The sequence below is a fragment of the Thermobia domestica genome, chromosome 18, assembly GCF_964235325.1.
Source record: "Thermobia domestica chromosome 18, izTheDome1.hap1.1, whole genome shotgun sequence".
Lineage (NCBI taxonomy): Eukaryota > Metazoa > Arthropoda > Insecta > Zygentoma > Lepismatidae > Thermobia > Thermobia domestica.
In genome coordinates, this window is record NC_137471.1 from 143,984,459 (window position 1) to 144,241,968 (window position 257,510).

A 257,510-nucleotide genomic window follows, 5' to 3' on the forward strand; every position below is an offset into this window, starting at 1 on the left:
CCACCGTGCCCCCCGCCCCATGTAGGTCATTGAAATTTTATGCTATTGGGAGGAGGAGAAAAAATCATTGATAAAAACTTTAAAAAAAAAAACAATATTAATCAACTTCAAGAAAGCGCTAAAAAGATAATAATAATAATAATAATAATAATAATAATAATAATAATAATAATAATAATAATAATAATAATAATAATAATAATAATAATAATAATAATAATAATAATAATAAAGCAATTAATAGCATAAAATAAGTATTTATCTTTATGTATTAAAAAATGAAGTCTGTGCTGTCTCAAACAAAATAACACCAAATCTAAAATTTCGTATAATACAGGGTTGCAAATAACCATTTGCCCGCAAGTGGTTCTTCGGTGCGGCCTAATTATCAATATCACTTCTAAAATAACAGAGGTAAATAAATGATTTCTATTGTGCAATGTGGGGTAGTAGCTTTTTACTTGGGCTAGTAAAATTTTGTGCTTATTTCCATCCCTGCTATAATATAAATGCAAAAAAGATAAAACAGAAGAAAGAAATAAACAAAAAGAAAAGAGATAGAAATTTTCAAGGGGAAACGAAAACTCTCACAGATATTAATTCATTGCATCAGCTACTTCTGAGCAGAGGTGGCTATTTTGCACTGCGCTCGCTCACTCTCGCGCTCACTCGAGCTCGCGCTCGGTTTTCCCAACCGAGCTTGCGCTCACTTTCTTCAACTGGGCTCGCGCTCGCTTGGGCTCGCGCTCACTAATGTCAACTGCGCTCGCCCTCACTCGGACTCGCGCTCACCTGTCTCACCTGGACTCGCACTCAGTTTTCCCAACTGAACTCGCGCTCACTTTTTCAACTGGCCTCGCGCTCACTTTTTACCAACTGGGCTCGCGCTCACTCGGGCTCGCGCTCAGTAATCTCAAGTGTGCTCGCCCTCACTTCTCTCTACTGGACTCGCGCTCAGTTTTCCCAACTGATTTCGCGCTCACTTGGGCTCGCGCTCACTTTTCCAACTGGGCTCGCGCTCACTTTTTACCAACTGGGCTCGCGCTCATTCGGACTCGCGCTCACTTTTTTCAACTGGGCTCGGGCTCACTCGGACTCGCGCTCACTTTTTTCAACCGGGCTCGCGTTCACTAATCGCAAGTGCGCTCGCGCTCACCTGTCTCACCTGAGCTCGCGTTCACTTGCGCTCGGGCTCACTTCAGTCAGTTAGACTCGCGCTCACTTGGGCTCGGGCTCTTGTTTCCTCAGTTGAGTTAGCACTCATTTGGGCTCGCGCTCAATTATTGAGCCCGAGCCCGTTTGAGCACGAGTGTCGGGCTCGCGAGTTTGCACACCTATGAAATTGGCTGATTAATGGCGTACTCCCTTCTCCAATTTACATCCCCTGATTCAGTTGTTACAAGTAATTGGAATTTTCCTACTTCTCCTATTTTTCCGACAACCCAAACTATTATCTGAATGGATTTTTGTTAAAACAATATCAGTCACTATTTTATCGATTTTCATTGTTTCTGGTTTCAAAATGTAGTGAATAGAGCTATCATTTAGTAACAAAACAATGTGCTTGTTTTTATCTCTAAATAGCAATACCTGACAGGTTAAGACTGAAATGTTAAAACAGCTGCTTTATGAAAATAAATTTAACCAGTCCCACAAGTCATAGGTTATTTATGTAGCTGAAATTTGCATTACGGTTGATTGATTGATTAATTGGTTGATTATCGTTTAGCGTCCCCTTTCATCAGTGATTCCATATGGCACATGGACCTATAGTTTTAACGTGGAATCCGAACCATGTCGTTCAATCCTCTCCCGAGGAAACGTTCCCGGGATCCCGTGGACAAAAGGCGCGGGTGCTAGCCACTAGAGCAACGGCAAGGGCTTGTGATAGTGTTGTCCAATGGTTTTTATTAGGAATAAATTATAGGTGATTTTGTCGTTTAGTCGGCGTAAAGAAGACGTCCAAATTACTCGCCCTCACTAAGTATTGAAGGATTGTGTTGTGAAAGGAGAAATATAAATTTGTACAAATGAAATGTAATAAAATCGGCTAGCAATAAACTGTAGGATATATAAAACAAATGAAGCCGCTTCAGCAAAATGAGGATTTTGTAAGGAATTTAATCATATTATTATTAATTTCGCATAGATGTGCCACACATCATTCTGGGATGCTTGTCCATCAACAGACAATTATCCCGGACATATGGGGAGCGCGGTGGCTCAGTGGTAGAGCGTTCACCTCTGGTGCTTGGGGTCCCGGGTTCGATCCCAGCCCCCGGCAAGTGAACTTTGTGGTGGACAAACACCGTGCTCGTGGGTTTTCTCGGGGTTTTCCCGTTTCCTCTCACTTTCTTCATTCCACCATTTCACTCATCTCTCATTATCACCGTCTCCTTTGGCATAACCGTGGGACGTAAAACTCAAAGATTTCATTTCATTTCATTTATCCCGGACATAACATTGATATTTTTAACTAACACCTTTTTTTTTTTTTTTTTAGATATCTTTATATCATGCGATCGAACCGTAGAAATTTAAGGAGACATTACAAGTATTCAACATTCGTGAAATTACAGAACTCACAATCACAAGTGCTAAAAGTTTCCCGAAAGTCTGCTAAAGGAAAGGAAGTAAGGATCTGGTATCAGTGGTTGTAAGTGTTGGTTAATAAAACCATTTTATAAAACTGCTATCTCTGTGAAAGCTAAATGCAAACCAAGAGGTAGAAAGGAACCTTCTCTGACCTTGTATCGGTTTGAAAATAACACAAAGTAATAATAGTACTTCAGAGGGTACTGCAATATCAATGATCTCATTCTTAGTCAAGTTCGGGCTCCAATAATACCTGCAGGAGTTCGGCCTATACTACATACAGGATGTTTCATAATCAAATCATTAAAAATGAATGATTTTTTTTTTAGAAATTTAGACATACCTCCAAAGCACCAACTTTTTTATATGGGGAAATACTACACTGATTTGTTACTGCAGAAGAATGTGATTAAGAGAGAAGGAAATATAGATATTTTTCTTTCTTTCTCTCTCTCCCTTTTTTTTTTTTTTTTTTTTTTTTTTTTTTTTTAATGAAACAGCTATCTTATTGTACTACAAAACAATATTGTAGTACCTTTAATCGGAATCGGCTTGTGAGAGAAGTAACACAGATAAAAATTAAAACATTTGTCGTTGCTTCAAACTAAAAGAAAACTTTCTTACCATAATTATTGTCATATACATCAGGGCAGATTTACAATACGTGTGCGGATTGGACTGATTCCTACAGTCGCACAGTGGGGCGAAAACGCAAAAAGCTGGCCAAAAGTAAAAAAACGAAAGTTAGTAATATAGGAATTTTTTTATGTAGTTGGCTAGAGTGATGTTAGAAGGACCCAAATCCATAAATAGAATAGGGTTTTTACTTTATTCCGACTACCTGAGCCACTCTTAAAGAGACCCTTCAGCAGGTCAAATTCGTAGAGAACAATAGAAGAATTGTGACGCGTCCGTTGAAACGGTTGTAACTTTCGAACGCGTTCATAGTTTTTAAATCTGTAAAGTTTTCCTATATCGTACTGGTAAGTAGAATAATGGTATGAAGTGAAAAATTAATATTAATGATGTAATAATTTATAATTTTAATCGCAAGTCAGGCAAAATTTTCACATTGTTTATATATTTTATTAACTTAATGTGTTGAAAACATTATGTGCACCCTCGTGCACCACGTTCATATTTTGTAGAATGGTAGTCTGAATATTAATTAATGCTGTCGGCAAAAACGTAGCTGCCAAAACGTGCCAATTACGAAGCGTGTTGATGTTAATTATTGTTCATTTAATGTTACAAGACAAGCTGTTGCAGTTATCATAATCGAATCAAATACCAATAATTTGTGTCATTTAAGTAATAATACATTTCTAATAAATAAGAACGTAAGTAACAAGTAATTGTTCATCAAAATATGTGAAAAAAGTGAATGTTGTTAAAGATACATTGTGAAAATTACGAAGTATGTTGACATTCTTTTTATTCCGCCATTTTGTTTTTTTCAACTTTAGTTCCAGAATCGTAATCAGCAACCGCAATAACCCCTTTATCGCCAGTTTTGAGAACATTTCTACGACTTTTTCGGCTTTTGCAAATTTTATTCCGCCATTTTGGATCCGCCATTTTGTTTTTTTAACTTAAGTTGCAGAATCGTAATCAGCAACCTCATTAACCCCTTAATACTAAATTTCATTCAATTGGAATATAGTTATCATATTTCGGCCAGCTTTTTGCGTTTTCGCCCCACTGTGAGTCGGGCCCCGCGCTTGAATGTAATGTACTCTCCAGTGTCGTCTTAGCAGCATTATAGGCCCCTGTGGAAATCAGTGTGGCCACTATGACTAAATTTGCAAATAATGCATTATAATACATTCTGAAAGTAACACGTTGTGCTGACGGGGCCCTCGGCCAAGTGACCAGATTGTAAGTGGCTCTGCTACTCTTGGGTTGTCAAGTATGCACAAGATACTGCAGGTACATTCATGGACTTAAACAAGGAAACGTATGGCCTGTACTTTGAATTCAAGTGAATGAATAGTTTGTATTAAATTTCTGGAAACAAATAATATTTTCTGAAATAATTCTGCACTAGCTTCTTTTCTACGTTTCCAATTTCTGTTGTGAAAAATAGATACTAAGTGATATGATGCCTCTATGGGTAGTCCGATTTCTTTCCAAGTTTTTTTCCTCTTGTCCCATCCGAAACCAAACCTTATATGCTCAAAGACACACACACGCACAATATATATATATATATATATATATATATATATATATATATATATATATATATATATATGTGTGTGTGTGTGTGTGTGTGTGTGTGTGTGTGTGTGACATCTGTAGACCTAATAAATAAGAAATTTATTAATTTAATAAATCTACGGACAATAACTATGCACATATTGTCTGACATACCCCACCACCACGTACTCACTTTTGTCCCCGTAGCTCTCTAAGGTTTATTTAGTTAATAATTCGGCCCGAGCGATAGCTATGATCACAAGCATATGTTAATTTTTCACTCATATTGAAATGTTCCATTTTGCGTTATTACATACAGGTGAAAAAAAAAACACTTCAGTCTTATGAAAACCACTAAAACCGGACATACTTTAAAAAAAAGAGAGAGAGAGAGAGGGAGAAAGAAAATCTGGATATTAGCCTATGAAACAAGAAATGAATTGTTGCTGGTCTCGATTTCTAACATCAAGGTCAAATCAAAGGCCAAATATTTAAAATCTCTCAATTCAAATTTCGAGCTTGTGCTTCTACTCCCCGCTAAAGCTGCGCTTTTCCCCCTACAACTATCGATTCCGTGATGGTGCTCAGGAAGCAGGGTTGGCAAAAACCATGTTTTTTATTAAAAAAACCAATAAAACCGGTTTTTTTGGTTTAAACCAGGTTTTTTTGGTTTAAACCAGGTTTATTTGGTTTAAATAATTTGCTCTATATATTCATATCATATATGGACAGAAATAAGTTTGTTTCGCCTTGATGTTATTATGCGACAGCCGGGTTATGCTGGAAGGGGTCACATAAGCTTAAAGCGGAATAAAAACTGCTTCTCGAGTTACATTCGAGAGAAATTGTCCTCCATTTGAACTCGGAACCAGGACTAATTGACCACAAATGCGATACGTCTGCCGACTCACTCACGAAGGAATCCTGATAAAAATACGTTGTACTGATCTTTAGATGCTTCTTAATATAACTGTCAAGAGTCATTTTAGAAGGACACAAAGATACAGTTGCACAAGTGAAACCATTATACAGAATTATATGTGGACAATTTCAAAGTACTACGGAGTACAGAAGAACTAATTTAGTTCAAGTTAGTTAACAACGACTTTTATTGGTTCAAATTAAAGAAATACAACGACTTAATTTGCATATCAGTAAGAAAAGTGAATAAAGATACGAATTATTTGAGTCCACTTTGGCTCAGGCTCATTTATACATAAATAGATACCAAAAATACTTCTCATTTCAGTAAATGCTTCTCATGGGGTCTGTATGATCCCCCCCACACACACACACAAAGTACGGCATTTCGAAGTATTTTATCAATAGTAAACATTGAAACGAAACAATATTTAGAATTTTTCTTTTATTGCAATTACGTAACAATAATAACAACTACAAAAAAATCACAAAACAAACATTTATAAACTTAAAAAAAAAAAAGTTGCTTTTGTAGTATAATCTTTTTGAGTAATGAATGGGGAATTTAGGTCTGAATATATACGAATAATATACGGGAGTGAAACGTGATAACCCACAAATGAGTGTTCATCAAGATTTTACAAACAATTACACTTTTACGAACATTTTTCGTTTTTTGGTTTAAACCAGTTGGTTTTTTTGAAAAAACCAGCTGGTTTAAACCTTGGTTTAAACCATGGTTTAAACCACCTTGGTTTAAACCAGCCAACCCTGTCAGGAAGTCAACACTTATAATTACTTTACTGTTAGGTTGCAGATGAGTTGATTCACTATGGGCTACGTTATTCAAATAAAATTTTTCAGACAACATTATTAGCGTGGACAGCAAACTGTACAACGTAAAGAAAGATGGAAAACTGAAGGGTTAACTTAAAAAAACAAAAACAAAAACGCTCCAGTTGAAATGCTTATACAGACACGGAGAACCAGTCGTATTAACAAATGCTGAAACAAATCTTCAATTATGCGCTTATTCACCTAAAAATCACCTTCACTAACATGTCTGATTACTAGGAGCGAATCCCCAGCGTGTACGTTAACATATACCGTAAAACGGGGCTACTTTAAAAGGTTTTGGACTAGTTTAGATGTGTACACGGGACACTTTCTGCAACCAATGAATGATACTATTCTCATCATAACAATAGGTATCTAGGGTATCACATCCACTACTAAACCTAAGTTTCTACAAGTACGTTTTGCCGGGAAGAAATTAAGAAATACCGGTCAAAGTAGCCCCGGGGTGGGGATACTTTGACATCTTATGTATTTGCTGCATAAGGTCAAAATTACTCAACGTATGGAGTTATTTTGACATGGAATTTATGTAAAGTGTATAAAACACTGTTTTGGTCATGTGTAAAGTACGGTATGCTGTATACTTGATAAGCACGAAATCTTTATTTTGTTGTGGTACATCATTATACACCACTATACAAGTTTTTCTAAAGCTTTACTTTTAACATCTTTTACTTTGAACATACACGGTGCTTTACCTTACATTGTTACTTTATTTTTTACTCTACTTTATTTTTTTTTTTACTTTACTTTACTTTTAACATAATTACATATGTATCGCTATGTTATCTTTACATGTAACAATGGAAAGAAAAACCTTAGTCGTCAATATCACAGTCGTAACAAGCATATTGAGGATTTTTTGATCCACCATTACAAAACCCATACACCCAGTTTTTGCACAGGTCACATTGAATCCACTCTCTATATCGTCAGAGTGCGAATTAGATTATTCATTTTTGGGGGGAATAAACAGTGGCGGATCTAGAAGTCCTTATATTATATATATTGGGGAACAGGAAGGATATTGAGAGGGGGTAGAAATACAATGGGAGAAATCCCTCATCCCCTCCGGCAATTCGCACCGTGGACACCATATCAGCCTTTATCTATGAAAGTATAGGCCTATGCAACAATTCTCACAGGAAGCACGAATTGCTCATCTGTCAAAGTAGCCCCATTCTATGTCAAAGTAACCCTAAATGTCAAAGTAGCCCCGTTTTACGGTACTTACGAGAGAATACCTATATCTCAGATTTTGAGTACAGTTTCAAAAGTTCATTTCCGTAAGCTGTAAAGGCAGTAATTTCTATGCTAATTATCACTAATTAGATGCAACTTTTGAGTTGCATACACACAAACTACTAGGGAATGAAGACCATGTACTAACAAAGAGTACACTGGAAAATGAAATAACATGTTATAACAAAAATTAAAATAAGATGATAATCGATACAAATGTAGAGGATAAATATGACATGTCCGAACTTCGCCAAGTATGGTGGAAGAAGCTATTTGTTTACTTCTTCTTGGCCAACCGTTAAGAACATTTATAAATCCATATGTGGCTTTGTTATACGCAATTAGTACATTCAAATTCACAAACGATGACGAACTGAAGGGTACGAAGGTACAGTTGTAAGTAACAACCATAGTCATAATAATATAGTTCAACTAAACAACGTTGAAAATAGTGGGTAATTAGGTTGTAAGTAGAAATGACCAAAACTGAATAGTTTGCATCGATCATTCCGAAGAAATTTGGAGTTATACTGAGCATAGTTTGGGGGCGAAAGCGAGCATCCCCGGTGGGGATACTTCAGCTGACTTCTTTGGGGGGGAACAAAATGTGATTGAGGGTGGAAATCCATCCCCCTGTATATAGATAGATAGATAGATAGATGATTGGCTTGGGGCAATATAGTGCTAAGCCGCATTTGTAAAAACAATCTATCTTTAGGGTTCTTTGATATCTTATTATCCGTTGCAGTTGACAAATTTGCAAAAATTGAGATTAGATGGCAGTAAATATCGTAAATGGTGTTCTTGCCTTCGTTAATTTGTATTGCAGTGCAGCGATAAATTTCGTTTCTTCTTTTCGGAACAATACGTATAAATGTGGCTTAAAGTTATATTATTCCAAGCCCTTCATATATATATATATATATACAATATATATGCAAGTTAGTTGGAAACCTGGGGCCCGTAAAATAGTGTTCCCAATCGAGTCCCACGTCTTGTAAGTCCATTAGGTTATCTTTTCTCTCTCACTTGAAGTAGGAAAACTTAATTCTTTAACGGTGACTTCCCTCAGGAGCAGCCTCTACTTTTATTTATGTGTTTGCTGTTTGAAGGCATATTGTCCTGTTACAATACAGTAAATATGAACATTTCTTAATTTAAGTCAAATTTAAGAGTATTAAAACTGAATTTTTGAAATTGTGCGTTGATTATAGCCTGTAGTTTGTTAAAACAACACCAAAGAAAATTACAAGTTAATGAAAGGTCAAGCAAGATGTTTGTGAATATGAAACTTACGTCATAATATCACTTTGAGTCAAGAAGTTATATATGATAAGCATAATGATAATGATAAGCATAATGTGGTTCTAGTTTTCGATTCATCTTTACATTTATTTAAGTATATAAAAGCCAGTTTTTAAATCGCATAACATAACGGAAAAAATAGTAGCTACAGTATATAAAACTAGCAGCGTTCACCCCGCTTCGCTGGGGTCACCCCGGAATGGACACTTGAATGGTCAATTATCTCAAGACACTGGTAATTGAAAATTAAAGTGATATGATAAAAACCATCTAGGGTCCAAATCTTAATAACCCCCCAAAAATGAAAGAAATTGGTTCAGCCGTATTAGCGTGATGAGCTAACAAAGGATTTGTACGTTCTCTTTTATATCTATATATATGAGGTAATTTTACGAACTGCGTTAAAACAGGAAATGACGAAGCTATCGTAAAATTTAGTTTTTTTTTTTTTTTTTTTTTTGTTCGCATTGAGTATATGAGACCTCATTTGTCCGGAAGACGAGAATACTTACCACTTAATCGGTGTCTTCCCACATGCGACAGACCTATTAGCGACAGGAACTGTTAACTGTCCTATGAGCGACCGATTCGATCTGTTAATTGTCCTATGAGTCACCGATTCGTTCATACTAAGATAACGAAAGAAGATAAGGTTCTCTCTTCTTTAACTTGTTTTATGCTAATATGATTTAGAACCTAACAAAATGTACTATGAAAAATTTCGCTCTACCTGAATTTAATACTTGAGAATGCTCTCATTACATTAACAATCTTTTATACGTTTTTCCTAATATTATATTTTTGAATTAATTTCTATGAATACATTGACTCTATCAAGGGGAAAACTAATTAAATATTTAGAGTAGGTCCGCCTTTGTCTATGATTCTAATATAATTAAAAATTTCATGTTAAAATGATACGGAGCATAAGTTGAGACTGAATATGTTTATGACATATAAGAAAGAAACCAGAAAGAGGTAGGGGTGCCCGAAGAAAATTTTCTAGGGAGGGGCATCTCCATGGTTGCTGTATCAGATCTGGTATATCTGGTATTTAATATACGTGGCTTGCTATATTACGTATACACTTTTGTGAGCCAGGGGGGAGGGGCGACTCCTGCCTTCCCATCGGGCGCCTATGGAAAAAAGGTGTTCACCTTTAAGGATATCAAAGAAATCTAAATACACCGTGTATTCGAAGAAATTATTACACAAGTTATAAATCTCTCGCAGGACTTAACAGTTCGTCTAGTTATAAGGGATTATTTCAGATTGCTACACGACAAGCTTTTATGTATGTCAAAACAAGGGAAGAAGGCAAATTAAGCAATTAGTTTATGTTTTAGTAGCTTACAATAGGGGGGAAGGTAGTTTAAAGAGTTTGTTTACCTTTTGGATTGTTTAGAGTGAACTGCATTGTAATTGGTGAGATTGGTTGAGAATAGCCAATCAGATGTAAGGGATCTCAAAATCTGTCTTTATCATTGACTTTTTAAAAAATTTTATTCATACTCTTAGGAAGTCCAAAAAGTAGATAGTTGGTGAAACTGTTACACGTTTAAGTTTTTCAAAATAAAATATATTACTGTGCTTAGTGAGTAATTAGATTTGATTCAAATTAAGTACAGAAAACAGAGCTTTTCAAGAAAGGGGATATTACAACTGGGTTTTCAATAATTACATAGGAATATGCTTTTCATGGAAATATCCCTGAAACTTACATATATTGTTAAGTTATTTGATATGTTTTATGTCAAACCTATCTCAAAATTAAAATAAGTTTTTTTTTTTTTTTTTTTTTTTTTTGCACTCGCAGTAGAGGAAAAATATATTTGACGAACAGTATCACTCGAACGTACATATTTCATACCAAGGTTGTTCGGGCGCTAATAACGCCAGAGGAAAACATACTTTACGAGATGGAATCATATTATCTTCCATCATCTCAATGTAAATGAATTGGTCGCTCATAGGACAGATAACAGTTCCTGTCGCTAATAGGACTGTCGCTTCTGGGACTAATTCAGACCCACACCCACTCACCCACCCACCCACACTCACACACACACACACATTTATATATATATTTTTGCGCAAATGTCAAAATGCTGGGACATGTGTCTTCTAGCAGTTGCCCAACCTAATTTGTTTATAATATTTAAAAATTTAATATGTTTGTAATATCAGTAGTAGAGTCAAGTTTTGAAAATCCACTTACATGTAAATTTAAACTGTTTAGCGGTTTAAAAGTATGTGGACTTATTAACCATTTCTGAAACATATTTACTTTCATAGCACATATTGTAAATAAGTATTCATTTATACATACTCTCTAAATATAATAAAATATTAATAAAACAGTATAAGATCGTTCAGAATATACATTTTAAAGACTCCTCTGGGGACTAAAGTAATAAAATACTGTGATATAAAAACGGATTTAACTTTGAAATTATAATATAGTAATATAATGCAGTTTTTTGTGATTGTAAATAAATTCCCGGAAAATTCCCATTATTGGGAATCTTCCCGAAAAAATCTTCCCGGGAATTTACCCATCACTAATTGTGACGGGTTGACTTTGTGGGTTCCTTTAGGTGTATCTGTGCGCGGGTACGGTATGCAATAAAGACGGTACTATTGCATGGAGTGTAGCTGGGGGTCCTGCAGGGTATACAATAGTGCAAGACGTATTAGTGTTCTTTCGTGGGCTATTGTGACGGTAATATTGCTAACCACTTAAGTCAAAGTAAGTACCGGTACAAAAGCACTATCTTATCACTCACCCACCCGCCTAAATTTTAATAGTGAAAGTAGTGGAATGCATCCAGTGTGGAGTAACCAAAATACCGAGACAAGTGGAACACACAACTCCACAGAAAGCGACAGGACTTTCGTGTTTATCTTTATATTACTCAATTATGGGTACAGCTTAGTAATTTTTTAGACTGTAGTTTTTAAGTCACACATTTACATAAGCGATGGGCAGTCGGAATATTCTCAGCGGGAAGGAAAATAAAAAATACGAATATTTTTTTTTCCCTAATATGTAAATTCATGGTAGGGAGCTTATATCCATTTCTTTACTTTATTTTCGAAATTATAAGCACCATATTACTAATCATATTAATTTATTTTATTATAATTTACTCATAGCTTTTAAATAATTTGGAAGTTAAAAAATTAAAACTTGTTGACTGTACTTTACATAACTAATTAATAATATGATTTTTTAAGTTAATCATCCATTTGCACCAGAAAGGAGTAAAGTGCTAATTTACAAATGCTGCAAACGAACCACTTTCTAAAGTAATGTAGAAATAATTTACAAATACAGAGGAATTATTATCATTACACTACGAGCTGCCGTTACTATTAGACGTCAGTCTGTTTGCTGTACCTGACTCGAATTTCTGAATACGTAGTCGGACTTTTCTTACATCTGAATTGAGGGACGAAATTTGAATAAGTCGGTAAAAAGAAAGGTCGTGTGTGGCAATGTTACGTGCAAAATTCTATATATAGGTGGGGATCTTGAAAATATTGCAAATATATGTAGGGCCTATGCGCAAATGTTGATACATTGGTGAGACGTGTGTTTTCTGTCAGTTATCCAGCCTATTTTGTTTATAATATTTATAAATATAGTACAGTTTTACTGTACGGATCGACAGATTGTAAAATGTACGGAAAAATTTGGGGGAGTCTTTAATTTGCCTATTTTGTATCGAGAAGATAACGCAACGTAACCCTGCGGCGCTTCTAACTCGTTCCTACTCCAACTGCTACAACTACTCCCACTATTACTAATACTATGGTTCCGTATACTAAAACTGCAGGAAAAATGTTTATTATCAGTAGTAGGGTCAAATTTAGAAAATCCACTTTCAGATAAATTTAAACTGTTTAGCGGTGTAAAAGTATTTGGACTTTCCATACCCATTGTTTTTCGAACATTTTTACTCGCATAAAACTTATTGTAGGTAAATGTACATTTATGTGTATTCTCTAAGTATAATAAAGTAACATAATTTCGTTCAAAACATACATATTAAAGAATCCTCTGGAGACAACTGTAATAAGTATACTGTGATTAAAAAAAATGAATTTAATTTTGAAATTATAATATAGTTGTAGAACGAAATTTTATTTGTTTTACATGAATTCCTTGTATATTCGCACTTTCCTGGGAATTTGCCCATCACTAGTGCAGATGCCGTATGTGTACGCAAACGATAACAGAGTTGTAAATTTTCAGCAATTAGTTCTGGTTGCTCCCATAAATTTTATGTATGCCAAGTGATATTTACATGTAGCCCAGCGGAAACCCTATAGGGGACAATAAAAAGAAAATATTGAAAGAACTATATAATTTTACAAGAATTCTTTCTACTGGTGCGCCAGAAACAAACCAGTGCTAAAATCAAATCCTCTTACCTATACAAACATTACCACGACAGACAATATCTATTAAATCGAACCACCAACCATGTGCGCACATTATACAGTATAGAGCGAAAAACTTTAAAGCATTCTTTTTTTGATTTGATAATTAGAAAGTAATTTGACATAGGAAATGTACCTCGCAGACGGGTATGAAAGTAGAAACGCTACAAAATACAAACGGGGGACGCGGTGGCTCAGTGGTAGAGCGTTCACTTCTGGTGTTTGGGGTTCCGGGTTCAAGCCCTGCTCCCGCCAAGTGAACTTTGTGGTGGACGAACATCGTCTGTGTGGGTTTTCTCGGGGTTGTCCCGTTTCCTCCCACTTTCTTTTCCACCATTTTATTCAGCTCTCATCATTACCGTCTCCTTTAGCCTAACCGGCATATCCATGGGACGTAAAACTCAATAATTTCATTTCATTTTACAAAATACATACGCATACCACAATCCAAGGCATACTTCATTCTGATGCCAGGCACATAATGATGTGTAAATTCCCGGGAATATATTTTTCGGGAATATTCAGTGGGAAAATTCCCGGGAAGATTCCCAAAAATAGGAATATTCTTGAATTTATGTACAAACACAAAGAAAATTTAATTCTACTACCGTACAATATCATTTCAAAGGTAAGTTCGTTTCTCGTCACCGTATATTATTACTGTTATGTCCAGAGGATTCTTTAAAATGTATAATCTGAACGGTATTATGTTATTTTATTATATTTAGAGAGTATGCATAAATAAATACAGTGTGCGAATTGAAAAATTTTCCCAGGGGGGGATGAATTTCACCCATATGCGCACCCAGTCCTCCCCCCCATATATATATATATATATATATATATATATATATATATATATATATATATATATATATATATATATATATATATATATATATATATATACACTAACAAGTACAAAACAGTTGAGATGTGAGATCTTTCATAAATTTTCACTCAAGTAATATTAGGTTAGCTACGCAAAGTAGACCTACTTATCTTTATGTCCACTTAAAAATACTCCAGAGGGGGAAAAAGTTATCCCTGCCAGGGATAAAATTTTCCTTCTCCAGGGTGGGAAAGATTTTTGTCAGGGGGGGAAATCCCTGGCATCCCCCCCGCCAATTCGCACCCTGAATAAATATTTACTTACAATATGTTCTATGAAAGTAAATATGTGGAAAAAGTGGTATAGTAAGACCACATACTTTTACACCGCTAAACAGTTTAAATTTATATGTAAGTGGATTTTCTAAACTGGACTCTACGACTGATATTTAAACATACCCCGTAGCAGAACGTGCTGCTATCTGCGATGTGATCGCAGAAAATTTGCCGCACATGTGCAGAAAAAATACCAGAGGAAAAAAATAAATTAGCCAATAGAAAACTATAAAAACATGCCTGCTATGTGTAGACGTCGTAAATGCACAGACGACTCGCATAAATATAGTTTGAACTCTTTTCTACGTCAAATATTCTGTTGCAGTAAAGCTAATGATATTTTGTTTGAGTATACCACGGTCTGAAGCTATATGTGAAAGCTGGGGTTCAGTGGTTACTAATGTGATGTAGAAAAGACCAGCAGCAAAGGATGGACTTAGTGATGACATTGGAACGACAGACTAGCTTACATTATCCTAAATGGACCCACATCAGGACATAACAATAATAATAATAATAATAGGTCTAATAATAATAATTCCTTAAAGCTGCTTTCATTACAAAATACGGTTTATCGTATCATAAATATTTTAAATCTGCTTCTTTTCGCAAAACGTCGCACTAGCAAATCGCGAAATAATGTGGCTAAAACAAGACGGTTGCTCTACTTATTTTGCAAGAGTTGCCAGACAAACTGTTGCTTATTTATTCCCAAAGAGGTGGATCGGAAGAGGAGGCTCTGTTTCCTGATCAGCTCGTTCTCTGGACCTGACTTCTCTCGATATTTCTTTTGGAGACGTTTCAAAGTGCTACTACATGGGAAGGCATGATAGAGAGGATCCGTAATGTCTCACATGGACTAAGTACAAATTAAGTGTTAAGAGCAGTTAACAATGTCACGGTACGCATTCACATGTGCATCGTAGGTCTTGGGTGATCCTTTGAGCATTTATTGAGAGTTTTCTTTAGGCCCAAGAGCGATATATTGATAAGAATGTTCAGAACTTGCAGTTTGTTATTTACTTTATTTATTATCTTCAGTTCGATTATTTGTCTTGAACAATTATTTGTGAAACGAGTTTCGAAAAGTGATTACTATTAAAATGTTTACATAACTTAAGTAGCCCGTTAAGCAGCCCGAGGGAGTGGTAGTGATTTCATAAGTTTGAATTTTTTTTTTTTTTTAATGTTTTATTGTTAGGACTTTACATAGAAATGTGTTTCATACATAGTTTTACCTGAAACCAAAGAGTGTTTTCTCTGTTTTAAATTTATTCCGATCCCGGAATTTAAACTACGTACTGTCCCGTGATATTGTTTCCGTTTGTTGATACGTGCACGAGAAATGTCGTAACATTTGATACTGAATGCTGTATCACACCACTGTTGAAAGAGTTTTCAACAGCAGTACTATATAATAAAACATTTGCTATCTGGCGTTCCTTTGGAGTCATCGCCAACTAAATCTGTTATTTTCAACAATGCAATTCAACAACAAATAACACGTAGATGCCAAACCGCAGAATTTAACGAAAAATGTTCCCTGGAAAAGTTGTTTCCTTTTCAATAATACTTTCAAATAAATTGAGATTGTTACCTCCTTCCATTTGAAATTTTGGAGTTGATCCCCGTGGAAATATTCTCACTACAACACTGAATATGGAAGAATCACCATTTGATTCTTCACATACGATTTGGTCATTCAATTTTTTGTTTGAAGTGTCTATGTGCACTACGAACCGAGAAAAATGCCTGGGACAGTTAGTTTGATAGTAGCAATTCAACAACAAATAACACGTAGATGCCAAACCGTATGATTTAACGAAAAATGTTTCCTGTAAAAGTTGTTTCTTTTTCAATAACACTTCCCAAGAAATCGAAACTGATACCTCTTTCCTTTTGAAATTTTGGATTCGACCTTCCGCGGAAGTATTTCTGCTACGCCACTGAATCGCCATTCGGTTCACCACACAGGATTTGGTCATTCATTTTGTTGTTGTTCTTTGGAGTGTCTATGTGCACTATGAGCCGAGAAAATGCCTGGTACGTGTGGTCTGATACACCCTATATATATATATATATATATATATATATATATATATATATATATATATATATATATAACTTTATAATGGGTTAGCAATACTATTCCAAATTATGTCAGGTAACATCTCCTTGCACATTTGCATGGTACGAAGTTTCAGTGTTTTTAATCCATTAGTGGTAATAGTTACGAGGGCGCATCGAGATGAATGGTGCACCATGCTTAATTTGGATCTTTTATTTTTTTTCTTCTTGGCATTGTTTGAATAGCAAATAGGAAAACTTATTACTTGAATAATGAAAATTTGAAAATGAAGTGACCAATCGGGGTATAATACAGTTTGTCCATAAAAAATACTCTCATATTTTAAAATGGGGCTTAAGTTTAGAGTTTCCCCTCCAGTCTGAAGGTGCCCTTGGACTTTGCAACATACAAACAACAGTGTTTAAAGTATTAAAAATTGTTACATTTCACTTAACTTTAGTACTCCGTGGGCTTCACAAAAATTTAAAAGGTTTTCTTCATTATTTTTGAGCATCCGTTACACCTATTCGCCACATTTTACAACTTCCATGCTGCTGAAACCTTCCGCTTCCGGCAAATAGTACTAACTTCCATATATCTTTTCTCGTATTAAACATAACTCTCCTGCCGAACTTACATTCAAAACATCAAATAAAATCTTCAAATTATCATTTCTTACCTCATTTCTCCTGTAAATTTTCCTGCTTTTTATAAAAAGCGGAGGAGTAACTCTAAACTTAACCCTAAAATGGTATTACGTCACTTTGGATAATGGTATTTAAATGAAATCGGCCACAATTGAAGGAGAAACTCAAATATTTTGTGGATATGAACAATGGACAACAAAGTCAATAATGGAGAGGATCAAATAGAGAAAAAGTAAATTCTCTCATGCTTACTTTGTGATTAGTCGATATGGGTTCATTGTTGGATATTTAGCAGGGATTTGGTGTTTCTGCTGAAGGTCACTTGGGAAGCTTTTATGCTTCTCTACTGTTATGCCGTTATGTTCTAACGTAAATTTATTTCCTTTCGTTGTGTTGAAGCATCTCAATGAGCGGCTTCCAGGAAAATCGATTGGACGAAAGTTGCCTGGAACTGCTGATATTTTCTACAAATGGACGCCGATTTCACCTGATATGTCAATTTGTGACTTCTTTTTATGAGTTACGTAAAGGATTGTGTCTATGTATCCCGCATTGCCTCAAAGCCTGGAAGAAGTGCAAATTCGTATCCGTGCTGCCATCCAGACCATTTCATTAGATATGTTGGTGTGTTTGTGTGGCGTAAATGGGAATATCGTCTTCATGTCTGCATCGCCACTCGTGGGGCCCACATTCAATGTTTATGGGGTAGAGTAAAAAATATTGGAGTTGTTTTTTCAAATGTGACCAATTTAATTTAGATACAATTATCGGAAGCGACGTAATACTACTTTAACACCAACTAAAGAGAAAAATGAGAGAGAAAGTGTGCGATTAAGAGCGAAGTCAGGTGCGGTAGCGACTGCCAATGAGACATTAAAGCAGAGGAGTACGGAAGGTTTCCAAAAATTGGTGCTGACTCACTGGCTTATTCAGCGATTTTTGACTTCAATTACGTATACATCGTGTAGTAGCATATAAACTGAATGACTTCACAAATGAACACATTCAAAAACTAAAAATGAAATCCGTGCTAAGTGTCAAAAATGGAAGAGTTGGGTTTAATGTCAAGATGTGGACTATGTGCCTACCACTGCTCAGTGAACAACGAGCTATGCAGTATTCACTGTGGAAGTAGTTCACATAATCGCTAGAACAATGCGCATGAGTACATGTTCCACCAATTCTGAAGTAAAATCTGGGCTTGTTGCTAAACATTTTGGCACTTAGCACGTATTGTATAGTCAGTATAGAATTTTTGATATTGGGTATGCATTTTCCACTCGTAAGTTTCCGCAAACCTCAATATAAAGGTCCTAAAATTACGAAATGTTTCTCTCAAAGAGTCTCTTATAGTTGTCCCAGTTAAGCTTGTCTATTTCGTGAAATATGCAGCTTTCTCAACTCTTTCGATTAACTTTTACTTTCACTATCCAAAAAAAAAAAAAAATCTTTGGACAATTGGAGAGAAGTAAAAACAATATTTAAATAACGATAAAGGTGTCTTAGAATCCAGACGCATTGAGAATAAATGTTCAGCTAATAACATACTGGAAATTCGCGTCTAATTTTCTTTCCAATCGAACTGGTGAACAATGAAAAGTAAGATGGAATGCATATATTTTAATCACACTCGACATAGGAGCTAAATACACGATTCTGATTGGTTGAAGTTATCAGTTTCTAGCCACGTAGTACAAATCAAACGCCTGTTGCTGTCGGTCCTCGTGGCCGAGCGTACTAGCGAACGAGCTAGTAATGAAAGACGCATTTGGCGTGGGTTCAAACCCAGCCCAAGTAAAGTTTTTTTTTTAATTTCATAACGCGTTTTCATTAAAATAACATAAAAATAATACACATTTGCTCTTATACGTAATACAAAACACATAAAAATGATTTACTTACATCACGAAACATAGCTGAGTGACTATCAGCGAGCTCGCTCGGCTCGTTTTATTCCACTTTCACCCTCATGATAATACCCCGTGACATTACGTCACACTCAGATGGTCCAACTTCGAATCTCATTCGCTGTCTTGTGACTAAAATACATATCTGTTTTAAGGGTAGCGCGTGAAAGAAAAAACACACCTGACCATTACGGAAAAAAAATTATGTATCATGTTCTTACGAAATGTAACCCAACGTAATTATCTTTTTATTTTTATCAACACACAAAGTGACTATTTTCTTCTATTACTATAATACACAATACATTCACTAGAACATTTGAACAATCTCAAACTCCAACCAATCAGACACGCATATTTAGTTCCTGTGGCTAGAGTCGAGCGTAAAAAATATGCAGCAGGAATTTACAATGAACAACATATTCTAAATTATTAGAAAGTTATTTCTCAACAAATACACATTTTATTGATGGTTGTGTACCGTGTCAATCACAATACCGAAGGAAACAACCCCTTTTTCTCGTACTGAACATATCAGCCATAAAGTAGTAGAAGGCAAGGAGAGAAATGTATAGGAAAAAGTCAAACAGAAATTGTGGTGTTAGGTGATCAAATGACTTGTCCTGTCTAGATCTTACAGTTGTCACACTTTCATGGAGAGCCATTACTTCTGGAGACTTCTCTCTCTCTACTGGAACGATTTCTTCCTTTTTTCTCTCTTCTGCTTCACGTTCTGAAAATAAATTAATAGAATAAATAGAATACACAAGTTTAATTCGAACTACAATTTACGGGACTGCTTTACGTTCATTTAGCGTGCTAAAACATATATTATAAACGGAAGAAAACGAACCATCTAATACCTAAAATAAGATGAAAGAAAATATAATTACTTATTTACGAAAGCTGTCTATTAAAAACATACACTACCATCTAAAGATTCGTAATAATATTCCGCGCTATAGTACTGAAAAAATGTCTTGATCCGTGGAAAAAATGCAAACTAAACTCACATCCTCGACACACCCACGCGTTGAGCCAACAAAGTTTCAGCTGTTGCTAAGCGAGAGAGCATTGCAGCCGTGGGAGTGGAATTCCTTCAGCCGACAGTATTGCTTGGAACTGAAGACTAGTTGGCCAGTCAATGTGGTATATCTATAGAAAGATATACGCTTTTCCATCAGAGCTTTCTAGGAGTTGTGCAAACAAAACGTGCTCAGATCAGGTATAGCAGTTTCTCGGGGTGCGTACACGATCCCTGCCTATCGTCTGGAACATTGGCAATTGTGGAGCATTTCATCTCAAAGATTGAGAAACCGTTAAAGTCAATTTTGCTTTAGATTAAAGACAGAAATGTTCTCCTTTGAAAATAAGTACGTCAAACACAAGATAAGGAATCGACAAAATCAACATTTGGGATGCAGTTCATTAAATTAAATTAAAGAGAAAAAAATGACGAGGTTAAAATTTAATACATACAAATAAAAAAAATCTTTCAAAGTTTTAAGTTACCTAAAGTTCGAAGAATTTTTAATGGTGTAAAATTGAGCGTCATACATTAAGCGATTTCGAGAAATTATTGAGGAACTAATACAAGTTCTTCCCTTACAATCCAACCCAGGGCCGGATTTAGCATTTTGGCGCCCCTAGGCCCAATAATTTTTTCCGCCCCCTAGTCTGGTTAAAGTTACTTTCCTAAAAACCTTTATTAAAAAATTATATCAGGCCTGTATGTTAATTGCTTAAACACCAATCCACGATGCAATTTTATCATTGCAAGTTTTTTGAGGAATTTACTTGGTTTTGGGCTTAACAAAATACCGTTAATGTATTAATAAAAGATCGGTGAACTTTACCAACAATTATTTGTTCCAATGAACTTCAAAATCAGAATGCTTTATTAGCCTGATTTGTTTAATCAATTCAAAAAATATGTTAAGTTATGGCTATTTATTTTTATTTCTAGAATTTTTTAATTTTTTTTCTCTCGGCCGTGCGCCCCCTGGGAGCTTGCGCCCATAGGCCCTGGCCTATTGCGAAATCCGGCCCTGATCCAACCCCATGTTCACGTTGTAATTGCAGGAAACGTTCTTAAACATCACTGAAAGTAAAACAATGAGTGTAACAAGTCTGTGAAGCCGCCATAATTTATCTCTAACTGTCCAGAAGGAACGGCTGACAGGACTTTGAAGAAACCATTGTTAAGCTAACCACCCACATGGAAAATTGTAAATAAAGAAATGAGAGCCTTGAATAAGGACTAGAAATCGAAGAAATTTGTCCAGGAATTTAAGCTGTAGGCAACACAGAAAAGGAAGTAAGTATTACACGTTCTATGTTTGAAAATCACACTGAACCTACCAAATGGAATTTGTATGCCAGTTATGTAACTGTTGGATACGATTCGGTCTTATCTTGTAAATTATGTTATTGTACTATTCGAAAAGAACATGGATATTGAAATAGGAGCTATAAATGTATAATTCCTCGAACTGCTCAAGTTAGGCCTAAAAGCTTATAAACTAAGGTGTTTCAAAAATGATTCTATAACTGATATTGTCAGCTTTTAATTCTTAACAGAGAGATTTTCCACCCATGTTTATTATCCCTTCTTTCTTTCATTTTGCACACACACACACACACACACACACACACACACACACACATATATATATATATATATATATATATATATATATATATATATATATATATATATATATATATATATATATATATATATTGGCCCAAAAGTAAGTATACACCCCTGCATTGATCAAATATAACATTTTAGTTTATGGTTTTATTTGCTTCGGCTCTTCCGAACTTAAGATGTAAGTAAAAAACACATTAAGCACAAATAATAATATATAGATATAGATATAGACATAGATATAGATATATGGGGCGATCAACTGAAACCCGTTTGTTCCATGTATTTTTGGTATAGTGTGTAGGAGGATATTGTTTGTTTAAGAGTGTGTAATGGCTAATGTAACTGTGTGTTGGGTGTAAGAATGTTGACGATACGTGTTTCCGTTTTGCAAGTAAAACGAGTGAAAGATGTCGTTCAAGATCCTCAATCCATCCAAACAGAAGCAGCGTGCCGTCATCCAGTTTCTGAGTGCCGAAGGTTGTCAACCAACTGAAATGTTCCCGCGTATGAAAGACGTGTATGGTGATGCATGTGTCTCCAAAACAACAGTGGTGGACTGGGCCAGAATGTTTCGGAAGGGGCGTGAACAAACCACTGATTATCCCCGTCCTGGTCAAGCCTATGTTGTTGCCACAGAAGATACGCGTGAAAAAGTGAATGCGGCTATAATTGCGGGTAGACGCATTAGTATTCAATCCATAGCGAACAGGTTAAACATGAGTTATGGCACTGCTCAGAAAATTGTAAAAAAATCTGGGGTATCATAAAGTGTGCGCGCAGTGGATCCCAGGGTGTTGACGGAAGACCAAAAGTTAAATCGTATGGGTTGCGCCATTGAACATTTGTCACGTTACCATTTGGAAGGTAACTTCTTGCTGTTCATTGTTGCTGAGGATGAAACTTAGTGCCATCATTTTGAACCGAGTTCATAGTCTTTCAGTATGCAGTGGAAACATCCCTCATCTTCACGTCCCAAAAAGTTCAAGACGCAACCGTCTGCAGGGGAAGTTATGGTGTCTGTGTTCTTTGATTGCCATGGACCATTATTGCTCGATTTCAAGGAACTACGACAGTCCAAAGACCTTGACACAATTACGGAACGCCATCAAAAACAAAAGGGTTTATTGACCGCTGGAGTCATTGTGTTGCATAACAACGCGCGTCCACACGTTGCAAAACAAGTGCAGGATTTGTTTCAACGATTTAAGTGGGAAATGTTGCGACACCCGCCCTACAGCCCTGACCTTTCACCTTGTAACCTTCACATCTTTGGGTCTCTAAAGAAGGCATTGAATGGTCAGAGATTTCAGTCTGACGCTGAGGTTCAGGACACTGTGGAGTCAGCCGTCCAAATTTTACATGGACGGCATTTGTAAGTTAGTGAGACAAATGTCTCAACGCTCATGCTGACTTCTTCAATATTTTTACTGCACGCTAACCATACACACTTCTAGATAGTGTACAAGTTTGCGCTCGAAATAAAATTTATTTCATGAATTATGACTACTGAACGGGTTTCAGTTGATCACCCCATATATATATATATATATATATATATATATATATATATATATATATATATATATATATATATATATATATATATATATATATATATCTCCAGCTACCCATGTTACGAAGACATTACTTGTACCGCAACACACCTTCGAGTTCCACAGAGTGTTTGGCTAAAATAAGGTTACTTGGAGACGTTAGTGGGTACAGATGGCGATTTCCTGTAAAACAAAAGAAGAGCAGAGTTGAAAAAGGAAATTAAATAAATTCCGCTTTTCATTGATTACTGACTTGACAGAATGAATCAACATAGAATATGAAGAATAAATGCTATTGAAATCGTGAACGGATATCCATCAGCAACTAATATTATTAAATTTCGAAAAGGAAAGCCCTTCTCTAAGTGAAACAAGATCTTCAATGTAGTTTTAATGCAAATATTTATGATACAACATGCAATGTATTTCGTTTTCATTCATGTTATTAATTTATTTGATCGCATCTGAATTAGTCTTAAATATAAAGGTCAATTTTGCGTTCCTATATAGTTCAAGCCAGGTGGAAACATCTCGATTGGTACGTAATATACTAAAGAAAGGTAAAACAATGAAACTGTTTATTTCACAAATTGAAGTGCCATTCCTTTAGTGTAGATGCCGCAAGCTTCTCTATAAAATAAACAGATTGAATTACGACACTAATCTTTGTATTTAAAGCAGTGCAGGGGGGAACGAGCGGGGCGACGGCCCCGGGCGCCGAAGTAAGGGGCCGTAAAAAGTCGGGAGCAAAAAGGAAACGAAAGCACGGAAAGAACAAAAAGAGAGAGGAAAATTACTTGGTACATTTTAGATCAACAGCAGTTTAGTACTTATGGTCTCACATAAAGATATTGGTTTAAATAGTTTTGTCAACATACCAGTACAAACTATTATGTACTTAAATCCTCTTCCTGCTTTAGGAAGTGGTCCTATAATGTTACTCATGTTAGGAAAATGCATTTGCACATATATAAAATGGAAATAAAATAGTAATAAGAGTGCTCAAAATCAAGGAAAAGTAGGATTTATTTTTGAAAATTTTCTTACGCTTCGCGTCAACAATGGTGGCACTTCGTGGTTGGTCTCTCGACCTCACTCATATGTACGGGAGCGCCGTTGTATACTTTCACCCCGGGCGCTGGTTTTCACGGCATGGCACTAGTCAAGGAAAACACAAAAGGATTTTTCAAAACTGGAGGTTTTGAAAAATACATTTTAAAGAACAAAAATCACACAAAGCGAGGAGAACAATAGAATGTATTTATAAAGATAGAATAGAAACTGGAACCAAAAGAACTGGAATCAGCCAATAAAATACAATTAATAAATTAAGATTGCAAAATGCATTCAAAATACATTAAAAAAATGTCTTCAGTTGTTTTTAGGCAGTGCTGGGCAAAATCAATTGAAATCAATTGCAATTGATCAATGAATTGAAAGTAATTGCTCTGGAAATTAATTGCAATTGATTTCAGTTTGTCCTTTTCAATTAATTTCAATTGCCATTGAATTCAATCATAAAATGTGCAATTAAATTTTCGTCAATTGTTAATTGGTCACCAGGCAATTGAAACTTGTAATTGTTAATTGTCTATCGCAAAGGGTGCAATTGACTCATTTAATTGTTAATTGCAATTGACAATTGAAACTTGTAATTGTTAATTGTAATTGTTAACTGCAATTGAAGTCAGCAATTAAAAATGAAGAAGATTTGTGTATATCGTGTTGTCCACTCGTTATTGTTTTACATATTTCAAATAAGGTACTTATATTACACATACAGGATAACTACCATCATTTCATCCTCCTGGGAAAAAAAAACGTGAAACTCAGTATTTTTTTAAAATATATTCCGCCTTGTGCAGAGTCGTTTTGAAGTATGTTTAGGGTCATACTAAAGGCCTGACTACTGCAGGAAACATGTTAGTGGAACTCTTTAGTATGATACTAATCACTCGTCAGAACGACTCTGCATAAGGCCCATTATGTTTATGGTTCTATCCCCCTCGAAAGAACTCTATATGGCCATCATGCATGCAATTTACAGACAAAACATTGAGTGCTAAAACAACGGCCGAGAATAACAGCGACTGCTGACAAAATCAGCGATTAGGAAAGCAGATCCTATCATGAGAAAAGTCTGAAAATTAGGGGTGATTGGGAATAATACAGTTTCCGGGGTGGAGTATTTCCAATCACTACATACATGCAACATATATATCAATCAATTTGGCTTGAAGAAAGAAAGCAATCGGTACCGAAATTGGTCCCGTGCGGTCAACCATTTTCCGTACACGGTACCTAGTGCCGTTTCCAGGGGATGGGGAGTTTCTAGCTTTCGCACACGCGCAACGTATAGATTTATATCAATTAACCCGTGATGAAGAAAAACGGTTGGTATATGAGCTGCTCCCCATGCCGTAAACGTCGCCAACACCTAGTGGCCCACTAGCCGATAAATGTCGATCGTCGCTATAGCGACGCGTCGAAGGACTGCCGCTAGTGTGCCACTGGCGGCAGGGTTTCGTCGAATCGAAAGAAATATCTAGCATCGGGGTATTGAAGTTACCACCGCGTAGAAGCGAGGATTTCATTTTGGTCCGCGCTTCTTCGATTCGTTGCGGAGAATCGCGAAGGGACCAACACGAACTATCGCCAGTCGTATGCATGCGGTTATTATTATATGTTATTTTTCCTGAGGAGTTGTTCCTAAAGTGAGCTATGGGGGTCAAGAGTAACCCCTGCCCCTACATCATGAAGTGAAAAATCTTGAGATGAGTGCGTATAATTGCATGAATTTAGATGACTACTGTAGCCCATCATTTCAAAGGGAATATGGGAGAACCATGAAATAAAGTAAATAGAATCGCGTCATTTTGTTATAAAATTACATGGCGAAATGATTTTATATAATCTTAAACGGCTATAATCGAATATACACGGTTACAGGAGCACTGTGATTATATAAATTAAAATGCCTCCTTATGTATGCCTCTACAAGCGACACTTTATACATCACCTCCGTGGCCAAGTCGGAAGAGCACGCGCATAGTAATCCAAAGGTTGGTGATTCGCGTCCACTCCGCGGTACGTATTTTTTTAACTTTTTAAAAAGTGTTCTTAGACTCTCCTTAATGTAACAAATTACGCATATAGGCGATTTAACATATTTTGGGGGAGTAATTTTGTTGTTCAATGGTGTTTCGTCGCGTCTCTGACGCTGGTGGTATAATTTTCAAAACGGAAGTGGGGCCACCGTGGATCGTCGCTACGGGGCCGCAAATTTTTGGCGAGATATATATAGTTGCCCATCGGCGGTCCACCAACGCTTACGGTATGGGGTCACTTTCGGGTAACTACTTTCGGTACACAGTACCTAACACATTTTCCGGAGGTGAGGTATTCAACGAATACACAAGTGTAACATAATTATTAATCAATTTACCTCGACGAAAGAAAGCTATTGGTATCGAAATTGGTTGCTTCTGTTCGGACACTTCCGGTACACGGCACCTAATACAGTTTCCAGGATTTTGGTATTTCTAGCATTTGAACACACAGAACGTATATATCAATCAATTCCTGTTGACGAACACAAGCGGTCAGTAAGTGTATTACTCACTTCCGGCCAACTACTTCCGGCACACAGTACTTAATACATTTTCCAGGCTTCAGGAGTGGGGTGTTTCAAGCGTTTGCACACATACAGTATATATACAGGGTGTTTCAAAACAACACCGGCAACGTTTGGGAGCTGATTTCAGACATTAAGATAAGACGAAAAGTATAGACCAACCTGGGTGCACAAATGATTTCTTTCGGAGTTATAGCCTGCCGAAAACATGAAAAAATGAACTTTAAAGGCCATAGCTCCGAAACTATGAAATCTACCGCAGTCGGGTAAAGACTTCACTTAGGAACTAATACGTTTCTATCCAAAAATACATGTTTCAGAATCCTAAGGCACTCACACAACAATTTTTTGAGAAAGAGTTTGACTACCGCCTTATAATTTGAAGAAGTCACAAACAACCTCTATAAAAATTGTTACGGAAGTACCGCAGGATTCTTAAACATGGATATTTGGATAGGGTACATACTAGTTCCTAAATAGTCTTGACCCGACTACTGTAGATCCCATAGTTTCGGAGCTATGGACCTCTAAAGTTCATTTTTCATATTTTCGGCAGCCTATAACTCCGAAAGGAAGCATTGGTGCACCCAAGTTGGTCTATACTTTTCGTCTTATCTTGGTGTCAGGAATCACCTCCCAAACGTTGTCGGTGTTGTTTTGAAACACCCTATATATATATATATATATATATAGATAGATAGATAGATAGATAGATAGATAGATAGATAGATAGAACTCGTCTCGAAAAAATTCCCCCAACTCGACTCGAATTCGCATCGAGTTTCGAGTCGAGTCGAGCTAAAACGAGCCAATTTGAGCTAAATCCTTTGTGTAGTTCCAAGTACTACTCTCTTCAAGTATCCTACATAGATAATATAATTATCAATGATACTACTACTACTACTATAACTACGTGTATAAACATGAAATATAGGCGGTTTGTATCTGAATACTAAAAATTAGTTGATTGTCGATGTCGGTCGTCGAGAAACCTTATGGAGGCAAGGACATCGGTCACGATGTTCTGGATTTGAGTTCAGGAGGATCAAGTATTCGGGCTCGAGCCAAAAATTGTTAAAAGCTATAAGACTTCGGCCAAACATGTTCAAAACTGCTCGACCCGGGTTTAGGGTTGTTAACGACGCAAGCGGGTCAGCTCACAGCTCATTCACTATCGAGCCGAACCGAAAAGTGAGACGGGCCAACAGTTCACCAAACCGACTCAGCTCGAGCCAAAACAAACCGAGCTGATTCCTCACCCCAACCGAAAATGTTCGAGCCATCTGCTCAGTTGAGCTGACTTGAACCGAGCCGATGGACTCGTTTCAATTCAGGTGGCTCGAGCCATCGGCTCCAATTGAGCCGAATCGATGACTCGTCCCTACCGAGCCAGCTAAAGCCATCGGCTTAATTGAGCTTAGTCGATGACTCATCCCAACCGAGCCAGCGCAAGCTGTTCGCTCAGTTCAACCGAGTCGAGCCGGTTGACATCACTATCCCGGTTGGGCTTCTTCATTGGCTAAAAAATAGGACCGTGCAATTCTTAGCCTTGATGATAAGAACTACAGTATACACTTGTATTGGTGCTCAATATTGGCACCTTGTATTGGCACCAACGAATTTCAAGGTGTTTTTACATCGTTTTGTGCGCCTATTCCCAAGTGTTATGCGTCAACGGAAGTGGGTCAAAATAAGCCTCCAAATTGACGGAACCATTTAATGCTCTTCAGCCACCAACGAATTTCGAGGTCGTTTCCTTCACCTCGTTTTGTGTGTGTCTTGTGATGTTTTGTGTGCCTATTCCTACGTTTGGTGCGCCACCGGAAATGGGTCAAAATGGGTCTCCAAGGTGTGACAAAAATGATCCACTGTTCCGCCACTATCGAATTTGGAGGTCGCTTCTTTCGCATTCGGTAGTGGCGGAGCAGCATGAACTTGTTCCGCCATATTTGTAGACCCATTTTGACCCACTTGCAGTGCCGCACGAACGTTGGAATAGGTGCACAAAACGGCACAAAACACACACAAAACAATACCAAAAAAAAAAAAAACCCTCGAAATTCGTTGGTGACGGAACAAGTTAATGACGCCGGTGCTCATGGCATTTGAGGCTGTCTCGTTATAAAAATCTATCGTCCTCTCGCTATTGAGACGAGACGAGATACACTAAAAGTACCCCTCGAGATGCACTAAAATACGAGACAAAAATGCGCCCCTGTCGTGAGCACCACTAAAAGTATTCCACATTACTGCTTACTTATCTCATGGCTCTCACTTTCCTGTATAATCAGGTCATGATTTCAAAACGAGTTAAAACGAGCTGAAGGAGGGAGCTATTTATCAAAATCGGCTCCACACGAAACTCGACTTTGATTTAGGGAGTTTAAAATATACAGAGCAAGTCCTAGCATTCAAAAAGAAAAACTCTTTAATGGCTGGGACACTTTCTACGTATGGAAAACTGGTAGTGGGTTGATTTGTAAAAATAATCGAAAGCGATCGATATTAGTTGACAAACAAATTGAGAAAAAAATACAATGCTTCAAATTATATATCCACTGCTTTTTATTAAAATAAATGCTGAAGCTTGTGTTTGGCGTTCAGAGCACAAGGAAATCAAGCCAAATAATTGTGAGAAAAATAGACATAAAATTTGTACTGTAAACTTAATTACATGAAAATTTTAAGTTTGTACGGTACGCTTAATTATATGGAAAATTTTATGCTTTTTCCTTTACGTTGCTCTACTTTACCTTGATTTTGGGACTTTTAAATTTTATTCTTTTTTCCACTGAAAAGTATCTATAATTCAACAAGGAAATAATTATCTATATAATTGAATTCATCGTAGTTTGGCCCACGACAAACACTTTACCATTTTATTTCGTAAAGGTCAGATCCACCGTTATTGTAATAGAGTAGTGCTTGAGCGATTGATCGTAGAAATTCAAACTCCGATGAGCGATAATTTCATAACCTTGTTTTATTACAAATGTAAAATCTTTAGTCAGTAGAGAAGAGGGCATGAATCATGAGTCAGAGTTAAAGACGATGGATTTGGGTGGGTCTGTGGGTCACAGTGGGTGAGAGTGCTTTATGGTGGGTGGTGGGTCAGAGTGGGTCACGGTGGGTCGTGAAGCAGAGTGGGTCACGATGGGTGGTGGTTCAGTTGGCCGTGGCTAAAGTTTTCATTGACCCACGCCATCTCTGAACTACAGTGTTGAAAATTAATCAGTGAAAATCAATTGCTATTGATCAATCAATTGAAAGTAATTGCTGTGGAAATCAATTGCAATTGAATTAATTGCCAAACAATTTCAATTGCAATTGAATGACTGAATTCAATTGCAATTACTTTCCACTGCAATTACTTTCAATCAATTAATTAATTGCAATTGATTCTCATTTATTAATGGCCAACTGCAATTAACAATTACTTAATTCAATTGTTAATTGCAATTAACAATTAAATTTACAGATTTATTGTTAATTCAATTGAAATTTGCCCAACACTGTTTTTAGGGAGTCTAGGAAGAGATCTTTGGGTATATCCAAAAAGCTAGGAAAATAATATTCACTTATTCAGTAATAAATAATAAGGTAATCAATGAATACACTGATTTATATGTTATAAAGGTGTTTTCACCAAGTTTTGCTACATATTTTACATTGGTCAATGTGGGTGCCTTTAGTAATATGGCGCACATACGATAATGCATTTCGTCTTACATGTGTATCAGCATAGTCGACTAGAGCCACAACAGCATATTCGCAAGGAGTCAAAGAACGTAAATATTAGTCTTCATAAACTTTCATAACAGAGCCATGGGAAGAATTCTGTTTGAAGATTTCCTCATGAGAAAAAACAAAATGCACACTGAATATTGATAATAAATTTGTAGATAAATCTTGGCACATTTTCACCGAAAATTCTTCAAACCAGCTAACAATTTTTATCTCTGGACATTTCTATTGTTTGAAGTCTTCAACATAATTGGCGCTCGAGTTACAAATAATTTTAAAAACATTTCACTATGTGCTGTATTGTCTTTCTGTTCCAATGTTATTGCAAATATTAGTATTATTATTATTTTAGTTTAATCCGATCTTAGTTGTTTCAACCTTGTCCCTTATTTTGCATCTGCAGGTGACACCGAAAATATTGGGTTAATCTGTACGAAACCGTTTCATTTTATTGAATTAAAGCTTCACTATAGAAGAGGCATATTGACTACAACAAAAGTAGCTCCCTAGTTTAACATACCTTTTCTTTGTGATGAGGCTTCCCTCTTACACAAAGTCTTCCGTGATCTATAGTCATTTGCTGCACGAAATCGATGCCCTGTTCTACTCGAATGGACGTCTTCCATAGAAGCAGCTGAAAAATATTTTGTTTACGTTAGGCCGCACTGATTAAGAACACTTCTTTAATTTAACTTTATCACATCAAAATTCATAGTATTATAGCAATTATTTAACATTGATTCAATATTTTTACTTTCTAAATTACTTAATATTTTAAACCTTTTATGAAAACATAAGTACAAATATACATATACACATACAAAATTTTGCTTCTACAAATTATTTGTATACACTAAATAATATAGACGACATCTTAAAGAAGCTATTAGTTACAGAAATATTAAGGGATTAGTGTTTACGAATTGTTGTTCCTTTCCATTACCGAAAATACAAGAAACTAACTAAGTAACTAACTCTATAGCCTATTGAACCCGAAGGTTCAATGCCGCGTTCATAAAACCTCTCCACTGACTTCTATCCGTAGCCATCTGGGTCCAGTTTCTACTTTGTATTCCTATTTCTGCAAGATCCATCTTAATATTGTCCTCCCATTGCGCCTAGGTATCCCTAATGGTTGTTTTCCGATTGGTCTTACAGTTAAGACTTTGAAAGCGTTCCTACTTTCTTTCATCTTGGCTACATGACCTGCTTACCTAAGCCTTCTAGATTTGATGATCCCAACAATGTTTGGTAAACCGTATAAATTATGTAGTTCCTCATTATCAAGTTTCCGCCATTCCCCATTCCCGTTCCTCTTGGGTCCGAATAATAGCCTCGAGATCCTGTTCCCAAATACTTTGAGTCTGTGTTCTTCACTCAAAGTAAGCGACTATGTTTCACAACCATAAAGATCAAACGGTATAATCATTGTTTTATATATCTTAAGCTTCAAATTCCTCGACAGAATTCGCAACAACAAGAGATTTTGAAGTGGATAATAAGACGAATTCCCTGCTTTTAGTCGACATTTAATTTATTCGTGAATATGGCTTTGGTCTCTTAATATTGAACCTAGATATTTGAAAGTACCCACTTTATCAAAAGTATTATTTGTTATTTTAACACATCTATAATTTGTCGTATTACGATCCTGACGAACTTCCATGTATTTAGTTTTCTCTGCATTTACTTCTAAACCCATATCCCTGTAAATATTTAATAAGACCTCTGCATTTGTTTTTATTATACTCATATCATTCCCTATTAAATTTACATCATCAGCATACGCCATAACGCGGTGAATATCATTCAGCTCTACCCCTGGTTGCTATCTTTGATTTTGACAAGTAAAATAGACAGAAAAAAAATCTAAATGTATCAATGTATTGCATCAATTCGACATAGAGGAAAAGTAGAGGCGATTCCTGTTGTTCATTAAACAGTACTATTGAAACTATTATTATATTTATTTTTCGCGTACATTGATAAGGTAAGCAAAATTGCAAGATCAAGAGAGCATAAGTCTGCTCATCTTAAGTATCGCTAAAAGTACAGAGAACAAACTGTATTTCCTTCCGCCAATAGCACATAAAACAGGTTGCTTTACTCTATTTCTGACAGCAATATATATTCTAATACGTAAAGTAAAATAAACTGATTAAGCAGAAGCGAATGACTTATATGAATAGACAGCTATCAATTTGAAGTTTTCTTATATTTGTAATATTCTATTTTTGCTTATATTTATATTTGAGTTAAGTTGATTTTGATTTAGGATTTAGGAGTTAGATTTATGGGCTTTCGGCATCTAAGGCCATTTAGCTCTTCACGTTTTTGAGAGATGACGTCCCTAGGCGAGCACACTATCCGGGGAAAAGGAAGGAAGAATGGATTGGGGAAGGAAAGAAGCGGCCTGGGACCTATAAGTTAGGTACCAGACCACCCTGGCATTTGCCTGGTGTGAATGAGGAAAACCCAGGAAAACCTCATTCAGGGTGTTAGACTTTTTCGACCGAGTAACCCTAGCGGGAATCGAACCCGGGATTACGCTACGCGGGGCCACTAACAAGGAGAAACCAGAGTTTGGTAAGTGAACTTCGTGGCCATTTTTTGCGAGGTGGTAGTGCACATTTAAAGAGTTAATATTACAAACTGGGAGAGCGCAATGGCCAAAAAAAAAAAAAATAAAATAAAATAAACTGTCTTAAAGTTTTCTACTCGCCGCATATATCGTACGACGCGCGAGTTTACCAAGTGACGGTGATTCAGAGTGAGTAAAATCTGTAACTTATGTCTAATGTGTCCCGCGTTCGATTCCTGCTCGAGTCATACATCTTTTTTTTTTTTTTTTTGGCTTCAACCAATAAAGTATGCATTTGTGAAGTAAAATATTAATTCACCGTATCTTTATATGTTCCATGTTAACCGGCAAACAAAATTTAATCTATTCCGTAAATATACTGATATCACGAGTTATATTATGGTTACGACCAGTGGCGTGTTTATGATTTTATTTCGGGGGAGGGGCTTTGCCAACTTTAGTCCTGGAAATGTGAAAATTATCCAAGATATTTCATTTCCTTTAATATAGTAAATAACATTTCGGAGGGCTTAAACCCGGAAGCGGCCACCTTAAATATGCCACTGGCTACGACAGTCATTGTGTAATAAATGTTCTTAACGCCTGGTGTCTACTTCTGTTGACAGTTTGCGAATTACAAAGGAGTTGAGGGGGAAATCCCCTTTGCTAATACTGGATGTTGCTATAACCAAAGGAGATTTACCCTCATTCCGCTTGTAATTCGCACACTGTCTACAGATGTAGACACGAAGCGTCAAGAACATTTTTTACACAACGACTGGGGTAACAATAATATTTACGGAATAGATTAAATTTTGTTCCTACCGTAGTTAACATGGAATATTGAAAGATTTTACAAGTTATTTCAAAATTTCTATTGTTTTATTCATTATAAACATATAGTGAATTAATATTTTACTTATAGTTACAAATGGCTACTTTATTGGTTGAAGCAGAAAAAAATAAGTATGACTCGAACAGGAATCGAATCCGGAACCCTTTACTCATGAGTCAAAGATTTTCCTCACTTTTCCACGCCGACACTTGGTAAATGTGTGCGTCGTACAATATATGCAGCGAGTAGAAAACTTTATGACGGTTTTTCTCCGTTATTTTTGGCCATTGCGCTCTCCCAGTTTGCAATATTAATTCTTTAAATGTGCACTACCAACTCGCAAAAAGTGGCACCGAATTTCACTTACCAAAATCTGCCTTCTCCTTGTAAGATGATTTTGAGTTTAAAGTCACTTTCAGCAGCGAGACTATATGAGACGGGACCTACTGATTAACATGGAATCCGAACCACATGAGCTCCCACCGGGAATCAATCCCGGATCTTCCACGCGTACGCTAACCGCTTAGCATTGACATCTATACTATTGTATTCTTGCAGAAACAGGAAAATCAAGGGCAGTTAGGAACGCCCGCACTGTTCAGTGGGATTCGAATCGTGGTCATCACCGAATGTCTCACGCAGTTCAAATACATTACACCGGCTACCAAAAGAAAAAAAAACAGTTATAAAAATCAATCCACGTAATAAGCTTAAAAGGCTTCCAAGCTAATTTCTCTACCTACAGGCATGCTACATCGGTCAGTTTTGTCTAAATCATCCGTGTGCAAAAGCCGGCCCGCGGGCCATATGCGGCCCGCCTAACCTTGTCTTCCGTAGTGATGGGCAGTGGGAATATTCCCAGTGGGAAGGAATTTAAAAAATGGGAATATTCCCGGGTTTTTTCCCTGGCATATAAATTCCTGGGAAGGAATTTATTTCCATTTCTATACTTTATCTTCCAAATTATAAGAACCATATGACTAATTACTTTATTTTAATATATTATGATTTACTTCTAGGTTTTAAAGAATTTGGAGGTTAAAAAATTTAAAATTATTTGACGGTACTTTATATAACTAATAATATGATTTTTTTTAAGTTCCATTTCCATTTGCACTAAAAAGTAAGGTAATTGTTTAGTATTAGGGGGCCAAAACTAGCAAAAAAATAGGATGACTTACGGAAGAAATGAGTTGATAGTGATGTTCAAGTAGTCAAGAAAGTATCGAACACATTTTTTTAGGGCAGTAGTGGATTTATACAAAACGGAAAGGTAAGTGGAAGTGATTTAAGTGATAAAAGAAAGTGAATTGTTGGTAACGAAGACAGAAAACAACGTGCCATGCGGGGCTCTTACCCGCCTTCATTCGCTAACGCTCGTTCTGCAATGTCTGAAATTAATGTTGGTAACGTAATTTAACTAGGGATGGTACCGAGACCGAGACTAGTCTCGGTATCGTCTCGAATTATCGAGACGAGACCGAGACCGAGACGGCCTTTTATATACCGAGACGAGACCGAGACGGCCTTTTATCTACCGAGACGAGACCGAGACGGAGCTTTATAAATCGAGACGAGACCGAGACGAGACTTAGGTCAGTCTCGAAAGTCTCGGTCTCGTCTCGAATATTGATATAGACAACTATTAAGATTGACCTTTACTCAAAATTTCTTTCGTTGCTGTATTAGGTAATATGGGACTGAATGTATTAGGTATTAGGTAACTATGCTGTATTAGGTAACAGTTGACTAATGATGTTCAGTGGCGTATTTAGGGGATGACTATCGGACTGAAGCCCCTCCCGAAATAGATTTATGATCATTTTTTCGCATTGCACGTACAACATAATATATACCAGCGGATCCAGGATATGATCGAGGGAGGGGCTAAACCATAGTTTCACATTTTATCCATTGTAAAGAAAGAAGTAGGATTCAAGCCCATTTATACAGTGTATAGGTGAGCGTCAAGGGGAGGTATAACCCCTTTAACACTCCCCTTGGATCCTCGCCTGTATATCATATCTAAACATAAGTAAAAGGAAGAGTTTGTTTGTCTGTGTGTCTGCGTGCCTGTCTTTCTGATTGTCTGTGTGTGGCCTGGGGACCAGACGAGAGTCCAAGAGTTACGAAATTTGGATGACAAGTAGCCTATCATGTCCCAGGCCTCAGTCCAAGAAGAAGCTATTTTTTTTTTTTTTTTTTGAATCAGGAGGGGCGTTTACCGGGACATGTAAAAGTAGTAGAAAATGACCGATATTAGTGTCAAATGTATAGTTTTTGCGGTCGTTGAGATCAATGGTGTCACTTCCATTCAGGGGCGGATCCAGGGGGGGCGACCGGGGCGATCGCCCCCTCCCAGAAGAGTAAAACTTTCTCATTTTATATATATAAATAAAACCCATTCCAAAGTTTGGAGCCCTTAAAAGTAACAGCATGACAACCCACCGCCCCCCCAGAAGTCGGTCCTGGATCTGCCCCTGCTTCCATTAGCGATGACTTTCAAATTCAGCTACCAGTGCATGCGGGCCGGGGTTCATCTGCTGGGGAGGGTGTACCGAGACATATAAAAATAATACAAAATGACCGATATTAGTGTCAAATAGATAGTTTTCGCGGTTGCTGAGATAGTGATACTCCCACAGGCCTTGACTTCCAAATACTGGTCCCATGCGAAAAATGGGTATTTCATCTAGTTATAGTATATATAATAATCATATATATTAAAAATGCTGATTTTTTTTAACATGCTGTGTGAAATATGGAAGGGGAAATTCTTCTAGATACTCTGCAATACCACTAGATAAACAAGCAATGTTGCCAACGCAACATAAAGTTCTAATTTCTCAAATTGCACTACGTTTGATATTACATATTTCTGTTCAGTTAATTTAGTTTAGTGCGTGGGTTTTTTTCGGGGTTGTTCCGTTTCCTCCCACTTTCTTCATTCCACCATTTCATTCATCTTTCATCATCACAGTTTCCTTTAGCTTAACCGGCATAACCGTGGGACGTAAAACTCAAAAATTTCATTTCATTTTCTAATTGAGTTAAACGCCTCTTTCAGCAGCGAGGTTATATGAGACTGAACCTACTGATTAACGTTGAATCTAAACCACATGAGCTCCTGCCGGGAACTACCCTGGGTCTCTCACGCCATAGGCTAACTGCTTAGCCACGAAAGAGCTCTACATATTTCTAATTTAGATATTAAATTAAACCACAAAAGCACATATATTATTCAGTGTAACAAAGGACAGTACATATCACTAACATCAACATTTTGGAGATCTCTAATAACTCAAATGGCAGGAACATTATAACATTAGTGTTCAGTAGTTTTAATTACAACAAGTCGCAGTTACATTATTTTAAGCAGAGTTGGGAACTTAAATAAATTGCTAAATATTATTATAAATATAGTGCAAATAATGTAGCTAAAGTGCAAAATCTTTTAAAATTACTCGTAATTTGTTTTATGGTGCAAGAATGTTTTCAAAACACGATGTTTTTCATAGTCTTTGGGCTACCTATAATGTTAATGTCAAAGTTTTCGTTCCAGCAATACATGTAAAAGCAAATTGTAACTGAAATTAAACGTAACTGGCAACTTTTCAGTAGCACTAGTTGTTCTCCCTAAGCCTTAGACCTGGTGTATTTTTTTTACATGCTGCTTTATTAAAATTTTAATTACACCCTAACTGCATTTCATTTGTTATAGTTTGACCACTGACTACCTCAAACTCGATCCATACCATATAGCTATATGCAATTATTCAGACTTACAGTTAGTAATACACATTGTGTTGATTTTTGGTTTGTTTTGTTTTAGTTTAACGTCTCACGATTATGCTAGGGCGGCTAAAGGAGACATGGAATTACTGATCATAGTGGAATCCGAAAAACTTCGGTCGTTGAACATTACCGCAACCGGGAATCGAACTCGGGACCATGCGAACCAAAATCAAGCGTACTAACCATTACAGCAAATGGGGGTTCTTACATTGTGTTGATTTAAATAATTGAGTCAGTGTTGCCAAAGATCAAAAAGTAGCGTGTCTGTGCTCCAAAAGTAGAGAATATGAACTATTTGTAGCCCAAATATATAGAAATGAATTATTTGGCAACTAATGACTGGTACTAATGAACTAATGTTTAAAATAGACCGGAAAATGTGATGGACATATTGCAAGACGAAATTATGATCGATAGACGAAAACAATTTTAGATTGGATATCACGTGACAAAAACAGCCTAGGAAATGTCCGCATACAAGAAATTGTGACAAAATCAGGAACCACTGGGGAGTAACCTGGAAAAGAATTACCCAAGATAGATAGTTGTAGAGAAAACTTGGGAAGACTTTATCCAGCAGTGGATTGATAATGCTTGATTATGGTGATGGTGATGATTTTATATCGAGACCTCAGAGGTAAACTAAACCAAGTCATAATTTCGTAATTTTACAGGAGAAGCGAAAAACCGGTTCCTTAACTAAGATCTATAATACTGTTTTTCAAAGTATACTAAGTAGTTACAAAGTAGTAAGATGGCTTTAGACTCACATTATTACACCACTAGAAAGAACATAGTCTATTAAAAAAAAGTATTCTAACTCAATTTGACTAGAAAGTGACTTTACATAGTCTACCACTAATGTTCAGATATATACTGTGTATATATATATATATATATATATATATATATATATATATATATATATATATATATATATATATATATATATATATATATATATATATATATATACTGAATAAATTTACTAGGTAAGGTAGGGTAAAATTGGATCCAAAATTTAACGAAAGTCATACAGCGAAAAAAAAAAATATTTTGGACTATTTAATGCTTCATGTTGCTGCAAAACTACAAAAATGAATACAAAAGAAAACTAGAAAGTTAAGAATCACTTGTTTTGGCGAGAGAGAGAAAATAGATACAGCTAGCTCGAATTACCTATATACTTATATAATATGTATGTTCATGTTTTGCAAGTAATTTTCAATCAATATAAAATTTCAACGTAATGAACGCACGATTGGTTTTCTCGAATAAAGATCACATGTACCGCTAAGAGCTCAGGAATAAGCTTAATCTATGATACGGCAGTGGATATACGTATGCGTATGTAATGCATTACAACTTTAGGAACTTGTATAAGAAACAGAATGTACTTAAATTTAGACGCGAACTATGCGAAACATCTGACTTTGAATCTAACTTGTTTCGTGATGCAACCCGAGGCCACACATAGCAAAGATGAGTGTCGTAGCTCCCACCACAAAGTTCAGGAATTTCGTGTTATAAGGTGTCAATTAAACACGTAGATGTGAAACGGTAATAAAGCATTTGATCAATTTAAACAAAATATATTGTAGTAATAATTTACCCTATTTGTTCAGATAATGAACGTTATATTGTGTTTTTAAAATGACAGTCAAAACAGAACGTATTGGATAATAAATGGGAAATTGTAAAATTTCAATTTCGGTACGATTAAATACATTCTTGCTGCTATGTGTTGCGTTATCCGTTAGGACGTATTGAACAATTCTTATTCTAAGGAAGGAAATAAACTACTGTATAGTACTGAAGTTAATTTAATAGAGTTTAATTGTATGATCAGTACTGAGGCCATATGAGAAAGTCCTTTGCTGAAAGTGAAATATGGGTTACTATTATAATTTTATCCCAGATATGATATACCCACTGATGATTGAAACTGGAACACACGCATGGAAGGCATCAGCGCTAGCAAATTAGCTCTGAAGAAGTACACCATACTATAATTCTAAGTTAAGAATAAGGCCAAAAATAAGAAGCAGAAACAACAGACTTTACAATAATAATATTTTTACAATTTTAATTTTACCTATTTATCTCAAGACTTTCGAGACGAGACCGAGATTTGGCCTTCGAGACCGAGACCAAGATCGAGACAAGCATTTGTTGACCGAGACGAGACCGAGACGGCGATTTTTGACTCGAGACGAGACCGAGATCGAGACAGCTATTTTTAAACCGAGACGAGACCGAGACTGTACAAAGTCTCGTCTCGTCTCGTCTCGATACCATCCCTAAATTTAACGTATGAAACCATAAAACAACCGCATCGGAATAGAATATCGCAAAAAATTAGGTGCAAAACCTGGCCCCCCAATGCTAAAAAAAAAACAGCCAAAATTAGCAAAGTACTAATTTACAAATGATGAAAAGGAACCATTTTTTAAAGTAATTTAGAATTATTTAGAAATAGAGATGAAGTACTATTAATAAACCATGAACCACCATTAGTAATAGACGTCGGTCTGTCCTCTCTCTGACTCGAATTTCTGAAGAGGTACTCGGACTTCTTTTACATGTTAATTAACGTATGGAATTACGAGAAATAGGTAGAATGAAAGTGCGTGTATGGCAATGTTACGTGCTAAAATATAAAGATAAGTAAGTATCTTTCAAATTTTGTGAACATAATTATGTATGGGCAAATGTTGATAAATTAGTGAGACATGTATCTTCTAGCATTTATCCAACCTAATTGCTTTATAACATTTATATATTTAATGTGTTTATAAAAACAGTAATAGAGTCAAGTTGAGCAAATCCACTTACATATGAAGGGTCCAGGGGAAGAAACTGATAAGTCCAAAAATCGGTATTTTTTGTTTTTGATGCAGTGTTGTTCTATGAAAACGGACGTTTCTGTTGATTTAATGACGAGGAGAACACTATGATAAGTCCGAAAATATTTACGAGTAAAGAAAACCCATCCTGGGGAAGAATATGTTAAGTCCACGACCTTCTGGGGAAAACGCTATTAAGTCCAGGTTATTGTTGTGTTGTATTTCCAACTATCAGCATTGATATCGGCCATTTAAGAAATTACTTGTTCACAGTATCCGTTCAGAAACGTGCTCTAGTTACGTGAAGTTTACAATAAAACGTGGGTTTCTTTAGTTGTTGTGGTCAGTGGTAATGATCAAAACATGGATGATTCCCTGAGTGAAGAAGAATCTGCTCCACCTTCAACATCTAAGAAAAAAACTTTCATATGGAAGAATTCGAGATGTAATGCAAAACTCAGACGACAGAGCCATGAGACCGGCCCAGAGTGCACCTGCAAACGACGTTTTGAGAAGGTTAATGATGTAGGAAAACAAGAAATCATTAGACGAATGAACGAAATGGTGTCAAATGATGAAATTAACATATACCTTTCAGGCCTAATTGTAATAGTACCTGTGCAGAGACGTAGGCCTAGGAAAAACGAGAGTGAAGCGTCTTATTGTGATGCATCATATTCATACCGACTGCGGGTGCTACAAGAAGGATAGACAGAGGAGGTCACTGTTTGTAAAGCTGCATTCGCTTCACCTCATGGTATTGATCGCGGAAAAGTTGATGATCTTACGAAACATCTTATAAACAGTGCTCTCAATCGGGTCGATTCCAACTCGAGCCGGGCCACTGGTTGGGGCAGCTCGAGTCATGAGTAGATTCAGCTAGGGTTGTGTTACGGGTTGGTCGAGTCAGCTCGGGTCAGGTTAGGTCAAACATTTTTGTTTTGGTTCGGTTCAAGTTGATCCAAAATCCGACCGGAACCTTACCCGAAACAAAAATGTTCGAACCAACCTGACACGTGACCCGATCCGAGCTGACTCGACTGACCCGTAACACGACCCTAGCTGACTATCCATGACCCGAGCTGACCAACCAGTGACTTGAAAAGAGCTGGGGACCGCGGTGGCTCAATGGCGTTTACCTCTGGTGCTTGGGACCTGGGTTCGATTCCGGCCTGCGCCAAGTGAACTTTGTGGTGGACAAACACCGTGTGCGTGGGTTTTCTAGGGGTTCTCCCGTTTCCTCCCACTTTCTTCATTCCACCACTTCATTTATCACTCATCATCACCGTCTCCTTTAGCCTAACCGGCATAAGCGTGGGACGTAAAACTAAAAGATTTCATTTTTCATTTTTGAAAGCTGACCCGATTCGGGTCAGAATCGACCCGATTGACAGCACTACTTCTATATGCTGTCTCTAACCTATCTTGTTTTCACCTCAACTAATTTTAAAAGCATCACTCATCTAGGCCTATCATTTTTTAGGGTTCCTGGAGATATCTCAAGAAAAATATGCAGATTTGCAGTCACTGTAAAACTATTTCTCTTTAAAAGCAGTGGAGTACTACACAAACCTTCCAAAGGCACAGTAAATCAAGAAACCACCATTGAAAAGACTTCATAATATGTACAAGTGTTACAAAGATGTGTTTTTATTAGATTTCTTACAGCAATTTTGTATATAAAATTATCATCAGTTTCAAGACAGTAGTGATTGTTTGGGGAAAACTCTGATAAGTCCGGTAAACAGAGCACAGTACTTTTTTATTGTTAAAAAAGTATTACTACTATATTATTTTTCATACTTTATAATATCCAATCACAATAAGATATAACTAAAATGAATGTTAACAACAATAAGCATTACATTGTAATGACATTTTGAAAAATATATAACTTCAAACTTTAAATTTGTTGTACTGTAAAATTTGCAAAATGTGACTTATCATTTTATTCCCCTGGACCCTTATACATTTAGACTGTTAGGCCTACTATATAATTTACTATATAATTTTGTCACACATATTTAATTGATGGAACGTATTGTAAATAAATATACATTTATGCGTACTCTCTAAATATAATAGAATAATAATAAAATAACATATCATCGTTCAGAATATACATTTTAAAGACTCCTCTGGGGACAATAGTAATAATATGCTGATATAAAAATTAATTCAACTTTGAAGTCATAATATAGTAATAGAATGCAATTTTCTTTCTGATTGTACATAAATTCCCGGATAAATTCCCATTTTGGGAATCTTCCCGAAAAGTATCTTCCCGGGAATTTACCCATCACTAGTCTTCCGGCCCGCTGGTCAGTTATTAAAAACAATAATTATTATATTTTTTTTTTCTTTTTTACAAAACCTGTTAAGAGTGAACTGGAAATTTTTCATCGATCATCGTGGTAACGCCCTGAAGACAAGCACTTGGCAAGGCAGGTACTTGGGGGAAACTTCTCTCGGTATAAGAATTGTTAGATGTACCGACAAAGTTCTAAATACATTATTCTACTCCTCTTTAGTGAGTAAATATTTTGGTTACCAGTGTAACAGTTGTTTTGTGTTATTGTGATGTAAATTACGATGAACATGTTCCGTCATTTAATACTATTCAATTGTCGTAAAAATGATATACCTACAGTGAGGCCCGCGACGCCATTTAGTGCTCTGCGATTGGCCCGCCCACTGTTCCAAGTTGCACACCCCTGGTCAAAATGGCAAAAGGATAATTGTTGTAAGCGTACAGTATTATAAATAATAACAAGTGAGTTTCGTTTTACAATGTGGAAATGCAATAGACTTTCAAATTATCGGAATTCAAGACTCAAACATCAGTAATACATTTATAACTGGGGCCGCGGTGGCTCAGTGGTAGAGCGTTTACCTCTGGTGTTTGGGGTCCCGGGTTCAAACCCTGCTCCCGCCAAGTGAACGTTGGTGGGCAAACACCACGTGCGTGGGTTTTCTCGGGGTTCTCCCGTTTCCTCCCACTTTCTTAATTGCAACATTTCATTCATCTCTCATCATCCCCGTCTCCTTTGGCATAATCGTGGGACGTAAAACTCAAAAATTTCATTTATTTTTTTACATTTAAAACTAGTGGTTGCAATAGATTAATAAGATCAAAGATAGAACCTGTTCCTCGGATGGTCAATTCAAATCAAAGAAACATTACTCGCTATATTTTAGTGTTTTGTTCTATGGTGGTAAAGGTTGAAACCGGAAATCTATAAATTGAACCAGTTTTGGATTGAATAGAGGATTAACGGAACAGATGGAAACTATTCTTGGAAAGTAAAATGAATTTTTAAAAAACTCATCTCGGTATTTTTTATGTTTTTCCTGTACGGAAATCAGAATTGTAACCGGAAATAATAATAAATTTGAAATACTTTCAGTGTTGTAAAATGTTGCTAATAGTCGTGATATGTTGATTTAAAAAACACTGAATAATTTGTTGCAAGAAAAACAGCTTCTTGCCATGTGTTACCATTATCGTTTTATGGTGATAAACGTTGAAATTCAAAATGGATAATTTTAACTACTTCTCGTTTAAAAAGACGATTAATGAAGATGAAACTTATTGTTGGGAGAATGAACCGATTGCACAAAACCGGATCTCTATATCTCTTACGAGTCTTAATGGTTTTGCTCTGTGGAAATCAGTATTGAAACCGAAAGTAGTCAAGACACATTGCCTTGCGATGCTGAATCGTTTACAAAAAATACTGCTACTTCTTACTATCTGTTACCGTTTTCGTTCTGTGGCGATAAACGTTGAAACCGGATATAACTAATTTGAACCATTTCCCGTTTGGATAAAAAGTATATGAAAGAGACAGAACCTATTCTTAGGGCACTGAACGGATTGCAAGACACCGCATCTCGATATGTCATACCATATTTGCACTGTAGAAATCAATATTGAAACCGGAAAAACTAGTAAATTTGAGTCACTTCCGGTTTTGAGTGTTCGGGATAGTCATGATAGATGGCCTTGAGACGCTGAAACGTTTGCAAAACAACGTTTCTCCTATCTCACACCGTTTTTGTTCTATGGCGATAACCACTGAAACTGGAAATGAATAATTTGAACCTCTTCCGGTTCGAGTAGAAAGTTAACGGAGTGGATGGAATCTATACTTGTGACGTTGAATCGATTGTAAGGAAACCGTATTTCAATATCTCCTACCGTATTTCTTTTTTTTTTTTCTGTGATACCTGTCGGCAGACGGACAGACAATCAAAGCCTTTCTAAAAGACTTCCAACAGTTATGAATTACGATAGTTTGAACGTTAAGAATTCTGGAATATTATTCAAGTTTACAAGAAAGATGAGACATTGACCAACCAATAGACCTTATTCAGCTGTACAAAACTACAGGGTGCGGCACGTAAAACCGGCCCGTCGTAATATTCTGGTATATTGTGTTTTTGGCAACACTTAAATAATCTACCTTCCTACCAAGAGATGGCGTGTCGAGGTCGGGTCGACTTACGTGACCTGACGTGTTTTAAGGGGACTGAAGTTAAAACCGTACCAGATAAGTGTTGTGCAAGAACTGAAGGAGCCTGACCTGCAGAAGAGGGTGCATTTCTGTTCATGGCTGTTGAGCAATGTTGCCAGTGGTTTCTTGGATCCACTAATGCTCATCATGAGTGACGAGGCGTGGTTCCACCTGTCTGGGTACGTAAATTCCCAAAACAACCGGTATTGGTCGACAGAAAATCCACACGCAATCCACCAGGTACCCTTGCATGATGAGAAGATTGGTGTTTGGTGTGCCATTTCCGCCACACGCGTTATTGGGCCCATATTCTTTGAGACGACAGTGAACAGTGACGTGTATATGGGAATCCTGGAGGAGTTTTATACACACTTGACCGAAGAGGAGCGTCAGTTATGTTACTTTCAGCAGGACGGTGCAACATGCCACACATCAGCTGCATCATTGTCCCTTGTGCATGAGATGTTTACACCAGAGAGGACAATCAGCAAAGGCTTGTGGCCTCCTCGGTCACCAGACCTGTCCACGTGTGACTTTTACTTATGGGGACTGTTAAAGGGAAGATTATACGAAACAAATCCACACACAATTGAAGAACTCAAGACCAGGATCCAGGATGTCACCAATAGCATTACAACACAAGAACTGACAAGGGTATATATGAATCTCCTCAATCGTGCTCACATGTGTGTTGAAGTGGGCGGAGGACACTTTCAGCACCTGCTGTGAAGGCTGCTGTGAAGGTGAGTAGTCATATTCAATACATTACATTTCATTTATGTGTTATAGTTAATCATATTCAATACATTACATTTCATTTTATGTGTTCACTTTACGGGCTGGTTTTACGTGCCGCACCCTGTATGTGTAAATTTCGCGAAGGCTCATCCTATTTTTTAAAACATAAAGATCGATGCAAATAGTAAACAAACATTCAAAAAAAAAAAAAAAAAAGGAAAGAAAGAAAGAAAGACGTCACTATTAGAATGCTATATGATGATGCTTAGCTCACTGTCAGCTACACCATTCATCATCATCTTAGTCTGTGGTATATACAGTCTTGTGCAAAAATTTTGACCGTCCTCCTTGCTTTAGAAGCCCATATACTGGGAACCATACATAGCAAATTGTAATCCTTTGCCTCTAAATGAACATTTCAATCGACCAAAAAAAGATTCACATTTCTTTGACGTAATTCCAACTGTAGGTAAGAGTATACGGCTTTTCAAAGAGAGATGGGCGGCCAGGATTTCTTGAATAGGGCTGTACATAGGGCTGGACGCAAGACAAATTGCAACAAATTGAACGAAAGATACATCGGTGGAGGCGGGAGAAGTCAAAATCGAAGACGGTTACCATAATTGATGAGGAATACATCAAATGACAAAAGACAACTCGAGATTTACCGTCAGTTTAAAATTCATCGGATGGGATTGTGATTATCGCTGGGTACGGTTACTAGGGGAAGTTAGAAACACAAAGTGGACAAAAACGTAAAAATAAAAGTTGCGTACTTCTTGGAATCCATCACGACGTCAATCTATGTGAAAGGCACCCCTCATTTGTACACAGCCACCAAAAACCAGGTTGAGATCCACACGGACAAAGCGTCCACGGATAACCTTGAACTTTACCATGACATGAAATAAGAAATGGAAATTACTGTTATTATCTTTCATTACATTCCTGTCAAAAGCCCTGGCTCCAGTCAAATGGTTTTCTGTTCATTTCGACTGTTAAAACGATGTCTAGATTATTACCTCACTAGCCAAAGGAAAATTTGTCAGGAGATTTCTCTGCTTCACGTAGTTCGCTGGAACGGAACTTGCGTTATTGGGCGATAGTCCATTATCTGGTGCTTTAAGAAAACAGAGGTAATGACGTCACAACGACTTTTCACAGGATTAGTACTTCGGAAATCTGTCGAAAAAAAAACGAAGAACCTTCTGTATACAAGACATTCTTAAGGGCCGCGATCCCGCGATGACTCAGTGGTAGAGCGTTCACCTCTGGTGCACGGGGTCCTTAGTTCGATCCCAGATCGCGCCAAGTGAGCTTTGTAGTGGACAACACCGTGTGCGAGGGTTTTCTCTGGGTTCTCCCATTTCCTTCCACTTTCTTTTTTTCACCATTTCATTCATTTCTCATCACCACCGTCTCCTTTAGCCTAGTCGGCATAACCGTGGAACGTAAAACTCAAAGATTTCATTTCATTTTCATTTACAATGCGTCCGTACGTCTTAATAGATCATTTTAGTCTAGCTGCATATTCACTAGTTTTCCATATTTTTAACCACAGTTATGTGGGGTGATTGGAAAGTTTTAAGATAATTGGCAACACTGCTCAGGAGGAGTAGATATAATCGCCCGTTAGCATGGAAGCGGTGGCTTGGTGTGGCCTTGAGACATGTTGAAACTAGAGACCTGCACGGGCAGAATTTTTCGGACCCAGCCCAATCCAGCCCGAATGTACCTAGGCCCGGCCCAGCCCGGGCCCGAAAAATTTTGGAGATTTTCGGCCCGGCCCGGCCTGATAAGTTTTTTTTAAATTCTTGGCCCAAGCCCGGCCCGGGCCCGATAAATTTGAAGTTTCATTTTGTAACATGTTTACCGGCACACTTCTTCAGCGTTTGCCATTATTCTAATTATCGTTTAACGAATGTCAATAATTATTAAAGAACTGCAATTAATCGGCCCAAGCCCGGCCCGATCTGAAGAGAAATCAGTGTCGGCCCGCCCAAGCCAGGCCCGGCCCAAAGAAATAACAGAGTTGGCCCGCCCAAGCCCGGCCCGTGCAGGTCTCTAGTTGAAACATGTACCGAAATATCTTTATTCAGTAGGGCGCACCGTTGCCACACTTTGTACAATTGTACCAAATTCAGCCCTTTGTGTCATTCATCGGCCCGTTGCTACCACGTTGGCATTTTCAACCCTTTTTGTGAAAAAGTTGGTACTATTCTACCCAATTCAGCACCATAGATACCACTGTGACTTAAAATTATTAATAATGTGTTTTAATGTATTTCAGGGAAAGTTCTAGGACGCTGGACCGGTTTTACATTTCTTTTTATAAATGTCAGTTTACTTACCTTATATTCTTCTTACAGTCTATTATCCTCCTTCGGTCTTGAAAAAGCGAGAATACGGTGTAATAATTTATATTTTAATGTTTTATTATAACGCATTGTTTACACACAAACTCGGAGATGATTGATTTATTGCTTGTTTTATTTATTTTTTCTTATATGACCATAATACTGTTTTGGTTTATTGGTCACTTTGAAATAGAGGCGCGTTTGGTTTCCCTACAATACATACCGAAGATAATAACTGTTTTCCCTTTTAACTTGCGGCCTCTGTTATACTTCCTACATGCGAAAAAAAAACAAAAAAAAAAAAAAAACATCTGCTCCACGGTTGTTCGGGGTCGTCCTATTTGGACGTTTTTGAAAAGAGCACTTTCTTGATTTGGACTCATGGAAGAGGGGGAGGGGGAGAATGTTCTAGAACGTTACCTCTTTTAGCTTCATGTTATTGAGTCATGTATTACACTGGTATAAAATAATGAATTCAGCCCTTTTTGTTTCAATTTGGTACTATTTTTCAGCCCACTCCAGACCAAGGACTGTGGCAACACTGGTAGGGCGTAGCAACCAGTTGAGTGCGGGCGTGTATGTATCTTGGCGGATTTTTAAGTGCGCAAAATGGATGAAAAATTGGAACAACGCGTTTGTGTGAAATTTTGTTTTAAAACTGGGAAATCTGCTTCGGAGACTTACAAACTCTTAAAAACAGCTTTTTGAAACAAATGTCTGAGCCGGTCAAACATGTTTATCTGGTTTTACAGATACAAAGATGGCCGCGAGTCAGTGGAGGATGACCCCCGGTCTGGCCGGCTTTCAACATTAAGAACTAACGCAAACATTGCGAAAGTTGGCGATTTGGTGCGCTCGAATAGTAGACTTATAATTAGGAAGATGGCTGAAGACGTTAATTTAAGTTTCTATGCGGATGAGTCAATTTTAACTGATGATTTGAACATGCGTCGAGTGTCCGCGAAATTCATTCCAAAAATGTTATCACACGAGGAGAAACAACACAGAATTGAATTGTCCCAAGAACTGTTTAATCGTGCCGAAACAGACTCAGATTTCTTGAATATTGTACTAACAGGTGATGAATCATGGGTTTATGGGTATGACCCAGAAACAAAAGCCCAATCTTCTCAGTGGAAGAGTCCAATCTTCTCAGTGGAAGATTTACCAAAACCAAAGAAAGCGCGACAAAGTCGGTTGAATGTGAAGACAATGTTGGTGATTTTTTTTTTTTCGATTCTAAGGCTATCGTGCATCATGAATTTGCCCCTACGGGGCAGACAGTCAACCAGGAATACTACGAAAGTGTCCTTCAGCATCTGCGCAAAAATGTGCGTCGGAAAAGGCCTGCCCTCTGGAAAGAAACGAATTGAATTCTCCGCCACGACAATGCACCAGCGCATTGTGTGCTCTCGATCCAGGAATTTTTGACCAAATTCAAGATTCCTGTGCTTCCGCAACCCCCGTATTCCCCAGATTTGGCCCCGGTCGACTTCTACCTCTTTCCTAGATTAAAATTATCATTGAAAGGGAAGAGATTTGACTGAAATGAGGACATTCAAGCAAATACGGAGTGTTTCACACCATCACGGAAAATAATTTTCAGGAACGCTTCCAGAAGTGGAAACACCGTTGGAATCGGTGTGTTCAGCAGGGGACTACTTTGAAGGAGATCCATCACAATAGCCTGTAAGTACTGCCATTTTTAAATTACACGCCCAGTCTTGAAACTTTCCAATCACGTCCCGTAGATAATAACAGGTCCGACCACTCCATCCCTATTTATTGGCTTAATACCTTGCCTTGGTATGTTAGAAAAATAAGCTGAAACCTGCACTGAAGAACAACACTCGCGAAAGTGAATTTCTGAGTTCTCATTTATCACTTCTGAGACTGAAAATTAAATGTGTACTACGCTACAACCTGTGAAATAAATAGCGTTTTATACACAGATCAATGAGAACGAGTAACTCACTTACCACAACAGGATTCGAGAGAAGACTCGGGTTCCAAGCGGATTGCTTTGAACACAGTTTCCACTCCTCCTGCCCAGTCGTTTTCTGGTCGAGCGTAAAACTCCGCATCTTTCGGCAGTTCTTCTGTTTCCGGTCTGCCAGGATAAAATTCAGTTTTCACCCTGTATTTGCTGCCTCTCTGACCTCTGGCAACTGAAGATGAAGATGCACTCAGCCGGTCTTGGCGTCTCATTTTTATCTATTTTAATGAAACATTGGGTTAAAAATATAAAGAATTTATCTCCAATAATAGTTTTTATGAAAGTAAAATAAAACACAAGTGGCAATGGATAGCTTCCATTTAGCTGAACATAATGCCATGAATTAATGCTAAATTCATCAGTAATTTTCAGGAAAACAGAGAAAAAACTTTTTTGTAAAGTTAAAAATGCGTGCTGTACTATAATTTCGCTACCGATTAAGATGAGACTGATCCTGACACATATCCTAACCATGGGCGGATTCAGGGGGGCGATCGCCCCCCAGAAGAGGAATCTTTCTTATTTTATATATACAAATAAAACCCCTCCCAAAGTTTGGAGCCCTTAAAAGTAGCAGTATGACAACCCACAGCCCCCCAGAAGTCGGTCCTGGATCCGCCCCTGATTCTAACCAAGCTGTCAAGTATGAGGGTGAATTGAAAAGCCCGTGGCCTGACTTACAAAATTAGAAAATATTCGGATAAGTTATCTTTTATTTTTCAACGTAATCCCCTTCGACCGAGATCAACTTATGGCATCCCTCCAGTAACGCTTCTATACCACTTTTAAAAAATGATTCCTCGAGCCATGTAAAATATTCCAGTACAGCACTTTTCACCTCTCCATCAGAAAAAAAATCAATGATCCCCATAAACTTTTTAAGGTTTCTAAACAAGTGAAAGTTCGAGGGGGCCAGATCAGGCGAATTGGGTGGGTGCGGCAATATTTCGAACCCACAGGAATGAACTTCGGCCATGGATGCAAAAAACGTGTGAACACATGCATTGTCCAGGTGAAACCACATCTTTCTTCGGAGCATTGCTGCATTTTAATTATAATTTCCTCACGGAAACGTCGCAGAAGGGTGTAGTAGTATTCAGAATTGACAGTCTTATCCTTTTCAGGAAATTAATTAGGATAATGCACCTAGCATCCCCCCAAAAATATGATGCCATAACTTTGTTTGCCGACAAACTGCAAACAGGAGATCCAGATCGTTTCCATTGCTTCGATTGCTGTTTTGATTCCGGTGTTGATGCTGTAGTCAAATCTCATCCACAGTCACAAATTTGCCAATAAACTTTTTTGTATCACTTCTAAACAGTTCCAAACAATTACGGAAAAGAATGGGTCGATTGCGTGTGTTCAACTGAAAGCAACTTTGGTACTCATCTTGCGGACACTTTAGAAAATCCTAATTTCGTTTACAATAATGTTTTGTGCTCGCTCATAGGAAATACCCGCAGTCTCAGTTATCTCTCGGATTTTGATTCTGCGGTGATTCAAAATCAGGTCACAAATTTTATATTTTCTGTAGTGGTCGATGTTGAAGGCCCCACTGCGAGGGGCATCTTCAATGCTATCTTTTCCATGCTTAAATTCAGCTACCAAACATTTTCACTATGGAATAGAAGAGAGCGGAGTTTCCTAGTGTCTCTACCATGTCCATATGAATTTCCTGTGGTGTTAAGCCCATTTTATATAGATACTTAATGTCAGCTCGATGCTAACTTTTCGCTATGTCACAAATTTCCGTCGCTTCCTTGACTTAACGCTTTATAAACTCCTCACCTGAAATAATAGTGCAATGAGATTTCACACAGCGACTACCAACGGGTATAGCTATCCAGCTAATGTATACAAACTTATTTTTTCTTTAACTCTGAAACTTATTCTTTTCTTTAACTATGTACATCACGCTAAGGTAACCCATACATCAATGAATAAATAACATCGACTTGAACAAAATGGCGTCCTTTAGGACAACTTCTTATGCGTAGTTTTTGAGAAAGTCGAAAAAAACAAATTTTTATAGCAATAAAATTTGTCTTTTGCTGCCAATAATTGACAAGTGTTTATTCTGCTGGAAAGAATGTTTCCCTATGTACTGTGCATGTGAAAGATATGCCGTCAAGTAGCAGGTAGAGTTCTCCATCTTCTCCAAACCTTGACACACACAAACTATCTGTCTCAACAGTGACAATTTGAAGTGGCCATGTCACTGTATATTGTCCTAAATTGAAACTAAATTTCCTGATTACACATACACTTCACTAGATATTATGATAGGCTAGACAACTTTTCAATGGGTGGTATGTTGTCAGCACATCGACTCCCATCGCCTTTATTTCTGACTCCTAAGACTGAAGTTTCTGCCGCGTACTTCAAGAAGTTGAAAAGGAAAAAAAAACTAATAAAAGAGCGATTAAAACAACACAAAGATGATGTGAGATTAGAAAGAGAAAGCAATGCCATTTTTAAACACGTGAGGGATACGGGGCATAATATTAGTTGGTGCGAGATTGAATTGTTAGCACAGGAACAAAGAACATAAAATTAAAAAAAAAAGTGGAAGGAGGCGATATTCATTAAGAAACAAAAAAACTATGTTATGAATTGGAATGCAGGGTTTAAAATGTACAGGAGGGCAAGTTCGTAAAACTTAATTTGTAGCTTATTTTTGTCGACTAGAGAGGGAAAGGGATTTATGTTCTTTAGTGTCACTTTTGTCAACTTCTATTATGATTGGCTGAGCCCGTCTTGACCAGCCAATCAGCGTTCAGAATTAGTTTCTAGGATCTTTTTATATTCATATGCAATTCCCTCTACGCAATATAAATACCATCTCAACTCGTTTTTGGCTAAGTATCGGATCTCGGACTGGCGCGGACTCAGCGGATGCGGCGTGACACAATCAACTTCATCTTCATCATCCTTCAAGAAGAGCAGCAGAACCTGAATATTGCCTCCTCTTTCCTAATTATACCTATCCTAACAAACCGACTCCTTATACATTTGAAATATTAATTAAAAAAAAAAAAAAAAAAACTTCAGATACACAGTGCCAACATAACATGCAGACTTGTTACACCACACACAAATATACTATAATTGCTTTGGATAAAATAGCTATAGCTAGACATCCTTCCTTCTCATCAAGAGTAGGAAAAAAAGACAGTACTTGGCTTGAGTTGACTTGACCTCTTGTTTGCTAGAGTGCTTGATGAAGTCAGTCTGTTCAGTTAGTTGCCAAAACTGTTACACATTTATTATTTTCAAATAAAGGTTGCTATCTTCAGTAATTTGTATTTCTAGTTTAGGTTACTCAAGTAGGTCTCCAAGTTTCTCATGATCAGAGTAAAATAGCAAAATGATGTGTCCTCACCAAAAGACGTGCATCAATAACAATTTTTCCTCCTCTGAGGTCAGCAACCTTTCGATTTGTTTGACGCAGCTGTTGTCTATCCATGAAAGTTTCCTTCCCTATATTTTGTATTATTTCGCCCGTGTATTCAAATCTCGGTCTTCCTCTGGGTATTTTTCTTTCTACTATTCTCTTCATAGCCAATACCACTCTCATATATCAAACCATCCTATTTGTTCTTTTGCAAATAGTCTTCAGTATATTTGTTTTTGCTCTGCCATTTCCAACATTTTTTATTCATTTTTTTAAAACTTATCCATCCGTCTAATTTTCATCTTTCTATAACATTATACCTTGAAGGCTTTCATTCCTCCTTTTTCTTCTTCTCCTAAGATTCATGTCCTACATTCATACAACGCAATACTTCACACACATGCTTTCATAACTTTTTTTTTCTATCGAAAGCCTTTTCCTTGAGCTCTTCTAGATTTTACATTTTGATTGCATCTACGAAGGTCCTCCAGAAAGCGAATAATGTTTTGGCATGGTTAAATAAAAGCAAAAGATATCAGCACAAAACTTTATTTACAAAGCCACAGGATGTTACTCTACTTTTCTATGTAATCGCCACAGTTGTCAAGACACTTGTTATAACGTGAGACTAGTTTTTCAATGGCGATGTTATACTCATCTGCCACCAAAGATTTGAACCAGGCTGTCACTGCTTGCTTGAGTTCCTCATCTCTGCGAACTGTTTTCCACCCAAAAATTCTTTAAGATTCAGGAATAAATAAAAAATCACTTGGTGCCAAGTCAGGGCTGTAAGCAGAATAACCAAAGATATGAGCAGCAGACCACTTTGGACGTTGAACTTCCTGTTGTGTCCGTGCTAATGCACGCTGGTCCTTCCTTGGTTAAACATAATGCACAATTTCCGCTATTCAGATGTTTCATCGTACTAATTTTAATGAAAATACACATCTTAAGTGGTAATTTCCAACTTCAGTGTTATTTCTAAAATATATTACACACGCAAAAAGCATTAAGAAAATCAACTGGACTTAACCATTTCGGAAAAATAATGGTGAACAATTAATTTTCTGCTTCACTCCTTAATTATAATAAATTAGTTAAATTTCTGGGATAACGTTACATACTTACGCTAAGCAGACGGTTGTTAATGAGTGAGTGATGATGGAATAATTAGTGAAATGAGAGAGTGGGAGAAAAAGAAAGACGGCCATTCACTTGGCATCCGTGGGTACAATGTTGTCTACGGCTACCATTTCTTTTATTTATATTATTGTCACAAGTGTGTTGCCTACACATTAGCATTATTTTGTCAGTGTAGACTGACTGCAAATGCTACCAGAGCATCCCAAATTCTATTTTTCATACTTCTAGGACTTTTTTCTTCTTCTACGAATAGGGAGGAAACTGGATAAATATTACCTTGTTGGAATCTGTGTTTCATAACATTTCCAACGATGCATCAGGACTCTATGATACTTAGGGGGGACACCAGGGCGCCTGACGTAGGAGTCTATACGATTTCGTTGAAATTCCTGGCGGGCTACAAAGATTAATTGAAGATTTGATATTTTGCCGACCATATTAATTCGTTGCAACAGGATGGACCAGTTTATATTTTCTGTTTTACGAAAATTTTACTACATCAAAAATTGAAAATTGAGTTATTATGTCATACTCGATATTTGACTGCGTCAATTTTTTTGCTAGTTCATTTATATTAATTTGTAGTGTTCTGTGTATATCACGTTACAGTAATTCGCGATTTATGTTAAATACTGATTAATTTGTCCTTCAGAAATCCCCTCCGCCTTAAAAAAAAAATGCACGTACGGACTATTTCTGTTGCGCTGATAGGGATGCATTCGAGTCGAGTCGAGTCGAGATTTAAGCCTGTCTCGACTCGTCTCGAGAAAATGTTGTCTCGACTCGTGTCTCGACTCGAAAATATGTTTCTGTCTCGACTCGTGTCTCGACTCGACAGTCTCTGTCTCGACTCGACTCGAATTCGAGTCGAGACGTCTCGAAATTCGAGTCGAGACAAAATGTACGAGTTAAAATATACGCACCATCAGCCAGACCATCATGACTACCTACCTAATTGTCAGTATGTCGACTTTTGGCATGGATAAAAACGGCGACACGTCTTGGCATACACGCAATGATCCTTGATAGGTCGCTGGAGAGAGCTGGCACCACATGTGCTCACTCAGGTCACCTAATTCCCGTAAATTCCGGGAAGGGGGGCGATGTGTTCTGACGTCACGTTCAATCACATCCCACAAGGGACATCACTCAAATGTCCGGCTCCAATTTCAATGAAACTTTTTTTGCTGATAGAAGGCATGTATGCATCATTACTTGTGATGACAAATTTTTGCCATGGTGCATGTTTTCTATTTTTTTAAATAACTTTTAAGAGTTGTGATGTGGTTATTAGAGATTACTACAGAAGTCCCTTACTACCCTTTGTAAACGGAGCGTTAATGAAGAAAAGTGAAGCAAAATCATGTGGATACATATAAGTCCTGGGGGGAAGTCGTATGGTAGATATGACCTTGATGGTAGCCATCTTGAAATCCGCCATTTTGAATTAAGGTCAAGTTTTCAAAATGGGAATAGGGTAATAACTAACTAACTCTATGGCCTATGGAACCCGGAGGTTCAATGCCGCGTTCACAAAAGCTCTCCACTGACTTCTATCCTTAGCTAACTGCATCCAGTTTCTACTCTGTATTCCAATCTCTGCGAGATCCATCTTAATATTGTCCTCCCATCTGCGCCTAGGTCTTCCTAATGGTCGTTTTCCGATATGATACATAATTTCGGGCTAGAATTTAATTAGAAAAATAATGGTGAGGTTAGTTTTAAGATACACCCATTTGGGGGAAAGTTAAAGGCATATGTTTTTACTTACTGTGTGCGTAAGTCCCTTCTTACTTTCGTCTCAAGACCTGTAAATCGATCGCAACGGCAGAGCCCGGTTTCGCACTAGTGTTTAGAATTCTTTAAACTCACTTGAGGCAATATTTGTGGATTATTGTATTGTATTTTGCCTTTAATTAAATTTGAACCCACTTCATGATCTTGTGTAAAGTATCACTAAAAGAGAATTTATGTTTTTATGGAGAACGTAAGCATGGCAATTATAAAAGGTGAGTAAGGTGCGTATGTATTTATAAGAAAGTTTATTTTACGAGTCTTTTGTGGTTCCGCCAACCTATTCTTTAGTTGTTATTTTTTTAAAAATACTCATATCTCATAAATAAAAGAGCTATTATAAAATCTCTTACCACTATTCTTTAATACTTATAAAATTTTATTTATTGTAAAAGCACTGGCGAGATATTTCTTATCGCCCACTAAAATTATGGTGGAGCTCCTTCGTGGCTAACGGTTAGCATACTTGCCTTTGGCGTGGGAAACCTGGGCTTGATTCCCGGTGGGCGTTCATGTGATTCGGATTCCACGTTAATCAGTAGGTCCACGTCTTACATAGCCTCGCTGCTGAACGGGACGTTAAATTCAGAATCAATTCAACTCAAAATTATGGTTTTGACTTTATTATGATGTTATTAGTTTAAACGCCCAACTGCCCAGTAATTATAAACATTGACTACATTATAAAATTGTAATTTGTGACGACTAAAATATCAAAAATTAAAGATTATTCTTTGGGTTTTGGAACATTTTGAAAAACGTGAAAAACTGGTACTGTACCGATACAACACACCTTTTGGATTTGTCATAACATGTCTTACATAGCTTTGGTTCGATTCTCAACACGGACTGCAACTACCCGTTAAATTGTGCATTCGAAAGGCACTCTTTGTTAAACCTCGCTTATCACCGCTCATCTTAATAATATATATAACTTCACAGCGAAGCAAATGTTGCATTTCTCTCTCTCATCCTAACACAAAACAAAACTAACCACAGCTGTGACACGAAGGAGCTATTTCGAAAAGAAACAAGCTGTGCTTCATAGAGATGTGTACCAAATGATAGAAGTATAACGTATTGTTTTCTTTCCTGTTTATTGATATCACTTGGTGTTCTTAATGAGTTTACTCACTAGTTTAGAAAGAGTATATATGGAATTTGGACATATGTTGTACGTATTCTCCTGAGAAATTGATGAGACCAGAAAAATTATAAGGACAGATGGAATAGGTTTAAGCGCATCTACGTGACTTTATCAAATATTTATTCTCCATAATGTTACCACGCGGAAAACTTGGTATAGGCCTACTTTTATCTTTGCCTCCCTGTTAGCTGTTTCGTATCATATATATCGGATGGTTTTGATATTTCTTCTGATCATTAAAACAACAATGGTACCTGTGTGCGTGCAGAAATGCAAAAGCACAAGGTAACTTCCTATTTGTTTTGGAAACAACAAACCCATTTCACGTGTGCGAGAGAAATTGAGCACAGCGAGATCGGGTGTTTACTCACGGTCAGTTCGCAGCAGGAGTCCATGGTAAAAGATTTGGCTATCTCGAAAACACTCGCAAAACCTTACAAATACAAAAGACTGCGCTTCAAAGAAAGTTTAGACACAGATGTTTCAATTTTCTTTTAGCATCTTTCTTCAGCAAAAGAGTCGGTTCATTGTATTCGAAAAAGGGAAGGGAGAAAGGGTGAATTTATATTTTATGGGGGGGGTATCATTGTAAGTAGTATAAACAATACATACCGCTTCCGACTCGACCCTCATCCTACCTCAAGTTGTAAAGTAGAAACTACTAGAAAGGGACAGAAGTATTCAACATGACTGCGACTTGAGTTTCAGTTCACAATACTAAAACCAGTGAGCAAGTAAACAGTCTTTTGTAGGATCGTGTTTTAATTCTTGAATTTATTTTTGAACATTTCTGTGAATTCAACAACAGAACGCAGTAGAAATACGGACTAGTTTTTACTTCAACCATTACTTTCGCTCCAACCCAGGGATGCCACATTTATGATTTCGTACTAGATTTAGTGATTTTACTATTGAACTAGTGATCTAGTACGTACTTTGGGTAAATAGGCACATTCTAGTGATTTTTTTGCATTTTTTTTTCTGATGCAGACAAATGACAAGGAAATGGTTCTTAAAATAAAAGGAAGAAGTATATTGCAGTTCAAAACAAATGTAGAAACTTTATTTTTTTTCTCTCTGACTGAGTGAAACCCCTGCTGTGTAACGACCTTAGGTAAACAACGGCTATCTTTGGTCCGCTACCTCCTTTTGTTAGCCGACATGAGACGGGTTACTTTTTTTCTGGAAAAAAGTGAAGAAATAATTATCCAGTACATTTACGTTTTGTCAGGCACACAGGCGCAGTCTGTACTTGTTTCCTAACGAATTTTAGCAACATAACATAAATGAAGCATATGTACCAGAAAATAGAGGCAGTACAAACGGAAATTTTCATCTGTGACACATTTGATGAGAAATATAGTTAGAAGTCACGTGCAAGCACTCTAAACATGTCCTATCCTGTAATTCTATTCGTATGTTTATGTAGGTGAGACTGAGAAATCAAGAAACAATAATAACTGGTTTTCTTCCAGGGGGAAAATCTAAATGTGAAGGGGTGTTACACTGGGACTTTAATTGCGTCCTTTGTACAAGATTAACAAGTAATAGCAATTTTTTAATTTATTTTAGTTCTTGGGGAGAGGAAGATGGAAGCGAACCCTCGTAAGGACCTCTGCAAGGAAACATGAATACTATCCGCCACTGTTTGTTACATTACACAAAATAGTTATATATATATATATATATATATATATATATATATATATTGAGTTTTAGTCAGGGTTTTCATTCTCCAGGAGAGGGGGGGATAGTAATACCTGACGAACATTTTCTATTCTCAGAATGTTGCAATGATAGCATTTCCTCCATTATAACTTGGCCAAGCTAGTTGCATTATATGTAAGGATTAAGTTAGCCTAAAAAGCTTAAATTTCTATGGCTGTTTTACTCTGTACCCATGTTTCTCATTTTCGGTCTACGGGACTCTGTGTCCGGAAATTTTCGATGGCTTCCAAGTCGGAAAATAAGTGTATCAAAGGCATATATATTATATCTATGGTTATATGAGGCATGGATCTACAGTTTAAAGTGGAATACCGGTAACAACTTCATGAGCTTCCACCGTAAATCGAACCAGAGTCTCCCGCGATCAAGGCGTATGTGTTAACCATACAGCCACGAGGAAATTCACATAAGCACACACACATATATATTGTTGAGTTGATTTTGACTTTACCGTCTCTCTCAGCAGCGAGGATATATGAAATGTAGACCTACTGATTAACGTGGAATCCGAAATACATGAGCTCGCGCCGGGAATTGAACCCGAGTCTTCCACGACAAAGACGCGTACACTAGCCACGGAGTTCACACACACACACAGAATCAGAGTCCTCACACACCAAGAGTGAGAGCTGTGCCACTGAGTCACAGCAGCCACGCGGCTAGGTCGAGTCCACTTTATGTTCATAGTTTCTTAGTACATAAATGTTACGATTATGATATAGATTTTCCTTAATGAGCTGCATAAAAACAAAAGCTTTCGAAATGCATTAAACAATTAGCTCGATTTGAGTGTGAACTTCAAGTTATATCAGAGTGTAAATACGGATACGCACCAAAGCTCGAAAACTTAATACACTATTTCTCCTATATAGTCAGCATGTATCAAGCAATCGTTCAGCTTTCATTTGAGAGGATGGAAATCGAAGGCCCCTGAACAACTATGTTACTAATGTGCGGAATGTATTTATCTTACAGTAAACTGCTTTGATGCCAAGTGGCCTAACTCCAAAATTGAAATTTTCCAGGAGTGAAAGTTGAAGTTCAATATCTCATGAACAATCCATATTTCTTTTATGTTGGGAACCAAAACCATAATTACTGTATGTAGTTCATTGTTTTATAACTTAGTGTTTACAAAAATCCTTTTAAAAAATACCTATTCATAGAAGTGAATGGTACTTATCTGTACTAGTTCTTGGCATCCAAGCAGTCCATTTATTGTAATACTAGCCTAATATACCCATTCTTCGCATGGGGGCTGTATTTGGAAGTCAACACCTGTGGAAGTATCACCATTCATTTCAGTGACCGCGAAAACTATGGATTTGACACTAGTATCAATCAATATGGGCTATTTATACATGTCTCGGTATTCCTCACCCGCTGACACCCGGCCCGCATACAGTAGTAGCTGAATTTGCAAGTCATCGCTGATGGAAGTGTCACCATTGATCTCAGCGACCGTGAAAACTATGGATTTGACACTAATGTCGATCAATTTGGATTACTTTTACTACATGTCTCGCTAAACGTCCCCCTGAGACCCCCTGGTTCCAATTTTGACAAAAACGCTTCGCCTTAGACTGGGACCTGGACCAAGGTATCCGTGACCAAAATTTGGTAACTCTCGGTCAACTTGTCTGGTCCCCAGGTCGGTCCCAGTAAGCGTCCCCCCCGAGACCCCCTGGTTCGAAATTTAAAAAAAAAACGCTTCGTCTTGATCTGGGGCCTGGACCAAGGTACCCGTGACCAAATTTTGGGAACTCTCGGTCCACTCGTCTGGTCCCCAGGTTGCACACAAACAGACAGACAAACACACAAACAAACTTTATTTTATTTATATTAGATAAGACATACTATGTAAAATAGTCTCGTATCATAATATGTGATGTACAACAAATGTTACATTATATATTATCCGTAGTTCTTGATATGCTGCAACATATTAAAGCCTCAAAATAGTTGGGCAAGCGAATAATCCAGAAGTTACGTAACCCTATTGCGTTCATGGGAACAAAAACACAATAATTATAACTATGCTAAATTACTATAGACTACCAACTGCTCATTCAGAGAATTTATGAAGTTCACCTTATCGCAATAGTTTTATACAAACTAGATTTAGACTACGGATAATAGTTTTATACAAACTAGATAATCAATTATTATTATTATCATTATATTTGCAGTACAACCAAATATAACGACATTAACTATTAGTTCTAATTAACTGAATTGAGCTGAAAATTAAATCTTGATCTTTAAGGATTAACTATTAATTTTATGCGTTCTGTACCTTTCTGAAGGAATAAAAGCTGGAATTGGTTTCAAGGCTGTTTCTGAGTGAATACTTCCTTCAAAATAATATTAAAAATTATAGAAAGATTTTCGAGACATTCGAGTCGAGTCGAGATTTTTAAGAGCCGTCTCGACTCGACTCGTGTCTCGACTCGAAAATTCGAGTCGAGAAATACGTTTGTCTCGACTCGTCTCGAATTTTACAAAGTGTGTCTCGACTCGAATCTCGACTCGAATTCGAGTCGAGTCGAGTCGAGATTCGAGACATGTCTCGACTCGAGCGCATCCCTATGCGCTGATTTCTTCCATGTATTAAAATATTAATGGAATTATGTGTATTATTGGAATTGCTTGTTGAAATATGGAGCATATATCTATCTGACTATCTACATTGTTTCATCTGTATATTAAAATGCTAAGTCTATATGTTTGTCTCCAATCCTTTCGACAATAAGATCTCGAAATTCATAATTGCTAGAAATGTGCCGTTTTCACTGGACCATTCCAAATTTTGTGTAGATTATAAATTTCTAATTTAATATTTAAAAAAAACATGGTCGTTATTTCTTTACGTTCCAACACCACATAATTCTATACAGGGCTTGTATATATCTCTCAGGCGTTTGTTTCATGGGTAAATGATACTGAAAAACGAAGGATAACCATTTCTCGAGTCTAAGATGAATCTTTATTGTTTGTAGTGTTTTGCCCTATAAACACCATAGGCCTTATGCAGAATCGTTCTGACGCTTGATTAGTGCCATACTAAAGAGTTCGAGTAACATATGTTTCCTGCAGTAGTCAGGCCTTTAGTATGACGCTAATCATACGCAGTGTTGGGTAAGTTACTTGTAAAAATGTAACACGTTACGCGTTGGTAACGCTTTACTTGCCCCAAAAAAGTAACTGTTACTTTACTTCGAAAGTAACGCGTTACTTTTAGGTCCGAAACTTTAAAAATGTGAAAAAAATTATGACTTCAATTTTCCGTACTACTATTACTACCGCTATTATTATTATTATTATTATTATTATTATTATTATTATTATTATTATTATTATTATTATTATTATTATTATTATTATTAATTATAATAACACTGTATATAAAAAGCAAGGTAGGCGGTTTGTTTTTGAATACTAAAAAGACAGTTGATTGCCAACCTCTGTAGTCGTGAAGTCTAGGAGTCAAGGACATTGTTCACGAGCTTCTGAATTTGGGTTGAGGGTCTAGGTTGAGTATTCGGGCTCGAGCCAAACATTGTTAAAAGTTATAGGGCACTGGCCAAATATCTTCAAAACTGCTCGGCCCGGGTTTAGAACTGTCAACGACTCGAGCAGCTCGGCTCACAGCTCATTCACTATCGACCAGAACCGAGAAGTAAGCCGAGCCAACAGCTCACCCAACCGACTCGGCTAGAGCCCTCGGCTCATTGAGCCGAACCGAGCAAATGGCTCATCCCTACCAAGGCGAGCCAGCCCGAGGCATTTTCTCAGTTGAGCCGAGCCGAGCTGAGCTTGTTATAAAAAAATCTCTTGTGGTCTCTTTATCGAGACGAGACGAGATGCAAGTAGTGTCCCATCTCGTGAGCAACACTAAATGTATTCCATATTACTGTTTAGCTTACATTTCTCATGGCTTTCGTTTTCCAGTGTAATCAGGCCATGATTTCAAGACGACTTAAAACGAACGAGCCTTTATCAAACTCGACTGGACTCGAAACTCGACGCAAAAAAACTGAATCGGCTCGGAATTCGACTCGAGGATATTACCCTTGACTTGACTCGAAACTCGACTTGAATTCGAGTCGAGTCGAATTTAACTTGACTCGTGCTCATCCCTATGCGTTAGAAAAAATGATTGCTTATAATTATTCTGCTAAACTAATTATATAATAATAACAATGTTGTTATGTAAAATTAAAAATAAAGAATATAGAGAAACATTACACTACTCTATAATCAACGCGACTCTAGGATAAGCAAACTGATCTGAAAGAACTCCAATATTACATATCATCAGCAAACTATTTTCTAATAATAAAGTAGGTCTGCTCATCAAAACAGTTTATTCATATTAAACCCTCCTGTAAATCGTTAATTATGGCACCCTAGTTGTTGATAAATATTTTCCGCCGGGGCACTTCAGACACTTTACTTTTAAATTCTGTCCACCATCATTCTCAGCTCTTAAGAAAAAAGTATTCTTTCAAATGTTCGAACAGTAAAATATTTTCGTTTTCCATCTTTATAAAAACACCAATTAAAGTAAAATAGACTACCGGTATCATTGCACTCCTAGTTCACTCACTGAATGCATTGATTTTGAGCTGTCAAAATCTACGACAAAATCTTCCAGGTGCTTGCACTCAGTACACGTGATTTCCCAAAGGCTGTCCTCATCTTCAAAAAACAGCAAGTGGCACTACAAATTTATCTGTTTCTCTGTGTGTCTGTGACTGTCGGTCACTGACATACGTAATTCATGCTCAATTGTTTCATTCTGGGAAATTCGCTTACAGGAAAGAAACATTTGTTTCCGAAAAAAAAATATACATACATTGTAGTTACTCATCCGAAATGTAACGCGAAAAAAGTAACGCAAACTAGGTACGTTACTTAAAAATTTGTAACGCGTTACCGTTACCGTTACTTTGGGAAAAATGTAACGCGTTACTAGGAAACGTTATTTAAAAAGTAACGCGTTACTTGGGTTACGTTACTTCCCAGCACTGATCCTACGTCAAAACAACTCTGCATAAGACGGCATATATCACTGACATTATAATTAATTGTGTGTAATGCATTTCCTTATTACATACTGCATGCAAAAAGAAAGAAAACACTGATCATACATGAATTTGAAACTCCAACCGGAAGTAGGATCAAATCTTGCAAACGGTGCGAAATATTGAAAAATGTTTCCCCTTTAACGGTATCCCTCGCCGATTTTCATGAAAACGTCTTTCACTTGTGTCTGTAAAGGGACATGTGCATATGTTGTGAGGAATGACAAGGAGATTCATGCTCATATGTGAATGATGCGCTGTGTAGAGAGCGCAGGTTCAGCTAGTCTACATATTAAAATAATAGTTACATATTTGTTATTTTAGTATTTTAGTATATTCAACATTTTATGTAATCTGAGATTGTATTGTTACAAAAATTTGAGTCAAACTTTAATATTAATAACAAATAAAAAAGAGAAATTTTTCATTCCACATTTGCTGTTTCGCAACCCAATTTGTTATTGTTTGCATAGTTGTTATTAATAAATCTTCCAGTAAATATCATTTCTAGGGTTTTTGGTTGCTATTAAGTTTTCCCCTGTGATAGTCGGACTTTGAATATTCTAATATACAGTGGCTCAATAAAGAAGCCGGACATATACATACTTACACATTGCAAGAAAGAATAAACATTCCAAGAGTATGCTTGAGAGAACAAAAATATATATATATATATATATATTTTAATTACTCTATATTATTTACTTCTGAAAAATAGAAACATCAATGACAAAACTCAATTTGATGACTATAAAAAACACCAGAAGTGAAAACATGGCGTAAATCCATGTCAAAAAAGAACTCGGACACTTTATTTCTAACAAAATTTTAGACTGTTATTAGATATTTTTAATATTTTGTTGTCAATCCTTTGTTTTTCACGATCGCTTTCAATATTTCTGGCATGAATTTTACACGTTTTTTGCAGAAGGAAGGATCACCTTTTGCCCATTCATTCTGAAGTGCTGATTCAAAGTTTTCCTTTGTTTTAATAGTATGATATTTTAACTGTTTTTCCAAATCAGCCCACAAGTGCTCAATAACGTTAATATCAGGAGAATGCGGAGGTGTTTCCAACACATGCGGACAATTATGCAGGAGCTACAAGCGCACATTGAGTGCGTTGTGCTTGGGATCGTTATCCTGGTAGTATTGGAAGTTCTTTCCTATTCCCAATGTTTCAGCACTTTGTACCAAATTTTGCTTCAGAATGTTTAAATACTTTTCAGAATGTTTGGTCCATAATTCCATCGATTATACAAGTTTATGCCTGATCAGCACCAGACATACAGCTGCAAACCATTACCGAACCATTTCCATGTTTCACAGTGGATCGTAGATTACGCTCTCGGAGTTCTTCATTAGGTTTTCGCCAGATATAACATTGACCATCTGAGCTGAACAAATTAAATTTGCTTTCGTTCGCGAATAACACAGTGCTCCTAAATGAAGTACGGGACAAGAATAAACGACCACAAATGCCATTAAAACTAATGGCGTTTTTGGTCGTTTATTCTTGTCCCGTACTTTATTTTTCTAAATTTTTGCAAAACAAACTCTGTTTTGTCTATTGCACTTGCTCACAAACGGTTTTCTACGGGCTACTCTTCATATAAATTGCTTCTTCTTAAAACCAATCTTATTGTTTCGGGATGCGCACTTTTATTAGGATGTTCTCATACCTCTTTGGCCAGCTTAGGACCTTATCTTGGAGTTTTTATTAACCTATAGTACAATCCATCGCTAATCTGACTTTGAAAACACTCTAGATCTACTTTCCACTCTAGGTTTATTTTCCAGTGATTTTGTTGATTTAAAACGTCTAATAATGTCATGAACTTTGGGGTTGAGTTGAGTTGATTTTAGTTTAGCGTCCCTTTCAGCAGCGAGGCTATATGAGACGTGGACCTACTGATTAACGCGGAATCCGAACCACATGACTCCCGCCGGGAATCGAACCCGGGTCTCCCACGCCAAAGGCGCGCACGCTAACCACTTAGCCACGAGGGAGCTCTCATGAACTTTGGAGTCTGACCTATTTACTATTTCCACAGTATCACGAACTGATTTTTAATCTGTATAATATTTTAAAATAGGTTTTCTTACTGCTAAAGAAATTTGCCCACGTTGACTCCCCATTTTAAATTTTAAACATACAGTTTTACCTAGGTACAAACAGTGCGGCTTCAACTCATTTCACTTGGACATCTAAAACTGTCAAGTAGACAAACTCTTGGAAATTCCCCTATTAAGCCTAAAAAGAAAGAGAGTGGTGTTACCTGTCCGAGTTCTTTTTTGGCAGGATTTTAGCTGTATTTTCACTTTTTTTGTATTCTTTATAGTCATGAAATTGAGATTTGTTAATGATGTTTCTATTTTCCATAACTAAATTATATAGAGTAATTGAAATATATATATTTTGCTCTCTGAAGCATACTCTTGGAATGTCTATTCTCTTTTGGAATGTGTGAATCTGTATATGTCCGACTTCTTTATTGAGCCACTGTATATGTTCTAACTGTTCTTATGAAATTATGAAAACTGGATGTCCTTCGTATAGCTTTCCACGCTATAGTACTGAGGAATTTTATCGGCGAATTCTTCCACTTCCTACGGAAACGTGGATAATAGGGTCTAATACAAGGACGTTATAAATAGAGGATCTGCTCATATGTATCTTCATCCTATTAAATCAATGAAGCCAAAAATCAACCGAGCATCGGCACGCCTGATTGGCTACTCTCATTTCTGCCATCGTCTGATTGGCTACTTTCGTTTCCGCCATGATTTTTGGCTCAAAATATTGCGATCCTATTGGGCGGAGTGGGCAGAGTAGGGGTAACGAAACTGTGACATATGGCTTCAAGATTTTGTTGTAAGAGCAAATCCTCTATTTTATAAGATCCTTGGTCTAATAATATTTTTCATTTTGGCATCAAAAATTTAAGAAAATTCTTCGGAGGTCCAGTGGCACCGTGAAGGAATTTATAGAATCAACTCAACAATCCACTTCTCTTCAAATATTCAGGAGTCTAACCCATAGAGTCCACTTCTTAAAACCGGATCGGCTTATAAAGAGGATCAAGGTAAGAAAATCGAGATGTGTGACCAACAGTTGGCACTCCTGTGCAGAGCCGTAGCTAGAGATGTAGGCCAGATCTCGGCGCCTCCCTGCACTCACCGTACCAAACTTTTGCCTCCTTCCTTTTTTCAGGCTGCTTGGGCAAACCGTTGCAACAGATGAAAACGATCATTATGTATACTTTTACAAGTAAGAGCTGTTTTCAAATGGACATTTACAACTAATTACGTTTCATTCTATCGATAAGAAATAAAATTTCAATATATTAGAAACTGTACTTTTAAAAGGTGACAGCATTAATTTCTAGTAATAATTGTAAATTTCTATAATTTTATTCTGTATATGACCACACAAATAGCATTTTAATTTCTATTTGTTTAATATACCAACAATTAAACAGGTTGAATTTGTTAATGATAGACTTTCTTTTATTACTCTTAAGGCTCTGTAATGTGATATTATTGTTTTAAATGTACATGCCCCAACAAAAGATAAGAATGATGATATAAAAGAGAATTTTTACGAATCATATGAAAATTCTATTATGGGATTTCAATGCAAAGGTAGGACGCGAGGGTATTTTCAAACTGATTGTAAGGAATGAAAGTCTGCATAACGGAGTTAGACTCGCGAACTTTGCAACATTCAAAAAACTAATCGTGAAGAGTACAAAATTCCTACATCTTCTTCATAAATACACATGGACCTCGCCAGATGGAAAAACAATCAAATTGATCACGTTTTTGTAGCTAGAAGAAAACAGTCTAGCATAATTCATCTTCGGTCGTTCAGAGGATCTGACTGACACTGATCATTACCTGGTAGCAGCGATAATAGGAAGAGAGATTATCGTTGAATAAAGGGAATGTTCAACATCTAAAAACGATGAGGTTTAGTTTAAAGAAATTAGAGAAGAGTCAGGCTAGAGGGGAAGATTCCACGAGATTGAAGTGTGGAATAGATTCTCGATTTCAGAAGGTTTTTGAGAGCACTAGCGTTAGAGGATACTTGGGTTCAAATTAAGGGTAGCATTAAAATTTTAGCAAGAGAAAAATGGGGCACGCGGAAATACATAGGAATAAACCATGGTTTGACCAGAAACACATCAAACTAGCGGAGAAGGAAAACAGGCGAAACTGTGTTGGCTACAAAATCCGAACGACATAACTACACAAACTTTCGCTGACATCAGATAGGAAACTTCCGAAATGTACAGCACAAAGAAACGTGATTTTCGAAAGCTAAAGTTAAGGAACTTGAAGATAATAGTAAAAAACAAATATTCGAGACATAAGGGCATCAACGAATTTAAGAAAGGTATCAACCTCGCGCGTATAATTTAAAAACAGATGATGGAACAATTCTCACTGATACAGATAGCAACTTGAATAGAAAGAAATATTTATTTGATGATTTTCCAAAAACGAGCCAAAAACTAATGTTCGTGGGGAAAGGGAAATGCACACAGCAGAACCATATTCCAGAGCCTAACCGAACAAAAGTAGAAATCGCTATAAAGAAATTAAAGGAACACAAATCTCCGGGTGTACACGAAATTACGCTAAGTTAATTTTAGCTGGAGGGAAAAATTGTGGAACAAGATACATAAACTCATTCTCCTTACCTGGAACAAGGATGAATTGCCACAAGGGTGCAGCTATGAATTTTACTTACTCTCTTTCCAGCCTTAGAACAAAGTAGACATAAACAAAGCGAAATGTATTACTCCGCGCCTCACACGTGCTTCGGCAGCGAGAGACGTGAACAGCAAGATCGTCTGCTTACTTACTATCGTCGAATAATTTCCAAAGTGTACGGCTACAATTGGTTGGTAAATAATTAACGCACTGACACTATGTTGGAAATATGTATTTTCTTAAATCCTTAAACGAGCTGACCGCTGTTCCTGTCTCCTCTTTTGTGTTTTATAACACGAGACGAAAATGGACTATTGTTACACATCGTCGCCATGGAACTCTACATTCTGCTATGATTTTAAATGGGTGGAGTAGGCGCGCGAACGCATACACATGCGCAGTAAATACTATATGTCCAAATACGCGTGAGGTTGAAATAAAGCTACATCTGTTGTTAAATATTATATATATTGCGTTTATTATCACAAAATGCAGGATACATTTAGATATCTTTATTTGAAATTATTATTTTAGTAGGGATTATATTGTGGTAGGATACTAGTGCAGTGAGTCCAACAACCAATCACTGATCATCGACCCATTGGTAGTCAGGTGGGTTTGTTTACATCTACTTTTTTCTAAGGCTGGAAAGAGAGTACAAGAGTGGAATGAATGAATTACTGTTCCAATTCATAAGGCGACTAAGCAGATTGTAATAATTATCGAGGCTTCTTTCAACATCATATAAAATCCTCTCAAACATTCTATAGGAAGATTGATCCTATACGCAGATGAAATTATTGCAGATTATCAGTGTGGATTTAGACGAAATCAATCAACTATGGACCAGATATCTACTATTTGACAAATACTCGAAAAGAAATTAGAATACAATATCCCGGTACATCATCAGTTATTGATTTTAAAATGGCTTACGATTCTATTACGAGAGAGGCATTGTACAACATTTTTGCAAAATTTGGACTATCGAAAAAGGTAGTTAGAGTAATTAAGATATGTTTAAATAAATCTTAAAGTAAAGTCCGAGTAGGACAATTCTTGTCCATGAGCCTTCCACGCCGAAAATGGCCTGAAACAAGGAGATGCGTTGTCGACATTATTATTCAACTTTATTCTCTAGTATGCTATAAGAAAAATTAAAGATAGGAACCAGGGCCTAGAGCTAAAAGGTATTCACCACGTTATGGCGTATGCCCATGATATAAATCTGATAGAAGATGACTGGAGAACAATAGAAAGAAATGCAGAGGCCTTATCAAACGCTTGCAGGTTTAGAAGTAAATGCAGAAAAAGAAACTAAATACATGGAAGTTCGCTGGAATTATAATATTGCAAATTATGGGTGCGTCAAAGTATCAAATAATACATTCGATAAAGTGGATACTTTTAGGTGTCTATAATCAATACTAACAGACTAAAATCATACCCATGAAGAAATTTAATGTTGGCTGAAAGCTGGAAATTCGTGTTATTATTCAGTTCAAAATCTCTTCTCATCGCGAATTATGTCGAGGAATTTGTATCTTAAAATATTTACAATGATAATCATGTCTGCCGTTCTGTATGGTTGAGAAACATGGTCGCTTACGCGGAAGGAAGAACATAGACTGAAAATATTTGAGAACAAGATCCTGATACGAATATTAGGACCCAAGAGAAACGTACATGTATTTCAGACTTTGACCGTTTCCGATTGTGATGTCGCTCCTGCGTGCACTGTTGAGTCATTACTCGTCACCTTGTATATCACATTGTCATTAACAAATCAAAGTAAAAACCTGTGACTCTTATTGAAACGTGGAATTGCAAGCGAAGTGAGCAAGAAAATTTTTAACAAATCTATTTCTTTGCAAACCGACAACAAGATTGATTTAATAGGGTGCCAATACTTATACGGGGCGCCACGTCGTTGGCGATTTTCCAACACCTTTTCTTTCTTCTTGCTTGTTCGGCGCCACCTTGCTATCACTGCCCTGGGCAACCGCCCCGTTCGCCCCTTCTAGCTACGGCTCTGTTCCTGTGTTCCCGTGTCTAGCTGCATCGAAGTGTTGACGGCCATTTGAGTGAATACCTCCGTTGAAAGTGTGTGTGTGTGTGTTTGCGTCTGTCCCAGAGATTCGGAAAGTTTCGGCGTCCATTGTTAGAACAAAAGTTGCTTCCGAAAGAGCAGTAGAAGAAAAACGTATGATTCTGCGATATTTTAGCTCGAATTCAACCATATTTTTGTTGTTTATTACGGTCGATTGTGCAACAATTGATGCAATTCAGTGATGCCTAGTGTTTCTCGTTAGCTGCTCACAGCTGAACGTTATACAAAAGGTTATGTCTTGTAAATAGGATCGTTTATAGAAAGGTCCCATAAAGTGGATCAATAGAAAACATTTTTTTCTCTTGTGAAACACAAGTATTTTGATTTTCGAAAATAACTTATTTGGTACAACTTTGAACAGTTGTACGGGTTTGTAATTAGATATGTCAGAACTTATTATTTTGTAGTAGGAAAACTATCCTTCCCTTCCTAATAAAACGTGGATCAATTTTACTACACATAGAAACACTTTTGCACTAGATGCTGCATAACTAAAGGACAATGTACAGTGAAACCTCTGAATAACGGACACCAATGGGACGGGAATTTTTGTCCGTTACTGAGAGGTGTCCGTTACAGAGAGGTTACAAAAATTTAATTTCTCTCAACGGTAATTGTATGCAGTAATATAAAGTAAATACATTATGTATGAGCGTAAATACGTAAAATTCAATATGAAAATACTCTATTTAGTACGTATTTGAATTACTGGGACGGATGAAGGAGAAATTCATTTCTATTTAATAATATTATTGGGTTGGGAGATGTGTTAATATGTTGGTATACTGCAAATGATAACGCGTGTATGGTAATTTTCTTAAGGACATGTCATCACCCTGTAAAAAATCCATTAATTCACATACCGCCTATACGAAAAGTAAAAATAGCTTGAAAAAGTATGCAATATTATTATTAAATACTGTAAATGTGGAGAAAAACTCGCCAAATTTCGTGGGAAAAGTCTGCAGTAGTTGTCTGCCGTGTACGTACATCCTACGGACACTAGTTTCTGTTCGAAATTTGCTTGCAACTGTTGGATCAATTGGAGAACTTGTGTTTCACCGCGATCAATGGCAAATTTCTTTGTCCAACCGTTTGACACGCCAATTTGTACAAAAGAAATTTTGATTAAAAAAAAAATGAGTAAGAGAGAAAACATTGCTTGTTGAAAAATGTTATTACAAAACAAGCAATGTTTCTTTTGTAATTTATGAAATTGTCGGGAAAGATGCAAGGCCCAGAGGAAAAAGCACTAAATTTGTTAGGGAAGGGAACATCCATATAGAATTCTTAACCATACGACTAACCCTGCATGAGTGTTTTTGCTTATTGAAGGTTTTCTAGGATTTCCTCCAGAAAGCAGTTTAATGCGGGAAGAAAAAAGGATTTCAAGTTTAGCTTGAAGTTGTTCTGTTTGAAGATAGATGCACTTGTGGAATGTGTGATACTTTCTGTCTCCTGTAATATATCGCAGAACCGAGAATAATTCCTGTCCGTTATGAAGAGGTTATTGAAACGTTTGGGGGTAAAAAGGACTGTCCGCGTCCGTATCTGAGAGTGTCCGTAAAAGAGAGGGTTTTATTCCGTAAGAGAAGATATTTTTACCGGAACAAAAAATCTGTCCGTATTATAGAGGTGTCCGTTAAGGGAGGTTTCACTGTATTTAATTTCATATTCCCACTTCCCCCCACTGAAAGTTCTGGATACGGTTTAGGAAGATCCGTGGTCAGAAGTTCATGGTGCCCGAGGAAGACTATGTTGGTGCCTGATGAAAAAAAAAATCCTTTGTGGAAAGTGCTTTGCTTCAGAAATGATTCAATGCAGCTCGTGTAATATGTGGTTCCATGAAGACTGTGTTGGTGTCAGAGAAAAACAGACATTTCCTTCTGGACAGTGCATTGTTTCAGAAACACTTAAAATGAAATTATTGTTTAACCCTATACTAGGAAATGATGTCATTATAGATTGAGTTAGTTATTACATCTTGCTTTCCATTTATTATTCATTTAGATTTTTTCGTGTTTTTGTGCTGTTAGAAATGGGTTATGATCCACGTATCAGGACATATGATCCACTTTAGAAGACAAATTGCTTAAGATCTAGTTTTCGTAGATGTTCTATGTTTGGTTTATAATACGTTTATGTTTAATTAGAAACAAACGAAATTTCTTTTTTTCAATAAATAATGTACCTTTCTATTATATGAATGCGAAATTTCCTTATTTGTATTGTTTCCTTCCGAGTCACAGCTTTTTCTCTTGAAAGTCATCCGGGTTTGAGGACATGACTTTATTCAATAACATAATTTACATCAAATTATTTACCAGGATAAGAGACGTGATAATGTCAAATTAATAATAATAATACTTTTATATGTTCCATATTACTTCTATGGAACTGCGACCAGTGGCGAAGGGTGATACTTTCAAGAGGGTAGGCCCAACGTTCTACTACTACTACTACTACTACTACTACTACTACTACTACTACTACTACTACTAATAATAATAATAATAATAATAATAATAATAATAATAATAATAAATGAAACAGATTAGACATAAATATTTTACTACAGAAACAAGAAGACAAATTCACCTAACTTTAAAGTAATTGTAGTCCATCGACAGCTTTTTATTCCATCCGAATCTCAACTTTCATAATGGTATTCACGTATGTGACTCATACCTGATCTTAATTCGCCGTAATGCGATTTAATTGTTTTAATTGGGTGTGATCGGGTGGGAAGATGGATTATCACATTATCTGCGCTTTACAAGAAACATATGCCGTCTTATGCAGGGTCGTTTTGACGCATGATTAGCGTCATACTAAAGGCTTGACTACAGCAGGAAACATATGTTAGTCGAACTCTTTAGTAAGGCACTAATCACGTTTCAGAATGACTGCATAAGGCCCATTCTGTTTAGTCTACTTGTGTTGAAACAAACTCTGCTTGTAACATTTCGTTTTTAATTATATTGTTCAAAACACATGACAAGCATTCTATCAAGTCATTTTGTGTTTCACTTAATTCTCCTTTAAAAGCAGAATCATAATTAAATATATTTTTTATACGCTGCTCTTTATATGTCAACAAACCCAAATACTTTTTTGTACCAATGCATGCAGAACTTTCTTGCCCTCTGTTTGTTCTATTTTCAACACAGGCGTTGGCCTTAGTTCCTTAATAATACATTAATTTTCAAAAGACCACTGACATATAAGATTCTTTAGTAGGAATTATATTATGTTCATATTTTCCACTTACTGATATTTTCTTTCATTCACTTTTGCACATGTAAGAAAAAAATGTCACTCACAATATCTCAAAAACACACAGGGCCTTATGCAGTCGTTCTGACGTGTGATTAGTGCTATACTAAATAGTTCGACTAACATAGGGGAAACCATATAGTTATTGGCACTTTAAGGATTTGTTTTCATTCATATCTTTATAACAGACTTATTTTATAACATATACTGGCGATTTTTTAATATAAACTTTCTGGGAATCTCTAATTGAATAATATGTTGAGAAATTACAATACAAATGTAAAGTTTGGCAATAAAAATATATTTTGTAATATGACAATGATCTTACAGTTATTGGCACTCAAAAAACAGTTATTGGCACCCAATCAGGACAGTTATTGGCACCATTATAAAGCATACAGTAGAAGATACGATTGACAGAAATAAGGCTTGTAGGCCTGACTGGAAGTAATATCAATTATTTTATTTATTAATACACAAGAAATAGACATTTTAGACCTTGAACATTATGAAGTAAAAACAAATTGAAACCGGGGAATGGACAACATATTTTTAAAACAAAAAACAAACAAAAAAAAACGGGAAATGTACAAACAAAATTGTATGTTCAATGATTTATTTCAATCCGTTTCATTAAACTCGTCCTCATCTGTGACCACATTCACTGTCATCCTGTAGAACGTAGCACCCGTGACACACAAATCCATCTTCTATATCTTCTGGTATGTGTTCCTTATGGTACTTTGGAATGCAACGACTGTGATATTTGCTGTGGCACAACTCGCATTCAAGATCCATCTTTCCCGAAAAGAATGGCTGAAAACAGTGTTTGCAGGATATTACGTTGCTTCGCGCAGCTGATGAATCGAAGTTCAGCCTCCTTGTGAGCGTTCCATTTCGTAGTGATTCAGTCAGCCCTTTGTCTTGTTCAAGGTTAGAAGTTGAAGGACCGCTTATCTCCGTTGAACAATCGAGATAGACCTCATACTTTAATTTCTTGCAGATGCTTTTCCTCTGCGTTTTAACTCTTGTTCCTTTCTCTCAGACACCTTCCTTGTTTGCTTTCTGATCTTTTTGTTCAGCTAATTGCTTTCTTCATTTTTTCGTGCAAAATAATTAGCTTGATATTTATGGGACGTTATTACAAACGGCCGTCTTTCTGCATTTCGTTTCCCCTTTCTCTTAGGAGTTTCTGGCCATACTAAAACATCTTGCAGCAACGGGTGTTCGGTGGTTAGCTTTCTTGGAGTTGAGCTGGAACCTTTTTGTAAAACATTTGCATCTGTAGTACTTCCATTGGTGGGTGTACTAGGGTTTACTTCACAAAGTGTACGAGCATCACTAGCAGTATCTGAGTGGTTGAAATCATTGTTTTGGATACTTGCAGAGAATACAGGTGAACCTTGCTGATTGTTCACCTGCCCCTACTGAAGATTAACACATCTCTCTACCGAAAACTTAGGCCTACTATTATCTATAAAATGTTGAAATAAGCGATACAGTACATGGAATTCTTCGTTCTTATTTACAAGGATTTGTTCATTGTCAACTTCCTGAAGTCTTCTCATTACATCAGTTCCTACTATACTTTCAAACTCGGTTCTGGTTAATACTACATCCTAAGTTTGCTCATTACCACCGCGTATGTCTTGAACTGTTTGTCTTGGTTTTGCAAGGCATTTAGTGTAATCTATGTTGTTGGGATCAAATGGGTGTAAACCGCATGCCCTAAATCTATTTTGTATAATAGATGGCGAAATGTAAGTGTCAACTGCTTGTTTCAACAGAGGAGCAAATTTAGCTTTCGTCAGAGACTGCAATTCATTATAAAGTTGCCACTCTCGTACCACTTGCTTCCACTCATCCTTCAATGGTTTAAATACGGCAACGTCAGCAGGTTGCAATATTCTTGTAGAATTGGGGTACAGAGCAATGAGTTCAATTTGAAGCTTGCAGCAAAGTTCGCTAAGTTGGTAAGTAAGATCAGTTTTATGACCGTCCACAAAATATATAATCGGGAACTTGACATTTTTCGATTTTAAATACGGATACAACACATTACCTATATATCCATAAAATACTTCGGCTTTCATCCACCCGTTCTCACTGCGACCGATGCCCTATCCTGTAGGCACAGATAGAGCCACATCATTAGGCACACGAACATAAAGGAAAACTATCATTGGGGTTGTTACGTCACCTGCAGCACTGAAAGTAAACATAACTGTTAAAGACTCCTTTGCATTTCCGCGTGTCTACATCGTACACGTTACTTACTTCTTTTTCCGCTAACACTTTCCAGTTTTCGGGCAAAGCAAAAAGTTAGTTTCATCACCGTTGTAAACACGTGTTGCATCCTGCAGAACATCTGTAAGGTTATTGGCTTCATAATACTTCTGTATATTATGAAAATATGATCTTATGTCGTTTTCTGTTACACAAGCGCTCGCACTTTTAACAGATTCGCGCGTTCTTTCCGCAACCGTACGATTTCTTTGAAAGAACGATTTATACCATCCATCTCCCGGCATGTTATTTGGAAACGGATTAGGACGAGGATGTTTCACGAGAAAGTCCTGAACACTTTTAAGAATATCCTGTTTCTTTCTGTGAAAACCCTTTTCAGCACATTTTATTAACAATTCCACCAACAATAGTTCTTCCTCTTCTAAAATGGGTCGTGGTCCGGAAGATGGTTGAACATCTTGATTTCTCAGGTGGAACTGTAAGATAGACCGAAGAACGCCGTACTACTTCGATGCTGTCTTTATTCCTACACTTTTTGATATTGCTTCAAGGGAAGCACTTCTCTGTTCTAGTGCGTATCTTTTTCTTCCAATCTTTGGCATTATGTGCCGATTTCTGCAACAATAAGAAAACGTTTTCTAATTAATTTTATATGAAATAATTTAAGTTTGACATTGATCTAGGCCCTACCATTAAAAAAGAAGTAGAAACTAAATGCCCATGTTGCTAACACCAAGAATATCCATAACCGTCCAGACGTTTGGGACTAACATTTTGAATCTCACAGCAGACTTTTCTTTACCGGAGATTCTTTACTCCGTTATTCACATTGACTTAGGCTAGCTCGCCATTGTTAATAACTATGCTTGTGTCTGACCACGCGCAATTCATGGCCGACTAGCTGAGTTTTGAAAAATACTTTCTTGCTGTAACTCAAAGTTCAAACTATTATAATAAATTTTGATGGTGGCTAACTGTAACTCAGCCGCGTGGGTTAAACTTTACCAGTCCGCCCCTGAACTAAACTACATGAACAAATAATTTCAATAGGCATATTATAGGCAAAAAATTACATTTTCTTGTCGACAAGAGTGCACTGTTCATATCTCTTTGCACATTAATCTGTAGCAGAATACAGTATTGTTTGTGTAGTAAGAAGAAATCGCTGATAAATGTAACATTATATGAGTTTCTGGAGAAACAGTCCGTGGGTTCAGGAGTCACATCCAGTAAAATGATACGAAGATACGCCTTTAATGAAAGTGACATGAAAGAAATCCGACTCCAGTCAACTGTTACCTACATTGCAAAATCCATTTGAAACATCATCGCTGAAGTAAGACGTGTTTGTAGGTGCTCCAGGAATCGGTGAAGCGTGAAATCATGGGGGTGTCGCTTGAATATTGGAGAGTTAGTGTTGGACTCTTCAACGCGAGGTTGCGTGTGAAGTGTTGCCATCCCCATAGCATACATTTCCGAAGTAACGTTAATTTATTCTTTGTAGGAGTAGTTGTCTCAATTCTGCTAGTCATAGCTGGTTTAGAGACCAACCCTGGGCCCCGAACCCTGGAGGATGTGTTTGCGAAATTGGAGACAATGGAAAGGAAGATGAATGGCCTGTGCGAGAGCAATGCTGAATTTTGTAAACGGTTAGAAAGTGTGCTGAGTGAGTTAAGAGAGGTGAAAGAGGAGAATAAAAGACTTAGGGCAGAAATTGTAATGAATCGAAATACAATAGATAGGCTTGAGAATTTTTCGCGACGGAACAATCTAATTTTTACAAACTTACAAGGGAAGAACAATGAGACTTGGGAGGATTGTGAGAATGCAGTGAGACAGTTTGTTCAAGAACGCCTCGGACTTGAACTCTCGGAACACGATATTGAGCGAGCGCATAGACTAGGCAGAGGCAGGAACAGACCCATTATTGTGAAATTTCTCTCATATAAACGGAAGTTAGAGATTTTAAGAAGTGCGTATAAGGCAAAAGGGACTCCCACTATAATATTTGAGGACTTTTCCGCGCGTGTTCGTGAAGTGAGAAAGAAACTGACGGTGCACATGAAAAAAGCCAGAGAAGAAGGTAAACGCGCTTTCTTAAGATTTGATAAAGTGTACATTGATAATAAACCATTTGTGTTAGAAGAGCTGGAAAGTGTTAGTGATGTGTGTGATCAGAGTGAACTTTCTTCACAAGGTGGTTCAAGTGAGTTGGAAACAATGCGAATGGATCACTGTTCAAGGACAAGTGATGGTGCGTCATTTCCTCAACTATGCAGGAGAAACACAAGATTGACAACTACAAGAGGCCGAGGGGGGAAGGTGATGCCCTGACATAGAGAGGATTTAAGCAAAGGTAAGGAAGTGAAGCATGAAAAATCTGGTCACTTGCAAGAAGTGAAAGTTGAAAATACCAAGGAACAAAGAAAAGACACCAACACACTCCTAAATATCTTTTATCAAAATGCAAGGGGGGTGAGGACCAAAACGCACAATTTCTATTGTAATATCTTGTCATCAAACTATGATATAATTGGAATAAGTGAAACGTGGCTGAAAAGCGACAACTATGACACAGAACTCTTTGATGACAGATATTCAGTGTTTAGATGTGATAGAAATCTAAAAGAGACAAGGAAACAAAGGGGAGGGGGAGTGTTACTAGCTGTGCTGAAAAAATATAAGATATTTGCTATAGACTGCTCTGAAATAAGTACAGATTGTATATTAACAAAGATTACAACTGATAAAATGACCATATATGTTTGTATTGTATATTTTGTACCTAATTCAAAGGTAGAGCAGTATGAAGAGGTTTTTGAAGGTATAGAGTCAAAATGTCAGCCAGGTTGCACTATCCTCTTATTTGGTGATTTTAACTTACCAGAAATCACAGGCACAGATTTTAATTTTCTGAATACCTCAGCCAAATATCAATGCTTACATAATTTTATGTCGCTGTACAATATAGCATCTTTTAATAACATTAGGAATAATCTTGGAAAAACTTTAGATTTAGTACTTTCGAACTTAGACAGCGTAACAGTCACTAGGGACATATTTCCTTTAGTTAAGGAGGATGTGTATCACCCAGCATTATCCATAACAGTAAAATTAAACAAATTATTAGGTATAAACAAAAAAAGTAATATCTGCACATATAATTTTAGAAAAGCTAATTTTAGGCAACTCTATTCTGAACTTCAAAATATTGACTGGACATTCCTTAGCTGTTATTCTGAGGTTGATACAGCTACAGAATCATTTTATAATACAATATGTAATATTTTTGATAAGTGCATTCCTCTCAAAAAAGAGGTAAATAGAAAGTACCCGTTTTGGTTTACTAAGAATATAATTAGGAAAATAAAAACAAAAGCCCATCATCACAGGGCAATTAAGCACAGTAGCAGAAATATAGCTTATCACTACCTAGAATTTAAGAAGTTACGAAATGAACTTAAAAAAGAAATTAGAACAGAATATAGTAACTTCGTTGCGAATACAGAAAACACGTTACAAACTGATCCTTCCCAGCTCTGGACTTTTGTTAAAACTAAGACCCAACACCTTAATTGTGACACGCTGACATACAATAGCCAAGAATTAGTTAGTAATGACGAGATTGCAAATTCATTTGCTACATATTTTCAGTCAGTCTATAATAACGAAGATATCATGGATAGTAGTAGTAATAGTAACAGCTCATATGAGACACTGGACAAATTAAGGATTCTAAAAATTGAGATGACTGAAATTAAAAAAGCAATAAGAAAACTGAAGGGGAAAGGAACGATAGGACCTGATGGTATTCCAGATTATATAATAAAGGGATGTGAAGAACACTTTCTACTTCCACTCTATATTTTATTCAACCTAATTATTTCTACTTGTAAATTCCCCAGTAAATGGAAAATAACAAAAGTCTGTCCCATTCCTAAGTCTAATAATGGTAAAGATATTCAAAATTATAGGCCTGTATCAATATTGAGTACTTTTGCTAAAGTGTTTGAATCTATTATTTATAAACGGATTGAAAATCACATAAAACTATCAATTTCAGAATACCAGCATGGTTTCGTCCAGGGTAGATCGACAGTCACAAATCTCAGTGTTCTTAACAATTTTGTAGCAAGAACCCTAGATCAAGGTGGTCAAGTAGATATTATCTACACCGATTTTGCGAAAGCATTTGATAGAGTAAATCACAAGGTACTAATAGAGAAACTTCGTCAATTTAACTTCTCCGCAGAGTTAATTGGGCTGTTCGAGTCGTATTTGAGAGACCGAAGGCAGTTCGTTGTATATAAGGGATACAAGTCAACCGAATACTTGCAACTATCTGGTGTTCCACAAGGGTCAAATTTGGGTCCACTACTATTTGTAATATTTATAAATGATCTTCCTAGATGTATAACGTATTCCCACAAATTGTTGTATGCCGATGATCTCAAACTTTTTAGATGTATAAATTCCATAAATGACTGTAATCAACTTCAACAAGACATAAATTCAGTGGTGCAATGGTGTCAAAGAAATTTATTGAATGTAAATATTAGTAAATGTAAAATCATGAGTATTACAAAACGTAAAAAACCAGTGCAATTTAAATATTCAATTAGTGAAACTCAACTACCCATTGTAAGTACTGTCAATGATTTAGGAGTAATGTATGATACGAAATTTACATTTGAACCTCATATTGATAACATAATAAATGAAGCGAACAGAAATCTTGGGTTTATTCTAAGAATTAGTAGAGAGTTTCGTAAACCTGCCACACTTCATAAACTGTATCAAACTTACGTGCGATCCAAACTCGAATACGCGACGCTTGTATGGAACCCAGATACAAAAATTAACTCACTAAAAATAGAAAAAATCCAGTCCAAATTTCTTAGATATCTTGTATATAAGGAAACAAACATTTTCCCAAGAACTGAAAACACTAATTCATTAAATAGGAATTTTGAAACTCTAACCCTCAAACAAAGAAGAACGTTATCTGACATGATATTTTTGTACAAGGTACTTAATAATAAGTTAGACTGCAACGAATTGCTTTCGAGCTTTCAAATAAGCATTCCAGGTAGGAAAACACGTCCAGAAAACTATAACTTCTTTTATTGTGCAAAAGCAAGGACTAATATCCTAAATAAGTCGCCAACATGGAGGATTAGTGCAACCTACAACAGACTCTTAAAAATTACAAATAATATAGATATTTACGCTGATTGCCTCACAAGGTTTAAAAGGGAAATTGTAAACATATTATTTCATGAAAGATGAACACTGTAATTGGGTATAATACCTGTTGTGTTCTGTTTCAATAAATAAATAAATAAATAAATAAATAAATACGTATTTCATTACCAGAACCTATTCTGCTGCAAATCCTTACAGTCATTGGCATGGTCATTTATACAGTTCTTGGCACTGTGCCAATAACTGTTACTTATTAGATTAGGAAACCAAAATTTTGACCAAGAATAGATGTAGAGATGAAAAGCATTATCGGACAGTTTTCAAGCTATTTTATTTTTCAGCATCAGAGACAGTGATTGGCACCCTAGTGCCAATAACTGACGTTTTATATTTTCATTCGTACAGTTATTGGCACCCCATGCATTCACTCGAAGGACAAACAAATCGGTTGAAAACATACCATTGGAATGATTAGTAGACCCCATTGCTCTCGTGCAAAAAATACTAGAACATTTTAAACAATAGCATACTAATTACATTTCTCTTAAACCGATAGATATCCTTAACAAAAAGTGTAAGAATTACCTGCAAAATTGAAAAATCCAAATAGCTTCCACTGTCGACTAGAGCTTGCCTCCAACTGAAAGGTTCCCGGCAAAACAAACAAAGGGAACGCGGGCAGAGGATCAGAGCTGCCAGCTGCAGGAAATTTTTACCAACACGTATTCATTTTTCCTTAGTGAAGAGAAAAAACTAAGGAAAGTGCCAATAATTGTCAGAGTGCCAACGACTATATGGTTTCCCTATGTTCCTTGCAGTAGTCAGGTCTTTAGTATGATGCTAATCATACGTCAAAACGACTCTCCATAAGGCGGACACTCTCTACGCAATTCTAATGAACTCAACGAGTCTGATTTCATACGGGTTTGCGCCAACATAACGAAATAAAAGGGAATTAGTTTGCGATAATAGTCGTAGCGCCTTTAGAATTGCTTGATTCAGCTTTTGCGTCGCGTTATAGTCTTCAAAATTAACCAAAGTTGATACGGAATGGGGCCCTACGTCCTCTTGCTCTTTATTTGTTTGACATATCGAATCGAAATCGAAGGTTTCGAGAGAAACGCTTTATGTAGAAACGAAAGTCGATAAACGCTGAGGCCGGTCTCTTTCGCAAGTCTCAATGGTTATTACCAGCACGTTCTCTTACGGGATTTTCTGAGAAGCTTGGCTGTACTTCTACTGCCGCCTGAGACACTGCTCAGTGAGCCTCCCAGCAGTGGTGCTAACCACGATCTCTTTACCGAACAATATAAATGTTTTTCAACTTAGAAAATTATAATACATTCTGTGCAAGAAAAATGAATTATTTATAAATTATAATTTCTGAAACTAAATGGGTAGGCCGGGCCTCAGGGCCTCTTATGACCCTTCGCCACTGACTGCGACTAAGAATGACAAAAAGGAAATGAAATGAAATGAAATGAAATCTCTGAGTTTTACGTCCCACGGTTATGCCGGTTAGGCTAAAGGAGACGGTGATTATGAGAGATGAGTGAAATGGTGGAATGAAGAAAGTGGGAGGAAACGGGAGAACCCCGAGAAAACCCACGAGCACGGTGTTTGTCCACCACAAAGTTCACTTGGCGGAGGCTGGGATCGAACCCGGGACCCCAAGCACCAGAGGTGAACGCTCTACCACTGAGCCACCGCGCCCCCGAATGACAAAAAGGGTCGAAGTAAACTGAATGTGAAAGCAACTAAAATTTTGCTCCCCCGAATTCACCATGCCATCCACTGAAAACGGAGAAACAGGCCAATTTTAAAACGAACATAAAACAGGAAAGCATTAAATATATAAGTTTTTGTAACAATTAAATTACAAGAATTACCACCACTTTACACTTAAATTCGGATATTCGACTGAAAGATTAGTGGAAATTATCCTGTAAATACACATGAAAAATAGAAATTGGTTAAGAGTGATGAAAGTACTTACGGCTTGAGAATGCTGTATTCAACCATTGCGATTTGGAGTATTAAATTGAAGAAAACTCAGAAATTTAGTTACACATTTTCTTGCTATTGCATACGAATCCAGAAATTTCAGACAAACTATACGGCCATATTTTATTGTTGCCATGGTTTTCAATTAACAGTCATATGAAATTTAAAAAAAAAAAAATTATTAGTTTGTTCACTTTTATAGCATTAGCACAGTGTCCTTAAATGTGCAATCGTGATAAGAAAATTGCAGAAATGAAGCTTAGTTTCATAGTTTCCAATTGAGAAAGAGGAAATACTATTATAATAGGCATTGATATAAACTGTTTGGTTTGATGTCAGAAAATATTATTCTCTCAAATATAAGTTAAGATTTTGGTTGTTTACGTCAGGGACGGACAATCTATAACGCACTGCAGGTCATGACAAAATAAGAACCATATCTTGGAGGGTCCACTTTCTTCGACCCTTCCTCCTTCAACATAATCCTCCTGAAGCGATGGTTCGCTAAATTTTCGCAATTCATAAATTTTCTAAATCTTTGCATTATTTTGAGTATCCTGCTTCTTGCTTCATGTGTCTAGCAGAGGCGGATCTAGGTCGGGGCTGGGGACGCGTAAGGCCCCCAGTTTTCTGACTGACAAAATAATTGAAGCTATTAGACATATTTATATATTTTTAAAAGTTTATAGTAAGCTCATGATGCATCTATCATATTCTCGGTTCTGGTTGCCCCCCACCCAGTTTGTACCTTCTAGATCCACCTCTGGTGTCTAAGGCAGTGCTTCACTAATTTGGGGCTGCCTCCCTAGCGAAGCGTAAAGAGCAAAGGGGACACAACCTACTAATAGAAACAAATTACATTCGTAATTACAAATATTACGAATTTTGTAAGAAATGTCGCACAAACACATGAGGAATAATTGTGACTCCATCAAGAAGCAGGTAAAACATAATACTGTACCACAATGGTATATATAGAAGTCTTGCTGGGATGAATATAAATTCTGAGAATACGATTATTATTATTATTATTATTATTATTATTATTATTAAAGATTTGAGAATTTAATGTTACATCTGAAATAACACACACACAAAGCTTAGATCAACGAGCGATTACCAAAGAAAGCGTGAAAATGCAGGGTTCATGAAGGAGAGCGCCAGGTGAACAAAATTGGGAACAGGTCTACAATAGGCCATTACGGCCTAATCTGCAAACATTTGTCACTGGTCATAAAAAAATCTACATTTTCCTAAAATCGACCCGGTACTAGCGGCCTTATCTTCAATAACTGGCCTGGTAACCAAAATGTTAAAAATTGTTTTTCACAGTTACAAGTCAAGTCTAAATCCAGGCGTATTATAACGGCCTGCGCCACCCTTACTGTATACGTAGAGCTTAAAAGGAAGGAACAAATCAAACACTTCTTCATTTTTATTTGTTGCACACATGAAACATAGTCGCGGGACGAATCACTAGTTTAGATTATCGTACTTTTAATTTACGGACTCTATATGACACGCCAAACTTTTGTGCGAAAATGACAAAATGAAATCTTTGTTTTACGTCCCACTGTTATGCCGGATAGGCTAAAGGAGACAGTGATGATGAGAAATGAATGAAGTGGGTGGAAACGGGAGAACCCCGAGAAAACCCACGCACGCGGTGTTTGTCCACCACAAACTTTACTTGGCGCGAGCTGGGATTGAACCAAGGACCCCATGCACCAGAGGTGACCCCTCTACCGCTGAGCCACCGCGGCCCCTATCCAGTATAAATTCCCAAGGACCTCTCGCATCCGAGGTGAGTGTTCTGCAATTGAGACATGGTTCCCCATTAGATGATATGAATATGGTAGATTTACTTACTGAGCGTATAGAACACATTGTCATAACTAACTAAACACCTCAAATAAAGATAGGTGTTAACTGAAAATACAAGGTGTCACAACATTTTGGGAACAGACTTCTCACATCAAGAAAGTTTATATGGACATCCGCTCAAAACTGGATAGTTTCGGAGTTACAGGGTGCCGAAACCGTGAAACAAGTGAAGTTTAAAATTCATGGCTCCACTACTACTGTATGGGACCTATCGTAATCGGGTCAACACATCATTGAGGAACTGGTATGTAAACTATCAAAATATCCATGTTTAAGAATGTTCCAGTACTTGGACACCAATTTTTAGAGAGGTAATTGGAGAGTGATCAGGACTCCCAAACAGCCTCTCTAAAAAGGATTATGCAAGTACCGTAGATTGTGAAAGATGGATATTTTGATAGTTCTCATACTAGTTTCTCAGTGATGTCTTGATCCGACTATGATCAGTCCTATAGTAATGGAACTATGGACCTTTGAAGTTCATTTTTTTTACGTTTTCGACACCCTGTAACTACGAAACTATCCTCTTCCGACCACAGGTCCATACGAACTTTTTTCTTATTTTGATGTGAGGAATCTACAAGTATTCCCAAAATATTATGAACATTAATTCTGAGGAAGTCAATCGATATCCTTATCATGAGCTCACAGATAGAGCCACCTGGTGTTTATATGGTTGATACACGCATCCTCGGCGCAGAAAACCCGAATTCGATTCTCAGCGGGACTCCATGTGATTCAGATAACACTTTAAGCAGTGAGTTCACGTCTCATACAGCCTCAGTGTTGAAAAGGTCTGTCACACTCCAAACCAAAGTCATAGTTACAGGATCGAATCTACCATTCTTCTCACCAGTGGTAAGAGTTCCCTGGGAAGTCTCCAGATTCCGGACAGGAGTTTTGTTCAGTGAGGAGTTGTATGCATACAGATCAACTACAGAAACGTATCCAAAATGCTCCACCATATTATATTCAGCAAAGAGCTCAAAGCAGCCATTCTCTGACAAATCGCAGTTTCTCATATTCCAGAGCATGTTCTTCGCTAGATTATTTATTACTAAGAAACATACATAATACACAATATTTCTTGAAACGAGTTTAATTCGGAAAGTATTGTACGTACTGACTGTAACTCAGATTAATTTCCGTTCTGCCTAAAGGCCCTCCAGCACTTTATAGAAAATATTTTCAATGATCTTGTTTTTAAGCAGAACGGGAATTTCAGTTTGGCCTAATTCCCGTTCTGCCTAATCTTTGGAGATAGGGAATTTTATACAGGGAGGGATCTTTTAGGGAAATGCAGCACCGAAATGCTTGACTCCTAACGTGCTTTAAATTACGAAAAGTAAGTGTGATGATGTTTTATTTTTTTCTTTTAAATTCATCCTTATAAGGTAGCATATAGGAGTCTTTTGAGTGTTATACAAATATTTCGGTGATATATCATTCATCAGTATGTATTGTGAGCGGTGATCATCTTTACAAAGAAATATAAGTGAAAAGCTTAGGAATCACCGCAAACCACTTCTGAGGAGCCCTTTCGGAAATTACGATTTCTATTAGAATCACCGCGCACTTAAGGTTTAATCGCGAATTACACAGACATTTTGTAATGAAAATGATTAAGAACTTAGGAACATATAATCACATCCTTTAACTTTAAATGTACCGGTATGTATAAGCTATTATGTCAGCTGCATTATATTATGAAAAGACAAGCGAAAAAGTGAGTGAGGCAAATGCACGGTATTCACCACTCCCGTAGGGTAATAGCGCGCACATAATTTTCTACTATTAAATAATCCAATGTAACAGCAACCAAATATATGTTTATGTATTTAATAATCTACTAGAAACCAAATATGTGATGTGGTGATCAAAAGTATCTACACTATGTGATCAAAAGTATCCGAACACTCCCCAAAACACACGTTTTTCATATTAGGTGCATTGTGCTGCCACTTATCGCCAGGTATTCATTATCAGCGACCTCAGTAGTCATTAGACATCGTGAGAAAGCAGAATGGGGCGCTCCGCGGAACTCATGGACTTCGAATGTGGTCAGGTGATTAGGTGTCTCTCGTGTCAGAAGTCTGTATGCGATAGGCAGATATCTATCCAGACCATCACATAGGAATTTCAAACTGCACCAGGATACACTCCAAGTACTATGACAGTTAGGCGTGAGGTGAGAAAACTTGGATTTCATGGTCGAGCGGTTGCTCATAAGCCACACATCATGCAGGTAAATGCCAAACGACGCCTCGCTTGGTGTAAGGAGCGTAAACATTGGACGATTGAACAGTGGAAAAACGTTGTGTGGAGTGACGAATCACGGTACACAATGTGGCGATCAGATGGCAGGGTGTGGGTATGGCGAATGCCTGGTGAACGTCATCTGTCAGCGTGTGTAGTGCCAACAGTAAAATTCGGAGGTGGTGGTGTTAAGGTGTTGTCGTGTTTTTCTTGAAGGGGGCTTGCACCCGTTGTTGTTTTGCGTGGCACCCTCACAGCGCAGGCCTACATTGATGTTTTAAGCACTTTCTTGCTTCCCGCTGTTGAAGACCAATTCGGGGATGGCGATTGCATCTTTCAACACGATCGAGCACCTGTTAATACTGCAAGGCCTGTGGCGGAGTGATTACACGACCATAACATCCCTGTAATTGACTGGCCTGCACAGAGTTCTGACTTGAATCCTATAGAACACCTTTGGGATGTCTTGGAACGCCGACTTCGTGCCAGGCCTCACCGACCTACATCAATATCTCTCCTCAGTTCAGCACTCCGTGAAGAATGGGCTGTCATTCTCCAAGAAACCTTCCAGCGCCATATTGAATTCCAGCAGTACCGATGGAGGGCGCCACGAACTTGGAAATCATTTTCAGCCAGGTGTCCGAATACTTTTGATCACATAGTGTATGTTTATGTATTTAATATTGTATTAGAAACCAAATATATATTTATGTATTTAATAATCTACTACGTACTACAAACTTGAAATACTGAAAACAGAGATAATGAACTTGAAATAAAATACTTGAAGTAAAACTTGAAATAGGGTATACTGAAAAAATTTACAACTATTGTCAAGTCTGCATGCACAATGCTTCTTCTGTCCAGCTTTTGTGTTAGGTTTCTTTAAGTACTTTCGGCATCTGCCGAAAATAAGAGGGGAAGAAAATTTTGAGTATATTTTGTTCCCTAAAAAGCAATGAGGGGGAAAACCGCGCACTAATTGAATACACTACGCGCCATTACCCCATATGCACCTTCACACACACACACACACACAAAAAAAAAAAAATTGAAAATAGAACATGCTAATATTGTCGTGTAGTTGTTTTATATTTTAAAAAAACATAGTATCCTACATACGTTAGCAACATAATTTCATTCTTTTTCAAAACACATCCAACACACCACGTTTTAATGTCTCTGCTCAAATTATAAGCATCTTCCCACTTTGTCTTTCAACATGTACTGCGCAGTTATTATGGCGCGCACAGCCAACTGTTACATGTTGTATTATTTCACTCCTTGTTCGCTACTTGTCACTTGCCATTACAAATACCATTCTCTGCGATATCATACAGAAACTTTGATGCGTGGTATTACCCTCCTGTGCGGTATTCACCCACTTTCCTCTATCAGCTTAGCAGTTCAAAAAACAAATTCAAACATGGAATAGAGACATAGGTGGGTGGAAAAAAGGTTGAAAACAAATAAAATGCTTCTCGTCAACCAAAAGCTATACACATGTTGTTCACCAATCATTGATTACTGTTTCAGTGGTTCTTCCCAAACTGCGGAAATACGTGACAAAAAGATCACCCCAAACTGTATTTATATTTCCTCTGTCTAAATTAAGTGTAGGCTCTTTTAAAATTCTAGACTCTTTCATGGTTTTTGCTTTTTCCACCAATCGTGAATCAGTTACATTGTGGTTATTTTATCTGATGTGTGTTGCTAATCCTGACAATTGCTGTGGATTGCGGGACTTTAATGTACGAATTATTCGGCTATCCTCATACAAATATTCGTTTGGCCTACGTATTTTTTGTTGCATTGAACTTAGCAAGATAAATGGCACCTTCATTGTTGAGGGTCAGTGGAATACGCTTTAAAACTTGTTATATATTTCCCAAAAGATGTAATCTCTGAAATCTTAATATTATGCTTTTGTAATATATTCTTAATCTTTGCAGAGATGTGTGGAACCAGAAGGACGCCAATCCATTTCTCCATCCCAGAATGTATTGTTTGTTGATGGCGGGAACTGCCGATTTCCTGTTTGTACTATTTCAGTAATAAAGATTTTGCAAACCATTTCCTTCTTGATTTTTGTTAAATATTGAATTCCCTGATTAACATCATCACGCAGGTCTGAAAGTAAAGGGCTCTTCTAAAGATATTTTTGCAAATGTTCAATTTTTGAAGTCAGAGCCAGGAGAGCGTTTGCGATCTTCTGAAATAACGATCTTATTAGCATGTCTCTTGACAGTAACATCAACAAAGTTAAGGGCTCAGAGCTATAACGAATTGTCTGTTTCACCAAGAAAAGTCACCGAAGCAAATTTATGAGGAAATTAGTGAAACACTACAAGACTCTACTCCGTCACACACAGTGGTGAAGAATTGGGTGGCAAAGTTCAAACGGGGCGATTTCTCAATAAATGATGTTCCGCAAGTAGGAAGATCAAAAATTATTCCCGAAATCATGGATGAAATTCATGACATTATTCTTGCAAATTGCAGTCTTAGCAAGGCCTGTGGCAGAGATTGTGGGCACTTCTCGGGAACGCGTCGGTAGCATAATTCATAATGACTTAGGCATGCGCAAGCTCTCAGCAAAATAGGTTCCCAAAAATCTGTCATCAGATCAAAAGCGTGAAAGAGTGGGGGCATCAAGGGAAGTCATATCACACTTTGACTGCAATTGTCAACCAATTTCTGTCATGAATAGTAACCATGAATGAAACGGGGTTATACCGCTACGATCCCGAAACGAAACACTCGTCAATGGTGAGGCTGCTCCCAGGTTCCTCTCGTCCCAAGAAGTTCAAGAAACAGAATTCGGATGGGAAAGTATTTGCAACATTCTTCTGGGATAAAGATGATGAAGTACGCATAGAATACTTGCCAGTCTGACATTTAATGTACGGTATTACTCTGAATTATTCACAAACGTGAAGAACAATTTGAAAGTGCCGCGGAGAATTGAAAAATAAAAAAATCTGTTGCTTCAAGACAATGCCTGTGTCCATCGAGCATTGCAAACACAAGTGGCATTGCATAATCTAGAGTTTCAATGTCTGTATCATCCTCCTTATTCCACAGATCTAGCTCCATCAGATTACTTATTATTCAAATAACATTTGAAAGGACGCCATTTTTTTTATTAGAAAAGAAGATAATTAGTGTTATGGAACAGTGGTGCGAAAAACAGCCTTCAGATTATTCTTTTAACTGTTATACAAAAATTGTAGCATCGTGCAAAGAAGTGTATTCAACTTCGGGGGAAGCATGTAAAATAACTAAAATTTCATCATTGCACATCTACTCGTTCTGAATTTGGCTACGAACTTTTAAGCAGTTCCTCGTGTAATGCTCTCACAATTTCTTGATATTTTTCATTTTGTTTCAAGTCAGAGTATTAACATCTTCTATGCATCGTTGCTAGAATGTTGCCACTAAAAAAAAACTTGGTGGATGAAGAGCATGTATTTTTCCTTTAACATACTATATATTTCATGTGGTAATTTTGTTTCTTATTCTTTTTAGTTCAACTACTATGCAATCTACTGAGACCAACGGGCTCTAAACGCTGACTACCATTCCAGAAGAGTTGTCAAATACATCACATTGATTACCCCTACAAACGTGAGAACTGTTTCCTCTGCAACACAGTAGTAGTACAAAATAAAACTGAAAATAGGTACTTTTGTCCGGAATTATTAACTTTACTATGACGAACATTTAGCAAGATGAAAGAGGGCCGTACTTTCACCTGTATTTAGATGAAATAATTCTTCAGAGATTTCTTACTTGCAAGAAAACCGTCAATCAAAGATTCCTTCAGGAATCTTTGGACATAAGGTTGAAGGATACATTGAAAAAGAGGTTGTTGCAGTGAAAGGGCCGGCTGCTGGCGTCATTTGAATTTGAATGCTATTCTGTAGTTGGGTAAAAAGGGGATCAAGTCTTTCTGCTTGAGTAACTCTACACTAGAATTACAAGAAGAGAAAACAAATCTATGCATCAAGTTTTAGGCAACTTCAAGGGATATTAATTTCTATCGGAAACTTACAGATCGGAACACATTTGCTTAGATTTTAACAGTGACTATCGCATTTAACTTCCAAACGAGAGGCACGGTAGCTCAGTGCTAGTGTTTTCACCTCTGGTGCGTGGGGTTCCTGGTTCGATCTCAGCTCGTGCCAAGGGGACTTTGTAGTGGACAGACACTGTGTTAGTGGATTTTCTCGGGCCTCTCCCGCTTCCTGCCACTTTCTTTATTCCACCATTTCATTCATTTCTCATCATCACCGTCTCCTTTACCCTAGCCGGCATAACTGTGGGGCATAAAACTTCCATTTTAACTTCGAAACGATGAACCTCAACCGGACGTACCGTCTTTGCTCGTTAACAGCATCGGATCTTGTCGACGGAAATCAGTTCTTTTGAAAGATTAGTCTAAATTTGTATTTTTTAATTTACAGAATATAGGCAAGGCTGGATTAAAGGTGGTCTTAGGGGAACTCTAGTCCAGGGCCTCCGGTGGACAGGAGCCTCCACTGTGATCAAAATCTCAACTGGCTATCTAAAAAAAATCATAAAGACATAACCATCATTATAAAATAAAATATGATCAAAAATATTAAACATATTCCCTTTACTTTTCTACTGTACTTTTACAGAAATCCATTAGATGAAGTCAGCAGAGGCCATTTTTTTTTTTTTTTTTTTTAAGCTTCGGGCCTCCAGATGGGTTAATGCAGCCCTAAATCTATATTCCACCATTTCATTCATTTCTTATCATCACCGTCTCCTTTAGCCGGCATAACTGTGGGGCATAAAACTTCCATTTTAACTTCGAATCTATGAACCTCAACCTGACGTACCGTCTTCCCTCCTGTTCACAGCTATAGGGTACATATTACATAAATATAAATAGACTTACCTTTATATCGCGACAAATGTCTTGTTATCCGTAGATTATTTCCATGCTTGTTAAGGTTTGTTGATGACATAGTACTGATACCGGAGAACGAAAAGGATTTGCAGGAAACATTTTGAAACCTAAACGACCAATTGAAAAAAAAAAATGCAAAATGAAGATAAATAAGAAGAAAACCAAAGGGATAAAGTGTACAAAAGCAGGACAGGAAGAGGTAAACGTATAGCTAGATGGAGAGAAAATCGAAGACGTTAAGACGTTTTCCTATTTAGGAAGTCTAATATCCTCGGGCGGAAGAAATGAAAAAGACGTAAATTCCAGAATAGGACAGACTAAACAAGCATTCAATAGGAAAAGAGAACTGCTAACATCAAGAAATGTGTCGTTGGACGTTCGAAAACGATTTATTAAGACTCTGGTATGGAGTGTGGCGCTTTTCGGATCAGAGACGTGGACATTGAGGAAAGCTGAAATATCCACGCTGGAAGCATTTGAAATGTGGTGTTGGCGCAGAATGCTACACTTATCATGGACCGAAAGGAAAAGGAATGATGACGTATCTAAAGGAAGCTAATGAAGAACGACAGATCGTGAAGATAACAGGAAAAAGAAGAAACAGCATGCTTGGCCATTTTACTCGACCATTTTAATTCCGATTGGATCACTGTGTTGCTAGAGGGAAGGGCAGAAGGAAAACCAGGAAGACGACCAAGGAAAGAATATCTGGATGCAGTTACGAAGAAGAGGCCTTATCAAAGTATAAAACAGCTCTCCCAAGGGAGATAAAGTTTTAAAATTTCCATTTTGTCCACCAGCCTATGGTTGAGAAGACGACTCGTTTAAAGCACGGCGTGACGATTAAAAAATTGTTAGTCTCTTTCCCAGAAAGCACGTGAAGTGAATATTTCTGTTTTTTGTATTTTAATTTTATCCTTTTACTAATTATCAGTTTTGTTTGGGAATGTTCTCATAACAGTAGACCAATTCTCCTGTTCCGTTAACTCTAATAATTTTTACAGTGATGTTCGCAACTCAAGGTAATTCTCATTGCATGACAGTGCCACTTACCAATTTAAATTTTAATTTTAACCGTAACTTTTTCTGAGAAATTTTTGAGTAATTTTCCATTTCCTTATTTATCTTTTCAGAGGCTTAATTTTTAATTTTAATCTACTTAAATCTGTGGATTATTATAAAGATATGTAATAACATGATATACTTAAATACAATAACTTGATATAATTAGTCACAATTATGTAATCAGTCAGGACATAAATAAGCAATGGTGATTTTGTGCCAGTGTAGAAATTGTGGGAGCAGTAAGAGAAACATTGGCGTCAATAGCATATAAACTTTAGGGAGGACCGACCACTGGGGGTACTTAGGTGTGTGGAATACTCCCTAGGAAAGCGAGTGGTCCTCCCCTGTGGAAAAATAATTAGAACATAAGTCTTCGTACATTGCATTTTAAAGCAGTTTTGACAAACAAAGCGAACAAAAGCCTTAAAATTTTTTTTTTATTTTTAGCTTTGAGAGTACAGATTTTTTTCTTCGAAAATATGGTACTAAAAAACACACACACTTTACAGTTTGTTTACTCAAACAGTAAAATCCAACCTTGTTTTACAATATTAGTTGAACTTAAATTATACCAAGTGTATGTCAAAAACAAAATAATGATAAAAAGTAATGAAGTAAGTAATCAGAAAAAGTTTTGAAAACAAGTTTTAGGCCTACAAGCCTAAACTAAATGAGGTTCAATGATGCATAGTTTTTCTTGTTTTCTGTTAAAAGCTAAATTTAAATTGCTTTGCTGCTCGCTATCTAAACCAAAACGGTTTGTTACTTCACAGTGTACTCCACCTTCATAGGACCAAAAACTGACAACCTCTTTTCACAACTGGAAACTAACTTTTGTGCTACTTTCATATCTTTTTTTTTTTTTTTTGTAAACGTAGCAAACTGCTACATGCTTGAGCCCCTTTTGGATCATAGTCGACCTAACATGCTTGAAATATTGGGGAGGGGGGGGGGGACGAAAACCATTTTACAAATGTTCGGGGGCATATGTTCTCGGTGAGAAACACCCATAATTATTACCTTTTAGACAATTTTGTGTTCTCACGTTTATTTCACAGGGAAACTATAACTAAAACGACTAAGTAAAAAGTTATATTGATTAAAATAATCCACAAATAATAACATATTCGCCATGATACAAGGCTAGATTTCCTGATTTTTTTTTTTTTTTTTTTTATTGCTGTGTGTTGGTGTTGCTTCTTTTGGAAGAACAACCGCAGCCAGAGGGTCATGCTAGAGGGTTACGCTGATCATGAAATATGCTGTTATTGAGGGTACCCAGTGCAAAAAATAAATCCAAAAACAGGCGGCAAAAATCTACAGTTTTAATGAAAATAAAATTAAATTTATTTCAGATCTATGATAATTTTACATATTTGTTCTCTTGTAAAATCAAAATCTTTACATATAATTAGAAAAATAAAACTAAAAAAAACTAAAACAAAATTTAACTATTTAAATATTCATTTCTCAAAAGAAAAAACAAAGGTATTCAAAAAATAGAAATAATTGCACGTGTATACATGTTACAATAATCTTTTGTTAACCATAACACAACATAAATCACATTTTTTTAAAAAAATAAATTAAATAAAAAAAACTTAAAGCAGGTACGTACATCCTATAAAATATAACAATAGCGTAACCAATGGTCATTCTGATCTAAGGAACTTGTTTGTCCAAATAAATAAATAAATAAATACTAATTCTAAAGACACAATCAAAACAACCTTATTTCAGGAAACGGAAATAAAATAAAATAAAAAAATAAATAAATAATATTTTCTTTTAAGGTCTTTTCTCTTTCTTTTAACGTTGAAGGTGTATTTACAAAAGACAATTCACTCAATCTCTGACGATCTCTATAACTCAAGGAAATAAAAAAAAAAAAAAAAAAAATTTATTTCTTTCAAAAATAAGATTCTTACTTAACAGAGCAACTACAATTGTCTTATTTTCGTTTCCCACTTCATGCTGTTATTTCATTAGAAAAGCAGTGAAAAATAATAGAAAAGCAAGTACTACTAGGCCACTAGTCTTTTTATTTCTTATCGAAAGAATTCACCAAATGCCATGCAAAGCGAAACTAAGTCTAACTTAAATCTATGGCACAAGCGAGGAAACAAAGGAAATAAAAACGTGAAGCAAAAAGCTGACAGCTATGTAGATGAAAAGAACACGTAAGATAAGCTCTCGATAACTTTCGCTTTCTACTGGTGTTTGATCATCTACGATTTCACTTCCATCTATTTCAGAGCTTCCATTCTCATGCAGATTGTTTTTGTCAGTGGTTATCATTCTGTTTTCATCATTGAGTAACCGATCAGGTATTATTAAGCTACATTTGTTAGTTTCCACCTCAGCAGAAAAGTCAGTATGCATCCCTGAAAGCAGCACATGCAAAAGATTAAACTTAAACTGTTAAATTTATTCACTATGTCTACTTAAATTGAATATACAAAAAGTCAGTGTTCAGTGTTATAACTCCTGAACTAGACTGTAGAATCATTTGATCATGCATTTTACGGAACTAAAATGCATTGTGTAATTATAAAATTTTTAAAGAGAAAAGGAAATTGTATTGTATGTACACTCATGTCCAAAATGATTGTCGCATATCTATAACTGTCTTCTTGTATGAATATAATGTGAAAATGATTTTGCAGGGTACTTTTAAAACAGATACTATGTGTATAATCGGAAAATGTATATTTGTGGTAAATTTCATAGGAAAAGAATTACAAATACGAAAATTAGAGTGAGTAGAACAAAATGTTACTAAATGGAGAAGAAAGTTTTATTTTCGTTTTATTGTTCCTATTTACTGCTCTTTTGACATGAAATTTGCTACATACATGTCTTTGCCAATTATACATATATTAACATTATAAGAAATACCGGGCGAACTCGTTATCAAATTATATTCTCACAACACATTTATAGACATGCGACAATAATTTTGGACATGAGTGTACCTAGTAAGATTTTTATTTTACAATTAATATATCACAGAACATATTCTATGAGATTCCACTAAGCAAAGTAAGTACACCGAATTAATTAATTTAGAAATTATTTAGAGTTCTATTTTTCCTCTCATTAACATTTCGAAGAACATTTTTGGTAATGTACCGTGTCCACAAACTTCTGTTACCGTTACAATGACCTATAGCGCGTAAATGATATGAGATAGAGACATTCGCTTTTTTGCAACGTGTTTTACATCTCTCAAACATTTATGTACTATTATGTTAAATGTTTGCAACGTACTCTACACATATCTCCAAGTTTGCTTTCCTCTCTTCGCAGATTGTAATTTGAACGACATAGATGATAGCACAGAAGGCGCAATGTATGTGGTGGTATGCTGAGTCTGAGACAAGTAAATGTTCAGCGAAAATTCCGCCGGCAGTATGGAACCCCCACGAAAGGCATCTATAACTAGATGGGGCGCGGAAGTTTTACAGACAAGTAACGTAATGGACATGCCACGGAGTGGATGGTTTGGTGTGAAGCAAGCAATACTGTACAACAACTTGAAAGTTGCATTTCAACGCAGCCCGCAGAAATCGATCTGTCGTGCGTCACGGGAATCGCATGTACCGAAATCAATCATCCATAAGGTCCCCCATAAGCAGTTACATCTTCGTGGCTACAAAGTGCACCTTACGCTAGGTTAGGAGCCAAATAATTTACCTCGGTGTGATGAATTTGCTGGTTCCATGCTGGACTCAACCGAACATGGCAATCACGACAGAACTGATGAAGCCATGTTCTTTATGTCTGAACATGTCAACCGCCATAATGTTCGGATATCGGGTTCTGAACATCCGCACGTCATTCATGAATATGTTCGAGCTAGCCTAAAATTTAACATGTGATATGTTCCTAAGCATGATAAAGAACCAGTTTTCTTTGCTGAGAATACAATTACAGGATTGGCTTACAAGACATCCTTCATGATTATCTACTCCCTCACGAGTTGGAACTGCAGCCAAACACCATATTCCAACATGATGGAGCACCTCTCACTTGTCTACATTTGAATTGCCGTTTCCCTGGGAGGTGGATTGGTCGTGATGGACCAACTGCCTGGCCCCCACGCTCCCCTCCCTTGATATCACCGACTTGGACTCTTTCCTTCGGGGATATCTCAAAGATCGTGCTTATGACACTCCTGTCCCAGATCTTGTCGCACTTCGTGCACGGATTGCTGTTCTCGAAAACGTTGACGCTGCTATGCTGTAGCGTGTATGGATGGAGCTCAATATCGTTTCGACATCCTGAGGGCAACTAAAGGGGCACAAGGGGCACATGTGGGAGAGTTGTAATTGGCAATTACTCTGAGAGATGTAGAACACTGCAAAAAAGCACGTCTTTATCTCATGTAAGTTATGAACTATGTTTCATTGCAACGGTAGCAGGACTTTTGTGGACACCCTTTATATTACATGATTCACACTGATATTCCGGAATTGATTTCCCTGAATTATGCAATTGAATAAGTAAGATTTTTCTGACGCGCCACACGGCGAACACTATCATTTATGCTTACGTTTAGAAAAAAAAAATTAATTGACCTGCACAATCCTCATAACCTTTAAGATTATTTTCTTATGTAATCACTTGAGTCAAACTTCCTATATTTGGAATGCCATAAAAACTAGTAACAAACAACAATTGTACACTAACGATATCATTAATATCTCAGCACTCTGAATGCACACATAATAAACAAGTAAACATATATCATAATGTTGTCTTTAATTATTTACAACCAACAAAACTAAGCAACAAATTTACTTATTTTCTTCTGTAACATTTGAATTTTTTTAGTTAATTTGTTTTTCTTTCAAAGCTTGAAATTTAAACATCTTTCGGTGCTCATCGCTCAACTTTATATCTAAAGACAAGTTTCCTTTTTCAACCTCTTTCATATGTATTTCTTGAATTCTATTATGAAAATTTTTGAGGAAACATGCAATGTTTTGTACATGGAACTGCCTGTAAAAGCCTGCCAGATTTTGACAGGTATTATACAGGCACCTGTTTTGGCGAAAACACATGTAAAAAATATATTACAGGCACATTGTCTTCAGGTGATATGCATGTCAAAAAAGAATTGAACTTCTGTTGGAAATGTTGCACGGAAACACGCGTTGTACAGAGCCTGTACATTAAAATGAGAACATGCGATGTACACGTAGTCACTCACATGCAAGTAAATGGAGGGAATATGTGCATGTAAAGTACCTTGAATGGATTGTTGATAACATTCGCAATACAATAAGAATGAAAAGTACAAGGAAGTTGCCTGTTTATCAACATGTAATATACATGTGTGACATTCACATTACATGTAAATACCGTGTATTAGCGTATAGCATGGAAAACGCATGATGTAAGATATGTTATTTTACATTTATCATTTTCGTGTACATGCGAAGTGTGTAACTCCCCTACGTGCAGTGTGCAGGCAATGTACAGGTGAACAGGAACATGCAATGATCATGATTGCCAATAAATGGATTAAACAGATACGTGTGGTGAACAAGGTGGATTGGAGCTAAACATTCACGTTATAGGCATAGGAGACATGCAATATTCAGGCACAAGTCTCCAATTCGACATTCGCTATGCAAAATCCTGACACATGTATAATACATGGGATTACAACTTTATACAATGCCTGTATTATCTTCGTGTACATGCGAAGTGTGAACCCATCTATATGCAATGTACAGGCAATGTGCAGGTAAATGGAAAATGCAATGATCATGGGTTAAACAGGTGCATGCAATGAATAAGGTTGATTAGAGTGAATCATTAATGTTACAGGTGTAGGAAACATGTAATATTCAGGCACCAAGTCTCCAGTTTGCCATGCACATATGCAAGGTTCTGACACATGTATAGTACATTGGAATAGAATTGGACACATTGCCTGTAACATGCAAAGTGTGAACTCACCTACATGCAGTGTAAAGGCAATGTACAGATGAATGGGAACATGCAATGATCATGACTGCCAATAAATGGATTTAAAAAATACGTGTAGTGAGTAAATAGCTTAAACAGGTAAATGCGATGGACAAGGTTGATTAGAGTGAAACATTCACGTTATAGGCGTAGGAAACATGCAATATTCAGACATTAAGTCTCCACTTTGACATGCCCATTGAGTTGATTTTGAGTTTAACGTCCCGTTCAGCAGCGAGGCTACATGAGACGTGGACCTACTGATTAACGTGGAATCCGAACCACATGAGCTCCCGCCGGGAATCGAACCCGGATCTCCTACGCCATAGGCGCGTACGCTAACCGCTTAGCCACGAAAGAGCTCTTTGAAATGCACATATGCAAGGTGCTGACACATATATACAAAGGCGTGCGCAGACCCTTAGATTAGATGGATCAAATAGAAGTATTACTCCTTAAAGTATGCAGCCTATATTGTAGTAATCGGGTTTGAATTTTACACATTTTATATACATGAAACGTACATGTCTTATGCGTGTCCAACAGCTGTTACACGCAAATTTCATGTACACTTAATGCGATGTACTTTACATGTATAATTCGCTAACACGCCCACTAATTTGCTAACACCTGTATTTCACATGTATTTAACATGTCAATTACATTTTTATCAAATGAAAAGCAGCTGTCGTCAGATCCTCATGAGGTAACGTATATGTCAACTACATGGAATATGCCGGTTACGTACATGTCTTTCCACTCTCTACATGTTGTTTACACGCATTTTTCACGTTGCAAGGTTGCAAATCTATCAACATGAAAACTACCTGTTTCCGTGCAATAAACATGCAATGATCGTGAAAAAAATCCATACCTGTCTCATGCGTTTAAAAGTGTTCCATTTTCAGGCGCATGTACAGGCGCCTGTAAACCACCTGTATTTTCTGTCTGGGTTTATCTTGACTCTTTGAGCTATTCTCCGTATCTACTGTGGGCACCTAAAAAATCCCCGACTCTTCTGTTAAACATAACAGATTTCCTTGACTCTGTAACGGCCCCATACCACATGACGTAACGGCCAAATTTGTAGGCTGAGCCACTCCACGCCATCTGTTAGCGACTGGTGGAACTACGTCCAGCCTAACGACGAACGCGTCGCCCTATCGCTAACCGTTGTATCGGGAGCTTTCTAGACCAAGTGGCCGTCACACCTTTTAATCAGGTGACTCCCCAGTTCGCCTCACGACGCTCGGTGGACGCCGAAAATTGGGAAGCACCGGCTGGTAATCGAACCCGGGACCACGCGGACATGCATCCAACGCTCTAACTACTAGACTACGCTGTCCCACCGTCCCTGACTCTCAGTATATTTTAAAAGATATCCCTGACTTCCACGATCAGTGTGAATCCTATATTAGGTACTAAATAAATTTACTATAAGTAGAACAAAATATTCCTTTCCACTTGAAATGTTTAAGATTATGCCCGGCCAACCACCGTACAGAGGAAAACTTTGAAACACTCGCTATAATATTTTAAGATATACAATTGTCTTTCCATTTGAAGAATTATTTATAAGTTATAAAACTGAATACCGATTTTTGGTACGCTAGATAAACATATGATACAAACTAGAATTGTAGAAACTATTCCAAACTTCGAGTGTAAATTTCTTTTTCGGGTTGCATAGAAATGGTAAACCCTCGCAATATGGAACTTGCTGGGATTACAGACGAAGGTCCTAAGTTTTGCGTGACACTTCAATGTTTCAATGATTGAATTAATGAGAGTCAAAGATTAAAATGTGATTTTTATCTTATGGGATTTCAATGTTAAATTCGGTTATGACATACAACTTAAAAAAAAAAAAAAAACTCTACAAATTGGCATATTTACATAACTTACGATGTGAAACAACGTGGTAATGAGGAATGTGTTGAATTGTAACCTTTGACTTCTAGCATATCATCTGTGACTTTTGTTGAAACATCATTTATTTTACCAAGTTCCGGCAATAAACCAATTCAACCGAACAAATTGTGCTTCAATATATTTAATATGCAAAAACATCTTCCCAAGATTAGTCTAAGCCTAATAATTCGATCATCATAAAGAAATAAAGAAAAAAAATATCAAAGGTCACAAAGCTTATGTGTCGTAGTTCAGGTACTGAGAAAAACACCAATATATTCGACTGAGGTACCAATAAATTGATTACGTATGAGTATTAAACTAAAACATAAGTCTTCTGTTTCATGAGCTGAACACTGTTATTCCTGACCCTGACACTGTTATTTCTTCTAGGTCACCCATGACTCTGATTGAAAAAATGAAATGAAATGAAATCTTTGAGTTTTACGTCCCACGGTTATGCCGGTTAGGCTAATGGAGACGGTGATGATGAGAAATGAATGAAATGGTGGAATGAAGAAAGTGGGAGGAAACGGGAGAACCCCGAGAAAACCCACGCACACGGTGTTTGTCCACCACAAAGTTCACTTGGCGGGAGCTGAGATCGAACCCGGGACCCCAAGCCCAGAGGTGAACGCTCTACCATTGAGCCATGACTCTGATTGAAATTACACAAATTCAACAGCTTACAGTATAAACACAATTCAATCAGGATCATGTATTTCAACATACAGATGAAGGACCAATCCACAGTTTATTGTAAACCTGAGAATAAGGTCACCAGCGACAGACGTGATCACGGAACTTTTGTGTCCTATTTTAGGTACTGAAAAATACAACATACTCGACCGACGGTGCAATAAATTAATTATGTATGATGGTTGAATTTAAAAATAAAATTTCCATTTCTTCAATTGCAAACGTGACCTTTGGCCTCTACAGGTCACCTGTGATATTTGTTCGAACACCACAGCTTAGCGTATACAGACACTTTAATCAGACAACATGTAACATACAGATAAAAAGTCTATCCAAGATTGGTCTAAACCTAAAAGGTCAGCAATAACAAACGAAATTAAATTAAATTATATCTTAGAGTTTTACGGTTATACCGCATACGCTAAAGGAGACGGTGATGATGAGAAATGGTGAAATGAAGTAGAAGGAAATGGGAGAACCCCACAAAATCCCGCACACAGTGTTTGTCCATCACAAAGTCCACTTGGCGCGAGCTGGGATCGAAGCAATGACCTCATGCACCAAAGGTGAACGCTCTACCACTGAGCCATTGCGACCCCAACAACTAAAGAATTCAAAGGTCATGAAGCAAACGTGTCCTACTTTAGGTACTGAAAAATACCAATTTACTCGATTGACGGAACAATAAATTGACAATATATGAAGGCTGAATTAAAAAATAAAATTTCCATCAGTTGAATTGAGAACTGTTATCCGTGACCTATACTAAGTCACATGTGAATACTAAAATCAACGAATTACTATAAAAAAATAATTCATTCGAATAAAATTGCAACTTGAAATTGAAGTACTTTTGAGAATTGAAACTGATGATACATTTCAAAGGATTGATACAACAATGCAATTGATTTATGGGAGGCTTATGTGAAAAAATAAATAATTACCATAAAAATTTAAATAAAAATTTAAAAGAGTATTGGAATGACCGACGACTCATTAGAAACTTGAACATAGGACAACGAGTGAAGTTGCGCATCAATGAAGGAGAAACCAATAGTCTGGAGATTGGAAGAGAAGTCAGACAAGGATGTAGTTTGTCGCCCCAATTATTCAACATTTACGGTTAATGTTTAATGAAGGAAGCATTAATGCGAATTGAGGATTTCAAGATTGGAGGGCAGATCATTAACAAGATCAGGTATGCAGATGACACGGTTACTATAGCTAGAATCAAAGAAGGACTACAGGAGATGATTGACAAAATAGTTGACACAGGGAAACAATATGGAATGGAAATTAACATCGAAAAATCGAAAGTCATAAGAATATCCCGTGGAAATGCGCCCTCATGTGTCGAAGTAGAACAAAGAGAACTTGAAGAGGTCGATAATTTCAAGTATGTGCCAAGTATCTTGAGGAGAGACGCTTACTGTACCAAAGAGATCAATCAGGTGAAGAATTGCCACATAGTGAAAGTAGCATTGAACAAGAAAAGATCACTCTTAACAAGTAGGCTTAATATTGGACTTAAGAAGTTGGTCAAGTGCTATATATGGAGCATAGGACTGTATGGTCTGGACATTTGGAAATTACGGAAGTTAGAGAAAAAATATTTAGAGAGCTTCGAAATGTGGTGTTGGAGAAATATGAAGAAGATAAAATGGACAGAGAGCAACCAACGAAGATGTTTTTAAACGGATACGAGAGAAGAGGACACTTGAAGCCAGGATCCTCCAATTGGATTTGACACATCTTGGAAATAAATTGTCTTATTCATATATTCATACCGCCATAGAAAGAAAGATGGAAGGAAAGCGAGGAATAGGAAGAAGAAGAACAAAAGTAATCAATGATTTGAGAAATAGAAGAAATTATTGGGAGTTAAAGGAAGCTGGGAAAAACCTTTCCAGGCGTAAATCTAAAATTAAAAACACATCAGTCCCAGGACCTGCCGAAAGGCAGAATACTTAATAATAACTTAAATGTGCATCGTCTTTGCGTCGATGTCTGAACAGGAATATTTGATCCTGGCAGCGTGTACTGTTTTGAAACTAAGATAAAGCAGAAAAAACAACTTCGGTAAAAACAATGCATCCTTCCGTGCATTGGTCGGTGATACACCTTATCGTTTGTATATCCTACTTCAGTCTACAGCATAACTTTTATCTGTTTCTCCAATCACCTTCAACTCGTCTGGTGTAGTGCTGTTAAAAGTAGAATAATACATTTTTATTCAAATACTCGAACAATGCATTCTTCGAATCTTTGTTATTAGAATAATTTTAACAGCACTACTCTGGTGTATTGGACTCACATCAACGGTTCTTTTGTTTTACGTAAAAGGATGCGTTAGTGACATTCGAATAATGTAGTCGGATAGAAACAGTGATGCGGTTGAGGTTACTTCGTATTCGTCAATCTATATATTAAAATGCTAGGTTTACCTATTTGTGGCCAAGAAAAGTTTATATGCTTGTAGTCAATTCTTTCAACAACGATATCTCGGAAACCATAAGTTCTAGAAAGATGCCGTTTTCACCGATCGATTCCAAATTTTGTGTAGATTGTTCAATTCTAATGTAATATTTTAAAAATGACCTTATTTTTTATTACATTTTTTCGAGGTTTTTAAGGGAAGTACTGAAATTTTAAAACGTAAAACATCATATCCTACGAGTTATACATTCCAACACCACAAATTTGTATACGGGGTTAGTACACTTCTCCGGCGTTTGTTTCATGGCCAAATGATAATGAGAAACGAAGAATAACCATTTCTCCAGTCTAAGATGAATCTTTACTGTTTGGAGTGTTTTGCCCAATGAACGCCACATATCACTGACATTATAATTAATTGTATGTGTAATGTATTCGCTTATTACATACTGCATGCAAGAAGAAAGAAAATACTGATCATACTGAGCCAACCGGAAGTAGGCTCAAATATTGCAAACCGTGCGAGATATTGAAAAAATAATCGAAAAAATGTCCTCTTCATATATCCTTTGACGATTTTTTTTTTAAATTAAGGTGCCCTTACTTGTGTCTATAAAAGGACATGAGGAATGACAAGCAGATTCATGCTCATACGTGAATGAACGCTGCGAAGAGAGCACAGGTTCAGCTAGTGATTATTGAGTTTAAATGTGACTCTGAGCAAACAAGAATTATCATAAAATATCATTTAATCTTTCTCCATTCATACGAACTTTTAATTTTATTACATGACAAAATTTATAGTTTATCAAAGGAATAACGTGCCTATTTATTGAATAATTCATTGTCAATAGCTACTAGGTAACACGAACACGAAGAAAGACATTTGAACAATGATAAAAAAAAAAAAAAAAATCACAACTTGTTCTTCTTCATAGCCAGTTTAGAAAGAACTACATCCATCTCCACCGGAAACACTAAACGTGAAGTTATTCTTTCTGTGTTTCGTTCTCCTAGAAAGTGTATCTGTCGTCGAAGTATTTCTCTTAACATCACAAGAAGTTCGTTAAATAGAATGCTGCATATACTGGAGGTTAGAGCGTACAGAATGAAGATAGTACATAAGTTATAGGAATATAATTATAGTGAAAGAGTATTCTTTTGCAACTGGTTTGTCGACAAGCTGAATGAAAAATATTTGTGCATCGTTACCAAATTATGTCTGTTTTTTTAAATTTTATTTTTTTTAATGGAACTGTCTTCATCTTATGCTTTGTTCTGGAGCAACAACTCTCCACTTGAAAGAGAGGGTGTCTATCGGTCACAAAAGTCAAGAAAAAGTCACGAAATTTAGCTTTTTGGTCACGATTTTTTTTTATCTGTACAAATGTAAGTAAAAACTGGAAAATGTTGTTCTATAAAACATGAAAATTCATCACCAAAGATGTCTGTGGTCGGCTTTAGACGCTACCAAATCGCTAAGAAAGCACGCTTCTACTGCATTCATGAAAATTCGGCCTAATTTGCATCCAAATTCCCTCTTGAGATGTTATGAAATTTTATGGTTTGGTAAAGAAAAGATCACGAAATTTCATTTTGGAGTTCTAGTAGACATCCTGAAAGAGTACAATGTTCTACTAACCAAAGAGGTATGGATGGGGCTAACAGTAAATTGAGAGCTTAGGTAGTTTTTCTTTGAAGACCACATCAGCCAAATTCAGGGATGTAATGGAGTGTGTACGCGAGTATACGGCGTATACCCACCTAAATTTTTTATAGTCCCGCGTATACTCACATTAAATTTACGAAAGAACGACCGTACATTGGGGTGTGTACACGCCAAGTAGTCTTGCGTATACACTATACTTTTGAAAACGATTAAGCGTATACCTAGACAAAATTGCAGTATTACACCACTGGCCAAACTGCATATCGAAATATGCTGAGTGTTTCCTTTTCCCTGAATTGATTACTTAAATCTTGACTCAAATAATGATTTATGGATCCCACAAAAACCACGATTGAAACACGTTTCAATCGATGAACATGTTATGCAATGTTTCCCTATAAACAGAGTCCTAGGCTATCCTGAAATCAATAAATAGTTGACGTACAGTGCTGAAAATGTTTCTGAACTTTTGTTTGTTTCTTTACAGGATGAGATTGTTAGCCTCACTCCAAACCCCGAAACTGGAGGATTACCCCTTGTCCTCTGTCTCCAACAGCTATTCAATATATTCGCGTCTAACCTCTATATAGTGGTCTTCTCGTCGATCCGCAACCTGAGTACGCGCCATGCCGTGGTGAGAGGAAAAATGAAAATGAAATCTTTGAGTTTTACGTCCCACGGTTATGCCGGTTGGACTAAAGGAGACGGTGATGATGAGAGATGAGTGAAATGGTGGAATGAAGAAAGTGGGAGGAAACGGGAGAACCCCGAAAAAACCCACGAGCACGGTGTTTGTCCACCACAAAGTTCACTTGGCGGGGGCTGGGATCGAACCCGGGACCCCAAGCACCAGAGGTGAACGCTCTACCACTGAGCCACCGCGCCCCCCCGTGGTGAGAGGAAAGCACGATAAAAGATTCTCAATACAAAAAGTTGCTGAGGAGCAATTACCAATATCAAGAACATGAAACTAAACCACAAATTTTGAAATATTTCTTTGTAGTCAGGTGATGAACGCGTGTTCTTTCTACGAACGTGGTCCTGGGATAGATTCTTAATTGAGCACAAAGTCTCGGATGAAAATCCAAAGAGTGGTTCGGAACCCATTTGAAGTCAAGCCATGTACCATATTATCTCAAGTGCTGAAAGTAGATGTTATACAGCAATCAATGTAAGACGCTAAAATGAACGAATATAAGACAAACTGCCACTGTGAGTTCAGCTTAAAAATAAATCCTACATATACATAAAATTAAAATAAGTAATTTGTACTGCGTTATCCTAAAATGAAAATTTCGTTCACATTCTGCTCTGTAAAGTGTTCTAATTCCAGAAGTCTTTCAAATCAAAAAAAATAACGAAGGAAAAATAGAGAATTTTAAAACTGGGCATTTCAAATTGATTCCTTTATTTAGATGTTCTGATGTAGATGCCAACATAAAATTCAGAATGTTAACTGAACGTTTTTCCATTTCATTGTTGTTTCATAGCTTGGGAGGTTAGGAAAACTATTATCCCTGATAGTTATATTACATTATAGATTTGATTTTCTGTATTTTTCTTCATCTATAGTAAGAAATTAAATATTTCACTTCACGCATACCTTGAAGATAAGTTTTAATTCACATTTTCTACATTAAATTATTTAAGATCCTGAACTTTCAATCAATGACATAAAATAAAAGTGAAATTTCTATTTGTACTTCTTACGCTTAAACTAAAGGACATGAGTGATTAATGAAAGCGAATGATTATAAGATAATTAGTGGAATGGGTATGTGGAGGATACCTGCGGACATGATGTTCTCCAACACGAACTCGCGTGGTCGAGATCAAACTAAAAAACCCTCGCACTCTCCCACATAACCATTGTGCACCCCAATTACTCACATGTTTCAACAATTAATCACAGTTTTAGAGTGTGTATCTGTCACGAAAGTCAAAAAACAAGTCAAGAAATTTAGCTTTTGGGCCAGGAATATTTTTTTTTTTTTTTAAATCTGTACAAAGATAAGTACAGACTGGAAAACATTGTATAAAACGTCAAAATTCAACACCAAAAGTGTCTATGGTCGGCTTTAGACGCCACCAAATCGCAAGCAAAGCACGCTTCTATGCTTGGAAATTTGGCCTAATTTGTTCTTGAGAATGTTACGAAATTTAATGGTTTGATAAAGAAAAGGTTACGAAAAAGTCACGAAATTTCGTTTTGAAAGTTTAGTAGACACCCTGTAATTTACATGGGAGCATGAGTTAAACACACATTTGTACGACTTGTAAAACTAACTAACTAACTAACTAACTCTATGGCCTATGGAACCCGGAGGTTCAATGCCGCGTTCACAAAAGATCTCCACTGACTTCTATCCTTAGCTAATTGGATCCAGTTCCTACTTTGTATTCCTATCTCTGCGAGATCCATCTTAACATTGTCCTCCCATCTGCGCCTAGGTCTTCCTAATGGTCGTTTTCCGATTGGTCTTCCAGTCAAGACTTTGAAAGCGTTTCTACTTTCTTCCATTCTAGCTACATGACCCGCCCACCTAAGCCTCCTAGACTTGACGACCCTAACAATGTTGGGTAAACCATATAAGTTATGTAATTCCTCGTTATGAAGTTTCCGCCATTCCCCATTCCCGTTCCTCTTGGGTCCGAATATTCGTCTCAGGATCTTGTTCTCAAATACTTTCAGTCTATGTTCTTCCTTCAGAGTAAGTGACCATGTTTCGCAGCCATACAGAACAACAGGCATAATTATCGTTTTGTATATTTTAATCTTCAAATTCCTCGACAGAATTCGCGACGACAAGAGATTTTGAACCGAATAGTAACACGAATTCCCTGCTTTTAGTCGACATTTAATTTCTTCGTGAATATGATGTTTCTCTGTTAATATTGATCCTAGATATTTGAAACTATCCACTTTATCAAAAGTATAATTTAATATTTTAACGCATCCATAATTTGCTGTATTCCGGTCCCGACGCACTTCCATGTATTTAGTTTTCTCTGCATTTACTACTAGACCCATGTCCCTGCAGGCGTTTAATAAGATCTCTGCATTTCTTTCTATTGTTCTCCTATCATCCCCTATTAAATTTACATCATCAGCATATGCCATAACCTGGTGAATACCGTTCAACTCTAGGCCCTGGTTGCTATCTTTGATTTTCCTTATAGCGTATTCCAGAACGAAGTTAAATAATAATGGCGACAACGCATCTCCTTGTTTCAGGCCATTTTCGACGTGAAAGCTCGTGGACAAAAATTTTCCTACCCGTACTTTACTTTGGGATTCATTTAAACATATCTTAATTAATCTAATTAGCTTTCTCGGTATTTCAAGTTCTGTAAGAACGTTGTATAATGTTTCTCTCCTAACCGAGTCGTACGCCTTTCTAAAATCAATAAATAGTTGATGTACCGGGGTATTGTATTCCCACTTTTTTTCGAGTATTTGGCGAATGGTAAATATTTGGTCGATAGTTGATCGATTTCGTCTAAATCCGCACTGATAATCTCCAATAATTTCATCTGCGTATGGGGTCAGTCTTGCTAACAGAATATTTGAAAGGATTTTATAGGATGTTGACAAAAGAGAAATGCCTCGATAATTATTACAGTCAGTTTTGTCGCCTTTCTTGTGAATTGGAACAATGATTGATTCTTTCCACTCTTGTGGCAATTCTTCCTTGTACGACTTGTAAAATTCTTTAAAATTCGAGAATGAGATTATTACCGTATTTTCAGATTACAGGAAATAGTTCCATTGCAAGTGAAAGGAAGGCAGAGAGAGAGAGCGAGAGAGAGAAAAGAAATAAAAGGAAAATGAAAGAAAGAACAAAATAAGGAAAAAAAAGGGGCATCACTCGAATAGTTTTGGGCATACGTTAAATTCTAGTAAGTAACTTACGATATGAACTCTTGAACTCTGAGTTTTACGTTCCACGGTTATGTTAGGTAGGCTAAAGAGACGGTGATGGTGAGAAATGAATGAAATGGTGGGATGAAGAAAGTGGGAGAACACGGAGAAAAAAACACGCATACGGTGTTTGTCCGCCACAAAGTTCACTTGGCGCGAGCTGGGATCGAACCAACGACCTCACACAGCAGAAATAAACGCTCCACCACTGAGCTAATGCGGACCCAACATATGATATGTTTGAAATGTTCAATCATTTCTTCAACTTTATAAACAGTGACCGCTCTTAAAACGAAATATTCAAACCTCGTTCTAAAATGGGTTCGGATTGAGAGTGTAATGTAAGTATACTTTTAATATCAAAAGAAGAAAGAAAGAAAATGGGGTTGATGTATTCTTTTGTTCGTTTTAGTATTCAAAATGCTCAAAATCTTTTTGCCTGCAAGTTTGAAGGTAGGTTGCACAAGGGTAATGTGTACAACTTCCAGGAAGTAATAAGGTTGAAATTGCGTAACCCCAGTATAGTAAAAATATGAAAAAGCAACTATCCTTTCAAAATTGATAATTTGCTCCTTATCGTACTTAGAGCCCACGTACTCTATGGTGGAACTCCTTTTGTTACTTTACAATCAAGGACATACAAGGGAATTTAAAGATTTAGCAAAGAAATCATAAAAAAGGAAGATATAAAGCTTTTTGCATCTCTAGCATAAAATGATATTTTTACATAATAATGACTGAGCTGTTTGGGATGTCATAAAATAACATGTCCTGAAATACAAGTTGCATTTTGTTTGGCGGTTCAAAATCACCAAATACCATATTTATGCGAATCTAAGACGCCCTCAAATTTAACACCCAGCCCCAATTTTTCAAGGGAAAATTAAAAAAAAAAATCCTCGAATGTAAGATGCACCCTTGGCGATGAGAAATGAATGAAATCTTAGGCTAAAGGAGACGGTGATGATGAGAAATGAATGAAATGGTGGAATGAAGAAAGTGGGAGGAAACGGGAGAACCCCGAGAAAACCCACGCACACGGTGTTTGTCCACCACAAAGTTCACTTGGCGGGGGCTGGGATCGAACCCGAGACCCCAAGCACCAGAGGTGAACGCTCTACCACTGAGCCACCGCGGCCTGTACCCTGCTGAAGGTTCATGTGGAAGCATAAACAGCACTTAAACTTCACGTAATTCATGATTTATTCATAATATTTCTGCTACGCACCACTGGTTATCATACATATATGTATATAACAAAAGTTCCTTTTTGCAGATTTCTTAAATCTACACTTTGAATTGCAAAAGTTCGATTTTGGGGGAAGTATGAAGTTAGTTCATGGTGACCCGTTACTGCCATAAAAACTTCGCAATTTTCCGAAAGCCAAAGATAACTTCTTGAATACCAGTTACCGGTCGCATACTTTCCCTTTTTTCTTCCGGAAGTCGTCGAATTCAGTTCCAGGTAACAAAACGAGAGTAATACCCGGAGTTTGTACTTGCACTATACTCACGAATTCTCCTGCGGTTTTAGTGGGGACGCGGTGGCTCAGTGGTAGAGCGTTCACTTCCGGTGCTTGGGGTCCCTGGTTCAATCCCAGCTCGTGCCGTTCTGCATTCCACCATTTCATTCATTTCTCATAATCACCGTCTCCTTTAGCCTAACCGGCATAACCGTGGAACGTAAAACTCAAAAAAATTTCATTTCATTTTTTTCTTCTGCGGTTTTAATACTGTGTATAAACGGCTATGGCGCGTTGCCACATTCTTTGCCCCCCCCCCCCCTTCCCCACTACCGTCGCAGAGACCCTTGCATGGCCGGTTTCACTGCAAAAACACTGCTTTATCGGACCTGTCTGCATCTCGAACATCTGAAAGCGATTTTTAAAGTGGGATGCAGCACCATCAGAAATCACTGACACTGTTTGGGAAATTGTAGACACCTATTTTCACGTATTCAAACCTTTTTCTATAAAATATATTTTCGCTTTTCTTCGAGTATGTTTAGAATCTGTCTATGACTATGAGTACATGAGCCGAATCGTGTGTTTTATCGTCATTTATTACAACAAAACTGTCAATTGTTTCATATTTCGGTGACAACTCTGAATTTCACTTTGCAGAATAACAGTCCAGTTTCCAACGAAATCCACATGAAGTAAAATAGAATTTGTATCTTGAAATTTTATACGGTGGTTTTCGGTAGCAATTGATTCTCTTTGGATTTTCTTGATGTAGTCTTACAGTTAAACCGGCAATGTACGATACGAAAACAGAAAGTGGCACAGTTTTTTTTTTTTTTTTTTTTTTTTTTGTAACGAGATGATTATTCTCCCATATGGCATACGTAACCACTTTCATTTTAATCAGGATCAATAATTAAAGACACCACACTTATTTCTTCCACTCCAGGACATTCACCACATTCTTGAAGAAGACAGGTGTCATTTTCTACGGATCATACTACTAAAGGAAATAGGTCACTCATGACAGCTTCAATACAGGTTGCACCTTTGATTTGTAGCAACGCAGTAGCAGCTAACTTAAAATTTGCACAACACACACACACACACACACACACTTCCCTCTCAGGTTGCGGACTGACACACTTTAGTCGAATACTATAAAATTCCGAGTGACCCATTTTTATGCTGGGATTGTTCTGTTTAAAAATTCAGTGAATTTCTTCGGAACGCGTAAGAAAACGTTTCGATTTTTTTTTTTTTAACTTTTTGTCATTTTTCGATCACTGTAATGACATCGCACTTAATTGAGACTTTGTCTGCAGCATTCCAAATCATACTGAGGTAATAGTTTAGACCTTTTATAGATCATCAGAATTCATTGGATGGCCATTTCAAGTAAACTTAAAATTTGTGTGTTTCGTAATCGTAATTTCCACCTCAGATTACTTCAGTTTAAGAAAACGGAGGAGTAGAGGGTGCTCATTTTACTATTTCAGAGAGCCTCTTTGTTCAAAAATAATAAAAAACCAGCCAAGAAAACCTTTTATTCTTCATTTAATGAATATGAACCACAAACATCATCAAATCATTGCACTTTCATTGTTCCCAGTGTTGCTAACTGTGACATCAAAATTAGCGAAACTTCGCTAACTTTAAAAGGCTCCAGTTAATTCATGAAGCATTGGTCGAGAATGGTATTTAGTGTGTTTATTATTCAGGTAAAGTTGAACCATCTGACAAAATTTCAGAATTTTAAAAAATGGTGTTTTCGAGAAAATGGCGCCCAAAAATGGCGATTTTTGAAAATTTTACAATTTCTCGAATTTTTTGCGACAAAACGGTTGACCACAGAAGCGATACAAATTTTTTTTCGGAAAGCGGGTAACTAGGTCTTACCAACCGTGAAAAGAGAATTTTAAAATTCGAACCGGAAGTGCTCGAAAAAAATTCGCAAACTTCGACTTTGATAAATTGACGTTCATTTGTTAATTTATGTACAAAAAGATACGCATGTGCAAACCAAACTATAATAAAATATAGTTTATTTATATCCCTATGTACATACCACAACAAGAATTATAACTCTACCTGTCTCCATAGTCGAATGGTGAGGCTCCGAAATTGACCATTTTCCATGTCTTCTACAATTCATAAATTGTACTCCCAGTCTTTGATGGCCCATTACTTGGCGGGAAAATTTTTTTCCACAAAACAAAAAAATATGGGTCTCTTAAAAACATGTCTAGTTGCTATAAAAAAGTTTCAACAATATCTGAGATGGTGATGGTACATGCTCTGCCTGAATTGAAATGGAAGGCACCTATTACAATTTAAGGTAGTACGAAATTCACGACGACAAGCAGTCAAATACAATTTCACAACTTCTACAGACCCAACTAAAAACACAGATGTGAAAAGCGCTACCTTGTATCACAAGTAGTTCAATTTCAATCAAAATGTTTCAGTCTCCGCTGACACCTTTATCGAGTACTTCAACATGTTAGTAAGTTGAGGTACATGTGTAGCATCCTGTCTTCCTGTCGAGTCTTACAGAACGGAATGCTGAACACCTTACCTTACGAAACTGTAATGAACAGAGTTTTTTGGGAGAAGTACGATGCAAGTTTATAATCATTCTTTTAACTTGATGCTCTTCTTGTGAATATATATATATAGGGTGTTAATGAACTAAACCGACAAACTGTAAGAGGTGATTCCTCACATCAAAATAAGAGAAAAAGATCACATGGACCTGTGGGGAAAACTGCATAGTTTCAGAGCTAGGGCTGTCCAAAGTCGAAAAAAAGCCAAATTTCAAGAATTCGAGAAACTGTGATGGTGATCCTTATCAGCGTAAAGGAAGTCATGCGTACGCAGTCTAAAAATGCACATTTCGTTAATGTTCAATGGGTTTACAGAGTATTCCCCGAAGGGTGAAATTCCCAGACATGCCATCAACTGAATTTTGAGATATGCTCTGACTTTATGATTGGTTCTAAATAGGTAACTGATAAGTCTTGATAGCAGGAACACGGAATCGTTTGGCGCGATGTCGGAAGTGTTAACCCTGCACCACTCGCACGGTGTTAGGTATCAAGAACCCTCGCGTGGGGTCACAGTGACCCAACTTTATAAGCCTGTTAAACGTATTTTTTGTGTACGAAAATTGTTGCAGTAAACAACTAACTAATTGTTGGCCTTGAAGTAGACAATACAACAGACAGCTAGTAGGGTGGCCGGGTCAGAATTGCCAACTGTCTAGGAGAGCCAAACAAATAATATCCCTCTGGGGTCATATTTACCCCGCGTGAGGGATGCAGGGTGAAGGATCGTCAGCAGCACGGTCTCTCGTACTCCGGAAAACGGATGCTGTGATGTTTTCTTTCATGCTTATAAGTGAAGAACAATTGAAATACACCGTGACGAAATACATTGCATCACACGTTATTATGAACACAAAAATGCATGGAGCTGCCGCTTCCTAAAACTTCCGACTTCTCTCCGAAGCATTAGATGCCCACTGTTGTCAAGGCTTACCTTCTGCCTACTGTGGACCCTCCTTGAATTCAGAGTACATCTGAAAACTCTATTGAGAGGATATCTGAGAATTTTTCCTTTTGGGAATACCCTGTACACCTACTGAAAATCGATAAAATATGTACTTTTGGATTGTGTATGAGGGGCTTCCTTTACGCTGATAAGGACCACCATCCACAGTTTCTGGAATTCGAAATCCTTGCTGAAATTTAGCTTTTTCGAGATTTTGGACAGCCCTAGCTCTAAAATTATGCACTTTTCGCCATAGGTCCATATGAACCTCTTTCTCAAAATAGATGAGAGGAATCACCTCTTATGGTTTGTCGGTATAGTTCATTAACACCATGTATATATATATATAAATGGAATATTTTAGGTCTCACGGTTACGCAATGTAAGCTAAAAGAGACGGTGATGCTGAGAATTAATGAAATGGTAAAATGAAAAACGTGGAAGCAATCGAGGAACCTTGAGAAACCAACGCACGTGGCACTTGACTACCATAAAATCTCTTGGCGTAAGATGATATCCAACTGGAGACCTCATGCACAAGAAGTGAATGCAATTAGCCTATAATAGAAGCTAATTACGATGAATTGTATTGGTATAGATAGGAGGAGGATCCCGTTAGCTCATAATACAAATAGATTCTCATGCACTTATCATTTTGACATAAATTTAGTTGGGGTCTACTACCATTCTAGTCGTCCCCCCCAATTTTAAGATGCCAGAGATGCCCATGCACAGGACGATGTCTCTTGCACACTCACTTAAGACGATCTGCTCCCTGTGTCTATGTGTGTAGCCTTGTAATCCATATGTTGGCGTGTTACAGAATTACTTTTTTTTTTTTTTTTTTTTTTTTTTTTTTTTACCACCTCGTGTAAAAGAGTCGAATAGAGAACCTCCTACTTTTTCCTTTCTTTCTTGAGTTCGGTTAAAAATCTGTGAAGAATATAAAGTTGACTTATCAATTGACATCAACGTGCTGTGAATAAAAATAAAGACGGCGGGCCTTACAAGGAACTAGCTTTCATGTGGTTGATGCATTTCCTTGAAATTGTCTCCCGTTTAGCAGCATTTAGAAGCCATCGACAAAGGTATCAGGTCACACTGAAACTATCTGATTGAAGTTCAACTAATTCGTGATATAAAGTAAGACTGTTCACACCAGTCATTATCCCACTTGAAAATGAACGGATAGTATTGGATAGGAGACAATCAGAATAGTTCGACCGTTCTCTAAGATTTCAGTGTCTTTAATTAAAGTTCTAAATTTTCCTCAGAAAAATTAAATTTGCTAACGTCTGAGACTTCTGATGCCTCTAAATGGGACAACAAAAAGTGTTTCCAAATTACAATGTTACAGAAGTGGAAAAATTTACTTGGTGCTCAATTAAAAGTGCAGCAATAGCCATGTGAAAATACCTGTCAAATTCTGAACCCTTGATGTTAAGTCATGTTCCTTTGTAAAGTTCCCTTCTTCATAAATTCTACAGCAGCTCAAATTCGGAAGTAGAAGAGGAGAGCGAGCCAGTGGTGAGTCACGGAGACGTAACAGTGAAAACTTATCATACTTAACGCGAGAACCTGAAATAAAACTTTTCTTAGATTAACAACTAACACGTAAATACCACACAAGTACCAAATAAGAGATTTACATTGGAAAATGAAGTTCAGGACATCAAAAGAATATTGTTCAAATATTACAAAATATGTATAATACACAACATTGTTACCGAACAGTAAACGAGAATTATGAATGGTGTGAAATAATTAACAAGAAACACACGAAAACTTAAAGAAAGTCAATTAAATGCTGAACTTTCAGTATGTGAACTAAACATAAAACAAATGTCTGTGTTTTACAGGATTGATTTTATTTTTCAGAAATGAAATAATGCTTATGTGTTTAGATATACAGATACTTACCAATTTAGCGGAACCACCTGAAGTTGGAAACAAATTAGATGTCTGGATTGGCAAGTCAGGCAGCGACCACAGAACCGGAGTATTAGAGAAAACTCCGTAGTACATGATGAGCACTAAAACATGTGTGTGCAGTGAATTTCAGCTGACGATGACAGTGTAAAATGGGTGACCTATCTGGTTTCCAAAGAGGGCAAAATTGTTGGCGCTCGATTTTGTGGAGCGAGAGTGATGAAAGTGGCTAGTGTGTTAGGTGTGTCACGAGGGATATTGTCCAAGGTAGTGGTGATCTACAAGACTCACGGCAAAACGAAATCGGCGAAGAGGAATAGGGTTGAAAGAAACCTCTCAGTGACGTGTTCCGCCGAAAATTAAAGCGGATTCTGAATCAGAACCGTCGTGTTGCTGCGGTGCAAGTGACGGGTGATGTCATACTGCACTTCTCGCAGCCTGTGTCGACAAACACAGTCCGCCGCAAGTTACACGAAATGAACAAACGCGATCGGGTTGAACGGACGAAACAGCTGGTAAGAACAATAACGCTTTAGAGCGATGTTAAGGAGCTGCGAACATGCAACATGAACTGTTAACAACTGTAAAATATAATATGGTCGGATTTGTACTCCCTCTCCTTATTTGAAACCACGGACCATGTATATGGGTTGGGGACAACTTGAAACATACGATCCGCAGTATCTCCGACCAACAGTGCAATATGGCGATGGTTCTATGATGTTGTGCGCAGCAATATTATGTGCTGATGCTTACCGGTCGTGTCACTGCCCTTAATTATGTCCTATTTTAGGGATCACGTGTGTTTTGGTCCAGATATTTCCAAGCAATGACGCCGTATTCCAGGGAGATAATGAACCAATCACACAGCTGGGACCACCAAATCCCCAGACTTGCACAAAATTGAGCATCTGTGGTTAATTTTGCAAACACCGATCTGACTCAGATTTTCGCCTTCATCTTTTCCCACGGAAATGGCCATGCACTGCACGCGGAATGGTGCAATATTCCACTTGCTATCAGTTACGACTTCTATATGATTCCATTCCACGTCGCGTAAGAACTGCTCTGAGGCCGAAAGGTAGTCCACATATTAATCTGGAAAGCTGTATTTTTTTTTTTTTTTTTTTTTTTATTAGGTGTTTCCATTAGACTGATAAGCATCTGTACATATTATTTCAGTAAATCACATTGTCAAGTATGTGCAGGCTGTCCGGAAATTAATTCACCTCAGAAACTACCAAAGAAGTAAAATTGTTCAAACTACACAGTGTTTTAAAAAGAAAGAGATGCATTCAAGATTTTGTTTCACACAAATTTTATAAGACTGAAAAATATTCCGCACATTACTGGATACAAAAAAGTCAAAAGTTTGAAAACTCCGCCACCAATACCGAGCACGGCTGTCATCTGCAATTTAATGACGACAGTATAATAACAAAACCTTATGTGTTGAATTCTATTCTGAATTTGCTAAGTGCGGATCCATTGTTGAAGAGCAGTGCCTTGGGATCCGGTACCAAATTTTTAATTCGGTGCGGATTTCGAAATAGAACCGAAATGTATTTCGATGTCACGGTTCTGTTAAGAGACTAGAAAACCATTATAAGCTGTGTTTCGAGAACAGAACCAAAATACTACATTTATCATACCGGTTTTGTTCACGAAATCGATAACCAAAGCAGAATTAAAATGTTTTGAGACGGTTCAAATAGCTTCCCTAATAATTCTTCTTCAAATTGTTAATAATAATTCCAGGCAGAGCAATAATATTCTCTGAATGTTCGTTGAATACTAAAACTAAATTTGGGAGTTTATTCGGAGTTGGTTAACTTGGACATATTAAGAATATTCCTGGAATATTCGGCGAATGCGAAAAGTAATATCCAAGAAACACTCCGGAATGTTCGTCGTCTATAGGTGACCAAATAACAAGATAGTTTTGGGTGATAACTTAAAACCGCGTCTCGATGTCACGGGTTTATGTGCTTTGGAAATGTTTCATCCCCTTTACGAAGTCGAGTTTAAATTGGTATCATTGTATATCACCTTGATTCCATCTCAGAAAAACCTGGATAAAAGAGCGAAGATAGAAGAGCACGAGTCAAAAGAGTCCTGATAGAAACGACCTCGCATCAAAACAGCCCCGCGTCAGAAGGGTCGGAGTCAAAACGTTCCCATGTTAAAAGAAAGCGTAACAAAAGAGCGCAGGTGAAAAGGACCCTTTGGAAATGAGCAGCGGTCGAAAACGCCTCGCGTAAGTAGGACCATGGTCAAAATGACCTCACACAAAACTTACATCGCAGAAGAGACCGGGTTAAAAAGGCAGCGCGTCAAATGAGACTGAGAGCAAAGTATCAAAAGCGCATATAAGTAGAAAAAGAAAAGTGTTACCTGTGGATAATACTATTTTATTTGCGCTGAAAGTATTTATATGTAGCTCTGTATGTATTCCATTATTGTTGTTTTATGAATGTTTACTTTTAGTTTAATAGACCTACTTTCATCCGACTGAACTAAAACCTTATATGCTCTTTAACATATTTGATTTTATTTCACTTTACAGAAATGGTGATCGTGCTCTGAACGACTGAAGTTGAACAAATTCCAGCAGAAGATAGTCGGGAGCACGCAATAGATTTGAAACAATTCTTATTCCATGCAGATCATAAGTTGTATCATAAATTTCATGTTGTTTATGAAGTGGGATTTGGGGTAAACCGGGCAAATTATATTCGCTAATAATTTCTTAGCTGGACAGAAAAAAATTTTTCACACACTAAGAAATATCGAAGTGTGGATTTTAAAAGTATTTGTCTGTGCAGATATATATCGGAAACATAACCTCATTGACCCCTAAGGATTGAAACACACCGTGAAACGACAGCCACACAAACAACTTTGACTTGGAAAACTGGAAGTAGACCTATACCTTGAATACAGTTCGAGATATCGCAAAAATAATAGAAAAAAATACCCCTTTATAATACTCTGTAAAATTTTATCAGTTATATGCATGCACCAAGTTTTATTCCCCTAGGCCAATTTTGACACGATATGATTTTGCTTAAGGTGGATCACTACCCGGAAGTCAGTATAAGCATTAGTTCATTGCCTTAACAAATGCGTAACGAAGTGGCACATATTATAAGTATTGCACTATGAAATAGAGTTATGCGTTAGCTACAATATAAGATACTATTTCCTCTGCTTATGTATTCTGTTACCTAAAAAAGTAACATATAAGAGGAAAACTTGATGAGTTTTAAGTTGAGTACGCAAGATGGCGCTTGCTGTTAGATCTTGCTACTCCTGTGCTCAGTTTTATGAAATTTTTACTTATAAGCATAAATTATTTTACAAGTAGTTATCTCTTTACGGAATATGGATATTATATGACCGTTTTTTGTGTTGTGTTTTACATTTTATTCAAATGTTATTCTAAGTTTAAGGGAATAGTTTTAGCGGCTAAATCTCATGCTTGCGCAGGACGCCATAATGCTTCGTCGCCAAACTTGTATGTGTGCTGTTGCAGTCACAGTAGTAAGGCAATTCCTTGTTAGCGTTTGAAGTCCAGAAGCGGAATCTGTGAATTGTGACAAAACTATTATAATTAATAAAAGTTTAAAATGGAAAAACAGGAGGAATCATATAAAAGAAAAAAAGAATCCAACTCAAAGTAGAAGGTCGAAGAGCCAAAGAAAGCGAAGAGAAAGGGGAAACAGCTAAGCGCTTTTTAATTTTTAACTGTTTGTTGCCACGTAAATATTATACGCACGTATAATATATAGTTTATTTTCACTATAATTTTAAACGTTAAATATGCAATATGTGTTCTTTCTTCTCTTTTCTTTCCTTTCTTTCTTTATTTTTTATGAAATTTAAATTGCTTAGGGAAAATATTATATCTTCTTGAAAATAATTTATTTATGTTTTTGAGCTTTCGTATGTACACGAGTAGTTGCCTGAACCCGTTAGTGGAAAAGACTAATTCATTTCGCTTACTAGGGAAGGTCGTGGGGTGTTACTCTGACTTCATATTGATCCTATGCTCAGTCGACTCCTTTTTACACATGAAATAATTAGGCAATCGGAGAAATTCTCAATAGCAAGCGTGTTCGAATTATGAACGTTAAAAGTTTAAAATCGAACAATTCTGAAAAAAATTTGAAGTAACCATTTTTTGTAATACACACTTCATTTTTGCCAACTGTTTGGCACACCGAGTCAGTAGGCTAATAAAATTTATTTGCCACTCCTATTCTACTCTATTGTCATTTGAATGTCACTTTCCTGTGTGTTAACATTGAAGAATGACATATGTCTTCGAAACGCTTTGCCGCGGAACTAACGTGAACGGGACTCCCAACCCAGCCGGCCTATGTGTATTATGGAAAAAATAAAATATTTCAGTTTAACATCCAACAAGTATGCTCTTTACGCTACGGAAGACGATGATTAAGGCAAGGGAATGATGATGGAAGAATAAATGGAATGAGAAGAAGGGAGGAAACGGGAATACCCCCAGAAATCCCATGGACATGATGGTATCCATTGTGGAAGACAGTGTTTCAATATTTCACCACTAGTTATTTTTTTTTTTTTTAATTTTCAACGGATTTTAATGACGATTGTTTGAAAATAGTGACTAAACTTCAGGCAATATTTTACGGCATTCCGCGAGAAATGTGACCGAAAACCAAACAATCGGCTAGCGATGATGTGTGCAAAACAGCGGTTTTCTCGACAATAAAAACCACCTGTTCACAACTTTGAGTGCACATTCCCGTTAACCACTTTTTTTTTTTTTTTTTTTTTTTTTAATTTTTTAATTTTTCGGTCTAGTTTGTCGTTGAATGTCAGAATATTCCTTGTAGTTGGACCAATATTTTTCATAATCGACATTCCAATTCACTGAAAACTAAGCACATGGCTACCGATGATGTATTAGAACACCGTATTCTGCGATGCATAAGCATAGGCCGACAGGGTCGGAGTACCGCTCAGGTTTGTTCCGCGGCAGGCCTCTCTGGCGCTGCGCGAGCTCTTTGGATCGCCATTTACGCATGATTAACCACAAATGAAATACTGCTGGTATAAATTAATATTTGTATTCACTGTCAATGCCAGCCTGTAGTGGATAATTTATTTGATTTAACTTCATTTTAACAATAACCTGATTTTCGTTTTCCATATATGATAATGTGTTGTTGTGCGCCCCAGTGCTTTTTTTTTTTTTTTTTTTTTTTTTTTTTTTTTTTTTTTTTTTGCTGAACAGCTGATCGGGATAAAACAACATATTGGTGACAGAGCGTTTTGAGAAAATATTGGTCTCACTCCTAGCTACAGAAGGGAGAATAACACTAAATATAAATCATCGTACACGACGTTCTTCATTTACTTTTGCACGCCTGGCAAAGCGTTTCCGAGACTAATATTATTGCTCAATTTGAAGGTGGAGGAAAGTGATATTTGAATTACACTACAGTCGAAAAGGGGTAGCAAATACATTTTATTAGCCTATTGGTCCAGTATACCAAATGGGAGGCAATTTGCAAGGTGTAAGACGTCATAAGCCTTCACCCTCTTCCAAATAATTGCCCTCATCTTGCAAAATGCGTACGTTTTGATCTTACCACTGTGTTAGGCATTCAAGACAGTGCCATCTTACCCTTGCTACTAAAACTGAAGCGTTTATCTCAAGGAATGGTACTTCAATCTTTCTGCAAAATCAGTCCAATTTTGAACTTTTAACGCTCATAATTCGAATACGCTTGCGATTGAGGATTTCTCCGGTTGCCTAATTGTTTTATATGTAAAAAGGCGTCGACTGAGCATAATATCGATACGAAGCCAGAGTAATACCCCGCGACTTTCCCTAGTTAGTATTTTTTTAAAAAATCGTAAAATCTACAGCTTGAGTTGTTTTTCTTTTTTTTTTTCCTATAGAGAAAAGAAAGTATGTATAGCTTCAGTTCAGAAGCGCAACGACTCCTGTAGAAATGCAAATCCTTTTTCTACTCCGGAGCTGCAGTGGCTCCGTGGTAGAGCATTGACATTTTGTACGTGATGGCGCTGGTTCAATCTCAGCTTTGCCAGGTGGGCTTTATGTGTGTGTGGGTTTTATCGGGGTTTCCTGTGTGCTCCTACTTTTCTATCATTTCATTCATTCTTAATATCACCGTCTCGTTTAGCCTACATGGCATAACCGAGAAATATGAATGTTTTTTTTCTGTAACGTCTTATCATTGTGCTTCGAAAGAAAGGTAGACGGTGATGATGGCAACGAATGAAATGATTGAATGACAGAAAGGGAGGGACCCGGAGGAAACCTCACATATGGTTTGTCCACCACAAAACCCACTTGACACGAGCTGGGATCCAATTTTAACAACCAGTTCCAAGCACCTGAAAAATTTTAATAACCAGCTCGGGCGAACCAGGTGAATGACATCATTGAACAAAAGCAATATGCTCCGTCAACTATAAAGCCATGGGTTCCCGCAGCGGAAGCAAGGTGGCAATCGCAGTTTTGAAATTTGTTTGGTTGTTTTAAAACGCTTTTATCCAGAAACACACGTCAAGGCACATTATACTTGGCTACACCCAGGCCTATTTAATGTAGTCCACAAAGTTATGTAATATGCCTCAATAATAATTGTTTTCCATTAAGCGTTATGCGCATCAATGTATGTCGGGCTTTTGTCCCTTTCTCGTCTTTGGAAAAATCCGGATAAAAGTATTCTTCGGAGCTGTTATTATCTTCAAGTGTGCATAGTATGAAGTATGAACCATACTGAAATATAGCGTGAAACTGTTTTGAATATATGCTACTATAAACAAGAATTAGAGAAATAAACGTATAACGTTCTACTGCCATTTTCTGAGAGACTATTACCATAAAAATGATATAATTTTCTTCTAAATGCAAATTGACTTGAACTTTGACCAGAAAACGCTGGAATTTTAAGCATGAAAATTAAGCCTCTAAAGTAGAGCTACACCAAGGATGGCAACTACGCTTATAAAATACCACTTTTGAGCGTACTGAGAGTCTGTTTTGTCCAAAAAATAAGATTTATGTAATGATTTTCAATTAGTATACGATTTCTTAATCTGCGCCCTAAAGACATCTAGTTTGAGAGAAATATACGCATAACATTTTATGAGTTGAAAAAATCACTTTAATCCAAGAATATAATTAATTCACATTTTAAAGCAGGCAGTATTGAGTAAAATGGAAATAAAAGCTCTCATTTCTCTTCGTAGTAAATCATGTATAAAATATAATCGTGTCTAAACACTTTTCTATCCGTAACTCATGTGGCAACATCGCATGTGTCGCAATATGCTCTGCCATCTATTGAGAAAGTTTTACCCTAATGGTCACTATCGATCCAGCTTAATTTCGACCAGGCAACCGCGGTGTGAGACAAATGAAAAAGTAAGCTAATTTATATAAACCCGAACAGCTTGCTCGCAAACTTGAGTTTAATAGCTATGTTCTTTTAACATAAATAAAAATAGGAATGATCCAGAGAATATTACTACTTTTCCTTTCTTATTTTTGATACTTCGTTCTTAAGCTATCGATTTCAGGCTCTTTTAATGCAAGGCGTTTTGATCCAGAATATTGTGACACATTGCCGTTCCGACCGAATTTCTTCTGAATCGTGACCTTTCAGATGCAAGTACTTTTTGATTTGAGCCGTTTTCACGCCTCTTTTGATCCAGACCCTTCTGACGCGCAGGATTCGTTTTGACGTACGAATCTTTTGATCCCCGATCTTCTGATGCTGGATTATTTTGACCCTGGCACTTTTGACATGGCGTCATTTCGAGAAGGGTCCTTTTAACTCGAGCTCTTCTGTTTTTGACCATTTGTCCTGATCCTTCCAACGTGGAATCCGCCGAATATTACGTTTAAAGAAAACATTTTGTTAAAAAAAAATCCTCTAAAACTTCCCGCATTTATCACTTATTATCAGAATTGTTACTAGTAACGGTACCGATAAGCGTAAAGAGGTATTACTGAGTGTTTCGAAAAACGGTTCCGGCGCGAAAGTGAGACAGATTTATTATATATATATATATCTACAGTTCTGGTTTTAGAATTGAATTGAATTGAATTTTATTGCATTCAATGACCATTTACATTGGCTGATTGCCATATGGTGTAGAAGATGTCAATGATACTATACAAAATATATATTCATATTATTGTAAAAGCATAACTACTTTTACAATACCTTCTACGTGATAGAAAAACATGACAAAATGTGGTTTCCTTGGAAGCATTATTAAGATACATCACTTACCCATACAACATTTTCTTTTTTTACAAAGTAGAAAAAATATAATGTGTACAAGAATTACATTTACGACTTAGCAGAACCTAGATCAGTTTGCAAGTATTCCTCCACACTATAAAAGCAGTGGTTTAACAACAGAGTACGTACTGACGTTTTGAAACTTTCATGTTTGGAAAGAGATTTAATTTGATTAGGCAAAGAGTTAAAGGATTGTACACATTTGTATGCAACTGTTTTCGAAAACAAAGTGGTATTATGAAGAGGAATTTGAAGATGTGACTTCGTTCTCGTATTATATCCATGTTTATCTGAATTCTTTTTGTACAGTTCTTGTTTCTTGTGGACCAAAAATAATGTTTCGTGTATATACACGGAAGGAAGTGGAAGAATATTTAGGTCTTTGAATAGCGTTTTGCAAGAAGTATAATATGAAGTATTAGTGACTATTCTTATCACTTTCTTTTGGAGTATAAAAACTTTCTTAAATACAGTGGACGAACCCCAAAAGGCTAAGTCATATCTGATTTTGCTGTGGAACAGTGCATGGTAAGCTGTTAGTACTGCTTTTCTACTTAAAATGGGAACAAGTGATCTTATTAAGAAAATTACAGAGGATAATTCATGACATAATTTTGCAATATGTTGAAACCAGGACAAATTATTATCAGAAGACCAAGAAACTTGACTGTTTCTGTTGGCTTTTGTTATTTTCTCGTCTATTCGAAGTACTGGATATGGTGTCAATTTAGCGTGGTTAGAATGGAAGTATAGGTAGGATGTTTTGTCTGAGTTTAGAAATAGTTTATTATTTGCAAACCAGGAAACCACTTGTGACATATTGTTATCTATTTTCTTTTGGATTTTGGATGGTTCTATACTGACGTTTGCATCATCTGCATACAAAATAAGTTTAGTCTCTCTAAGGTGGTCTGGCAGATCATTTATGTAAAGAAGAAACAGTATAGGTTCCAAAATTTATCCTTGTGGAACACCTACGTTCATGTATTCAGGTTTTGATTTGAGCTTACTCATATATTCCGTGTCTTAGTTTAGATGGGATATTTCTACAATTTGTATTCTGTTCGACAGATAGGATTCTATCTACGATAGTGGAATACCCCTGATGCCGTATCTATACAATTTATTTAATAAAATCTGGTAGTCCATGCAATCAAATGCTTTCGTCAAGTCACAGAAGACACCGAAAGGATATAATTTCGTGTCCATGACATGTATGACGTACATAACGAAATCATAGATAGCAGTTTGGATTGATTTCTCTTTAAAAATCTTAGAGAACACTGACGTAAGAGAAATTGGTCTGTAGTTTTCCACTTTATCTCTGGTTTCTTTCTTGTGTAATGGTTTTATGATTGATGATTTTAATTTCGTAGGAAATGTACCATTTTTAAAAGATGGATTGATGATACAGGCAAGTGGGGAAGCTGCTTGTAGAAGTGAAATCGATATTTTTTACATTATAGGTTTCGGTTCCAAACGGCAACAGAATTTCTCACAAAAATGGGTTTCGATTCCGGAACCGAAATTGACTTTTTACGGAATATCAGTTCTGGTTCTGGAAACAGAATCTATTTTATCAGAAAAAAATGGGTTTCGATTCCGGAAACAAAACACATTTCTCTGTAAAATTCGGTTTTGGTTCCAAAACTGAAACCCAATAGAAATCGTTTATACCTATCAATTCTGTTACTGTTAACAATTCTGTCTTAAACAGCCTTACAAGTTGGAATTACTGCAGGCAGTTTTCGAACTATCATGCAAAATGGTATAAATTCTGCACTGCACGTCTGAAGAACATGGAAGATGAAAATTTTTTACAGATGATTTATTTATTGATTGATTAATTGATTTACCATCTATTTGCTATGGCTAGAAGTCAGAATGTTAGAATTTGGAGTATCAAAATCATTGCGAAGTCATCAAACACAGATAAACTCGCCTAAACTTTTGTGAGATTTCTGGATGCAAGATTTATGAAGAAAATTACGGAGAAAAGTGTAAATTGGCTTCATATTTCTGTTAGGAGGGAAATTGTTTTGTTCTTGTGAACATATAAATCATTGACGCACACAGTAAGAATAATACTTAGTTCAAACTCACACAAATGGAAAGATAACCTACTGTAACCAAAGATGGTACAATGCAAAATCTCATGCTTTTAAAGAACACTGACGTTCTGGGTATGCTACGATATAAATTGTGACAATTGCCGCTGGCATAAAGTTGATGATTCAGCAAATAGCTTATGAACCATCTTAATTTGTGTAGATAAGCATTCGTACGTATGCAACGCGGAAAGTAATGCCGCCCGGAACTTAACCTCTTCACTTCGGCTCTAAGAGCTTACTAAAGCTCTTGGTGAATCTGATTTAAATAAATAAATAAATAATAATAATAAATTACCCTCAGATACACAGAGCGGCGTAAAATGTCTAAAAATTCATTCAATATTTAATGAGAACTTAACATAATTAGGAATATACATGCACTGTGCACGTTTCGGCAACTGGTTTTGCACTATATATGTATAATGAAATGTTTCAGCTTAACGTCCCGTGACTATGCCTGTTAGGCTAAGTAAAACGGATGATTAATGCAAATGAATGATGATAGATGAATCGGTGGAATGAGAATGTGGTAGGAAACTGAAGGACCCGAGAAAACTCAGACTAGAATGTTGTCTATCACAAATTTACTTGGGTGTGGATCGAACCAGGGAACCACGCACCAGAGCTAAGTGCTCTACCACAGCCATCGTGTCCCCTATATAATATATAAAAATATTTTGTGCAATTCTCAAATTGCAATAAATGAATTATAATAATCATAAGGAAGAAGAATTCTCCGGTCCAAGACTGCTCACTTGAACATCTCAATTATATAAATTACAAAGCCACAAAACTTAAAAACGCAAACACAACAATCGACCCCGCTATATATCAATGGTAGACTAAATTCTTCACATTGGATTTTGCTACGTATCTGGTCTTTTCTTAGTTGCCATAAGCAAACTTTTAATTGTAAAAATGTCTCTTAGTACGTATGAATTGGAATATCTGTACATTGAATTGGGGACTTTCATAAGGTAACTATGTGTCCAGCCGAGAATCAAACAACCATCTCTAGTTCTAACGTAGTGTGTTAACCCATTACAAATCGTGTCCTACCCGCTCCGCTAATGGCTACCACGAGTGTCTTTGGTTAACTGAGCTTTAGGTTCGATTCCTAATGGGAGAATCTAAATACTTGTATTCATTATTATGGTTCCGAAACCAACAGAGTTCCAAAGTTCCAATGTAAGAACATGTCTTATATAGCCTCGGTGCTGAAGAGAAAGGATAAGCTCCAACCAATCTATAATTAATCATAGAATGAATGGTAGGCAGAGTCCATCGCAGACTCGACATATGCTATTCCATAATGTGTTAGCCTAAGAAATTGTTGTTTTCGAGCTTACATATGACTCATATCATGGAATACTGTATTTAACTTCTATTAAAATACATAAATAAAATGCTTGATTTAGAGAAATATTTAAAAAATCAGATTTAAAGGGTCATCAAAAATATAATACAAGGTGTGATCAAGAAGTGCGGTGAATGAATAGGGTGTCCAACATACAATGCAACCCGGAGTTTGGAACTTTTGAACCTGAAGCGATACACAAATAATGGCAATACAAAAATGAAACTTTGTTTATGCATATATTTTTAAACTAGGAAGCAATGATTGAAGTACACTAGGAACTATACAATGTAGCCAGATGTAACCAAAGGTGTAAATCAATTTTTCTGCAAAACAAGTAAACTGACTCATAACTCATACGTATGGCTGTTCTGTCGTTAATTTTCAGTTTGTTTAGTTGCAGTATCTTGGAAACTATGGAGGAGAAAATAAGAATTTTTCATTTCCACCGATAACTAATCGAATGCGGCCTCCGTAAGGGGGAACTAGGGAAATCGTAGTTTCCATAAATTATCACTCTGAACTGGCAACACCCCTGATGTTTCAGTGCATCAAAAGGTGTGTTAAGGATCTGTCTACATTACGCAAATCCTGAAAACAACGAAAAAGAAACTTTGAAGTTATCATGAAAAAACTTTTACTTACATGCACCCGTCAACACTGTTATTCATTTATATGGGGCTACTTAAAGGAAGAGGTATACAAGAATAATCCTCGAACTATACAAGACCTGGAAACGAATATTCGCAATGCCGTTGAGAACATTAACACTCTTACTCTTCGTAAAGTTGCTGTCAACATGGTGAAACGTGTGAACCAGTGTTTGAATCGAAACAGGGGGCATTTCCGGCATCTGCTGTAGAGCTGATAACTCACTTCGTGATAATAACAGTGTTGCCGGATGCATGTAAGTAAAAGTTTTTTCATGATAATTTCAAAGTTTCTTTTTCATTGTTTTTAGGAATTGCATAATGTAGACAGATCCCTAACACACCTCTTGATGCACTGAAACATTAGCAGTGTTGCCAATTCAGAGTGTTAATTTATTAAAATTATGAGTTCCCTATTTCCCCCTTACAGAGACCTCATCCGATTGGTTATCGGTGTAAATGAAAAATTGTTTTTTATGTTCCATAGTTTTCAAGCTACTCTAACTAAACAAACTGAAAATTAACGAACATCCATACGTATGAGTTGAGTCAATTTACGTGTTTTGAAAAAAAAAAAAAAAATCCATCTTCGGTTACATCTAGCAACATTGTGCGGCTCCTAGTATACTTAAATCGCTGCTTTCTAGTTTAAAAATATATGCATGAACAAAGCTTCATTTTTGTATTACCATTATTTGTGTATTGCTTCACGTTCAAAAGTTCAACTATCCCAAACTCCGGGTTGCATTGTATATTGGACACCCTGTAGTTGCACAGTGCCATCTCTCGATGTTGTATCTACCTCAACTAGTAAGCCCGGTACCCTAAGTCTTCGGTTCAGTCAATGTCGAATTGAACGAGTCGTGGCATGTTAGTTGGCTTCCACAGGCAGAAGAGTGAGAACCTGATAAGAATACCTGTCGCGCGCCAACGTTATGTTCTAAGCTGAAAAAAAAAAAAAAAAAAAGCCATAGCAGCTTACAAAATGTCAAAATCAGTGTATGGCGATGAACCGGTGGCACTGAAGACTGTTTACAAGTGGTACGAGCGATTCAAAAGCGGCAAGGAGTTGGCTGAAAATGAGCAACGATAGAGACGTCCTTCGACGTCAAAAACAAGAAAACGTGCATAAAATGGCACAAATGATTTGTTCCGACAGGCGAATAGCTATCCGAGAGCTTTCCGAAGAACTAAACGTATCGTATGGATCCGTGGAAAGCATTTTAACTGCCAACTAAACAGACAAATGGCTTCCTTCTTCACCACGGAAACGTGCCGTGTCACACCTTTTTGATTCGCGAACTTTTTGCCGAAAAACTATTGCTATCTGTTCACATTCGTTGTGCTCTCCAGATACAGCAGCACTATGCGACTTTTGGCTCTTCATAAAAATTAAAACGGTGCTTAAAGGAAAATCTTTTCATATCATTCCTGATACTAAGGGTACCACAAAAGAGCACCTGAACATCGTTCCAAAAGAAGGCGTCCAGAAATGCTTCCAGTCATGGATTTAACGTTGGGTTAAGTGCATTGTTAGCAAACGACAACATTTGAAAGAGATTAAATCAAATTCCATGTAAGCTTATTACTTTGTTTCTAATAAAATTATTCACCATATTTTTTGATCACACCTCGTAAATAAACTAAAGAGGAATTATTATGAGCTGTATGAAGTCATACTGTTTTTCAGATATATCAATAAATTAAAATGGTCTTATCCTGTATTTTCTGGTAGTGTCGATGCTACGTTCTCAAAGCTTAATTTTTTATTAATTTGCAGTTATTCTGAATAAAGATAAAAAAGTAGAAAATGCCGTCAGTTGTTCTGAAATAAAGCTTAATTACACGATATTTTAAAGTGAAATTACGCTAATCTTACTGACCCATTAATTCTTAAACTGATTAGTAAAACTATCTTGAGATAGAATAATGAACTTACCCTTGTGAGAAATACTGCAGCACCTCTGTTCGCAAACAGTATCAGATGGCTGGAGAACGGCGTTGTAAGAATGGATCAGTTCTTGATTCGAGAACGAGCTTCCATGAGGATCGACAGCAGCAGGTAAAACCGGCGACTCCGTTGACCTTTCTGATGACTTATTATTACAATTTTCCTCAAGCGAAGAACTACGTTTACTAGGAAGTATCACTTTCTCTTTCCTGAAATCTTCCTGATGATACACTTTACGACTTAGCACCTCCCCTGTTAGTATCGTCTGACTCATTGCATCACGCGCATAAGCCATGCAAATGTCACAGTTTTCAATATTACTTGCTGCTTTATTAGGCGAACTCTCAGAGTCCACATTAGGACCTTTTCGCAGAAACATTACAAAATTGTGCGCAACACTAAGACTTCCTTTCTTATTCTGTAAAATATTATTGAGGACAAGAAATTTTCCCAAAGCGTAAACTAAATCTTTATGTTTCACTGTAAGAAATTCCTGTCTAAACGAGGTTTTCTCTGATGATGAAGAGTCACTTGATTGCTCATATGAACTGTCTCTTGTGCTAAAAATAAATTTTCCTTGTAGTATAGAAGAGCTTTCTGTCTCTTTGCTATCTATTGTTATAGGCTTCATTACTCTTGACTTAAGTGAAATATCGTCTACAGCATTCACAGAGGTCTTAGAAACATCAACAACGTTCAAGTTATTTGCACTTTCCGTATCAGTCTCCTTAGTTGATTTGGGAGGAACTACTGGGGACACTTCGGGTATTAAGTTGACGCTGACGCAACTTCCACTGCCACGAACCTCAGAACTAAGAGAAGATTTGCTTTCACTTCCGCTGCTATTATCATCAGCGCCCTTACCTTCAGAGGAGCAAGGGATCTTCCGTCCAGTTAAGTCGACTAAAGAGCGATCTATGGAGAAAAGAATAGCATATAAATTTATGATTGAAAGTATGCAAATGGAAAATATAACATAAAATAAAAGTATAATACAGAAAATTCCGCAGAATGCAGGAATCTATAAATATATAAATGAAAGTCACTATGTTCATTACTTAATAACTCTTGAACCACCCTATCGATCTCGATCAAATTTTCACTATAGATGAGGTTCAGGCTTTCGGATGGTTGTTTTCATTTCACTTTGAAGGTGCAACTTAGGGGAGGGGGAGATATGTAAAAATGATAGAAAATGACTGATATTAGTGTCGAATCCATAGTTTTCAGGGTCACTAAGACGAACAGTGACACTTCCTATGCCGTTTAAATCCAAACTCAGCCTTCATTAGTGTTCTTGAGGGAAAATGGCGACATGTAAAAATAACTGGAAATGACCGATATTAGTTTCGAATTCATAGTTTTTTGGGGTCCCTTAGTTGATTGGCGATAGTTTGGTGCCCTTTATGTCCAAAATGAAACAATCTTCCCGTACGCAGAAGGGGTATTCTGCTAGTATTACTCTGTAGTTTCGAATACGGGAATAGTGAACCGACAACAAATTTGGGATCTGATTCCTGATACCAAGATAAGAAAATAAGTACAGACCAACCTGGGTGCAGAAATGCTTCCTTACGGAGTTACAGACTGCCGAAAACATGAACTTTGAATATGCATAGCTCCAATACAATGAGACCTACCGTTGCAACAATTTTTATGGAGGGAGTTTGGCTACGGGCATATGATTTGAATTACTCACCAACTACCTCTATAAAAATTGTTACGGATCTACCGTAGGACTTTGAAACATGGATATTTGGATAGGGTACATACTAGTTTCTAAGTGAAATCTTGACCCGACTAAGGTAGGTCTCATAGCATTGGAGCTATGGACCTTTAAAGTTCATCTTTTCATGTTTTCGGCAGCCTATTAACTCCGAAATGACGTATTTCTGCACCCAGGGTGCTCTATACTTTTAATCGTATCTTGGTGACAGGAATCACCTCCCAAACATTGTCGGTGTTGTTTTGAAACACCCTATATATATGTATGTGGTAGCCACAATCAAGGTTATAAAAGAAGGAAAATAGATTTAAACGTAGTTGTTTAAAAGACAAAATTCCTAAAAATTAATAAAAGAATAGAAATTAGGACGAATTCCAACGTAGTATACATATACAGGATGCACCATTTATCCCGAAACGACCCTGTAACTTTTAAACAAACAGACAAAAGCGCTGAAACTTTGCATCATGGAAATATCAGCAGGCATTGGGGACATTGTATAACATGCTCTAGATCATCAAAAGCTGAAATAAGAATTAAAGCTTTTCTTGCATCGTGATAAATAGTTGTTCTCGGGCGATCGTCCAGATGAATTCTACATCGTCCAACGTTTCGAGAACCGACAACAGCGTTCTCGTCTTCAGGATGATGTTCACAAGAAATATTGTCTGACTGCTTCTCTTTCGTACACGGGCCAACTTTCAGGAAACTTTAGCAGAATCGTTCGAAAACACGGTATAGAAACTATCTATAAACTTTCTGCCAAACTCAGGGCCTTGCTACGTTCAGTAAAAGATGATTTAGGACTTAGAACAACAAGAGTGTACGGTATTGCACGTGAATGTGGAAAAGCTTATGTTGGACCGACTGGACGTACAACTGGAATTCGATGAAAAGAACATTCCAAGTACATCAAACGACAGCAAGCAGAAAAATTCAGGATTGGCAGAGCACAGCATAACTAAGGGACATATCATCTCTTTCTCTAAAACGTTGATAGGAAAATGTTCGAGCTATTGGGAAAGGAAAGTGAAGAAGGCAATAGAAATACTTGAAGAAGGCAGCAACCTTACTCAATAGGAATACCAATCTTCAACTCAGCCAAACATGAATTTCCCTCATTGGAAGAAAACATATACAAAACAATCAATCAGAGCTTGTCAAGCAACCCAGTCAACCAGCCAACCATAATTGAGTCCATGGACTCACACTGATTGGACGTCGTCATTGACTAATCAAACTCCGCTCCTTTCCTGCCAACACCTACACATAAAGGCTTGTCTCATACATCACCCTGAAGGCAAGAACAATATTGTAGGTTCTCGAAACGTTGTATGACGTAGAATTCACCTCGGTAAATGCCCGAGAACAACTATAACGAACAAAAGTTGTATTTGATAAATTGTACTGCATCACGTTCCAATCCAATCCAAAAACCCAATGCAGGCACTACTTACATACATTAACAGTCAGCTCATCCGCCAATGTACAAGACCAATATTTGGAAGAACTTCTTTCGTAAAGCATTATTAATTTGTGACCGTCAAAAAGATCTCAATGAAGAAATACAGTTTCTATATAAAATAGGACAAGAAAACAGTCATAAGCTGTGTATTTTACAAAAATGGTGTAATCAAACACGTAGATCGCTGCAAGTCCCCAAAACAGTAACTTCCAAAGAAGCAAAAACTTGGATTGGAATTCCTTATTTTCCACAACTTTCAACAAAAATTCAACGTATTCTTTCAAAGCATAACATATCTGTTTCAAGTATTCCCCCCAAAAGTTTACAAAAACATCTCACTGGATTTAAAAGCTATTTTGTGGATCCATTAAATAAGGCAGGTATTTGCCACGTCCATTGCGAATGTGATTCCTCATACACTGGCCAAACTAAACGTAATATTAACACGCGTGTGAAGGAACATGTTAGAAAAAAAAAGTCATAAGAAGAAGGCATGTCGGATTTAGCGCTAAATCTAAAACAACATTCACATAATACAAAACAGGTTAAAAAAAAAAAAAAAATAAAGAATCGTTCTTTACTCATAAATACAAACCTGCATTGAACCTTGATACTGGCAACATTGATCGAACTTGGGTACCTACCTTTGATGCATACTTTGGATCTGCCAACAGTGGCCTAACATAGCCCACCGCGTTCCTTTTTATTCAGTTCATTCTTTTCACTCTGCTCTGTTCATTTCAGGATCTTTTTTGTACGTTACTTTTATAAAGAGGTATGTATTCCTGGTATAGTGGTATGTATTCCTTTTTCCTCCTTTCCGTTTTAATCCTTTTTACCTTGCCACTGAGGAAGGAACCAGCTGCGAGTTTCGAAACGTCAAAACCTTTAAATTTTTCAAGGGAGGATTCATTGGTAAGTACCTAATTTTTTGTTAATAACAAAAATATGTTCATGCACAAAAAGTTAGGTGCCATGGACAACGGAGTTAGTACTGGGGGCCCATTAACCCTGTTGGTATAAAGAAAATCGTAGAGTCGTAGTAATATACCTATTGCATCACGGGACAGGACGTTTGGGCGCCACCATTTGGGCGCGGACGTTTCGGCGCTGCCGTTTGGGCGCCGGACGTTTGGGCGCAAAGCCGTTTAGGCTCCAGACGTTTGGGCGCGAGATGCATAGTAAAAATCACAATTTACGACATATAAAGTAAGCTATAGACACAAGCGCGAATCAAGATATATACATTTCCTACACTTTTGTTTTTATCTCACCTCATTTTTCTGTATATTTTCTAAATTAAATAGTTTAATGCGTTTGTGGTATTTGTTGCCTAGCCTCGTCATGGACTGATTTTTCGCTTGTTCACTATTCTTGTACTTCTGATCTAATGATCTAATTTTTGTATTATATAAGAAAGCTAGAAAATGAAGGAATCAGACGAACTGTTAATAATGCCGGGGTGGTATCTAATTTATAGATCCAGGCCGCTTCTTTCCTTCCCTTTCCCCGGATAGTGTGCTCCCTCAAACGTGACGGATTAAATGGCCTTAGATGCCGAGAGCCCAGAAATCTAAAAATCCTAAATCCTAATCGAGTTGAGGGAAAGATGTTAATACAGGGTGTCTAAGATATTGAGTTTAGGAACTGCAGTATGCCGTATTTCTGGTATCACTTTTTTAAAATTAATATTCCAATATAAAAATCAAAACTTAACACACTTTTTTTTTTCGTCCCATTGTAAGCATTTAATCTGCATTAAAGAAAGTGGCAAAAGCAAAAAAAAAAAGAACTATTTCAAAGTGAAAAATATTGTTAAGTGTACATGTATTGGTCATTTAGCCACTAGAAATGTGTTTGACATTCACACTTATTGCATAACTACAGTAGAAGTCCTGCTTTAAGTTTTTTAATGGAATAGGTTCGCTATGTATGTAATGCAGTCAATCATATCTAGTCTGGTCTACTTACCTTTGGCTTGGAAAGTTATCAAATAAAAAGCACATTTAACTTTGGCTGAAACTTAAATTTACAAAATTTAATTGTTAATTCAGTTTTTAGAATTTTGAAATTCCAGTATTTCTAGTATGTAAAACAAAATCCAGTATAATTCAAGGACTTCCACTACAGTAGACACCTTGTGATATCTTGATTGGAACTTAGTACTCAGCGCCTAACATAATGACTTTTTAATTTAACTCGCGCCCAAACGTCTGGCGCCCAAATGGCTTCGCGCCCAAACGTCCAGTGCTCAAACGGCGGGGCCCAAACGTCCGCGCCCAAACGGCGGCGCCCAAACGTCACGTACCGTTGCATCAACACTATTCATTGGAAAGTCGTGGTTTATGATTCACTCTCTTTAGCATGAAACAAACTTCCAGAGGTGCTATGTATTGGAGCCAATAACGTACTATAACAGGGAAAATTGGAAGAATGTCGTGAAAATTCCTTTCAGAAATCCCTCCCATCAACTTTGGACCCCTCTGGTGTGGCCCCGGGTAAAAGCAAACAATCCAAATGTATCTCCAAAAATACTATGGTGAATAAGAAATGAGTGTATCAAGTTTTGTATTGATAGATAGAGTAGGTATGAGGGGAAAGCGTGTATTGGAATAGAAGCTTTTCTCTCATATCTAATCCGTCTATCAATACAAAATTTGGTACAATCATTTCTTATCTCCTATAGTACTTTACGAGATACATTTGGATTGTGTGCTTTTACCGGGGACCACTCCAGAGGGGTCCAAAGTTGATGGAAGGGATTTTTGGAAGGAATTTTGCCGACATTCTCCCAGTTTCTCCTGTTTAAGTATGTTAGGGGCTTCAATTCATAGCACCTCTGGAAAGCATGTTTCATGCTGAAGAAAATGAACTATGAATCATGGCTTTTCAATAAACAGTGTTGATACAATAGGTATTCACTGCGAGTCTATGATTTTCTTTACACTAACAGGGTTAATGGGTCTCAAGGATTTACTCCGTTGTCCATGGCACCTAACTTTCTGTGCATGAACATATCTTTGTTATGTTTACCGAATAGACTAGGTTTGATTCGGATGTCCAGATGACACGTTCAGGTCCGTTTCTTGTCAGTACAATAAATTCGAAATATAATACGTATTTGCGAGAGTTAATGTAATAGTCAGTTCTCAGAACTCTTAAATAATAATCATTCTGCGCTAAATGTTACAAAGCTATAAGCCTAGCTAGTTTATTGCGCCTTTGGCACGGCAGACCCCGATCGGAGTTACGGTGTAAGCTCAGAGTTTCGAATCCCACATTAAGCTGTAGTTTCAAGACCCTTTCCAAAATAGCCTCGGTGCTAAATAGGAATGTTACTCTCCAAACCAGAGAACTAATCATAACTTGTATCTTAATGTGCGAATGAACTTCGATTTCCAATGAAATGAAGAAATAAAGTGTGCCGTTGGGCTACAGATCGAACACGGGTTTCCGGTTTACTTTGCCGGACATATATATATTGAACGGACATTGAAAACCTGGTCTCCAGCTTACCATGCCAATGTTTCGTTACTACCCAATTCAGTCCACTCCTTGAACATCCATAGATTCTACCACTCTTGAAGTCCGTGCTAAGCCACTCAGACCACATGGGCTGTACCACAACTTTTGTTGTGATAGACAATTCAATGTCTGCATTACGGAACACCTCTAACGATTGAATTCAGGTAGCGGATTGGGCAGCATAGTGGTTAACGCATTGACATAGTAAGCAGGAGAGACTGTTCAAATCGTAATCGAGTCGTGCAATTTTTACACTTTGCATATCATCATATTTGCATTTCCAAAGGACATCGTGCAATATAAAATTGGCTATTTCTCTGATTTTTCAAATACAATAAGAATTTGTACTAGTCCAACCATAATTTCTAGAATGGTTTCAGCTAGCTCCAATAGTTTAAACAGCAGAATGCTGGACGCTCCTTGTAACCCCAAAAGGAGGAATTTTTCGACCTATAAATATTACCCAAAATCTAGTAATAATGTCTTTCGGAGCCTACACATATTGAATACGGATAGATAGATAATTAACATGTGGAAAATACTATCTTCCTGATTTTATAATTGTCACACAGATATTTTGAGTGTAAGATAATTCTCATCAATATGTGAGGACAAAGGCGGCTTTGAGGCACTTACCTACTTGTGTTGAAGATTCCTTTAGAGTAACTGGCATATCGTCAGTGCTCATTGAAGGACTCAAACATACTTGCTGCTTCAAGTAGCTGGATCCATCCTCGGACTCTGACGATTGCGATACCCCAGTTCCTACAGCTGTCATCGATAAATCTGACTCTTGAAGTTGAGTTGTTGACGACGAAGTGGATTTCAGACGCATCGACTGGATTTCAAGAACTTTATCAAACTGAACAGACCAAAATATATAAACACACAATTAAAATATTTGAGATATTAATTTCACGATAAAACACATTTCACTAATTCTCCAAAACAGAATACCCATCGTCGTATTTAATTTTTATTTTTAATTAATAAACTAATTTCTAATATTTGGCTTCCTAACTTTATTTCCTCTTATTCCTCTAACATAAAATCTTGAAGACTCCTGTTATCTTATAGAAAACTATGTTTTGTAGCAGCTACGCATAAATTATACCCTATTTCTAAAGACTGATTAACAATGTTTCTAACAAAATTTTAAATTCATCAACATCGATTCTTTTTCTAATGTTAAAAATGAAATGAAATCTTTACGTCCCACGGTTATGCCGGTTAGGCTAAAGGAGACGGTGATGATGAGAGATGAGTGAAATGGCGGAAGGAAGAAAGTGGGAGGAAACGGGAGAACCTCGAGAAAACCCACGAGCACGATGTTTGTCCACCACAAAGTCCACACGGAGCGAGCTGGGATCAAACCAGGGACCCCAAGTACCGGAGGTGAACGCTCTACCACTGAGACACTGCGCCCCCCTTCTAATGTTAAAATTAGTCTTGTTATTAGCATATATTAGTAACATTTGCCATCAACATTGTTACTTTTTCCAGTAACATTTTGATAATAGTGTTACTAAAATGTTAATAACAAGAATTTTTCGATCGCTCTGGAGGCGATCCACATCCAATGATGTTGGTGATATTTTATTCTGGCTATCTCTGATTGCTTGTTTTTCCAACAGTTTACATCATTGGTCGCCCAACTAATGAAGTTTCTGAGCTACTCTATCGTTTTTAAATCCTACTGTGAGCTACCAACCAAAAGAACCACCAACTCAAAAAAAAAAAAAAAAATCTGACATTTGTTTATTGCCTATAAACTTACATTTCTAGTAAACGTGAAATCACACATCCAAGTTAGCAAATGCCTAATATACACATGAAAAACATAATGTGCACAACCCCACGCGTATATAATCAACTCTGAGATTAGGCTGACAATGGAAGTTCCGCAGAAGAAACAAGCAGTTGTTGTCGTCAGCGCCCCCTGTCGTTAGCGTCAGCTCAGTGGAGGAGTCAAGGTTAGCCAACCGGAGTGCTAACGTGATCTATCGAAAATGTTTCCACGAGATACTAGTAGCTTGCGATCGACGGTTTGGTGATCACTGGTTTACATTATGAACTGATCCAAGAACAATGCATTAAAATAGAAGAATATAAGAAGTCGCCAGTTTCACACACTCACCTTGACGGAGTCAAGTTATCTCAATACAATCATGGTTGACGCTATCAGACGCCCCGATTTAGTCAGGACAGTCCTTTCCTTTTAGTCCAAGTCCCGACTTTTTTAAACTGAAGACGGGACGCGAAACTGTTTATTTTTCTTCAGTTACTTACACCGTCAGAACCGAAACCATGTCCTTCTATCTCACCTAAAATCGTGACTAGAAATCTAGTTGATAAACAGTTAGCGAGATAAGATTAGAAAAGAGAATTTAACCCTCGAAATATGTAGGACACACTGCTTAACTAGAGTTAACTTTCAATATTGTTTGAGGTTTTTTTGTTACTTTATTCAGAATTTTTTCTTAAGTTTTCATTTAATACCAACAACAAAAATCCGTATTTTAGAGTTTTATTGGAAAGTACACTATAGTACAACCTGTGTTGGTATTAGAAACTTTTTTTTTTTTTTTGTTTCCATGATTCTGCACCGAGGAAGGAGAGACGGAGATAACGAGATGAATGACAACTGTGGAATGATGGAGATGGCAAAAAGGGGGAAACGCGAGGAAACTCTCTACTCACAACGTCTTTGTCCACTACAAAGTTCCCTTGGCAGAACGTGGGATCGAACCGGCTACCCCACGCACTAGGAGTGAGCGTTTGAGCTACCGCAGTCCCCTTAGATATAATTTCTGATGTGATTAACCTTCTACTCGGATACACGGGGTCTCCTAGTACTTTCCATTCTCCATAGCCAACACGCCTCCTTAAAGAATTTGCACAATTGATACAGATGTTTAAGGAATTTAGTGGATCCTTTCGGACACTTGTACAAACCAGTTCCTCCACCAGTAACAAAAAATGTCCAGTAGAATCTCATTATATCAAACACCTCCTCTGCCTGCACCGTCTTGTTTTCCTGTAAGAAAGGCAGCTGTGCAGGCCACCACCCATAGGCAATGACATAAAACTTTTAAAACTGGCTCTTCCAATCAGGTACAATACTTGAAACAATTTACAAAGCAAACATGACACTGCTAAACTGTATATTTAAAAATCCCGAATCGCTTTATCTTTTATATGTATACATGGAATACATATCTCTAAATTCTGAAACGGGAATTAACCTCTTTAGGGATATGGCATCAAATGATGCCGCATTTTTATCGGGAAAATAATCCGATTTTTTTTTCACGAAGAAGAGTGCGAACTGAAGGTAAGTAAAAACAAGTGCTTCAGAATATTATTTTTACTTACCTTCAGATCGCACTCTTCTTCGTGAAAAAAAAAAAAAAAAAAAAAAAAAAAAAAATCGGATTATTTTCCTGACAAATATCATTTGATGCCATATCCGTGAAGAGGTTAAAATAAATTACTTACTAGCAATTAAATATGAACATCTTAGAAACACACAAATAAAAGTAGCAATGAGCAAACTTTCGCCGACTTCGTGAACCAGGAATAGCGAAGAGAGAAATATAAAAATAAAGAGTAGATAATTGAGAGACATCAGATTAGGCTCTTATTCATTTGAAACACGGTACCTGATCTGATGATATCAAAGATTATCCAAATTTATTTTTCCTTTTCTGTCTGCTAAAGTATGAACACAAGCACTTACTCATAGTTCTGGTTTATTTGTGTGTATCATATAAGTAATCTCACAAATTATTAAAAAAAAAAAAAAAAAAAAGCAATGAAAACCATGAATGATTTGTAGAAGCCATGCGTACCAGCTTAGCCAATATTTGTTGTTCAACATTTCTCTTTTCACACCAGGATCTAACAAGTTTAAAAAATCCCAAAGTCTGTAAGTTTCTATCTGTGAGCTCTTTCTGTCCGACCCACACTTTGGCCACGTTCTTCCTGTCGCTCGTCATCTCAAAAAATACTTTGTCTCCTGAAACAAAAATATTTTTCTATTAGACCTGTCACAGCCGAACAAAAAAATTAAATACAAAGTAAAATAAACGTAGCAAACTCCTTGCATTTAAACAATATTGTAATGTACCACGTGTTAGAGTTTGTAAACAGCCACGCGTGCTCCTGTTTGTATTTACGGCAACCCACATATATTTACGTTGGAGTACTACACTTCACATTGGATTACTACAACCACCAGCACCACATACAAGTCACATGACATGGGAACAGCAGCGCCACCGCCGCTCGGAGCGCCTATATAAGGAAGAGGATTCGACGGACAGTCACCAGTCTTCGATTGGTCTATCCTCCTCTAGCTTGCCTGGAGCTCTAGGAGTAATCCAACCTCATAGCCTCTAATCTGCTGCTGCAGGACTAGGCTTCCATTCCATCTGGCTTAGCTTGCTCGGAGCTCTGTTAGGATCCCAAACTCAGTTGCTTAGCCTGCTTCGGGGCTCTGTCATTTAACCCTCTTACTGCTAGCTGCGGAGCATTAGAATTTCCTATGCCACTCCACGTAGCTTGCCTAGAGCTCTAGGAGTAATCCAACTTCATAGCCTCTAATCTTCTGCTGCAGGACTAGGCTTCCATTCCATCTGGCTTAGCTTGCTCGGAGCTCTGTTAGGATCCCAAACTCAGTTGCTTAGCCTGCTTCGGGGCTCTGTGATTTAACCCTCTTACTGCTAGCTGCGGAGCATTGGAGTTTCCTATGCCACTCCACGTAGCTTGCTCGGAGCTCTGTTAGGATCCCAACCTCAGTTGCTTAGCCTGCTTCGGGGCTCTGTGATTTAACCCCCTCACTGCTAGCTGCGGAGCATTGGAGTTTCCTCTGCCACTCCACGTAGCTTGCCAGGAGCTCTGTTAGGATCCCAACCTCAGTTCCTTAGCCTGTTTCGGGGCTCTGTGATTTAACCCCCTTATTGCTAGCTGCGGAGCATTGGAGTTTCCTATGCCACTCCACGTAGCTTGCTCGGAGCTGTTAGAATCCCAACCTTAGTTGCTTAGCCTGTTTCGGGGCTCTGTGATTTAAGCCCCTCGCTGCTAGCTGTGCGGAGCATTGGAGTTTCCTATGCCACTCCACGTAGCTTGCCAGGAGCTCTGTTAGGATCCCAACCTCAGTTCCTTAGCCTGTTTCGGGGCTCTGTGATTTAACCCCCTCATTGCTAGCTGCGGAGCATTGGAGTTTCCTATGCCACTCCACGTAGCTTGCTCGGAGCTGTTAGAATCCCAACCTTAGTTGCTTAGCCTGCTTCGGGGCTCTGTGATTTAAGCCCCTCGCTGCTAGCTGTGCGGAGCATTGGAGTTTCCTATGTCACTCCACGTAGCTTGCTCAGAGCTCTGTTAGGATCCCAAACTCAGTTGCTTAGCCTGCTTCGGGGCTCTGTGATTTAAGCCCCTCACTACTAGCTGCGGAGCATTGGAGTTTCCTATGCCACTCCACGTAGCTTGCTCAGAGCTCTGTTAGGATCCCAACCTCAGTTGCTTAGCCTGCTTCGGGGCTCTGTGATTTAAGCCCCTCACTACTAGCTGCGGAGCATTGAAGTTCCCTATGCCACTCCACGTAGCTTGCTCAGAGCTCTGTTAGGATCCCAACCTCAGTTGCTTAGCCTGTTTCGGGGCTCTGTGATTTAAGCCCCTCACTACTAGCTGCGGAGCATTGGAGTTTCCTATGCCACTCCACGTAGCTTGCTCGGAGCTGTTAGAATCCCAACCTTAGTTGCTTAGCCTGCTTCGGGGCTCTGTGATTTAAGCCCCTCGCTGCTAGCTGTGCGGAGCATTGGAGTTTCCTATGCCACTCCACGTAGCTTGCCAGGAGCTCTGTTAGGATCCCAACCTCAGTTCCTTAGCCTGTTTCGGGGCTCTGTGATTTAACCCCCTCATTGCTAGCTGCGGAGCATTGGAGTTTCCTATGCCACTCCACGTAGCTTGCTCGGAGCTGTTAGAATCCCAACCTTAGTTGCTTAGCCTGCTTCGGGGCTCTGTGATTTAAGCCCCTCGCTGCTAGCTGTGCGGAGCATTGGAGTTTCCTATGTCACTCCACGTAGCTTGCTCAGAGCTCTGTTAGGATCCCAACCTCAGTTGCTTAGCCTGCTTCGGGGCTCTGTGATTTAAGCCCCTCACTACTAGCTGCGGAGCATTGGAGTTCCCTATGCCACTCCACGTAGCTTGCTCAGAGCTCTGTTAGGATCCCAATCTCAGTTGCTTAGCCTGTTTCGGGGCTCTGTGATTTAAGCCCCTCACTACTAGCTGCGGAGCATTGAAGTTCCCTATGCCACTCCACGTAGCTTGCTCAGAGCTCTGTTAGGATCCCAACCTCAGTTGCTTAGCCTGTTTCGGGGCTCTGTGATTTAAGCCCCTCACTACTAGCTGCGGAGCATTGGAGTTTCCTATGCCACTCCACGTAGCTTGCTCGGAGCTGTTAGAATCCCAACCTTAGTTGCTTAGCCTGCTTCGGGGCTCTGTGATCTAAGCCCCTCGCTGCTAGCTGCGGAATATTGGGATTTCCTATGCCATTCCACGTAGCTTGCCCTGAGCTCTGTAGAGAATCCTGCCCTAAGGCTGAAAGGTCTTGGGCTAGCCTTTCCAACCTTGCATAAGTGAAAATTGTATTGTAGTATTTCTGTAAATACTGTTCTTTTATTAGAGGATTTTTTATAATAAAAACCGGTAGTGGGAGTCGATTCCGGACTCTGATTTACTCAACCTGGTTCTACCTACCATTTCAAAGGGAAGAACTCTTACAATATTTAGAAGTCAAACTAATGGGCATGAAACTTTCCACATCACAGCAGCTGGCCTTTTACTTCTTCTTCTTATTATTATTTATAAAGGTTCTGAAGCAGAGGAGTTTACAGAGCAAATACATAAAAGAAAAAGAAGAGAGGCAAATATGTCTACATAAACATAAAATCTATGCCTTCTTTACCTACCGGAAGTACTGTTCGGAACTGAAAATATGAATTTTAGATCCCCGCACTGAGGTTAGGAGCAGAAGTGACGAAATCACTTGACTCAACCGTTTTATGATTAATTACCGCATAAAGAGTAAACATTTACAGCTTTGCTGCGAAATACCTTGATTCGATTACCAGTGGAAGCTTGTATGGTTTGGACCCCACACTAAACGATAGATAAACGTTCGAAGATGGTAGTATTAATAAATTTTCATGATCTTAATATTTACGTAAAACAATTTCATTCTTGCAACTTTTCTGAAAATTAATTTATTAGTCCTTTTTTTCTCTTAAGAATATAGTTTAAAGAAAAATTAAAAAGAGCTGCTTCTGTGATTCTGGCCAACACTGGAAAAATTAGGAATTGTTTAGTAAAGTGAAACGAGATAATGAAATACAACTTACCACCTACAACAGAAAATATGAACCTGGAGAATTGTCATTGTTGTCAGAATAACATTTTCCCCAAAATCTAAGTTAAGGCAGGGACTACAGGAAGCAACTCAACTGCACTTGATTACGTACCATGTTATCTTGGAATCAAGTAAACTACTTTTAACTAATACTTGTATTTAGTTTCTAATAATCAAAATAGTTTTAACATACAGTTATTAAAATTTAATAATAATGTTATTTAAAAAGTAGTTCACAAGATATCAAAACAAAATGATACACAATCAAAGGCAGTTGAGTTCGTTTCTCTAGTCGCTGCCTTAACTTAGATTTTGGGGGAAATGTTATTCTGGCAACACTGTAATTTCTATGGATAGCAACACTGAAAATTCTTGAGGTTCACATTTTCTGTTATAGAAGAACATTATCTAGGATTCTGGTAAGTTGCATTTCATTATCTCCTTTCACTTAAGAAAAACATGCAAAAGGAAAATGGTAAATTTTGTATTATTTTTAGTATGTCAAGCACTTAAAACTGTACTTGCAGTTAAAAATACTTATATACGACGGAACATAATATCTATCGTACAAAAGAACTTCAACAGCTAATTCTATAATCTTAAAAACAAATATTAATTATGCAGCTTCTTGCTTATAGTAGTTTTTAATAATATCCAAATTAGTTATATACGTTCCGATACTTATGTATCCTGTTTAATTCCCTGAAGGCCTTTGCTTTAACGACAATTATTTTTTCCAATATCTTCAGATTACAAACATTAGTGAAAAATATCAAATAATTTTAACATGCAGGTCTTCCATCCAACTATGGTTGAAAAACAGATTAATCACTAAAGGAAAAACATAAATAATATTTACGCACATTTAACTTTTCCAATACTTTCAGCCCTTAACATTTATATATTTTAACAAAGATAATCATGTATTGATTGATAGAATGTACGGAACATCTTTCAAGATTAGGTATTACTTACTTATATTTCTAGAACTAAAAATAATAATAATAATAATAATAATAATAATAATAATAATAATAATAATAATAATAATAATAATAATAATAATAATAATAATAATAATAAAAACTTTCCGATATTTCGGATAAGTTAGGAGTATCCTTTTTCGAGGATCAAAGAGGCTTAATACATACTTTCACGTAATTTGATTTTATGTTCAATTTAGCGTCTCTTTCAGCAGTGAGGTTATATGAGACGTGGACCTACCCCTTAACGTTGAATCCGAGCCACATGAGCTTTTGCCGTGAACCGAACCCGGGTCTCCCACGCGAAAAACCCGTAAGCTAACCGCTTAACCACGAGGAAGCTCGCTTCATACGTTAAGCAAAAGGTTTTTGACATGCTTGTACTTCAGTATTAGTCATGAAATTTATAAGAATCCTCTCTGATTCTCGAAAAAAAAAAAAAAATTTCGCACACTTATCCGAAATATCGGAACGTTATCTGCTGAACACTGAACACTGAAATTGTAGAGACAATCCGATGCTCCTTCTATTTCTTTATATACATTTACTCCTACTGTATTAACAGCCTAGAGACCAGAACCCATCAACGTGTGTTCACATTAGCATATCAATATTCCGTCCACCACTTTTAGTTTTGTTTGGTGGTCCGTCAGTAATTTTGAGCCCGAGAAGAGTCGTAACGTTTTTACACTTAATCATAACTACGGTGTTTTAGTCAAACTACATGCAAAGAAATACATAAATTCTAAGCTACATACTAAGAAATACATAGATTCTAAGCTACATACAAAGAAATACAAAAATTCTAAGCTACATACAAAGAAATACATAGATTCTAAGCTACATACAAAGAAATACATAAATTCTAAGCTACATACAAAGAAATACGTAGATTCTAAGCTACATACAAAGAAATACGTAGATTCTAAGCTACATACAAAAGAAATACACTGATTCTAAGCTACATACAAAAAAATACATAGATTCTAAGCTACATACAAAGAAATACATAGATTCCAAGCTACATACAAAGTAATATGTAGATTCTACAATGTGATTAGCGTTCAACAGAAAAAGTTCGGTCTAAAAATTGATAGATCACATTGATTTGAACATGATGATGTGGGTTAGTGCAAATCCTCATGCTTAGTTTTCGAGAAGAAACTATTTATTTTGTAATACTAAAAATTCAGTATGCACGATAATCATTCTCTCATTTGCAAAAGATGAAGATGAAGTGAATTCTTTAAGTCTTAGGTCCCACGGTTAGGCCGGGTAAGCTTAAGGAGACGGTGATGATGAGACATGAGTGAAATGGTGGAATGAAAAAATTGGGAGGAAATGGGAGAACCGCGAGAAAACCTACGAACATGGTGTTTGTCCACCACGAAGTCCACTTGGTGCGAGCTGAGATTGAACCAGGGACAGCACTAGAGGTGAACGCTCTACCACTGACCTACCGTTCTCCCTCGGGTGGAATCGATTATTTGTTTCTGTGTTTCATAGGAAAGGAACCAGCGTGGGAGACCCGGGTTCGATTCCCTGCGGGAGCTCATGTGGTTCGGATTCCACGTTAATCAGTAGGTCCCGTCTCATATAGTCTCGCTGCTGAAAGGGACGTTAAAACCAACGAAAGGAACCAGATTTGTCTATCGCTATTTGACTAGCAGTGGTGTACATAATCCTAGATAATCAATGGAGCTCCCTTGTAGCTAAGCGGTTAGCATACGCACCTTTCGCGTGGGAGACCCGGGTTCGATTTCATACGAGAGCTCATGTAGTTCGGATTTTATGTAAAGCTGTAGCTCATCTAGCCTTGCTACTCAAAGGGACGTTAAACTGAAAATCAAATCAAAATCAAATCCTAACACTGAAGTACACAATACTTATATAAACATGTGAATACTTTACGCGAGCTGCAGTGCTTTAGTGATAGATCGTTCATCTCTGGTGCCTAGGATCCCTGGTTCGATTCCAGCTTGTACTAAGTGAGCTCTGTGGCAGACAAACACCGTGTTCTCCCATTTCCTTCCACTTTCTTTAGTCCACCATTATAACATCTCCTTAGCCACGAGGAACGTTAAAATTAAAAAAAAAAAAAAAATCTTCAAATATTGTACAGAGTAACTAGTCACTAAATTTTACACCATTTGTTTCTAATTTTTGAGAACAAGGCAAGACAATGAACAATATTGGAAATCTACGAAGGAAACGATCTTGTAAATTATCTTATTTTAAGAGACCTTATTCCAAGTTGCTATTAGCTAGCACTGCTAAATTTTCTGTACTTCAAAGTTATCTAGGTAGAAATGTGTGGATGTATCTATTGATAAATTTAATATATAATGCCGATAACGAAGATAGCTATCTTCTAGGACACCTCTAAAGAAACAAAAACTGTCTAGTATACAAAGGGCGGATTATGCCTCCTTCGAAAATCATAAGCTGCCGAAAACGACGGAATATACTTTAAAATTTCATAGCTCGAGAATTATGGGGTCTATAGTAATCGGGTCAAGGAATTATTCTAAATATTCACGTTTCAGACTCCTCTGGCAATGGTGCAACGAATTCTATAAGGAAACTTAGAGCACGATGAAACTTTTTTTAATTAATTAAAGATAAATGGCAATATTCATGTAGGTCTCATAAAAAATAATTTCATTTCTCCGACTGATATTATTTTCCCCTTATGTGACAACTAATATTATTTTCAGGAGTTATGCAACCAGACACAACATAGTTTAAAATAAAACTTGGTAATGTCTGAAGGATGTATTCACTAACTTGCTCTTGTTTTAAGAATAAAAATAATTAAACACTTCATACCTTTAGAGTTCCAAAATCACTTCTATCTCGAAATTTGTAGCTGTTTAATACGATCTAATGTTCGTAATTTAATTGGTCATTAGACGGCATAAATGTAAGTGAAAACCAAATATCTCGACATTCAATTCGATGAAAACTGAAGCCAGGTCTTCAACTTGCAGACTGCTGCATTACCACTAAATTGTCAGAAAAAATGTATTATTCCGACAGTGTTTCTTGGCATTGTGCGAAAACTAAATGATCTAAAATGTATTTCTTGCACACTGATACAAAACCAATCATTAAAAACACCTCCAGTAGCTTGTGGTTTCTGGAAAATACCTCGTAGAGTTCTAAGGTTAAGGGAAGTTTATAGAGTAGCAACAGGGGGAAAGGGGAGCTCGGCTTCTAAACCATTTCCCGCTACCTCAAGTCTTATGCGTTTATTAAACGTGTTTAGTACTACAATGTTTAAAACACTTAAATGAAAAATGTTTATATTAGATTGGTAAGAATGAAATGTCGCCCAGGTGCGTCATTTCCAGATGTTAAAAACCATAAACTACAAAACGTGGATAATGGAAAGAATCGCTATTTTCAACCACACTCTTTTGCCACCGTGCAGCCAAAGATTAAATTCCCTGACTAAAAAAGTCTGGAGTCTCCGAAGCGAAACGAAGAAGTCCTCAAACACATGTTGCATCGGCTTATACTCAGGGAAGATCTTCAATTCCAAGAAGTGACTGAGACGGTAGTCAGTGGGAGAAATACTGGAGTTGAGGAAGGGTTTCATACTGCAACTCAAGGAGAATCTGCATTGTTCTTTGGCTACTTAGGAGATTACAGATAAAGACTGAGAGTTCTCAAACACATACTGCACCGGCTTATACTCAGGGAAGATTTTCAATTCAAAGAAGTGACTGAGACGGTAGTCAGTGGGAGAAATACTGGAGTTGAGGAAGGGTTTCATATTGCAACTCAAGGAGAATCTTCATTGTCCTTTGGCTACTCAGGAGATTACGGATAAAGACTGAGAGTTCTCAAACACATACTGCATCGGCTTATACTCAGGGAAGATCTTCAATTCCAAGAAGTGACTGAGACGGTAGTCAGTGAAAGAGATACTGGAGTTGAGGAAGGGTTTCATATTGCAACTCAAGAAGAATCTTCATTGTTTTTTGGCTACTCAGGAGATTACGGATAAAGACTGAGAGTTCTCAAACATATACTGCATCGGCTTATACTCAGGGAAGATCTTCAATTCCAAGAAGTGACTGAGACGGTAGTCAGTGGGAGAAATACTGGAGTTGAGGAAGGGTTTCATATTGCAACTCAAGGAGAATCTGCATTGTTCTTTGGCTACTTAGGAGATTACAGATAAAGACTGAGAGTTCTCAAACACATACTGCATCGGCTTATACTCAGGGAAGATTTTCAATTCAAAGAAGTGACTGAGACGGTAGTCAGTGGGAGAAATACTGGAGTTGAGGAAGGGTTTCATATTGAAACTCAAGGAGAATCTGCAGTGTTCTTTGGCTACTCAGGAGATTACGGATAAAGACTGAGAGTTCTCAAACACATACTGCATCGGCTTATACTCAGGGAAGATCTTCAATTCCAAAAAGTGACTGAGACGGTAGTCAGTGGGAGAAATACTGGAGTTGAGGAAGGGTTTCATATTGCAACTCAAGGAGAATCTTCATTGTCCTTTGGTTACTCAGGAGATTACGGATAAAGACTGAGAGTTCTCAAACACATACTGCATCGGCTTATACTCAGGGAAGATCTTCAATTCCAAGAAGTGACTGAGACGGTAGTCAGTGGGAGAAATACTGGAGTTGAGGAAGGGTTTCATATTGCAACTCAAGGAGAATCTTCATTGTCCTTTGGTTACTCAGGAGATTACGGATAAAGACTGAGAGTTCTCAAACACATACTGCATCGGCTTATACTCAGGGAAGATCTTCAATTCCAAGAAGTGACTGAGACGGTAGTCAGTGAAAGAGATACTGGAGTTGAGGAAGGGTTTCATATTGCAACTCAAGGAGAATCTTCATTGTCCGTTGGCTACTCAGGAGATTACGGATAAAGACTGAGAGTTCTCAAACACATACTGCATCGGCTTATACTCAGGGAAGATCTTCAATTCCAAGAAGTGACTGAGACGGTAGTCAGTGGGAGAAATACTGGAGTTGAGGAAGGGTTTCATATTGCAACTCAAGGAGAATCTTCATTGTCCTTTGGCTACTCAGGAGATTACGGATAAAGACTGAGAGTTCTCAAACACATACTGCATCGGCTTATACTCAGGGAAGATCTTCAATTCAAAGAAGTGACTGAGACGGTAGTCAGTGGGAGAAATACTGGAGTTGAGGAAGGGTTTCATATTGCAACTCAAGGAGAATCTTCATTGTCCTTTGGCTACTCAGGAGATTACTGATAAAGACTGAGAGTTCTCAAACACATACTGCATCGGCTTATACTCAGGGAAGATCTTCAATTCAAAGAAGTGACTGAGACGGTACTCAGTAAAAGAGATACTGGAGTTGAGGAAGGGTTTCATATTGCAACTCAAGGAGAATCTTTATTGTCATTTGGCTACTCAGGAGATTACGGATAAAGACTGAGAGTTCTCAAACATATACTGCATCGGCTTATACTCAGGGAAGATCTTCAATTCCAAGAAGTGACTGAGACGGTAGTCAGTGGGAGAAATACTGGAGTTGAGGAAGGGTTTCATATTGCAACTCAAGGAAAATCTTCATTGTCCTTTGGCTACTCAGGAGATTACGGATAAAGACTGAGAGTTCTCAAACACATACTGCATCGGCTTATACTCAGGGAAGATCTTCAATTCCAAGAAGTGACTGAGACGGTAGTCAGTGGGAGAAATACTGGAGTTGAGGAAGGGTTTCATACTGCAACTCAAGGAGAATCTGCATTGTTCTTTGGCTACTTAGGAGATTACGGATAAAGACTGAGAGTTCTCAAACACATACTGCATCGGCTTATACTCAGGGAAGATCTTCAATTCCAAGAAGTTACTGAGACGGTAGTCAGTGGGAGAAATACTGGAGTTGAGGAAGGGTTTCATATTGCAACTCAAGGAGAATCTGCATTGTTCTTTGGCTACTTAGGAGATTACGGATAAAGACTGAGAGTTCTCAAACACATACTGCATCGGCTTATACTCAGGGAAGATCTTCAATTCCAAGAAGTGACTGAGACGGTAGTCAGTGGGAGAAATACTGGAGTTGAGGAAGGGTTTCATATTGCAACTCAAGGAGAATCTGCATTGTTCTTTGGCTACTTAGGAGATTACGGATAAAGACTGAGAGTTCTCAAACACATACTGCATCGGCTTATACTCAGGGAAGATCTTCAATTCCAAGAAGTGACTGAGACGGTAGTCAGTGGAAGAAATACTGGAGTTGAGGAAGGGTTTCATATTGCAACTCAAGGAGAATCTTCATTGTCCTTTGGCTACTCAGGAGATTACGGATAAAGACTGAGAGTTCTCAAACACATACTGCATCGGCTTATACTCAGGGAAGATCTTCAATTCCAAGAAGTGACTGAGACGGTAGTCAGTGGGAGAAATACTGGAGTTGAGGAAGGGTTTCATACTGCAACTCAAGGAGAATCTGCATTGTTCTTTGGCTACTTAGGAGATTACAGATAAAGACTGAGAGTTCTCAAACATATACTGCATCGGCTTATACTCAGGGAAGATCTTCAATTCCAAGAAGTGACTGAGACGGTAGTCAGTGGGAGAAATACTGGAGTTGAGGAAGGGTTTCATATTGCAACTCAAGGAGAATCTTCATTGTCCTTTGGCTACTCAGGAGATTACGGATAAAGACTGAGAGTTCTCAAACACATACTGCATCGGCTTATACTCAGGGAAGATCTTCAATTCAAAGAAGTGACTGAGACGGTAGTCAGTGGGAGAAATACTGGAGTTGAGGAAGGGTTTCATACTGCAACTCAAGGAGAATCTGCATTGTTCTTTGGCTACTTAGGAGATTACAGATAAAGACTGAGAGTTCTCAAACACATACTGCATCGGCTTATACTCAGGGAAGATCTTCAATTCCAAGAAGTTACTGAGACGGTAGTCAGTGGGAGAAATACTGGAGTTGAGGAAGGGTTTCATACTGCAACTCAAGGAGAATCTGCATTGTTCTTTGGCTACTTAGGAGATTACGGATAAAGACTGAGAGTTCTCAAACACATACTGCATCGGCTTATACTCAGGGAAGATCTTCAATTCAAAGAAGTGACTGAGACGGTAGTCAGTGGGAGAAATACTGGAGTTGAGGAAGGGTTTCATATTGCAACTCAAGGAGAATCTGCATTGTTCTTTGGCTACTTAGGAGATTACGGCTAAAGACTGAGAGTTCTCAAACACATACTGCATCGGCTTATACTCAGGGAAGATCTTCAATTCCAAGAAGTGACTGAGACGGTAGTCAGTGGGAGAAATACTGGAGTTGAGGAAGGGTTTCATATTGCAACTCAAGGAGAATCTGCATTGTTCTTTGGCTACTTAGGAGATTACGGATAAAGACTGAGAGTTCTCAAACAAATACTGCATCGGCTTATACTCAGGGAAGATCTTCAATTCCAAGAAGTGACTGAGACGGTAGTCAGTGAAAGAGATACTGGAGTTGAGGAAGGGTTTCATATTGCAACTCAAGGAGAATCTTCATTGTCCGTTGGCTACTAAGGAGATTACGGATAAAGACTGAGAGTTCTCAAACATATACTGCATCGGCTTATACTCAGGGAAGATTTTCAATTCCAAGAAGTGACTGAGACGGTAGTCAGTGGGAGAAATACTGGAGTTGAGGAAGGGTTTCATATTGCAACTCAAGGAGAATCTGCATTGTTCTTTGGCTACTTAGGAGATTACAGATAAAGACTGAGAGTTCTCAAACACATACTGCATCGGCTTATACTCAGGGAAGATCTTCAATTCAAAGAAGTGACTGAGACGGTAGTCAGTGGGAGAAATACTGGAGTTGAGGAAGGGTTTCATATTGCAACTCAAGGAGAATCTGCATTGTTCTTTGGCTACTCAGGAGATTACGGATAAAGACTGAGAGTTCTCAAACATATACTGCATCGGCTTATACTCAGGGAAGATCTTCAATTCCAAGAAGTGACTGAGACGGTAGTCAGTGAAAGAGGTACTGGAGTTGAGGAAGGGTTTTATATTGCAACTCAAGGAGAATCTTCATTGTCCTTTGGCTACTCAGGAGATTACGGATAAAGACTGAGAGTTCTCAAACATATACTGCATAGGCTTATACTCAGGGAAGATCTTCAATTCCAAGAAGTGACTGAGACGGTAGTCAGTGAAAGAGATACTGGAGTTGAGGAAGGGTTTCATACTGCAACTCAAGGAGAATCTTCATTGTCCTTTGGCTACTCAGGAGATTACGGATAAAGACTGAGAGTTCTCAAACACATACTGCATCGGCTTATACTCAGGGAAGATCTTCAATTCAAAGAAGTGACTGAGACGGTAGTCAGTGGGAGAAATACTGGAGTTGAGGAAGGGTTTCATATTGCAACTCAAGGAGAATCTTCATTGTCCTTTGGTTACTCAGGAGATTACCGATAAAGACTGAGAGTTCTCAAACACATACTGCATCGGCTTATACTCAGGGAAGATCTTCAATTCCAAGAAGTGACTGAGACGGTAGTCAGTGAAAGAGATACTGGAGTTGAGGAAGGGTTTCATATTGCAACTCAAGGAGAATCTTCATTGTCCTTTGGCTACTCAGGAGATTACGGATAAAGACTGAGAGTTCTCAAACACATACTGCATCGGCTTATACTCAGGGAAGATCTTCAATTCCAAGAAGTGACTGAGACGGTAGTCAGTGGGAGAAATACTGGAGTTGAGGAAGGGTTTCATACTGCAACTCAAGGAGAATCTGCATTGTTCTTTGGCTACTTAGGAGATTACGGATAAAGACTGAGAGTTCTCAAACACATACTGCATCGGCTTATACTCAGGGAAGATCTTCAATTCCAAGAAGTGACTGAGACGGTAGTCAGTGGGAGAAATACTGGAGTTGAGGAAGGGTTTCATACTGCAACTCAAGGAGAATCTGCATTGTTCTTTGGCTACTTAGGAGATTACGGATAAAGACTGAGAGTTCTCAAACACATACTGCATCGGCTTATACTCAGGGAAGATCTTCAATTCAAAGAAGTGACTGAGACGGTAGTCAGTGGAAGAAATACTGGAGTTGAGGAAGGGTTTCATATTGCAACTCAAGGAGAATCTTCATTGTCCTTTGGCTACTCAGGAGATTACGGATAAAGACTGAGAGTTCTCAAACACATACTGCATCGGCTTATACTCAGGGAAGATCTTCAATTCCAAGAAGTGACTGAGACGGTAGTCAGTGGGAGAAATACTGGAGTTGAGGAAGGGTTTCATACTGCAACTCAAGGAGAATCTGCATTGTTCTTTGGCTACTTAGGAGATTACAGATAAAGACTGAGAGTTCTCAAACATATACTGCATCGGCTTATACTCAGGGAAGATCTTCAATTCCAAGAAGTGACTGAGACGGTAGTCAGTGGGAGAAATACTGGAGTTGAGGAAGGGTTTCATACTGCAACTCAGGGAGAATCTGCATTGTTCTTTGGCTACTTAGGAGATTACGGATAAAGACTGAGAGTTCTCAAACACATACTGCATCGGCTTATACTCAGGGAAGATCTTCAATTCCAAGAAGTGACTGAGACGGTAGTCAGTGGGAGAAATACTGGAGTTGAGGAAGGGTTTCATACTGCAACTCAAGGAGAATCTGCATTGTTCTTTGGCTACTTAGGAGATTACGGATAAAGACTGAGAGTTCTCAAACACATACTGCACCGGCTTATACTCAGGGAAGATCTTCAATTCAAAGAAGTGACTGAGACGGTAGTCAGTGGGAGAAATACTGGAGTTGAGGAAGGGTTTCATACTGCAACTCAAGGAGAATCTGCATTGTTCTTTGGCTACTTAGGAGATTACGGATAAAGACTGAGAGTTCTCAAACACATACTGCATCGGCTTATACTCAGGGAAGATCTTCAATTCAAAGAAGTGACTGAGACGGTAGTCAGTGAAAGAGATACTGGAGTTGAGGAAGGGTTTCATATTGCAACTCAAGGAGAATCTTCATTGTCCTTTGGCTACTCAGGAGATTACGGATAAAGACTGAGAGTTCTCAAACATATACTGCATCGGCTTATACTCAGGGAAGATCTTCAATTCCAAGAAGTGACTGAGACGGTAGTCAGTGGAAGAAATACTGGAGTTGAGGAAGGGTTTCATATTGCAACTCAAGGAGAATCTGCATTGTTCTTTGGCTACTTAGGAGATTACGGATAAAGACTGAGAGTTCTCAAACACATACTGCATCGGCTTATACTCAGGGAAGATCTTCAATTCCAAGAAGTGACTGAGACGGTAGTCAGTGGAAGAAATACTGGAGTTGAGGAAGGGTTTCATACTGCAACTCAAGGAGAATCTGCATTGTTCTTTGGCTACTTAGGAGATTACGGATAAAGACTGAGAGTTCTCAAACACATACTGCATTGGCTTATACTCAGGGAAGATCTTCAATTCCAAGAAGTGACTGAGACGGTAGTCAGTGGGAGAAATACTGGAGTTGAGGAAGGGTTTCATACTGCAACTCAAGGAGAATCTGGATTGTTCTTTGGCTACTTAGGAGATTACGGATAAAGACTGAGAGTTCTCAAACACATACTGCATCGGCTTATACTCAGGGAAGATCTTCAATTCCAAGAAGTGACTGAGACGGTAGTCAGTGGAAGAAATACTGGAGTTGAGGAAGGGTTTCATACTGCAACTCAAGGAGAATCTGCATTGTTGTTTGGCTACTTAGGAGATTACGGCTATAGACTGAGAGTTCTCAAACACATACTGCATCGGTTTATACTCAGGGAAGATCTTCAATTCCAAGAAGTGACTGAGACGGTAGTTAGTGGGAGAAATACTGGAGTTGAGGAAGGGTTTCATATTGCAACTCAAGGAGAATCTGCATTGTTCTTTGGCTATTGAGGAGATTACGGATAAACACTGAGTTTTCTTAGAACAACAGTAGTTGTAGTACAGTCCATGTAGTCTGAGTGGCTAAGCACTGATTTCAAGAGTGGTAGAATATATATATTGCACTCAGGAATTTACAAATAGACGCTTGGTTGTCAATGAGCAACAGGAATTGTGATATAGTCCATGCAGCTCTGAGTGGTTTAGGACCAATTTCAAGAGTGACAGAATATATTGCTACTCAGGAGTTTACGAATAGTCGCTTGGATGTCTATGAGCAACAGGGGTTGTGATACAGTGCACGTAGTCTGAGTAATTGAGCACCAATTTCAAGAATTATAGAATCTATAGATACTCAGGAGATTACCGATAGACACTAGGTTGTAAAAGAGTAACAGGAATTTGTGTGGAAATAAGCGAAGGTTTCATTTAGCACTCTCAGATACTTGAAAAACACATTCTAGTGCCCCAGTCACAAACCCTTGGAAAGATGAAAGCTATCTTCTATGCAAAATTTTCAAACTTCTTATTTTGTGTATGCATTATGCCACTTCGCGGGATTTGTCCCCTAACCATTTTCAAAGAAAATTGAACCGCTTAGAGAATAAAAGTATTATGTAACAAATTGATTATGATAGGAAAATTGACCTTCACAACTTTGTCCCTTAACATACCGCCTTCATCCTTTCTAAATGGCTGCACCCAGACGAGGACTCACTAAATAAGGTGTTACGTGGCATGATTAACATATAACACGTGCATGAACCGCCAGAATGCAACATTTCAAAAATGTAACATAACAAATTTATCCTCTAAGCGCTTCAATTGTTACAAATGGTTAAGCAAGAGGAGTGAATTGACGGGGAATATCACACATTCTATCCACCAAGTGAGTCCAGTGTATGCAGCCAATGGTATTGTGGAACCAGTGGTAAAACAACTTTGAACTCTAGAGAATCCACTGGTTTGGAGTTCTTAAGAGTTTAAATCGATAAACGATAAGGGAAGCCAATTCATCCACTCACCTTCCCTTCCGCTGTAGGAAGTTTTCGAATAATTTTAGTGAGAAATGTAAACTTTAGTGAACTTTTATATTATTTGACGCACCTGGGTACTTCTATTCATGTGTCTCAATCACTGTTAGAAGGGAACCTCTCAAAATTGACCACTGAAGCTTGCATGGGTGCATTGCATATCATTACACTAAGAACGTTAGCGATCTGAGAAGAGATTATATTCTTCTAATGTCGTACCATAAAAAATAGACAAATCGAAATAGCAAGCAGCCTAGGAGCAGTAACCACTTTAGAAATCATTCTACAATTCTAGATTATTAGTGAAATGAAATGAAATGAAATCTTTGAGTTTTACGTCCCACGGTTATGCCGGTTAGGCTAAAGGAGACGGTGATTATGAGAGATGGGTGAAATGGTGGAATGAAGAAAGTGGGAGAAAACGGGAGAACCCCTAGAAAACCCACGCACACGGTGTTTGTCCACAACAAAGTTCACTTGGCGGAGGCTGGGATCGAACCCGGGACCCCAAGCACCAGAGGTGAACGCTCTACCACTGAGCCACCGCGGCTCCCTCTAGATTATTAGTGTTTACAGTGTTTCAAGAGAAAAAAATATTGTTCAAACATGAGACATACACTAATCGGCTAAACAAAATGATACGCAGAAGTGTAAAAATTTATATGTACGACGGAGGATCAGAAACAAAGATTACAAGACCAATAATTTCTGGAGTTCTGTCTGTGATAGAGAAATGAAGTGTGCGGTAATTTTAATACATGGAGTTGGCAACTGTGAACTTTTTGCCACCCGCCACCTAGGGCGCTAGTTGTGGGTAAACACAAAACGCAGGCGACTCATCTGAAAAACTGGTCTCGCGAAAAAGTCCGCTGTTATTCGATTTCTGTGGGCGAAACACGTAACTGCGGCTGAGGTTCACCAATACTTTGAGACCTTGACACAACTGCGCTAAGCGATCAGGAGGAAACGGCCAGGACTTCTCACCGATAGTCATCCTCTTTCACGTCAATGCGCGCCCGCATACAACCCAAAATACCACCACCCTTTTGAAGCAGTTTAGCTAGGACATCATCGACCACCTTCCCTACAACCTGTACCTCGCTCCAAGCGACTTTGACCTGTTCCTCCACTTGAAGGAGCACCTAGGAGGCCGTCGCTTCGCTTCAGGCGTGGTGAAACACTTTGTAACAATGTGGCTGAACACAAAAGGATATATATATATATATATATATATATATATTCCAGGAAAGAGTTTTCAAACTCATTCAAGTGCCTCAACCGACACTGAGACTATGTCGAAACAAAAGCCTAATGTATGTACTATCTGTTGGCTGTATAGGTTGTATGAATAATATAGACACGTTTCACTGCAGGCTTTGTAACTTTACTTTCTGATCACCACTCGTACTGTTGAAGAAAACAACAAGAAAAACGTCTGTAAACCTAAAACGTCTGCTGTACAAGAACCACGCCATTTATTAAGATGAAACAGGTACTGAAGAATACTATCATCAAGTTAATTACGGCACTATCAAAATGATAATACACAGAATGGTGAATGAGATATACCCAAAAATTGTCATTAACTCTTTTAATTTCTAGTTAAACTAAAATAACGTTCGAAGTCGATACGTATATCAGTTGATAAATGACACTAAATTGAACCTAATGATCAGTTGATAAATGACACTAAATTGAACCTAATGATCAGTTGATAAATGACACTAAATTGAACCTAATGATCAGTCGATAAATGAAACTATGTTGAACCTAATGATTAGCTGATAAAGACACTAAATAGAACTTAATGATCAGTTGTTAAATGACACTAAATTGAACCTAATGATCAGTTGATAAAAGACACTAAATTGAACCTAATGATCAGTCGATAAATGAAACTAAGTTGAACCTAATGATTAGCTGATAAAGACACTAAATAGAACTTAATGATCAGTTGTTAAATGACACTAAATTGAACCTAATGATCAGTTGATAAAAGACACTAAATTGAACCTAATGATCAGTCGATAAATGAAACTAAGTTGAACCTAATGATTAGCTGATAAAGACACTAAATAGAACTTAATGATCAGTTGTTAAATGACACTAAATTGAACCTAATGATCAGTTGATAAAAGACACTAAATTGAACCTAATGATCAGTCGATAAATGAAACTAAGTTGAACCTAATGATTAGCTGATAAAGACACTAAATAGAACTTAATGATCAGTTGTTAAATGACACTAAATTGAACCTAATGATCAGTTGATAAAAGACACTAAATTGAACCTAATGATCAGTCGATAAATGAAACTAAGTTGAACCTAATGATTAGCTGATAAAGACACTAAATAGAACTTAATGATCAGTTGTTAAATGACACTAAATTGAACCTAATGATCAGTTGATAAAAGACACTAAATTGAACCTAATGATCAGTCGATAAATGAAACTAAGTTGAACCTAATGATTAGCTGATAAAGACACTAAATAGAACTTAATGATCAGTTGTTAAATGACACTAAATTGAACCTAATGATCAGTTGATAAAAGACACTAAATTGAACCTAATGATCAGTCGATAAATGAAACTAAGTTGAACCTAATGATTAGCTGATAAAGACACTAAATAGAACTTAATGATCAGTTGTTAAATGACACTAAATTGAACCTAATGATCAGTTGATAAAAGACACTAAATTGAACCTAATGATCAGTCGATAAATGAAACTAAGTTGAACCTAATGATTAGCTGATAAAGACACTAAATAGAACTTAATGATCAGTTGTTAAATGACACTAAATTGAACCTAATGATCAGTTGATAAAAGACACTAAATTGAACCTAATGATCAGTCGATAAATGAAACTAAGTTGAACCTAATGATTAGCTGATAAAGACACTAAATAGAACTTAATGATCAGTTGTTAAATGACACTAAATTGAACCTAATGATCAGTTGATAAAAGACACTAAATTGAACCTAATGATCAGTCGATAAATGAAACTAAGTTGAACCTAATGATTAGCTGATAAAGACACTAAATAGAACTTAATGATCAGTTGTTAAATGACACTAAATTGAACCTAATGATCAGTTGATAAAAGACACTAAATTGAACCTAATGATCAGTCGATAAATGAAACTAAGTTGAACCTAATGATTAGCTGATAAAGACACTAAATAGAACTTAATGATCAGTTGTTAAATGACACTAAATTGAACCTAATGATCAGTTGATAAAAGACACTAAATTGAACCTAATGATCAGTCGATAAATGAAACTAAGTTGAACCTAATGATTAGCTGATAAAGACACTAAATAGAACTTAATGATCAGTTGTTAAATGACACTAAATTGAACCTAATGATCAGTTGATAAAAGACACTAAATTGAACCTAATGATCAGTCGATAAATGAAACTAAGTTGAACCTAATGATTAGCTGATAAAGAAACTAAATTGAACCTAATGATCAGTTGATAAATGACACTAAATTGAACCTAATGATCAGTTGATAAAAGACACTAAATTGAACCTAATGATCAGTCGATAAATGAAACTAAGTTGAACCTAATGATTAGCTGATAAAGACACTAAATAGAACTTAATGATCAGTTGTTAAATGACACTAAATTGAACCTAATGATCAGTTGATAAAAGACACTAAATTGAACCTAATGATCAGTCGATAAATGAAACTAAGTTGAACCTAATGATTAGCTGATAAAGACACTAAATAGAACTTAATGATCAGTTGTTAAATGACACTAAATTGAACCTAATGATCAGTTGATAAAAGACACTAAATTGAACCTAATGATCAGTCGATAAATGAAACTAAGTTGAACCTAATGATTAGCTGATAAAGACACTAAATAGAACTTAATGATCAGTTGTTAAATGACACTAAATTGAACCTAATGATCAGTTGATAAAAGACACTAAATTGAACCTAATGATCAGTCGATAAATGAAACTAAGTTGAACCTAATGATTAGCTGATAAAGACACTAAATAGAACTTAATGATCAGTTGATAAATGACACTAAATTGAATCTAATCATCAGCTGATAAAATGACACTAAATTGAACCTAATGATCAGTTGATAAAATGACACTAAATGAACCTAATGATCAGTTGATAAATAGCATGCATAGTTTTTGAGAAATTTCAGAAAGACTCTTTTTAATGGTGTTAAAAAGTGCGTCATTTGTTGGAAGTTTTTTTTTCTGTTTATTTATTTATGTGTAAAAATAGGCTGTTAACTAACATTGTCTCTATCGCTTTTTGTTTTCTAACGGAAATACATACTTCTAATAGTTACGGACACACTACTTGTAAACAGTGCACCATACTTCAAGGTATTGCTATAGGAAAAGAGTATTGAGCATAATTAAGGTTACTTTTCGGAAGATGGCTGTACCATGTGCTGACATCAAGACCCGCATTTAACCCGTTGAAGTAGGGGGTTTTTTCAAGCAATTTTTGACACTTTATTTAAATAGCTATTGTTTCAACAGTATTCATGCGAATTTCATGATTAGTATGTCATTCTCTTCAGAATAAAGTAGGCTATCAAATGCAATATGGTGATCTAGGAAGAAAGGAAAATTTCTCTGAAGAAAGAAAGAAGAACCTCTTTGCAAGTTTGGGTCCAGGGTTCCGGGTGAGATTATGCAGCCTTAATATACCCTGAAAAATACGCCCGCGTATAGGTAACGTTTGTTCGTAATACAATGTCCATATCCAAAATAGTGACGTGAGAAAAATATTTCGTTTCTGTTTGAATATACAGAATATCGTATGCAAACTGAGAAAAAAATATGATGTAAAATAAAAATTTCTGCAAACCGTACTATCCATCTGAATTTCAGTTAGTATGTCATAATAAAGGATACTTTCCAATATCGTCATGCCCACGCCGCAATGAGTACGAAGAAAAGAAAATGTGGAAAGATTCAGGAAATTTCTCTGAAAAAATCGTTGTTTGTAAGACTGGCGACCCCTGGTATGAGTACGCCAACCCTAATGTACTCTCAAAGCGAAGTAAATTTTTGCATGCTTTGTATACATCAGAAACTCACACAAATATGCATCCTGCTTATAACACTTAACTCTCGGAGTAATAATCACAAAACAATTATTTCAGTCACGTGTAAGTCATATGGAAGCAACATGCTTGTTCGCTTTTTACCTGTGACGTCATATCCCTCAGTCTTCATATTCGGGTTGCCTAAGCAAAAGCGATATTTTAGTACATCCTCCGAAAACTAAAAGCAAAAGAAAAAAATTGTAAATGAAATAGCTTCTATTGTTAAAAATACAAAACAAATAAAAGGAGGGAAAGGATGGAGGGGAACCCATGTATTCTTTCCCATATCGGACAATCCATTATGCAACCCTTACAAACATGTAGAAAGATACTTAAGCTTTACTACAGGGATTATGATGTCACAAAACAATGAAATAAAAATAGTGAGGCAACAGAAATTTCCCCTTTTCTCCCACGTCATCGCCATACCAATGCTTGTACCACGAAGAAACACATATTCAGTAGTCCTTCCAAGAACAGGTGAAACCAAAACAATACAGATTTTGGTGCATGTATGGGCTTCTACAAACAATCAGTTAGGGAACTACCTTCATCGCGTCACTGATACAATGGCACTCCAAAGGGTTACGTCCCTATAAGCTTTAATGGACACTCAAATGCAATTTTGCAACTGTGCAAGTGCAGCAAATAATATTAAAATGTGCCAGTTTCTGTGATTTTTTGTCATACTTACGTTTCAGAATTATATAGGTTACGCTGCTTCTATGTAACTCAAGAATGGTACTCACCTGAAGAAAGCAAAGATGTTAACTTGATATCGACCAGCGGAATTCCGAACATTGTAAACTGACTACGTGTAAAATGGTATAGACGTGACAAGGCACAAAACACTCCTGCATCATCTGTCACTTCCGTCAGTTGAGCCTGATTGCGTCTCACAGGATTTTGTACTCTTCCTGCACCACCAGGTGTTGAGGATTCAGTCGAGACTCTTGGTGATGTGGAAACTTCTTTCTTTATTGTGAATATATCAAGAAACTTCTCCACTTCTCGTTCTGTTTCAGGACTCCACATACATACAACATGTACCGGCTCAGGGCTTCTCAAGTTTTCAACTGGAACGAACCTAAAAATCCAAGATTCGACCCAATCTCCAAATTGCAAGCCTTTAGTTTTGTGACCTGAATCGCGAGAATACACTGAACCCTTGCTAATTTTAACTGCGCAGTCAAAAGCAGCAACATACACTTGGTAAGTTTTCTCGCCGACCACATACACTACGCTTGGCACATTCCGCACTGGAAAAGTATCGCGATAATTATGTTTCGAGATATTCGCTATTACGTTTTGTGCTTTATCAGGAAGCGTCAAACGAGTGTTGTAAAACGCTAATGTTTTATCCTTACAAAATTCTGGATCCCAATACACCTCCAAAGGAAGGAAACAATCCCTCGACATTCGTACGAATAATGCTCGTACGATCACGAAGTCGCCACAGCATAAAAGAGCTGAGCCAGGGAAGTTCTTCAACTCATAAACCACAGATTCATTGAATGATTCCAACCTTATAACGATTATTTTTGCCGAAATACTAATCACGCATCCGAGTATTTCTACAATCGGTTCTGGTAAGTTCAACTTTGTCTCGGATTTCAACCACAAATCTGTGATGTAGAACTTTTCAGTCAATGCGTTCCAATTCTGTTCTGGGAGCTTCCATACACTTATCAAAACTTCGGCTGGAGGTGAAAGGGTGTGAACTAGTTGTTTATGGCAAAGCTTAGGCTTAAAAAGTGAACTGTATGTCTTATTTTCCCACTGAAATGATACAGTTATGCCATTTGGTTCGTTGTTCAAAGCCACGGCTTCGAGCACTTCAATGTATCTTGGCAATGAAGTTGTAGCCATATCTTGAGATACCTACAAGAAAGAAGAGAAATTGTCAGTTCCTCTTTTGCCAAGCAGAAAGGCATAATATCTTTTAATATTTTTTTAAAACCTTTTTCTTGTTTCTTTCAATCTGTTAAAAACTTTCAAAACTAATGCCTTCTGTTGCTGTTCGTGTTGAAGGTGAACACTTTCTTTTGAAAACATATTACAAAGGCTATTACGACAAGTGATTAAAAAATAGGCGAATAATTTTATTAGAAACACGGTAATAATCTTACATGGAATTTGATTTAATGCTCTTCAAAGTACTGTCCTTGGCTAGCAATGCACTTATCCCAACGTTGAATCCGTGACTGGAAGCATTTCTGGGACGCTTCTATTGGAAGAGCGTTCAGCTGTTCTGTCGTGGGGTTTTAATTTTTGGGAATAGCCAGACGTCGCATGGTGCTAAATCTGGTGAGTGAGGCGGATGTGTACAGACAGAAATACTTTATCCGCTCAAAAAAACTCGCACATCAAAAGCAATGTGTGGAATGTACGTTTTCGTGATGAAGGAGGAAGTCATTTCCCATTTAATTGGCGGTAAAAATGGTCTTCACGGACCCATACGAGATGTTTTGTTCTTCAGAAAGCTCTCTAATAGTCATTCGCCTTTTTGAACGAATCATTTATACTGCCTTTTGCACGTTTCAATCTCCTCTTGACGTCGGAGGACGTCTCGATCGTTGCTTTTTTCAACCGACTCCTTGCCACTTTTGAATCGCTCATGCCTCTTGTAAACAGTCTTCAATGTCACCGCCTCATCGCCATATACTGATTTTAACATTTTGCGAGCTTCTTCGGCATTTTTGTGCAGCTTAAAATAAAGCTTAATGTTGACGCGCGACAGATACTCTTACCACGTCCTCACTCTTCTGCCCCTAGAAGTCAACTGACATGTCAATTCGTTCAAACTCGAAATTAACTATCCCAAAGGTTCACGCTATCGGGTTTACTTGTTGAAATGAATAAAACGTCGATAGGCGGCACTGTGTAACTACATTCACCGTACGTTTTGATCACACCTCGTACATGAAGAATATACATTCGAGGGAATTTTTCAACATTGAGGAATGACGGAGTTGCAGAGCATATCAGGAAATCTATATAAATCTAATAAATAAAAATCCAACTGATCTGTGCGGTATCAAATCACGGGAAAACGGCCCAACCATCTGAAATGAATTTTTGGAATATAGTACCCACACGAAGCTAGGTTTTTATTATGTTACTTCGTTTAAAGGGTACATTCTAAGAGGGATAGGAGAGTTCAAAATTTATGCCACGAGTATTATTTATATTACACTTAAAATGCATTAAGAAGCACATTATATGGAAGAAAAGGGGGTTGAAATATTTTCCTATTATCTCTCTGCAAATGGGCTTCTCAGCTAGTAAATAAATAAAGATGAAAGTGGTAGATTAAAGATGCATCTGAAGCGCCTGGTACTTTAAGTGTGTGAAGTGATCGTTTGTGTTACATCAGGAGGAGGGGAACGGTGGAAACGGAGGCGTGTATTGCCGCTGACAGACGGTGGTGATGCGAAGTAAGGCCTCTTCTCACTTTCAAAGGGTTGGCGCAAGTGCATCTAACGAGGAAAGTGCTTCAAGTGCTCTGATAATTGCAGGGGGGTGATCTGGGGAAGAAATTTCCCCAGAGCATTTCTCCTATCGTGCTCAACTTGAACTACCACCATTTTTGCAGTACAACTTTCACTTTCAAATCCCCCCTTCCTCTGAAATCATCTCTGGTTAGGTATGTTGGGAGGAACAGTGTCCAAGTTGATGATGGCTACAGAACCCATAGCGAAACGTAATCGGTGAAAAGTAGTCGTGGACAGGAGGAAAGCCACAGTGACACGAGACTGCCGTCATTGAAGATGAATGTCACCAACGAATGAGGCAAAAGGAACCAAGGAACTCGATCTGCATCTGGAACAGTCTCATGCAACAATTAAAGACTGATGCTAATTGCCTAATCTGAACATCCGCTCTCAAACCGTTGATCATCGCCAAGTGCTTTAGTGCGACGGAAATGGTGCCGAAAATACGTCGAGCTCATCACCAATAAATGGAAACGCGAAATATGGTCCAATGAGACCTCTTTCACCGTTTCTTTTTTCTAACAATCAGTCATGTTGATGTGTGCTGGATGGCCAAAGAAGCTTAAGCTTCGAACTCTATCATCTTTGACGTGGACCATATTGACAGAGGACATTTTATTGACAATGTGCATAATCCAGTTGTCCTTCGCTTTGAAAGAAGGATAGAGGACCTAAACTTATAGCTGTTGGATGTACATTTAGACGTTTAGCATCTAAGGCAGCAGTTTCTTCTGTGTATGCCAAATGCACCTCTTATTTACAACCTCGCCAACTTGGATTTGCGACTAAAAAAGGAAACGAAGCTATTACACATGCCACTTGCAGTTACATACAAGCACATAAGAATTCTAATAACGTCTTTCTCAAGATCGATTTCAAAAATGCTTTCAATTCTGTAGAAAGAGACTTTATGCTACAACAAGTTAAAGAAGTACTGCCTCAATTATATTCATTCTTTTGGCAAAGTTATACTCAACCGTCAATCCTACTTTTTGGCGAACGAACGATTCCATCACAACTTGGTTGTCAACAAGGTGATCCAGCTGGTCCAATGCTTTTTAGTTTGGCCATCCACCCAATAGTTTGTACTTTATCGTCTCAACTAAATATCTTCTACTTGGATGACGGTACCTTAGGTGGTTCTCCACAGTTAGTTTACCACGACATGAAGACTCTAATAGAAGAAGAAAAAAAAAAACTTGGTCTTGAAGTAAACCTGTCTAAATGTGAACTTTTTTTCACATCTGGGAACACAAACAAACTCGTCGAATCCCAGTTTCAAGAATTGTTACCTGGGATACGGACGGTAATTAGAAATGAATTCTCTCTCTTGGAATCACCTTTCCTTGAGGATGGATATGAGGAAAATTTTGATGAGGATTTAAATAGATAAAAAAAATAATAACTCTGCGTCAGAAGACTTTACCAGCGCATATCGCCTTTTTTTTTTTTTTTTTTTTTTTTACTTACGAATTGCCTGAGAATACCGAAACTTATCTACTTTTTACGCACTACTCCCACATGGTCCATTCCTTCCAAGGTACTTCAGCTTGATAATTGCTTGAAACATGCACTACAATCTATCATCATTTATTCTTTGAATGAAAATCAGTGCTCAAGCAAGCTTACCAATTCGCTTAGGAGGTTTAAGCGTAAGAAAAGTCGCAAATTTAACCAGCTTCCAGCTTTCCTGCTTTCCTGTCCTCATGTTTTGGAGTGAAGCCACTTGTCTCCAACATACTAAACATTCCAGTTGACAAAGTGGAAATTCATCACCTGATGGAGGGATTGGAGATATGGAATGGTATATACAATAATGAGACTCCCGCTCTGTTGGACTTACAACAGAATTGAGATAAAATTATATTAACAGCAATAATTGATAAAGAATTGGTCCCTGAAAATACATCGGATATAGCCCGTTTTAAATCCTTACAAAGAAAATAATCTGGTGCATGGCTACAGGCTACAGTCAAAAAATTTTGGAACTTTCTTGGACAACAACAAGTTTCAAATTTGTGTCGCTCTACGTCTCGGCTTAAATATCTGTCACAGTTTCAAATGTACATGTCAAGAACAGGTTGATGAAAAAAGAGCTTACATGCCCCTAAGCTGTTCTAGAAGTGGAGATCGAATTTCTCGTCGTGGAGAGCTAAATAATATAATAAGACGAACACTTGCCAGTATTGATATCCGAAGTATTTTAGAACCATCTGGAATGTCGTGAGATGATGGGAAACGACCAGATGGAGTAACATTAACCCCTTGCAAAATGGGGTAACGACTGGTATGGGACGTCACATGTGTTGACACTTTTGCACCTTCTCATTTACCTTCATCATGTAAAGAGGCAGGAAATGCTGCTGAGGCAGCCTGTAAGCGTAAACACACGAAATATTCAAAATTAATAAAAGATCATATGTTCATCGCCTTTGCTACAGAAACTATGGGAGTTTTTAGCCGGGAAGCTAGGGAGTTCCTAAAGGAAATTGGGTCGAAATTAAATCTCAAGACGGGAGATCCGAGAAGTGCAAAATTTTTATTTGAGCGAATTAGTTTAGCAATACAGCACGGTAATGCGGTCAGCATTTTAAGTTCATTCCCTTCTTCAAAAACGGAAGAAGTTTTTTTTTTCTTCTTCTTTGTTATTTGAAATAAACCGGAATTTATAAACACTTTTGACTGAAGAGTTTGTAAACAAAGTTTTGTGAACTCTGTGATATTTCTCATGCTACTTCCAAAGATATGGAAGATGGAGTTACTTGCCATTCTCAGTTATGAAGTTAACTTGCTCTACACAATTTTGTTTTCAATTTTCATTTATTCTAGTATTAACTCAAAATCAGATTTGAATCGAATATGTAATGCTTTTTAAACTATTTAGTATTGAAACTGTCAACAATATCACCATGTACGTATAGTAGTTATGTTACTTTCCTTAATGTTTAAATTTTGTATAATAAATAAATAAAAAAAAAAAAATCCAGATATGTCGGATCAATATCCTACTTTTCAAAGATAACGATGCGCCAACTCTCACTGCTGGAGTTGTTATGGAGTGATTTTATGGGGTTTAAAATGAACTATACAATTCCCTGGTCCATCTAATATCCGATTTCAACATTAGTAAGCTCTGAGGTCCTTACTGCATAAGGATTGTACATTAGGACTACTTCTGTAAAGATTAACAGAAATATGGAACTTCTCTTGTTTAGCAATGTTTTGCACGGTAATAATTTCTTCAGAATGGAATATTGTTCACCTAATTGGACAATAGAAGTACCTACAAATCTATCAAGACTAAATTCAATTCTAAACTTCTTCCTTGCGACAATATGTTTTAGAATATCTCACACAAGTGAGATGACAAAACACAAACATTACATATTCAACTACCTGTCACCATAAAATCATTGATTTCAAATATCTGTATAAACTCACATACGGCGAACTTAGGTTGAAAATATACACTAAGAACTGCATTTCCGAGTACCACTTAGACAAGCACATAACACTCTTTTCTTCCAATATAGTTTGACTTAGAATTTTAATAATTTAACGCTTTCTGTTCTACAAGCTTTCTAAGTTCAGGGTTCCTACAGGATCTATTAAAAGAAAGTCCTTACTTTTATCTGATTCTTCATAAGACCTTCATGGCTCCATGAAATTCTCGTGAAATTAGCCTCCTCCTCCCCCGCAGCCGAGTTTTCCTCACCAAGTTGACAATTTCTCTTTAGCATTTTATTTCTACTAAATTTGCTTTTATTTTCATACATATTGTCACATCATCTTGAAATGGAATGAAATCCTTAAGTTTTAAGTCCCATGGTTATGCTGTATTAGCTAAAGGAAATGGTGATGATGAGCAAGGAATGAAATGGTGTAATGAAAAAAAAAAAAAAAAAATGGGAGGAAACGGGAGAACCACAAGAAACCCTACGTACATGGTATTTGTCACTTGGTACGACATGGGATCGAAATAAGGACCCCATGTATCAGAGATAAACGCTCTACCACTGAGCTATCGCGTCAAAACATCTATACACATTATGTATCTCTATACTTATACATGAACCAACAAGTTAAGTGTTAGGATAGGGGAAGAACTGACGGAAGAGAGTGCAATTGGAAGGGGAGTTCGACAAGGATGCTGCCTCTCGCAAACACTATTTAATGTCTACTAGAAGAGATAGTGAAAAAGAGCCTATAAGATGATGGCATTTCGGTAGGAGATAGAATGATTAGATGCATAAGATTTACAGACGATATGGCGCTTGTTGCAAAATCTGAAAAGAAAATCAATAAAATGTAAGAAAAATAAGAAAGGGCTTTGAAGAATGTGGGGTGAAAATAAATGTTAGAAAGACAAAAGCCATGGTGATTGGAACGAAGGGGTCTGTCAAATATTAAACTAGGAAGGAAGAAAATAGAACAAGTGGATAGTTTTCGATATCTGGGTAGTATTCTTAGTAATGACATGAAATGCGAACGTGAAATAAAAGCAAAGATAGGAATGGCGAAAGAAGCCTTTAGGAGGAAGAAAAGTCTGATTTGTGGGACCTTGAACAAAGAGTTGAGAAAAAGACTCATAAAATGCTTCGTGTGGAGTGTTCTACTGTATGGGGCGGAAACGTGGACATTACGTAAAGGTGATGAAAATGTGGGTGTGGAGAAGAATGGAAATTAGTTGGGTCGAGCGGAAAACGAATCAGAGTGTTAGAAATGGTGGGGGAGGAAAGAACACTTTTAAATATTATTAGGAAGAGGAAGAGAAACTGGTTGGTACATTGCCTAAGAAGAGATTGTATCATGAGGGACGTCATAGAGGGTATGGTGGCGGTAAAGAGAGGGAGGGGGCGAAGGAGACTACAATTAATGGATGATATTAAAACAGAAGGATCATACGCGAAGACGAAGAGGTTAGCGGAGGACCGTGGAGCATGGAAGCTTCTCAGCTGCGGCAAGTGACCTGCCAATAAAGGCAGAATACCTATGATGATGATGATGATGATGATGATATAAAATAGTACAAATACGACCAAAACTTTTATAGAAAAACGGAAGTAGCAGTTTATATGAATTAAAACTGACTCAACTATAATTAAAAACAAAAGCAAAATCGTGACTTTAGTCCCAGAGAGTTATTGAAATTTACATCAAGGATGCCGTTTCTTCTTGATCTCTTAAGTTCGGTATCAACGGCTAACTCGTTTTCATGACTTTCCAGTTTGAGAGGTCTCTCAGTAGAAGATCCAATATTCTCTTCTCAGCTTCCTTTTCGTAGTGGCTTCTGGTGCCTTTCACGTGTTCAACATCTGGTTATGAAAATGCTTTTGTGCTACAATATCTGTTCCAGTAATATTCCATTAAGAATAATTTATTGACAGAAAGCCCTCGTTCGACTTTTCCATTTCCATGCGAAAATTACAACCCAATTTTTACTATTTTCAGTAAATGTTTGTAATTCTTCCCTGACCATCTTCAGTTTCCTGACTTTCCAGCTTGTAGAAACTCTGAAGTTATATAACAAAACATTGCATACACTCGTCGATTTATTTAATACTGAAGCTGCTTACAATTCTGCACTATGACATCATTTTTATGAATACATTTCATGTCACTATTGTTAACCATTCTTGTTATCACGTTCTTGTTAGATGTTGTTATAGCTTAACTATCGCATTAATATGTTATTATTATATACTCCAGTGTAAACTGACGTTCAACTACAGCTGGAGTTAAATTGATAAATAAAATACCTAGGTAAATGATAAATAATTCACTCAAACTAAATAATCGAATTCACGGCTCTTCGCGATTTTCACGATCTAAAAATGTTTCGATTCCATAATTGGAAAGTTTATAAAAATGAGCTTTATTGACCGTAAACAATAAAAACCGCCCAGTACAGGACCAACACCACATTCCACTTCTCCCAGAAGTGTATCTAGGATAGAGCAAGCAGGGCAGATGCCCTGGGCGTAGCATCCAGAACCCAGAGCAGTAACTTGCTGGTTGTCAGTGCGCTTCGAGTCACTGCTTCCACAAGTGTCAAGATTGTATAGTCTTTTATTTGATCGGATTTGGTTGACTTTAACTAGTGTGATCTAGGCCTACCTGAACTCGATGGCGTATGTTGATGATAACTGAAAGAACACTGTCTGTTGCCCATAATAGCGTCGAGATAAGATAATAAATAAGTAAATAGAAAACAAATGGTGAGAGTCGTATTACATACCTGTCTAATCTCGCTACCCTTTATATATATATATATATATATATATATATACACTACATCGCGCTCACCGGATCTAAGTTCAATTGAGTCGCTGACGGTGAATTCTATAGGTCAGGTTCTACGTTACATCCCAGGGAAATTTCGAGACGATGAATAAAATTGATGTGCTGAAACTGGAATGAAATGTTGCCGAAGAGAAGCAGTCGACTATTACAAGGGACATGAATTGGAGTCAGGTCAATTTCACTCTGCACTTAGAACTTTGTACTGAAAGAAAGACGATCATTTTGAATCACACTGAATATATTATTCCTAAAACAGAATGATATTCTGTTTAGCCAGGATTGAAAAATATATTTTTTTTTTTTTAATAGAGAAAAATAAACTTCTTTTTGCTTAAACTTATACTACTTGACAATAGAATTAAATTGATATTGTGATTACCATCTCTCGCTGTATGTTTTACTTATGTACTACACTATTTTAACTTCTATATTTTTATTTACAACTAAAGGGAGAAAGATATTGAAGTAATTAATGGATTAATATCCTTTTTCAGTATCTTTTAGTGTATACTGCCACCGATTACCGCTTCGCTGGGTTAAAACAAAAATTTTAAATGCATATAACACTTTATCTCATGTGTTTGGTACGCGTGAAGTAAGTTATTTTTATTTTTAGCGCCATGGGTTTAAACGGCATTGGAAGTGTCACTATTCATCTTAGAGACCCCAAAAACTATGGATTCAACAGTGATATCGATCATTTTTAAATGTCTCTCATCCTCCCCTAAGTTGTACCGTCGAAGTCAACAGCTAAAAACCATTCCAGGTTGGAACCACATCTATGTTGAAAATTTGAACGAGATTGGTCTCGTCGTTCAAGATATTATGTCACAAACTTAGTTTCTGCCAAATTTATTTATATAGTATTGTTACGAAACTTCAAATTAAATATTGATGTTTACAAATAATTAACAAACTATTTTTTTTTAAAAAAAATATATAGATATAGGAATACATGTTACTGTGAAATGACAATTAATATATTTAAAAGATATATTAATTAAATATTAATTGAGTTTCTGTTTGCACTTGGACAAAATTCGAAAGACAGAAAATAACGTTCATGACAGCATTAAAAGATATATGATGTCCGTCCGTTTGCTTTGTAAAATTTTACTCTCTTATAACGTGAGCGTGATCTAATTTTCAATAATTTATTGAAAATATAATAATTAATTCGCTACCATTTACTATTAAAGACATCGGAGGAAGAGAGAGTCATTCCAGCAGGGCCATACCGGCCAGGAGGGAAAAAGGGAAATTTCTCGGTGAACCCTCCGCCTTGTATTGTAAGTAGCGGTATAGTACAAAAAAGGCACTCCTCGCATACGGAAGTAACGGAATGGAGGACGATAATACGTTGAGTACGCAATACAGTCAGCTAATCTCATACCAGCTTTACCAGCCAATAATGCTGCGAAAACAGCCTTTCATATTTTTCGGAATTCAACCCTTGTAAGGTTCCCGATTTTCCACTCTGCTTCATAATTTTGCTAACATTGAAATCTCAAATGATGCCATAATTTAAGTTATAATTTACAATTTAGAACACCGTTGCTTTCCACATTGAAAGCATACAAGGTCGGATTAAGACCATTGGGGCCCTTGCAGCGGGAAAACACAAGAAGGGCCCCATCAAAATATTATATGATGGCCCCTCTCTCATCATGTTCAAAGGGGTTCATGAATTATATACGGTAGGAGTAACTCATGTCATGATTTTTTAACTTCTATGGTGAAAATGTTTTCAGTAATTTTTAAAATTCTGGGTGCCATTTTAGGTACCGAGTCCTGGAGCAAAAAATGAACACTAGATGCAAGCACAATTCTTCCCCCCCCCCCCCTTCCCCGGGAGGAGGATGTATGTGTCAGTGGGGCCCTGGGTTGCAGTATGACCATGCATCTCAGTATTGTATACATACTTAATGTACGTACGTCTTAGAATAGTAAGCTAATGAAAAGTACTAGATTCAATCCCAGGATTAGGTGATCGGAAGTACGGATTTTCTTCAGTATCAAGACACCTATGAAGAGGGTCCAAGGCGACGTCTCCAAAGGTGGAAAACGAGCAAGCATAGATTAACTGATGGTTAGTGTTTTCGCTTCGCCATTAAGAAGTCAGGTTCGAATCTGGTGGTCAGCAATCCTGACTGAAGTACTTCCGCAGATTCAACAGGAGAATACTGGAATCGTTCCTTTAAATATGGATTCGGGCTAACATCTTTTCTTATTGGTGTTAGCTGTTAATTATTCCATTGTAAACCGGCCTCGTAAGCAACATCTGAAAACTCGTTAGATAAATAGTCTGTAGGGCACTAGTACTAAAGTGACAAATGTTCGTTATATAGCATTCGCATATCTATATCTTTTGTAATTTTTTTTCTGTAAAAAGTTTACTTTTTTATGAGGAAAGTTTATTTCTTTTTTTAAAAAAAAGTTTGGTTTAAACCAGCCAACTCTGTAACTAACTGTGGCGTTTCGTTGTAAATCATATCAAAATTTCTAGAAATAAAGAAATGTTTCGAGATAATTTAGTCGCATTCCGTAATTGTTATTCTACATAGCATGTATGAGTTAATTCTAGGTTTGACTTATGGTGGAAGCACAATTTCTCGGTAACCATCCCGAACGATAGTTCCAATTCAACTCTAAGTCGTAGGCAATGTTGGAAAATGAGATTGAATATGCAGGAACTCTCATTTTTTAAAATGGTGTGTTCCTCACTTTTTAGTCGCTTCAACTAGTGATGATACTGCAATTCAAAATAGATGCCACGACAGCGTTCCCTTACTTTTTTTTAACCCTCTGTATCACTGGTTGCATGTTCTTCATATCCTTTCTAGTGAGTTGACAATGAAGAAACAAACTAACCCTCAGAAACTGGCATTCCAGAATAACTGGCTAATATTCGTCTTCAATAATTTTGAAAAAAAGAATGAATGAATGGAAGATTGAGTGAAAGAAGGAAAGAATGAATGAATGAAAGATTGAGTAAAAGAAAGACCAAAAGTAGGAAATAATAAAACGAAGCAAACCTGAATAGAACGGAAAGAATGAATGAAAAAGGAAACAAAAAGGAAAAAGAATGAGACAAAAATGAATGAAAGAAAGATTGAATGAAATAAGGAAAGAATAAAAGAAAAATGAATAAATGGAAAAGGAAAGAAAGAACGAAAGAAGAAATGAATGAACGGAGGGATAAATGAAAGAAAGAAGGAAGCAAAGGAAGGAATGAAAGAATGAATGAAAGAATAAAAAGAAGAATAAAAGGAAATAATGAAAGAAGGAAAGAATTAATGAAAGATCGAAAGAAGGCACGAATAAAAGGTAAGAATAAATGAAATAAGGAGTGAATAAAAGAAAAAATGAATGAATAAATGAATGGAAGAAGGAAAGAACGAATGAAAGAAAGAATAAATGAAAGAAAGAAGAAAGTAAAGCAAGGAAGGAATCCACGAAGAAAAGAAAAAAGAAAGAAATACATTCATTCACATACGCATAAACTCACTCATTGTTTTCGCCATTCTGCTGGTCTACTACATAGTGCACGCGACTCTGGTGTAAGTGATCTAACGTTCGATTCCCGGTGGCAGATCAACCAAATTTGATCTTATTACGTACGGTATACGCATTTTTGCCTTAAACCTTACATATCCTGTGCTGTAAGAGACGCTAAATTCTAATCTTACCACTTTTCATCTACACACATTCACTTATTCTGTAATTAATCATATGCATTTATACGTTTACACTTTATTGCTTTCAGTTTCTGATTTACGTACTTTCCAACAAGCTTTGATAAAAAAAAATAATAAAAAAAAACGCTCCTGGTTGAAAATGGGTTTGTATCGCAATCCAGCCGGAAGAGATCAAGAGCACAGAGGGTTAGAGTGCCGAAAGTGCAAGGCGCGGGTGCTATTTGCAGACACTGTGATTTCAAGAAGAGTAATATTGATTTTAAAATTGCCTTATATGATAAATACACACAGGGTACAACCTATAATTTTTTTTTAAAGCTCTCCACTCTCGTACAGTGGCTAGTCAGGTTCAATGCCCGTGGATAATACAGAAAAAAAAATAATCCCACATTATTTGTTATCATTCGTCTCCGTTAGCCTAAATGACTCAATCCCACGGCATTAAACTAAAACAATAATATTTTTTAATTTAGTTTAACCTCCCACGTTATATTCCCAAACTAAGGAAGACGGTGATAATAACCGAATGAAGCAGAAGAATTCAGAGGAAACCCACACACACGCAAGGACAACTTGGAACGAAGTGGGACTGAACCTGGATTCCACATAGTACTAAGCCACTACATGTTCCATACAACACCCTCTGCTTAGGTAAAATTAATTAAATGCAACAGAATTTAATTCATGCAAAAATAAATTTAGACTGAAGGTAACGGTGATATCCTATTCTATGGGACTATGGATATGTAAAATTTACAGATGAATTATGTAATCAAAATACACGGGGACAATTCCTCTCACATCCGTAATAAGTTGAGAAACGTAATCCAAAGTGTATGTTTATATACACGTATTGGTCCATAAAGAAGTCACGATGAACTGAGTTCGCAAGTGACTACAATGTGTTAAGTCATGGTTCGAAACGATGAATTGTCCATAGCTAAGGAAAGGAACCCAGTGTGTTTCCACTATCCTCGTTTACGCGCATATCCTGGATCCTACAATAAAGGTTTTAGTCAAAGTATTTGTGCATATTTATGAAGTAGATCTGCAAGAAGATGGAGAAAAAAATAAATCCTTGAGTTTTACATTTCACGGATATGCCGTGGGGGTGAAGGGGATGATGATGATGAGAAATGTATAAAATGGTGGAAAGAAGAAAGGGAGAGGAAACGGAAGAACTCCACTAAAAACCACCCACACGGTGTTTGTCCACCACAAAGTCCATTTGGCGTGAGCTGGGATCGAACTAGGAACCCCACATACCAGAGGTGAACTCTACCACTGACCCATCGCGGACCCGAAGATGGTGGGGAAAGTACGTGCTGGTACAAATTAGAGCGTTAATCAATGAAACAGGAACTAGGATCTGATTAGTTGATTGATTTTATGTCCAATGCTCCTGAGAACAGAGTCAAAAGGAAATGTAAGCTTACCGATTAATGTCAGACCCGAATCACAAAGTCCCGCTGGGATCCTATTAGAGATCCAAAAAAGCCGGCTTTTTTGAATCAATGTGTTTTTTTTTTTTTTTTTTTACACAAAAAGCCGGCTTTTCTTGGGGAAACAAAATAAATTATGGAAATTTTGGCATTTTTCATTTTCATAATTTTTCTATCTAAATAGCTTTCTTATAGTATATTCTATAGTTAGATAAGAATTCCACGACCTAAATGCCATATTTCGCTCTGAAATTCACCATCAAATTGGATGGAGTACATATTTTACGAATTAAAGCTAACATGAAGAATGTAGTATTTGAGGGCAATTTTAGAGGCTATTTAACTTTTGAGTTACCGACATTTTTCTTCTCGAAATCAATTTAGTTTGTCATCCGTGTTTCATTTCTAAGAGATTAGTACTCTAGCGTCTAGCACAAAAGTTAAACTTACGTTTCTCTATATATCCGTCAAACCGTACGTTTTCGTTTCGTTTTCTAAAAAGTTATAATTTTATTTGGAAGGTGCTTGAAGTTTATGAGTACAGGCATAACTAATATTTCGTTTCGTTTATATGTTTAGCAATAATCTTCTGGATACAACCTTGAAGATCATTTTATACTGAGAATCAGTGGTGGATTTAGAAACGTATTTTGGGAGGGTTTTTTCTTACTAATGTTTAGTTTTTCTAAACATTCGTAATTTTTATTTGACGGAAGCTTAAAGTTTATGAGTAAAGGCATAACTAATGGATATTTCGTTTGTTTTAGACATTCCGTAACTTTGAGGAACAGGTTTCAGTACGAAAGACCCCTAACCATCGCAAAACCGTCACTGCTGGTAATTACAGCCAGTGACAAACATCTTGGCATTTCAGGTAAACAAATAAAACGCAAGCTCTGGCGCGACGTTGCCAAGTGGTAAAGGGGTGTAGCTATGGCTAAGCTGACAAACTACAGCGCGATCAGATGACAGGGAATAGACGTGGATGTGTACAAAATAAACGTGGCAATACCGCTGGCCTCTCATTTGTTAGCAGCATTTAAAGGGAACTTGGAGCACCGCCTTCAAATGCGAAGATGTTTGTCACACCTTTTTTTTTAAGTAATAATAACGATTTAAAAACAATAAGGAAGTCGGCCAACTCACAGTACACGCACTATTTTTACATTCACAGATGGAATGAAGAAAAGCTTTGTCAGAATGGTTGAATCCCGGACTTCCCGATAGAAGCGCAAAAGCTAATCACTCAAGTCATGTTTGTTGTGCAGTTGTATTTAGCTTAACTTAAATATATTCCGTAGTCCTTTTTTTTTTGGGGGGGGGGGGGGAGAAGGAGGGTACCGTAATCATACGTTAAATCCCTCTTGTTAAAAATTCAGAAAAGTTTAGGATTGGGTAAACCGTGATGGTGGTTATATAAAATTTAACTGTAGAATTTCAAGAACCAAAAGCTCTATATGTGCAGCCTTTAAGTGTATCATATAAATCTAAGTATTTCTCTTATGTTTTATTTTAATTTTATTTTGTTCAAAAAGAGAGTATGGAATATTTTGAAGTAAAATACTACATAGAATTTTGCTACTTATTTGTGCATTTTTTTAAAAGAAGTGTTTACTTTTAGGGTTGGCTGGTTTGCACCGGCTTTTTTTTTTTAAAAAAAAAATAAATAACTGGTTTAAACCAAAAAAATAAAAAGAACCAAAAATGCGAATCGTGTGAACTTCATGGTGACGTTTCCACATATCAAACCATCTGCATTAGTTTTATTTCCTTTTCACCTTTTAATCAAGGTATCCCATGTTCAATTCTTGGTCGAACCACAACCCGTCTTTCATGCGTAAACCAAGTACCGGTTCGGATGTCACTTTAAGCGAAAGATTTCTCCTTGATAACCTCGCTATTGCGTAAGGATGTTAAGCCTAAACATACGAAACGAAACCAAACTGTATATTTCTGCATGCCTGAATGCCTGTTGTTTTATAAAGAAGCCAAGGTTGCTTAAATATATTGATAGAAATTGGCAAAATTTATCGATTGCCTACGTAGCTTCCAACATTAGCTTGGATTGGACTTTCAATGATATCTACATACTAAATTTGTAATTTAATACCTTAGTTTTAACGTACTGATTATGATACGTTGACCTTTAAATTTTATATGCAAAGCATTTTCCCGTTATTGTTTTACATTTAAAGTAATGACGGGATTTTCCCGATGGCTTGGGCGGGAGTTTCTCAATTTAAAAAATTTACTGACCGGGCTTCTTTAAGTTTATGAGACGTCTTCCAACATAACCCCGTTGTTGTATAACACCAAGGCGAAACAAACTTATTTCTGTAAATATGCAATATTAATACATAAAGCAAAGTATCTAAATCAAAAAACCTGGTTTAAACAAAAAAAAAAAAAAAAAAAAAAAAAAAAAAACTGGTTTAAACTTCCCTCCAAAAATGGGTTTTTGATATTTTCAAAAACAACCATGGTTCTTGCCAACCCTGCTTACTTTTGTACATAGGAGGTTAAAAATTCTTATTATATACATTGGTTAATCCTTTGGAATTCATAATGTAAATATGTTGAAGTAAAATTGTTTGAAATATCTTTTCGAAATTCATGGCTTATTTTCGATGTTATATATTATTATCAGCATCAACCACTAATTAAATGATGTTTTGTGTTATAGAGATGCGAAACAAAGTCTGCTTTATCAATTTAAAGCAAAATTTTGAAAAAAGCCCAAAATTTCCCAATCAAAAAAGCGAAGCAGAAAAAACAGTTTTTTTTTTTTTTCAAAAAAGCCGGTTTCTTTCCGAGCCCTTGCATCTCTAGATCCTATTCAATCCTTCCACGCCAAAGGCGCGTATGCTAACCATTTACCAACCAAAGAAGTCATCAAGACTTCTATTCTAACATTTGGGATTAGGATTAGGAATTATATGTCTGGGCTGTCGATATCTAAGGCGTTTTAGCCCGTCACGTGTATGATGGATGACGTCTCTCGGTGACCACACTATCCAATGAAAGGGAAGGAAGAAAGTGGCCTGGGACCATTGTTAGGTACCGTCCCGGCATTTGCCTGGTGTGAATGACGACAATCCAGGAAAACCTCACTCAAGATGACTGGCCTGAAGAGCTTTTATACTTTTTCGACAGAGTGGCCCCACCGGGAATCGAACTTGGGACCGCTCGCGCCAAGCAGGGCCACTCTAAAACTTGGGGTTTAATCTATTTTTCATAAAAGAAGACTAACGTATCAAGAACTTAATTAAGAGGCAATATACCAGAAATAAAATAATAAGATACCTTACTATATCACGTAAACCTTTATAAGAAAAGCATTGTACACTGTATGCAATCTTCGACCGTATATCTTGGACGGTTAAAATGATCGTGTAAATGGGTTTTCTCAGTATGCACCCGTTTCCTCCCACATTGTAATTCCATCATCATTCTCTTGCCTTAATCATCTGTTTTCCTTAGCCTAAAGGGCATAGTCGTGGGACGTTAAACTGAAAGACTATAGTCAAAAGGAGTGACTGCATATGAAAGAAAACTGCCTAAGATATCAATTTCCACCAGTAGAGTACTTCTAGACAATACACAGAAGGGACCATTCCATGTGAAACCTCATGTTGTCAGATTTCCATGAAACTTGGTGTACATGTAGGCCCCTATGAGAGATGATCATACTAGGAAAATGTGAGTGCACAAGTTTTAAAGAATCACCTGAAGCAACAAAAAATAACGTAAAAAATATGTTTTGAAATTTACGGATTTATACGGACAGTACAGCTCACATCTATGCTTAACTCTCTACATTACTCTTCTGCGATAGATCTCTCCGGTTCCCAATGGGACACGAAGCAAGCACACTTAGTGGGAGTGGAAATGGAATACGTTCCTATGGCAGTAGATAGTCATCATTTGATGGCATTAAAATTCTTGGGTTAAGTGCTGTATCGCTCGACCAATTTTAGAAAATTTACCGGGTTAACTGGAGAATTCATTTTGGTTTGTGAGGAAGAGTGAGTGGAAGTCAAGTAAGAAGAATAGTTGGAGTTAGGAAAGTGGTTGTTTTTCATGTGGTAAGCGGCATTGTCTGTTGAGGCGGAAGGGACTATTTGGCGCAGATGTACAATTGTTAAGATTTAGTCGCGAAAAGGCACTGTGGAAATGGCGCACATATTTCTACAACATTTACTACCAGAATTTGGAAAAGTTTTAACGCCTCTGTTTTGAAAGTATGATCTAACCTAAGTTAGTACATTTTGGCACCTTTTTTGAATGGCATTTCGTATCTCCCCGACATCCACACAAACACACACAAAATGTTTTATGACAAATACTATGTTTTGCACTATGCACGTTTATGTATATAACCACCGTCGGCGACGCCCTTGCTCATTACGGACCCATCCCCCGCTACTGCTCAGGGCCCCTCCTACGCCGGTGCCCTGATTCGGTTAGATAGCATTTGTACTTTTAGTAACGTCCTAGCAGTTATTTTTTTCTGAACTGTAGTTTTTATGTCATACATTCAGAAGCTCTATTTATACAGAAATGGTAAAAAACAAAAAAAAAAAAATGTGATTTTTCAACAATTACTCCTGGTGGCCCCTTGAATTTTATGTATAACAAGTAAGATATTTTTATGTCGACCACCGCAAATCTTTTAGGGGGCAGTAAGAAGAAAATTATGAAAAAATTACATTCTCTCGACAATTCGGGTGGCACGGAAAAAGTAAACCTGCACGACTTTCGGTTTAACATCCCACAATTATGCCCTTTAGGGTAAGGGAGATGAATGATTAAGGCAAGCGAATGATTATAGAAAAATTGATGGAATGATAATGTTGAAGGAAACGGAAGTACCCCGAGAAACCCTACATCACAAACTTATTTGGCCAGGGATTGAACCAGTGACCTTACATGCCAGAAGTATGCGCTCTACCAGCTTCTATATTGCCTGTATCAAATTGTCATGTTTAAACACTTGAATTGTTACGAAAAGGAACTTGAGACTGACCCCAATTCTTTTACTTAGAAAGCGCAGTACCGTAACAAAATTAATATAAAAATAAAAACGTTTTATAGGAGAAAATTTGAACTGAATATAAGTAGAAGACACTGCTACTTAGCGGCTTACCCTCTTACTCATACTCAAAATTCTCTACCTTCAGTATTCCTTTGCGATTGAGGGTAACAAAGCGGTTAACTTAACAATGCCCGCTGCAGCTGGAATACTCACTCCGAAACTAGAAATTACGCTCTGTTAATTTGATGAAAATGGATCAGAACTTCCCCAACCTTAAGCTAACCCGTTCCTTCCCCTACTTTACTTATCCCTATCTTACTCCACCCAGTAACTATTTACTTTGGGCAAGGCAGTGATCTTTTGATTCATATAATATTGCCGAGCGAGCGTGAGCGAGTGAAGGCGGGCTAGAGCCCCGCAGGACATTTTGTTTTCTGTTTATTATAGCTCAGGCTTGGGAACTGAAACTGCGGGCTCAGGCTTGGGTTCCTGTCACTGCCTTGCCTAAAGTAAAGACTTGCCCTCTACCCTACCCTACTATACTATAACCTTTTAAAGTGGTCCTACTTATTGATGCGTACCTGGAGCATGCAATGTAAAGTTCACCCAAAACAAGGAATACATATTAGGATTATCGCTTGAAACTCCCTTAAGTCAATTTGTTTCCGAAATTCAGTCTCTTAAGTTTATATATTACCATAGAGTAAAAAAAGTTTTCACTGAAATTATCGAGTATCTATTATTTGTATGAAAATAATACATTTTTACCATTTGGTAGGTTTTTATTTTCAATAGACTATAAGGTTTAGTTTGAAGTGTTGCTCTCCACACGAAGTTAATGATACATTTAACAAAATAGACTGCTTGAAAATATCTCAAAGAGTTGAATGGACATTTAACTACTTTAATGCTTAAATTATAAGGCTACCTGTATTTTCGTTACAAAAGAGGGACTTCATATTTTAAGTAGGCTCCGTTAAAGAGGACTTGCAAAGTTCTCTTGCGGCATACAAAGTCGATTACAGTTCAGCATGACCTAATTTCACTTTCCTTGTTGACACCACTCACTCATAGATCAATCAGGATCAATCACATGTCGGATGTTCCGTCTTTCGAGTCTTGTTTAGTGATGGGCCGAATCGAATACAACGAATTCGATTCATTCGATTCGCCCACGAATTCGGATACCGCGAGTACTACGAAAAAGAATTCGAATTCTTTTTGTATTCGCTTTTGTTACTTTGTGCTGTACTAATTCTTTCACAATTTATTTTCGGAAGAAAAAGTGTTGTTTAATATTCCGTACCACGCTAAATCTCCATAATGAAAATATCACAAATAGCAAAGAATTACACGGTTATCTCATTTCCTTGCCTCCAGCCCGAAAAAGCAACATACTTCAGCTGCTAAAGTTGACTGTAACGCAAGCAAGCTGCAAAGCAGACAGAAAAGACTCGGATACTTTAGTATTCGAATTCATCTGCAGTGTTACCAATTCAGTCATATTTTAGGTTATCTATTTTACCCCACATCTTAATTCAGCTACAAGAAATGATGACTTTTATTCTTTTACAGGGTTCCTAGACCTCATTAGTTTAAAATACAAAAACGAAAGAAACGATCGCTAACATACAATAACAAATAATTTCTGACTTTCGCTTTAGTCTTTTCTTTCTTTCTTTCATTTTCGTGCAGCTATCGTTGGCAATATTGTTCCCGTTGCGCCTGCGCAAGAGTGCGAATTCGGGTGAAGAATTCGCTTCTTGAATCGAATACACCGAATACACTAGTCCAGGCCGAACCTTGGTCCGGGCCGTACTCCATGCAGAAGAATCCGATAAACAAAATGTTAAACGCATATACATTGCTCCTTGCTCTTTTTCTTGTACAGTAATTTTACCGACTCGTACGCTGTTTGTATTTTATATAAATTCATTACATATTTAGCCAGCGCCGTAACTTAGATTTTTTCTGGGGAGCGAGCATTAATACGCGTATTTGGGTGCCATAGAAATGTTTTTCTAATTCTTGGGACCCCTCTTTCTTTCTCTTACTCTCCCCATAAGACCGTTTCCATATTTTTTTTTTTTTTAAGCGATGTTCAAAATATTTATGAAGTTGGAAAACAATGCTGTGGAGGATAAGGGAAACAGAGATGTTATTGGAAAAAGTCCCCCAGTTCCAATATTGGGGGAAGGTCCCCCATTTGCCCGGGATTTGAGCCCGTATCTACAGCTGAGAATTTTCCAGCATGAGGCATATCCTCCATTGCCACTTATTGCAATTTGTGTCCAAGTAGCGGGAGCGGAATTAATACAGATTGATGCGACCAAAATGCGCCAGGACACGAAGTTCAGTTTGAAATATTAAAGAATACGATTCTTTTCTAAAATGAAACAAGCAAGATGCATTAATTTCATCTCACTGTCCTTTGTGGCAGTTGGGTACAAATCACATTTCTCCCCCCACCCCCCCAAAAAACTTTTCAAATCGGATTATTGGGGGACAGCCCCACAGTTCCAAGATTGGGGGGGGGCATGTACCACACGCCGAAGGGCATCGCCCAGGATTTGCACCAGTGTGATTATCTCACAAAAGGCTCGGACTGCTGCCTTTCTCATCCCTATTCCCGAAAGAGTAATCGCCGAAGGACATAATCTATCATACTTGACGGGCTGAGGCCGAGGTTATAAGCTTTAGTAAGGAAATAAAATTTTTAAAAAATGCCGAGAATATGATAACAAAGATCTTATTTTTGCTATTTTTATAACAATGTAACTAAATGGAACTTAATACAGTATATAGACTAGTTTTAAATTGCATATATGATTTCAAATCGTGAAAGGCTAAATGGCCTTAGATGCCGAAAGCCCAGAAATCTAAATCCTAATCCTAATCTTTCGCAGTGATTGATCTCCCTTTTTATTGAGAAATTAAAGAACTGTTCTTGGCTTATACTTTATTTTTTGTAATTTATCCATCGTTGGCAACACTCCCGTTGCGCCAGCGCAAGACTGCGAATTCGGGTAAAGAATTCGCTTCTTGAATCGAATACACCGAATACAATAAGCGCGGTGCGTAGCAGAAGTAAGAACTTGGTTCATTCATGGTGTTTCCACCCGCCTTGACCTACTTGTCAACGTCTCCTTCTGTTTGCAAAATTATCCCTTATTGTGAAGGCAGCAAGGTTCACTCTCGTGCAGCACAAGAAACAATAGTTCAACGATCCAACCAATCCACGTCGCGCGTGAAAGAACCCTCTTCCTGAAATACTCTTCGTCTATCCCCATCTCTTTCCGTGAATTCGAATTCACCGAGTTCTTCTGAGTCCAGCTGCCCGAATCCGAATTCTCAGTGTGAGATGAGAGCAGTGTTGTCAGATGGCGGGAAATTTCCCGCCAAACGGGAAAATCTTAACATTGGTGAGAATGCGGGAAATTCTGGTTGAAAACGGGAAATTTTGTCAACTTTTCTTTCTTTCCATGTCATCTCTTTCTCACTCCTTGTCTTCATCTCTTTGTACTTGGAATAATACTTGGATTGGAAGCGTCTATGAAGGTCAAGAGAACCAGAACAGCAAGAGTAGTTTATAAACCGAACCAAATGGAACTGATTGTTAATCGCGACAATATTCATTATCCAATATCCAATATATATATATATATATATATATATATTTACATCAGCTAATGCATCTGGCAACAAATACTATTCGAAGCTTTCTTGCACCCACTGGAAAACGTGAAGTATATTAATATTTATTTGCATATATTGTTATTGTAGACTGTTCCCATAATGCCCACCGACTTCGATTTTACAAAATTTGAGAAATAAATTTCACTTTTTATTTAGTGGTCAATTTGAAGGCATTTTGTTATACTACCATTAAGAAACCCATATACATCATATTACGAATCAATCATTATGGAACAATCTCATGTGTGACACGCGAAAGTGGTACCAATCTTTGAAAGTTTCATTTACAACTTTTTTCTTTTTTCTTTTTTAACTGATTTTGTGAGTAATGGTGCATTCAGTATAAAGGTACAACAATATATTCTCTTTCTCTCTCTCTGTCCCTGTGTGTGTGTGTGTGTGTGTGTGTGTGTTTGTTTCTAGTTTCCGGCGTAAGCGTGTGGATACTACCAGGTATACTTTCGTGTGTACAAATGCTAGTGTGTGTGTGTGTGGCGCGGGTATATGAACTATTAATTGGGATCGCGTAGTGGAACTTATCAATATTAGTACGTACATACAAACGGCTGTTACTTCACACGGTAACTTTGGACGAATGCGAATTTTTAAATTCTGCTTTTTGCAATAAATAAGTAGAGTGATTCCTCTCGAGGGAGTTCCCCTAAATGGTAGCCCCTACCATGTACAATTAAATCACAAATTGACGCAATCGTTTGTACATTGTTTGTACAGAAATGTACAGGCCAAATTTTCGTTTGTACACTATTAGGGGCGCCGCCAGAACGAAAACAAATTGGGGCTGTTTAACTGGTACCCCCCCCACCAACATGTTCTATTCAATCACTAATTATCGCAATCGTTTGTACTTCGTTTGTATAGAAATGTGCACCCGAAATTTTCGTTTGTACATAATTAAGGGCGCCGCCAGAACAGAAAAAATGGGGGCTGTCTAAGTTGTAGCCCCCCCCCCCCAAAACCAATTCAATCACAAGTTGTCGCATTCGTTTGTGCATCGTTTGTACAGAAATGTGCAGGCGAAATGTTTGTTTGAACAAACTTAGGGGCGTCGCCAGAACGAACACAAAGTGGGGAGCTGTCTGAGTGGTAGCTCCCCCCACGATGTCCAATTGAATCACGAAGTATCGCAATCGTTTGTACATTGTTTGTACAGAAATGTGCAGGCCAAATTTTCGTTTGTACACTATTAGGGGCGACGCCAGAACGAAAACAAATTGGGGGCTGTCTAGCTGGTAGCCCCCCACCAACATGTCCTATTCAATCACAAATTATAGCAATCGTTTGTACTTCGTTTGTACAGAAACGTGCAGGCGAAATTTTTGTTTGTACACAATTAGGGGCGCCGCCAGAACAGAAAAAAATGGGGGCTGTCTAAGTGGTAGCCCCCCCCACCATGTCCAATTGAATCACAAATTGTCGCAATTGTTTGTACTTCATTTGTAAAGAAATGTGCAGGCGAAATGTATGTTCGCACGCAATTAGGGGCGCCGCCAGAACGAAAAAAATTGGGGGCTGTCTAAGTGGTAGCCCCCGACCATGTCCTATTCAATCACAAATTGTCGCAATCGTTTGTACTTCGTTTGTACAGAAATGTGCACGCGAAATTTTCGTTTGTACATAATTAAGGGCGCCGCCAGAACAGAAAAAAATGGGGGCTGTCTAAGTGGTAGCCTCCCCACCATGTCAAATTCAATCACAAGTTGTCGCATTCGTTTGTACTTCGTTTGTACAGAAATGTGCAGGCAAAATGTATGTTCGTACACAATTAGGGGCGCCGCTAGAACGAAAACAAAGTGGGGGACTGTCTAACTGGTAGCCCCCCACCAACATGTTCTATTCTATCACAAATTATCGCAATCGTTTCTACATCGTGTGTACAGAAATGTGCAGGCAAAAGTTTCGTTTGTACACAATTAGGGGCGCCGCCAGAACGAAAAAAATTGGGGGCTGTCTAAGTGGTAGCCCCCGACCATGTCCTATTCAATCACAAATTGTCGCAATCGTTTGTACTTCGTTTGTATAGAAATGTGCACCCGAAATTTTCGTTTGTACATGATTAAGGGCGCCGCCAGAACAGAAAAAATGGGGGCTGTCTAAGTTGTAGCCCCCCCCAAAACCAATTAAATCACAAGTTGTCGCATTCGTTTGTGCATCGTTTGTACAGAAATGTGCAGGCGAAATGTTTGTTTGAACAAACTTAGGGGCGCCGCCAGAACGAAAACAAAGTGGGGGCTGTCTAAGTGGTAGCCCCCCCCCATCATGTCCAATTGAATCACAAATTGTCACAATCGTTTGTACTTCGTTTGTACAGAAATGTGCAGGCAAAATGTATGTTCGTACACAATTAGGGGCGCCGCTAGAACGAAAACAAAGTGGGGGACTGTCTAACTGGTAGCCCCCACCAACATGTTCTATTCTATCACAAATTATCGCAATCGTTTCTACTTCGTGTGTACAGAAATGTGCAGGCAAAAGTTTCGTTTGTACACAATTAGGGGCGCCGCCAGAACGAAAAAAATTGGGGGCTGTCTAAGTGGTAGCCCCCGACCATGTCCTATTCAATCACAAATTGTCGCAATCGTTTGTACTTCGTTTGTACAGAAATGTGCACGCGAAATTTTCGTTTGTACATAATTAAGGGCGCCGCCAGAACAGAAAAAAATGGGGGCTGTCTAAGTGGTAGCCCCCCACCATGTCCAATTGAATCACAAATTGTCACAGTCGTTTGTATTTCGTTTGTACAGAAATGTGCAGACAAAATGTATGTTCGTACACAATTAGGGGCGCCGCTAGAACGAAAACAAAGTGGGGGACTGTCTAACTTGTAGCCCCCCACCAACATGTTCTATTCTATCACAAATTATCGCAATCGTTTCTACTTCGTGTGTACAGAAATGTGCAGGCAAAAGTTTCGTTTGTACACAATTAGGGGCGCCGACAGAACAGAAAAAAGGGGGCTGTCTAAGTGGTAGCCCCCCCCACCATGTCCAATTCAATCGCAAATTATCGCAATCGTTTGTACTTCGTTTGTACAGAAACGGGCAGGCGAAATGTTTGTTTGTTCACAATTAGGGGCGCCGCCAGAACGAAAACTAAGTGGGGTGCTTTCTAAGTAATACCTCCCCACCATGTCCAATTGAATCACAAATTGTCGGAATCGTTTGTACTTCGTTTGTACGGAAACGAGCAGGCGAAATGTTTGTTTGTACACAATTAGGGGCGCCGCCAGAACGAAAACTAAGTGGGGCTGTCTAAGTGGTAGCCCCTGACCATGTCCAATTCAATCACAAATTGTCGCAATCGTTTGTACGTCGTTTTTACAGAAATGTTCAGGCAAAATTTTCGTTTGTACACAATTAGGGGCGCCGCCAGAACGAAAACAAACTGGGGGCTCTTTAAGTGGTAGCTTCCCACCAACATGTCCAATTGAATCACAAATTTTCGTAATCGTTTGTACATCGTTTGTACAGAAATATGCATGCGTAATTTTCGTTTGTACACAATTAATGGCGCCGCCAGAACGAAAACAAAGTGGGGCTGTCTAAATGGTAGCCCCCACCATATCCAGTTCAATCACAAATTATATCAATCGCTCGTACATCATTTGCACAGAAATGTGCAGGCGAAATTTTCGTTTGTACTCTATTAGGGGTGCCGCCAGAACGAAAACAATGTGAGGGTTTGTATAAATAGTAGAAGCGTTAACAAAATGTGCCACATTTATGGAGTATTTTTCTAACAGGACTTTGTTCACACTATTGTGTGGTTTGGTTTGTTCACACTGTCGTGTGATTCACTATATTGATCTTATCCTAACGATGATGGAATTAAATGTTTGTATTTTTTTTGTTTTTTTATATTTATATTTATACTTACAATCATTATTGCTGAGTTAGTTTTTCACTCCTCGGCTCTTATTATTAAACTTATTCATTATTTCTTACGTGAACTGAATCCTTATGAGAAAAATGTATTTTTTTCTTTCTATCTTGCGCAGAAACCGTTATTCTCATCTCGTACAGGAAATTGATAAGTGGAAGATATAACAAATCCACAAAGTAGACTGTTAAAGGGAAAATTATAACACAGTATTTTGTTTTATATGATCATCTTCATTAAACTCATTTTGCAGAAACTATAGAATGCATGGTGAAGTATTTTGGTGCATTCAGCATTCTGATTTACGAGTAGGGTTGCTAACTGGCCGGTATTTGCTGTAATTTTGATTAAGGCCGGTGACCGGTACAAACTTCTTATTAGACCCCTTCTGACCGGTATTTTGGAATCTGCAATCCAGAATATAACATTGAACATCGAAATTTTTCAACAGTGCCTTTACAAACACAAATTTCCGTTGTATTATACATTATCGATATTTTTTTAACGTATGGCAGTTTTTTTTATTTATTTAACATAACAAATTTGATAACACTTATATTTTATTGTAAAAGAATTTTATTCATTTATTGAGAGTAGAAAATGACTTTTTAAAACAATTTCCTTTGTTTGAAGTGAAGTTTATAGAATAAATTTCATTTTATGAATCAACTATTGTTACATAAAGATTAATATCCAGTATTATTCATCTGTTTCGATAATTTTAAACAAGTGGCAATTGCTGGTAAATACAATAACGATCAATACAGTCTTCAGTTTCTCATTTGTACAGAGAATTTTGAGGGTGTGCCGGTAATTTTGTTTTCCTGAGTTGGCAACCTATTTACGAGGTTTTGTTTCAACTCTGCTACGTAGTGGCTCCGTACTGACACTCCGCATGCAAATAAGTATATAAGGCTACCATACGCCCCGGTTTCTTAAAATTTGTCCCGGTGTGCAGAAATTTTCCTTCTTGTCCTGTTTTTTTCTTTATTATTATTATTAATTACATATCAAAATTTCTGAAAAGATAATAAAATCGACTTATTCCTTTTGCTTTCAATTCCGACAATACTATAGGAACAATTTCATTCTAATCTTTATTATTATTGCAATCGCTGCTTCCCCGGATATAACATGCAATGTTTAAATCCTCCTAAGTAGCACTCTTATCACTAAAAGTAAGAATGTATACCCCAAGGTGGCAACAAATTCTTGTGACGTTGCAGACCAGCCCCGAAAACACATTTTTTTTTCTGCTTCAGAAAAACAATTATGTAAATTGCTTTCTTTTAGTTCGCATTTTAGGTTAACAACAATAAATTAGCCTATTGAAATTTTGAAACAACTTCATAAATCTGGATATTTTTCTTTATAGACATGTAGAGCATGTAAAGGTGGTATGCGTAATAATATTGAAAATATAATTTTTGCCTAAATATTGTATGTTCACTGATTGCGTTTATATTGTATAACAGCTTCTAGCTTCTATAATAATTTTTAGCACTGTTGATTAAGTATGGACAGTGGCGTATTTACGATTTTGTTTCGGGAGGGGCTTTGCTAACTTCCGGCGGTGCTTTGCCTGAAAATATGAAAATTCTGCAAGATATTTCATATACTTTACTATAGTAAGTAAGATTTCGGTGGGGGGCTTGAGCCCGGAAGCCCTCCCCCTAAATACGTCACTGAGTATGGACTATATTAATACATTATTTTAAGTTGTATAACTAGTGCGATACTGTAGTAAAATTCGAAAGATAAAATTAATACAAAATGCAATATTTATTACTAATTTGTAAGATGTCCCGTTTTTTCTGTTTTCAAAAAGTATGGTAGCCTTAAAGTATGCTAAACCATAGAAAATAAATTGTACTGTAAATAGTACCCCTCTGATAGTGCTCTCAAACGGGTCGGGTTACGGGTCGGGTTGTCGGGTCGGGTCAGTCGGGTTAGCTCGTGTCGGGTCACTCGGGTCGGGTCGTCACATTCTTCACTTATTTTCTATACGGAATACTATAAAGAGCTTTGTTGTGGAATTCAATTCGAAGTTGATGAATGAATGATAAATGTGACTAATTGAAGGTGAAATAGTAATAAAATTTTAATTTTACCCTATATTAACTAATTGGTATTGTAATTGTAATTAATATTACTACTGACTTTTTTCCTTTCTGCGTTTCTATGTCAAGTTAAATGTCACATTAAGTGAAATTGAAAGGAAATATCTAGTTAACGTCCCACGTTATGCACCAACGCTAAGAGAGACAGTGATGATGAGAAATAATTGAAGTGGTTGAATGAAGAAAGTGGGAGGAAATGGGAGAACACCGAGAAAACCCATGCACATGGGGTTTGTCCACCAGAAAACTTACTTGGTACGAGCTGGAATCAATACCCATGGAGCTTCGGATCAAACATCTGCCTTTGGGCAGGACACATTATTATTATTATTATTATTATTATTATTATTATTATTATTATTATTATTATTATTATTATTATTATTATTATTATTATTATTATTATAACTTTAAGAGTGCCCAAGAAAGTTCCGCCGCCTTTTCACCAACACCTTCGAACATTGGTATGTAACCTAAGACGTACCTGGAATATCAAAAATCGTCTCCATCAGCCTCGACGACCTTCTGAAAACGTTCTGGAAGGCCATGGATTCCATCGCAGTCGAACTTGGTGGGACGTGAAGTGAAGAAGATATCAAGTGCATATTGAACCTCTACTAGCTGTTTGAATTGGCGTTCTCTAAGGTGATTGTCCAAGGAATGGAACAGGTGGTAATCGGACGGTACAATGTCCGTGGAGTATGGCGGATCCAATAGTGTTTTCCATCCAAGGCGTAGAATGATGTACTGGGTCATTTTAGCCACGTGGGGCTTAGCGTTGCCTTGTAACAAGAGGACCCCTTTGCGATTCAGAACTGCTGGATCCAGACAGTACACAGTGACAGTACACAGTTACATTGATGATCTGACCAGCTGGTAGCAGTTCCCGATGGACGATACCTCGAGCAGTCCACAAAATGCACAGGAGAACCTTATTCTGGCGTGGTGCTGGCTTGGGCTGTTTTTGAACCGGTTCATGGGATGCTAACCAACAATGACGGCGCCGTGGAGCTTCGTACAGGACCCACTTCCCATCACATGTCAACACCCTGTTCAGAAATTGCTCCTTCCTCAGACGAGACACCAAAGAAACACAGGTGTCTGCTCGCGTTGCTTTCTGGCTCCAAGTCAAATCATGTAGGACCTATCAACCCAACTTGCAGTGCTTCCCAAGTTGATGGTGGTGGTGCAGAATGGTTTCTCCACTTACACTGAAAGGTAGTACCAGTTCCTCACATGTCTGTCTTCGCCTCAATTGCTGCCCGAAGATCTTTATTTTGAACATCTGTTTGTCTTCCGGCACGTGGTGCGTCTTCGAGTGTTTCGTCACCGTCCTTATACCGTCATACCACTGCACTCTCCGCGTAGTCACGACACCCTCACCAAAGGCCTGTCATATCTTCCGCTCCGCGGAGCAGCAATTTGAACTCGTACAGCAAACAAGCCCTTATGACGCTCTGTGAAGGCCCCATGTTCACTCAGTCCTTACGCACGTTCACGGTGCATCTGAACAGCCACAACCAAGTAGTATGTTGGATATACTCACTAGTGTTGCTCACGAGACCTGGTTTGGGGCATTCTCGTTTCGAAAATGTGTCGTGAAGGTAGTCTCGTCTGGAAAAGTGCATATGTTTCTATTGAAAGAGCTCTGTCTCATCTCGTACCCTTTCATGAAAATTCTGTCTCGTCTCGTCTCGTCCAACAACTGACCTTCACCTTATATCCATTCGCATTCAACTCACGGTGTGAGGGCCAATTGAACACAGACCTCCACAAAGAGGCAGAACTTTCTTGGTCACCTTCAGATTATTATTATTATTATTGCTGGAGTAGTGATTTGACTTTCTCCGCAATAAAATACTTGCTAATTTTATATAACGTTGCAAATATCTTCTAGATAAATTAATCAAGAAAAAATAAAAGGTAATTCCCTACAGAATGATATTTCAGTGCAATTAGTTCCTTATGATTCTATCAGACAACAACGCTGTTTTTAAATAGAAAAATCGGAATGTTAACGTGATGAAATTGTTGTTTGTTACACAGCAAAAAATATTAAAAGAAGTTCTATATACATTCCTTACTAGAAAATAATGTTGTCTTCAGAACTTTTATTCTTTTAGCCTTCAGAACTTGTCTTCAGAACTCAGTCAAATTTTATTTTGACTTTTGAACTTGATTGCCTAAATTTTAACCTTGGAAATTTGGATGTGGAGTAAAATAAAGAAGGTTAGCAGGGTAGAGAGGAAAACGAATAAGGAAATGCTGAAAAAATGCAAGAGACGAGAGCAATATTAGACGATATAAGGAAGCGAAAAATGGACGGATCACAAGTTTTGATCTTGCTAAGGGATTGCATTCTGAGGGATGTAGTAAAGGGGGTGATATCAGGAGAGCGAGAGTGTGTAAGAAGGTTGGAATTGATAGATTGTAATAAGGAGGGTGGTACTTTATGTTGGGTTGCGAGGCAGATATTAGCGGGAAATCGCAAAAATGGAAGCTTCTTACCTAATTCACGGAAACTGGCCTGTTTATTAATGGGAGAACACTGAGGAGGAGGAGGAGGATAATTATACTACAAGTAAAAAAAGCCGAAACAATGGTTTATGCATAAGAATTGGTCAGCATTTTTTTTCTGGTGGCAGTTTTGTAAAGTTCTAGCTCTCTCAAACTGGTTAGATTGTAAGTTCAAGTCACTCGGGTCGGTTGTCGGGTTAAGTCACCTCGGGTTGGTTCACTCGGGTCACTTTGGGTCGGGCCAATCGGGTCAGCTCGGGTCGGGTTGTCGGGTCGGGTCAGTCAATTTGGGTCACGGGTGGGGTCGGGTCGTCTTCAACACATATAATTTCCACGAAAATTACAATATACCACGGTTTATACCTCATTGGACTTCCAATAAAACGTTTTCAATGATGTGTACACCATGTCACCATTTTTGTATGAGGGAATGTCTAGAGGGATTTTGTGGGAATTTGATGGAGTGTAGATTCCTGTGTGTGTGTGTGTGTGTGTGTGTGTGTGTGTGTTTGTGTGTGTGTGTATGTATGTATGTATGTATGTGTGTGATACCTTACAGGATACAAGATGTCGAGGAAGTGTGTAAATAAACCGGACAATTTCTGTTGTGTATGTGGGGAGCTGATATTTAAATCACAACGTCGATGTTTCACTCCACTTGTGAGGAAGTGTTATCAGTTATATTTTGGTTGCTGTGTAGGAGACCAGGATAAGAACTGGGTTCCTCACTACATTTGTTGTACTTGTGGGAAACGTCTGACTGGGTGGGCAAATGGTGGACAAAACATGTACTTCGCAGTACCGATGATCTGGAGGGAACCAAAAGATCATTCTTCAGACTGCTACTTTTGTATGACACAGATAAAAGAAATAAGCAGTAAATCTAACCACACAGTACAGTACCCTAATTTGCATCAGCAATTAGGCCAGTTCCACACAGTGCAGAATTACCTGTACCGGTACCTCCTCCTCATCTTACGGTAAATGAGGATTACGTACTTGAGGCAACTATTGAAGTTCCAAATGAAGATGATGATCCTACTTATGTAGGAAGCACATCTACATTGGATTCCCATCTGATAACTCCGGGTGAACTAAATGACCTCATACGGGATTTAAAACTCTCCAATACACAGACAGAACTTCTTGATTCTAAACTTAAGGCTGGAATCTGCTCCATCGTGACACTAAAGTGTGTATTTTTCGAAACCTTCATACAGAGTTTCAAAACTACTATTCTCAAGAAAATGATTTAGTGTATTGTAATAATGTCTGTGCTGTGATGGATAGACTTGGACATGCACATATAAGTACAGAGTGGAGATTGCTTATTGACTCTTTGAAAACTAGTTTTAAGGCTGTCCTTTTGCACAATAGCAATAAATTTCCTTCAGTGCCTTTGGCTTATGCAACTAATATGAAGGAAACCTATGAAAACATCGAAATAGTGTTAGAAAAAATTCAGTATGAGAAATACAAGTGGACCGTTTGCTGTGATTTACAAGTCATTTCTTTGTTAATGGGTTTGCAGCTTGGTTATACGAAATATTGTTGTTTCCTCTGCGAATGGGACAGCAGGAACAAAGCGGAACATTACATCAAGAAGGAATGGCCAACGCATGTATTAACTCCTGGACAGAAGAATGCTGTTTATTCCTCACTGGTGAGCCCTGATTAGATAATTCTACCTCCTCTTCACATAAAGTTGGGGCTCTTCAAAAACTTTGTTAGGACAATGGACAGAAGTAATGCAGGATCTTGTTACCTCAAGGAAAAAATTCCTCGGGTTAGTGACGCTAGGGATTTTTGTAGACCCCCAAATAAGATGTTTGATTCGTGACCAAAAATTTGAGGACCTCTTAACTCTGGTTGAGAAAGCAGCTTGGTGTCCATTTAAATGTTTAACAGAGATTTTTTTAGGAAACAAGAAAGCCCCAAATTACCGTGAAATTGTGAGTGATTTCCGGCAATCATTCAATGAAATGGGTTGCAACATGTCCCTTAAAGTTCATTTTCTAGACTCCGACCTGCATTTCTTTCCTGAAAAGCTTGGTGCTGTTAGTGATGAGTATGGGGAACATTTTCATCAGGACATTTCCTCCATGGAGAAGAGGTACCAGTGACAGTGTAGTTCAAAAATGCTAGCTGATTACTGTTGGACACTTAAGAGATGTTCCAGAAACCAAACACAGAAGAAAGTCGACAACTAAAACATATTAGTTGAGGTAAGTAAGTGTCCATTTATTAAGAAGATACCACTCACTTCTTTTGTATTATTTATTAAGTAGATATAAAATGGTGACACGGTGTATACATCATTGAAAATATGTTTTATTTCAAATCCAATAAGATATAAACCGTGCTTATATTGTAATTTTCGTGGAAGTTATATGTGATTTTATCTGCACTAATGAATATTGTAAAATGAACAGTACACATAGCATATTTTTTATATAAATATGTTTATTTCTCTAGATAGAATAATGCTATTCTTATGAAACTTAGAGAGCTTACTAAGTATAAATCAGGCTAACATACAATATAATTTGTGCGTTTATATACCTAAGGTACCCAAGCTACAAGTATGAAAATGGTTTTAAAAAAAGAAAAAAAGAAAAGGAACAGAAATTTGAGGGGAAATTTTCCGAAAACACCTCTGTCACGGGAAAACTGAGGGTGATGGAGAAAAACTGATTGCAGATTCGAATTCTACGTGAAAAGTTCTATTAGAATCAGGCATTTTCTTCCGTGTGCCAGAGAAAAAGAGTTTTTTTTCAACTAGTGCAATAGGAACCATTTTCAAACTCAGCAACCCTTATCCAAACCGGTTAATGTTGATCGCAGATATTAAAAATACTCACATCCGTATATTATTTAATACAAACGAAAATTTTACCTGCACATTTCTGCACAAATGATGTATAAACGATCGCGACAATTTGTGGTTCAATCGAACACAACTGGTGGGGCTAGCACTTAGACAACTCCCCTTTTTTTTCGTTCTGTCCACGCATCTGATAGCTTAGAAAAAAATTTCGCCTGCGCATTACTGCTCAAACGATGTGCAAACAATTGAGATGATTTTCTTTTGAATGGGACGTAGGGGGTGCTACCAATTAGGTAGCCTATACTTTGTTATCGTTTTGGCGCGCCCGCAATTGTGTACAAAAACCAAAATTTCGCCTGCAAATTTCTGTACAAAACGGTAACAAACAAGTGCGACAGTTTGTGGTTGAATTCGACATGGTGGGAGGCCTATCAATTAGAGAGCCCATAGTTTGTTATCGTTTTGGCGGGGCCACATTTATGTGCAAACGAAAATTTCAGCTGCACATTTATGTACAAAGGCGTACAAACAAGTGCGACAGTTTGTGGTTGAATTGAACACGGTGGGAGGGCTAACATTTAGACAGCCCCCCACTTTGTTTTCGTTCTGGCGGCGCCCCTAATTGTGTACAAACGAAAATCTCGCCTGCACATTTCTTTATAACTATATTCAAACGATTGCGACAATTTGTGATACAATTGCACATGGTGGGAGGGCTACCATTTAGACAGACCCCCCCCTTTGTTTTCGTTCTGAGGTCGCCCCTAATTGTGTACAAACGAAAATTTTGCCTGCATATTTCTGTACAAACGATGTACAAACGATTGCGACAATTTGTAATTGAATTGAACATGGTGATTGGGCTATCACTTAGAAAGCCCCCCACTTTGTTTTCGCCCTGGCGGCGCCCCTAATTATGTACAAACGAAAATTTTGCATGCACATTTCTGTACAAACGATGTAGAAACGATTGCGACAATTTGTGACTGAATTGGACATGGTGGGGGGCTATCACTTAAACAGCCCCCACTTTGTTTTCGTTCTGGCGGCGCCCTTAATTATGTACAAACAATAATTTAGCCTGCACATTTCTGTACAAACGATATAGAAACGATTGTGACAATTTGTGATTGAATTGAACATGGTGATTGGGCTATCACTTAGAAAGCCCCCTACTTTGTTTTCGCCCTGGCGGCGCCCCTAATAGTGTACAAACGAAAATGTGGCCTGCACATTTCTGTACAAACAATGTACAAACGATTGCGATACTTTGTGATTCAATTGGACATCGTGTGGGGAGCTACCACTCAGACAGCTCCCCACTTTGTTTTCGTTCTGGCGGCGCCCCTAAGTTTGTTCAAACAAACATTTCGCCTGCACATTTCTGTACAAACGATGCACAAACGAATGCGACAACTTGTGATTGAATTGGACATGGTGGGGGCTACCACTTAGACAACCCTAATTTTTTTCTGTTCTGGAGGCGCCCTTAATTATGTACAAACGAAAATTTCGCGTGCACATTTCTGTACAAACGAAGTACAAACTATTGCGACAATTAGTGATTGAATAGGACATGGTCGGGGGCTACCACTTAGACAGCCCCCAATTTTTTTTCGTTCTGGCGGCGCCCCTAATTGCGTGCGAACATACATTTCGCCTGCACATTTCTGTACAAACGAAGTACAAACTATTGCGACAATTTGTGATTGAATAGGACATGGTCGGGGGCTACCACTTAGACAGCCCCCATTTTTTCTGTTCTGGCGGCGCCCCTAATTGTGTACAAACGAAAATTTCGCCTGCACATTTCTGTACAAACGAAGTACACACGATTGCGACAATTTGTGATTCAACTGGGCATGGTGGGAGGGGCTACCATTTGGACAGCCCCCACTTTGGTTTCGTTCTGACGGCGCCCCTGATTGTGTACAAACGAAAATTTCGCCTTCACATTTCTGTAGAAACGATGTACAAATGATTGCGACAATTTGTGCTTGAATAGAGCATGTTGTTGGGGGGCTACCATTTAGACAGCCCCCACTTTGCTTTCGTTGTTAGACAGCCCCCACATTTGTGTGCAAACGATTGAGACCATTTCCGATTGAGTCTGATAATGGGGGGGGGGCTGTCTAAATAGACGTCTCCTTTTCACCTCTACTGTAATTAAATTCTTCCTCGAGAAAATCTGTAATCAACACTGTCAGTAGCTACTTCCTCGACTAATATACCTTAACAAGTACAGCTTTATTTTCGTATATTTTTCAACAGTTAACCAATTTAAAACTATCGCAAACAAGAATATGTAGTCAACTTCTTAAATACTTCGCTCGCCGAAACCCGTTCAGCGCGTGCAACAAGCAAAAACAACATGTTTGGCGTCTCACAAATGGAAAAGGGGGAAAAAAGAGAAGGAAAAGCAGCACGGCAGTGCCTTATCGCAGTCAGAGCTGACAACATAGTTTCGGTCGTCACTAACGCGAATAGACCTACTAGCGGTGTACAAGAGTTATACAGTTACAATATACGTCGTGCCACAGTAGCGCTACAGGCGGAATGTGCACGAACTACAAATGAATATGTTCCCTTACAAGCATCAGTCACTGTTGCACCCTCTTTACATTCTACACATCCTTTTTTCTCCCACTTTTTGACCTTGACAAGCAGAAGTACCAGGCTTTCCGAGTTCACAACCATAAACTGTTTGTGTACAGAGTACGTTTTCAGTTCTTCGAATGACTGTGCGCGCGAAGAACAAGGGTGATGATCGGGCTACCGTATACGGAAGTCAGTAACACCCGGTTGCAATAATAAATGTAAAATACAAATATAGAGCCTTGACAATGCCGTGAGGATGAATATATATATATATATATATATATATATATATATATATATATATATATATATATATATACAAAATGTATATTTCTCTCTATACCAAATAAATTACAGATAGAAGATAGAAAGATAGCCCTGTAATAGATTTCTCCTCCCACAGGAAAAGATGTAGGCTGCTTCTGATTGATTGCTCATAGCTATTTGATTTTAGCTTAAAGTTATTGATATAATGATTAATTAATTAATCATTAATTATTAATTAAATTTGGCGGGAAATTTTGCAAGCGATCGGGAAATTTCAGGGCTTTGAGCGGGAAATTTGTTATTCTGAATCTGACAACACTGGATGAGAGCTTGTAGTGGAAAGGTGGTTTCAACCTCATCTTGTCTTTAATAAATTCAATAAATATTGTAACATCTACTTTCTAACTATTTAGCCAGTCAGCTGTGAAAACTGATAAAGAATCGTGAAGCAATAATAAACAACTGCGTGTATGTGTACAGAAGCTACCATGAAAACGATCCAATACAAATAATTTATTGCTATTTCTTCAATCATTTCCCCATAAATCCATTAAGATGATTATGAAAGTGCAATATTAATTGGTGACACACACACACACACACACACATATATATATACATATATATACATATATATATATATATATATATATATATATATATATATATATATATATATATATATATATATATATATATATATATATATATATATATATATATATATATATATAGAGGATGTATTCGTAGTATTCGAATTCGAATTCGATTCGTTTCTACAGTATTCGAATACGTATTCGATTCGCTAAAGAATTCGATTCGGCCCATCACTAGTCTTGTTATTTGTAATCACCGCCGACCAAAGTTGCCAACCGTACTGAACAAAATTGTCGATTTTCATCTTTAAAATTATCGTATATTAAAAAGAAAATGATCGGATATTCGTTATGCAATGATAAATATAGAAACAAATATAATAATACTAATAATAGCAATAATATATATAATAAGCTTATCTGGTAATCTTCAGTTTCGAACTCCTAATCAATCGCCTGAGATAAAATGGTAGCAGACACATTTATAGTAGTCTGTGTTTGCCTTCCCCCCAACTCTTTAAACATAGATTAAATTCGAATACAAAAACAAGATTACCTTAAGGCAGAAGTATATATAATATACATAGTACACACTGTAGAGAGCCATGAGCTGGAACTCAATGGTAGAGGGTTACCGTTGATGCGTGAGGTCCCTGGTTTCATCTCAGCTCATGTCAAGGGGACTTTGTAATGGATAAACACTCTGAGCCCTGTTTTCTTAGGATTCGTCGTTTCCTCTTACTCTCTTAATTCCACTATTTCCTTCATTATCATCATCACAGACTCCCTTAGCCTCGGATCAGGGGTGTAGCCAAGGAGGGGCCCATCGGGGCCAGGCCCCCCCGAATGGTTTCCTGCTCCCCCCCCCCAAATGACCAGCTTTTAAAACATCATAGTAAAATTATCTCGCTTCATTCATTTAAAAGTAACGAAGTTTATTGACAATTAATAATTTATGGTAAAATACTATGGAGAAATATTGTTTTTCCATACCGATCGAAAAATAGTATAGTATCTCTCACTAGCGTCTACGGCATGTAAAATTTGGGGGGGACATCGAAGAAAGTGATTAAAATGGTGCTACCTAGCCCAACCTATTTATTATCTTCGTTCAAAATATTGGGGGGACGCGACCCCCTCGTTCCCCCCGCCAGAGACGCCTATGGTATCTCTTCCTTATACCGATCGAAAAATAGGATACTTTTTTCTGACAGCAGATTACACAATTTACTGCGATTTATATTTGACAGTTTGAAGACAAACGTTTTAACAAGGTACTACAAATACAGCCATAAAACAAAGGTACTAAACTGATTTGTAAGTACAGTACTGTATATTTTATATGCTTTAACAAGTGTTTTAAAAGACATAGAGGATGGAAAATTTGGTGAGAAACAATGCTTTTATTTAATTTGGATTTCATTCGCTCTCTTTTATTTCTACTCAGTGTAATAAAATAATTATGTTTTTTAGTCACGAATAATAAATAAATATTTTTGTCAGGAAACCATAAAGAAATTAAGTGAAATTTCAAGGAAAATCAATCTTGTGTAGATAGGTTCTGTATACAAGGTCTTAATTTAAATATAAAGGTAACCAAGAAAAGTTTTGTTGCTTTTTCACCCACCACCTTCGAACATCGATATGTCACCTAACCTGGAAGATCAAAAATAGTCCCCATCAGTATCGACGTCCTTCTGAAAACGTTCTGGAAGGCCATGCAATCCATCTCGGTAGAACTTGGTGGGCCGTGAAACGAAGAAAGTATCAGGTGCATTTAGGATTTTTACTAGGGATTTGAACTGGCGTCCTCTAAGGTGATTGTCCAAAGAATGGAACAGGTGATAATCGGACGGTGCAATACCGAGGAATATAGTGGTTGCAATATTGTTTCCCATTCAAGGCGGAAAATGGTGTCCTGAGTCATCCTAACCACGTGGAACTTAGCGTTGTCCCGTAAACGAGGACCCATTTGCAATTCAGAAGTGATGGCTCCAGAGTTTTGAGTTTTTGTTAAGCACAGCTCAACTGCTGACACTACACAGTTGCATTGATACTCTGACCAGCTGGTAGCAGTTCCCGATGCACGATGCACCAAACACACAGAAGGACCATCTTCTGGTACAGTGCTGGTTTCTGCTGTTTTGAAATCGGTTCATGGAATGCTAACCAATGATGACGGCGCCGTAGAGCTTCGTATAGGACACACTTTTTATCACATGTCAACGCCCTGTCCAGAAATGGCTCCAAAACAGTAAATAAACACAGGCGACTGCCGCGTTGCCTTCTGGACCGGAGTCAAAATATGAGAGATCCATCGACCCAACTTGTAGTGCTTCACAAGTTCATGGATGTGCTGCCGAATGGTTTCTCCACACACTGAATTGTAGTCCTAGTTCCCCTTTGTACATGTGTTGGTCTTCTGGCACGTGATGTTTTCGGGTGTTTCGTCATCGTCCTTAAACTTGTTGAACCATCGCTGAAATGTCCGCGTCGTCCCGACACCCTCGCCAAAGGCCTGGCATATCTTCTGTCCCACTACAGCGGGGTTTGACCTCCATTTGAACTCGTTCAGCATACATGCTCTTATTGAGTTGAGTTGATTTTAGTTTAGCGTCCCGTTCAGCAGCGAGGCTATATGAGACGTGGACCTACTGATTAACGTGGAATCCGAACCACATGAGCTCCCGCCGGGAATCGAACCCGGGTCTTCCACGCCAAAGGCGCGTACGCTAACCGCTTAGCCACGGAGGAGCTCTACATGCTCTTATGACGCTCTGTGGATGTCCCTTGTTCCCTCTGTCAGGCACGTAGCCAAGGGGGTCCGGGGGGTCCGGACCCCCCCCCTTCGAGACCAGAAATGAAAAAATTAAGGAAGGATAAAACAAAATGAAATGACAAAAAGAAGGATCAGCGTTAAAAATTAAAAGGAAAACTACAAGAAGCTTTTGCTTACTCTTTCTTATGAGGAGATTTGTATTACTTGCAATATGGTGGAGAGGTAAGCGAGGTATTCTGGAAGAGTCAGGGAATTTGAAATTTCAAGAAAAGTTATGGATTTCTCAGAATTCCTGCTACCAGTCAGGGAGATTTCAAGCTTTCGAAAGCATAAGTGCCGTTGTGTAACAGCGTGGACATTTTTAATCATAACTTTTCGTCATCGCATCCTTGCAGTATCAAACATGTTATTTCAAGGACAATTTTCTGTTGCTCCTTTAACCTGTCATTTGGAACCAACAGTAGTTGACGGAATAATAAAAACAAAAAATTATGTTGAAAGAAAGTTCTGCTAGCATTTGATTCAACAGAGAAAGGAACGCATATATTGTAAAACTATAGTTGAATATACACATGCTTCGCACAGAGGCTGTATTTGGAATCCAACGCCTGTGGGAGTATCACCATTGATCTCAGCGACGGCGAAAACTATGGATTTGATACTAATATCGGTCATTTTTGGCTATTTTTTACATGTCTCGGTATCCACCCCCCGCTGACTCCCGGCCCACATCTTTGCAAGTCATCGCTAATGGAAGTGTCACCATTGATTTCAGCGACCGCGAAAACTATGGATTTGACACTAATATTGGTCATTTTGGATTACTTTTATATGTCTTGGTATCTCATACCCCTCCGGTGACCCCCGCCCCGGAACGAAAAGAGTGAATTTGGAAGTTAATGCGACTGGAGTTTCACCATTGATTTCAGCGACCGCGAAAATATGAATTCGACACTAATAGCTCAAGTGGTAGAGCGTTGGCTTCGCATTCGGGAGGTCGTGGCTTCGAATCCCGCTGCCTAACATCCTAACTGAGGTTTTCCAGGGTTTCCCTCAGTCCTACCAGGCAAATGCCGGGATGGCACCTACTAAACAGGCCCTGGCCGATACCTTCCCAAATCCTTTCCATTGTTAATGTTGTTGGATATTCAATGTAAAATGGCCTCTGAGCTGTATTTGGTGATTTGTTAAATAAATAAATATCGGTCATTTTCTACTACTTTTACATGTCCCAGTAAACGCACCCCTGAGACCCCCTGGTTCGAATTTCGACAAAAACGTTTAACTCTGGTCTGGAACCTGGACCAAGGTATTCGTGACTAAAATTTGGTAACTCTCGGTCAATTTGTCTAGTTCCCAAGCCGGTTCCGGTAAACGCCCCCCTGAGACCCCACTGTTTCGAAATAAAAAAAACGCTTCGTCTTGATCTGGGGCCTGGGCCAAGGCACCCCTGACCAAAATTTGGTAACTCTCGGTCCACTCGTCTGGTCCCCAGGCCGCACACAGACAGACAGACAGACAAACACACAAACAAACTATTTATTTTATTTATATTAGAAGATAGTTTACAAGACAGTATTCAGTATGTACTGTTTATAATAATTGAGGCCATAACGAAATGAAAATTTTTATACTTGAATAAATAGGAGAAGGACGTAAATATTGCAAAATCTTTTTCAATACTTTTTTTATTATTATTTTGCTCGAAATTTCTTCATAGTTTGTTATTAAAATACTTGCCAACATATCCCCATTTTATTGACCTCACAAACCAATATATGTTGATAGTAAAGTAGTTTAGATTGATCGACTTCCTGGGCCTTCAGAATTTCATGTCACTCCCCCCCCCCCTTCCCCGTTACGAAATCCTGGCTAAACAAAACCGATATATGTTCCAGTAAAATAGTTTAGAGTGATCGAGCCCCGTTTGTGATGACCACAGTATTTCATGTCACGGACCCCCCCCTCTTCACGAAATCCTGGCTACGTGCCTGCCTCTGTCTTTACGTAAGTTCACGGTGTGTCTGAATTGCCACAACCAGGTAGTATGTTGGATATACCCACACCAACAACTGACGTTCGCCTTATCTCCACTCGCATTCAACTCACAGTGTGAGATCCAATTGAACACAGACCTCCACGAAAAGGGACAGAACTTTCTTGGTTACCTCTATAGTTATGCACAAAACTATAGCGTTTGATCCCGGGCAGTAGTTCTTGATTAAGCATAATAAAAACTATCTTGAATATAATTTATGGATAATAATAATAATAATAATAATAATAATAATAATAATAATAATAATAATAATAATAATAATAATAATAATAATAATAATAATAATAAGAAGAAGAAGAAGAAGAAGAAGAAGAAATAGTGTTTTTAGTCTTCCAGAAGGGAACCAAAATTTTCCTTTCTTTCAGGCCTCAAAAACACTAGCAGCAACACATTTTTTTTTGGCTTTGTACATTGTAGCTGCCCCCCCTCAAAAACGACGGCCCCCCCCTACACCCCTGCCTCGGATGATACTGGTGGGTCGTTAGAAACAAGGAACCATAAGCAAACATAGTGCTACTAACAAATAAAACAAACATTATAAACAGTCATTAAAACATTTTCATAATTATATTAACAGACATTATACAGGGTGAACCTGAATGATGTGCACAAACTCCGGGAGGTAATTCGTGACATCAAAAGAAAACAAAAGTCATCTTGCATGTTGTAGAATGTCATATCGTGTACGAGTGACAGGGGTACCAATTTGGAATCGACAATCGAATCCTGACAATTAGAACGGAACAGAAAAACATGCACTAACAGCGGGAAGTGATTCGTGACATCAAAACTAGTTAAATGTGGCTATGAGCATCAGCAAAATGAAACATTGAACAGATGCGCAGAAAAATAAGTTTCTTCACATCTTTCTGCCCCGTTCTAATTGTCCGGATTTGATTATCGATTCCAAATTGGTACCCCTGTCATTCGTACACGACACGGAATTTGACAACATGCAAGAGAATTTTTGGCTTTTTTTTTTTTATGTCACGAATCACCTCCTGGAGTTGGTGTACATGTTTCCGTTCCGTTCCAATTGTCAAGATTTCACTGTCGATTCCAAGTTGGTACCCTTGTCACTCGTACACGACGGGGAATTCAACATGCTACATGACATTTTCCTCTTCCTCTCTCGCTGCTATCTCGGCTCCACCTCTCCGAGATTATGACGACCGCTACATGGAGCGTTATATGCTGTTCTAAATTATAAATATTTGATAATCTTCGAAGTTGAATGTTTTAAGAATGATTTAGCCGTATGTATTTTTGTGTGAATTCCAAATTTTAAATACGCACTTTATTTGTAAAGATCGAGTGTACACTAATGATATTATGATTCTGGTGCGATTTGTGGGACTCCCTTTTTGACAGGATATGCAGGCACAATACTGTATGTTAGTGCACAGACCTATCTATTTTCTGCTAGAGGTTCAGTGATGTTCTTTTATCTTCAAGTTAAACACTTAGAACGTAATAATTTTAGATTTAAATATATAAATTTGTCTCCATAAAAGGGGAATGCAAGTGAGTTGTAACACTATTTCAAATTATCAAATACTGAAATAAGAGAGATAGCCCTAGGTGCGGATCTGCGGACGAAGTCCTCAGCTAGTCGAGGGCTAGCATTAGCATATCCTACACCAAATAAAAACAAGCTATTAGTTAAAATCTTAGTAGTTTTCAAAATCATATTTTTACACGCCTTTACACAAAGAGCTCTCAAGTTCACAAAATAATCGACACCAAGGACAGTGCGTTATATTTTTATTGTAATTAATACACGATCAATTTGAACAAATGAGCTAAGCATAAATCAAAATTTACACATTGAAAAAGATTCTTGAGAAAATAGTTATAGGTAGGCTTCATTAAGTCTCAACGAAATTCCTTCACCATACCTATTAAAAAAATCTGATCATTGTTCAACTTACTTTGTATGACAACGAAACAAGCAGCACCATTTTCGTCTATGAGACTTCCTTCTAAGAAAACAATTAAACTGCCTGAACGCAACATTGACTGAGACACAAGCAACTTCCTCAAACTTTTTCAATTTCTTCTCTATCTCTCTTAGGTTGCCATTTTGATTGAAGTCAACAGAACATGCATTAACTACAACGTCCAATTCTTTGTTCAATTTAACAAGTATAGCCTCAGCAGATGTTTCCAATTCGACAAACATGGATTCAGGGACATGATCATAAAACAGGTTAAACTCATCATCTACAAGCCTCCTTAGTAAGTTTCTCATTTCAGCAGAACGACGTCTCATCCAGGCTTTTAAAAGAAAATCACTCCCAGCGTATATATTGTCACCCTTATAAAACAAAGATGGTAATTTGGATCCCTCCGTTTTCTTCTTACACTTAATACTTGCTGTAGGTTCGCATATGTTAACCTCACTGCACCCTACAGTCGGCAGATTCAATGGTTCGATAGTATCTGCTACACATTCTTCATCTGCACAATGTAGTCCATTCACATTTATTAAATTATCAGCAGAAGTCCCAGCTTCAATGCTATCTGCTTCCAACTCTTGTGTTAAATTGTCTGGTTGATTTGTAGTAGTCCATGAATCAGCAAAAGTCCCAGGTTCAATGCTATCTGTTTCCAACGCTTGTGTTAAATTATCTGGTTGATATGTAATAGTTAATGCAGCAGGAGAAGTCCCAGCTTCAATGCTATCTGCTTCCAACTCTAGTGTTAAATTGTCTGGTTGATTTCTAGTAGTCAATGGATCAGCAGAAGTCCCAGGTTCAATGCTATCTGTTTTTTACTTTTGTGTTAAATTATCTGGTTGATATGTAATAGTTAATGCAGCAGGAGAAGTCCCAGGTTCAATGCTATCTGCTTCCAAAACTTGTGTTAAATTGTCTTGTTGATTTGTAGTAGTCAATGGATCAGGAGAAATCCCAGGTTCAATGCTATCTGTTTCCAACTCTTGTGTTAAATTTTCTGGTTGATATGTAATAGTTAATGCAGCAGGAGAAGTCCCAGCTTCAATGCTATCTGCTTCCAACTCTTGTGTTAATTTGTCTGGTTGATTTGTAGGAGTCAATGAATCAGCAGAAGTCCCAGGTTCAATGTTATCTGTTTCCAACGCTTGTGTTAAATTATCTGGTTGATATGTAATAGTTAATGCAGCAGGAAAAGTCCCAGCTTCAATGCTATCTGCTTCCAACTCTTGTGTTAAATTGTCTGGTTGATTTCTAGTAGTCAATGGATCAGCAGAAGTCCCAGGTTCAATGCTACCTGTTTCTAACTTCTGTGTTAAATTATCTGGTTGATATGTAATAGTTAATGCAGCAGGAGAAGTCCCAGGTTCAATGCTATTTGCTTCCAAAACTTGTGTTAAATTGTCTGGTTGATTTCTAGTAGTCAATGGATCAGCAGAAGTCCCAGGTTCAATGCTATCTGTTTCCAACTCTTGTGTTAAATTATCTGGTTGATATGTAATAGTTAATGCAGCAGGAGAAGTCCCAGCTTCAATGCTATCTGTTTGCAACTCTTGTGTTAAATTATCTGGTTGATATGTGATAGTTAATGCAGCAGGAGAAGTCCCAGCTTCAATGCTAACTGTTTCCACCTCTTCTGTTAAATTATCTGGTTGATACGTAACAGTTAATGCAGCAGGAGAAGTCCCAGGTTCAATGCTATCTGCTTCCAACTCTTGTGTTAAATTGTCTGGTTGATTTGTAGTAGTCAATGGATCAGGAGAAGTCCCAGGTTCAATGCTATCTGTTTCCAGCTCTTCTGTTAAATTATCTGGTTGATACGTAATAGTTAATGCAGCAGGAGAAATCCCAGGTTCAATGCTATCTGCTTCCAACTCTAGTGTTAAATTGTCTGGTTGAATTGTAGTAGTCAATGGATCAGCAAAAGTCCCAGGTTCAATGCTATCTGTTTCCAACTCTTGTGTTAAATTGTCTGGTTGATTTGTAGTAGTCAATGGATCAGCAGAAGTCCGAAGTTCAATGCTATTTGCTTCCAACTCTTGTTTTAAATTGTTTGGTTGATTTCTAGTAGTCAATGGATCAGCAGAAGTCCCAAATTCAATGCTATCTGTTTCCAACTCTAGTGTTAAATTATCTGGTTGATATGTAATAGTAGATGCCGCGGCAGAAGTCCCAGCTTCAAAGCTATCTGCTTCCAACTCTTGTGTTAAATTGTCTGGTGGATTTGTAGTAGTTAATGGATCAGCAGAAGTCCCAGGTTCAATGCTATCTGTTTCTAACTGCTGTGTTAAATTATCTGGTTGATATGTAATAGTTAATGCAGCAGGAGAAGTCCCAGGTTCAATGCTATCTGTTTCCAACTCTTGTGTTAAATTATCTGGTTGATATATAATAGTTAATGCAGCAGGAGAATTCCCAGCTTCAATGCTATCTGCTTCCAACTTTTGTGTTAAATTGTCTGGTTGATTTGTAGTAGCCAATTGATCAGCAGAAGTCCCAGGTTCAATGCTATCTGTTTCCAACTCTTGTGTTAAATTATCTGGTTGATATGTAATAGTTAATGCAGCAGGAGAAGTCCCAGCATCAATGCTATCTGCTTCCAACAATTGTTTTAAATTATCTGGTTGGTATATAATAGTTAATGCAGCAGGAGAAGTCCCAGGTTCAATGCTATCCGTTTCCAACTCTTCTGTTAAATTATCTGGTTGATATATAATAGCTAATGCAGCAGGAGAAGTCCCATGTTCAATGCTATCTGGTTCCAACTCTTGTGTTAAATTATCTGGTTGATTCCTAGTAGTCAATGGATCGGCAGAAGTCCCAGCTATCTGTTTCCAACACTTCCGTTAAATTATCTGGTTGATATGTAATAGTTAATGCAGCAGGAGAAGTCCCAGCTTCAATGCTATCTGCTTCCAACTTTTGTGTTAAATTGTCTGGTTGATTTGTAGTAGCCTATGAATCAGCAGAAGTCCCAGGTTCAATGCTATCTGTTTCCAACTCTTGTGTTAAATTATCTGTTTGATATGTAATAGTTAATGCAGCAGGAGAAGTCCCAGCTTCAATGCTATCTGCTTCCAACTCTTCTGTTAAATTGTCTGGTTGATTTGTAGTAGTCAATGAATCAGCAGAAGTCCCAGGTTCAATGCTATCTGTTTCCAACTCTTGTGTTAAATTATCTGGTTTATATGTAATAGTTAATGCAGCAGGAGAAGTCCCAGCTTCAATGCTATCTGCTTCCAACTCTTGTGCTAAATTGTCAGGTTGATTAGTAGTAGTCAATGGATCAGCAGAAGTCCCAGGTTCAATGCTACCTGTTTCTAACTTCTGTGTTAAATTATCTGGTTGATATGTAATAGTTAATGCAGCAGGAGAAGTCCCAGGTTCAATGCTATTTGCTTCCAAAACTTGTGTTAAATTGTCTGGTTGATTTCTAGTAGTCAATGGATCAGCAGAAGTCCCAGGTTCAATGCTATCTGTTTCCAACTCTTGTGTTAAATTATCTGGTTGATATGTAATAGTTAATGCAGCAGGAGAAGTCCCAGCTTCAATGCTATCTGTTTGCAACTCTTGTGTTAAATTATCTGGTTGATATGTGATAGTTAATGCAGCAGGAGAAGTCCCAGCTTCAATGCTAACTGTTTCCACCTCTTCTGTTAAATTATCTGGTTGATACGTAACAGTTAATGCAGCAGGAGAAGTCCCAGGTTCAATGCTATCTGCTTCCAACTCTTGTGTTAAATTATCTGGTTGATATATAATAGCTAATGCAGCAGGAGAAGTCCCAGGTTCAATGCTATCTGTTTCCAACAATTGTGTTAAATTATCTGGTTGATATGTAATAGTTAATGCAGCAGGAGAAGTCCCAGGTTCAATGCTATCTGTTTCCAACAATTGTGTTAAATTATCTGGTTGATATATAATAGCTAATGCAGCAGGAGAAGTCCCAGGTTCAATGCTATCTGTTTCCAACAATTGTGTTAAATTATCTGGTTGATATATAATAGCTAATGCAGCAGCAGAAGTCCCAGGTTGAATGCTATCTGTTTCCAACACTTCCGTTAAATTATCTGGTTTATATGTAATAGTTAATGCAGCAGGAGAAGTCCCAGCTTCAATGCTATCTGCTTCCAACTCTTGTGCTAAATTGTCAGGTTGATTAGTAGTAGTCAATGGATCAGCAGAAGTCCCAGGTTCAATGCTACCTGTTTCTAACTTCTGTGTTAAATTATCTGGTTGATATGTAATAGTTAATGCAGCAGGAGAAGTCCCAGGTTCAATGCTATTTGCTTCCAAAACTTGTGTTAAATTGTCTGGTTGATTTCTAGTAGTCAATGGATCAGCAGAAGTCCCAGGTTCAATGCTATCTGTTTCCAACTCTTGTGTTAAATTATCTGGTTGATATGTAATAGTTAATGCAGCAGGAGAAGTCCCAGCTTCAATGCTATCTGTTTCCAACTCTTGTGTTAAATTATCTGGTTGATATGTAATAGTTAATGCAGCAGGAGAAGTCCCAGCTTCAATGCTATCTGTTTGCAACTCTTGTGTTAAATTATCTGGTTGATATGTGATAGTTAATGCAGCAGGAGAAGTCCCAGCTTCAATGCTAACTGTTTCCACCTCTTCTGTTAAATTATCTGGTTGATACGTAACAGTTAATGCAGCAGGAGAAGTCCCAGGTTCAATGCTATCTGCTTCCAACTCTTGTGTTAAATTGTCTGGTTGATTTGTAGTAGTCAATGGATCAGGAGAAGTCCCAGGTTCAATGCTATCTGTTTCCAGCTCTTCTGTTAAATTATCTGGTTGATACGTAATAGTTAATGCAGCAGGAGAAATCCCAGGTTCAATGCTATCTGCTTCCAACTGTAGTGTTAAATTGTCTGGTTGAATTGTAGTAGTCAATGGATCAGCAAAAGTCCCAGGTTCAATGCTATCTGTTTCCAACTCTTGTGTTAAATTGTCTGGTTGATTTGTAGTAGTCAATGGATCAGCAGAAGTCCGAAGTTCAATGCTATTTGCTTCCAACTCTTGTTTTAAATTGTTTGGTTGATTTCTAGGAGTCAATGGATCAGCAGAAGTCCCAAATTCAATGCTATCTGTTTCCAACTCTAGTGTTAAATTATCTGGTTGATATGTAATAGTAGATGCCGCGGCAGAAGTCCCAGCTTCAAAGCTATCTGCTTCCAACTCTTGTGTTAAATTGTCTGGTGGATTTGTAGTAGTTAATGGATCAGCAGAAGTCCCAGGTTCAATGCTATCTGTTTCTAACTGCTGTGTTAAATTATCTGGTTGATATGTAATAGTTAATGCAGCAGGAGAAGTCCCAGGTTCAATGCTATCTGTTTCCAACTCTTGTGTTAAATTATCTGGTTGATATATAATAGTTAATGCAGCAGGAGAATTCCCAGCTTCAATGCTATCTGCTTCCAACTTTTGTGTTAAATTGTCTGGTTGATTTGTAGTAGCCAATTGATCAGCAGAAGTCCCAGGTTCAATGCTATCTGTTTCCAACTCTTGTGTTAAATTATCTGGTTGATATGTAATAGTTAATGCAGCAGGAGAAGTCCCAGCATCAATGCTATCTGCTTCCAACAATTGTTTTAAATTATCTGGTTGGTATATAATAGTTAATGCAGCAGGAGAAGTCCCAGGTTCAATGCTATCCGTTTCCAACTCTTCTGTTAAATTATCTGGTTGATATATAATAGCTAATGCAGCAGGAGAAGTCCCATGTTCAATGCTATCTGGTTCCAACTCTTGTGTTAAATTATCTGGTTGATTCCTAGTAGTCAATGGATCGGCAGAAGTCCCAGCTATCTGTTTCCAACACTTCCGTTAAATTATCTGGTTGATATGTAATAGTTAATGCAGCAGGAGAAGTCCCAGCTTCAATGCTATCTGCTTCCAACTTTTGTGTTAAATTGTCTGGTTGATTTGTAGTAGCCTATGAATCAGCAGAAGTCCCAGGTTCAATGCTATCTGTTTCCAACTCTTGTGTTAAATTATCTGTTTGATATGTAATAGTTAATGCAGCAGGAGAAGTCCCAGCTTCAATGCTATCTGCTTCCAACTCTTCTGTTAAATTGTCTGGTTGATTTGTAGTAGTCAATGAATCAGCAGAAGTCCCAGGTTCAATGCTATCTGTTTCCAACTCTTGTGTTAAATTATCTGGTTTATATGTAATAGTTAATGCAGCAGGAGAAGTCCCAGCTTCAATGCTATCTGCTTCCAACTCTTGTGCTAAATTGTCAGGTTGATTAGTAGTAGTCAATGGATCAGCAGAAGTCCCAGGTTCAATGCTATCTGTTTCTAAGATTTGCGTTAAATTATCTGGTTGATATGTAATAGTTAATGCAGCAGGAGAAGTCCCAGGTTCAATGCTATCTGTTTCCAACACTTCCGTTAAATTATCTGGTTGATATATAATAGTTAATGCAGCAGGAGAATTCCCAGCTTCAATGCTATCTGCTTCCAACTTTTGTGTTAAATTGTCTGGTTGATTTGTAGTAGCCAATTGATCAGCAGAAGTCCCAGGTTCAATGCTATCTGTTTCCAACTCTTGTGTTAAATTATCTGGTTGATATGTAATAGTTAATGCAGCAGGAGAAGTCCCAGCATCAATGCTATCTGCTTCCAACAATCGTGTTAAATTATCTGGTTGATATATAATAGCTAATGCAGCAGGAGAAGTCCCAGGTTCAATGCTATCTGTTTCCAACTCTTGTGTTAAATTATCTGGTTGATATATAATAGCTAATGCAGCAGGAGAAGTCCCAGGTTCAATGCTATCTGTTTCCAACAATTGTGTTAAATTATCTGGTTGATATGTAATAGTTAATGCAGCAGGAGAAGTCCCAGGTTCAATGCTATCTGTTTCCAACAATTGTGTTAAATTATCTGGTTGATATATAATAGCTAATGCAGCAGGAGAAGTCCCAGGTTCAATGCTATCTGTTTCCAACAATTGTGTTAAATTATCTGGTTGATATATAATAGCTAATGCAGCAGCAGAAGTCCCAGGTTGAATGCTATCTGTTTCCAACACTTCCGTTAAATTATCTGGTTGATATGTGATAGTTAATGCAGCAGGAGAAGTCCCAGGTTCAATGCTATCTGTTTCCAACAATTGTGTTAAATTATCTGGTTGATATATAATAGCTAATGCAGCAGGAGAAGTCCCAGGTTCAACGCTATCTGTTTCCAACAATTGTGTTAAATTATCTGGTTGATATATAATAGCTAATGCAGCAGGAGAAGTATGAGCTTTAATGCTATCTGTTTCCAAGAATTGTGTTAAATTATCTGGTTGATATATAATAGCTAATGCAGCAGGAGAAGTTCCAGGTTCAATGCTATCTCTTTCCAACAATTGCGTTAAATTATGTGGTTGATATGTAATAGGTAATGCAGCAGGAGAAGTCCCAGGTTCAATGCTATCTCTTTCCAACAATTGTGTTAAATTATCTGGTTGATATATAATAGCTAATGCAGCAGGAGAAGTCCCAGGTTCAATGCTATCTGTTTCCAACAATTGTGTTAAATTATCTGGTTGATATGTAATAGTTAATGCAGCAGGAGAAATCCCAGCTTCAATGCTATCTGTTTCCAACAATTGTGTTAAATTATCTGGTTGATATATAATAGCTAATGCAGCAGGAGAAGTCCCAGGTTCAATGCTATCTGTTTCCAACAATTGTGTTAAATTATCTGGTTGATATATAATAGCTAATGCAGCAGGAGAAGTCCCAGGTTGAATGCTATCTGTTTCCAACACTTCCGTTAAATTATCTGGTTGATATGTAATAGTTAATGCAGCAGGAGAAGTCCCAGGTTCAATGCTATCTGTTTCCAACAATTGTGTTAAATTATCTGGTTGATATATAAAAGCTAATGCAGCAGGAGAAGTCCCAGGTTCAATGCTATCTGTTTCCAACACTTCCGTTAAATTATCTGGTTGATATGTAATAGTTAATGCAGCAGGAGAAGTCCCAGGTTCAATACTATCTGTTTCCAACTCTTGTGTTAAATTATCTGGTTGATATATAATAGTTAATGCAGCAGGAGAAGTCTCAGGTTCAATGCTATCTGCTTTCAACTCTTGTGTTAAATTGTCTGGTTGATTTCTAGTAGTCAATGGATCGGCAGAAGTCCCATGTTCAATGCTATCTGTTTCCAACTCTTCTGTTAAATTATCTGGTTGATATATAATAGCTAATGCAGCAGGAGAAGTCCGAGGTTCAATGCTATCTGTTTCCAACAATTGTGTTAAATTATCTGGTTGATATATAATAGCTAATGCAGCAGGAGAAGTCCCAGGTTTAATGCTATCTGTTTCCAACTCTTCTGTTAAATTATCTGGTTGATATATAATAGCTAATGCAGCAGGAGAAGTCCGAGGTTCAATGCTATCTGCTTCCAACTCTTGTGTTAAATTGTCTGGTTGATTTGTAGTAGTCAATGGATCAGGAGACGTCCCACGTTCAATGCTATCTGTTTCCACCTCTTCTGTTAAATTATCTGGTTGATACGTAACAGTTAATGCAGCAGGAGAAGTCCCAGGTTCAATGCTATCTGTTTCCAACTCTTGTGTTAAATTATCTGGTTGATATATAATAGTTAATGCAGCAGGAGAAGTCTCAGGTTCAATGCTATCTGCTTTCAACTCTTGTGTTAAATTGTCTGGTTGATTTCTAGTAGTCAATGGATCGGCAGAAGTCCCATGTTCAATGCTATCTGTTTCCAGCTCTTCTGTTAAATTATCTGGTTGATACGTAATAGTTAATGCAGCAGGAGAAGTCCCAGGTTCAATGCTATCTGCTTCCAACTCTAGTGTTAAATTGTCTGGTTGATTTGTAGTAGTCAATGGATCAGCAAAAGTCCCAGGTTCAATGCTATCTGTTTCCAACTCTTGTGTTAAATTGTCTGGTTGATACGAGATAGTTAATGCAGCAGGAGAAGTCCCAGGTTCAATGCTATCTGCTTCCAACTCTAGTGTTAAATTGTCTGGTTGATTTGTAGTAGTCAATGGATCAGGAGAAGTCCCAGGTTCAATGCTATCTGTTTCCAGCTCGTCTGTTAAATTATCTGTTTGATACGTAATAGTTAATGCAGCAGGAGAAGTCCCAGGATCAATGCTATCTGCTTCCAACTCTAGTGTTAAATTGTCTGGTTGATTTCTAGTAGTCAATGGATCAGCAAATGTCCCAGGTTCAATGCTATCTGTTTCCAACTCTTGTGTTAAATTATCTGGTTGATATGTAATAGTTAATGCAGCAGGAGAAGTCCCAGCTTCAATGCTATCTGCTTCCATCTCTTGTGTTAAATTGTCTGGTTGATTTGTAGTAGTCAATGGATCAGCAAAAGTCCCAGGTTCAATACTATCTGTTTCCAACTCTTGTGTTAAATTGTCTGGTTGATACGTAATAGTTAATGCAGCAGGAGAAGTCCCAGGTTCAATTCTATCGGCTTCCAACTCTAGTGTTAAATTGTCTGGTTGATTTGTAGTAGTCAATGGATCAGGAGAAGTCCCAGGTTCAATGCTATCTGTTTCCAGCTTTTCTGTTAAATTATCTGGTTGATACGTAATAATTAATGCAGCAGGAGAAGTCCCAGGATCAATGCTATCTGCTTCCAACTCTTGTGTTAAATTGTCTGGTTGATTTGTAGTAGTCAATGGATCAGCAAATGTCCCAGGTTCAATGCTATCTGTTTCCAACTCTTGTGTTAAATTATCTGTTTGATATGTAATAGTTAATGCAGCAGGAGAAGTCCCAGGTTCAATGCTATCTGCTTCCAACTCTTGTGTTAAATTGTCTGCTTGATTTGTGGTAGTCAATGGATCAGCAAAAGTCTTAGGTTTACTGTCAGCTGCGACCAGTTGTTCTGTTATAGTATCTGGTTGATTCGTTCCAGTCGTAGCCTCAGTAAAAACCAGTTCAGTGTAAGGTGCTTGCAGTACTCCTTTAGACGACTCCTCTCTCTTGTTAGTAGAATTGAATTCTATTGTTAACGTAACATGAGCTGCCTTTGCTTCATTCAGTTGGCTCTGTTGACTACATCGTTGTCTTTCCTGACTTTTTTCAGCGTCATTACATTCATTTGATTCTTCTCTGGTTATATTGTGCCGTGTAGTATTGATTGCGAAAATCGGATGTTCACATGTACAAAAATCATTTGTGATGCTGCTGTTCCTTGGCTTGCTTACATTTGTATTCCTTGAACGTGAGAAATTATAACCAGCTCTATAGAAACGTCTGTTGCTGCTGTATGTATTTCCTCTTGCTGGAACTCGTGTTGCAGAGGTACCGATTTCTTTACGTACGTTCTGACGTGGATAATAGACTGTAGGATACCAATTGATGGGAAGATGCATGTCATTTGGAGGCTCTGTGATTGGAAATGCACTTAACTGAGAATAACGAATTGAAGAGCTTTCCATATTTACTTGAAAAGGGTTATCCCAAAACAGGGAATTCCTCCGCGGGTGACTACCCACAAGACCATACCGCCAAGCCCAACCAAGAGGCTGGACAGCAGCATGTGGGAGAGGAGGTCCCCCACCCCAATACCGCGACGGTATCATTGTCTTTTTTTCTCCTTGTAGTTTTTACGTAAGCTGTTCCTTCTAATCACTTAAGTTGATATATAACTTCTTGTTGTGTTTGATGTACTTTTCAGCGAATAATTGCGATTATTATCTGTTTAGTTATATATATTTTTGCACAAGGTTTTTTTTTTCTCGCGTTCGCATCCTCCTTTCCCAAGCAGTATTCAAGGAAACGTTATTGTTAAACGTTGAATGTAGTAGCACAACAATAAATAGATGTAATTGTTAATATCCTTTTTAGATATAATTCAATTTCGTATAACTAATATTCTCACAAGTCTTATTTTGCGTGGAATGTTGTTTTATTAGGGAAGAGGTAGAACATGTAATAAAGTCGAGGAGTTGTATATCTGAAAGAAAGTTTAGCTAAAAAGAAAACATACTTTCTTGGTTGGGGGTGACAACAAAGCAAACAAGATGCATTCATGAATCTACGTAAAGAACTTAGAAGTTAAGGTGGCGAAGAATAAAGAAGCTTTGCTGTGGAATTCATATCAAATGAGGAAGATATGTGTAAGGTATGTTGAACATCAAGAGAAGTTTGTCATAAAGTGCTTTCCTGATAGGAGAACGGAGCTCTGCGTACTGTTGTTGGGTGTCCTTGGTTCGATCCCAAGCCAATGAAGTGAACGTGGAAGATTGTGTCCATGGTAAGGTTGGCAAGAACCGTGTTCTCTTTGTTTAAATACATTTACTTAATCTATTTAGATTACTTATGGGTTAGAAATGTTTGTTTCTACCTTAACGTTCCTATGTAGCAAACGGAATTATAAAGAATGGAATCTATTCTTTAAATGAGTTGGTCAGATCCAGGCCCGTATCCACGAGGGGGCTAGGGTGGGTAGGCCCCCCCTAAATTTTCACTGCCCCCCTGAAATTTTCACGGTAGGCTTACAAATGAACTATAATATGATAATGAACCATAGTATGGTTGGGTCGGGCCCCCCTAACTTCTACCGGCCCCCCCTACATTTTTGGGCTGGCTACCGGCCTGGTCAGATCTTACGTTTCCCCGCCAAGTTTTGCGTTATACGTTTCCATGTCTGTATATTTTTCCTCTAAAAATATTACGTTTTTAATAAAAAAAAAAAAGTCACTGTTCTGGACATTTTAAAGAAAGCTTTTATACGATTTTTATTTCACGAACTGATTTCTCACAAACTGAAAAATCTTGAGTGATTGTTCAGAGGAAGGACATACTTTTTCGCCCATGAAACAAGACTGACATGGTCAATTGTCCTTCGGTTTCGAAATTTGAATTCTGTGTAACAAAATACACCGAATCCATACAGGGGTGTTTGGTGCAGAGAACTTATTATTTTAAGTGTGTGTGGGGGGGGAGGGGGTGTAATTAGTAGAATAATTAAGAATTAAGAAAGTAGTGAAATTAATGGAACCTAACTTTTGCTTTATAATTTCTTCATTCTGCACACTGTTAGAACAGTAGCTTATTTGTTGCTTTTTAAGAATGGGGAATGAATTAAAGTTCTTCAGTCAAAACAGAACAATTATTGAATTTTCAACTGTGTTTTATATTGATCTATTACAATAATAAATTTTACATGGTATAACTAAATTCTTTAAAAAAAGAATAATAGACCATAATAATATGAGTATTACCAGATTGTGGATCCATATATACTTATCACAGATCATTGTCGGCTTGAAATTCTCGGAAACACATTCTTGATGGCTTCGTAAGGAGTTCAGTCGTCCCTCGGGTCCTCCCTCGGGTCAGTCGTCCCTAACTAGGGTTGCTCGAAAATAAAAATCAGGGACGCTACTAAATTACGAGAGTCTTTGAAATGCTTACAATGAAAAGAAGTATTATACTAATTTACTTTTTTCCGTTAAATATAGTTGTTTAAGTATTATGTAATCACATTTTTAGTCACTTTAGTAGATTTTCTCCTCTCTATTTAAGCAAACGTAAGCAGACAATTTTTACCCCTCCCCCTGGTAAGTTTTTTTTTTAATTTTAATTTCTCAGCATCTGTTATGTTCAGTGGTTTTCATACTTTGTTTTAGCTCATTCCAAGTACGATGTTTACTTTCACACGTTTTGTCTGTTCGTGTTGAATATTTTATTATTATTATTATTAATTGAAACATACATTTCTTTTTGAATGGTCAACGCAAAATTACCAAAACTATCGATAAGGCGTTATTGATTAAAATGAAGGGTCATATAAAAAATCTCCGCAGTTTTTTTGGTACATTTTTGAAGAAAGAAATCTTTATTGAAAATCAATTTTAATCAAGTACATATTGACCACTATTATCTATAACCTTTCGCCATTTTTCGGGTAGCTTCATAAATCCATCGGTGTAGAACTTCTGTGGTTTATCGTCGAAAAATTTGGCCAAGTGATTTTTAGCGGCGCTTCAGTCAGTCATTTTTTTTTTTTACCATCAAGAGAATTTTGCAGACACCGAAATAAATGGTAGTCAAACGATGCAAGGTCCGGGCTATACGGTGGATGCATCAAAACTTCACAACCAAGTTCCATCAATTTGTTCTGATTCATCAGAGATGTGTGTGTGTAGATTGTCGGCAATTGTCGGCAATTCTATATAACTGGATTGTCCGCTAACAAGGTTATCTTGAGTGTTTGATGGGATTGGAAGGAAATTGTCCATTATGAGCTGCTGCAACCTGACAAAACCATCAATTCGGTGCACAACCCGACCGTTTGAACGAAACAAACCAGAAAAAGCGAGAAGAACAGAAAAGGGAGTTGTGTATGAAAATGCGCCACCACACATTTTTGAAGACTCGGAAGAAATTGAGGGAACTTGGTTGGAATGTTTTAATGTATCCACCGTATAGCCTGGACCGTTCATCATCTGACTACCATTTGTTTCGGCCTCTGCGAATCTCTCTTGATGGTAAAAAAAATTGACTGAACGAAGCGCCGCTGAAAATCACTTGGCCAAGTTTTTCGACGATAAACCATAGAAGTTCTACACCGACGGAGTTATAAAGCTATCCGAAAATTGGCAAGATAATAATGGTCAATTGTACTTAATTAAAATTGATTTTCAATAAAGAAATTGTTTTTATTCACAAGCGTACCAAAAAACCTCGCAGACATTTCATAAGACCTTTTATTTCAGAAGCAAGATGCAGAGTACTAAAGATAACAATAAGATTGAGCAGTAAAATCTTTTGTCCTTCGCCCAATGAAACGAATGCTCGTTCAATATCAAAGTAGTTAAATCGTGAACTTAATTAAATCCGTTTTTTTAGGTATTCTTTTTTTTCTTCAACTTTTGAATTGCCATACTCAAAATTTGAAGACAATACCTAATCGTGTGAAAAAAGCGAACTATAATATTCCCTTTTCTTTCTTCTTCGCTGAAATTCGGGACATTTAAGCGTCCCGAGAAGTATTTTCGGAACGCCAGGACGCAGAACCGAAAACCGAAAATGCAGATTTCTCTGCTCCCTGGTAGATATTTGTGGAAGTAAAAAGCCAGCGCGAAAGGATTTTTTATGTATGTATGTATGTATGTATGTATGTATGTATGTATCTATCTATCTATCCATATCTATATATATAAATACATACACACACACACACACACACACATATATATATATATATATATATATATATATATATATAGGGTGGTAGGTAACTCCATCGACAAACTTGGGGAGGTGATTGTGATTCCTTATATGAAATGAAAGATAAAAGTTCTTATAAACATAGGTCGAAAAACGTCTCATTTCAGAGTTATGAACCGCCGAAAATTCGAAAAATCATGTTTCGAAACGCCCTGCCTTAGAAACTATAGAACCTATAACAAGCGGTTTAAGGAATTACACAGGAACTAGTATGAGAACTAGCTAAATATCCATATTTTACCATCCTCCGTTATCGGCGAAACGAACGCGTTATTAGTACTTAAAGGAGTATCCCTATACCTCAATTTCCTTTTTACAGTTCGTTTCGCCGATAACGGAGGATGGTAAAACATGGATATTTAGATAGTTCGCATACTAGTTCCTTTGTAATTCCTTAAATCGCTTGGGATCGGTCCTGTAGTTTCTAAGCAGAGCGTTTCGAAACGTTAATTTTCGGCGGTTCATAACTCTGAAAGGAGTCGTTTTTCGTCCCATTTTTATTAGAACTTTTTTCTTTCATTTCATATAAAGAATCACCTCCCAAAGTTTGTCGGTGGAGTTACCTACCACTCTATATATATATATCACAGATTGTGTCGGCTGCACAGATCCTCGATTGTATCGGTTGCATTGGCCCAGCACGGATTGGCACGAGTGCCACTCCGTTCTGAGTCATATTGTAGCAATGCAACCGACACGATCGGTACTACAGTATTTAGTGCAAAAAACACCTTAATAGTTAGAAGTTGAAGAGGTTAACGACGGGGCGTAATCATCTGTGGGTTCTAATTTATAATAGAATGTGTTTTTAATGCTCCAAGAGTCTCACTAAGTGCGTAAATCAGACATGATAGCTTAGCAGTGAAGTCCTTTATTTTTGGGATGAGGAATTTTAGATTTCACTCCTCAGCACTGGCGTAACTACAATGAAGCGAGTGGAGCAGATGCTCGAGGGGGCGCACAGTAAAAGAAAAATACAGAAAACTGTTCCTTATGCAGCCAGCGTTTGTGAACATTTCAAAAGGTATGCTATGACTATTAGCAGTTAATTGGCAACAGCCGATGCCGCGAGTGGATCCTTGAATTTTTGAGGGTGGGGGGGACGCAGGTCTAAAAGATAAACTTGAGACATCTTTATATATTTGGTTCGCTAACTAAAAATGTGAACTGCAGTGCTTCATAATAGATATTTATCTCCGCCCTTCTGGGGGCGGCATTGAGGAAAGCCATATTCAACACGAGAGAATCCAGGTTTACCATGAGCTGGAAATGCATACATTATCTGCAATGAGTGGAGAACGCACTCAAAATCTTGCTTTTGAGAGAAAGTTTAAAACTTCCCTTCCCCCACAGCCTTTGAACAAGTGCTTCATTATAGACTAATTTATATGTGTTATTCTTCGTGGAGAGGTGCGCGGGTTCTGCACCCCTTTCTGGATCTCCACTGGGCGATACTGGACAATCGTCACTGCAATGTTTGCCTAGCTAGCAGTGGCGGAGCCAAGGGTGGGCCCGGGGGAGCCAGTCCCCCTTGCTCAAAATCTTGGCCCCCCCACATAGAGTGATACTGCAATAGGTCGACAAACGGTGAGTTCATAGTGGCCACAAGTGAAACTACTACAGAAATATATCTCGATAACAAAGTTACCAACTGCAGAATATCGTATGTTGCAATAGTCTGCGTTGCGAGAAAAAATCTTCAGGCCCCTTTTTGTTTGTAGTACAGCAAGATCTAATTTATCGAAATCTGTAAGGTGCAGGCATTGACCTCAGCATCTGAACATTCCTTTTAACCTCTGTCCCTTATCTGATTGTCTTCTTTGTTTTCGACAAAGAACCCCCCCCCAAAAAAAGAAAGAAAGAAAAGCAAAATAAGTCTGCACTCTGATTTGCTTCAATGTTGAAAGTCATACTAAAATAAGATATGCTTACTTACAAATAGCATGCACTACAGTAAAACTTTACAATCGTGTTGGACGAAAGAAGTCTTCGTACACTAAGTAATTAATTTCCATCGATTATGGCGACACAGAACAAATGCATAGCATCCATTAAATAATTTGGTATTATTATTATTATTATCATAAAATAATATCGAGAGGTCTTGTTTAACATACAGTAAAAGAAGAGAGCAGAAGTTTTTATTATTTCTGTCATTCTCTCTGCTGTTCGTATCCCAATAGTCCGAGAAAATTAAGATACTGAATACTACCAACACCTACTATTTGCTACTGGTACTGGTTCTCCTTCTCGACTACCTTCTGGTCTTGTCTCTAGTACGTCTAATTTCCTAACGCTCTTGGCCGTGGCAACTAAGTAGAAACCTCCTGCTGCGATGTTAATAAGCGATCTCCAAGGAAAACGGAGTCAGCGCTTGGTGGACATATTCTACTAACTAAAGCCTGGGGAAATGAGGCTCACAAACTCAGTGATTCTTTATAAATAAATCTTTCAGAAGTATTTTCTTTTAAACTATTTTAACTGTAGCTTAATCCCAAAACTGCTACTACTAGAGAAATTCCGAAATTTATCACAGAGCCATTGCTACAATCTCCTGATTACTAACCATCAGGTAAGATACCGAGATGATACAACTTGGTCGCGGCAGTAATGCTGTTTTGTGTAAAAGTGTAGCTACACCCATGACCAGGTTGTATCATCCTGTTATCTGATGTTTGTGGGACTGGTCTACAGATATTCCATTCAGTAAGTTCAGTCAGTGAATACCAATTTTTGTCACAGATTTATATTAATTCTGCGTCAAAATATGCATTTCTGACAAAATTAAGCATTAAGCATTTCTGAGAAAATTATATTGTAGGAATTATGCAGAACAGTAAATCAGTGGTGACACGGATTTTCAACAGGATATACTAATTAATTCCCCTCCTTCAAATCTAATCTCATAACTAACAATATTAATTTAGCATCGACTACAGGATAGTATGTTAAGTTATTTCAACTATATTTGAATTTATTTTACGGCTTTGAAACATCCGAGACTCATAGGATAGAAATAAGGGAAATAGTCAATAGGGCCACCGAGGAAGAATCTTGGTAATCTCCTCGGTTGAAATATTTATCCACGAGGGATCAATCACACCATCTTCTGAATCTTAAGCTGATGTTCTACCGCTGAGCTTTGGCTATTCGGTGTAGGTGTGAAGTGTTTATGTATTTGAATTCACGTCAAATTCTAAAGAGTAGCGAAGGTAAACAAACGAAAGAAAGAAAAGGACCACGTATACTTCTTTTGCTGTAAGGAGTCCCGATTTAAATGTCTGCTCTAACACTGTTTGATATTAGGGGAAGAAAAACATATTTCCTCTTTTTGCTTCAAAGAGTGCTCACTTCATCATTTTAATAACGTAAAGGCACATTCATTACTCAGTTTTAGAGCTCAAGGGTAAAAGCAATCAAAAGTAATTGAACTACGGCCAGATCAAAACAAGATCCTGGAACCGGGGCAGTTGCCCGGGCGCCAGCAAACTAATATGAGTGTTTATTGGTGTAGATGTAGATGAAAGGGGTACTAATCGCAAAATTTGCCCTGGGCACCAAATGTCTAGTTTCGTCACTGATTAGGCTACTATTTTTTAGAGCATGAAATTTTGATATTTTTCTGAAATATTAAGAATGCATGATAATTTTTGGCAGTTTTCTTTAAAGTGAAATTTAAGCTTCAAGAGCAAGGCTTATAATTTAAATTATAATATATATAATATATTATAATTTAAATAATTTAATCACTGTCCTGTTAGAGTTCAGTTCCTGTTTATGTGCAACGTTTGTCTCGTAAGCACTTTTGTCCTCGTACATCACATTTTACTTTATTATTATTATTAATAATAATAATACAGGTTATCTACCAAATAACTATTTATATTATTATGCGATATTAAACCAAATCTGAAACTTGTGATATTTATTTACTCCCATCATTCCATTCGGGAAATAAATGTCATCTACACAAGATGGAATGTTTTCGGGTAAAATTTAATATACCTGCTGCCATGTTGTAACGTTGAACTTCGCCTTATTTTAAGTAGATGTACACATATCGGAAGGTTTGATTCTCGTAGATTCACTAGTTCAAACGCTGTCGAAAATGTGATCTGGAGAATATGATTCTCAACGACCAACATTCGAACAAATTTATCAAGAATATTTGCGGATATGCAAAGAAAATGGTCCTGAAATTCCAGAGCCGGAAACAGATAGAATGTAGGGGTTCCTCGTGGAAATGAACTAGACATTGGTCGTCGAAATATCACAAATTCATTTTGGATGAATATCTTCCTTCATTGGAGGCAGAACACGAATTTTCTAAAGATAATATAGTAAGAGACATTTTTCTGCCTACTATTGATAAAGCAATCACTGAGACGGAAAAACGCTTTGGATCATGTAGCAAAATCATTAGAGCAATCACTAATCTACATCCAAAAGGTGAAAACTTTCTAAATTACAACATTGTGGAGCATATGGCCCAGTATTATGAAAGTGATATGGAAATATTTAAATGTAAACTCAAAATTCTCCCAAACACAATAAGTGTATGAAGACGAGCGAAAACCAAAGTTGATTCCTTGGTGAATTTCATTGATCTTTGCTTCTACAAAAACTCATTCCTAGAAACCACTAGTTAAATATAATCTCTGTGACTATATCAGTTTCTAGTGCTACTTGTGAAAGGCCATTCTCATGTTTGAAAAGATTAAAGACATATAGGCAATTCAATGACTGATGATAGATTGAAAAACTTAGGATTACTTTATATTGAAGAAAATTGCTATAGCTCGCGACAAAACATAACCAATTTTTTCCTCGAAGGTCAAGATCTAAGGGTTTACTTGTCCCTACCATAAATCCTTCATTGTAACTAGATTCCGGCGTTGCCGCTCCAACTCAGGTAGAACTGTATAAAGCTCTCAGTATGGCTAACCCCATTACGCTTATCATAGTAGCCCGAGCCCGTGCAGACCTGTAAACACATTACCCCACAGAAACGAGTGCCATAAGTCCAGGCCTTCTAAAGGCTGTTGCGCCCGAAATTTAATTATCATTATTATTATTGCTAATAATAATGTGTAATACTAGTAATAGGCTTAATAAAGATTCTGCCTGTTTACCTGCTCTGCTTGTAAGTATATTATTTCTAACTTTAAGATATAGTTATACAGGTCAATATATAATTGATCAGTTTCTTTCTAATGTGATTCGACACGTATATAAAAACTGGACAAACTACAAATTAGGATACTATACACAGGAAATTAATAATGATAGCTTTATTACTCAGATATTAACCTGCATACATTAATACATATGAGGTTTTAGGTACCGTACTTAATAGAATGCTATTTAATCATTTCTTTTTCAAAAAAAAAAGAAAGTTTTAAATTGTTATTATAGACAGATGGCCTGTCGAATAATAATAATAATAATAATAATAATAATAATAATAATAATAATAATAATAATAATAATAATAATAATAATAATGTTTTCCCAGGACATTGAACAAAGTTATCATGTCTTGCAAAATATTTTTGATGGAGACAAAGATCATGTTGTCATCGAGATAGATCAATCGTCCTCAGAAACTGAGGAAAACGAAAACGAGGACATGTTTTGAACTCTTGAAGTGTTAAGTTCCAATTGTTTATTTTATCTATTTATGTGAGAATTTTCAAAATAATGTTCAATCAGGTCTGATATAGTGCTTTATGTGAGATTGATTCTAAGTTGCATGAAGGGCATAAACAAATAATAATAATAATATTTATAAAAGACTAACATTAGTGCATCAAGCTAACTCCTAATAGTAAATCACGTTGATGCTCATTGCAATAATAATGCAATAATTTAATTTTGAGCATTTATATTTATGTATCCGCAAGTTCGTTGGTCGGCTAACTAAAAAAAAGAAAGAAAAAAGAAAAAAGTGAATGCAAACAATTAGAGCTCCTAAGTATTGACTTTAACCTATAATTAGTGCTTGAACTTTTCGGGTAAACTGTACCCGCCCGATACCCATTGCGTTTGGTTTACTCGATCCTTAGACCTGATAAACCCGTTTGACTCGTGTTTGGCCTGTTTGGACCGTTTGAATCGATAGACTCGTTATGAGTTCGTACATGATAATTAGAACAATTTGTGTTATGATAATAAAGTGAAACAACACATCATTTACAATAATGACAGACTAAGCTTGTTTTCATAAAAACGGGATTATCAGGTCATCCCTATTCGTACGGTTCAATCGGGCAAACCCGATTCATACGGGTAAAAACACAATATCGGTCCAACGTGCGGTCCAGTTTCTATTCTATTTTCCGAGCATTACCGCAAATGCACAGTAGCCCGAAATGGCTCGGACGTAAAAACTATGATATTATTATTATTATTATTATTATTATTATTATTATTATTATTATTATTATTATTATTATTATTATTATTATTATATTAATAGGAGAGAAAATTACTTGTTGAATGACTTGTACGTATTTTTATCCCTATTTTAAATGGTTATTCTGGTTTTATGTATCTGCTTATTGGTTTGCAACACTCAGAAAGAATAGTTCGAGACTACATTGTTTACCCTGGCGACAGAGAGAGCGGCTAAGCTAATACCGGCAACATCCAACTGGTTGACAAACCGCACGTGGCCGCTAACAACCATATGACAGTTTTGCTGCTGATAAGAAAACTTGGTTTAGCTTTGAAAACCACTATAAATCGTTAGCTCTTGAAGAAGTTGTTGATAAGTTTGCTGCTGCCCACAAGAATAGAAAGATCCTCTTTTAAGTAGAAGCATGAATCTCTAAGTTATTTCCTTGACCTGTATAAGTGTATTTCTCTGCTTCCACTTAAATCAACCAGCTACACATATTTTAAATGCAGCGATTAAATTACTACTTACTCATATTGGAAATCAATTGTATTAATGTATCCTAGTTGTTTGAAGTAGTAAATTCATAATTTTCACCGTAAAAAAGTAAAATCATGAACAACAAAGATGAAAACATTCACCTTGAAAACACACACACACACACACACACACACACACACACACACACACATATATATATATATATATATATATATATATATATATATATATATATATATATATATGAAAAATTTACTCATTGAAGATGGCCCCCTCAAAATTATCTTGGGTCCTTCATTGGCACCCCTGAGAAAAATTCTAGTTACGCCACTGCTAACTAGCTGCCTATTGAAAGTTTTGCATAGTCATTGCAATCAGCACGCCACGCCCCCTCCCGAGTTCTACCCCCACCCAGGAATTAAACGAAAGTTGGGTCTGTTTGAAACATTGTTGATCCTTATAAAACTATCTTGTACTCCCTACGTTGTAATTCTTGTTTTCACATAACAAAACGCTTGCCATGGATCAAAAAATTCAGTTTTTATTACCATCTTTTTATTACTGTATTATTTTTTTTATTATTATCGTTATTTGTTATTAAATTGGATGAAGTAAAGTAAGCCATTTTAATTTCCCGTGAACATTTATATATATATATATATATATATATATATATATATATATATATATATATATATATATATATATATATATATATATATATATATATATATATATATTATTTATTTATTTCATTTTCCGCCGTAAGAACTTAGCGTTCATGTCTATGCAGAGTGAAAATGAAATGAAATAAAATCTTTGAGTTTTACGTCCCACAGTTATGCCGGTAAGGCTAAAGGAGACGGTGATGATGAGTGATGAATGAAATGGTGGAATGAAGAAAGTGGGAGGAAACGGGAGAACCCCGAGAAAACCCACGCACACGGTGTTTGTCCACCACAAAGTTCACTTGGCGGGGGCTGGGATCGAACCCGGGACCCCAAGCACCAGAGGTGAACGCTCTACCACTGAGGCACTGCGGCCCCTATATGCAGAGTGAGTCAAAAGTCCTTGGACACCTGCATAAGTTTGAAAATCGACGGGAAAAGTAAAAAGTGATGATGGGAACAGACGTTTGATGAGGGGCCGCAACTTTTGGAGTGTATGTCATTCATGGCTGCCATCTTGAAATCCGCCATTTTGGATTCAAGTCATTTTTTTTAAATGGGAAGGGGTGTATGATACATCAAATAACACTAGCTTGAGCTCAGAAATTTAGTGGTGTAATTTGTTTTTTTCTATCTTGTACAGTTTAGAAGTTATTAATGTTCAAAAGTGGGAAATTACCTTGATACTGAATGCTACAACACATGTTCTACGTGTTGTCCATCCCCTGCAATACACAACTGTAGTCGCCGCAACCACTCTGACTGCACACGGAGAAGAATGTCTCCTGAAATTTGGTCACATGCTTGTTGGATGCGTTCCTCCAGGTGTCTTAAATCACGGATTGTCTCAGTATACACTATCTGCTTAAGATGTCCCCATAGATAAAAATGAAGGGGCGTTAAGTCAGGGGATCTGGGCGGCCACTCCACGGGACCACGGCGACCAATCCATTTCCCTGGCAATTGTTCATCCAACCATTCACGGACACCAAGTCCATAGTGTGGAGGGGCTCCATCGTGCTAATAATAAGATGGGAAAATGCAGTCAGCGTTCTGTGTGGCAGGGAACACAAGGTCCTGCAGCAGCATGAGATACTGTGGTGCAATTAAGGTGTTGTAAATGAAAAGTGTCGCAATGATGCGGGTGTCCCATATGCCACACACCACCATCACCTTCGCTGGACTATGTTCTCGACTCGGGTCAACCCAGTTGGGATTTGCGTCACACCAATATCGACAATTATGTCGATAACCCTCCCCGTTCAAAGTGAAATACACCTCGTCGCTGAACAGTATGCCCTTGGCAAATGCAGGATCCAGTTCGTGTTGTTCAGTAGCCCACATGCAGAACTCCAACCGGCGATCAGGGTCATCCTCGTTCAGTTTGTGTTGTATGTGCAGCTTGTAAGGATGCCACTGATTGGCGTGCAATATCCGGACAACGGAGGATTGGCTTATTGCACATGCTAGGGACACACGACGGGTACTTCGTTTAGGACTTTTCACAAACGACGCAACAAACGCCGTTGCAGTTTCCTCATTGGTGGTAGTCTTTGGTCGCCCATTACGTGCCCTATCTTGAACAGAGCCCGTCTCCCGGAATTTGCTGATCACGTGAGCCACCGTGCTGTGCGATAACGGTACTCTGTCTGAGTGCCGTCTGTTGTAGTCAGCTGCTATTGTTCGGTAGCTGCGTTCCCCTGATATAAGGATGATTTCGATCTTCTGTTCACGTGTCAGACCTATTTTAGATCACCTGGAACAGAGAGAACTGGGTCAGTATCAAGGTAATTTCCCACTTTTGAACATTAATAACTTCTAAACTGTACAAGATAGAAAAAAAAACAAATTACACCACTAAATCCCTGAGCTCAAGCTAGTGTTATTTGATGTGTCATACACCCCCTTCCCATTTAAAAAAAATGACTTGAATCCAAAATGGCGGATTTCAAGATGGTGGCCATGAATGACACGGTCCAAAAGTTGCGGCCCCTCATCAAACGTCTGTTCCCATCATCACTTTTTACTTTTCCCGTCGATTTTCAAATTTATGCAGGTGTCCAAGGACTTTTGACTCACCTTATATAGAGTATATATATATACATATATATATATATATATGTATATATATATATGTATGTGTGTGTGTGTGTAAAGCAGTAGCTGAAATGTGTGGGGCAGGGGGTAGGTATGAATAAATCGATGATTGATCGATCTACGGCACAGTAAAACTAGTTACGCCACTGCTCCTCAGGTTATAGTTTGTTAAACAACACTCAATAAAATTTAATATTTCTGATTTTATATAATATTTAATATTTATGCCTGACAAAAGGCTTGGTACTAGGACCTGGTGTTTGACGTATGAGTTACATGGCTCTCACACATGACCTATAGCAAAAGCCAAGCTCTGGCAAACAACATCCAAGCAGAGCCTTCTTCCTTCTCATTACCCGAGCCTTGTCGTGGCGAGAGGGCTTAAACCATGAAGGGTAACCAATCGGGTCTATATAGCTACAAAGAAAGAGCTGTTCGGATCGAGTAAATGAGCTCAAAATACCACTACGACTAGTTTTCACCTAATTAGTAACTCAAAATCTATTGAACGTTTTCGTACCGTTTGACCTATCAAGCAACTCGCCTAGATGATCATTTGACGAATATATAATGAACAAACTGATCTGAGAACGTATATAGGTGAAATCGAAGAAAATATAGAAATTGAAATACTCCGATTGTGTCACATCCAGCCATAACAATGGATCACATCACATTAGCTATGATACCAAATGCCTTGCTATTGACTAAGCCAGAAATTGCAACCTGTTTTGGAACTTATTTACAAACCCTTTCAGGAAATATGTAGGTTATCCCCAGATTGAAATTTCAACTTTAAAATTATCCTGCGTTGCTCACCTTTCGTGTGAAATGTTCGGCTGACAAGAGTATCAAGTACTTAATTAATTACCAAATTATTAGCTTAAGTCCGTCAATAGGGAAAAAGTGATGGGACTTCAAAAGTAATATGGAGGTCTATGGCAAACACAAGAAAGAAAGCGTTTCTCCCGTCTCTCCTATGTATTTGGGAAGATGAGATAGCGATTCAAATGACGTGTTCAAACCACACAGTAAGGATCGAATGATCCAAACAGAAGCAGTTTGTCCAATGTACACATCTTACAATGGCCATCGACTCGCAGTGATAACACAATTCAGTGATAAGGGAGTCGAAGAAGTACTGAATGAGTGTCTGGAATGCTTCCAGTTCGATATCCAGGTATCCCGCTTTCTAGAAAGAAATCGAAACATGTTAGGGAAGGATAAGTACAAAACTGATACAGCGTAAACGATTGGAGATTCAAGAACTTGTCACGGTACCAGATGTTCATTTTCTGGGAAAGTACGATTATGTAAATGACGAACTTGACAAGGACAGAAAAAAGTGTATGTCCAGTCCAGGGGCATCCAGACGGGATCAGTTTCTTCGTGAATGTAAAATTCACAGAAACAAATTTGTCGGAAACTTTGTTGTCTTTGTTCGCTGTAAGATGTGTACATTATACAAACTGCTTTTGTTTGGATTATTCAATCCTTTTTACTCTCCACATCAACTGTGTGGCTTCAACGTCATTTGAATTGCTATCTCAGCTTCCCAAATACATAGGAGAGAAGGGAGAAAAGCTTTCTTTCTTGTGTTTGCCATAGACCTCCATATTACTTTTGAAGTCCCATAACTTTTAGGGATGCGCTCGAGTCGAGATTTAAGCCTGTCTCGACTCGTCTCGAGAAAATGTTGTCTCGACTCGTGTCTCGACTCGAAAATATGGTGCTGTCTCGACTCGTGTCTCGACTCGACAGTCTCTGTCTCGACTCGACTCGAATTCGAGTCGAGACGTCTCGAAATTCGAGTCGAGACAAAATATACGAGTTAAAATATACACACACATCAGCCAGACCGTTATGACTACCTACCTAATTGTTAGTATGTCCAACTTTTGGCACGAATAACAACGGCAACGCGTCTTGGCATGGTCGCAATGTTCCTCGGTGGGTCGCTGGAGAGAGTTGGCACCACATATGCACACACAGGTCATCTAATTTCCGTAAATTCCGGGGAGGGGGTGATGCACCCTCACGTTGCGTTCAATCACATCCCAGATGTGATCGATTGGGTTCAGATCCGGAGAGTTTGGGGGCCAGCACATCACTTGGAACTCGCTCCTGTGTTCCTCGAACCACTCCATCACACTCCTGGCCTTGTGACATGGTGCATTATTTTGTCGAAAAATTCCACTACCGATGGAAAACTTGGCCGTCATGAAGGGGGTGTACGTAGTCTGCAAGCAGCGTGCGACACCTCGGCCGTCATGGTGCTTTGCTCGAGCTCCACTGGACACATGGATGCTCACCTGAATGTTCCCTAGATAATAATTAAGCCGCAGCCAGTTTGTCTCCGTCCCGCAGTACAGATGTCAAGGAGCTGTTCCCTTTGAACACGACGGATTCACACCCTCACATCGTCATGATGAAGAAGATATTGGGATTCATCAGACAATGCAATGCTCTGCCATTGTGCCAAGGTCTAGTGGTGATGGTCACGTGTTCATTTGAGTTATAGTTGCAGATGTCGTGGTGTTAACATTCGCCATCGTTAGGAGTGTTCGGTGCACTGTGTGTTCAGACTAGTGTTGTGAAGGCCTGTGATAAAAACGGAAATTTTGGGTAAAAAACATTTTTTTACTGTTTTCCCGAGCTGGGGAAAAAACGGAAAATTTGGGTATGATCAGAATCATCATTCTTGTTAATCACAGAATCATTTTAGTTAATATGTTAAATCAAACATATATTTCATAGAGATATCTTCATTGTTGTATGTAAAATTCCGGAAATTTTGAAACCATTAGAAAAAATCATTTGTTCGGAAATATTGGCAAAAACAGGAAAATGTAGTTTAAAAACTATTTGTTGGCCTGATGCTAGTGATCTTACTTGCTGTAACATGTCTGCAACATATACAGTGGGAAGTGGAAAATCCGAACTAATTGGGACCACAGGTATTCGTATTTTCAAATTGTTCGGATTTTTGAAAATGACCAAGAAAATGTCTTTTAGGCTTACATATACTGTACGGTATGTTCTTCTATCGATACAGTGGTTATTCAGTACATACAGTAATTACAATACCATATGTAAGGCTACTTACATTTAATGTTTCTGAAGAACTTGCTTATACTCTAAGTCACACTTAAAACTTATAGGCCTAAGAAAAAATAAAAATAAAAATACATGACAAACAATTACATATAAATTAACTTTTGTAAAAAGACTGACTTCACATAACGTCGATGGACACGATATTGTTTGTTTATCGCTAGCGTTAAGACAAAATGTAAAAAGCTTCTAGGGACCGCGTTCGGATTTTTGACGTTAGGATTATCGACGTCCTAGTGTATGTACAATGTATTTAGCTAACGCAAAAATACTTAGAGCAATAGGTTTTAAATCTATTTTACACACATATACCGCACAAGTGAGTAAATTTGAGCAGCGAGAAATATATTAAATGAAACTTCCGTTAGTTATTACAGACTAGCAGAATATCCGTTCTTCGCACGGGGAGAATACGTTTCATTTTTGGACACAAAGGGCACCAAAACTGTCACCAATGAACTTGTGGAGCCCCAAAACTATGAATTTGACATTTATATCGATAATTTTCAATTATCTTTACATGTCACCATCCTCCTTAGAGTACTAATGGGGCTGAATTTGTGGATTTAAACGGCATCTTCTGTTCATCTTAGCGAGTATGGATTCGAGGCCATTTTCGATCATGTATATATATATATATATATATATATATATATATATATATATATATATATATATATATATATATATATATATATATATATACATGCGGATCCAAGGGGGCTATAGCCTCCCCCTTCACACTCAAGTATACACTGCATAAAATGGGCTTCAATCCTGCTTTACACTGGATAAAACTGCAAACTATGGTTTAGCCCCTCCCTTGATCATATCCTAAATCCGCCACTATATATATATATCTATATATATATATATATATATATATATATATATATATATATATATATATATATACTGTATATATACTGTATATAATGCTCAAAAAAATTAGGGGTTCAGCTGAAATATCACACAAGACCTTAAGATAGTGTATGAATAAGCTTGTGTTTGACTCATATTATCATACAAGAAGGAATGCTTTAAGATACACTAGAAAAATGGGGCACATACTGGTGTTGGGGCACGGAAAACCTTGTTCACATGGCTCATGACACAAGGCGGTTATGTGTGCACCTCTCGAACTGCTCACAAACAGGCAAGGCAACAACACTGACTGTTCCTTAATATGTCATATGATCACTTCGAATAGCCAACAGGGCCTCGCACCTGCGTGGCATGGATTCAATCAGATAGATTATCGATGAGTTCTTGGGGGATGTTGTGCCACTCATCCAGAAGAGCGACTTCCAGCTGTGGAATGGTTGTTGGATTTACTGGCCTAGCAGCAATTCGTCTGCCAAGCATTATCCAGACATGCTAAATTGGAACGAGATCCGGAGAGCATGCTGGCCACTTCATCCGAGCGATACCCTCAGCATCCAGCATCTCATCCACTAACCGAGCTATGTGAGGACGAGTATTGTCATCCATAAAAAGGAACGAATCACCAATGGCACCAGCATAAGGAAGAACAAGAGTTTTCGTGATCTCATCCCTATATCTGAGAGCCGTCAAAGAGCCATTTCGGGTGATGTGGAGGTCAGTACGCCCACGAATGCTGATTCCTGCCTACACCATCAGTACACCACCATGATACTCGGATGTTTCTCGCACAAACATGGGATTGTGTCGTGTTCCACACTCTCTCCAGATGAAAACACGTCGATTATCAGGCTCTAAACTGAATCAAGACTCGTCAGAGAACAAAACATTGACCCATTCATTGCGTCCCCACCCACGATGTTCCTCCGCCTACGTTCTTCGATCAACACGGTGTCATGCAGTTAATGGGACACACACCATAGGCCTACGTGTGTAGAGACCACCTTCTCGAAGGCGATTGCGGACCGTTTGAGTAGATACTGTGCGTCCTGTTGTTGTTCGGAAGGCTCGCGGCAGCAGAGTTGTATTCTGACGCCGGTTTCGACGGGCTGTTAACAAGAGATAACGATCGTCTCTGGCTTTGGTTGCTAGTGGACGGCCCTGTCCTTGTCTTCTTTGAACACTTCCAGTTGTTTGAAATCGATTCCACAATCGGGAAATCACACTCTGTGCCACTCCTATGGCATGCGCCAACTCCCGCCATGACTGACCAGCTTCCAACCTCATTGAGGGCCGCGGTGGCTCAGTGGTAGAGCGTTCACCTCTGGTGGTTGGGGTCCCGGGTTCGATCCCAGCCCCTGCCAAGTGAACTTTGTGGTGTACAAACACCGTGTGCGTGGGTTTTCTCGGGGTTCTCCTGTTTCCTCCCACTTTCTTCATTCCACCCTTTCACTCATCTCTCATCATCACCGTCTCCTTTAGCCTAACCGGCATAACCGTGGGACACAAAACTTAAAGATTTTTTTCCCGGCCCGCATACAATTATAGCTTAATTTGCAAATCATTGCAAATGGAAGTGTCACCATCGATATTACCGCGAAAACTATGGATTTGACATTAATAGCGGTCATTTTGGATTATTTTTACATGTCTCGGTATCCGACCCCCCCACCCCTCCGGTGACCACCGGCCCGAATAGGGTGAATTTGTAAATTAATGTGATCAGAGTTTCACCATTGATTTCAGCGACCGCGAAAACTGAATTCGACAGTAATATCGGCCATTTTCTACCACTTTTACATGTCCCTGAAAGCGCACCCTGAGACACCCTCGTTCGAATTTTGAAAAAAAAAAAGATTCGTCTTGATCTGGGGCCTGGGCCAGGGTACCCCTGACTAAAATTTGGTAACTCTCGGTCCACTCGTCTGGTCCCCAGGCTGCATACAGACAAACAAACACAAACAAACTATTTATTTTATTTATATTAGACTAGATAGATTCTTGCAAATTATGCCAGATTTTCATATTATCTTTCCGAACTAATTTTAAAGACCCGCTCCTACTTATCTTTATATATATACACAGTATATCTATATTTATATCTATCTATATCTATATATGTATATAACAAACGCAGGAATTACACCCTAAATAACGCTCCTGGAGGACCCCTTTCTCAAAAAAATTGCTGGGGAAACACTTGTAGAAACTTCAGTTTTCGTGCCAGACGATTACCGAGACCTGGTGAAAAAAAACTTCTTTAGCGATCGAATTAAAAAAATAGTTCTCCTCAGGTTAGTATTCACTGAGAATATTGTTATAAAATTTAAATTTTATGGGTAAATTAGTAGACTTTGAATACATCCACACCGTATCCATTGAGTTGCGAAATTGTGTACCTCCAGACATGGGCGGGCGAAGAAAATTTTCTAGGGGGCATCTTCAATGTTTGCTCTATTAGTCTTGCATTTAATGTGCATGGTTTGTTATATTACGTATACGTGAGTCAGGGAGGTTCATTCCTATCAAACACGGAGATTATGAAGGAGGAGATCTACTGTACAAAATATAATAAAAACATCTCTTTCGGATTTCTATCATCCCGCAGTCCAACCCCGAGACGGAAACATAAGAGATAGGCTTTTTGTTTTTAAACAAGATAACGTGCCTAGCGAATACTTTACATTGTGAAGATTATATTAGTGAAAATTAAACGAATATAATTTTACAACTTAATATACATATCACTAAATGTTGAGCTCCCCGTTGCTATGTGGTTAGCGTATGCGCCTTTCTCGAACGAGGTTTGATTCATGGTAGGAGCTCATGTGTTTCAAATCCGACGTTAAACTGTACGTTCACGTCTTGTAGAGCTTTGGTCCTGAAAACGACGCTAAACTATAATCTAATTTAATATTACTAAATATTAAAAAATAATGACTTACCAAGGTGACGTCAATTTGGCAGTCATCAAATCCATTTTATACTTTCACTTAATCCAGTGGATACTAATATAACAATTACAAGACACACGCGCATATAAATACTCAGAAACAAGTACATACACACGTACACATACACAAATATGAACCCTTCAAATCTATTTACATGTGGTGGACTGCGCTGCATCAAGCACTGTTATCTTCATCATCATCTTCTCATGTATCTGCATTATTTGATTCATCCACAAATTTGTTATTTGTACGCATCATTCATTTTTGCATTTTCGGGAGGGTTCAGGGTTCTTTCTTCATTTAAAGAGTCGGTTCTCTGTATTGGAAAGAGAATCAGGGGAGGAAGAGGGAACTTATACTTTAAGAATGGATAACATTTTAAGAAATATATACAAAACATGCCGCTTTCGACGCAGCACTGAACCATTTCTTTTAGCGGTCATACCCCCTCCCCTCTCAAGTTGTAAAGTGAGAAGGGACTGAAACATCCCAGACACTCAGGGTTCAGTTGACAATAATAAAACAATGGGTAAGTAAACATCTTGTACAGAGTCACGTTTTGCTTATTTTTGAACATTTCTGTGAATTCAACAATACAACAGCGGAAATACTAACTGGTTTTATTACTCCAACCATCGCTTTAACTAAGGGATAATTCCCAACGGTCAGTGAGCCATCTAAATTTTCGTTCTTTTTCTGTTCTCCAGAGGAAAGAATGAGATTTTGCCAAGATGCTAAAGTCAAGATGTTATATGCTAAATGGGAGTGAATTATGCTAGATCTAGCACCAAGATGCTAGATATGGCTTCACTGGCGGGCTTCGATATCTACAGAACTTTCTGCCAAAGCATAAAAAAACAATAGCGCAATAGTTTCGATAACATATGTGTGGTCCTTCGGTAGGCTACACATCTGGTAAGAAGCTCATCCCAAAGAGTAGTTTGGACAAAAGACTCGTAGCCGGCTTGTATAGATAATTGAATTCAAATATTCAAGTATCCATTTACTGAATGCCCATATCGTGTATGCATGCATTTGCATGCATTATTTAATAAGTAAATAAAGTACACACACAATTAATTATGTCAGTGATAAACGGTGTTTATTGAAAAAAAAACCCTCTCCAAACAATGAAGATTAATCTTAGCCTGGAGAAATGGTTATCCTTCGTTTTCATTATCATTTGGCCATGAAACAAACGTCTGACAGATATACAACCCCTATATACAACTATGTGATGTTGGAATATATAACTCGTAGGGTATGATGCTTTACTTTTTCAGAAATTTCAGTACTTCTAGTGAAATGAAATCTTTAGTTTTACGTCCCACGGTTATGGCGGTTAGGCTAAAGGAGACGGTGATGATGAGAAATGAATGAAATGGTGGAATGAAGAAAGTGGAAGGAAACGGGAGAACCCCGAGAAAACCCACGAGCATGGTGTTTGTCCACCACAAAGTCCACACGGCGCGATCTGGGATCGAACCAGGGACCCCATGCACCGGAAGTGAACGCCCTACCACCGAGTCACCGTGCCCCCACAGTACTTCTTCTGTACCCCTATAAATGTAATAAAGAACTAATTGCCATGTTTTTTTAATATAAAAATATTCAATTAGAACTGGACAATTTACATAAAATTTGGAATCGACAAATGAAAACGGCACGTTTCTAGCACTTGTGGGTTCGAGATCTCATTGTTGAAAGGATTGGAGACAAACATATAAACTTTTCTGTGAGGAGAAACGTATACGCGTAAATCTAGTATTTTAATATATAGATAATAATTGGAATAGTTTTATTTTCGAGTGCTATTTTTTAATATTCGCAATATTGAAATTTTTGAACTTAAATTTTTCGCGTGTTTGAAAAAAAAAGAGATATCATTACTAGTAAAATTAACCTAATACAAACATATTTATTTTTTCAATTTTTCCGGAAAATCGAAAAAAAAAACGTTTTTTATTAAAAAAAAAGGTTCAAAATTTCCGGAAATTTGACAACACTAGTTCAGACACACTTGTACTTTGCCCAGCATTAAACTCTGATCTTAGTTCCGACGCGGTTCGCCGCCTGTTCTGTTTTACCAGTCTGCCCAGCCTACGACGTTCGACATCTGTAATGAGGTGGGGCACTTAACCCCTCGACATTTGGACGTCTTTTCCCCTTGGTTTCGCCACTTGCTGAAAACAATCACCATAGCAGTCCTCGAACATCTGACAAGTCCTGCAGTTTCCGAAATTCTCGTGCCGAGTGTTTCTGATCGAGCACTTTCTTCAAAATAATATTAAAAATTATAGAAAAATTTTCGAGACATTCGAGTCGAGTCGAGATTTTTACCAGCTGTCTCGACTCGACTCGAGTCTCGACTCGAAAATTCGAGTCGAGAAATGCGTTTGTCTCGACTCGTCTCGAATTTTACAAAGTGTGTCTCGACTCGAATCTCGACTCGAATTCGAGTCGAGTCGAGTCGAGATTCGAGACATGTCTCGACTCGAGCGCATCCCTAATAACTTTGGCGGACTGCAGCTAATAACTTGGTAATTAACTAACTACAGTAAAACCTGTCTTTAACGGACCCTTTATTAAACGGAAAACTGTTTTAAACGGAAATATTTTACGGTTCCATGAATTTTGGAGAACAAAACGTGTAAAACTTCCTTCATTAAGCGGTAACTGTGTTACGCGGACAACGGAAAGAAAAATAAACATTTAACGGAAAATTCTGAGTTCCGGGCTACAGCGTTTAGAAGATGTTTAGACATTCTGTGAGACATATACATTACACTGTCTGCGATAAAACGTTCGTTCTTTTGTTAATTAATTCTGGACAGTGTTGACTTCCCCAACCACTTCTCATATTCACCCCCACAAATTGTCCTTAATCCCCGCAACTTAATCAAGAATCATACGGAATATCGGAAAGAAGAAAACGAGATAGAGGAAGAAGAGGAATACGATACCGAGTTCCAAGAAGAGTGTAGAATAAATACCTATCAAGATTCTCTCAGAAGTTTAAAAGAACTGCAAAAATTTGCCTTACGAAAAATTTATTCTGATTCACTCAGTATAATTTCTCAGGCTAAAGTTTATGCGGAAAGTCAAGCAACCAAGCAGCAATGTACACAGAAAACCCTGCTTGGCTATTAGAAAAATAAATCAAACGTGTGCATAGCATATTTAGTATTCATTTTAATTTTTTGTGTATTTATTCGTAGAAGAAAGAAGTACTGTAATCGAACAATGTACGTACAGCAATATATTTCCGCAGTATGCCCCTTTATAAGCATGTATTAAAAAAAAAAGAAAGGAAAGGTCTACCTCCACTAAGCGGAAACCTGACTTTAACGGAAACTTTTGCAAGTCCCGCTCGATTCCGCTAAAGACAGGTTTCACTGTATTTGATTCTCTTTAAGGATATATAGCTCTTGTTCCGAAACTCGAGTCCTGATATCGTACCATCTGCTTGTGAGAGATGCACCTCAGACTACGGTCATTTACAGTGCATTTTTTAAGAAATCGCTACTGGGTATCCAGGCACAAAAGGGCCCTTGACACACATGGCAGAGTTTTTAAAGTGCCTTTTTGTATAATGTACAGTTTTGAAATAATCACATACAAAATGACGCATTTGTCAGACTTCTGCTAACCGTTTCATTTCCGATTCAACACATCGCCATCAATACAGGAACATTGTATGTAACCCTGGTTTTCCTATGAAAATAGAATGCATGCTGTGTATTGGAGATTTCGGCATTAGGTACTATTAGGATAGTTTATTAATTATCTAACGCTACAGAGCATGATAAAGGTTTACAATTTGTTACACTTTGTGTCATAAGAGATTCTTTTTAACAATTTGTCACAAACGTTCAATCATTTTGGAGCATCTAAGTGATCGTAAAATTACCAAAGAAAAGGAAAATTTTCTGGCAAGATTTAAGAAAACTCGCGCTGAAGAAAAAACGGGACAATGGACAGTGACTATAATCTGAGTATTAGAGATTCTAATATCTGAGTATAAGGAAAAACAGGGGGATGGACATAGAGGTAACCAGCGACAAATTTAGAAAAATATTTTAGTAAGGGCTTCTCTTTAGGAATACTTTATGTTTAGAAATTTTAAATTTTAAGGGGAGGGACTTGAAGGTTATGAGGAACATTTGATTCGTTTTCTATAGAAATCCTAAAATTTTGGAGGAACTCAGCCCTTCCCCCCGGCGTAAGTCTGCCACTGAAGGTAACTGTGCAACAAATTGGGTAAAAAATTGTTAAAAATAGCGCTTTGTATTTAATGGACAATCCCTTTCTCACAAGTTTGTGCCATCTATTAATTGCGTCAGAAAAATTGCGTGAACAAATATCAGTTACCGATATTACCAGAACAGACACGAAATGTTTGATTGCCAGGAAATGTTAGGCCAGGATAAAACAGATTAGGTTAAAGCAGGGATGCAAATAACCACTCGGCCACTCGCCCGGCGCGAGGGTTCATCGGTGCGGGTGAGTATTTAATATCATACCGATTGTAAGTATATTATTTCTATTGTGGGATGTGGGCTAGTAGCTTTTGTCTTGAGCGAGTAAAATTTTGTTTCTTATTTGCATTCCTAGGTTAAAGAGAACAATCTTTGAGAAGACTGGAATTGAGCGATAATGAGAATTGGGAATTTCTGGAAAGCGAACCAAATTACGAATGCAAGAGCGTAGCTCAGGAATAGCTGAATGTTAGCCTCAACAGGCTTCTAAAATAACAACTTCAAAATTATGTATGCACTCAATATGGCTCAACCTAAGAAAAAAATCAAAATTGTTTTATCAAAGTTTATAACCTAATATATGTCGCATCAAATGAATAACAACAATATAGTGCATAGTAGATCAGTGTGATGGTCAAGGGCGCCGATTTCTCTGTAAATTTGGGGGGGATATTCAGATGCAGAAGGTATATATATATATATATATATATATATATATATATATATATATATATATATATATATATATATATATGTATGTATGAGGATTTTAAGACAAATTGCATTCAAATTCTGCCTAATATTGTATATTCATAAATACAATAGGGGTCCACATGAGCTTTGGGGGAGCCCGGGCCCCCGACCCCCCAGGATCGGCGCCCTTGGTGATGGTAGAATGTATAAAACAACCACGTTATGGTAAAGAATAAAAGACAATCTGACTTTAAAGGAGAAATCGTCTGTGATCGCCTCTTCTCAATAAAACGGAAATAGATGCTAGGAAACCCGATATTCAATTGTCTCCAGAAAACATACAAGAAGCAAAGCAAAATAAACATTGCAAGCCTAACTAATTCTGTCGCTCTACTTCCTCCCTTCTCTTCAATACTTGACAATAACCTCCTCTTCAATAGGCAATTAGCTTACCCTCAAATATGTTGTAAATGGTGGGCCTACCTTATAGATGGCAGGCGACAATCCTGGATTTGACTTCACGTAGCTACGTTAATCATTTGGCATGAGAGATTTTCACTAAAAAGCCATCGGCGTCGGACTGAATCAGCAGCTCCTTCTTGCTCTACAAATTGCCGATTTTGATCTAAGTGGCTATCGTCGCAATGCAAAGTTCCCCAAAAGTGTTGTAGATGTTCTGTTCTCAATATTTTATCAGAAATATTGTCTTAATTGGAACGAACCAAAAGAGTATTGTAAGCTAAGGATAAGTAAAAATTCAATTTCATAAAAATTAAATATCCAAATAGCAAGTTGTTTCGTTCTGTTATTTTCTCTCAGAGACTATACAAAAGGTGTATAATCCAAACGTCATTTGGATCGTTACTGATGTGAGAGTTCGGCTTCAACCTTTCTACCTCTTTAGTCGACCCATTAACTTTCTCTGTATTAGAGTAGAATAAAAGTGCTAGCATCTAGAGGTAGACAAATGAGTACGCGAAACGAAGGAAAGAGGGATAGCTGAAATTTCAAGAATGAAACTGTCCAATTTTATACCTATCCACAGAATACATGCTAAAACATGTAGTCGCAAAACTAAAGTATATTGAAGTAATTTTAAATTTACAGTAATTCAAGTAATTTATTGTTCAAGTACTTTTCCAGTAATTTAAAGATTTATGAAGTGCACTGGGTATCCAAACGGCTGGGCCTGGGTATCCAAGTGCTGGGCCCGGGTATCCTTTTGGATACAAAAAGGTAGCTTAAAAAATGCCCTGGTCATTTAAGCATTACGTAATGAATTTCTTCGGTTGACGAAGGGACTTCGGTGCAGCAAACTCGCACTAGACCTACGTGAGGAAATAGAGAACGACCTCAGTGGTAATGTGGATAAACGCTTATGGTAATTTGTGGGGCTACGTCATACACTGAATATCTTTGGTTGGTGAACGTTTTTTGACAATGCGCTCGCAATCAAGTAGGAGTTGTTGGTTAATTTAAGTACATTACGGTAATTTTATTACTAAATTAGTTCATAAGGAAATAGTTCCTTCTCAATACTCTTTATCTTTCTTTATATTTAAAAAAGATAGTAAAAAGTTGATGGCGGCGTACGGTAAAGTAAGTAAAGAAGTTCAAATTTCAATTTTTTCTTCACTGATTTAAATAAATATTTGCTTCAGTTTTCAACACTAAAATATATTCAAAGTTCTCAAATAAGGAAATCGTTTTCCAACTTACAGTCGGAAAAAAAAGTAAAAAATGCACTACTTTTGTAACTAAGAATCAGTGATTTATAACTAGAACCTTTCAAAAGGCTTTTGTTAATTCACCATTTCTAATAAGCAGTTTATTTCATTAAATCTTTACAGGTTTTCATGTAAGAATATATAAATTTGATGTGGTGAAACACTTACCTTTGAAGAGTTAAGAAGATTCAGAAACCATAAATTGATAATAATGAAGGTCTATGATTTAACTGACATTGGTTAATTAAAATACTATGATACTGTAAACGCGGGCTACTTGAGCCCTGCAGGTTAACTTGAGCCCAAAACGATAAAAATGTTATTTGGTTCTCTGTGGGCTCTCAACATCAGTAGAACTACATAGTGCAGTGCTTTGCTGGTAGGCAACAGTATTAGGCAGACCCGCGAGGGACTCCAGGAAGGTTTGTAAGTCATAGTGGCCGGTGCCTTAGGGCTTTAGGTGGTTTGATCAACCTGTGGAGACTGATGTTGGTCGAGGCGTGTAGTTCCCTTTTATCCTGTTTTGTCAGCTTCCTTCGGCAATCCTCGTCCTTCTGACTGTTGGCGATGGTGGGCGACTCCTCTTCGCGATCGTCGTCTGCTTCTTTGTGTTTATTATCAACACGTGTAGTATGCATGGGTATTGCATGGTATGGCGATGTGGGGATCCTTACAATATTGTAAAACTCAGACTCATCATTCTCTGTAACTTTATTTAGAACAACATAAAACAGATCGTGAATGTGTACAATTCAAGTCTTTCTTCATAGCATATGCAAAATGAAAATTCATTAAAATTTATAGAAAAAACGAAATAATGGTATGCATAAAATAAGTGTTTTCGTTATTATTATTTTCTATTGTGTTAGAAATCTCCCCCATCGGGGAGGAGTGGAAAAACCGCGACTAGTGCAGAACGGAAAGGTCTAGTTTGCATGTTTCGTTGGATCATAATAATAATAATATAAAAAAACATACATTGGCATCAACATCACACTGGCAACCTTGTGCAGTGACGGTCACTGCAGTGTTCCCGTACGGAAGCTACAATTTAAAGCAATGCTTTTCCTCGAGTGACGGACACTGACAGTTGCTCAAGACAGTTGCGCGAGAGCGGTCGGTGACGGTAAGTGCAGTTGCCTAGTACGAATACTACAATTTAAAGCAATGCTTCACAAGCAGTTGTGTCACCGAGTTGAATCACTCAGTGGCTGTGTATGAATAACCAGCAAAGACTTTCTGAGCCTTCATATGCAGTCGCTGAGTGACGCAAGTGCTTGTGAAGCATTGCTTTAAATTGTTGCGTTTGTACGAGGTAACTGTAGTTGCCGTCACCGATCACTCTCGCGCAACTGTCTCGAGCAACTCCCAGTGTCCGTCACTCGAGGAAAAGCATTGAGCGAAGGACGATAGAAAAACTTCTAAATTACAAAACCATTCCATTCGCTCAAGTAGCTAACGACGTTTACTGAAGAATTTATTATCGTATTGTTCAACTCAAGCCATGGCAGTTACGAGCCTGCTAATGCAGCAAGCATCAAATTTCTAGAAACAAAAAGACTACAGGCTAAAGTTCCATGTTTCAGTAGTAGTTCGAGTTGTGTGAGGTTTTCAGAATTATAGAAAAAGACATTAAAGTGTCCCTTCTATTCATGCCCCTGGAAGACAGAGAGTATTATACTCTATTGTTAAACTTGTATCTAGTATTCGGCACATATTTCATGTAATTAAAATGCGAATAGTTAATATACCCAATTGCAGTTACACCCTTAGTGTACTAAATCATGATTGTTTTCTTCGTCATTTTGGTTTGACAAGGTTCTAAGTGCAGTTAGAACTTTGTGCCTCTGAAAATTCTCGTTTCAGTAAGACAAGGTTCTAAGTGCATTTTACTGATTGTCCAAAACAGAAAAAGTAAAGCTATATTTCCAACATTAATTATTTAAATGTAAACCATCATCATTGTGTTCATCATTGTGTAAAAGAATCATAATGATTAGTTTATAAATGAAACAACTATAGCCTAATAAAACTTTAAACGCGTTTTTCTGGAGTCACGTGCAGTTAGAACCTTGTCAAACCAAGGCCACGAAATGAAGCAAAATTTTTTGTTGATGGTTCCGTTTCGTCTTCTCATGCTCGATATTGGGTTCATTCTCAACCACGTGTTCGCAGTGAACGTTCCATTGATCAGACTGGTGTAATGTTGTGGGCGGGTATCACAGCAACCCAAATCATTGGCCCTTCTTCTTCGACGCAAATGTGACACAAGCATCTTATCAGCGTATGTTACGTGAGTTTCTTTTCCTGGAGTTGGATCGTCTGAATATGAATGAGAATTATGAAATTTGGTATCAGCGAGATCGTGCTCCTGCGCATCGTAGGAATGCAACTATGGCTGTTCTGAGGGAACGGTTTGGACAGCGTGTGATCTCTATGGGAAGTGGAGTGCAATGGCCACCAAGAAGTCCCGATTTGTCACCGTGTGGCTTTTTTCTTTGGGAGTTTCTGAAACAGGTGACGTATAGAAACAGACTAACATCTGGTGAACAACTAAGGCAAGAAATCGAACGTAGTGTTGAGTACATCACTAAGCAGTTGATACACAGGATCAATCTGTGCTTAGCCCATGGTGGCGGACATGTAGAATAAGTTAAACACTTTTTAGCCAAGTGACACTAAACCGTCAAGAAGGATCATTGTCGCTCATACTAGATAAACCTAGTACATTTCCGAGAACATAAATAATGTTGTGTTAAGCACACCCACATTGTGATCACGTTTCGTTTAGAAATAAATTTGATTTTTGTGGTTGAACCTTTGCCCTTGTATTTGCCTGTGACCTTTGACGTCAACGTAGCACGGATTGTTCCTTGATTGTTCTACTGTTTTCTTTCCTCCTTAAACATGCCCTTTTATTATAATAGCTGCTGTTTTCCCAGCGAATATTTGATTTTTTGTGGTTGACCTTTGACCTTGTAGTATTTGCCTGTGACCTTTGACCTCATACTACTATTGAGTATCCTTGCTTCTTCCGCTGCTTTATTTTGATGTTTAACATGATTTGATACGGACATTGCGTTGTTTTCAGTATATTCAAATGGGTTCTCAAAGTGACCTGTAACCTTGATCTGACCGTGACCTCTGACCTTGACACTTGATTGACCGCATATTTTGTCGGCTTGCGACGTAGAATCATATCATACAGCTTTTTCTTTGTTATCACTTCGATTTATGTTCTTATCAGGCTCTTTCAGAATTTACACTTACAGTTCCATAAGGAAAAAAAAAATCGAAATTTGACCTTTGACCCTCTAACACTTCTGCATAGTTAACAAATAAAATTGACACACGAATTAATTAACCTTTTGTGTATATATAATTTTATGTTCGGGCTATAAATAGTTAAAGTTCGCTACTTTTGGAGCAAAACATCGCTACTTTTTAACAATCAGATCTGGCAACAGTGTCCGATCCTACGTTTTCTGCACGAAGCTCCTCCATTATGTTAATAATACCAGGGACTGGCTTCGCATGTGTTTATCTGGAAAATTGATCGGAAGGCGTGAATCATTTAATTGATCTTCTAGTAGCCCAGATCTCTATCCTTATGGTTTCTTTTTGTGAAGTGGGAAAAAAAGAGGACAACTTCGGCTGTGGGGACGTCTACCGATTTTCAAAATTTTGTCTTTATTCGATAGGGTGCTACTCTTAAAGCTAGAAACTGAAACAATTTCTTGTCGGAACCTCTCAAAATTACACATTTCCGCCGTTATTTTATCGAATTTCAAAGTTCTTCTACGTACGCTAATTTCTTATGGAGAGAAGAGGAGGTCCCGACAAGAATTTGTTTCAGTTTCGTTCTTAGCGAATGGCACTCTGTCGAATGAGGGCAATTTTGAAAATCTGTAGAGGTCCCCATAACCATTGTCGGTTATTTTATGTTGGTTATGGAGGGGAAGGAGTAAGTTCCAACAATAAATTGTTTCAGTTTCGTGCTTAGGGAGTGGCAGCCTATCGAATGAGGGCAAAATTTTGAAAATCTGTAGAGGTCCCCATAGCCGAAGTTGTCCCGAAAAACGAGATGATCATGCAACAAAGTATTCACACACTTGAAGAAAAATGTTCTACTAACTTGCACGTTGCGGGCAGCCATTGATTACAAGGCTAAAAAAATAATAAAATGTGAGCAAAACATAGTAGTCTATGTTGAACTTGAACATATTTCAAAACTCACAAAATCCTTATTCCCTTGCTTTCTGAATCGTGTGTTTATGGTAAGAAATAATTAAGTTATAATACATTTCAAATTAACTTATATATTTTGCACGTTTAACCCTTTCGGACCCAGGTGGCCAAAATGGTACACACAAGTGTGTCACTTTTAATTCGCTCCTGTGTGGACACTAATTAAGATATAGGGATATATTTTTCTGGGCCAAATATGGTTGAACCTTAGTTTATCATCGTTTCTTTTTCTTGTGGGTGTCGAATTTCCTTTTCAAGTTTCAGCCCAAGTTTAAAAATTCGAAAATTTTCGAATTTTCTTTTGTTCCTGTAGTTTCCTTCGTTGTATAGAGATCTCGTTGAGACTTGTCAGGTAGATACCTCGGATGGATATTTAATTGCTGACATCAATTAGACCAGCCCGCGCGCAGTGTTGTCAACTAAAGACTTAAAATTTCTCTATATTTGGGCCAAAGATTTCGAAATTTTTGTTTATAAATACGTACCTATACGTCCGAGCGCAGGTCAACTTACGCTAGTTGAACATTGGTCCTTACTGAAAAAAAGCTTGTACAAATCGTTACAATAGGGTAATTAGGGGCGCACGAAAAGTTCGTATTGTTTTACCCTTGATTCTTCTAGTTTTACCCTACTTTTCTGTTTACCGTAATCAGGCACGTATTCAGGAATTTATTTCGGGAGGGGTCCAAAGTTATCTGGGGTCCGACTTCAAAATTAGGATAAAGTATATTTTTTAAAAAAATAACCCCCAAAATTAGGTTAAATTTACAGAAAAGTTGGGATTTCAGAGGGGGTCCGGACCCCCTGAACCCACCCCTAAATGCGTCCTTGACCGTAATCTATTTTTGTAATTAAAAGCTTTATTTCTTAAATATCGCCACGATACTTGTAGAGTATATTAATGGTGTATCATTATTTGTTTTAAGATACTTTGAGTATGTCTGGTAGCAGTGTTGCCAGCTATAGAAAATTCCCGATTTTACGGGAAAATTTTGGAAAAATTCAGTTTTTGTCTGTATTATTTCCCTCTTGTTGGCTACATTCGATCAAACGTACTATTATCTGAAAACCTTCTTAGCCTACGCAACGCATCATAAAAAATTTCAGTAGAATCATTACGGGAAGTACAGTTGAGGTTTATAATAAACCGTGTTGTGTAAGTGGAGAGAAAATGGTGAATTTTTGAGGTAGAATAAGATATATATTTTTTAAAATTTCATGTTTCCTTTGTTAGATATCGTTATGATACTTGTAAGGTATCAATAACCTTCGAGCAGGGTTCGAAGGTTTGTTTTCAGATAGTTTGCATCTGTCTGGTGACAGTGTTTCCAGCCAAAAATAATTCCCGATTTTAGGTAAATATTTCGGAAAATTTCTGTTTTTCCTTTCTATTATTTCCCTCTTGCTGGGTATACATTGAAACAAAGGTACCACTATCTGAAAACCCTTTTCTTCTGGGCTACAAAACGTACCATAGAAACTTTCAACAGGATAATTATGGAAGCTTTAGCCCCGGCATACCTGTTGATTTTTTGCTTCTGTTGTCATGCTGATGACAGAAAATTTTGTCTTTCTATGTGTAGCAGTGAGCGATTTCAAGATTTCAGTGTACGTTATCAACGCACCAAAGATTTTTTTTTGGACCCATATGGCAACAGTGGTTTCAGCTACAAAAATCTTGAAGTTCGATTAGGGATTTTTTTTCAAAATTTTCACCCCTACATTTCCCTCTCGTCGGCAACACTGCAATGTAATTTATATCTAAAAATAACCACATCGATCTTCTAAAAAAGCAAGACCTTAACCATATCAATCGCGTTAATAGTTTTTGAGCAATAAGTCACTAACTGAAAATGTAGGAAACCGCCAAAAATGACCTGGGTCTGAAAGGGATAAAATTTGTACTATTAATTCTTGTACTGTAATAATGTATATCTTGATGCAGCCATGAACCCAGGGTTCTTAAGCCGGAAAATGAAATAAATAAAATAAATAAATAAATATAAACTCCGCTCTGTAAAAGCAAGTTATTTCAAATACTGAACGAGTTCGGCAGTTAGTTGTGCTCATTATCTCTATCATTCTTTGAGACAATCCTCTTGAACGTTCGGCGATCCTCCTTAACTAGGTTCGGTTTCCGCCAATTATTAGTCTTTGATGGAGTCTTGTTATGGGTTCTGTATGATGTCAACATCATAAGACATCACATGGAGTCTTGTCATGGGTTATGTATGGTGTCAACATCTTGAAACATCAGATGGAGTCTTCTCATGGGTTCTATATAATGTCAACATTTTAAGACATCAGATGGAGTCTCATCATAGGTTCTGTATGGTGTCAACATTTTAAGACATCAAATGGAATCTTGTGATGGGTTCTGTATGATGTCAACATCTTAAGACATCAGATGGAGTCTTGCCATGGGTTATGTATGGTGTGAACATCTTAAGACATCAAATGGAGTCTTGTCGTGGGTTCTATATAATGTCAACATTTTAAGACATCAGATGGAGTCTCATCATAGGTTCTGTATGGTGTCAACATTTTAAGACATCAAATGGAATCTTGTGATGGGTTCTGTATGATGTCAACATCTTAAGACATCAGATGGAGTCTTGCCATGGGTTCTATATGGTGTCAACATCTTAAGACATCAAATGGAGTCTTGTCGTGGGTTCTGTATGATGTGAACATCTTAAGACATCAAATGGAGTCTTGTCGTGGGTTCTGTATGATGTCAACATCTTAAGACATCAGATGGAGTCTTGTCATGGGTTCTGTATGATGTCAACATCTTAAGACATCAGATGGAGTCTTGTCATGGGTTCTGTATGATGCCAACATCTTAAGACATGAGATGGAGTCTCGTCATGGGTTCTGTATGGTGTCAACATTTTAAGACATGAGATGGAGTCTTGTCATGGGTTCTGTATGGTCTCAACATCTTAAGATAACAGATGGAGTCTTGTTATGGTTTCTATATGGTGTCAACATGTTAAGACATTAGATGGAGTCTTTTGATGGTTTCTGTATGGTGTCAACATCTTAAGACATCAGATGGAGTCTTGTCATGGGTTATGTATGGTGTCAAGACATCACTCCTCTAATCACACCTACACATTAGCAGTCTTGGGTACAGTTTGAAATTTAAAGTCTCTTTGAAAGACCAGGCGACACCATACGTGAACCTAGATTTTAGCATAGAGTCCTAATCACATGAGCTATTACCAGTAATCCAATCCGATTATTCGCTGTCAAACGCTTAGATACATCTTTTATCTACATTTTCAGACTTCCATATTATGCTGTGCACAAGTGTCCGAAGTCTTATAAAACAGCTCCCCCCACCAATCTGTCGACATTCATCAGAGAGAAAGGATAAGAGATATCAACAAACGGTTTTCTGCAATCAACTCAATGTCCCAAGAATAGATTCCGCTTCCTCCGTTAACACTGTATTCTAAGCACTGACAGAAAGCAACAATTTCCGGTTTCAACGTGCATCGACATAGAAGAGAAACGGTAACAAATAGCGACAAACGATTTTTTTTTTTTTTGCAGTCGATTCAGCGTCTCAAGAGAACATACAATCAGCACCCACAAAACTTTATGGAAACCGGAAGTGGTTGAAATTTAGTAGTACTTCTGGTTTTATTATCTTCATTGAGCAAAAACGGTATGAGATATCGAGAAGTGATTTTATGCAATTGATTCATCGTCCCAAGAATAGATTCAAACTGGAAGTGGTAGAAATCAACCGTTTCCAGTTTCAACATTTTTCACCATAGAGCCACAACGATAATATATGTCAAGAAGTGGTTTTTACAAATCGATTCAGCATCTCCAACTTCGCCATTCTGCTGAAACCGCTTAATTTACTAGTACTCCCGGTTTCAGTTCTTATTTCAACAGAGACAAAACGTTAAGATATGAAGAAATTAAGTTTCCAGACTCAGATTCATCCCAGGAATGAGTTTTGTCTAGACTTTTTTAGTATCTATCTACTCAAACCGAAAGTGTGAAAAACTACGATTTTTCGGTTAGAATACGGACCGCATAATGGACAAAACGAAAATTGATAGCGGTATTTTTTTATACGGGTTTAGTCCGCAGCAGTTTCACCTCTGATTTTATTCCTCTGTTGTAACCTGAAGTGATATACAGAGTGTCCGAGAATTCTTTCTTTGAATACAAACATTCATAAGACATAACATATGACACATAGACAAATACATTTAACTTAAATTGCATGTAACATATTCAAGTTTTTGTGAACATATTTACTATTGTCTGTTACAGGGTCCAGTGATGTAACAGCGAAATCGGACACCATTTGCAAAAACAAGTACTCAAACCAGGGGAAAGTCCAATGTGTCCTCTGATATCACGACACACAGCCACCAAAAACAGTCCAGAGACAATTCCGGACGGCATACCATAGACAGCCACCAGATGTTAAGAGCATCAAGATGAGGTATGCTAAGTTTAAACAAACAGGCAGCGTCAGTGATCTCCCTAGAACAGGGAGCCCTTGACCTAAAGCTTACGCAATTCAGACAGTTAAAGTTGTCTTCGTGAGAAGTCCCAAGAAGTCAGTCCGCAGAGCCTCCGTGAGTTGCGTTCCTTAGACATCAGTTCGCCGCATCTTACATAAACATCTTTTCCATGCGTACAAAGTCCACATCGTGCAGGCTCTACAACAAACGGATTACAGAGTTCGTTATGACTTTCCTGTTGCCATGCTGTCTGAGATTAAGGAAGACGTTGACTATCTTAAATGTGTCCTTTTCTCAGATGAGGCCGCATTTAATTTGAACGGTGTTGTCAACCGACACAATACTAGGATCTGAGGGTCCGAGAATCCCCACGTTGTGTTTGAAACCGTCTGAGACAGCCCTAAGCTGAACGTGTGGTGCGATCTTATGCACAATAAATTCATAGAACTCTTTTTTTTCTTCAGTGAAAAGACGACCACAGCCAATATCTATCTTGATATCTTCCAGTTATTTGTTGTCCCACAGATTCAGGACATTCCGGACTTAATTTTCCAACAAATTGGTGCGCACCTTGTTGAGTGTTAGATGTCCGTCCCTATTTGGATACAATATTTCCTGGAAGATGGATTGGGCGTGATGGTCCCATAAACTGGCCTCCGCGATCACCGATCATAACACCACTGGATTTCTTCTTTAGGGTTATGTCAGGGACTAGGTTTACCAAACAGCAGAGAACGTCATCGCAGCATTACGGCATAGAATTACTGAAGTCGTAACATCCATCTCTCACGTAATGATGACCAACACACAGGGATTTATTTGTAGCCAGGGAAGCCTGGGAATTTCCCCCCTTCTAAGTTTTGACTTCCCTGCCTCTAGATTTAATTTAGTCTTCCCAGCCTGGGAAGATATTTTCCCCCTTTCTTAGGCTATACAATCTGTTTTTATAAAATTTTTGACCACGAAAAGTCTATTGCACACAAGAAATGTTCACATGTCGATATGTGAACAAAGGGATACGGAAGAAGTATAGGTTTCAATGGCAAATGCAGAAGACAGGTGGAAAATTGTGAATTAAATTCGTGTTAAAAAGACAACTACGATATTTATGACTACCTACGTTATTGTCCAAAATCGTCTATCGTTTACGGTGCTCCCACGTCTTATTAAATTGCAAGAAATAAATTTAATGGACCTCGGACAAGTTCTTTACTCGTATGTTACATGTGCAAATATTATTGACTTTTAGCGACAGAAA

General features: G+C 37.6%; 2 protein-coding genes across 6 annotated transcripts; both read right to left on the reverse strand.

Annotated features, from left to right (window-relative positions):
* Positions 1-19,782: 19,782 nt before the first annotated feature.
* Positions 19,783-85,729, reverse strand: LOC145675707 (uncharacterized). The gene is made up of 5 exons (XM_081746322.1): positions 84,457-85,729; positions 50,591-50,825; positions 31,463-31,576; positions 23,676-23,747; positions 19,783-20,088 (listed from the first exon to the last, which is right to left on the reverse strand). Exons 2-5 carry the CDS (start codon positions 50,817-50,819, stop codon positions 19,841-19,843), a joined length of 663 nt encoding a protein of 220 aa, XP_081602448.1. The 5' UTR covers positions 50,820-50,825; positions 84,457-85,729; the 3' UTR covers positions 19,783-19,840.
* Positions 75,299-186,069, reverse strand: LOC145675705 (uncharacterized). Of its 5 annotated transcripts, none has more exons than XM_081746319.1 (7): positions 185,597-186,069; positions 165,446-166,577; positions 143,135-143,301; positions 139,920-140,145; positions 132,556-133,482; positions 117,656-117,817; positions 75,299-77,870 (listed from the first exon to the last, which is right to left on the reverse strand). In XM_081746319.1, exons 2-7 carry the CDS (start codon positions 166,563-166,565, stop codon positions 77,857-77,859), a joined length of 2,616 nt encoding a protein of 871 aa, XP_081602445.1. In that variant the 5' UTR covers positions 166,566-166,577; positions 185,597-186,069; the 3' UTR covers positions 75,299-77,856. The 5 variants fall into 5 exon arrangements, with proteins under 5 accessions (XP_081602445.1, XP_081602443.1, XP_081602447.1 ...); XM_081746317.1 differs by lacking the exon at positions 75,299-77,870 and adding an exon at positions 96,609-96,992 and having other exon boundaries at positions 185,597-186,067; XM_081746321.1 differs by lacking the exons at positions 75,299-77,870; positions 165,446-166,577 and adding exons at positions 96,609-96,992; positions 164,799-164,874 and having other exon boundaries at positions 185,597-186,064.
* Positions 186,070-257,510: the final 71,441 nt, after the last annotated feature.

Bases quoted from the DNA above. Each gene is read 5' to 3' on its own strand.
- LOC145675707 (XM_081746322.1), bottom strand. From the start codon at position 50,819: ATGAGACGCCAAGACCGGCTGAGTGCATCTTCATCTTCAGTTGCCAGA. The intron at 23,748-31,462 runs GTATGTTAAACT...TTTGTTTTACAG, and splicing joins AGCCTCATCACAAAGAAAAG to GAAATCGCCATCTGTACCCA. The intron at 20,089-23,675 runs GTGTGTTGCGGT...ATTTATTTTCAG, and splicing joins ACACTCTGTGGAACTCGAAG to AACGTGAAGCAGAAGAGAGA.
- LOC145675705 (XM_081746317.1), bottom strand. From the start codon at position 166,565: ATGGCTACAACTTCATTGCCAAGATACATTGAAGTGCTCGAAGCCGTG. The intron at 143,302-165,445 runs GTGAGTACCATT...TTTTTGTTTCAG, and splicing joins AACATCTTTGCTTTCTTCAG to GAGACAAAGTATTTTTTGAG. The intron at 140,146-143,134 runs GTACGCATGGCT...TGGTCTGTTCAG, and splicing joins AACAAATATTGGCTAAGCTG to TTTGATAAAGTTCTTGAAAT.